The 255,593-nt window shown below is 43.1% G+C and overlaps 1 protein-coding gene across 3 annotated transcripts; it reads right to left on the bottom strand.

The window, feature by feature from the left end:
- Positions 1-19,507: 19,507 nt before the first annotated feature.
- Positions 19,508-227,015, bottom strand: rtf1 (RTF1 homolog, Paf1/RNA polymerase II complex component). Of its 3 annotated transcripts, none has more exons than XM_073040539.1 (18): positions 226,688-227,015; positions 192,852-192,962; positions 159,742-159,889; positions 141,722-141,926; positions 132,808-132,919; positions 121,809-121,920; positions 119,257-119,392; positions 109,275-109,452; positions 80,238-80,320; positions 77,292-77,379; positions 76,962-77,069; positions 75,216-75,293; positions 64,530-64,651; positions 59,378-59,435; positions 51,564-51,641; positions 48,268-48,366; positions 24,413-24,530; positions 19,508-21,733 (listed from the first exon to the last, which is right to left on the bottom strand). In XM_073040539.1, the coding sequence occupies exons 1-18, from the start codon at positions 226,763-226,765 to the stop codon at positions 21,627-21,629; spliced, it is 2,019 nt and encodes a 672-aa protein (XP_072896640.1). In that variant the 5' UTR covers positions 226,766-227,015; the 3' UTR covers positions 19,508-21,626. The 3 variants fall into 3 exon arrangements, with proteins under 3 accessions (XP_072896640.1, XP_072896639.1, XP_072896641.1); XM_073040538.1 differs by having other exon boundaries at positions 24,413-24,533; XM_073040540.1 differs by lacking the exon at positions 192,852-192,962 and having other exon boundaries at positions 24,413-24,533.
- Between the last annotated feature and the right edge of the window lie 28,578 nt (positions 227,016-255,593).

Raw genomic sequence — 255,593 nt, forward strand, 5'->3', positions numbered from 1 at the left:
AACTTTAGAACGTTATGTCTCCAGTAGACTTGTTTACTTTCCTGGGCACCAGAAAAGACGGCGCTGGCGCCATCGCCAAGCGACGATCTGTTAAAGCGACAGTTTCTCGCAAGGGAGCTTTGGGGTCTTGATTATGTGTTATACTATTTTTGAGAAGGAAATGGTTTTAATTATATAGGTTAATGGGTTTGTCTAGGTTTTTTTCTTCTTCTCTTGTCTCTTTGATATGATTGTCTATGAGAACTGCTTTACCTTTCTAATTTGTTGTTGCTAGAGGGGGGCGGTTGATGTCAGTGTTCAGTCTCTTGACATTGCTAAGTGACACTCACAGATGTTACAAAGTAAAGGGTTGAATGTGAGGGGTGATGGGGGGGGGGTGTGGGAAGGGGGTAACTCAACAGATCCGGGGAAGATGAGCAACACAGATAAATTAGAAAATCTTACTATTGTATCATTTAATGTTAGAGGATTAAACTCTCCCTACAAGCGTTCAAAGGTTTTGGATTTCTTACGCAGGAAGAAAATAGATATCGCGCTGTTACAGGAAACACATCTTAAATCTAATGACATTCCCAGGGTTCAAAATCGCTTTTATAAACGCGTTGTGGCATCAGTTGATAGTACTCGTACCAAAGGAGTTATGACATTAATGAGACATAATATTAGTGTAGCAATTGAAAGGCCTGGCGCCGACAATAAAGGATGTCTAGCTTTTTGCTGTACATCCATTCAGGGTAAAAATGTTGCATTCATTAGCCTAAATGCCCCAACTATATCTGAGGTTGTACAAAAAAGCTGGATGAACTCAGCAGGTCGGGCAGCATACGTTGAAAGAAGCAGTCAACGTTTCGGGTCGAGACCCTTCGTCAGGACTAAAGAAGGAGTGGGTAGGGGCCCTATAAAGAAGGTGGGGGAGTGTGGAAAACCAATCAGAGGAAAGATCAAGGGGTGAGGGAGGGGATAGGCAGGAGAGGTGAAGGAGTCTAAGGGGAAAGCACTATGGGTAGTAGAAGAAGGCAGAGTCATGAGGTGATAGGCAGCTAGAAGAGGAGACAGAGTGAAGGTGGGATGTACGTCTTGATTTGACTACAGCATCTGCAGTGTACTTTGTGTTTATATTCGAGGTTGAATTTTTTCCCTCCATTACCTCACAATTACTGAAGTTAAGTGACTACCAACTATATGTTGGTTTGGACATGAATGCTTTGGTAAGCATTAACCTCTAAATATTCCTCAACTATATCAAGCTCTCAAGAATCTGCTTCCAAAGCACTTAACCTTTTTCTAATGGATTTAAATTTAACTGATGTGTGGAGGGTGCATAATCCATCTGTAAAAGACTATACCTTCTCCACAAGACATAAAACTTTCTCTTGGATGGATTACATTTTTGTATCCTCTGGTCTGCTGCCTTCAGTACACTCAATAGAATTTTTGCACAGACATCTATCTGATCACAACCCAGTCATATTTACTTTTAATTATGGCAAAATTAAAAATGTGATTAGGTGGAGGTTTAACTCCACCCTTCTGAAAAAAACAACAAGTTTCTATCACAACTGAGAACAAAACTGACAGAATTTATAAATTTAAACAAAAATAGTGTCTCAGATGTGACGGTGGTTTGGGCCTCTATCAAGGGTTTCTTACGAAATAACGCCATATGGTTCAGTGCCCATCTACATAAAAGCTAACTTCTAAAGATTGCCACCCTAGAAGAACAATGTAAGGTTTTGGAGAGTGATCTCAAAAGGAGATACACCATAACAAAAGAAAACAAGCTCAAAACAAAACAAGCAGAATTAAATGACTTATTAAGAAGCAGGGCAGAATATATGATCCATATAACCAAACATAAGTATTATGCAGAAGGCAGCAGACAGAGCCATCTTTTGGCACTAACGCTCAAACAACAAGAAGCTAAAAGGGCTATACCAGCAATTAGGTGTGCTTAACGTGGAGTAGTATCTTCAACAGAGGAAATAAACGAGACATTCAAGAATTACTTTAAAGAATTGTATACAAGTGTCTCAGTTCCTTCTGAGAATGACTTCACTGATTTTTTTTTAGTGGATTAGACCTCCCTACATTGTCATTAGAGGACACTTAAACTCTAGACTCTCCCATTACACTAGATGAGCTACTTAAAGCAGTCAAAGCTACAAATAAGGGCCATATGCCAAGTATAGATGGCATACCTGTGAAACTTTACCTAGCACTTTGGGATATTCTTGGACCAGTATGGTTAGAAACATTAAATTATGCTTTTGGAAATGTCACTTTCCATAGAGATCTTAACACAGTCCTGATCACAGTTATACCTAAGCCTGGTAAGGACCCCTTGGAGTGTGCCAATTACTGTCCAATCTCCTTATAAATGCTGACCTCAAGATATTTTCCAAAGTCTTAGCCAGTAGACTTGAGACAGTAGTTGGGAAAATAATTAGCCCAGATCAAACGGGCTTTATCAATGGGCGTCTCGCATCTGATAATATTCACCGGCTCTTACACATACTGAGTGCAACACATAAAATCACGCCTGCCTGTGGCCTGTTATTTCTTGATGCTGAAAAAGCATTCAATCGTCTTGAATGGCCATATCTTTGGAGAGTTCTAAAAGAATTTAAGTTTGGCGATAAATTTATAAATATGATTGAAACATTGTATGCTAATCCTTCAGCCTGGGTATGTGTGGGAGGAGGTTTCTCAGAGTTATTTGAAATAGGATGGGGCACACAACAAGGGGACCCTTTGTCCCCTTTAATTTTTACTATATCTATTGAACCGCTTGCACAGTTAATTAGAAACTCTCCTCAGATCTCCCCCCTATTACAATAGGTACAACTTCACATTCGATATCACTTTACGTGGATGACATGCTAGTTTATATGGCAAATGTTCAACAAACTCTCTCCTGTTTTAAAAACACTGGAGCAATTTGGATTTCTTTCAGGATACAAAGTTAATTTGTCAAAATCAGCACTGATGCTGATTAATACGGATAAAAGTAAGGTGTCTCTCCCTTCCCAGATTACGGTTACAAATGAGGTCCGCTACTTGGGTATTAAAGTCAATACTTCCCTATCATCTGTGGCTAAAACAAATTACTTTTTAATTTTGAAAAAATAGATATTAATAGATGGAGACACCTGCCAGCATCAGTCCCAACCCGTATATCAGTCATTAAAATGAACATCTTACCTCGCATTAATTTTATCAGCTCAATGATCCCACTTGCACCTCCAGCAGGATATTGGCAAAAATTGGACTCCTTACTACGATGCTGTGTTTGGAACAGTAAATGACCCAATATGAAGTGGTCAGCTCTACAATTCAAAAAGTCGGATGGGGGATTGGCATGTCCAAATTTTAAACTGTATCACTGGGCATTTCTATTAAAAAGTCTTAGCTATTGGATGGAGGAGAGTAAAATTTTGTCATGGAAAAATATGGAACAAGAGGATAGTTTTTTGCAGCAATACATAGAGGTACCAACTAGAGAAGGGGCAGTATTGGATTTCCTGTTAGGGAATGAGATAAGTCAGGTGACGGAGGTACGTGTTGGTGAGCACTTCAGGTCCAGTGATCACAATGCCATTAGTTTCAATATAATTATGGAGAAGGATAGGACTGGACCCAGGGTTGAGATTTTTGATTGGAGAAAGGCTAACTTTGAGGAGATGAGAAAGGATTTAGAAGGAGTGGATTGGGACAATTTGTTTTTACCAATTAGAGTAATAAAGGAATCTCAGTGATTCTAATTAAAAAGGAATGTGTTGTGGTTTGAGATATAAGATTTGGAACCTAAAACAGAATGTTGGAATTTTGAATTGCTTTTGCTCATGTAATTATTTTGTACATATTGTTTTTTTTCTTATAAACAAACCTTCTCTCCAGAAGTGTGTGGTTTCTATTCACTGCCTCCTTCCGATACCAGAATCTTCTGATGGCCTACTATTATCTAGTGTAACTTGATTTTCTCAAAGAATGAGGCAACAAGTCACATGCGATAATACTGATACTACACAGGTGTTACAGATAGGAGTAGAATTAGGCATTTCAGCCCATCAAATCCGCTCTGCCATTCCATCATGGCTGATCCTGGATCCCATTCAACCCTATTCACCTGCCTTCTCGCCATATCCTTTGATGCCCTGACCTATCAGAAAACTATCAACTTCCGTTTTAAATATACCCACACACTTGGCCTCCACTGTAGTCTGTGGCAGAGCATTCCACAGCTTCACTACCCTCTGGCTAACAAAATTCCTCCTTATCTCTGTTGTAAAAGGTCATCCCTCAATTTTGAGGCTGTACCCTCTAGTTCTGGATACCCCCATCACAGGAAACATCTGCTCCACATCCGCCTTATCAAGTCCTTTTGCCATTTGGTAGGTTTCAATGAGATCTCCCCCTGCACCCCCCCCCCCCACATTCTATTAAATTCCAGTGAGTACAGGCCTAAAGCTGCCAAACACATTTTTGCATGTGCCCTACATATCATTAACAACATTGTCTTTTGTATGACACTATTTTATGGCAATCTACAGTGTATTTAAAACAACATTTCGCTCATCTCCTCTGTACTCCTCCACCTCCCGTCTCCCTTGGGAACCTTCACATGTGGCTGCCTCACTAAGTTCTCGAGTACACTTGGGCTTTGTTGAAACCATGTTGGGGAAGGTAAGGTATAGCAGGTTATGGTCATCTATTTTAAAAGGAAGCTATGTTTCTCAAAGACCTTTCTTAGCCCAGACATTATGTTAATCCTTGCCTTGCTACAACTTCCACATTGTCATTAAGCTTTCTATCACCTTTCTGTACTTCAACTCAATGTTATTTGACATAGGACTCACTGCAGTGATATCATAGAACCATAGAACATTACAGCACAGAAACAGGCCTTTTGGCCCTTGGCTGTGCCGAACCATTTTTCTGCCTAGTCCCACTGACCTGCACCTGGACCATATCCCTCCATACACCTCTCATCCATGTACCTGTTCAAGTTTTTCTTAAGTGTTAAAAGTGAGCCTGCATTTACCACTTCATCTGGCAGCTCATTCTGTAAACTTAGAGGTTAAAGCAAAACATGACCATGCTGTCATGGGTGTATGGGGTGTAGAGTAGGAAAATGGATTCTGGTTTGTGGATATCAGTTTTAATGGTAATCACAGTGGAGATGTTACTACCTATTCTTATTGATGGACTTCCTACCCAACAGACAGCAAATATCTTGTTGTTGTGAGTTGCTGAGCCCGGTATGGGGTGCAACTGCTGGGTGTGTTGTTTTAAGCATGGAGGTGCATGGGGTGTGGGCTAAGTCTGGGATTTTGTGTCAGATGTGGTGTGAACGTGGTGAATAATTGTAGGGTGAGGGAAGAGAAGTGGGTTGTGCATTGGCTGTATAGAGTACAAGGGTGAGTGTTGTGGTGTCTGGAGTAAGTGCAGGTATGGGGTATGAGGGAGTATGGAGAAGTGGAAGTGAGGGATTAATGTGAGGTATGGGTATGTGATATGAGTTGTGTGCAGTGAGATGTGAGTTAGGTAAATGTGGGGTATGGGGGCAAATGAGGTAGGTGCAGCATGTGGGGTCTAAGGATTGTGGAGCACTATGGAGTGAATGTTAAGGTGTGTGGGGGAAAATGGGGATTTGGGGTAAATCTGGGTGTGCAGCATTTGTGGGGTTGGGAGTAAGTTTCGGAGTTGTATTATGGGGTGCAGAGCAAATGTAGATTGTGTTGTAATTATGGGGTGTGAAGTGTGTGGGTAAATGTGGCTGTGTGTGGGATGAATGAAATATGGGATGTGGGGCATTGGGTAAATGTGTGATGTGATGGGGTGTGGAGTATGTGCTAAATATAGTGTGGGAGGGGAATGTAGGTTAAGTGTGAGGTGTATGTGGGGTACAGAGAGGGATATGGCACAAGGTAAACATTGTTTATGGGGTTGGACCTGAGATTAAGTGTAGAATGTGAAGTGGGTGTGTTAAATGTGGCACACAGGCTAAGTATTGGAGGTGGGTGCTGGAGGCATGTGTGGGGCCTGAGGCATTTTAAGAAGAGTGGATTAAAATGGCATATGAGTGTAGAGTCAGAGGGGTAAATGGAGTGTGATGCACATGGGATAAATGTAAACTTGTCTACATCCTGGACAGACCTAACAAATTCTACCCCATCTAAACCTTTTGCACTAAAGAGATGTCAATCAATTCAGGAGGTCCTACCTATGCCACTCCAGCTTCTGGCTGCTCACTCTCCCCTTTTAGAAAACTGTGGGCCCAATCTGTGGGAGGCAACATACAATCTAGGAGTCTCTTTCACATCCACAGAATCTTGTCTGCTTCCCTAACTACGGAATCCCCTCTCACCACTGCTCACCTCTTCTTTCCCTACCCCCCCCCTTCTGAACTACTGAGCCAGGCTCAGTGCCAGAGACCTGGTTGCTGTGGTTTTCCCATTGGCTGATCATTCTGACACTTCCCAATAGTATTTAAAGTGGCATACTTGTTATTGAGAATAGCCACAGGAGTACTATTCCCTTTCCTCATTTTTCTCAGACTAATGGCAGTCTCGGATCTCTAGTAGTCCACCCGAACCGAGCAGGCTTCCATAACAGATCCCAACATAACACCATTGGTCACCCACTTCCAGGCAGAATATTCTCATCTTCTAACACCTACTGCGGGGAAGCTAATTCTGAATATACAAAGCCAAGTTCCCATAGATCCCATGCCTCCTGATTTTCTGAATGAGCTTGCCTTGTCTTACTAAAATCCACATCAATCACATCCACTGCCCTACTATCATTAAATTCTTTAGTCATTTATTAAAGATGAGATCAGGCTACTTTAGTTCTTAGACTGCTTAATTGCTATTTTCTTTACAATTTCACTATTAACTATTAATTGTATTTTAATAGTTCTTATATGCACATGTTTACTATGCCTCTCTGGGCTAGACGATGTATAATTCTGGAAAGCTCTGGAAATTTTGTTCTACATTACTTGAATAAGTAATTTCTCTTTGGTTAACTTGGTAGTACAGTAGTCTTCTCTGTGGATTGTCACCTTGTCGTGGTGAAGAAGCTTATGTGGTCTTGAGATCCCGAGAGTGATGCCGTCTGGAGCTATGCTCCTGGTAGGGTCACCCGTAACGGTAGGATCGAGGGTGAGGTCCCTGACAAAGAACAATCCAACTAAGACCTCAACAGTGGAACAGGTGGACAAAGTTACTTCGAACTCAACGGCGATGAAGGTGGATGAAAGCTGCAACAAATCCATCAGCTCCAATCATTGTGGTTTCCATGTCATTGGAATTAGTTGGTTGATTTGTGAAGTATCGTGTGCTTCTTGGAGTGCAACATTAAGTACACGTTAAACAAATACATGCACAGGCGTCTTCGCTGTGTGACAGATCAACAGAACGAAGACCATCAGCCTCGACCTTGAGGGATAGCCATGACGACGAGTACAGTAGTGAATAAGTGCTAATTGATTAACTCTTATCTATGGTTTTGAATGGAATTTTCCTTATCTCTGTGGTATAAAAATAGCTATTCTCTGCTTGTTGCCATGTTTCTCTCTCCAACTAATGGACCTCTAGTAAGTGTTCTGCTCCTGTTTTCTTTGTTCTATCAACTCTTAATAAAACGATTGTGAAGTAGTTTTGTGCCTCTTTTCTGACCTAAGAGAAAATCTTAGATCACAAGTGGTGCAGTCAGCAGAATATTATGGAGTTTAGAACTTGGAACAATCAAAAACGAATGTCACACACAAAATGCTGGTGGACACAGCAGGCCAGGCGGCATCTATAGGAAGAAGCACTGTCGATGTTTCGGGCCAAGACCCTTCATCAGGACTAACAGAGAGATACTACGAGATTTGAAAGTAGTGGGGGAAGGGGGAAATGCAAAATGATAGGAGAAGACTGGAGGGGGTGGGATGGAGCTAAGAGCTGGAAAGGTGATTGGCTAAAGTGATACAGAGCTGGAGAAAGGAAAGGATCATGGGACGGGAGGCCTCGGGAGAAAGAAAAGGGGAGGGGGGTGCACCAGAGGGAGATGGAGAACAGGCAGGGTGATGGGCAGAGAGAGAGGAAAAAACAACTAAATGTGTCAGGGATGGGGTAAGAAGGGGAGGAGGGGCATTAACGGAAGTTAGAGAAGTCAATGTTCATGCCATCAGGTTGGAGGCTACCCAGCTGGTATATAAGGTGTTGTTCCTCCAACCCGAGTTTGGATTCATCTTGACAGTAGAGGAGGCCATGGATAGACATATCAGAATGGGAATGGGACGTGGAATTAAAATGTGTGGCCACTGGGAGATCCTGCTTTCTCTGGTGGACCGAGCATAGGTGTTCAGCGAAACGGTCTCCCAGTCTGCGTCGGGTCTCACCAATATATAAAAGGCCACACCGGGAGCACCGGGCGCAGTATACCACACCAGCGCACTTGCAGGTGAAGTGTCGCCTCACCTGGAAGGACTGTCTGGGGCCCTGAATGGTGGTGAGGAAGGAAGTGTAAGGGCAGGTGTAGCACTTGCTCTGCTTACAAGGATAAGTGCCAGGAGGGAGATAGGTGGGAAGGGATGGGGGGGGAGACGAGTGGACAAGGGAGTCACGTAGGGAGCGATCCCTGTGGAAAGCAGAAAGAGAGGGGGAGGGAAAGATGTGCTTGGTAGTGGGATCCCGTTGGAAGTGGCAGAAGTTACGGAGAATTATACGTTGGATCTGGAGGCTGGTGGGGTGGTAGGTGACGACAAGGGGAACCCTATCCCGAGTGGGATGGCGGGAGGATGGGGTGAGGGCAGATGTGTGGGAAATGGGAGAGATGCGTTTGACAGCAGAGTTGATGGTGGAAGAAGGGAAGCCCCTTTCTTTAAAAAAGGAAGACATCTCCTTCATCCTGGAATGAAAAGCCTCATCCTGAGAGCAGATACGGCAGAGACGGAGGAATTGTGAGAAACGGATAGCATTTTTGCAAGAAACAGGGTGGGAAGAGGAATAGTCCAGGTAGCTGTGAGAGTCTGTCGGCTTATAGTAGATATCAGTAGATAAGCCGTCTCCAGAGATGGAGACAGAAAGATCAAGAAAGGGGAGAGAGGTGTCGGAAATGGACCAGGTAAATTTGAGGGCAGGGTGAAAGTTGGAGGCAAAGTTCATGAAGTCAACGAGCTCAGCATGTGTGCAGGTGGCAGCGCCAATGCAGTTGTCAATGTAGCGAAGGAAAAGAGGGGGACGGATACCCGTATAGACTTGGAACATGGACTGTTCCACAAAGCCAACAAAAAGGCAGGCATAACTGGGACCCATGGCTACACCCTTGGTTTGGAGGAAGTGGGAAGAGCCAAAAGGAGAAATTATTGAGAGTAAGAACTAATTCCGCTAGACAGAGGAGAGTGGTGGTAGAGGGCAATTGGTTAGGTCTGGAATCCAAAAAGAAGTGAAGAGCTTTGAGACCGTCCAGCTGGGGGATATAGGGACTGGACATCCATGGTGAAAATAAGGTGGTGGGAGCCAGGGAACTTAAAATCATTGAAAAAATTCAAAGCGTGAGAAGTGTCACGAATATAGGTGGGAAGAGATTGAACAAGGGGGGAATAAGACAGTGTCATGGTATGCAGAAATGTGGAATTTTTAGTGTGCAACAAAAGGGGCAAGTCAACTTCTGTTCCTCTGTTATCTGAGAAAAAAAAAGGGACATGTCTTTGAATACTGGATGGAAATCAGGATTGAGGACTGCTGCATTGCTATTAAAAAAAACATCTGTAAACACATTGGTTGCACAATCTACTTGGTAGCTGGATCAATCTATTTGGTTCCAATCTAATAATATTTTGAGACTGCAGTCAAAGTAATAAAACCACATATAAATTAAGATCAAATCAAAACAATGGCTAAAGTTGTGAAACCTACTAAGAGCTTGTACCAGAATAAAAGATCTCCATTTAATAAAAATCAATGAAGGACGGATGAAAAATCCCAACAGTATTAAATTTATTGAGAATAAGAAGCCATACGTTAAGTCCAGAAATTGGCAGCTACTGATTTAGATATAACCATGTAGTCAGTTTGATCGAATGTATGAGTGAAAGTTAATGGGGTGAGTACAGATTTTTACTAATCAACAGAAACACAAAACAATAAAAAGTCTAAAGAATAAATCTGCATTAAGTGGAACGAGCAAAAGAACAATACAGTAATTGAAGTGCACTGTACAGAGCTCAAAACAAATGACAGCCACAGCTGCAACTTAAAGTGGGTGGACCTGCTAGTGATGCTAATTACACCACAAGGAAACTCACACTTCTGAAGCTCCACACAAAGATCTGCAGCCCACAAACAGTCTCCAGATACAGGCGCCACCATCTGAACTGCAAAGAATTACAAACAAGAAAATCTGCAGATGCTGGAAATCCAAGTAACACACACAAAATTCTGGAGGAAATCAGCAGGCCAGGCAGCATCTGTGGAAAAGAGTATAGTCGACATTTTGGGCCAAGACCCTTCGGCAAGACTGAAGAAAAGAGTTAAAGGGTGGGCGGAAGGAGCAATACAAGGTGATAGGTGAAACAAGGGTGAAGTAGAGTTTGTAAGTTGATTGGTGAGAAAGATACAGGGCTGGAGAACGGGGAATCTAATAGGAGAGGATAGATGGCCTTGGAAGAAAGAAAAGGGGAGGAGCACTGGGGGAGGGGATGGGCAGGCAAGGAGATAAGGTGAGAGAGGAAAAAGGGGATGGGGAAATGGTGGAGGAGGAGGGCATTACTGGAAGTTCGAGAAATTGATGTTGATTCCATCAGGTTGGCGGCTACCCACATGGAATACAAGGTGTTTTTTCTCCAACCTGAGTGTGGGCCTCATCACAACAGTAGAGGACGCCATGGATGGACAAGTTGGAATGGTATTGGGAAGTGGAATTAAAACGGATGGCCACTGGGATATCCCTCTTTTTCTAGTGGAGGGACCATATGTGCTCAGTGCCTCTTATGTTGAGTCTCACCGATATACAAAAGGCCACACGGGGAGCTCCGGATACAGTAGCTGACCCCAACAGACTCACAGGTGAAGTGTCGCCTCACCTGGAAGGACTTTTTGGGGCCCTGAATAATAGTGAGGGACGAGGTGTAGCACTTGTTCCCCTTGCAAGGATAGGTGCCAAGAGGGAGATCAGTGGGGAGGGATGAATGGACAAAGGGAGTTGCGTGGGGAGCAATCCCTGAGGAAAGCAGTAAGTGGAGGGGGGAGGGAATGATGTGCTTAGTGGTGGGATCCTGTTGGAGATGGCGGAAGTTACAAAGAATTATGTGCTGGACGCAGAGGCTGGTGGGGTGAACTACAGCCTACATTGGACAGTCCTCTGAGACAGCGACAATCCGAATTACAGTTTATGTTGGACATTCTCCAGATACAAAATCATCTGAGCTCTGAAGAATTACAGCAAGGACATGAGATTGACAGCTATACTCCAATAAAGACCAAAGGAGCGAAAATACACAAGACTGAAAATGAAACCATTGGTTAATCAATGAATTGACAAGCTAGCCCCTTTAGTGGCAGATCCATCAACTATTTTTAATGCCTTGATTCCATCATACAAGTAGTTTAGTTATTGATATGGCCAATGGATTCTGCTCCATATCACTAGCACTTGAATGTCAACCGTTTTACAGCTTTTACAGTTGATGGTCAAATACCAGTGGGCAAGGCTCCATCGCAGTCCAACTGGCCGTGAAATAGCACGAGACATACCAGTCACTGATTTGACTGCGGATGATCACACACACAAAATGCTGGTGGAACACAGCAGGCCAGGCAGCATCTATAAGGAGAAATACTGTCGACGTTTCAGGCCAAGACCCTTCATCAGGACTAACTGAAAGGAAAGATAGTAAGAGGTTTGAAAGTAGTGGGGGGGGGGGGAGTGGGAAATGCGAAATGATAGAAGACTGGAGGGGTTGGGATGAAGCTAAGGGCTGGAAAGGTGATTGGTGAAAGTGATACAGAGCTGGAGAAGGGAAAGGATCATGGGACGGGAGGCCTTGGGAGAAAGAAAGGGGGGGGGGGGGGGAAAGCACCAGAGGGAGATGGAGAACAGGCAAACAACTAAATATGTCAGGGATGGGGTAAGAAAGGGAGGAGGGGCATTAATGGAAGTTAGAGAAGTCAATGTTCATGCCATCAGGTTGGAGGCTACCCAGCTGGTATATAAGGTGATGTTCCTCCAACCTGAGTTTGGATTCATTTTGACAGTAGAGGAGGCCATGGATAGACATATCAGAATGGGAATGGGATGTGGAATTAAAATATGTGGCCACTGGGAAATCCTGCTTTCTCTGGCAGACTGAGCATAGGTGTTCAGCGAAACGGTCTCCCAGTCTGCGTCGGGTCTCACCAATATATAAAAGGCCACACTGGGAGCACCAGACGCAGTGTACCACACCAGCCGACCCACAGGTGAAATGTTGCCTCACCTGGAAGGACTGTCTGGGGCCCTGAATGGTGGTGAGGAAGGAAGTGTAAGGGCAGGTGTAGCACTTGCTCTGCTTACAAGGATAAGTGCCAGGAGGGAGATCGGTGGGAAGGGATGGGGGGGACGAGTGGACAAGGGAGTTGCGTAGGGAGCGATCCCTGCGGAAAGCAGAAGGGGGGGGGGAGGGAAAGATGTGCTTGGTAGTGGGATCCTGTTGGAGGTGGCGGAAGTTTCGGAGAATTATACGTTGGGCCTGGATTAATGTTAATTAATGGATTAATGAATTAAAGTTAATGACTGTGGATGATGTCCTGATTGCACCCAAAGCTGCAGGCCAGCATGAACATGATGTGCTTTATTTGCTCAATATCTGTCCTCCATAGGTCACAAAGCAAATCTAGACAAGGCACAACTGCAACAAAAGTAGTAATTTACTTGGGACAGAAAATTGCCCAAGGTAAATGGGAAGTCACCCAGGTAGTAACAGTTCAGCAGCTTCAGTCATTTCTGGGTTTGTGGAACTACAACAGAACATGGGTCAATTCACATGCTAAAACTGCTTAAAAATCTGCTCAAGTGCTCAGATGACCAACTCAAAGTAGAACATTGCAAGCTTTTCAAACTTTAAAAGTCAACATTGTGTACTGCACTTACATAAGAAATCCCAGATATGGGAAGACCATTTACTCTGTATGCCAATTGGAACCATGGCTACATGATAGCAGTCTTAACTTAAGAACATGGAGACCGACAGTATCCTATTGATATTACTCTGCTAAATTAGATAATGTAGCATTAGGATGGGGTCCTTGTTTGTGAGCAGTCCAGCTAACCTATCTGGCAACCATGGCTGTTTCTAGCATGGTGCTCAATCAAATTTTTAAAGTTCAATTACATACATCTCCAAACAGGGCCTTCCAAGTAACAGCTGCTTGTTGGTCCAAATGGTCTACTGTTCTTAAGGCACATAATATTATCATTCAATGAGTGAATCCAGCTACATTGTTACCATTGGACATGGAAGACTATGATGACCTCATTGTGCAAGAACAACATGCCACAAAGAGGCAAATTATTACAAAGAAACACCTTTATTGAACCCAGATCTGATTCTATACACCGTTTGGCTCCTCAATAATCGAGAAATTCAACTGGTGGGATGTGCAGTTGTTTCTAAAACTGAAGTACTGCCATCAGGAAGCAGGGCTCCCGGTACCTCTGCGCAACAGGCAGTATGAAAATCTACACTGATTCTGGGTGTGGTTTTGGAGTCCATGATTTTGGAAAGATATGGCGACAAAGGGCAGGGACAGACATCTGCAGCACATTACAGGTCCTTCAGCTGACCATGTAACCAACTCTAGAAACTGCCTAGAATTTCCCTAGCGCAAAACCCTCTATTTTTCTAAGCTCTATGTACCTATCTAAAAGGCTCGTAAAAGGCCCTTATGGCTATAGGAATCCCATGAATTGACTGTAAAAGACCTTATGGATGTTTTACAACAGCTGTCAGAAGTTGTCATATTAAAATGTAAAAGGCACTCCAAAAAGACTACAATGAAAGCAGTGAATTTGTGGATGAAATTGCAAAAGGCAGCACAGGGAAGAGTAAAAATTATCAAGAACATGTATAGTGAACTTAACACCTGGAATTATGGAAATAATAGATGAACATACAAGATTTTTGTGAGTTGCAAATTCAATGCTCTCCAAAGTTAAACACTGATGAAGTACAGAGACTGACTATGCCCCAACTATGTTGCTTCCTTACCTGGCACAGCAAATACACTCAAGGACACACTGGAGAACAAAAGATGACTGACAGATTTTCCCAATGGTGATGGATTCCAAATGTTCAGGGCACAAGTTCAACAAACATTTGAAAGGTACATGACATAGCAGAAAATGAATCCTGGAACTGAAAAGCTACCACAGTTAGGTGCATTTACCCCACCTAGTCTGTTTTCACACTGCCAAGTGGACTGCATTTCTTTACTAGTGTCAAGGACACTCACATGTACTGGTAATAATGGACAAGTTTTCATGATGGTGGAAACTATTCCTGCAAGTGCGCACACTTGTGTGGAGGAGGGAGGGGCGAGCCATGTCTCGGTGAAACAGAGAACACAGCAATCTCATTTTCCTCTGATATAGCAATCTTATCTTTAGGTGCTCTATCTTACTGTACATTGGCTAGAACAATGCTGGGGGCAGTGGTCTGGGAAGCACCTTCTTTTCCTGTGAAGGTAGACGTCCAATTCCTTCTAGGTGTCATAATTCATAATAGTATTCCCGAGTCAAGTTTGCAGAGTCCTTTAGGCACATCAGATTGCAAGATTGTTAGGGAATTTAGACAATTCAAAAATGTGCCTCTCCTAGTAGAGCAACCCTTTCATCCCAGGAAATCAGCCAGGAAGCTAAAACAATGCTGAGTTCTCCTGGTGTGGCATCACCAGCACAATTGTAAAATCCATATTTTTAAACTCCACTTTGCAATAAAATCAAACATGTTTGCCTTGATAAAAAGTACAATCGACATTCCAGGATGAGACCCTTCAGCAGGTTGACTGTACATAAATGCTGCCTGGCCTGCTGAGTTTTTACAGCATTTTGTGTGTGTTGTTTGGATTTCCAGCATCTGCAGATCTCATTTGTTTGCCTTCTTCGATTGTACCTGTTTACCTTTTGTGATTATGTATTTACCTTTCATAAACCCCATTGATTTGGTTTATTATATTCAGCTTTTCTAAATAATTACTGACTCTAGCTTCCCAGTAAAGGATAGATCTCTGCCTTCTATCTTCCCTCTTTTTTGAATAAGGGGGTCACACTGGTACTCTTGGAATTTAGTGAGCTTTGGGGGCGGGGGGAATGATGAACCAATTGCTCTACCACTTTTGCAGCCACTCTTTAAAATCCTCATGTCCAAGCCACAAGATCCTGGCAACTTGTCTGTCTTTATTCCTGAAGGTTTGTGAGATACATTGTCCTGTAATTGGGATTTTTTTTCTATACATACAAAACTAGCCTATGTGTTATCATGGGTATAAAAGTTCTCCATCTTGAATATTGCTGCAAGAAAAAAGGAAAAAAAAATTGGTTTAAAAATATATAACTGAGACCCCTTAAAAGTTAGAACATAGAAGAGTTCAACACAGAAATAGGCCCTTTGACCTACAGTATCTATGCCACATTAAACTACTTTTGATCTGCCTGCACATCAACCCACATTCCTCCATTCACTCTATATTCAGGTGTACAACCTCTTAAGTACCATCTTACCTGCTTCCATTATTACCCCTGTCAGCCTATTCGAAGCATAATTATTAAAAAGAAACTTTGTTTCACCTTTAATGCACACTGTTGTACTTGACATTTCTACCCCTGGAAAATAAATTCCGTCCATCTTATGCCACTCAGTCTTATAAACATCTATAAAATCTCCAGCACTCCAGAGAAACAACCCAATCTCTCCCTATAGTTTAAACTGTAGTCCTGGTAAACTCCTTGCACCTTTCAAAAGCTTCCATATCTTTCCTTTAATGGGCATCTGTATTGATGCAGTGAGGAGTGGGCCTTTCGAGCCATGCCACCCTAGCAACCCCGATTAACCCCAAGCTGATCATGGTACAGTTTACAATGACCAATTAACCTACATGGTATGTCTTTGGACAGTGAGAGGAAACCAGAGCACCTGAAGAAAGCCCAAAGCCCATGCATACCACGGTAAGGACATACTGATTCCTCACAGATGGTACTGGAATTGAACTCCAAACTCTGGAATGCCCCAAGCTGTAAAACCACTATGCTACTGAGGCTCCACAATCCTCCAAGTGCGGCCTAAGCATCTTTTATATAGCTGCAACATAACTTCCTGAGTTATATTCGATGTGTTACGTACCCCGTAACTGGGTCACTTACCAGCAAAGACAGAGGTCCGTTGAAGTCTGATGGTATTATTTTAACAGTTTTTATTGGTAAAAATACACAAAAATAATATCAATGCAAACATACAGATACTATACGTCGTCAATATTAGATCTAAAAGTGCGGGTATAATAATAATCAATAAGAAATAGCTCTATCGTTGTCTAGGGGATCATGTATTGTCCGATGGAAATATAAAAGTCACTCAAGTTCATTCAGGCTGTAGCCTTTGGTTGGAGTCGAGAGACAGATTTTTAGAACTTGCCAGCTTTTCCTTTTTATGATGTTGATCCTTCCAGAGTTCCACTGGTGTTGGTTTCTCCTTTTAGCTAAAGCCGTTCTTCCGTGGTAAGTCCCGCCAATTCCTTGGCAAATGGAAAAGGACGCACGCGGGCCCCCACCGGCTGTCGCTCTTAAACGCTGTCACGGGATTTCTAGAGTTTCTCCTGGTGCGTCTGAAGGGGTTGTTCCCCAGACCCTCTTTTATCCTTACTCATGGGGTCTCAGATGTCAATCAGGTTGGGATGATGCAATCCCTCAACCAGCCCGCTCTGGTCATTCCCTGAGGGCTTCAATGAATAGTACAGTACTCAATACACAATTCCGTCTCCAAGAGACAATGGCTGTTATCCGTGGCTTTGTATCGCTGAGGGGCCAGGACACATTCCAAAAACCTTGAGGATTCTCTCTCATTTCCTGGGTCCCAGACCCTGATTAATAGTGATCTTGCGATTCTCAAGAAGGAGGGGGCTACTTTGTACCCTCAGAGTTGTGGCACATTCGTAACAGATGTCCTGATCAATGAGGCATGCTGTATGCCTTCTTTAAAAAAAGCTTTCTCTTTCACCTTAAATGCATGCTGTTGGACTTGACACTTCCACCCTGGGAAAATAAATTCTGCTCATCTTATGGCTCTCAGTCTTATAAACATCTACTTGCATAACCACTTTCAGTCACCCTTCCGCTTGGACCCAAGATCCCTCTGTACATTGCTGTTAAGGGTCCTGCTTCAAACTGCATACTTTCCCCTTACATTAGATATCCCAAAGTGCAACACCTGACACTAGCTCAGATTAAACTTCACTTCTTCACCCATATTTTTAAATGATCTGCTGTATCCTTTGGCATCCATCTACACAGTTCGCAACTTCAATCTTTTGAGTTATGTGCAAACTAACTAACCCACCCATCTATAGTTTAAACCAATCAATTTATGTACATCACAAACAACTGTTCTATTTATTAATTACTATGTTTGCACATTGCACATTTTGACGGAGATGTAACATAAAGATTTTTACTCCTCATAAATGTGAAGGATGCAAGAAATAAAGTAAAATTCAATTCAGTCACAACAAGCAATGATCCCTACTGAACACCACTATGATGGAGCTTCAGCCAGAATAATACCCTTCCACCACAACATTGTCTTCTATAGACAAGCCAATTCTAAATCTAAATCATCAAGTCACTATATATCCAATGTGTCCTATCTTTTTAGATCAGTCTATCATGAGGGACTTTATCAAATGCTGTACTAAAAACTACAGTTGCAAGAAAAAGTTTGTGAACCCTTCGTAATTACCTTTTTTTTGCATTAATTACTCATAAAATGTGGTCTGATCTTCACAATAATAGACAAACACAATCTGCTTAAACTAATAACACAAGCAATTGTACTTCTCGTCGATTCTGAGTACATCAATTAAACAATCATAGTCTAGGTTCAAAAATGTGAACCTCTGGGGTAATGCCTTCTACAAAACCTATTTAGAATCAGGTGTTTCCATCAATGAATGCTGAAAGAGGTGCAAACAAACCCAAGGGTAACAGCAAAAGACCTGCAGAAATCTGAAGAACTTGCTAAAGTCTCTGTTCATGTATCCACTATAAGAAAAACAAAACACTGACCAAAAATGATATTGGAAGGACACCACTGCTCTCCTAAAAAAAATTACTGCCCATCTCAAGTTTGCAGAAGACCACCTGAATGTCCACAACAATTCTGGGACAGTGTTCTGTGGACAGATGAGACAAAAATTGAACCTTTTGGCAAAAATGTTTGAAGGAAAAAGGGCACTGCACACCAACACCAAAACCTCATCCCAACTGTTAAGCATGGTGGAAGGAGCTGCTTTGCAGTCTCAGGGCTTGGAGAGCTGGCAAATTGTTGAGGGAACAATGAATTCAAAATTGTATCAAGACATTTTACAGGATAATATCAAGGTTGCAATCTGTCACTTGAAGCTTGATAGAAGCTGGATGACAATAGAGGGCAATGATTTGAAACACAAGAGTAAACCAACAACAGAATGGTTTAAAAAGAATATTTGTGTTTTGGAATGGCCAAGTCAGAGCCCTGACCTTAACCCAACTGAGATGTTGTGGTATGATCTGAAGAAGGTTGTTCAAGAAAGGTATCCCAGAAATATTGATGGAAGTTTTGTATAGAGGAAGGGTCTAAAATTCCTCCCCAACATTGTGAGAGTCTTTAGAACAGGGGTAAGGAGGAATTTTTTTAGCCAGAGAATAGGGAATGCCTTGTCATAGACAGCTGGGAGGCCAAGACCGTGGATATATTTAAAGCAAATATTGATAGTTTTTTTGATTATGGTGAGAAGGCACATGGGGTTGAATGGGATCTGGGATAAGCCATGATGGAATGGCGGAACCCACTCGATGGGCTGAACAGCCTAATTCTGCTTCTATGTTTTATGATCAGCAGCTACAGGAAATGTTTGACAGAGGTAATTGCTGCTAAAGAAAGTCCTACTGGTTATTAAATACGAGGGTTCACATACTTCTTCCAGCCTGCACTGTGAATGATTAAACAATGTGTTCAATAAAGACATGAAAGTACCATTGTCTATTATTGTGATTTAGATGAAGATTAGACCACAGTTTATCAGTAATTAATGCATAAAAAAAGCAACTGCAAAGGGTCACAAATTTTTTTATTGCAACTGTATGTACACAACATCCACCACCGTGCCCTTTTCAAAAATCTCAATTAAGTTTGTAAACTGCAGAGAGCTACACTGTTAAATGCTGGTCGAAGAATCTGACAACATGAAAGTAGCAACTGGATTTAAAATAACCAATTGACCACAAGTTATACAAAGTTTTAAGTTTAATTCAATAGATGCAAAGAAAATGGTTTTCAATTTTGTGCAAGGTGAAAACTAAAATCAAATGAGGAACTAAAGTTATATCTCTTTGCCTGATAACAACTTGATCTGAGTACTTCAAGCAAATATTTCACGCAAAAAAGTACTTCAAAGCATTTATGGCAAAGCTAAACACAAAACTGAAAATAAAGAAATCTGCAGATAAGTTGAATTGAGGAGGTTGGGAGGAAGGTCCTGAGCAGTATTAACTGACCTGGGTTGAACATTGTTTTGCTGGAAACTCATTGTGTTAAGAGATTCTGTTGCTAGACTTGCAATCCAGAAACCTTGATTATTAGCATCAAATTAAAGGAATAAACTCTAGATTCCAGTTTAAGAAAATGCTTTCTATAAAGGTTAACATTAAACTATCAGATAGTTGAAAAATTTCCTGAAGTAACTACAGTGAACTTCAGGAAATTAATTGCCATTACCTTGTATGTTTTTTACATGATTCCACTCCATACCATTAAGTTAACTGCCTTCTGAAGTAGCCTAGCTATCCTACTGAGTTGCAACAGGAACAGCTCCCAGCATCTTTAGTAGTGCACTACATGCATTCTGTAGAGATAGTTAATGAATGTCAGACTTGACTGAACATTCACTTCCCAGAATTAATAAAGTGGAAGCAATTTTTTTATTTTGATGTCCACTTTAAAAACATACAGTAATGTTAAAATCTGACTGAACATTAAAGTAGAAAATGCATTTAAAATGAACAGCCAGATAGTGGATTAGCATTTTATTATAACACTACCATGTAGTGGCAGGAATACAGTACTACAAGAGTACATTGCTTTCAGTTTCAAATTTTGCCATTTGATAAATCGACGGAGCACGCTTCACTGTCAACTGAAATTAAAGCAGTACAAAGTAGGCCTTGCTGGTTTCATCCTGGAATACCAGAGTTTACCACAATCTTCATATGGCCTCCAACATTACATAAACCAACCTTTTAACTAGCACTTGAAATGAGCAAACATGGAACAACATAGCTCCAAGCTTGTAGAGTTTAACCACAAAGATGAAGCTTGCTGTAGCAGTAAACATAGAAAATGCTGATGGAAATAGTGGATAATTCTGACAAAAGGCGATAATAATTCTGCAGGACATGACCATGCACTACATTTGAAAACACACTCCTGGGTTTCTTTCAGATACTGATAAGTTTATTTTAAGAAAGGAAAATACTTCTTGCTTTTGGTTTTCTTTAAAAGTCAAAACAAAATAAATGAAACTTCTTTTTAATTTTAAGCAGCCCAGGTTAATGCTCGAGGTGCTATGATTACACAAAAAGGTCAATGTACAGGGCTTGAGTGATCAGTAGTATTTAAAGACACCTCTCCGAACTTTTGGGAACTCCTGTTTGAACTTGTTAAACCCAATCCTCTCAATTTGCCAGAAGTTGTCTCAGTGACTGCTGTTTGGAGCCTCAGCAAATGTGTGATCAAAACCTTCTTTATCAAATGAGTGAGATGAATCTTGGTGAATTTGTAAAGAAAATTTCCAGGCAACTTTGAGTTGGGTGTTTTCTCAAGAGATGGGGAATCTGACAGTTGAAATTAGGAGGAAAACAAATTACTTCACCGTTTATAGTAGCCAACAGGTGTGATGTGGTCAGGCTGCACTTCGGCTATGGATGTTTGTTTCTGTTATCCATTTAAACTACATGTACATATACAAATCAAGACCGTACAAAAGTGTTTCCTGTATACAAGATGTTCTCATGGAAGAGCTTTGCATCAAAGCGAGTTCACTCAATGAATAAATCAAACCGTCCCCTCAAATGAATGTCTCAATCCCAGTTAAGATTAAAAAGACTGCATGTTTACTGAGTGGGATCTCTTTGCAGCCAAGCACTAAAGAATGACAGAAAGCAGCACTCAAGTTATTTTGACTAAAGGGAAAAAAAAATCACCAGGCATTGTATTCTTTTTATACAACAGCCACTCTGTCTGTATTGAGACAGACGGGCAAACTCAGTCTTTAATGTCCGCTTGCTGCACTTAGCCACTGCCAATGAGACAGACACATGCAAGAACTGCAGCAGCAGCGTGGTACCCTTCAAATCAGCCCTCGGCGTTTTTTGTAGTCCTCCAGGTTTAGGGATCGCCTTGGGGTTCCGTCTTTGACAGATGGAGTTTTCGAGCTCACTGACAATGACTTGGATTCTGTGTCAAAAGAGCAAGAAAAGATGGTTAGTGAACCTCAATATTAGCAAACAAATAGCATTTGTGGAAAGAGTCAATGTTTCCCCAGAACTGAGAAAAAAAAGAGGCAAACAACATTTAAAACATTTAGCTGAAGAAATTGTGGAGGCATTAACAGTGATCTTCCAAGAATCACTAGACTCTGGAATGGTTCAGGACTGGAAAATTGCAAATGTCATTCCATTAAGGGAGGAAGGCAGAAGAAAGGAATATATAGGCCAGTTAGTCTGACTTCAGTGACTCGCAAGACGTTGGGAGTCCATTATTAAGTATGAGGTTTTGGCATATTTGGAGGACAGGATAAACAGGCCAAACTCAGCATGGTTTCCTTATGGGGAAATCTTGCCTGACAAATCTTTTGGAATTCTTTAATAAGTTAACAGACAGGATAGGCAAAGGAGTCTGTGGAATTGTTGACTTGGAATTTCAGAAGGTCTTTGACAAAGTGCCACAAAAAGGCTGCTAAACCATTGTTTACCTATGGTGTTACAGGAAAGATAATAACATTGATCGAAGACTGGCTGACTGGCAGGCAGGAGGCAAAGAGTGGGACTAAAGCAGGCCTTATCTGATTGGCTGCCAGTGACTAGTGAGTGTTCTGCATGGGTTGGTGTTGGGACCACTTTTCATATTATATTTCAATGATTTGGATGGCGGAAGTTTGTGGATGAGATAAATATGGATGGGGGGCAGGTAGTGTTGAGGAAGCAGGGAGTGTGCAGAAGAACTCAGACAGCTTAGGAGAATGGGCAAAGAAGTAGCAAACAGAATACAGTGTAGATTATTTTTTAAATGGGAAGCAAGTTCAGAAATCAGAGATGCAAAGGGACTTGGGAGTTCTCATGCAAGATTCTCTAAAGGTTAACTTGCAGGTTCAGTGATAAGGATGGCAAATTCAATTTTACTATTCATTTCGAGAGAACTGGAATGTAAAAGAAAGTATTTAACGCTTGGAGCATTGACAGCAGTTTTGGGTCTCTTATCTAAGAAAGATGTGCTGATATTGGAGAGAGTCCAGAGGCGGTCACAAGAATGATGAGTAATGTTCGATGGCTCTGGATCTGTACTCACTGGATTTTGAAGAATGAGGAGGGGATCTCATTGAAACCTTTCAAATACTGTAAGGCCTACAGTGGATGGTGCTTCATATAGCGGGGGAGTCTAGGACCTGAGGGTACAGCCTCAGAATAGGATGTCTCTTTCAGAATAGGACGTCTCTTTAGAACAGAGATGAAGAGAAATTTCTTTAGCCAGAGGGTGGTGAATCCATGGAATTCATTGCCACACTGCCATTGGCCAAGCCACTGGGTATATTTAAAGCTGAAGTCAATAGGTTCTTAATAATAAGGGCATCAAAGGTACGGGGAGAAGGCAGGAAAATGAGGTTGAGAGAAATAATGAATCAGCCATGATGGAATGGAGGAGCAGACTCGATGGGCCAAATGGCTTAATTCTGCTCCCATGTTGGCCTAAAGGATTGGCCCCCTATCCTCGTGCCAGAGAAGGGTTGGGATGGAGATCCAGAAATTCTGAATGACACACTCAGTAATGGCAGTAATGCTTACGGTAGAGATGTTAGTGGGTGATGAAAACAGAAAGGATGGAATCTGCTTGGTCCCCAGAAGTGATTATCCATTCCATTCTACCCTCAAGTATCAGAGGTACTGCCTTCCATCTGAGACATGGTATTTCCCAGATTGAGTTGAAAGACAACAACGTACCACTGTATGGTTTAAAACATGGCATGGTCTGCACATGGTATGGACTGGATTGAAGTAACTTACATTTACCAATACTCAAGATTGCCAAAAATTGCAGAGATTTGTTGACGTAGTCCAGCCCATCATGCAAACCAGCCTCCCCTCCACTGAGTCTGTCTATATTTCCTGCTTGGTAAAGCAGCCAACATAATCAAAGGCCCTCACATCCCAGACATTCTCTTTCTCTGCTCTCATCTGGCAGAAGATAAAAAGCTTGAGAACATGTAACACCAGGTTCAAAGACACCTTCTATCCCATGGTTATCATACTCTTGAATAGATCTCTTCGACAATAAAGGTTAAACTCAATATCTCAAACTACCTCATCATTTTATTTGTCTGCTTGCACTGCACTTTCTTTGTCACTGTAACACTATATTCTGCATGTGGTTTTCTCTATTCTACCTTAATGTAGTTGTGTATGGCATGATCTTTTTGGATGGCATGCAAACAGGAGCTTTTCACCGCAACAATAATAAATGAGTATCAACTGTACACCCATCACATGGACACTCTCCCTGGGTTGTGAATACCTAATTACTATGCACCACACACATTTAGGAGATTGGCAGGATGAATTTGCCAGCTGTTGTGAGTGGGAATGGAGAATTCCCTTGTGCCTTTTTTTAAAAACCAACCTCCACCACCCCAAGGCATAACACTCAATTGGTGTTTTCAGCTGAGCAGAACGGAGAGATCTGACCACATTAGCTTGCAAGAATTCACTCAAGAACCAGTAAGGCTAGCTGGCAGTGGCTCTTCTCTTGCCTGCTCAATCTCCAATCACTGTTGTTTCTGTGATATTCCTAGTTACAAACTGTCCTTTGGAATAAAATCTGGTTGTAATCTTAGGACAACCTGTTATGTTTTACAGGACTTACCTGCATTGGGTACTTGCAGATCAATCTTGATATCAAAGTCATGTGCCTTGAAGAGGTCCTCAGAGAGGTCAGAATTAGTTTTATTATTGCTGTCCTCCTTTTTACTGCTACCCTGATCCTGCTTAAAAAAAAAATCACACACTAGTTAGAACATAGCAACCACTGTATAAATCTTGCTTTAGTTCACTTTTAGCCATTCTTCGAGTGACATGTTACAACTAGTTAATCACTGCAAATTGGTCTACCACAAATTCAGTTGAGAGAGGAGGAAAATTTCACTTGGCCCTCTTAATGTTTCAGATCACTGGCAACACACACAAAATGCTGGAGGAACTCAGCAGATCAGGCAGCATCTATGGAAAAGAGTAAGTACGCGACGTTTTGGGCAGAGACCTTTCTTCTAGTCCTGAAGACCTTCTGAGTTCCTCCAACATTTTGTGTGTTGCTTTGGATTTCAAGCATCTACAGATTCTCTTATGTTTTTGTTTCAGATCACTAGGATTTTGTGAACTACAGGCACAGAATGTAACATGGTGATGATAACAAATTTTGTTCAAAAACAGACTGGACTGAACATTGAATATTGCTGGTTACAATCTGTTCTGCAGCTGTGGAGTAATGACTCTTCTCTGCAGAAACAATCTATTTGGTTAGAATATTAACAGTATATTCTATACATCACCAATGAGCAGAAGGAATGTGTAAAGGAAACTAGAGAAGAGTTGCACTTCATGACTTGAATTATCCCAATGTAAACTGGGATAGAGTAAAACTTGTTACTTGCTATGCAACCATTTGCAAATCCCAATGGGATGGCAACTGGCTACCATATTTGCTCAGCAAACACGAGGAAATCTGCAGATGCTGGAAATTCAAACAACAACACACACAAAATGCTGGTAGAACACAGCAGGCTAGGCAGCATCTATAGGGAGAAGCACTGTCGACATTTTGGGCCGAGACCCTTCGTCAGGACCATATTTGCTCTTCCTTTTTCTCCACCTCTCCCCAGCCTCATCAAACACCCACCTCCCTAGCTAAGCCTTAACCAGCATGCTCACAACAGTGGTGCGGGACTAGCAGATTTTATAGATGACTGAAGTTATTCAGTGTTAATACACCAACTTTTTTTTTCAGATCTTGAACAGTATTATGATAACTTTTCCAATGGCCCCAGTAATTTGTGGGGGGTGAGAACTGTGGGTTTCAAAGGACTGTGGGAGCATTACCTGGTGAGTCAGATGGGGAACTAGAGTAGAAACTCTCCCCCACCTGCCCATCATTCCTCAGCCTGTTTCACCCCTCCCTCACAACCCTTTATATCAACTATCTGCCTTCCGTTCTGATATACTGTCTTGGATCAATTTCTATCCACAGATGCTGCCTGACCCACTGATTTCATTCAGTTTATTTTTTTGAACATATGTTCTTGAACTATCTAGAACATAAGATAGCCCTCCAGCCCATAATGTTGTGCCAACCTTTTAACCTACTCAAGGATCAATCTAACCATTTCCTCCTACATAGCCCTCCATTTTTCCATCACCCATGTGCCAATCTAAGTTTCTTAAATGATCTGAATGTATCTGCTTCTATCACCGTATGCACTCACCACTCTATAAACAATTTACTTAAGACTCTTCCCTATACCTTCCTCCAAATCACCTTAAAATTATGCCGCCTCATATTAGCCATTGCACCTTTAGTCCCTAGTGCATCGATGAGACTGTGCTGAATGTTGTTTTTGAGATTATACATAGATATATGCTCTTCAGCCTACAAATTTGTGCTAATCACCAAGCACCCCCTCCCCCTGAAAAAGCACAAATCCTAACCCATTAGGGTCTCCCTACATTCCTTTCAACTCCCACAGATTCTACCATTCATCTACATACACTCTAGCGCCACTTTATAGTCAACAGTTTAACTATGAACACACCTACTTTTGGGATGCAAGAGAAAAACTGTGAAGAAAGATAGAATGTGCAAAATCCATATCGACAATACTGGAGGGTCAGGTTTGAATGTGTTTGCTGAACAGGTATTTCCAGAGAAGTGTGAGGTGGTACACTTTGGAAGGACAAACTTCAAGGCAGAGTACAAAGTAAATGGCAGGATACTTGGAAGTGTGGAGGAGCAGAGGGATCTGGGGGTACATGTCCACAGATCCCTAAAAGTTGCCTCACAGGTAGATAGGGTAGTTAAGAAAGCTTATGGAGTGTTAGCTTTCATAAGTCAAGGGATAGAGTTTAAGAGTCACGGGGTAATGATGCAGCTCTATAAAACTCTGGTTCGGCCACATTTGGAGTACTGCATCCAGTTCTGGTCGCCTCACTATAGGAAGGATTGTAAAGGGTACAGAGGAGATTTACCAGGATGCTGCCTGGTTTAGAGAGTATGCATTATGATCAGAGATCAAGGGAGCTAGGGCTTTACTCTGGAGAGGAGGAGGATGAAGCGAGACATGATAGAGGTATACAAGATATTAAGAGGAATAGATAAGAGTGGACAGCCAGCGCCTCTTCCCCAGGGCACCACTGCTCAATACAAGAGGACATGGCTTTAAGATAGGGGGTGGAAAGTTCATGGGGGATATTAGAGGAAGGTTTTTTACTCAGAGAGTGGTTGGTGCATGGAATGCACTGCCTGAGTCTGTGGTGGAGGCAGATACACTAGTGAAATTTAAGAGACTACTAGACAGGTATATGGAGGAATTTAAGGTGGGGGGTTATATGGGAGGCAGTGTTTAAGGGTCGGCGCAACACTGTGGGCCAAAGGGCCTGTACTGTGCTGTATTGTTCTATGTTCTACGAAGCTGTGAGGTAGCAGTTCTACCAGCTACTACAGTTTTGTACAGGAGGGAGATGAACAGTGGGGTTTCTGGTGGATTGCTCTGAGGGCTATAGATCTTCCTGATTTCTATTATTAGGGGTTCCTAACCCGGGGGCCACAGACCCCTCAGATAATAGTAAGGTTCCATGGCATTAAAAAAAAGGCTTTGAACTCCTGATCTAGATTCAGGTGTGTGAGCCACTATTTCTAAACTTGCACGTGACACAAACCTTAGCAGTTCGACAAACTGTGGAGAAAAAGGGATTACAATGAGGCAAAGAGGCAAACAGCGATTGGGTAAACTGAGGAGAAGCATGGCAAAGAAAGTTTAATGCAGAGAAGTGTACGGTGATGCAATCTAGCCAGAACAATAAGAGGCAATATAGAACAAAGCTTGCTGATCTAAAAGGTGTAGGGTCCTACGGATATGTACACGCTAAACATTGAAATGGCAGGGCACACCAAAAGTAAGTGTAACACGTTGGGAAAGGTTTCACTGCTAACATAATGCTCTTTCTGTAGAAGCAGTGTTTGGGTTATGGTTAGAGATAATGGCTGCTTTGGAACATGAGCTGAGTCCTTTGTTAGGCAGGAAGGCGCTGGAGAGAACCAGCTATAGGATTCGACCTGGTGGGGGACTATGATTTGATGGAGGAAAGGTCTGCAGTTGACTGAGGATCTGTGAATATGCCTTTTGGAAGAGTTGAGCTCCAACTAGTGCACATTTGGCTGTTTAATTATGATTGGTCCTTTTATGTTATTTTCTTTAGTTAAGATTCATAAATATAACTCCTTTAATCGTATGCAGTGTGCTGTCTGTTATTTCTTGGTGCTGAATTTGTAACAGGGTAGCAAATTGCACAGCATCCACACGAACCAAGGTTTGGGGTGGGAGAACTGTCTCAGTCTCTTGTGTTTGGTGGGACTAGAGTTTGTCTTCCCTAGACTTAAGCAGCCAAGGAAACCCGCAGGGTTTCATTTGTGGGGATATTGTCCCAGATCAATCTCATTGGATACTGTGTGATTGCCCTTGAGCATTGATCTGGTGGGTTGTGTGTTTAAGCCTGTGTTAAACTATTGTCCGGTAAAGTGATTACAATACGTGGTTTAGAACGCAGCAAGGGTTGAGCGGTGGTGCGAATCCATGGGGCTACCAGTAACGAATGCATGTGTATTGAGTGGGGTATACATTCGTTGCCCCAAGGAATTGTTAATTGGAACTTTAAGTACTGTTAAAACATTAGGAACAGTTACAATCATAGAGCAGAGGTTTAACAAAATGGCAGGCAAAGACTTTGTTTTAGTTCAGACTAGCGCTGACGTAACAGCAGTGGATCTGCCTGGTACTATTAGGGCCCCGGGAGAAGGGAGCTTGCGGGCTGTCCATACTTTCTGGGAGAAGGGGAGCGTAGTCGAGAGTGCCAAATCGGAAGCTGAGTCTCCCATAGCTGGGAGTGGAGACTTTAAAGGCAAGTTGCTTTCGTTTCTATGGAGCAAGGGGAAGGTGTGGCCTGATGTGGAAGGTTTAACGAGTCTTCCAGCGAGGGCCGAGCATTCTGAGTTGGTATCAGCCCTTACCTCCCTGGCAAATAAATGACAAAATGCCCAGGTTCAAAGTCCCAGTTATCATATGCTCATGTTCTTGGGAATGAAACCCACCCCTAAAGGGAAAGAGGAGTACAAGACCTGGGTGGAGCAGACTTCTCAGTTGCTGGATGAGTGGCAGTGCTCTGATGACGTAAAAAGACAGCGATTGGTAGAGAGTTTGAGGATGCCAGCTGCTGAGGTAGTGAGATCCTTAAAGACACAGAACCCCTAAGAAATGCTTTTGGAGTGACAGGAAGCCCAATGGAGCTCATGACAAGGTTTCAGAACATGTTTCAGAAGGGGGAGAGATTTTCTACCTACATTTTCCGGCTAAAATGTAGGTAGCCGGAATGGCATAGGGGGCCATTCAAATGGCCGAGGGAATCAGTTAAGGATGGACCAAGTGGCGAAAGGCACACAGTCAGAGGTCTCCGAATGTCTCGTAAGATGTGCCCCCCCCCCCCCAATTGTCAAGCTGATCACAGAAGTAAAAGAGAAGGAGAATGTGATGGACGTGTGGGAGGCTTCCATCAGTGGGGTACAGTCCTCGGTAGTAGCCCCTTTGGCTGAAGTGACCACTGATAGCCCACCCTGGGGAGTGTTAAAGGAGCTCGTGACAGAGTCTAGAACTGAGATGTCCTAGTTGTTATTGGCAGGTGCAGTCACTCCACATGACAAAGCCGACGGAACCGAACCCTGAAGGGATGGACTAAACCGAGGTCTGCTACTGAACTGGGTCCCGTGAGAAGGGGAGCACTGAAGGTTTTGAAGGCAGAAGCTGGAGTAGCTGAGTTTCTTGTTATATTAGTGCTGGTTTGTCCAGACCCAGTCAAGAAGTGCCTGGCCGCACTGGGCTGGATGATGAACATAAATGAGGGACTGTGTGGTAAACACAGTCCACACTAGTTGTGTTACGGCCTGGGGAAGTAGCTGAAGTGATGGGAAACCCCAAAAAGAGGGCCTCTTTCCAGTGACGGTAATGTCTAGTGCCCCATGAGAGAAGCCAGGGAGAAACTCTCTCTGAAAAATGAAAAGTTGACTCCTGAGTTATTCAACTTTGGGGACTCCCCAGTAACTGGACTTTGGAAGAAGAGGTTGATACAGAAGATGTTGAAGCTGGAAGATATTTTCTACTGCTAAGTTTGATCTGGGGTGTTCCAAGAGCACTTGCTACATCATCCGGGTGACAGAGGACACCCCGTTCAGAGAAAGGTCGTGGTGACTGGCGTCTGCAGAGGTGGAGGACTTTCGGCAGCATCTGTCGAAGTTGAACGAAGCTGGGATCATCACCGAGTCCAGAAGTTCCTATGCGTCCCCAATAGCCATGGCCAGGAAGAAGAATAGGAAAGTATGGATGTGTGTGGACTATCGGACTCTGAATAGGCGTATAGTCTCTGACCGGTATATGATCCCGACAATCAAGGATTTGCTGGCCTGTCTGAGTGGTGCAAAGTGGTTCACTGTGCTGGACTTGAGGAGTGGATATTATGAGATCCCCATGAGTAAGGCTGACGTAGAGGAGACTGCATTCATTTGTTCACTGGAACTCTTCCAGTTTGAAAGGATGCTTCAGCGCCTATTGGAAGCCCCTGAGACTTTTCAGCATGTCAGGAGAAAATGGTGGGGGATATGAACTTGCTTGAGGTATTAGTGTTTGGCTCCACTTTGGAGGAACATGAAGCAAGGCTACTGAAGATGCTGGGTTGCCTAAAAACTGAAGGGTTAAAACTTTCCCTGGACAAATGTCATAGATGTCCATCAACTATGTTGGGCACATAGTCTTACTTAATGGAGTAGCTACGGATCCGTCTAAAGGCCAATTTATACTTCTGCGTCAAATCTACGCCATAGCCTGACTTGCACCTCCCCAAAAATGTAACTATGCGTCGCGGCGACGCATACCGCAACAAATGTGATTGGTCTGTTTGGTGGCATCGCATTTCCTCCTATGCATTTCCAGTTGCTTCTTCTTCTCCATTTTTGAATTGAGAGAGGAGAGAAGAAGAACGTGAGTTGTCAAATCTGCCTGCCGACATCCAAAAATATTTGAAATGCATTTCCTTGTCCATGTCTCTCAGTGGCCAGGCAAGCACAGAAAATTCACCCTCCTTCTGCCTCAATCCATTCAATGGTCATACACACCATCTCCTCCAACGTCCTCTCTCTTTTCTGCGTTGCAGTAATTTCAGTAAAAGTAACTCTTGTTCAACATTTATTAGCTCCAACTCCAACATGATACGTTCAGTTTGTCGCCATTGTTTGAAGAACACAAAGAAACTCAACACGAAAAACTCAACACAGTGGCAAAGAAACCCCACCACCAACTAGCATTTTGGCGGTGAATTACAGAGCGACGCAGACACACCAATGCACAAGTATAAATGCTCACAATGGTGTAGGCCACTTGCATAGGCTACGGCGTAGAGCCTACGCATAAGTATAAATCAGCCCTAAGATAGAGGCGGTGACCACGTGGCCAAGGCCCCAAACTGTAAGCACTTTGCGCTCGTTCCTTGGGTTCTGTGGATACCATCAGAGGTTCATGAAGGACTATTTTAAAGTGAGTTACCCTTTAAATCAGCTTCTGTGCAGTTACCCTCTCTTGGGGAAGAAGGGGAGGACGAAAGAAGAGGATGCTAAAGATTATCTTATCTTAGCGCTTTGGAGCCTTTTGGAGCAAGATGGGATGCGAAATGTGAAGAGTTGATGAAGGAGCTGCTGACGAAAGCGTCTGTGCTGGCTTTTGCAGACAGGTGTTTGCCGTATGTATTGCATACAGATGCCAGCAGAGAGGACTTAGAGGGTGTTCTGTATCAGGATCAGGGCACAGGGTTGAGACCCGTCACGTTTGTCAGCCGGAGTCTATCGCTATCTGAGCAAAACTACCTCACAAATTGGAGTTCCTGGCATTGAAATGGGCTGTGGTGGATAAACTAAGTGACTCTCTATATGGTGTCAAGTTTGAGGTGAGGATGGACAACAACCCATTAACTTATATCCTGACCTCAGTGAAACTGGATGCCACAAGCCATCGGTGGTTGGTGGCATTGTCTGTCAATGATTTCAGCCTGAAGAACCTGGCTGTGGGGAGTTGGAATACTGATGCGTTGTCCCAACATGCACACGAAGGGCTTGACAGGGATGGAGAGTGGGAGAGCATTCCTACTCCTGGAGTCAAAGCCACGTGCCAGTTTTCCATCATGGGGAAGGCAAATGAAAGGCAAGGGCATAATCAAGCAGTAGTTCATTTGGGAGCTTCTGATGGTGCCATTCCACAAGTTTACTGCAACCTGACTGCTCTGAAGACAAAGCAGTTGCTGGAACTGACCCCGGGTAAGTGGCCATAGATCAGCAGAATGACCCATGCATATATGCTGTTCGGTTAGCGGCTGAGAAAGGTGACATGGCCAAGCAGACAAGATGAAACACTCTGGGGTGTCTCTACTACTGAGAAAATGGCCCATGATTGGAGTTGAGGAACCAGATTCTATACCGGGTCACATCGCCTGCAGACCAGCCTCTGTGTTTCCTATTAATACAGCCTGACGCCAGCAACATGGCAAATGTCTCGGTTATTATGAATCACTACACCAGATTTGCGCAAGCTGAGGTCACCAGGAGACGCTCATGGAGTGAGTACTGTTTCAGATTCGCTCCATAACCTTTACTTTTTTTAACCTATGATCACCCTTATTTAACTTACTTTTACCTACACCAAAAGATTCTTGCTACTTTTTTGGACTTATCTTTAAGAGTCTATTGTGAATTTTGAAGAAATGAGTACAGAGATGGCTTTAAAATCTAAAGGGCGAGACCCTGGTAAAGATCCTATCGGCAACGGAAAGAAAAAAAAGACCTATCCTATGATATGTTATTGGAGCTCTTAAATGAAAAATTTGAAGAACGACGAACTTTCAAACAAGATCTAAAGGCTTTCCAGGATTCTATGGATAAGACTGATTCAGTAGTTAAACAGCAGCAAACTCTAATCGCAACTTTGCAAGAGGACGCTCGGAAGCGAGACTTGATAATCAACTGGAGCAGAAATGATCTTCGACGATTAAACAGGTGGAAACACTTAAAGCCAAGAGAGTCGACTTTGAAAATCGGTCCAGAAGACAGAACTTACGCATACTTGGTCTCCCGGAAGGTATCGAACAAGGGGACCCTTCGAAGTATTTTGCCTCAACTTTTAATGGATATGTTCCCTTCTGTATTCCCAGACAGTCCTCCGTTACTTGATCGCACCCACAGAATTATGCGCCGATCATCAAGTTCCTCATCTAAACCACCTGTTGTAATTGTTCGATTTCATTATGTGCATGTCAAAGAGCAACTTATTCGTGTGGCTCGGCGTTTAGGGATGGTTAAATTCAAAGATTTCCAATTTCGATTAGTGGAGGAATTTAGCCCATAAGTAATGAAGGCAAGGCTCCTTTTTAAACCTCTGATGTCTGAATGTTATGAGAAAAATCTAAAACCAGCGCTTTTATACCCTGCGAAGCTTAGAATCTCGCCTCCGAATGCACCACGGTGTGTTTTTCTCCCCACATCTGAAGCTCGAAGCTTTCTGGATGAGAATTATCCTACTGCTTGGGACTCTCGTTTCTAATAAATGAGTGATTTTGATCGTTACAAGATAGTTTTTGTTTCCAAAACCAGATTTTGTTTCTGGCTATTGGTGTAGGTTTATTCTACACTTTATATTCTAATTAAAGTTTTTTTTGACGTACTAATCTTTTAATTTTACTTACTTTAACCACTGTACTTTATTTTTGGTCATTATTATTAATCCTTTGAAGGTGAATTTTTTTCAACGGTTTGATATATATCCTTTTCATTTTTTGTGTGACTAAGATGGCGGTTTCTTCTCTAAAATTTTTCTTGGCTTTTTTTTTCATTTCACCATTTTTTTCCTCTCGTCTTCTTCCTATCATTTCTTATTTCTTATCACATTTTAACTTTTTTTTGTTTGGGTTTTAACCCGATTTATAAGTTACTAGTGTTTATATTCTTTTTGGTTTTTTTTACTAGCAATTATATTAAGAAGTTTGTTTTAGTATAGTGATAATTACTTTTTTGGAGTTTGAGTGGATCTTTTTTTTCCCTCCTTTTTTTTTGGAGTTGCCTTCTGGTGATGTGGGGGTAGATTTAGTATCATTCCTTTTTTTTCCCTAGCCTTCTCCAGGCTCAGGATGGGCTTTTTCTTCATGGGTGGGGGTTTCCTTTCTAAATTTATTGTTCTTTCTACCTTTTTTTAAAGTTTTTTCATTTGGGCTGATTTTAAACTACTAAAATGTCCGCGATGTCATCACTTCCGGGTCCGCCCCTTATTTTTGTTCCTCTTCCGGGTGCATGAGTTCATAATTTGGTTAACTCTTTATATACCAAAGGGTTGATTTTAGAAATATGGCTCAGACCATTAATTTTGTCTCTTGGAATACTAATGGCTTAAACCATCTGATTAAACGGAAAAAGATTTTCAAAGTATTCCAAAGACTGAATGCACATATTATTTTTGTACAAGAAACTCACGTGAAGAAAGAGGACAATCAATGTTTTTTTTAGGTTTTGGAGGGATCAACAGTACCATTCGAATTCAAATGCCGAAGTAAAAGGAGTTTCAATTTTTATTGACTCCTCTATTACATTTGTCCAACACGATATTATTTCGGATCCGAATGGCAGATTTTTGTTAATTACTGGGTTATTTTTTAACAAAAAGGTTGCTATGGTTAATGTTTATGCTCCAAATGTGGATTATCCCGATTTTTTAAGTCCTTATTTACTTCTCTACCTAATCTAAATGAATATATGTTAATAATGGGTGGTGACTTTAATTGTTGTTTAAATCCTTTGCTGGACAGATCTATATCCACTCAGACTTTACCTAATAAGTCGGCCACTTACATTAATTCTTTTTTGACTGATAATGGAATTTTCAATATTTGGAGATTTTGGCATTCTAAGGTCAAAGAGTTTTCATTTTTCTCACATGTTTATCATTCTTACTCGAGAATTGACTATTTTTTTTACTGACTCTCGTTTTATTCCATCTGTAATTGGTTGTAATTATGATATTATAGCCATCTCTGATCATGCTCCATTGAAACTTTCTATTAAATTAATGGATACAGCTTCTAGTATTAGGCAATGGCGATTTGATTCTACCTTACTGCAAGATCCGGATTTCATTAAATTTATGAAGGAACAGATCGATTTCTTCTTTTCAACTAATTCCACGGATGACATTTCTTGCGGAACACTTTGGGACACTTTTAAAGCATATATACATGGACAGATTATCTCCTATTCTGTTGGTTTGAGAAAACGTATTAAGAAGGAAACTCTTTTATTGGTTGATAAAATTAAAGAAATTGACAAGAAATATTCAACTGCTCCTAGTAAGGAGCTTTACAAACAAAGGGTTGAACTTCAAATGGAACACAGTTTATTACTTACATCTTCGATTGAAAATCAATTAATGAAAACCAGATCTCATTTTTACATACATAGTGATAAATCGGGTAAACTGTTAGCTAATCAATTGAAGAATGCTTTGGTTAAACGTCAAATTATTAAGATTCGTCAACAGAATGGTGAATTGACAGTTAACCATGATGAGATAAACAAATCTTTTCAAGATTTTTATACCTCCCTGTTTCATTCTGAATTCCCTCATGATCATAATACCATGTATGATTTTCTTGGGAAATTGAATTTTCCAAAATTATCATCAGATGATCTTTCAATATTAGAAACTCCTATTACGGATGCAGAAAATAAAGGGGTTATTTCCTCTATGAATTCTGGGAAAGCACCAGGTCCAGATGGGTATACAGTGGAATTTTTAAAGTGTTTTTCCTCTACTCTTTCTCCTTGGTTATGCAGGGTTTTTGAAGAAGCAATTAGATTGGGTAAACTGCCACAATCTTTTTATAGAGCTTCCATTTCTTTAATATTGAAGAAAGATAAAGACCCTACTGACTGTGCATCCTATAGACCAATATCCTTATTGAATGTAGATTCCAAGATCTTTTCCAAGTTACTGGTGTCCAGGCTGGAGAAGGTATTACCTCAAATTATCTCGGAAGATCAAACTGGTTTTATTAAAAATCGCTATTCTTTTTTCAATTGTTATGCCTGCAGCCCCCTCCTTTGTGAGAATCGCAAGATCACTATTGGGTTGGGTCAGGGGACCCAGGAAATGAGAGAGAGGGACGTGCAGAATGCCTCGCTCCCCGGCGATGTAAAGCTATGGGACATGGCCATTGTCTCTTGGAGACACATTTGTGGATTGAGATGCTATGCTACGTGAATGCCCTCAGGCAAAGTGGGCTGGGTGAGAAAGAGATTGCATCACCCCAACCTGATTGACATCTACAACCCTGCGAGTCAGGATAAAACAGGGTCTGTAGGAACAGCCCCTCAGACGCACCAGAAGAAATGCTGGCGATCCCGTAATAGCGGGAAGCCATTTGAAGGCCACGTGCGTTCAGTTCCGTTGCTTGGGACGGGTGGCTGGAACCACGGAAAACGGCTTTTAGCTAGCAACGGGGAAATCCACTCCCCCGACTCAAAGGACTGGCATCATAAAAGACCTGGGCAAGTTTAAAACCGTCTCTCTTAAACCCAAAATGCTGCAGCTTGAACAAACTAACAGTGACTGTTATATTTCCATCGGACAATACATTATCCCCTAGACAATGATAGAGCTATTTCTTATTGATTATTATTATACCCGCGCTTTTAGATTTAGTACTGACGACGTATATTATCTGTATGTTTGCATTAATCTTATTTTTGTGCCCCTTTATCAATAAATACTTTAAAAAATAGTACCATCAGACTTCAACAGACCTCTCTATCTTTGCTGGTAAGTGACCCAGTTACGGGGTACGTAACACAATATTAGGAGATTATTGAATATTGTTTATACTCCTTCACGTAGCACCTCAGAATGTGTCATTTCATTAGATGCGGAGAAAGCATTTGATAGAGTTGAATGGCCATACTTATTTACTGTGCTTGAGAAGTTTAATTTTAGTCCGACATTCATTTCCTGGATTAAACTGATATATCATACTCCAGTAGCCTCGGTTTTTACTAACAATCAAAGATCTCCCTTTTTTCGTTTATTTCGGGGTACTAGGCAAGGCTGTCCTCTTAGTCCATTATTATTTGATATTACTTTAGAACCTTTGGCAATTGCTATTAGAGAATCACCGAACATTTCTGGCATTACTCGTGGGATGGATATACATAAGTTATCATTATACGCAGATGATTTATTATTATTTATTTCTGATCCTGAGAAATCCATTCCTGCAGTTATATCATTGTTGGCTCAATTTAGTAATTTTTCCGGGTATAAATTAAATCTTAATAAGAGTGAATTGTTTCCTTTAAATAGACAGGTTCCAATTTATGGAAATTTACCTTTTAAATTAGTTAATGACTCTTTTATATACTTGAGGATTAAAATTACAAAAAATTATAAGGAGTTATTTAAGGTTAATTTTTTACCCTTAATTGATCAGATTAAATGTTTGTTCACTAAATGGTCACCATTATCTTTATCTCTGATAGGTTGGATTAATGCTATTAAGATGATTATTTTATCCAAGTTTTTATATATATTTCAAGCGGTACCAATTTTTATTCCGAAATCTTTTTTTGCTAATGTTGATTCAAAAATTTCCTCATATTTATAGCAGAATAAAAATCTTAGATTAGGTAAGAAACATCTACAGAAGGCAAGGAAGGAAGGTGAATTGGCATTGCCTAATTTTAGATTTTATTATTGGGCAATTAATATCCGATATTTGATATGTTGGTTAAAGGATTGGGATTTATCTTTTAGCCCTCATTGGGTGAACCTGGAAATTAAATCTGTACAAGGATTTTCACTGGGTTCTATTTTAGGGTCTTCTCTTCCCTTTGCTCTTTCTAAATTGCAGAAACGAATTGACAATCCAATAGTTAAACATACTTAACCTATATGGTTTCAATTTCGGAAATTTTTTGGGTTGAATCAATTTGTATTAACTATTCCTATTGTATCCAATTTCTTTTTTCATCCTTCTATTATTGACCAAGCTTATTCAGCTTGGAAGACTAAAGGATTACTACGTTTTTCAGATTTATTTTTGGATAATTGTTTTATGTCTTTTGAACAATTATCTAATAAATATAATTTGCCTAGATTTCATTTTTTTTTAAGCTATTTACAGATTAGGAATTTCTTAAACACTGTACTTCCTACCTTTCCAAATCTTGAGTCTTCAGGTATTTTGGAGAATTTGTTAGAACTAAATCCTTCTCAGAAAGGTGTAATATCAAAACTTTACAATATAATTATGAAAATATGTTCAGAGCCCTTCTATAAGATTAAAAATGATTGGGAAAGAGAACATAACCTTACTATCCCTATTGAGAATTGGGATAAAATTCTTCATTTAGTCAATTTATCATCTATATGTGCTAAACATTCATTAATACAGTTTAAAGTTGTGCACAGGGCTCATATGTCCAAGGATAAATTGGCTCGTTTTTATTCCTATATAAATCCTATTTGTGACAGATGTCATTCTGAGATAGTGTCTTTAACTCATGTGTTTTGGTCATGTCCGCTTTTGAAAAATATTGGAAAGACATTTTTGATATTATTTCCATGGTATTGAACATTGATTTACAGCCTCATCCTATCACTGCAATTTTTGGTTTACCAATGATGGACTCAATCCATTTATCTTCTTCTGCTTGTCGAATGATTGCATTTCTTACATTAATGGCTAGAAGATCTATTTTGTTGAATTGGAAAGAAATTAATCCCCCTACCGTATTTCATTGGCTTTCTCAAACTATGTTATGTCTAAATTTGGAGAAAATTAGAAGTGTTGTATTTGACCCTTCTATTAAATTTGAAAAGACATGGAGACCATTTATTCAATATTTTCATATGATGTAATTTGACCCTGTTCCAAACCTTTTCGTTTTTCCAGTTTTGATTATACATATGTTGAGAGGATCAGAGTTGGCGACACTGATGATTCTGTATTTTTTTTATAGATATTATAAACAGCCCATTATTCATTATTATTTTTTTCCCTCTTTTTTTTCTCTTTATTAGTTATTAGACTGTTAGATTAGTTTTTCTAGGGAATTTTTTTTTTCTTTTTCTCTTTTGTTTTTTTTAATATATATTATGATATACCTAGTTTTGCTTTGCTTATGATATTTGTATCATTCATGATTTGGGAAGACTTAATTATATTGTAACTATTGCTTGTGTATCCTTTCATGTTCAGTTTAAATTTGTAAGTTTGTAATCCCACTATCTATGTATTAATCTTATTATGTTGATATTAATAATAATAATAAAAAGATTGAAAAAGAAAGCAAGATTTGCGCAAGCCTTCCCTATAAGGACCCGAAGGCGTCCACTGTGGGCTAACTGTTATGGCGGAAGTATTTCGTTTCTTATGGCTTCCCCAGATGGATACATGGAGATCAGGGACCGGATTTTGAAAATAGGCTCATACATGAGTTACTGAGCATGCTAGGAGTCGAGAAGACGAGGATTATGCCTTATTACCCACAGGTGATCCCCAGCCTGAGAGGTTTAATCGGACCTTGCTAGACACGCTCAGAACCTTGGAAATCTGCAAGAAGAACAAGTGGAGTCAACATATTAGACATCTGGTCCACTGCTACAACTGTACACAGATTGAAGGGTACTCGCCGTATTATCTGATGTTTGGGCACGATGCCTGTTGATTGCTGTTTTGGGACTGGTGGGAAAGATCTACAACAGAAAACTTATCTGAAGTAAGTGTATAATATGAGAAGAGCTGAGAAAACTTTATGAACTATGAGGTTTCAGCTACCAAGCAGAATCAAGGAAATAAGAGGAGGTATGATCGAAAGGTTAGGTTCTCCCAACTAATGCCTGGAGACAGAGTCCTCTAAGAATTTAGGGCTAACTGGGAAGCATAAGTCCACTGACAGCTGGACAGCTATGCCCTATGTAGTGGAGAATCAGATGTTAAACATACCAGTTTTCAGGGTGGAATCAGAGGATGGGAATGGGCCTGTCAAGATTCTCCATTGGAATTACCTTCTACCTCTGGGGTATAAGGTATGTGTTGATCCAGAGCCTGATCTGGACCCTACACCTAGTAAGAGGACTCTGTGGTGACTTGGGAGGACTGAAGGACCAGCAGCAGGAAAGATTAGACCAGCCCCCCTATGCCCCTGAATGGGATATGGATGGAGGATGAGGAAATGGGGGTGATATATGCTGCCTTTTGCTAACTCCCCACTAATTGTGGAAGAGATTCCCAACCCTTCTCATGATGAGGCAGGTGAAATGGGGTGAACTAGCAGGGGACAGGCAGGTTTGCAGTTAGAAAATAATGGGAGGCTGGACTCTAAAGTAACTGGGCATGAGGGTGAGCTCAGCCAAGTGTCGAGAGGAGTTATTGGGAGGGACGAGTAAATGGACAGGCAGGGGCCTCCCCAAGTAGACAGGAAAGAATCCATGGAGTACCTGAAGTAGTAGGAGGTCCCAAAGAGCCTGGAGACCCTCAGACAGACTAGCCTATGTTGCACCTGGGGAAGAGAATGTGGTACCTATCCCCTTGGTGAGCAAAGTCACTGCCATTTACACCTGGGTTGGACTTTGTAGTTTGTATGAAGGGGTGACAAATTATCTCAACATCATGAGGATATGACTAATTTTGGTGGGGGGAAGAATGTAACCCCTTGGGAAAGGTTCCACTGCTAACATAATGGTCTTTCTGTAGTGTTTGGGCTATGGTTAGAGATAACGGGTGCTTTGGAATGTGAGCTGGGTCCTTTGTTCAGTGGGAGATGAAGGGGGAAGATGCTGAAGAGAACCGGTTGTAGGATTCAACCTGGTGGGGGACTGTGATTCAATGGAGGAAGGGTCCGCAGTCAACTGAGGATCAGTGAATATGCCTTTTGGAAGAAATGAGCTCCAACTTGTGCACATTTGACTATCATGGGCCCTTTTTTAGTTTTTTTTTCTTTACTAGCACTTTAATTGTATGCAGTGTGCTGTCTGTTATTTCTTGGCACTGAGTTATAACAGGATTGCAAATTAAAGAGCATCCACACAAACTGGGGTTTGGCAAGACCGGAGTGTTTATTCCCTAGACTTATGCAGTCGAGGAAACCAGTGGGGTTTCATAAGGTATATGCAATTCTTTTATTGATAAAGGGATGGGATGTAAAAGCTGGGAAAGTGTGGCCTAGCCTTTATAAAGTACAGTGCATTTGTTTCTGATTGCCACATTGATGGAAGTGTGTAAAAGCATTATAGAGTTCAGAAAAGATCATGAGAATGTAGTCCAGCCACAAAGATAGATAATGAAGACTGAAACTATTCTTTGAAGAAGGCAAAAGAGAGATAGTGACGGGGAATAGTGGTAAAGAAGTCAAGGACAAGAACAGGTATAAAATAAAAAATGTGACAGTCAATCGGAAATGGGAAGCTCCATTGTGGCCTTTAACAAACATTGAATAAATAGTGAAATTAATTCCCGACACTCCCTTGAAACTCACTAGGCATTCCCTTCAAACTCATTTGGCTCACTGGAAAATTGATTGTGCCGTGAAAGATCTTACCACAAAAAAGTTCTGTTGGGGTATCAATATAAACAATAACCACTAGTGAAGTCCTTAGTGACCAAGATTGTAACAGCTTTACTGTAAATGATGAACAAAATTTATAAAACTGATGAGAATGGGCATGGGTTGGAATTGAGGAGTTGTCCTGGTACAGTAAGTGCAGACATGAAGTGTCTAAAGCTGTAACCATTCACTGATCTTATGACGTTGAAGGTGTTTTGCAATTCACAATTCACCTCAGTATTGTCACATGTAAATAGCTATGGTGCATTTGTTGAACTGTTCCCCTTTCACATCTACAGGAGAGTAGTGACACAGAAATGCACAGAATAACTTGTGGAAGAGGTACTACTGTCCTCTTAATAACCAATTGAACAAGGACTGTGGTACACTCAGACAAAAACATGGCAGTGACAAACATGAAGAGGTGGGTATGTCATCACTGATAACAGCAAAGTTACTGGGTCCAGAACACACACTTACAACTCAAGCATTCCTTCACAAGGGAGAACAGCATGGGCTCCCAATGTTCTCAAGTCTGAACAGAAAACTGCTAGAGTATTTTTATATAGAATTGGCTTAACAGTTACTGATACTGATCACTGTAAATTGTATATGTGTGAATTCCTTACTCACAAAAGCAATTGCTATTTACAAGAAGCGTTAAAAGTTAATCGAAACTTCAAGCAGACAACCAATACACACAAAATGCTGGTGGAATGCAACAGGCCAGGCAGCATCTATAGGAAGAAGTAAATCTACAGATGCTGCCTGGACTGTACTTCTTCCTATAGATGCTGCCAGGCCTGCTGAGTTCCACCAGCATTTTGTGTGTGTTGCTTGAATTTCCAGCATCTGCAGATTTCCTCATGTCTGAACAGATAACCAATGATATTTTGATGTTAATGACGACAACAGAGCACTTGTTGGGTATATCTCACATCCTTTCTTTATCCTTCTTGTCTGTCTTCCGCACTCCGTATTATGTAAAGGGATGTCATGTTTTAGGAGCAACTTTCTGGAGAAGTCTCACTCATAGAAACATAGAAAACCTACAGCACAATACAGGCCCTACGGCCCACAAAGGTACATGTCCCTACCTTAGAAATTACTAGGCTTATCCATAGCCCTATTTTTCTAAGCTCCAGGTACCTATCCAACTCTCTTAAAATACCTTATCGTATCCACCTCTACCACCGTTGCCGGCAGCCCATTTCACGCACTCACCACTCTCTGAGTAAACAACTTACCCCTGACATCTCCTCTGTACCTATTCCCCAGCATCTTAAACCTGTGTCCTTTTGTAGCAACCATTTCAGCCCTGGGAAAAAGCCTCTGACTATCCACACGATCAATGCCTCTTATACACCTCTATCAGGTCACCTCTCATCCTCCATCGCTCCAAGAAGAAATAGCTGAGTTCACTCAATCTGTTCTCATGAATCTGTTGCTCCCCAATCCAGGCAACGTCCTTGTAAATCTCCTCTGCACCCTTTCTACCGCTTCCACATCCTTCCTGTAGTGAGGCGACCAGAACTAAGCACAGTACTCCAAGTGGGGTCTGACCAGGATCCTATATAGCTGCAACATTACCTCTCGGCTCCTAAATTCAATTCCACAATTGATGAAGGCCAATTCACCACACGCCTTCTTAACCATAGAGTCAACCTGTGCAGCTGCTTTGAGCATCCTATGGACCCCAAGATCCCTCTGATCCTCCACACTGCCAAGAGTCTTACTGGTAATAGTATATTCTGCCATCATATTTGACCTACCAAAAATTAACCACTTCACACTTATCTGGGTTGAATGCCATCTGCCACTTCTCAGCCCAGTTTTGCATCCTATCAACGTCCCGCTGTAACCTCTGAAAGCCCTCCACACTATCCACAACACCCCCAACCTTGTAACATCAGCAAACCTACTAACCCATCCCTCCACTTCCTCATCCAGGTCATTTATAAAAATCATGAAGGGTAAGAGTCCCAGAACAGATCCCTGATGCACTCCGCTGGGGACTGAATTCCATGCAGAATAGGAGCCATCTACAACCATTCTTTACCTTCTGTGGGCAAGCCAGTTCTGGATCCACAAAGCAATGTTCCCTTGGATCCCATGCCTCCTTACTTTCTCAATGAGCTTTGCATGGGGTACCTTATCAAATGCCTTGCTGAAATCCATATACACTACATCTACTGCTCTTCCTTCATCAATGTGTTTAGCCACATCCTCAAAAAATTCAATCATTCTCCTAAGGCACAACCTGCCCTTGACAAAGCCATGCTGACTATTCTTAATCATATTATACCTCTCCAAATGTTCATAATTCCTTCCCCATCAACTTACCAACCACTGAGGTAAGACTCACTGGTCTATCTCTACTCCCTTTCTTGAATAAAGGAACATTTGTAACCCTCCAATCCTCTCCCATCCCCATTGATGATGCAAAGATCATCGCCAGAGGCTCAGCAATCTCCTCCCTCGCCTCCCACAGTAGCTTGGGGTACATCTCATCTGGTCCTGGCAAGCAACTTAGCCAACTTGATGTTTTCCAAAATCTCCAGCACATCCTTTTTCTTAATATCTACATGCTCAAGATTTTCAGTCTGCTGTAAGTCATCACTATGATCACCAAAATCCTTTTCCATAGTGAAACTGAAGCAAAGTATTCATTAAGTACCTCTGCTTTCTCCTCCGGTTCCATACACACTTTCCCACTGTCACACTTGATAGGTCCTACTCTTTCACGTCTTATCCTCCTGCTCTTCACATACTTGTAGAATGCCTTGGGGTTTTCCTTAATCCTGCCCGCTAAGGCCATCTCATGGCCCCTTCTGGCTCTCCTAATTTCCTTCTTAAGCTCCTTCCTGTTAGTCCTATAATCTTCTAGATCTCTAACATTACCTAGCTCTCTGAACCTTGTGTAAGCTTTTCTTTTCTTCTTGACTAGATTTATTACAGCCTTTGTACACCATGGTTCCTGTACCCTACCATAATTTACCTGTCTTATTGGAACATACCTATGCAGAACTCCACACAAATATTCCCTGAACATTTGCCAATTCCTTCCGTATTTGCCCTGAGAACATCTGTTCCCAATTTAAGCTTCCAATTTTCTGCCTGATAGCCTCATAATTTCCCTTTCTCCAATTAAACACTTTTTAACTTGTCTATTCCTATCTCTTTCCAATGCTATTGTAAAGGAGATAGAATTATGATCACTATCTCCAAAATGCTCTCCCACTGAGAGATCTGATAGATGACCAAATCAAGTACAGCCTCTCCTCTTGTAGGCTTATCTACAAATCGTGTCAAGAAACCTTCCTGAATGCACCTAACAAACTCCACCCCATCTAAACCCTTTGCCTTAGGGAGATGCCAATTGATATTCAGGAAATTAAAATCTCCCATCATGACAACTCTGTTATTATGTGCCAGTGAGGGTAAGTGTAGGATGCTCTGGAGGATGAATACATGGCTGAGGAACTGGTGTAGGGGAGAGAGTTTCAGATTTTTGGATCATTGGGACCTCTTCTGGGGCAGATGGGACCTGTACAAGAGAGACGGGTTACACCTGAACTACAGGGGAACCCATATCCTTGCAGGGAGGTTTGCTAGTGCTATTGGTGAAGGTTTAAACTAGATTTGCAGGGGGATGGAAACCAGAGTGCCAGAGGAGATAGTGGAGCAGGGGTGAAAATAAATGATGTTAAAAGTTCATGCAAAGTCAGAAATAGAAGGGTTGTGTGTGGTGGTAATATTCTTCTGAGGTGTGTCTATTTCAATGCGAGGAGTATTGTGGGGTAAGGCAGATGAGCTGAGGGCGTGGATTGACAGATGGAATTATGACATTGTAGCTATTAGTGAAACTTTGCTACAGTAGGGGCAGGACTGGCAGCTTATTGTTCCAGGGTTCTGATGTTTCAGATGTGATAGAGGCAGGGAAAATGTTACAGCAGTGCTCAGGCAGGACAGATTAGAGGGCTGGTCTACCAAGGCCATATGCATGGAGCTGAGAAACAGGAAAGATAAGACCACATTAATGGGGTTGTATTATAGTCAGCGAGAATTGGAGGAGCAAATCTGCAGAGAGATAGCAGACAACTGCAGGAAACATAAAGTTGCAATAGTAGGGGATTTTAATTTTCCACATATTGATTGGGACTTCCATACTGTTAAAGGTCTAGATGGGCTGGAGTTTGTAAAATGTGTTCAGGAAAGTTTTCTAAATCAATATATAGAGGTACCAACTAGAGAGGATGCAATATTAGATCTCCTATTAGGAAACGAGTTAGGACAAGTGATGGAAGTGTGTGTAGGGGAACACTTTGGGTCTAGTGATCATAACACCATTACTTTCAACTTGGTCATGGATAAAGATAGACTTGATCCTCGGGTTGAGGTACTAAACTGGAAAAAGGCCAAATTTGAAGAAATAAGAAAGGATCTAAAAAGCATGGATTGGGACAGGTTGTTCTCTGGCAAGGATGTGATTGGTAAGTGGGAGGACTTCAAAGGAAAAACTTTGAGAGCGCAGAGTTTGTATGTACTTGTCAGGATTAAAGGCAAAGTGAGTAAGAATAAGGAACCTTGGTTTTTGAGGGATGTTGGAAATCTGATGAAGAGAGATGCATGACAGGTAGAGGCAACAAGGAGCAAATAAGATGCTTGAGGAGTATAAAAAGTGCAAGAAATTACTTTAAAAAAATCAGAAGAGCTAAAAGAAGACATGAGGTTACTTTGGCAGTCAAGGTGAAGGATAATCCTAAGAGCTTCTACAGGTATATTAAGAGCAAAAAGATAGTAAGGGATAAAATTGGTCCTCTTGAAGATCAGAGTGGTCAGCTATGCATGGAACCAAAAGAAATGGGGGAGATCTTAAATAGTTTTTTTGCACCTGTATTTACTAAGGAAACTGGCAAGGAGTCTATGGAAATAAGGCAAACAAGTAGTGAGGTCATGGAACCTATACAGATTAAAGAGGAGGAGGTGCTTGCTGTCTTGAGGCAAATCAGAGTAGATAAATCCCCAGGACCTGACAGAGTATTTCCTTGGACCTTGAAGAAGACTAGTGTTGAAATTGCAGGGGCCCTGGCAGATATATTTAAAATGTCAGTATCCACGGGTGAGGTGCCGGAGAATTGGAGGATAGCTCATGTTGTTCCGTTGTTTAAAAAAGGCTTTAAAAGTAATCCTGGAAATTATAGGCCAGTAAGTTTGATGTCAGTAGTAAGTAAATTATTGGAAGGAATACCAAGAGATAGGATCTACAAGTATTTGGATAGATAGGGACTTAATAAGGAGAGTCAACATGGCTTTGTGCGTGGTAGGTCATGTTTAACCAATCTATTAAGAGTTTTTCGAGGAGGTTACCAGGAAAGTGGATGAAGGGAAGGCAGTGGATGTTGTCTACATGGACTTCAGTAAGGCCTTTGACAAGGTCCCGCATGGGAGATTAGTTAGGAAGATTCAGTTGCTAGCTATACATGGTGAGGTAGTAAATTGGATTACACATTCACTCAATGAGAGAAGCCAGAGAGTGGTAGTGGAGGATTGCTTCTTTGAGTGAAGGCCTGTGACTAGTGGTGTGCCACAGGGATCCGTGCTGGGTCCATTGTTATTTGTTGTCGGGACTTGAGAAACTGAGTTACAGAGAAAGGTTGAATAGGTTAGGACTTTATTCCCTGGAGCATTGAAGAATGAGGGGAGACGATAGAGGTATATAAAATTATATATATATATATATATATATATATAGCCTGGCCTGCTGTGTTCTACCAGCATTTTGTGTGTGTTGTTATATAAAATTATGATGGGTATAGACAGAGTGAATGCAAGCAGGCTTTTTCCACTGAGGCTAGGGGAGAAAAAAACCAGAGAACATGGGTTAAGGGTGAAAAGGGAAAAGTTTAAAGGGAACATTAGGGGGAGCTTCTTCACACAGAGAGTAGTGGGAGTGTGAAATGAGCTGCCAGTTGAAGCGATGAATGCAGGCTCACTTATAATATTTGAGAAAAACTTGGCCAGGTACATGGATGAGAGGGGTATGGAGGGATATGGTCTAGGTGCAGGTCAGTGGGACTAGGCAGAAAAATGATTTGGCACAGCCAAGAAGGGCCAAAAGGCCTGTTTCTGTGCTGTAATGTTCTATGGTTCTATTATTACAACTTTCCAGGATCTGTTTCCCTATCTGCTCCTCGATATCCCTGTTACTATTGGGTGGCCTATAAAAAAACACCCAGTAAAATTATTGACCCCTTCCTGTTCCTAACCTCCACCCACAGAGACTCCATAGACAATCCCTTCATGGCATCCACCTTTTCTGCAGCCGTGACACTATCTCTGATCAACAGTGCCACGCCCCCATCTCTTTTGCCTCCCTCCCTGTCCTTTCTGAAACATCTAAAACCCAGCACTTGAAGTAACAATTCCCATCCCTGAGCTCTCGTTTGGCTTGAGCACAGCCCATCTGATCTATAGCAAGTAGAGGTGTATCCAGCAGTCTCACTTGACTACTATCGCCCCATGTATTACCACAACTTCCACAGGGAAAGCGAAAGGAACAATAAAGGGAAGTGAAATAATACAAGTATGGTGCAGGTAAACCAACACACAAGATTGATCTTGCCAGAACAAGCTTGAAAGACCTTCTCATGCACTGAATTATCTGCAGAACTGGCCTAACACCTTTGGCTATAAATACCTGGAAAAGGGGAACAAAGATGTGCTCTTTCCTGATTTGGTGTCTCCTGCCACTTACCATTACCCATCTTATGTCTTACCGGTTTGTTTAGCTCCAGAGGCAGCTCTGTCTGGGACCCAGATCCATACTTGGCATTCAGATGAGCAATGATGGCAGCCTGGACTGCAGGGTCCCGAGACTGTGAAGTAACATGGAGATAAAATTGGTAACTCACTCTGTACAGCTTTGTCAATACAAACTATTCAGAAATAAAGTATATCCTACTGCTCAGCAACTAGATTAAAAAACAGGACTTCAAACCAACCCAACCGTAGAACATAGAAAAGTACTGCACAGTAGGACAGTACAGGCCCATTGGCACACTGATGTCATGCCAACCTTTTAACCCAATCCATGATCAATCTAACCATTCACTCCCACCCCTCAACAATTCTTGTTTAAACTCTCCCCAGTACCCTTAGCAAACCTTCCCGCCAGGATATTAGTCATTCTTGGATTCAAGTGCAACCCGTCCTTTTTGTACAGGTCACACCTGCTCCAGAAGAGGTCCCAATGATCCAGAAATCTGAATCCCTGCTCCCTGCTCCAATCCCTCAGCCATGCATTTATGCTCCACCTCATTCTATTCCTATACTTACTGTCACGTAGCACAGGCAGTAATCCTGAAATTACTACCTTTGAGGTCCTGTTTCTCAACTTCTTTCCTAACTCCCTGTAGTCTTTTTTCGGGACCTCCTCCCTTTTCCTACCTATGTCCTTGGTACCAATATGTACCACGTCCTCTGTTTGTTCCCCTTCCCATTTCAAGATATCATGGACGTGATCAGAAACATCCTGGATCCTGGCACCTGGGAAGCAAACTACCATCTGCGTTTCTTCCATGCGTCTGCAGAATCGCCTATCTGACCCCCTAACTATAGAGTCCCCTATAACTGTTGCCATCCTCTTCTTTTGCCTACCCATCTGAGCCACAGGGCCAGACTCTGTGCCAAAGGCGTGACCACTGTTGATTCCCCCATGCAGGCCACCTCCCCCCCAACAGTACTCAAGCAGGAATACTTATTGTTAAGGGGGATAGCCACTGGGGTACTCTCTAGTACCTGCTTCTTGCCTTTCCCTCTTCTGACTGTTACCCACTTCTCTGTCTCCTGTGGTCCCGGGGTGACTACCCGCCTATATCACCCTGACTAGACGAAAGTCATCGAGCTGCAGCTCCAGTTCCCTAATGCGATCCCTAAGGAGCTGCAGCTTGACACACCTGGTGCAAATGTGGTCATCCAGAAGGCTAGGAGTCTCCAGGACCTCCTGCATCTGACACCAAGCACAGAAAACAGGTCTTTGTCTTTATTTGAAACAAACAACCTACCTGGCCTCGACCCTTTATCGCCAAAGCCTTCCTACTCTGTCTCCCTCTACTCCGTCACCCACTCCTCCAATGCCCGCTCTGTAAATCTGTCTTCCTTTTAAACTCTTCCCACTGTTCTCACTGGCTGACCTCCATGCACTTACAGTCGTGCCCTGTTCAAACCACTGAAGAAATAACTTTTATCCCAGCTCTGTTCCTATCAATGTCCCGTTGTACCCTACACCAAAATCATGTCATCTGCAAATTACTGACTCACCCATTTACATCATCTTCCAAGTCATTTATTAAAAAAAAGCACAAAGAGCTGGAGTCCCTGAAGAGATCCCTGTGGAAAACTCACCAACCCCCAAGCAGAATATCTACCATTTACACAGACAAGTTTCCCTTTATCCTGTGCCTCGTGACTTTCTGAATGAGCCTACTGTGAAGAACTTGTTGAATACTTTACTAAAATCCATATACACCACATCTACTGCTCTACCTTCATTTTGTTTTGTCACTTCCTCAAAGAATTCAATCAGGGTCGTGAGGTATGACCTGTCCCTCCCAAATCCCTAATCAGACCATGCTTCTTCAAATGCTCGTAAATTTTGCTTCTAAAAATCCTCTCCAATGGTTTGCCCACTATTGATCTGACTCACTGATCTAAAATTCTCAGAATTGTCCCTATTACTTTTCTTGAACACCCTCCAGTCATCTGGTATGACTCCTGCAGCCATTGGGGATGCAAAGCTAATCACCTAAGGCACAGCAATCTCTCTCCTAGCTTCCCATAATAACCTAGTGTTTATCTGTCAGGAAGTCAACTATCCTAATGCTTTTCAAAAGTTCTAGCTCACCCTCTTTCGAAACATTGACATATCTCAGCCTGTCCTCACAAACGTCAAGATCCCTCTCACTGGTGAATACTGAAGATACTGAAGCAAAATATTTATTAAGGACTTCCCCTATCTCCTCTGACTCCAGGCATATGTTTCTTTTACTATCCTTGATTGGTCCTACTCTCTCTCTAGCCATTTTCCTCTTCATCACATACATGTAGAATGCCTTGGTATTTTGGTTAATCCCACACACCAAGGCCTTCTCATGCCCCCTTCAAGCTCTCCCAAGTCCCTTCTTAAGCTACTTCCTGGCTACCTCTACAACCTGTCTGTTCCTTGCTTTCTAACTTTATTTATGCTTCCTTCGTTCTATTGATTAGATTTTCAACATCTTTTAGCAACCACGGTTCCTTCAACCTGCCATCCTTTCCCTGCCTCAATAGGACAAACCTATCCAGAAACTAATTAAAGTCCTCCATAAACAACCACAGTTCCACTGTGCATCTCCCTGAGTACACCTGTTCCCAATTTATGCTACCAATTTTCTGCCAAACAGCATCATAATTTGCCCTCCCCCAATTAAATACATTCCCATATAGTCTGCTTCTATCCCTGCCAAAAGCTATGGTAAAGGTTAAGGAGTGGACAGAGGCTCACAGGAATCCTTTCTGGATATACCCAAGAAATTCTAAACCTTTTGCACTAAGGAGATGCCAATCAATATTAGGGAAAATTAAGTCACTCATGACAACAACCCTGCTATTTTATCCTCTTTCCAAAATCTGCCTCCCAATCTGCTCCTCACTGTCTTTGTGGCTACTGGGGGGAGGGGATGTCTAAAGAATAGTCTCAATAGAATGATTGCTCCCTTCCCGTTTCTGACTTTCACCCACAGTAATTCAGTTGTCTACTGAATGACCTCCATTTCTGCATCTGTGGTACTATCCCTGATTGACAATGCCACATCCACCTATTTTTTTGCAGGCTGTGGTCTAGAGTAAAACCAAGTCTATAAACCCTCCTTCCTCCCTCCTAAGGTAGCATTGCAAACCCAATTGCTGTGCTGCAACTACTTGACATTCATACAGCATGACAGACTCTGTCATCAAACAGTTGATAACTACATTCCAAGGTGCTCTGATAGCACTGTATATTTAGGCTGCTGGTTGAATCACGAACAGTCCTTACATTGGAGACGATGGTGGGTTGACACTGGCGCCTGGTGAATGGGTCCATCTGCTTGGTCCTCTCACTCTGGACCTCAGCCTGCAAAGAGATATTAGTGAAAAACCATGAAAATCCCATCACCAGTAATTCTCAGATGAGTTCCAACTGCATTACACAGAATCACTTACAAAGCCAGCCAGCTTTCTGGTTTTTAAGCACCACTTTGTTATACTGTCTGCAGTGGATTCTGATTCCCCAGCTACTCCTCATCATTCTTCACCATATACAGTGCATTCTGGTTAACTGAGACACACCTGGACCAGTACACTTTGATACAATTAAACAGATGCCCCAAGTAGCTGAAGTTTCATGGAAGTAGACAAACTACTGCTTAACCAAGTTACAAATTATGCATTTAAATTTTGTTTCATATGGCAGAAATTAGAACACTACCAATACTACTACAGTATTACAAAACTGTATTCTTGTGATTGAATGTAAATGAACAAAATCAGTGCAGACACTTAGTCCAAATTGCCTTCAAGGCCTTCTTGCATCAAGTCAAAATAAAAAACATAGAAACATAGAAAACCTACAGCACAATACAAGCCCTTCGGCCCACCAGGTTGTGCCAAACACGTTCCTGCCTTAGAAATTATTCGGCTTACCCATAGCCCTCTATTTTTCTAAGCTCCATGTACCTATCCAATCCGCCTCCACCGTCATTGCTGGCAGCCCATTCGACGCACTCACCACTCTCTGAGTAAAAAAAACTTAACCCTGACATCTCCTCCATACCTACACCCCAGCACCTTAAGCGTGTGTCCTCTTGTGGCAACCATTTCAGCCCTGGGAAAAAGCCTCTGACTATCCCCACGATCAATGCCTCTCATTATCTTGTACATATCTATCACATCACCCCTCATCTTCCGTCACTCCAAGGAGAAAAGGCTGAGTTCACTCAACCTATTCTCATAAGGCATGCTCCACAATCCAGGCAACATCCTTGTAAACCTCCTCTGTACTCTTTCTATGGCTTTCACATCCTACCTGTATGAGGCAACCAGAACTGAGCACAGTACTCCAAGTGGGGTCTGACCACGGTTCTATATAGTTGCAACATTACCTCTCGGCTCCTAAATTCAATTCCACAATTGATGAAGGCCATAAGCCTTCTTAACCACAGAGTGAACCTGCGCAGCTGCTTTGAGTGTCCTTTGGACTCGGACCCAGAGATCCCTCTGATCCTCCACACTGCCAAAAGTCTTACCATTAATACTATAATCCGCCATCATATTTGACCTACCAAAATGAACTACCTCACACTCCATCTGCCACTTCTCAGCACAATTTTGCATCCTATCAATGTCCTGCTGTAACCTCTGATAGCACTCCACACTATCCACAACACCTCCAACCTTAGTGTCATCAGCAAATTTACTAACCCATCCCTCTACTTCCTCATCCAGGTCATTTATAAAAATCATGAAGGGTAAGAGTCCCAGAACAGATCCCTGAGGCACTCCACTGGTGACCAACCTCCATGCAGAATATGACTTGTCTACAACCACTCTTTACCTTCTGTGTGCAAGCCATTTCTGGATCCATAAAGTAATGTCCCCTTGGATCCCATGCCTCCTTACTTTCTCAATAAGCCTTGCATGGGGTACCGATCAAATGCCTTGCTGAAATCCATATACATTACATCTACTGCCTTCCTTCATCAATGTATTTAGTCACATCCTCAAAAAAATCAATCACTTGCCCTTGACAAAGCCATACTGACTATTCCTAATCATATTATACCTCTCTAAATGTTCATAAATCCTGCCTCTCAGGATCTTCTCCATCAACTTACCAACCACTGAAGTAAGACACACTGGTCTATAATTTCCTGGGCTATCTCTACTCCCTTTCTTGAATAAGGGAACAACATCCGCAACCTCCAATCCTCCGGAACCTCTCCCGTCCCCATTGATGATGCCAAGATCATCGCCAGAGGCTCAGCAATCTCCTCCCCTCACCTCCCACAGTATCCTGGGGTACATGTCATTCAGTCCCAGTAACTTATCCAACTTGATGTTTTCCATAAGCTCCAGCACATCCTCTTTCTTAATATCTACATGCTCAAGATTTTCAGTCTGCTGCAAGTCATCACTACGATCACCAAAATCCTTTTCCATAGCGCACACTGAAGCAAGTATTCATTAAGTACCTCTGCTATCTCCTCTGGTTCCATACACACTTCCCCACTGTCACACTTGATAAGTCCTATTCTTTCACGTCTTATCCTCCTGCTCTTCACATACTATGTAGAATTCACACACATGTAGAATGCCTTGGGGTTTTCCTTAATCCTGCCCGCTAAGGCCATCTCATGGCCCCTTCTGGCTCTCCTAATTTCCTTCTTAAGCTCCTTCCTGTTAGCCCTATAATCTTCTAGATCTCTAACATTAACTAGCTCTCTGAACCTTATGTAAATTTTTCTTTTCTTCTTGACTCGATTTATTACAGCCTTTGACACCACAGTTCCTGTACCCTACCGTAACTTCCAAGTCTCATTGGAACGTACCTATACAGAACTCCACACAAATATCCCGAACATTTGCCACATTTCTTCTGTACTTTCCCTGAGAACATCTGTTCCCAATTTAAGCTTCCAATTTCCTGCCTGATAGCCTCATAATTCCCCTTACTCCAATTAAACGCTTTTTTAACTTGTCTGTTCCTATCTCTTTCCAATGCTATTGTAAAGGAGAGAGAATTATGATCACTATATCCAAAATGCTCTCCCACTGAGAGACAGGTGACCAGGGTCAATTTCCAATACCAAATCAAGTACAGCCTCTCCTCTTGTAGGCTTATCTACATATCGTGTCAAGAAACCTTCCACAACACACCTAATGAACTCCAACCCATCTAAAACCCTTGTTCTAGGGAGATGCCAATAAATATTTGGGAAATTAAAATCTCCGATCACGAGAACTCTATTATTACACCTTTCCAGGATCTGTTTCCCTATCTGCCCCTCGGTATCCCTGTTACTAATGGGTGGCCTATAAAAAACACCCAGTAAAGTTATTAACCCCTTCCTGTTTCTAACCTCCACCCACAGAGACTCCGTAGAAAATCCATGCCGTCCACCTTTTCTGTAGCCATGATGAGGAAAAACTTCTTCACACAGAGAGTGGTGAATGAGGAAAAACTTCTTCACACAGAGAGTGGTGAATCTGTGGAATTCTCTGCCACAAGAAACAGTTGAGGCCGGTTCATTGGCTATATTTAAGAGGAAGTTAGATATGGCCCTTGTGGCTAAAGGGATTGGGGGTATGGAGAGAAAGCAGGTTCAGGGTTCTGAGTTGGATGATCAGCCATGATCATACTGAATGGCGGTGCAGGCTCAAAGGGCCGAATGGCCTACTCCTGCACCTATTTTCTATGTTTCTATGACATTATGATCAACAGTGCCATGCCCCCACCTCTTTTGCCTCCCTCCCTGTACTTTCTGAAACATCTAAAACCCAGCACTTGAAGTAACCATTCCTGTCCTTGAGCCATCAAGTCTCTGTAATGGCCACCACATCATAGCTGCAAGTACTGATCCACGCTGTCAGCTCATGCGCTTTATTCACAATACTCCTTGCATTAAAATAGACACATCTCAAACCGTCCTTCTGAGTGTGTTCCTTCTCTATCACCTGCCTATCCTCCTTCACACAAGGTCTCCAAGCTTTCTCTATTTGTGAGCCAACTGCTTCTTCCCCAGTCTCTTCAATTTGGTTCCCACCCCCCAACAATTCTTGTTTAAACTCTCCCCCGTAGCCTTAGCAAACCTCTCCGCCAGGATATTGGTCCCCCGGGATTCAAGTGCAACCTGTCATCTTTGTACAGGTCACACCTGCCCCAAAAGAGATCCCAATGATCCAGAAATCTGAATCCCTGCCCCCTGCCCCAATCCCTCAGCCACGCATTTATCCTCCATCTCATTCTATTCGTATACTCACTGTCGCGTGGCACAGGCAATAATCCTGAGATTACTGCCTTTGCAGTCCTGCTTCTCAACTTCCTTCCTAACTCCTTCTAGTCTTTTTTCAGGACCTCTTCCCTTTTCCCACCTGTATCATTGGTGCTAATATGTACCATGACCTCTGGCTGTTCTCCCTCCCACTGAAGGATATCTTGGACGTGAGCTGAAACATCCTGGACCCTGGCACCTGGAGGGCAAACTACCATCTGAGTTTCTTTCTTGTGTCCACAGAATTGCCTGTCTGACCCCCTAACAATACAGTCCTCTTTCACTACTGCCTTCCTCTTCCCTTCCCTACCGTTCTCAGCCACAGGACCAGACTCTGTCCCAGAGGAACGGCCACTGTTGCTTCCCCCAAGTAGGCTGCCCCCCCCCCCCCCACAACAGTACTCAAACAGGAGTACTTATTGTTAAGGGGGACAGCCACATGGGCACTCTCTAGTACCTGACTCTTCCCCTTCCTCCTCCTGACTGTGACCCACTTGTCCGTCGTCTGCCTATAAATCCTTTCTATCACCTCTTCACTCTGCCTGACCAGATGAAGGTCATCGAGCCGCAACTCCAGTTCCCTAATGCGGTCCCTTAGGAGCTGCAGCTCAACACATCAGGTGCAGATATAGCCTTCCAGGAGGCTGGGCGACTCCACGACCTCCCACATCTGACACCGAGCACAGAACACCAGCCTCACACACATACTTCCTGTCCGCAATTAACACAGGTAAAACTACTTCACCTCATTACTGCCTAAGCCCGTTGATCCCAAGGCCTATCACTCTGCTATCCTCTCACTCCACTGCCCGCTGGATATGGAGGTCTTCTTTTTAAACTTTTCCCCCTCTACTGGCTGACGTTACGCGCCTGCAGAGTCTTGCTTCTTTTACCGAGTAGAAAAATGCCTTCGCTCCAGAAATCCTTAGCCATTCCACTCGCAGCCTTCTTACTCTGAATTATGGAAAATGTCAATATTTAAAAACCATTTGTTTGCTAGAGCTTCCTCTTACTTTCTTGGTTGTATATCCTATGCTGACCATCTTATTCTGGAGACCCAAGGAAGAAGAGGAGGATATTACTGAGGGGATATTTAAGATTCCTTTCAATAGGGTCTACAATGAGATTTGCAGATATCCAATCCTGACAAAGGCCAAATGCTTATTCAAGCTGTTAAGGCGAGCACTACAAATTTTAGGTCTGTTCTGGAGTTCAGAGTAACAACCCTTTGCACACACGTTCCCTCTATCCAATCTGATCTGTGCTCAGATGAATGAAGCAATTCAGCTTGTGCAATCCCTTAACATAATGCCTTAACTGAACCCCCAAAATACATTATCAAACCAGCATATTCCATTAGGGTCTCACTGTACACTGCCTTTGTACACCGATTTCCAGCTTCTGAAAGGCAGAATGGTAATGGGACAAAATGGCCAGATGACTGATTACAAAGGGAGTTCTGTTGCATGCAACTACAAGTAACTAAGAAATGAAATCTTCAGACTTTCTCTGCACAACGTATAGGTACCCGAATCCTATTGTACTGCATGTGAAATATTCTAACTCTATACATAGTGGTTGTGAGAACTCACACTCTTTGATAAAGTTAGGTAAGCATTTAATTGGAGTGAGGGGAAATATGAAGCTATCAGGCAGGAACTTGGAAGCACAAATTGGGAACAGGTGTTCTCAGGGAAATGCACGGAAGAAATGTGGCAAATGTTCAGGGAATATTTGTGAGCTGTTCTGCATAGGTACATTTCAATGAGACAAGGAAAGAATAGCAGGGTACAGAAAATGTGGTGTACAAAGGCTGTTGAAAATCTAATCAAGAAAAGAAGAGTAGCTTACAAAAGATTTTAAAAAACTGGGTAATGATAGAGATCTAGAGAATTATAAGGCTAGCAGGAAGAAGCTTAAGAATGAAATTAGGAGAACCAGAAGGGGCTATGAGAAGGCCTTGGCGAGCAGGATTAAAGAAAACCCCAAGGCATTCTACAAGTATGTGAAGAACAAGAGGACAAGATGTGAAAAAATAGGACCAATCAAGTGTGACAGTGGAGAAGCGTGTCTTGAATTGGAGGAGATAGGGGTGGAGGTATTTAATGAATGCTTTGCTTCAGTATTCACTACGGAAAAGGATCTTGGCGATTGTAGGGATGATTTACAGTGGATTGAAAAGCTTGAGCATATAGATATTAAGAAAGAGGATGTGTTGGAGCTTTTGGAAAGTATCAAGTTGGATAAGTCTCCAGGACTAGGCTACTGCGGGAGGCAAAGGAGGGGATTGCTGAGCTTCTGGCAATGATCTTTATATCATCAAAGGGGACAGCAGAGGTTCCAAAGGATTGGAGGGTTGCAGATGTTATTCCCTTATTCAAGAAAGGGAGTAGAGATCGCCCAGGAAATTACAGACCAGTGAGTCTTACTTCAGTGGTTGGTAAGTTGATGGAGAAGATCCTGAGAGGCAAGATTTATGAACTTTTGAAGAGGCATAATATGACTAGGAATAGTCAGCATGGCTTTGTCAAAGGCAGCCTGACTGAATTTTTTGAGAATGTGACTAAACATGTTGATGAAGGTACAGCAGTTAGGTGTAGTATATATGGATTTCAGCAAGGCATTTGATAAGGTACCCCATGCAAGGCTTATTGAGAAAGTAAGAAGGCAAGGGATCCAAGGGGACATTGCTCTGTGATCCAGAATTGGCTTGCCCACAGAAGGCAAAGAGTGGCTGTAGATGGGTCATATTCTTCATGGAGGTTGGTGACCATTGGTGTGCCTCAAGGATCTGTTCTCGGACCCCTTCTCTTGGTGATTTTTATAAATGACCTGGATGAGGAAGTGGAGGGATAGGTTAGTAAATTTGCTGACAAAGGTTAGGAGTGTTGTGGATAGTGTGGAGGGCTCTCAGAGGTCACAGCGGGACACCGATAGGATGCAAAACTGGGCTGAGAAGTAGCAGATGGAGTTCAATCCAGAAAAGTGTGAGGTGGTTCATTTTGGTGGGTCAAATATGATGGCAGAATATAGTATTAACGTTAAGATTCTTGGCAGTATGGAGGATTGGAGGGATCTTGGGGTCCAAGTCCATCGGACACTCAAAGCTGCTGTGCAGGTTGACTCTGTGGTTAATAAGGCATATGGTACATTGGCCTTCATCAACCATGGGATTAAATTCAAAAGCTGAGAGGTAATGTCACAGCTATATAGGACCCTGGTCAGACCCCACTGTGCTCAGTTCTGGTCACCTCACTACAGGAAGAATGTGGAAACTATAGAAAGGGTGCAGAGGAGATTTACAAGGATGTGGCCAGGATTGGGGAGCATGCCTTACGAGAATAGGTTGAGTGAACTTGGCCTTTTCTCCCAGGATGAGAGGTGACCTGATAGAGGTGTATAAAATGATGAGAGGCATTGATTGTGTGGATAGTCAGAAACTTTTTTCCAGGGCCAAACTGGCTAACATGAGAGGGCACAATTTTAAGGTGCTTGGAAGTAGTACTGAGGAGATGTCACGGGTAAGTTGTTGATTTTTTTTATTATACGCAGAGTGCAGTGAGTGCGTGGAATGGGCTGCTGGCGACGGTGGTGGAGTTGGAAATGGATATGATAGGGTCTTTTAAGAGACTCCTGGATAGGTACATGGAGCTTCAAAAAATAGAGGGCTATGGGTAATCACAAGTAATTTCTAAAGTAAGTACATGTTTGGCACATCTTTGTGGGCCGAAGGGCCTGTATTGTGTTGTAGGTTTTCCATGTTTCTATTGTATTTAGTGCAATTGATCAACAAATAATACCATCCAGCAATAATGCTTACCAGTAAAGCTTTTTCAGACTCCACAATGTTCCATTCTCTGTTCCTCTGGTTTATGTAGCTAAGAGAAAGAAGCAATGAGGTTTTAATAGAGACACTACAATAACATGTGCTATCTTTTGGGCCACACTCTAGTTGGAATGAGGGCCATCTAACACCAATTACTTTTCACACTGACCTCTGCTGCTTCATGTTTGGACAGTCTCAAATTAACATTCAAAAACACAGATGATTGATTATAAAGGGAGTTGCACTGCTCATCACCAAGTAACCAAGAAGTTAAATCTGTTGATTATTTTTTTTCCAAAACTTGGCAGCTCTGTGACATGTACAATCATCTTCTGGGCCAGACTAGTTGGAATGAGAAAGATTTTGCTACCAATTATCTTTGGTACTCACCTCTGGCACTTCATGTTTGTGCAGCCCCACATCAGGACCCAAAAACACAGCAAGAATTTCCACATGTACTATGCTGATGGCACCAATCTCTATCTAATGATTGCCTCTCTAACCCACTTCAAATTTGTCAAAATACTTGTCTGCCATTCAAAGCTAGACAAACTCATTTCTTCAAACTAAATAACAAAAAAAACAAACTCTTTAGTCCCAGTCACAAACTCCATTCTCTTTCCACAAATAATTTTCCTAAACCAGAACCAGATCCAGATGTTCACAGCTAGTGTAATAACATGACCTTTTAAAATATATATATACATTATTAGCTCACACACTCTCATCTCTGAGAAAGTCACTGATCACTCAAGCCTTATCACGCTTTTGAAACCTTTCAATCCTTGATAAATTTTAAGGTCACACTACAGATCCTTCCAGCTCAGTTTTCCATGCCTACTGTGATGCTTATTGACACAATTCCATGTGCCCACATCTCTCTCCATCTTTTTATTTACATACCTGCCCACACGTCTTTTCACCATGTAATCAACTGTATGAGGCCCTAACTTTTTTTTTAGCAGTTTCTTTCAGATACCACATTCTGTGGAAAAACCTAAAATCTTTCTCCCTTCTCACTTTAAATCTGTGCCCATCTACTTCTAGACTCCCTGCTCTGGAGAAAAGATTCTACCTACCCTCTCTACACCCCCCATAATTTTACGGACTCCACAAGGTCTTTGCAACACACAAAATACTAGAGAAACTCAGCAGGTCAGGCAGCATCTATGCAAAAGAGTGAACAGTTGGCATTTCAAGTCAAGACCCTTCATCATTACTGGATTCTCCAGCATTTTGTGTGTGTTTCTTATATCTGCAACTTTGTTAATCATACCACCTACATTTTCATTCTTGCCATTTAAGGACATTACAAAGGTCTCAGTACTGATTCTTGTCGTACCCCACTTGTCATAGGCCCCTCGTCAGGAGAACACCAAACCATCACTAACCTCTACACCACACGCCTCCCCCAATCACTCAGCCTATTTTCCATCCTGTTTGCCGCCATTCCCCAGGTCCCTTGTGCCTTAAAGCTCTAGACCAGTCTACCATGCGAGACCTTTCAAACTCGTGAAGTGCACATCTCATGGTCCCAGAACACATTGTACACCATACTCACTACATTCTACAGATGCACAATAGAGAGCATTCTAACAAGCTGTATCACTGTACAGGAAAGGCACAACAACAGGTAGTCAGGACTCTCAATGCATCACTGGCACCAGCCTACTTGCCATCAAAGAAATATATACAGAACAATGCCAGAAAAGAGCCAGCACCATCATGAAGGACCACATACACCCTGCTCATGGACTGTTTGTCCCAGACTCAAACAGATACTCTCCCCAAGCACTAAGGCTGATCAACATCTCCACCCATTAACCCATCCTCCATACTCACAACCACCATTAATTTATCAGTTCTCGCCAGATACCTATGTCTAGACGTTCCTGTGCCCAGCATCACTTTATGCACATACAATCAATATAGGTATACAGGCAACCTTGTGTATCTATATTTAGTGTTCTTTTATTATTGTGTTCTTTATCTTAGTGTCTTTTTGTGCTGCATTGAACCTGGAGTAACAATTATTTTGTTCCCCTTTATACATTTGTACTGGAAATGACATTAAACAGTCTTGAATTAAGTTTAATTAAAAAGCTCTAAAAGCCCTCAAAAGCACACCCACTCCAATTTTCTTAGTTTCTTCCTAAAAGAAAACTCAGATTAAGACATGATTTCTCCTGCATAAAACCATGCTGACTTCTTGCAACACACACAAAATGCTGGAGGAACTCAGCAGGCCAGGCAGCATCCATGGAAAAGAGTACAGATGATGTTCTTAAAGTGAAAAGCCTCATCCTGAGAGTAGATGCGGCAGAGGAGGAGGAATTGACAGAAGGGCACTGATCTCGATTAATAACCCACAGACTCTCACAGCTACCTGGGCGAGACCTCTTCCCACCCATTACTTGCAAACACGCCATCCCCTTCTCTCAATTCCTCTGTCTCCGCATCTGCTCTCAGGATGAGGCCTTTCATTCTAGAACAAAAGAGATGTCCTCCTTTTTCAAAGAAAGGGTCTCCCTTTCCTCCACCATCAATGCTGCCCTCAACTTGCATCTCTTCCATTTCACGTACGTCTGCTCTTACCCATCCTCCTGTCACCCTACCAGGGATAGGGTTCCTCTTGTCCTCACCTACAAATTCACCAGTGTGCATCTAGCACATAATTCTCCGTAACTTCTGCCATCTCCAACTGGATCCCACCACCAAGCACATCTTTCCCTCCCCCCACTTTCTGCAGGGATTGCTCCCTGGTCCATTCATTCCTCCTGGCACTTAGCTTGGCAAGCAGAATAAGTGCTACATCTGCCTCTACACCTCCTCCCTCACTACCATTCAGGGCCTCCAACAGTCCTTCCAGGTGAGGCGACATTTCACCTGTGAGTCTGGATCATATACTGTGTCTGGTGTGGCCTCCTTTATATCGGTGAGACCGGACGTAAACTGGGAGACAACTTCACCGAGCAATTATGCTCCGTCAGTCAGAAAAAGCAGGATCTCCCCGTGGCCACTCATTTTAATTCCACTTCCCATACCCATTCCAACACGCCTATCCACGGCCTCCTCCACTGTCGTGATCGGTCACACTTAGGTTGGAGGAACACCGTATACTCGGTCTGGGTAGCCTCCAACCCGATGGAACGAACATCAATTTCTCAGACTTACTGTAATGCCCCTCCCCCTCCGTCACCATTTCCCATAATCTTTTCCCCCTCTCAGATTATCTCCTTGCCCACCCATCTGGTGCTCCTCCCTCCTTTCATGCCCTTCTGTCCCTTTCACCAATCAACTTCCCAGCTCTCTATTTCATCTCTGCCCCTTCAGGTTTCACCTATCACCTTGTGTTTCGCTCCCTTCTCCCAGCTTTTAAATCTACTCCACAGCTTTTTTCACTCCAGTGCTGCCGAAGGGGTTTGACCTGAAATGTCGACTGTACTCTTTTCCATAGGTGCTGCCTGGCCTGCTGAGTTCCTCTAGCATTGTGTGTGTTGCTCAGATTTCAAGCATCTGCAGATTTTGTCTTGTTTCTGACTTTTCCTTGGTCCCTGCCTTTTCAAGTGAACATAAATCCTATCTTCTTCAATAATCCAATACAAGACTCACTGGTCTGTAACTTCCATGCAAATCCCTGCTACTGTTTTTTCCACAAAGGAGGAACATTAGCTATCCTCCAGTCTTCTGGCACCTCACACTTGGGTAACAAAACTGCAAAAGTCTTTTGCAGTTTTGTTGGAGTCAAGTTTGAGCACTTGTGGGGTGGGCGCAGTAGAAAGAGGCGGCCTTATAATAAGAACATAAGACATAGGAGCAGAATTAGGCCATTTGGATCAAAGAGTGTCATTCAATAATGGCTGATCCCTTTCCCACCTCTTCAGCCCCACTCCCAGGCCTTCTCCTCGAAACCTTTGATGCAGTATCTAAGCAAGAACCCATCAAGCTCTGACTTAAATATACCCAACAAAATAGCCTCCACAGTTGCCTGTGCCTTCTTGTGCTAGACTCCCTCACCATGGGAAACATCCTTTCCACATCTACTCTGTCTGGGCCTTTCAACATTCAAAAGGTTTCAATGAGACTCCCCCCCTCATCCTTCTAAATTCCACTGAATACAGACCCAGAGCTATCAAACGTTCCTCATATGATAACCCCTTCAACCCTGGAATCATCCTTGTGAACCTCCTCTGAACCCTCTCCAATGTCAGCACAACTTTTCTAAGATGAGGAGCCCAAAACTGCTCACAATACTCAAGGTGAGGCCTCACCAGTGCCTTATAAAGCCTCGGCATTACATCCCTGCTCTTGTATTCAAGACCGCTTGAAATAAATGCTAACAATGCATTTGCTTTTTTCACCTCCAACTCAACCTGCTAGTTAACCTTTCAGATGTTCTGTAGAAGGACTCCCAAGTCCCTTTGCATATCAGATTTTTGGACTTTCTTTCTGTTTAGAAAATAGTCTGCACATTTATTTCTACAACCAAAGTGCATGACCATGCATTTTCCAACATTATATCTCATTTGCCACTTTCTTGCCCATTCTCCTAATCTGTCTGAGTCCTTCTGCAGCCTTCCTGTTTCCTCAGCACTACCTGCCGCCCATCAGTCTTTGTATCATCTCCAAATTTGGCAACAAAGCTATCTATTCCAGCATCTAAATCATTGATATACAGCATACAAAGAAGCAGTTCCAACACGAACCGCTGTGGAACACCTCCAGTCACTGGCAGCCAACCAGAAAAGGATCCTTTTATTCCCACTCGCTGCCTCCTACCAATCAGCCAATGTTCTAACCATGCCAGTAACTTTCCTGTAATACCATGGGCTCTTAACTTGGCAGCATGATGTGTGATACCTTGTCAAAGGCCTTCTGAACTGAAAGGCATTAAAACACACAGGTCCGATTATGAACAATTAATGAAAGTAGAGAGAAAGGGAAAACTTTCAGCCGCTTGTAGGAATGAAAGCACATACATTTGACTCTAATTTAATTTAATAATGTAATGCAGGTTTGTTCATTGTTAGGTAGCCACAAGTCAACTGTTTATAATACAAAGAAGGCTATCTTATAAAACTGCACTTCAGGAAAACCTGAAATGAGTAGAGTTATCATATAAAATGCAAATCTCTTTTTTCCTGACCTGATGGCAGAAATGTTTTTTGTGCGAAGTCTATCGAGGGCCTCTGCCCGTTCTTCCAATTCATTCAGCTGTTCCTGGATTTGCCGGGCTTTCTCTGGCTCACCTGCTTCTTCTGCCATTGCCTGAAGAAAAAAGACAGATGGGTTATTATTAAAGAGAACAGGTACTGGACATCCAGACCACTGTTACTCTCAAAAGTTGGCAAACTGGATCCAAGATTGACTCAGCAGTTGGAGACAGAAGGTGATGGTAGAGGATAGTTTCCTTAAGAAGTTGAATTGAATCTGGGTCACTGGTATGGTAATACTGTTAAGACATAAGACACAGGAGCAGAATTATGGCATTTGGCCCATCAAGTCTGCTCCACCATTCAGTTGTGGCTGATCCTTTCCCCCTTCCCAACCTTCTCCCTGTAATTTTTGATGCCATGTCCAATCAAGAACCTATCAAGCTCCATCTTAAATAAACCCAATGACCTGTCCTCCACAGCTGCCTGAGGTAATAAATTCCAAAAATTCACCACCCTCTGGCTAAAGGAATTTCTCTGCATCTGTTTTAAATAGAGGCCCTTCTATCCTGAGGCTGTGCCCTCTTGTCCTACACTCCCCCACCATGGGAAACATCCTTTCCACATCTACTCTGTCTAGGCCTTTCAACACTCAAAAGGTTACAATGAGATCCCCCCTCATCCTTCTGAATTCCAGCAAGTACAAACCCAGAGCAATCAAACGTTCCTCATATGATAACCCTTTCATTCCTGGAATCATCCCTGTGAACCTCCTCTGAACTCTCTCAGTGAAATGGTCTCCCAGTCTGCGTCAGGTCTCACCAATATATAAAAGTTTCAGCGAAACGGTCTCCCAGTCTTTTATACATTGGTGAGACTCGACACAGACTGGGAGACCGTTTCGCTGAAAACCGACGCTCTGTCTGCCAGAGAAAGCAGGACCTCCCAGTGGCCACACATTTTAATTCCACGTCCCATTCCCATTCTGATATGTCTATCCATGGCCTTCTCTACTGTCAAGATGAAGCCACACTCAGGTTGGAGGAACAACACTTTATATACCGGCTGGGTAGCCTCCAACCTGATGGCATGAACATTGACTTCTCTAACTTCCGTTAATGCCCCTCCTCCCCTTCTTACCCCATCCCTGACATAATTAGTTGTTTTTTTTCTCTCTCTCTGCCCATCACTCTGCCTGTTCTCCATCTGGTGCTTCCCCCCTCCCACTTTCTTTCTCCCGAGGCCTCCCGTCCCATGATCCTTTCCCTTCTCTAGCTCTGTACCCCTTTTGCCAATCACCTGTCTGGCTCTCAGCTTCACCCCACACCCTCCGGTCTTCTCCTATCATTTCGCATTTTCCCCTCCCCCTCCTATTTCAAATCTCTTACTATCTTTCCTTTCAGTTAGTCCTGACGAAGGGTCTCGGCCCGAAACATCGACAGCGCTTCTCCCTATAGATGCTGCCTGGCCTGCTGTGTTCCACCAGCATTTTGTGTGTGTTGCTTTAATCCAGGTAAGTAGAAGTGATACATTTGGAAATCATCGTCATTGTTGTGGCTATCCCTCGAGGTTGAGGATGATGGTCTTTGTTCTGTTTCCACAGAGTGAAGATGCCTGTGTGTGTATTTGTTTCACGTGTACTTGATGTTGCACTCCAAGCAGCACACGATACTTCACAAATCAACCAACTGATTCCAAGGGCACGGACACCACGACGATTAGAGCTGATGGACGTTGCAGCCTTTATCCGTCTTCACAGCTGTTGAGTTCGAAGTAACTTCGTCCACCTGTTCCACCGTTGAGGTCTTGGTTGGATTGTTCTTGGTCAGGGACCTCACCCTTGACCTTACCGCAATGGGTGACCCTACCAGCAGCATAACTCCAGACGGCATAGCTCTCGGGATCTCAGGACCACACAAGCTTCTCCACCATGATAAGATGACAATCCACGGAGAAGACATTTGGAAATACTAGTGAGGCTAAGGGATACCATGGAACAAAACAACCTTGTTGTACTTTCAAAGCTACTTGAAGATGACAGTACAGAATAAAACATGGTTAAGACTGGATGCTGCCCTTCAATATTCAAGTAATTAAATACAAGAACAAGAAGTTTATACTCTAAAGCAATGGTCAGACCTCAGCTGGTGTCCTGTATGCAGTTCTGATTAGCACTCAACAGGAAAGATGTGCTAGTGTTAAAGAGTGTGCAGAGTGAAGGTGAAAGTAAAAATGATTAGAGTGAAGGTAGAAACTATTCAGGGATAAATGAAGAAACGTGCCTGAAGTCTGAGGAGGCAAGGAAGGTCCTTAATTAGTATTTTGCTTCAGTGTTCACCAGTCAGAGGAACCTTGACAAAGGTGAGATCAGCACGGAACAGGCTAAAGTGCTGGAGCAAATCAAGATTAAGAAAGAGGTAGTGTTGGAGCTTTTGAAAACATTAATACGCTCGGCAGAGGATGGTGCTCGGAGAAGCTGTGCCGGAGGGGATGGCCGTCGGCTCGGAGGTTCGACGGACTCGGAGTCTGCTGCGGTCAGGTCACTTTCGGTGTGTGCTGCGCCTGCGAGGCTGGGTTCGATGGCGCTTTCGTTGTGTGCTGCATCTGTGAGGCTGAGTCGGACGGCGCCGTGGTGGAAGTCCATAGCAGGGGTATTCCCTTCTGCCGCCAGTGTGGGATGGCGAGTCTGTCGGGACCCTGGGGACTTGTGAAAACTGTGTGGTGATTTCTTTTGAACTTATAGTCCTTTAACATCTTTGGACTATTTTTATTGTGCCCATAGTCTGTTTTTTTTTATCAATTATGCTATTGTTTGCACTGTTATAACTATATGTTGTAACTATGTGGTTTTGTGCAGGTCGTGTAGCTTTAGTTTTTGGTCTTGTTTGTCTGGTGGATTTGGAGCTCCTTTCCAGGGAACGCACTAAGACGGTAGCGCGATATTAATACGCAGCAGCCTCTCCGGACTCTGGATTGGGGATTGCCAAATATTATGTGGATTTTCTAGTGTAGTCTGTTTTGTCATTTGCTTTTGTGATATCATTCTGGAGGAACGTTGTCTCATTTTTTAACTGCATTGTATTTGTGGTTTCTAAATGACAATAAACTGAATCTGAATCCACAAGCCCCCAGGGTTGGATGGCACATGGCCCAGGTTACTAAGGGAAGTGAAGGAAGAGATTGTTGGAGCGTTGAGGCCACAGCCATAGGTCACTGCCACAGAATAGTTTTAGAGGATTGGAGGATGGCAAATTTGTTCCTTTATTCAAGAAAGGTAACAATGTTACAGCAAGGAAGAAAGGCATTAGTAATCCTAGGAATTATAGACCAGTGAGTCTTATACCAGTGGTGGGCAAACTAAATGGAGAGGATTCTTAGGGACAGGATTTATGAGCATTTGAAGAAGCAAAATCATTATAGAGATAGTCCATATCACCTTGTAAAGGACAGGTCATGCCTTACAGTTGAATTACTTTTTCAATAAGTGGACAGTCAGTGCCTTTATCCCCCAGTGGCAATGGCTAATACCCGAAGAGAGTCTCTTAACACATGTGGAAGAATGACTAGGGGAGATGTCTGAGATAGATTTAAAAGAAATACCAAGTACGACAGCTGCCTAGAATGTACTGCCAGAGCTGGTGGTAGAGGCTTGCACATTAGGGGCATTTAAGTGACTCTTAGCTAAGCACATGGAAAAATGAAAAATGGAGGGTTACAGGTTATGCAGAAGGGGAGGGTTATATTGATCATTTCGGTTAAAAAGTCATCAGAACTTTGTGGGCTGAAGGGCCCATATTGTGCTGTGCTGCTCTATTTACTAGAAATACTACCTGAACACTGTCAGCCAGATCCTTGATGTTAACTGGATACCTAAGGCAATATTATGAGTAGGGTTCACTTGTGTCATGGCAACACACAAGACACTGGAGGAACTGAGCAGCATCTATGGAAAAGAACTAACAGTAGACATTTCAGGCCAAGACCCTTCATTAGGACTGCTGCCTGGCCTGCTGAGTTCCTCCAGGACTTTGTGTGTGTTGCTTTGGATTTCCAGCATCTGCAGATTTTCTCGTGTCATCTGCATCAAGGTCATTATTGTTCACCAAAGGAGGAAAGGAAGGATGTGAAAAAATCTAGAACAACACACAAAATGCTGGAACTCGGCATGGCGCAGGATACAGGAAACTGGGTGACATTTGGGAAGGGGAAAAGGGGATAAGGAGCCAGTGAAGAGTATCCCTGTGGCCACTCCCCCGTCAACATTTTGGATACTATTGGGGGGGTGAGGGGGGAATGACGTAACAGAGGAAAGTCAAGTTTCTGGCACTAAATTTGCCTCTGCTCAGTCGAGAAGGGGGCAGAAGAGGCACGCTGTGGTGACAGGCAATTCGCTAGTTAGGGGAACAGACAGTATGTTCTGTTGGTGAGAACGAGCTTCCCAGATGGCATCACACACAAAATGCTGGTGGAACACAGCAGGCCACTGTGTGTGCTGCTTGAATTTCCAGCATCTGCAGATTTTCTTGTGTTTGCGTTCCCAGATGGTAGGTTGTCTTCTGAGGCCAGGGTCCTCTGCATTCTTAAGCATGATGGTGAACAGCCAGAAGTCATAGTCCATATACGTACCAATGACATGGGTAGGTTGACAGTTGAGGTTCTGCATTGGGAGTTAGGTGCTAAGTTAAAGGTCAGGACCTCCAGGGTTGTGAACCCAGGATTGCTACTACCCATGCCATGTGTTAGTGAGACTAGAACTAGGAAGATTATACAGTTTCATATGTGGCTAAGGAGTTGGTGTAGGAGGGAGGGCATAAGATTTTTGAAACATTGGGCTCTCTTCCAGGGAAGGTTGGACCTGTACAAAAGGGACAGTTTGTTAATGCTGCACAATGAGGTTTAAACTAGATTTGCAGGGGTATGGGAACCAGACTGCCAGAATAGTTAGTGGAGCAGTTGTGGAGGCAAATGTTGGTAAGACCTCAGACAAAGTTAGGAATCAAAAGGCTGAGTACTGTGCGACAAAACTGAAAAGGGTGGAAGGACTGAAGGTGCTGTATTTGAATGTGCATGGTATATGGAATAAGGTAGGTAAACTTGCAGCACAGTTGCAGATTGGCAACTATGACATCACTGAATCATGGCTGAAAGATTACAGCTGGGAGCTTAATGTTCAAGGATATACACTATCAAAAGGACAGGCAGGAAGGCAGAGGGGGTGGCATTGTTCTGTTGGTAAAAATTGAAATCAAATCATTACAAAGAGGTGACATAGGATTGGAAGGTGTCGAATCACTGTGGATAGAGCTAAGGAACTGCAAGGATAAAAAGACCCTGATGGGAGTTGTATACAGGTCCCCCAAACAGTAGTAAGGATGTGGTCTACAAACTACAACAGGAGATTGAAAATGCATGCCAGAAGGTATGGTAAAACCCTAAGTAAAAGAACTTTAAGGGCAAGTGATCATAATATGATTGAATTCACTCTGAAATTTGAGAAGCAGAAGCTAAGTCAGATGTATCAGTATTACAGTGGAATAAAGAGGATTAGAGGTATGAGAGAGAGGAGTTGGCCAGAATTGATTGGAAAAGAACACTGGCAGGGATGACGGCACAGCAGCAATAGCTGGAATTTCTGGAAGCAATTCAGAAGGCACAGGATATATATATCCCAAAGAGGAAGAAGTTTGCTGATGATACTAAGCTGGGTGGCAAGTTTGCTGATGATACTAAGCTGGGTGGCAGTGTGACATGTGATGAGGATGTTAGGAGAATTCAGGGTGACTTGGATAGGCTGGGTGAGTGGGCAGATACTTGGCAGATGACGTTTAATGTGAATAAGTGTGAGGTTATCCACTTTGGGAGTAAGAACAGGAAGGCAGATTATTATCTGAACGGTGTAGAGTTAGGTAAGGGAGAAATACAAAGAGATCTAGGAGTCCTTGTTCATCAGTCACTGAAGGTGAATGAGCAAGTGCAGCAGGCAGTGGAGAAGGCTAATGGAATGTTGGCCTTTATTACAAAGGGAATTGAGTACAAGAGCAAAGAAATCCTCTTGCATTTGTACAGTGCCCTGGTGAGACCACACCTGGAGTATTGTGTACAGTTTTGGTCTCCAGGGTTAAGGAAGGACATCCTGGCTGTAGAGGAAGTGTAGCGTAGATTCACGAGGTTAATTCCTGGGATGTCAGGACTGTCTTACCCAGAGAGGTTAGAGAGACTGGGCTTGTACACGCTGGAATTAAGGAGATTGAGAGGGGATCTGATTGCAACATATAAGATTATTAAGGGATTGGACAAGATAGAGGCAGGAAATATGTTCCAGATGCTGGGAGAGTCCAGTACCAGAGGGCATGGTTTGAGAATAAGGGGTAGGTCATTTAGGACAGAGTTAAGGAAAAACTTCCTTCTCCCAGAGAGTTGTGGGGGTCTGGAATGCACTGCCTCGGAAGGCAGTGGAGGCCAATTCTCTGGATGCTTTCAAGAAGGAGCTAGATAGGTATCTTATGGATAGGGGAATCAAGGGACAAGGCAGGAACCAGGTATTGATAGTAGATGATCAGCCATGATCTCAAAATGGCGGTGCAGGCTCGAAGGGCCGAATAGTCTACTTCTGCACCTATTGTCTATAAGAAGTATTCTAAAGGAAAGAAGAGAAGTCAAAGCCAACATAAAAGCCAAAGAGAGGGCATAGATTAGTCAGAAGTTAGAGTATTGGGAAGCTTTTAAAAACCAGCAGAAAGCAACTAAAAGTCATTGAGGTAAAGATTGAATACGAAAGTAAGCTAGCCAATAATATTAAAGAGGATACCAAAAATTTCTTCAGATACATAAAGTGCATCTGTCTCAACGGAACATACCTATGCAGAATGCTATGCAAATGTTCCCTGAACATTTGTCATGTTTCTGCTGTGCACTTCCCTGAGAACATCTGCTCCTAATTTATGTTCCCATGTTCCTGCCTAATAGCATATTTCCCCCTACCCCAATTATATCTTTTCCCAAATTGTCTGCTCCTATCCCTCTACAGCACTATGGTAAAGGAGATATAGTTGTGATTGCTACCTCCAAGATGCTCTCTCAAGAGATCTGACACCTGACCAGGTTCATTTCCCAATAGCAGATTGAGTTCTCTCCTCTCCTCTAGTTGGCTTATCTACATATTGTGCCAGGAAACCTTCCTGAGCACACCTAACAAACTTCATCCCATTTAAACCCCTTGCTCTAAGGAGATGCCAGTCAATATAAGTAAAGTTTAATTCACCCATCACAACCCTATTATTATTGCACCATTTCAGAATCTGCCTCCCTATCTGCTCCTCAATGTCTCTGTTACTATTGGGGGGGGGGGGGGCCCTATAAAAAAACACCCAGTAGTGTTATTGCCCCCTTCCTGTTTCTGACTTCCACCCACAATGACTTTCTCCTTTTCTGCAGCCGTGATACAATCCCCGATTAGCAATGCTATGCCCCCACCTCTTTTGCCTCCCTGCCTGCCCCTTTTGAAACATCTAAAGCTCGGCACATTCACCTTGCCCCTGAGACATCCAAGTCTCTGTGATGGCCACAGGATTGTAGTTCTAGATTCTGGAATGTTTCCAGAAAACTGGATAATTGCAAATGTCACCCCACTCTTCACAAAGGGATAGAGGCAGAAGAAAGGAAACGATAGGCCAGTTAGTCTGACCTTAGTGGTTAGGAAGATGTTGGAGTCAATTATTAAGGATGAGGTCTCAGGGTACTTGGAGATACATGATAAAGTAGTCCATAATCAGTATAGTTTCAATGGAAATCTTGCCTGACAAATCTGTTGGAACTCTTTGAAGAAATAACAGGCAGGATAGACAAGGCAGAAGCAGCTGATGTTGTGTACTTGGATTTTCAGAAGGCCTTTGACAAGGTGCCACACAAGGCTGCTTAACAAGCTACAAGCCCATGGTGTTACAGGACAAATTCTATCATGGATAAAGCAGTGGTTGATTGGCAGGACGCAGAGAGTGGCAATAAAGGGAGCCTTTTCTGACTGGCTGCTGGTAACTAGTAGTGCTCTGCAGGAGTCCTGATGAAGGGCATTTCCCTGAAATAGTGACTATCTGCAAATTTTCTCTTGTTTGCCTCAGGAATCTGTGTTGGGACCGATTCTTCTTATGTTGTATGTCAATGATTTGGAAGATGGAACTGATGGTTTTGTTGCAAAATTTGCAGACGATATGAAGATAGGTGGAGGGGTAGTGGTTTTGAGGAAGTAGAGAAGCTACATACCATAACTTGGGACAGATTAGGAGAATGGGCAAAGTAATGGAATACCGTGTTTAGAAGTGTATGGTCATGCACTTTGGTCGAAGAAATGAAAGAGCTATTTTCTTAATGGAGAGAAAGTACAAAAAACTGAGGTGGAAAGGGAATTGAGAGTCTTTTACAGGATTCACTAAAGGATAATTTGCAGGTTGAGGAAGGAAAATGCAATGTCAACATTCATTTCAAGAGGACAAGAATATAAAACGATGTAAAGTTGAGACTTCATAAAGCACTGGTGGGGCCTCACTAGGAGTATCGTGAGCAGGTTTAGGCCCCTTATCTGAGAAAGGATGTGCTGAAACTGGAGGGAGTTCAAAGGAGGTTCACTGAAATGATTCCAGAATTGAATGGCTTGTCATATGAAGAACATCTGATGGCTCTGGGCCTCTATTTGCTAGAATTCAGAAGAATAAGGGGTGGTCTCGTTAAAACCTATTGAATGGTGAAAGGCCTCAATAAAGTGGATGTGGAGAGGATCCACATCCTCTATGGTGGGAGAATCTCAGACCAGAGGTTACAGCCTCAGAATAGAGTGGAATCCTTTTAGAACAAAATGGAGGAGGAATTTCTTTAGCCAGAGGGTGGTTAATTTGTTGAATTATTTGCCACAGGCAGCGTGGAGGCTGTCTTATGTATGTTTAAGGCAGAGGTTGATAGATTCTTGATTGGCCAGGGTACGAAGGGATACAGGGAGAAAGCAGGAGATTGGGACTGCTAAAAAATTGGATCAGCCATGATGAAATGGCGGTGCAGACTTGATGAGCCACATGGCCTAATTGTGCTCCTATATCTTACGGTCATGGCAGGCAGCATCCACGAAGGGGAATAAACGGTCAATGTTTTGGGCTGAGACCCTTCATCAAATTACCCTCCATAGATGTTGCTTGACTTCCACCAGCAATGTTTGCGTTTCACTCAAGATTTCCAGCTGCTGCAGAATCCTTTGTGTTTATAATAAAACCTAAGAATGGTAGTGGCATCTTCCAGTTTTTTGAGATCACCACATGTCGAGAACATTGCCCCTAAATTTCCTTTTAGAGACCTTAGATTTCTCAAGTGGTAGATTAATAGAACTTTAAGCTTATGGTCAACTTTAGATTTGCGTACAGGGGCAATCTTTGGTCACCTCAAAGTCCAGAATTTCTCATTCATGGGGACAGAATTATACAATACAGAAATGGGCTCTTTGGCTCACGTTGTCCATGCTCATCTCTTGCCCACCTATGTGATCCCATTTGCCTGCACTAGAACCTGATCCTTATACTGTATACTTTGCCTATTTAAGTGTCTAAATGCCTCAAACAAAATGATATCTGATTCCAACATCACATTCCAGATATCATTCTGTGTAACAAATTTTCACCTCAGATCCCATAAAGAGTCCTTTCTCTTACAAACAAACCTTTTTTTTTGTGATATCTCTACCATGAGAAAAAAAGATTCTCATCTACTTGATCTACACATTTCAGTCAAGTATACTTCTATTAGGTCACCCTTCAGCTCCATGGAGAAACAACCAAGCTAATCCAATCTCTCCCAATAACTGATGTCCTCCGATCCAGGCAACATCCAATCTCCCCTAGACTCTCCAGAGCAACCACAACCACAGAACTGCACCCAATATTCCCAAATGTTTTGTAACTTCTGAAAACAGAATATAATGGCATCTTCTTCCAAAACACCTAATCTTATCCACATTAATTACTTATTTATCACAGCAGTCACCTTCTTTGATGATTTCTTTAATCTTCTTTGGAAAAGTTTCCACCATCATGGTATTTGTTCTTATTGCCTCTCTTACAGGATGAAGAGTGTACATGCTTCCTGAAATGTTTAAACCAACTACATCTGACCTTGAACGTATCTGAACTTTCAAAAGATTTTTCACCCCCTCACTTTCATTTCAAATTTTGCCGTAACAATCACACACAGCCCCAGATCATCAACTTCAGAGGCATAGTCTTGGAGAAAGTTGTGATAAAATATCTTCAATCTGAAACATTAACTATTTCTCTTCCCCAGCACTTTGTTTTAGTTTGGATTTCCAGCTTCCCTAGGTCCAAGGATAACTTCAACCCCAGATTTGTAAGGTTGTAGGATGAACCACAGACTTCTCCATAGGTGCACTGTGGCTGATAGGCTGGGATATGCAGATGGATACTGGTACAGTGCTTGTGTCAACTCTGTATAATGGATAGCAGGATCATGCTGCATTAACGTTGATATAGGTTGAAATCTTGTTTATTACTGTTTCCTTTTAACTATAACAATGCTGCCTAAACTTGAGAACTAATCATATAAGTAAATAACTTTGTAAACAAAGAACATGCATCCAAAAACTAAACTGTACTGAACAAAAACTTCAAATTGAGTATTTCACCCACCTTTTCTTTCATCAGCTGAGTCTTTTTCATGGCATAATTGGAAGGTGCTTTCCTGAATCGGTCCTTCTCCTTCACAATCTGCAAAGGATCGACTTCTAAGGTGAAATGCTTCTTTATGAAACTACTATATCCTTAGAGTTCCAAGCCCATAATATTTATCAGGTGTCCTTCAGACTTTGGTACTTCTGACAGCACAAACAACCAGTCTCAGCTTTGATTCTCATTTAGTTTTATTTAAACTGCTTGAAGAGCTTGTACCAATCAACACTCATTTGTTGTCTGCATGCTTTAATCTAAATGCTCAATTGTTTTCATAATTCAGTATTATCCCTAAACAACATGGTTTTCTCCTTCAAAACAATCATAGCTGTGGGTTAATCTTCATCAGAAGGACTTCATCATCTTGCAGTAATTTCATGATTAGATTCAGCATGAAACATTCCCTTAAGGATATGAACCCACTCCTTGTGGTGGAGGACATAGGTTTTGGAGATGTCACAGTTATTAGATAAGTAACGGCTATGCAAATTTTAGTTGCAGCCACACTGCAGGGAATGGATGCTTTGAGTGCTATCAGGGAGGCAATAAAGTCAGTAAGGTTGTTCTAGATGATGAAAACTTCATAAGTGTTATTGGAGTGGCACTCATCTGGGGAAATGGACTTGCACATTATAAATCATGGAAACACTGCAGCAGGTTGGAAGGTGAGTTGCTTCTACCCACCCTCTGATCTGCTTCTCACCACAGTTTGATCCTTAGTATCAACTGAAGGGGACTCAGCAACATTGATGACATTTTCTCTGGCATGCAGGAGGGTGAGATGCAATCTTAGGGGTTTAAAAATTTAGGGAAGTCTAAAACGAGATGGCACTGGGAAAAGATTGAAAAGGGACCCAAAGGACAAACTTCTCCACAGAGGTGGTGAGTGTAAGGAATGAGGTGGCACAGTAAATGGCCTAAATAAGTACAACTACAGCATTCAAAAAACACTTGGACATATTCATGATTAGGAAGGTTTTAGAAGGATACGGGCAAAATGATGGCAAATGGGAGTAGCTCAGGTAGACATCTTGATGAGTTCAGCTGGAGGGCTTGTTTCTGTGCTGTATGACTACGCATTTTAAGTGTAGGTTTCAGATACTCTTGTTTAGAGTTGCCATTAATATCTAATATTGCTACATTCAGGCAAAGACAACCTCAATTACAATTGAACTCTGAAGGAAATCAAATAGGTTATAATTGTCAGTGAATGATCCCACTTTTAACCTAACACTTGTAAAGAAATTGCATCACTTCCCCACACTACCATCCCCAAAAATCACACTGTGCTCTGTATTAAAAACTGATTATTTACCTTCAGAATTAGTCAAATCAAGTTGCCCATTTGGGCAATATCCATCACTGGTTACATAACTAACATGAAATAAAATGTTCATGGACGTGGGTCCACACCATGAAATATCACTAATTTGCAATTAAATCTTTAGCACAAGCCTGAAGGACGGTACAGAATATGGCACAGTGTTTTTTTTCTAGGAAGTGTGCTCCAGTGTTATATTTTGCTCCTTACTCTGCCATAAGTGACAGAGTTCATTAAGTGACTTCCCTCTTCCAAGGGGACAAAGGATTTGTCTAGGAATTGTTATGTCAGTTTGAGCTGAATATGCTTGGCTACAAAATAAACAATGTAATGAAGGTGATGGAAAATAGGTGTAACAACTTTGCTTGATTCTTGCTGTCACCTACCTCTTCAATGTCATGATCATTGAACTTATACTCCAGTGCCTGTTTGATCTGCTGTTCCTTCTTGTTAACTTCATCCATGGTCGGTAACTGCATTCCTCCCATCACTATCTGAAACAATGGAAAGCCAGGGTTTAAACTATCTACAAAGCTGTAGAGTTTGGTGCCCATTCTGTACCTGGGCTTGTCAACAATGATACCTCTCTGAAGTACCTACACTTAGTATTCAGATGCAGAGATTGAAACACTGTGCTTGCAGCCAGATTGCAAGCATGCTCCTCAGCTTTAGAAAAACTAAACCAAAATTGAAAGCTCCCTCACCACAGAACTCACCGTCTCTCTCCATTTCATGAACTCTGTTTCAGTGAATTCCTGGTTTGACACAAACTCAAGTCGAAACACTCGCTCATCTGAGCCATGACTAGAAAGATAAAGATAAACATACTTAGTTTTCTTTTTTTGTTTTTCTCTTTTGTAAAATGAGACAATTAATATAGTTAATCATTGAAATTTCTGAAAGCATACCCTGAAGTCCAGCATCTTTTTAGCTCCCTATCATGAACTTCAGTTGAGAACCCAGAAAAATAAACAAGTCACCAAAGATTCTAGCAAATTTCTATAGATGTACCGTGGAGAGCATTCTGACAAACTGCATCACCATCTGGCATGGAGCTACCACTGCAAAGGACCAGAAAAAGCTGCAGAGGGTTATACTCAGCCAAGTCCATCAGGGGCATGAGCCTCCACTGAGGACATCTTCAAAATATGATGCTTTGAGGTTTAGAAACATCTTCTGGGCACCCCTCCCCACACCATCAGATTTCTGAATGCTCCGTGAACACCATCTCACTATTTTGCTCTCTTTTATGCACTATTTACTTTATATACATTATGTTAATTAACAGTATTTTTATGTATTGCACTGTGACCACAAAATGACTGATTTCACGATGTCAGTTATAATTAACCAGATTCTGAAGCCTCAAATTCAGATTCCTGGATGTCATACAACAGATGCATTACCTTGACCTCAAAAGAAAAGAAGGAAAAGGCATAGTACTACAGTGAACTGATCCTACTATAATAGGTGGCCACACAGGCAGCAAAGGCGGTTATCAAAATGACAGGAGGACCTTGATCTGACGGTAACCTATTGATGCCTTTTGAGAAGTCAAACCAAGGTAAAACTTAGTGAATGGTCAGGCCCTGGGGAGAATGTTAGAGAACAAAAGGACATAGGAGCACAAGTACATGGTTTCCTGAAAGCGCCTTCACATTAGGAGTTTACAATGGAGGCCTTACAGAAGGCAAGTTAGGAAGAAGCATTGTCAAGATAGCTGTGGGAGCCTGTACTGAACCTTTGTGGCTAGTTTACCTGAAAGGAAGATACAATAATCCAGGAAATTAAGAGACAATTTGGAGATGGACCAATTGGCACAAAAGTAATAAAATCTGAAAGCTCACCCTCTAGTTGCCTCATTGGTCCATTTCACCTAGTCTCAGCAATCAGACATTCTTTTACCCTATCCGAGATGACAATTACTAGATGCGTTACCAACTCCCAATCAAGATAAACACTGCAGTCACATCAAATCATAACCAGTTGTCTAGAATGCTGTCAGATATTGACAGTTATAATGCATTTTCAGCAAGGTTACTGGATAATTGAGACAGTGACTGATTCTACCCACTCAACATTGCTCCAAAAGAATCTCACACTTAATAACAGAATAAATCAGTATAGAGTAAAGGTAGCTGGATATTCAATTGTGTTCCAACGAAGTACAGCAAAGCAACACACAAAATACTGGAGCAACTCAGCAGGCCAGGCAGCACCTATGGAAAAGAGTACAGTCCATGTTTCAGGCCAAGACCTCCTGAAGGGTCTCAACCCGAAACGTTGACTGTACTCTTTTCTATAGATGCTGCCTAGCCTGCTGAGTTCCTCCAGCATTTTGTGTGTGTTGTTTGGATTTCCAGCATCTGCAGACTTTCTTTTGTTTGAAATACAGTAAAGCATTTGTTATTTTCATGAACTACAAACAAAGGGTCTGGGATGATGAAATGCTAACATTTAACTCATGGCATTAAAAGATTACCATTTTTACCACTGCAAGTGCTGGTAACAGTTGTGGTCATTCCTCCAGCATTTTTAAAAATAGTTTATTGTCCCCTTTGGTTTGTAATATGATCCAGTCACGTATTCTAGAGTAATCTAAAGATTCCCTATAATTTTTCAAAGGTTTTCTAACTTCCATCCAAATCAAAGATGATAAACCTGAAACACAAGTCGTATCTCACTGCATGGATGGCATTTGTTCCATTATTTTGCTCAATTTCAGCAGAGTTCACAGCCAAAGCAGAATGTACAATATGATCAAAAAGATCCCTACCAAATGCTTCATAAGATCCAGGTACATAGGGACACAATTAGTCACTCATTATCAGGAAATCCTGTATGATGGAAATGCTTGCATAAGTAACAACAGCAAAATCATTATCAGCAGGTAATGAATTTAAAGACAGGATGCACAGTATTTCGCTTGTATGAATTAAGTTTACTGCCTATTGATTGTATTCCTTGTTTACAATTGGTATAAACTTCTGGCTTATAATTGGTAATTACTTGCTCAACGTCTGAACCCATTTTCAAATTGTTAGATGGCATGGCAGCTTAGTGGTGAGTGTAACACTTTACAGCACCAGCTGTAAGGTCAGAGTTCAATTCCCACCACAATCTGAAAGGAGTTTGTATGCTCTCCCCATGATCATGTGGGCTTCCTCAAGGTGGGTTGGAAATATGGCAGCACCTGCAAGCTGCCCCCAGTGCATCTTGGACTGCTTGGTTGTTGATACAAGCAACACATGTCACTGTACGTTTGATGTTTTGATGTGCTTGTGACAAAAAATTAAATTGTATCTTGATCATTACTTAATGGATATCATACTGCTGGAAAATGACACTAGAGTGGTAGTAATTGGGGACAAAGCAACGATAGAAGAACTCTAAGTATTTTACTTCCAACAGAGGCAGAGTAATTTTGATTCTAAAATGCATTGTGAAGACTAGTCACATACAACTTAACTGCATAATGATTTATCAGTGGCAGCATTGTGGTTACTATAAAGGGAATTATATCCCATTTTCCTCTTCTTTAGCTGGGACTGCAACATCATGACTGGCAGCCTTTTACTTTATCAGGCCTGCCCCAACCTGATCTCCTGAAGTCAACAGTGCTCATTTAATGAGTTGAACCAATTCTCTGCTCTGGTACTTACCGTAACTGCAGCCCTTTGTTTGTCCTTGAACTGCCCAGTTGATAAACCTTTCCAGTTTCTACAACACCAGTGATCTCTGCAACCTGGAAGCAGAGAGAGATAGTTATGAGTGGCCAGACACAAGTCAGATAGTAAGACCATAAGACATAGAAGCAGAATTAGACTATTCAACCCATCAAGTCTGCTCTGCCATTCCATTATGGCTGATCCCAGATCCCACTCAACCTCATGCACTTGCCTTCTCACCATATCATTTGATGCCCTGACCAATCAAGAAACCATCAACTTCCACTTTAAATATACCCATAGACTTGGCTTCCACCACAGTCTGCTTCAGAGTATTCCACAGATTTACTACTCTCTGGCTAAAAAATTTCTCCTTACCTCTGTTCTAAAGGTTTGCAGGAAACATCTCCACATCTACCTTATCTAATCCTTTTAACATTCTGTTGGTTTCAATGAGATCCCCCCTCATTCTTCTAAATTCCAGTTCAGGCTCAAAGCTGCCAAATGTTCCCCATATGTTAACCCCTTCATTCACAGAATCATCCTTGTGAGCCTCTTTTTGGATTCTCCAATGACAATAATTTGCTTCAGTATTCACTAAGGAAAACGATCTTGGCGATTGTAGGGATGACTTACAGTGGACTGAAAAGCTTGAGAATGTAGATATTATGAAAGAAGATGTGCTGGAGCTTTTGGAAAGCATCAAGTTGGATAAGTCACCGGGACCGGACAGGATGTACCCCAGGCTACAGTGGGATGCGAGGGAGGAGATTGCTGAGCCTCTGGCAATGATCTTTGCATCATCAATGAGGATGGGAGGAGTTCTGGAGGATTGCGGATGTTCTTCCCTTATTCAAGAAAGGGAGTAGGGATAGCCCAGGAAATTATAGACCAGTGAGTCTTACTTCAGTGGTTGGTAAGTTGATGGAGAAGATCCTGAGAGGCAGGATTTATGAACATTTGGAGAGGCATAATATGATTAGGAATAGTCAGCATGGCTTTGTCAAAGGCAGGTCGTACCTTACCAGTCTGATTGAATTTTTTGAGGATGTGACTAAACACATTAATGAAGGTAGAGCCGTAGATGTAGTGTATATGGATCTTAGCAAGGCATTTGATAAGGTACCCCATGCAAGGCTTATTGAGAAAGGGAGGAGGCACGGGATCCAAGGGGACATTACTTTGTGGATCCAGAACTGGCTTGCCCACAGAAGGCAAAGAGTGGTTAAATGGGTCATATTCTGCATGGAGGCCGGTGACCAGTGGTGTGTCTCAGGAATCTGTTCTCGGACCCCTTCTCCTCGTGATTTTTATAAATGACCTGGATAAGGAAGTGGACGGATGGGTTAGTAAAATCTGCTGATGACACAAAAGTTGGGGGTGTTGTGGATAGTGTGGGGGGCTGTCAGAAGTTATAACGGGACATTGATCGGATGCAAAACTGGTCTGAGAAGTAGCAGATCGAGTTCAACCGAGATAAGCATGAGGTAGTTCATTTTGGTTGGTCGAATATGATGGCAAAATATAGTATTAATGGTAGACTCTTGGCAGTGTGGATGATCAAAGTGATCTTGGGGTCCGAGTCCATAGGACACTCAAAGCTGCTACGCAGGTTAACTCTGTGGTTAAGAAGGATTGGTGCACTGGTCTTCATCAATCAGTGGGATTGAGATTAACATTGTACAGTGCTCAATTCTGGTCGCCTCACTACAGGAACAATGTGGAAACCATAGAAAGGGTGCAGAGGAGATTTACAAGGGTGTTGCCTGGATTGGGTAGCATGCCTTATGAGAATAGGTTGAGTGAATTTGGCCTTTTCTATTTGGAGTGACGGAGGATGAGAGGTGACTTGATAGAGGTGTACAACATAATGAGAGGCACTGATCATGTGGATAGTCAGAGGCTTTTCCCCAGGGTTGAAATGGCTAGCACGAGAGGGCATAGTTTTAAGGTGTTTGGAAGTAGGTACCAAGGAGATATCAAGGGTAAGTTTTTTTACGCAGAGAGTGGACAGTGCGTGGAATGGGCTGCCAGCAGCTGCTGTGGAAACGATAGGGTCTTTTAAGAGACTCCTGGATGGCTACATGGAGCTTAGAAAAATAGAGGGCTATGGGTAAAGCCTAGGTAGTTCTAAGGTAGGGACATGTTCGGCACAGCTTTGTGGGCTGAAGGGCCTGTATTGTGCTGTATGTTTCTATGACAACACATCCCTTCTGCAAAACGGGACCCAAACCAATTTTCAATAGTTCAAGTGCGGCTTGATTAGTGTCTCATCGAGCCTCAGCATTATTTCCTTGCTTTTATATTCTATTCCCCTAGAAATAAATGCCAACGCTGTATTTGGCTTCTTTAGTACAGACTCAACCTGTAAATTAACCTTCAGGGAGTCTTGCATAAGGACTCTTCAGCTCCTTTGGACCTCTGATGTTTGAATTTTCTCCCCATTTAGATAACAGTCTGCACTATTGTTCCTTTTACCAAAATGCATTACAAGACCATAAGCCCAAAAGACACAGGAGCAGAATGAGACCATTTGGCTCATCCAGTCTGCTACGCCATTCAATCATGGCTGATCTTTTTTCCCCTGCTCAACCCCACTCCCTGGCTTTCTCCCCGTAACATTTGATGCCATGTCCAACCAAGAACCTATCAATCTCTGCCTCAAGTACACCCAACGACCTGGCCTTCACAGCTGCCTGCGGTAATAAATTCCACAAATTCATAGCCCTCTGGCTAAAGAAATTTCTCCACATCTCTGTTTTAAATGGTCGCCCCGTCCTGAGGCTGTGCCCTCTTGTCCGACGCTCCCCCACCATGGGAAACATCCTTTCCACATCTAGTCTGTCTAGGCATTTTAACATTCAAAATGTTTCAATGAGATCCCGTCAATCATCCTAAATTCCAGTGAGTGCAGACCCAGAGCATCAAACGTTCCTCGTATGATAACCCTTTCCTTCCTGGAATCATCCTTGTGAATCACCTCTGACTCTCAAATGGCAACACATATTTTCTTAGATGAGGAGCCCAAAACTGTTCACAACATGCAAGATGAGGCCTCACCAGTGTCTTATAAAACCTCAGCATACAATCCTGCTGTTGTATCCAAGACCTCTTGAAATGAATGCTAACATTGCATTTCCTTTCCACACCACCAACTCAACCTCCTAGCTAACCTTTAGGATGTTCCCCGTTTTGAAAATAGTCTTTACATTTATTTCTTCTATCGAAGTGCATGACCATGCATTTTCCAACATTATATTTCATTTGCCACTTTCTTGCCCATTCTCCTAATCTGTCTAAATCCATCTGCAACCTACCTGTTTCCTCAAGACTACCTGCCCTTCTACCAATCTTTGTATCATCTGCAAACTTGGCAACAAAGCCATGTATTCCATCATCTAAATCATTGATGTACAGTATAAAAAGAAGTGGTTCCAACAACGACTCCTGCGAAATACTACCAGTCATTGGCAGCCAACCAGATAAGGATCCTTTTATTCCCACTCGTTGTTTCCTATCAATCAGCTAATGTTCTAACAATGTCAGTAACTTTCTTGTAATACCTCGGGCTCTTAACTTGGTCAACAACCTCATGTGTGGCACCTTGTCAAAGACCTTCTGAAAGTCCAAATATACAACATCCACTGCATCCCCTTTATCTATCCTACTTGTAATCTCCTCAAAGAGTTCCAACAGGTAGGATTTTCCCTGAAGGGAACCATGCTGACTTTGTACTATCTTGTCCTGTATCACCAAGTACTCCATCACCTCATCCTGAACAATTGACTCCAACATCTTCCCAACCACTGAGGTCAGGCTAACTGGTCTATAATTTTCTTTCTGCTGCCTTCCTCCTTTTCTTAAACAGTGTAGTGACATTTGCAATTTTCTAGTCCTCTGGCACCATGCCAGAGTCTAATAATTTTGAAAGGTCATTGCTAATGCCTCTACAATCTCTAATGCTACCTCTTTCAGAACCCAAGGGTGCAGTTCATCTGGTCCGAGTGACTTATATACCTTTAGGTCTTTCAGCTTTTTGCGCATCTTCTTCCTTGTAATAGTAACTGCACTCTCTTCTCTTCCTTCATGTGCTTCAACATCTGGCACACTGCTAGTGTCTTCTACAGTGAAGGCTGATGCAAAATACTCATTTATTAGCTCATCTGCATCTCCTTGTCCCCATTATTCTTTCTCCGGCCTCATTTTCTTGCGATCCTTTCCCACTCTCATTTCTTTTTTTACATACTTGAAAAAACTTTTACTATCCACTTTGATATCGTTTGCTAGTTTGCTTTCATATTTCATCCATTTCCTCCTAACGATTCTTTTAGTTGCTCGCTGTAGATTTAAAAAATTTCCCAATCCTCTATGTTCCCACAATTTTTTGCTCTTCTTGTTTTTACATTAGCTTTGACTTCCCTTGTCAGCCACAGTTTTACTATTTTGCCATTTGAGTATTTCTTTGTTTTTGGAATGCACCTTCCTCATTTTTTCCACAAACTCTGCTGTCACCCCTGGCAGCAGCTCCTTCCAGTTTCCTTTGGCCAATTCCTCTCTCATACCACTGTAATTTTCTGTACTCCACTGAAATACTGCTACATCAGATTTTATTTTCTTTCCATCAAAGTTGAACTCAATCATATTGTGATCACTGGCTCCCTAATCACACCCAGTTCAATACATTACATCCAATCCAGTATAGTTGATCCCCTGGTAGTCTCAACGACAAATTGCTCTAAAAAGCCATCAGGTGGCCATTCAACAAACTCACTCTTGAGATTCACTTCCAATCCAATTTTCCCAATCAACCTGCATGTTGAAATCTCACTTGACTATCATAACATTGCCCTTTTGACACGCCTGTTCTATTTCCCATTGTAATCTGTGGTCCACCTCCCAGCTATTGTTTGGAGGCCTGTACCAGTAACTGTGGTGTTAACTGTTCAGACTAACAAAATGGCTTCTCTGTATTGCTATAATGAAATGGCTTCCCTGTAATGTTATTTAATGCTGTAATGGGTCTCTGTGTCTGGAATGTTTGGGTTATGACTGCAGATAAGGAGGGAACTAACCAATGGAGAATTGTTATGCTATCTTGTATGTGTAAGCTGAGCGGGAGTTTGTGGTCTTTTATCGGGAGGCGAGCGAAGAGGACTGACGTGTGAGGAGCAGACAGCAGACAGTGGATACTGGACGTCGGCAGTTCGGACGAAGGCTCAGAAGGTCATTGTGGATGGAACCTCAATGTAAGCTCCAAAGTATTAAAATATTATGTGCACAAACTGATAAATTTACTGATTTGGCACCTTTAGGTTATCTGTTTCTACTAACCCATTGCTAAGAAATAACTATAAAATTGCAATTATTTACTCGCCTTTGGTTTAATGTCTGGTACTTGTGTGGCGAGTGTGTACTGGGGGGGCATTACACCATAGTTACACTATGGTATTCAACTATTGGCGGTTTACCCTAGGCGAACGGGGGTAAATTGGGGCATGGATGCTACATTTATGGGGGCTCATCCAGGGTTTGAATTATTTGAATGTCAGATACGGAGTAATTCACCCTGATTTAAACGAGGGGAGATGGATTTGGATAAGATTGAACTCTGGTGTGAGATTGAAGGAGCACCGGTTAGTCATGCCTGCGTTTTAAGTGGGGTGGACATGCGTACCTCAGACGAAGTGTTAATTCGATGTTTGAGTAAGGTTAGAGCTATCGGTAAGGTCGAAATCGTAGGCAGAAAGATTGGTAAAATGGGGAATTTAGGCTTTGTGCTAGCGTAGATTGGTGCTGACGTCTTGGTGGTGGGACTGCCACCGTCTATCAGTGACCTCAGTGAGGCGGGGCCATGGGGCGTGCACATTGTCACAGAGGAAAGGTTTGATGTGAGGAGTTGCCTGCCATTGCGGGCAGAGATTTTAGAGCGGTTCCTATCGTTTTTGAAGGATGAAGGGAGTGGTCAGATTTGGAAAATTTAATTAGTTCCCCTCTCCCACGGAAAGGAATCAGCCATTAACTCCTTGGTGAACAAGGCAGCAGGTCGTCGTCAGAAGTTAAGAATTTTCTCAGGGAGGACTCCCAAACCCGAAGGGGAGGATGACTTTGAGACCTGGATAGAACATGTCTCTCAGCTGCTGGGTGAGTGGCAGTGTTCTGAGGAAGAGAAGCAGCAGAGATTGATTGACAGTTTGAGAGAGGTGGCAGCTGAGGTAGTGAAAGGCAGCAAACCTTTGGCTACCTGGATGGAGTATCTAGAAGCATTGGAGGAAGCTTTTGGTCTGACAGGGGGCATGGTGGAGCTTTTAGGGGGGCTTTGGAGTTTGCGTCGAAGAAATGGGAAAAGCTTTCTGAGCATCTTTTCTGGGTAGAGCGAAGGCTAAATTGTTTGAGGCAACACGGGCATTTCAGAGACAGAGGTGAATCAGACAAGGATAGACCAGGTAGCCTGGGGCACCCAAGGCATGAGGTGATTGCTACGAGTCTCTGGCAGTCCCATAGATTGCGGCCCCGCCCCCCAATCTTTTGTTCAGTTGCTCAGAGGTGAGGGAGGAGGAGGACTCATTGGAGTCGGAAGAGGGCTCCCTCAGTATGGTGCACTCCTCCGTGGTAGCCCCTTGTAGTGGGTCGCAGGTCACGCTATTCTACCGGTTGTTCTATGACCAGTATTTGTCGCATTTACCCTTGACGCTACTGGGGCCAGCTCCAATCAGGAGATAGTGGGGGGGGAGGGGGGGGTCGTGACAGGTGAGGTCCCTCTGTGTGAGGGGACTGGCAGAGAGAGCCCCTCCCTAAGCCCCTCCCTGAAGTGATGGACTGCACAGAGGCCCGGGGGAGGCCGAGGTCCTGCGAGATGAGGTGTGTGTTATAACTGTGGGGAAGAGGGCCACTTCAGGCGGGAATGTGACCAGCCAGAAGCCGCTCGGAGGGAGACTCCATGAAGGTGGGGGGGGGGGTAGGGTCGGGAAACTTAGAGGAGACCCAGTGAGGGAATGGCCTGGAGTCTCTGGGAAAAGACGTTCCCAGGAATGTGCCATGGGACCCCCAAGAGGAAAAGACCCTATCCCAGAAGGATTGGTGGGACCCTGATCCAGTGTGTCGATCTGGATAGAGGGAATAGATGCAAAAGCCATACTCGACACTGGGTTGCAGGTCACGCTATTCTACCGGTCGTTCTATGACCAGTATTTGTCGCATTTACCCTTGACGCTCTTCACTGCCCTGGAAATTTGTGGTATCAGTGCTGGTGATTACCCATACAATGGTTATTTATCCATGAGGTTGGAGTTCCTACAGGCCGAGGTGGGTGTGTCTGGGCTCATGAGGCCTTGGTGCTGGTTTGCCCTGACCCAGTTGTGAATGGAGGTGTGTCATTTTTGGTAGGGAATCTGGTAGTCTGTTGTGCGGAGACTCCTGGGGGCCTGCAAGGAGAAGGCAGGTGAGGACTTTTTGGAGACCCTGTCGGTGCACCCAGTGTTTCAAGCTGCCTTTAAGGAGGTGTGTGGTCGCTCAGGGCAGGACACGTCATTGGAAAGAGGAACTGTATGGAGTGCCCAGTCGAAGCCCAGGGTGGTACGACTCGGTGAAGTAGTGAGAGTGATGGGGATCCCCAGATACTCTGGAGTGCCTGAGGGTGAAGCCTTTTTAGTGCACACCCCGGAAGATCTCAAGGGGGAACCAAGATTCTTGGCTGGGGTGCTGGTGAGACCTGAGTGGGAGAAACTCTCGGTGGTACAAGCACACCGAGTGGTGGTGAACATCACCATGCAATGGGAGGTCACTTTAAAATGAGGGATGCCCCTGGTGCATTTGTTCCCAGTGACGGTGATACATAGTGCCACCATGAGGCTCACTGGGGGAGGGCCATTGGAAAACAGGGATAAGTTGACCGCTGGGGCGTTTGAACTTCGAGGTCTCGCCTGTGCCGGAATGTTGGAAGCAGAGGATGGTGGAGAAGATGTTGATGCTGAAAGATGTTTTTTCCCTGGACGAGTTTGACATGGGCTGTTCCAGGAGCACTCGCCACATCATCCGGGTGACTGAAGACACCCCGTTTTGAGAAAGGTCGCGGTGACTAGCCCCTGCAGACATGGAGAATGTGCGTCAACATTTGTGTAAGTTGAAGGAAGCTGGAATCATTACAGAGCCCCACAGCCCTTATGCATCCCCAATAGTCATGACCGGGAAGAAAAATGGGAAGATTCGTATGTGTGGACTATAGGACCCTGAATAGGCGCACCATCCCTGACCAGAATACGGTTCCCAGGGTCGAAGAAGCACTGGCCTGTCTGTGGGGCGAAGTGGTTCAGCGTGCTGGATTTGAAAAGTGGATATTACCAGATCCTGATGAGTGAGGCGGATAAGGAGAAGACGGCATTTATATGCCCTCTGGGATTTTATCAGTTCGAAAGGATGCCCCAGGGCATATTGGGGGCCCCTGCCACCTTCCAGCGGGTCATGGAGAAGATCGCAGGGTTTATGAACTTGCTTGGTATATTTGGACGACCTGATAGCATTTGGATCCACCTTGGAAGAACACAAAGTGAGGCAAATGAAGGTGCTCAACCGGCTTAGGGATGAAGGGCTAAGACTTTCCCAGGACAAGTGCCAGTTTTGCCAGATGTCTGTTAGCTATGTTGGACATATAATCTCACGGAACAGAGTAGCTACAGACCTGACTAAGATCGAAGCGATGACCACCTGGCCAAGCCCCAGACTGTGAGTGCTCTGCACTCATTCTTGTGGTTCTGTGGATACTAGTAGAGATTAAAGAAGGGCTACACCAATGTGAGCCATCCCTTGAACCAGCTTCTGTATGGCTACCCTCCCCCGGGACAGAAAGGGAAAGGGAGAAGAGGAAGGGAGGCTGGAGAATATTGGAACTTGGCAGAACCTTTCGGACAGAGATGGGATGACCAATGTGAAGCGGCATTTCTGTCACTGAAGGAAATGCTGACTCAGGCGCAGGTGCTGTCTTTTGTGAACCCCCGATTGCCCTACGTGCTACACACTGATGCCAGTCGGAAGAGGTCTGGTATTAGGATCAGGGCGCCGGGCTGAGGCTGGAGTTTGTCACTCTCCGAGAAGAACTATCCCACCCACAAGTTCCTGGCATTGAAATGGGCAGTGGTGGATAAGCGGAGTGACTATCTCTACGGGACCATTTGAGGTGCAGACAGACAACAATCTGCTTACCTACATCCTGACCTCGGCGAAACTGGACACCACCGGGCATTGGTGGTTGGCTGCCCTGTTTTCATATGATTTTAGACTGAAGTACTGGCTGCAGAGCCAGAATGTCGATGTGGACGCTCTATCTTGATGGAGGCATGAGGACCTGGAGGGGGACGAGGAGTGGGAGAGCATTTCTGCATCTGGGGTGAAAGCCATGTGTCAGTTTGCTATCACCACGTAGGACGAGGAAAAGGAGAGGCCAGATCGTGCAGTGGAACCATTGGGTGATGACACCCTACCCCTAGTTTACTGGCAAGGATGCCTATTGACCTCTGTTTTGGGACTACCACGAGTGAAGTATTGCCAAAGCCTTACTTGAAGTATGAAGAAAGAGCTGCAAAGGGCTTATGAGTTGGCTGGGGAGGTGGCCACCAAGCAGAATCGGGGAAATAAGAAGATGACCAGAAAGTGAAGTTCTCCTGCTAGGAAACCGAGTCCTCATAAGGAATTTGGGATTGCCTGGGAAGACAAGCTGGCTGATCGCTGGTCGGGCAAGCCCTATGTGGTGGAGAGTCAGTTGCCCAACTTACCAGTTTTCTGAGTGCGGCCCGAGAATGGGAAGGGGCCTGTCAAAATTCTCCATCTGAATCATCTGTTGCCCCTGGGGCAATATGTACAAGTAGAGCGGCAGCCCGAAGTGCTGGCTGCACCTGGTACCAGGATTTCGTGGCCACACAGGGTGGAGAAAGAATCCACACCGGGAAAGGCGGGCCTGGGCCCAGCCCCTGTGAGGGATACGAGGGATACTGACTCGGAGGATGATAACTTGGATGATTGGTACATGCTGCCGTTTGCTGATGCCGTGATGGAGGGGGAGGCTCCTGGCCTTTCCCACACTGGGTTAGATGGGGTAAAGGGGGGGGGGGGGCGGGGGGGCAAGTGATGGGCCGTCGCGAGTACCACAAGGCATTGGATGTGGGGTCCGAGCAAGAGGGTTCCGAGGTGCAGGAGTTAAAAGAGAGTTAGCAAGTCTCAGAGAAGTAGGTGCCCCTCAGATAGGTTGGCCTATGTAGCACCTGGGGTCAGGGTGTGATCTCCACTGTTTTGGGGAGTTATGCCACTGCTTTCTGCTCTTGGGTTGGGCTTTGTGTTTCGCACGAAGGGTTAGCAAATTATCTGAGCGTCATGAGGGCATGACTATATTTGGTGTGGGTAGAATGTAGGGCTCTCAGTACCAGTAACCGTGGTGTTACTGTTCAGGCTAACAAAATGGCTTCTCTGTATGGTTATAATGAAATGGCTTCTCTGTAATGTTATTTAATGCTGTAATGGGTTACTGTGTCTGGAGTGTTTGGGTTATGACGGCAGATAAGGAGGAAACTAACCAATGGAGAATTGTTATGCTATCTTGTATGTGTAAGCTGAGCAGGATTTCGCGGTCTTTCATCAGGAGGCAAGCAAGGAGAACGGACGTGTGAAGAGTGGACAGCGGTTCCAGGGTGGCGGATACTGGGCGTTGGCAGTTCAGACGATGGCCGAAGGCTCGGAAGGTCGTTGTGGATGGAACCGGAGGCGTGAGCTCCAACATATTAAACTGTTATGTGCACAAACTGATAAACTTACTGATTTGGCGCCTTTAGGTTATCTGTTTCTACTAACCCATCACTAAGAAATAACTATAAAGTTGCAATTATTTACTAATTATTTACTTGCCTTTGGTGTATTGTCTGGTATTTGTGTTGCGAATGTGTGCTGGGGGGGGCATTATACCGAAGTATTGCACTATTGGTGGGGCGACGGTGGTTCACCATAGGCGAATGGGGGTAAGTTGGGGGCACGGATGCTACATATAATTGCCACCAGGTTTCTTTTACCCTTGCAGTTTCTTAATGCAACCCACAAAGATTCAACATCTTCTGATCTTATGTCACATCTTTCCACTGATTTGAACCCATTCTTTATAAGCAGACCCACACCACCCCCTCTGCCTACCTTCCTATCCCTCTGATGCAATGTGTAACCTTGGACATTCAACTCCCAACTACAACCATTCTTCAGCCATGATTAAGTGATGGTCAAAACATCATACCTGGCAATCTATAATAATGAAACAAGATCATCCACCTTATTTCTCATACTCCATGCATTGAGATATAACACTGAGTACTGTATTTGCTAGTCTTTTTGATTTGCATCCCGAATACACTGATACTCACCCTGCTGGCTACAATTTTGTCCCACCATCTGCCTGTCCTTTCAGACAGTATGACTGCATGTTATCTTTGCTTTTTTACCATCTGTCTTATCCTGAGTCCCTTTACTCCGGTTCTCACCCTTACCAAATTAGTTTAAAACCCGCTCCAATAGCTCTAACAATCCTGCCTGTGAGAATATTGGCCCCCCTTTGGTTCAGATGCAACCCATCTCTTTTGTACATGTAATACCTCCTCCAGAAGAGATCCCAATGATCCAAGAACCTGAAGCCCTGCCCCTTGCCCAGCTTCTCAGCCACGTATTAATCTGCCAAATCTTCTTGTTTCTACCCTCACTGGCACATGGCACAGGTAGCAATCCAGAAATTATTATCCTGGAGATCCTGCTTCTCAGCTTTCTGACTAGCTTTCTAAATTCTCTCTTCAGGACCTCATTACTTTTCCTTCCCATGTCCTTGGTACAAATATGTACCCAGACAACTGGCTGCTCTCCCTCCCTCTCTAAAATGCTGTAGACATGATCCAAGACATCCCTGACCTTGGCAGCTGGGAGGCAACATATCATCTGGGTTCATGTGTTCTTCTGACTATTGAGTCCCCTATCATTACTGCTCCCTTCTTCTCCCTCTTTACCTTCTGCACCACAGACCCGTGCTCAATGCCAATAACCTGGTCTCTGTGGCGTTCCCCTGGGAGTAAATCCCCTCACAACAGTATCCAAAACTGTATATTTATTTTTGAGGGGAATGGTACAAGGGTGCCTATTCACATCTCCATTTCTGCTGACAGTCACCCAGTTTCTTGCCTCCTGCAAATTCAGGGTGACTACTTCTCTGCAATTCTGAACAATCTCTTCACTATCATACATTTCCCAACACTGTATTCCGTCTGCCACTTTTTTGCCCATTCTTTCAATTTGTCCAAGTCCTGTTGCAATCGCATTGCTTCCTTACCACTAACCAACCCCCCAAGCTATCCTCGCATCATCTGCATACTTTGCCACAAAGCCATCCATTCCATTATCTAAATCACTGAAACAATTTGAAAAGTAGCGGTCCCAATACTGACCCCTGAGGAACACACCAGTCACTGACAGCCAACCAGAAAAGGCCTCTTTATTCCCACCCATTGCCTCCTGCCTGTCAGTGCTTCTGAGACAAATTAAATGAAGCACTGAAAGTGCTTTCACATTGGTATACCAAAGCTAAATGCAGTAGGAGACACAAACTGAGGAAATGTTGGATTCCAAAAGCCTCCAGGTAAAGTTTTACAAGAAGTGAGATGCTGAAGATGTTCTATAGGTCAGTTGTGGAGAGCGCCCTCTTCTTTGTGGTGGCGTGTTGGGGAGGAAGCATTAAAAAGAGGGACGCCTCACGTCTTAATAAGCTGGTAAGGAAGGCGGGCTCTGTCGTGGGCAAAGTACTGGAGAGTTTAACATCGGTAGCTGAGCGAAGGGCGCTGAGTAGGCTACGGTCAATTATGGATAACTCTGAACATCCTCTACATAGCACCATCCAGAGACAGAGAAGCAGTTTCAGCGACAGGTTACTATCGATGCAATGCTCCTCAGACAGGATGAAGAGGTCAATACTCCCCAATGCCATTAGGCTTTACAATTCTACCGCCAGGACTTAAGAACTTTTTAAAGCTATTATTAATGCTTTTTGAGATAGTGATTTAGATGCATATCATATTTTTTACTGAGTTAAGTATTGTAAGTTAAGTATTATATTAAGTATGTAATTAGTTTTGCTACAACAAGTGTATGGGACATTGGAAAAAAGTTGAATTTCCCCATGGGGATGAATAAAGTATCTATCTATCTATCTATCTAAGTTCTTAAATTCAAACCTTGTAGAAGTGAAATTAATGCAATGAGTCTTGATTACAGTAGAGCAATCAGAACATTTGGAAAACAAAATAAAATTAACAATAACAAGTGAAACCATACAGATATAGTAATCAAGCAGGAAGAGGGTGAAAGCTGTACAAGTTGTTACAATACATTCCCTTTATCCACAACAGTGCCCACTTTGATAGAGGGACACCACACTAAAATTTCAAACAAACTGGCAAAGGCTGAATAAAGGGCAGAGCTTTAGAGATGGAAACCAGAGGTTAACCAACAAGAGCAGGAGGAGGAGCAGGCCTTCTGACCCCACTCAATCATAGGGCCACTTCCCATGATATAAATCCCATCGCCATTTTCCTGGATTACCCTCAAGCTCTCTAATTCCCTTTGTTCTCCGAGATACATACATCCTTTGGTAAGGATGGAAGTAATCCATAAAGAAACAGAACAGGAGGACATTTATTAACTAAAGCTGTCCTCCATCATTGCTCCATTGTGATTTAAACATCGATTATCCCTAAGTGTTAATTTTAAACCACAAGATAGAGCAGAATCAGGCCACCTGGCCCATTGAATCTGCTCCTCTGATGTATAATCACTCTCAACAGCATTCTCCTCCCTGCACCCCGTAACTGTTGATGCCCTTACTAATCAAAGAACCATCAACCTCTACTTTAAATATACCAATTGTCTTGCCCTCCACAGATTCACCATCCTTTGGCTAAAGAAACTTCTCCTCATCTCTGTTGTAAAGGAACATCTTTCTATTCTGAGGCTATGCCCTCTGGTCCTAGATTTCCACACTATTGGAAATATACTCTCTACTTTCACTTTATCTAGGCATTTTAGTATTCAGTAGGTTTCTATTTTTTTGTAATTTATTTTTCATTGAAGTTCATCATCAGGCAAACATTTCCATAAGATGTATTTCAGATATTGTACATATATATCATATAGTCATGCCACAAATCTCCACGTAATATTTATCTGAGGTATACACTTATAGAAAAGAGAGCAAAGAAAGAACAAGCGAAAAGAGAAAACAATGTACAAGTAGGGAGTGATATTTTTTTTTTTTACAATATATTCATTGATTTGTGAGAATAAAATCAGGCCTATGAGGTGTTATGTAGTTAAATCACTTTTCCCAGTATGAATCAAATTGTTCCAGCTTATGATTAACAGATGCTGTTATCTTCTCCATTTTGTAAATGTCCACTGTAATTTCCATTCATGCATTTAAGGTTGGGCTCTCCTGTGATAACCATTTCCTAGTAAGAGTCTTCTTACTAGCCACCAGCAGTATATTTATTAAATATTTATCTCTTTTCAACCATTCCTGAGGAATATACCCAAAATATATGGTCTTATAAGGGTATTTCACATTTAAAGATGTCGTGTAGGGCATTGTGTATCCCACTCCAATAGTCTTTGATAACGGAGCATTACCAGAAAATATAATAGTTTGCAATTTGATTTCCACAATTTCTCTAGCAAACAGGGAGGTTACTATCATAATGGGATTTCTGAGAGGGTGTAATAAAATATCTTATCAAGTTTTGCCATCCAAACTCCCTCCATTTCTGTGAACTGGTACACTTCCACTGATACCTCCAGATTATTGTCCATTCTTCCTCAGATAGAATTATCCCTATTCCTTCTCCCATTTTGTTTTAATGTATGAAGTCGAATGTGTTTTCAGATTTGATAATGCCTTATACACACTTGAAATGATTCTACTACTGTTATCTGAATTATATGATTTTCTAAATAGCTCTATCAAACATGTACTTACCTTGGCTACATTTTTAACTGTCCTATTAACACCTTGTTGCATCTGTAAATACCAATAAAAGACTTGTTTTTTTAATAAGTGTTTCTCTTTAAGCATTTCAACACTGAACAGCGTGCCTTCTTTCATTATATTGCAAAGAACTGTTATTCCTTCAGCTGTCCAGTCCTTAAATCTAGCATCCAGTTTATTCGGCATAAAATATGAGTCATATGCACACCATTAAAGAATTGCAATATCTCCCTCTAGTTTATATTCTTTTATAATAGTGTAGTCGCGCGCAACTCGCTACTAAAGAAACACACGGAGGCAGAGTGAGCTGAACTCAGAATGCCTTTACTGATTCAAAATCGCGCACTTAAATCTCCCCTCCCATGGGCCCCGTCAGACTGTCCCCGGAAGGTCCGCCCCGAGCGGGTAATTCCAAATGCGCTACTGTGTGTCTGCTTGCCGCTCCCGATGGTGGTTCGAGTCCCGCATGTGTGGGCCGCCACACTCTCCCCCCCCACCAAGAAACATCCACCAGGGGAGTTGAGCCCCCAGTCTTTGTGGCTGGCCTCGCCGGCGCAGTGCGGGTACCCTCACTGGTTGCTCAATGTCCAAGTGTGCCAGTTTGAGGTGGTCTACTGTAAAAGTCTCTTCCCGGCCACCCACCTCCATGACACACATGGTTCCGTTGTGCCGGATCACCTCGAAGGGTCCCTCGTACGGCCGCTGTAGAGGTGACCTATGCATGCCCCTGCGAATAAAAACATACACACAGTCTCAGAGGTCTTTAGATGTGAAGGATGGCGTGGGACCATGCCTGAAGGTCGGGACCGGTGCCAGGGTCCTTACCTTGTCCCACAGCCTCATTAGCAGCGCTGCTGGAGTTTCTTCTGAACCTTGGGCCTCTGGTACGAACTCGCCTGGGACTGTTGGGGGGCGCCGTAGACCAATTCTGCCGAGGTGTCCAGGTCCTCCTGAGGGCTGTGCGGATGCTCAGTAGGACTCAGGGAAACTTCTGTCCAGTTGGGGCCCCTGAGGCGCGCCATCAGGGCCGACTTGAGATGCCGGTGGAATTGCCGTACCAAACCGTTGGACTGGGGATGGTATGCTGTGGTGTGATGCAGCTGGGTGCCCCGGAGCTGCGCCAGTGCTGTCCACAAACCAGACGTGAACTGTGCCCCTCTGTCGGAGGTGATGTCTGTTGGGAGGCTGAACCTGGCGATCCAGTTTGCAATGAGCGTCCTGGCACAGGACTCAGTAGACGTGTCTGCGAGCGGTATGGCTTCCGGCCATCTAGTGAATCTGTCTACCATGGTAAAGATATACCTGGTGCCCCAGGAGACTGGCAGGGGGCCGACAATGTCCATGTGGATGTGTTGGAGCCTCCTGTGCATCGGCTGGAACTGCTGGAGGGGAGCCTTCACGTGTCGCTGGACTTTGGGTCCGATCTCTTGGCCAGTGAGAAGGTGAGGGGCTTGTGGTCCGTATACACAGTGAACTCCCTTCCCTCGAGGAAGTACCGGAAATGCCGGACAGCCAGGTAGAGCACTAGCAACTCTCTGTCGAACACGCTGTATTTCACTGCTGCCGCTGCTGGCACGAACCAATGATAAAAGTTGACCATCCCTACGAACTCCTGCAGGACCTTGACCGTGCTGGGCTTGGGGGAACTGGCGGACGGCCTGGACCTTGTTCGGTAGGGGAACTGCGCCATGTCGGTTAACTCTGTGGCCCAAGAAGTCGATCTCCGTCAGCCCGAACTGGCACTTCGCCGGATTGATTGCCAATCCGTGGTCGCTCAGGCGTTGACAAAGCTGGCGCAAATGTGCCACGTGCTCTTGGTGCGAACTGCTGGCTACCAGGATATCGTCCAAGTAAATGAAAACAAAATCCAGGCCTCGTCCCACCAAATCCATGAGCCTTTGGAAAGTTTGGGCTGCATTCTTGAGACCGAAAGGCATTCTCAGGAATTCGAACAAGCCGAACGGGGTGATGAGAGCTGTCTTGGGCACGTCGTCGGGGTGCACTGGGATCTGATGGTATCCCCTGACCAGGTCGATTTTCGAAAAGATGGTTGCTCCATGCAGGTTCACCGTGAAGTCATGGATGTGGGGTACCGGGTATTCGTTGGCGGTTGTGGCGTCGTTGAGCCTTCTGTAGTCTCTGCAGGGCCTCCATTCTCCTGTGGACTTGGGCACCATGTGCAGCGGGGATGCCCACGGGCTGCCTGAGCAGCATATGAATCCCATCTCTTCCATCTTACGGAACTCCTCCTTGGCAAGGTGGAGCTTGTCAGGTGGGAGCCTGCAAGCTCGTGTGTGCAGCGGTGGTCCTTGCGTGGGGATGTGGTGCTGCACGTCGCGCTTGGGGTCAGCAGTGGAGAACTGCGGGGTGACTATGGAGGGGAATTCCGCCAACATCCTGGCGAATTCATTACCCAAGAGGGTCACGGAATCCAGGTGGAGGGCCAGTAGCTTGGCTTCTCCAAGCAGGAAAGTCTGGAACGTCTTGGTGTGGACCAAGCGCCGGCCTTTTAGGTCGACCAGGAGGTAGTTGGCTTGTAGGAAATCTGCCCCTAGTAGTGGCTGTGACACTGCTGCCAACGTGAAAGTCCCAGTGAAACGGCTGGACCCGAAATGCAGTGAGGTAGTATGTCTGAATACTGGTGCCATTTGCAGCGGTGAGTTCGGGGCTTGGGACCACGTTACGAGCGTCCATGTTCGGGGGGGGGGGGGGGGGGGGGAATTATGCTGACTTCGGCCCTGGTGTCTACCAGAAAGCATCGCCCAGTGTCGGTCCCAGAGGTATAGGAGGCTGTTTCGGTGCCCAGCCAGCATAGCCATTAGCAACGCCTGGCCCCGGCGTTTCCCAGAAAAGCACATGGTGGACGGCAGCGGTGTGCACCTGAGCCCCATCTTTGGTGATAGAAACATCACTGTTCTGAGCTTTCATCTTTTTCCTCCATGGGTCTTGTCGGCTTCGGTTGTGGAGACTGGGCTTTGAGGCACGCGATCGTGGCTAAGCCAATGGAGGCTGCTCCACGTTGCTTGCTCTGCCAAAGGACGTCTGCTTTAGCTGTGACCCTGTGTGGGTTGCTGAAATCCTCACTCGCGAGGAGGCGGCGAATGTCCTCTGCCATTTGCTCAAGAAGCAACTGTTCAAATAAAAGGCACGGCTTATAGCCGTCCATGAGCGCCAGCATATCATTCATGAGCTCGGATGGCGTGTAGTCGCCCAGGCCGTCCATGTGTAGGAGCAGCGCGGGAGAATCCGAAGGTACGGATCAGGAGCGTCTTAAGCTTAGTGTACCTGTCCTCCGTTGGTGGCTGGCGTAGGAAGTCGATGATCCGGCCTGCCATCTCCTGGTCGAGCGTGATGACCAAGTACCGTGTGGCGTCGGCTGTAATGTCTCTGATATTCAATTGGGCCTCTGCCTGCTCGAACCAAATGTGGGGCTGAGTGGCCCAGAAAATCAGGAGCTTCAGAGAGACAGCGCTGTGCGAATTGCTCGAACTCATGGCTGGTCGCTGAGTCGCCGGCTCCAGATGCCGTCTGGAATGTCGGGTCACCAATGTAGTCGCGTGCAACATGCTACTAAAGAAACTCAGAATGCCTTTACTGATTCAAAATCACGCGCTTAAATCTCCCCTCCCATGGGCCCCTGCAACCCACGGGGCGGACATGACTTCAGACTGTCCCCGGAAGGTCCGCCCCGAGCAGGTAGTTCCAAACGTGCTTCCGCATGTCTGTCCACGGCTCCCAAAGCAGTTTGAGTCCCGCGTGTGTGGGCCGCCATGATAGTTTTCCATATTTTAAGAGTCCATTTCACCTGTAGGTTATCAATAGTATTTTTGTACCTTTGTAGGTTGTTATCAGCCAAAATTGCCTGTGTGGGGATGGGAAGTATCCCCTCCTCCATGTTTTTCCATTGAGCGTCATACGATGGGTTGCACCAACATATTACAGCTCTCAACTGTGCTGCAAAATAATAATCTCTAAGCAAAGGTAGGCCCCATCCCCCCTTTTCCTTGGCTAACTGCAAAGTTCTGAGACAAACTTTAGGCCTTTTACCTTGCCAAATATACCTTGATAACATTTTGTTCTATTCATTGAATTGATTTTGATTAATATCTATTGGTAGGGTATGAAAGAGATATAACAGTCTGGGCAGTATATTGATTTTAATAGATTCAGTCCTTGAACTGAGACTAAAAAAAAGGAATTAAGTTCCATCTTGTTATATCTTCCTTAATTTTTTATGTATAGGCTGATAATTGCATTCTGATAATTTTGCCTAATCAATAATGATGCCCAAATATTTGAAAGACTCTGTTTGCCATGCCCAGGGATATCTACTTTCAATTTCTCTTGGTGGGCTACAGTTATATGAAAATAATTGGGTTTTATCTATATTGATCTTGTATCCTGATAATTGACCATATTGTTCAAAGGATTGCATCAATTTAGGTAAAGAGTATGCTGGTTGCCCTAGATAGATCAAAATGTCAACCGCGTAACAGGCCACTTTAATAGTAATTCCCAATATCTTCATTTTGTCTAATGTATTGAGCTAATGGTTCCAGATATAATGTGAAGTGTAGCAGTGACCATGCATAACCCTGTCTCGTGCCCCTTTCTAAGGTAAAACTATTTGATATCCATTGATTTTAATCCTAGCGGTAGGGTTGTCATATAGTGCCTATATAGTTTTAATAATTGTGTCATGGAAACCAAATCTATGTAAAACTCTGTAAAGAAAATTTCAATTAACTGAATCAAATGCCTTTTCAGCATCCACGCTTATCACTATTGCTTCGATTTGATTTTTTTGTATATGATCCATAATGTGAAGTGTCCTTCGTATATTGTCTTGTGTTTGGCGTTGTTATATAAAACCTGTCTGATCGTTATGTATCAGAATGGGTAGAAACTCCTCTAATCGTTTGGCCATGATGGAGGTAAATAATCTATAATCTACATTAAGAATGGATATTGGTCTAAACAACCCACATTCCATTTTATCCTTGTCTTCTTTCGGTATAGCTGAGATTATCGCTTTCTTCCAGCTGGGTGGCATTTGTGCCTTTTTTAGAACCCAGTTCAATGTGGAGAGTAATACAGGAATTAACTCATTTTTAAATTATTTGTCCCACTCTGCCGTATACCCATCTGATCCTGCCGACTTGCTTAATTTAAGCCTACTAATTGCAGCTTTTAGTTCAACTTCAGTTATGTCAGCAGTCATCGTTCTATTTTGTTCTTCGCTTAAAGTGGGTAACTCTAGAGAATTCAAGAAGGTGTCAATTTGGGTTATGCTTCCCCCTGGAACTTCGGAATACAGAGTTTCGTAAAACACTTCAAAAGCTTCTTGAATTTCACTTAGCTTACTTTTTTTTAATCATTTTTGTTCTTGGATCCCCAATTCTATGAATTGTATTTTCTGCTATCTTTTTTCCCCCAGTTTCCACGCCAGTATTTTTATAGACTTAGATCCACTTTCATATTGTGTCTGTTTCAGAAACATTAAATTTTTCCTGATTTCTTGCATAGCCAAACTATTAATTTGATTCCTAATTTTTTAAATTTCCTCTAATGTATCCTGTGCCAAATTCAATTTGTGTTTTTTTTCTAGTTTGTAGTTCCTCTAATGTTTTATTCCTTATTTTTTCTTACAGCCTTCAGAGAATGAAAACCCTGCAGAGCATTCATAGAATGGGAGGTGAAACCCTTCCATTATCATTGAATTCTAAGTAAAGACCAATTTCTTTTTTAATTTGTTCCTTAAACTAGGGATCATTGAGTAGACTTGAATTTAGTATTCTTTGGCTGTAGGTCAAAATCAACAGATAAGTATATAGGTGCATGGTCACTTACATCTGTTGTTCCAATTCCACAGGTGTTTGTTTTGCCTTTGTCTTTTTCAAATGTTATGAAATAGTCTATTCTTGAATATACAGAATAGGGGACAGAATAATGAGTGCAATCCCTTCTGCTGGGGAAAAGGTCCCTCCATATATCAATTAGACCTACATCTTCAAAAAGTGTATTAACTTTCTTATGTAAGGATTTTGTTTCATAGGTTTTTCTATTGGAAGAGTCTAACTTCGGTTGTAATTGTAAATTTAAGTCTCCCCCACATATCAGGAGACCTTCTGTTTCCGTCACATTATTATTTGTAATTTTCTGAAAAAAACTAATATCACTTCCTGGGGGTGCATAGAGTAACTGAAATTCCATCTATATTTCCCCTTTCCAGAATATATCTGCCCTCCTTATCTCACATTTCGAATACTTTTTCAAAGTTTAGCTTGCTTGAGATAAGAATAGCAACTCCTCTCCTATGTCCTGATTTATATGAGAAAAACAAATTAGCGAAGCCCATTCTCTTTAGTTTTCCATGCTCATTATCACTTCAGTGAATTTCCCTGTAAATATACTACATGGGCTTATTCTTTTTTTCATTTTGGATAGAATTCTACTATGTTTAATTGGATTTAACAGCCCATTGACATTAAAAGAATTGAATTTTACTTTGTCCTTAGCCACCTGTCAATATATCATTGAAATTAGCAGAATAAAACTTAATCGACCTACTCTCTGAACAAATAAGACCCAAGAAATGTGAATAATAAAAAAAAAGGCAACAAAGGTGTGATTCCAAGGCTGAGGTCTCTGGTAGATGACCCTGGGTTGAGCTAGAGGAAACGTGTAGCTGTGGGGGATAGCCCCTCCTACCTGTGAGTGGAGGGTCCCCATTGCAATAAAAGTAAGTAAACAAATCTATATCCAATACACAGAAAAGATTTCCCTGTGTATTCCTCATATATATATATATAGATACATACATACATTCTCATTTAAGGAGTGAATGAATGAATAAAAAAGAATAATTGAGTAATATAAAATCCACATTATAAGTATTTCTCGAGATAGGTATGTCACCATCTATTTTTGCTTCTGTTTAGCTTCTCAACTCTTTTAAAGTTAGCCAAACCTTATGGCTCTTCTGGAGGGGGTGAGGGCTGTCTTCGAAAAACTCACAGTATCTTCCTGATATATTTCTCTCGCCCTCCGCCCATCCCCTGCTTTCTCGATTCTCTTACTATTTCCCAAGCACAGCGGGATTCTGCTCAAGCTAGGCTTTCCCTCAGTTTGATCACGCTGACGGGCCTTCATGTCTGTAGTGGCCTCTTCCACTGTCTGATACAGTTATAACCATATAACAATTACAGCATGGAAACAGGCCACCTCAGCACTTCTAGTCCATGCCGAATGCTTACCCACCGACCTGCACTCAGCCCATAAACTTCCATTCCTTTCCTGTCCATATACATATCCAATTTTACTTTAAATGACAATATCGAACCTGCCTCTACCACTTCTACTGGAAGCTCATTCCACACAGCTACCACTCTCTGAGTAAAGAAATTCCCCCTCATGTTACCCCTAAACCTTTTGCCCCCTAACTCTCAACTCATGTCTTGTTTGAATCTCCCCTACTCTCAATGGAAAAAGCCTATCCACTTCAACTCTTACCTATCCCCCTCATAATTTTAAATACCTCTATCAAGTTCCCCCCTCAACCTTCTACGCTCCAAAGAATAAAGACCTAATTTGTTCAACCTTTCTCTGTAACTTAGTTGCTGGAACCCAGATAGCATTCTAGTAAATCATCTCTGTACTCTCTCTATTTTGTTGACATCTTTCCTATAAGTCGGTGACCAGAACTGTACACAATACTCCAAATTTGGCCTTACCAATGCCTTGTACAATTTTAACATTACATCCCAACTCCTATACTCAATGCTCTGATTTATAAAGGCTTTTCATTCAAGTTGGATCCCATTCTCATCAAACACCCACAGTTTAGCAGGGTAAGGAGTTTGGAATCTAATCCTTCCTCGCTTTAATATTCGCTTTACTTCAGAGTATTCTTTACGTCTCTGCAGGACTGCCGGGGGTAACCTTGATCGAAATATATTAACTTACCATCCAAAAACACCCTCTTCTTTCCCTAAGCCCTTTGTAGAATCTCTGCCTTGGTATTGCATTGAAGGAATCTAATTACTATTGAGCATGGCTTATCTTCTCTGTCTCCAGTGAGCCGCGGGCGAGTGCACAATGCGCCCTCTCAATTTCAAGCTCCATAGTCGAAGGAATCTCCAGCGTGTACTGCAGCAACTTTCATACAATCTCCATCATAGACAAACCCTCCGCTCCTTCGGGAACATTGTACATCCTGATATTTTTCTGTTGTAATCTTCCCTCCTGCTCAATCAGTTTACCTTCTTGCTGATTTAATATTTTTATCATCTTACTTAGTATCTGTTCCACGTTTTGCACGCGATCTTCCACCTTCTCAATTCGTGTCTCTGCCACCGCTATTTTTTGATTGACATTGGCGAGCTCTGACTTGATATCATTTAGTTGCTGTTTTGTATCTTTTTGGAACTCCCATATCTCTTCCAGAATTTTTTATCATATTTGCCACTTTGCCTGAACAAGGCCTATCGTTAGCCTTGCTACCACATGTTCAGGTAGGACAGCCACTTGCTGCACCCCTCTCGTCCATAGGCTCCGCAGTGATGCTTTTTTTTAAAATCTCCATTCTTTTTCCCCATTCTTGCCTCCCTTATCAATTCAGATATTTTTGATAGATCTTATATTTGATGGATTAATGGGGCAAAATATGCGTTTTTCTGGAGGAGCTATTGACTTAAGCTGCCATTTTGGACGATGACATCACCGGAACCGTATTCAGTAAGTTTCAATGAGATCTCCCATTCCTCTAAACCGCAGTGAGTACAGACCCAGAGCTATCATCTGTTAACTCTTTTAATCCCAGAATCATTCTCATGAACCTCCTCTAGACCTTCTCCATTATTATCACATTATTTTCTTGGATAAGGGGCCCAAAAACCCCCAACTTAGGCATCAACATGGCATACTCACAAAAATTTCAGGCATGCCTGTCTGATAAGGATTCCAAGGGCTTTACTGACTAGGCAAAGAAAAACAGTTCAGGCATTGACCGTCCTTGATGCTCCAAACAACTTCTATGTATGCTTTAAGGCATGCAGGACAACATCGGCCACAAAAGCTATCCAACTCCCGGGTAAACAGCCATTTGTCCATGACAGCAGCAGATGCGAGGAGGACTCTGCAGAGTTAACCTCCATAAATGGCTGGGCCAAACAACATCCTAGGCCAAATATTCAGAGAGTGTGCATGGCAGCTCACTGATGACTTCACGGACATATTCAACACTTCACATATCAAGACTGGCTAGTCATTACATTGATCATGAATACCTGTGTCTGGAGATGATAACCCATTAGCCTTGCTCAATTAATGCAACACTGGTACATATTGCAGGTGGAAGTAGTACAATGAATAAAATATTATGTATTTATATTTATTGCGTGTTTATTTTTTCAGAATATTGTGTTCTTTATCTTTTTCGATTGCAGAGGCATTAATGATGATCTTTCAAGAATCGATAGATCCTGACATTGTACCAGATGACTGGAAAATTGCAAACGTTACTCTGCTATTTGAGAAGGGTGGAAGGCAGTAGAAAGGAACATAAGAACATAAGAAATAGGAGCATGAATAGGCCATCCAGCCCATCGAGTCTGCCCCACCATTCAGTAAGATTATGACTGATCTGTCTGTAACTCACCTGCCTTTTCCCCATAACCCTTAATTCCTCTACTATGTAAAAAAAACTATAGACCCGTTAGCCAGACATCAGTGCTTGGGAAGTTGTTGGAATCAATTGTTAGGGATGAGATTATGGAGTACCTGGAGGCACATGACAAGATAGGCCAAGCCAGTATGGTTTCCTGAAAGGAAAACCCTGCCTGACAAACCTACTGCAATTCTTTGAAGAAATTACAAGCAGGGTAGACAAAGGAAATGCAGTAGATGTGGTGTACTTGGAGTTTCAGAAGGCCTTTGACAAGGTGCCGCACGTGAGGCTGCTTAGCAAGATAAGAGCCCATGGAATTACAGGGAAGTTACTAGCATGGGTGGAGCATTGGCTGGTCAGCTGAAAACAGAGAGTGGGAATAAAGGGATCCTATTCTGGCTGGCTGCCAGTTACCAATGGAGTTCCACAGGGGTTGGTGTTGGGACTGCTGCTTTTTACGCTGTATGTCAATGATTTGGACTACGGTATTAATGGATTTGAGGTTAAATTTGCCGATGATACAAAGATAGGTGGAAGAGTGGGTAGTGTTGAGGAAACACAGAACCTGCAGAGGGAATGTTTAGGGGAATGGGCAAAGAAATGGCAAATGAAATACAATGTTGGAAAATATATAGTCATGCACTTTGGTGGAAGAAATAATCGGGCAGACTATTATTTAGATGGGGAAACAATTCAAAATGCAGTGATGCAAAGGGATTTGGGAGTTCTTGTGCAAGATACCCTAAAGGTTAACTTCCAGGTTGAGTCAGTTGTGAAGAAGGCGAATGCAATGTTGGCATTCATTTCTAGAGGTACAGAATATAAGAGCAGGGATGTGATGTTGAGGCTCTATAAGGCACTCATGAGACCACACTTGGAGTATCGTGTGCAGCTTTGGGCTCCTTATTTTAGAAAGGATATACTGACATTGGAGAGGGTTCAGAGAAGATTCACGAGAATGATTCCAGGAATGAAAGGGTTACCATATGAGGAACATCTGGCAACTCTTGGAGTTCAGGAGAATGAGGGGGATCTCAGAAACATTCCAAATGTTAAAAGTCCTGAACAGATTAGAGCTGGCAAAGTTATTTCCCATGGTAGTGGATTCTAGGACAAGACAGCACGGCCTCAAGATCAAAGGATGTCCTTTTAGAACTGAGATGTGGAGAAATTACTTTAGTCAGTGGGTGGCAAATCTGTGGAATTTGTTGCCATGAGCAGCTGTGGAGGCCAAGTCATTGGGTGTATTTAAGGCAGAGATAGATAAGGTTCTTGATTAACCAGGGCATCAAAGGGTATGGGGATGACTGGAAGAATTGGATCAGCCCATGGTCGAATGGCAGAGCAGACTCAATGGGCCAAATGGCCTACTTCTGCTCCTATAGCTCATGGTCTTATTTGTGTTTTTTGTGGTGCTACATTCGATCCAGAGCAACAATTATTTTGTTCTCCTTTACACTTATGTACAGGAAATGACATTAAACAATCTTGAATCTTGAAGACTGCTCACAATCAAGTGTGGTCTAATCAATGACTTATAAAGCCTCAGCATTATATCCTTGCCTTTATATTCTAGTCCTCTCAACACTGACTCAAGCTGCAAAGTAACCTTTAGGGAATTAAAGTTCATTGTTATCTGGTGTGTATACATAACCAAATGAAACAATGTTTCTCCAGAACAGGACTGGATGATGACTCCCAAGTTCCTTTGCATCTCTGATTTCTGAATTATTTTCCTCCATTTAGAAAATAGTCTTCGCTTATTTTTCTTTTACTAAAGTGTATGACCATACACTCCCCATATTATATCTATCCCTTCTTTGACCATTCTCCTAATCTGTTTAAGTCCTTCTGCAGACTCCCTGCTTCCTCAACACCATCTGCCCCATACCTATCTTCATATCATCCACAAACATTCCCACAAAGCCATCAATTCTGTCACTCTAATCACTGTCATATTACACTAAAAGTGGTCCCAACACCACTTGTGGAACACCGCAAATGACCAATAACCAACAAGAAAAAACCCTGTTTATTTCCACTCTCTTCCTTCTGCCAGTCTGCCAATCTCTATCTATGCTATTATTTTTCCTGCAATACCATAGGCCTTTACCTTGTTTAGCAGCCTCTTGTGTGATATTTTGTCAAAGGCCTTCTGAAAAACCAGGTAAATAATTTCCACTGACACTCCTTTGTCTATCCTGCCTGTTATTTCCTCAAAGAATTCCAATGGATTTGTCAGGTAAGATTACCCATTAAAGAAACTATGCTGGCTTTGACATATTTTACCATGTGCCTCCAAGCACTCCAGAACCTTATCCTTAATAATGGACTCCAACATTTTCCCAACCACTGAAGTCAGGCTAACTGGTGTATAATATCCTTTTTGCCTCTCTCCCTTCTTAAAGAGTGGAGTGACATTTGCAATTTTCCAGTCCTTTGGAATCATTCCAGAATCTAGTGATTCTTAAAAAAATCACTACTAATGATTTACAATCTCCACAATCTCTTCAGCCTTCTCTTTCAGAACCCTGGGAAATGTTCCAGATGACTTAGCTACCTTCAGACATTTCACCTCCCCAAGCATACCAATAACAATAAAACAGTAATACCAATAACATAAAATATTTAAGTTTCCCCGTCATTTCCTTGTCCCCCATTACTAACTCTCTAGTGTAATTTTCCAGTAGTTTGATATCACTTATCTCTCTTTTATTCTTTATACATCTGAAAAAAAACATTTAGAGTTTGAGTGATTGATCACTAAACCACAGAAAAATGCCCTTTGGACTATCTAGTCAGTGCTGAACCAATAATCTGCCTTGTCTCATCCACCTGCACCCAGACCATAGCTCTCCATACCTCTCCCATCCATGTGCACCTATCCAAATTTCTCTTAAATACTGAAATTGACCCCGCATCTGTCACTTGCACTGGTAGGTCATTCCACACTCTCACCACCTTGAGTGAAGAAGTTCTCCCTATGCCCCCTTAAACATTTTACCTTTCTCCCTTAATTCATGTCCTCTAGTTTGAGTCTTACCCAACCTCAGTGGAAAAAACCTGCTTGCATTTACCCAGGAGGATTATTTTAAGGGACAAAGGGACCGTAGTTTCAGTTGGCCAGATTTCCACTCAGTAACTCAGCATAGCCTGCAAAAGCTTAAAATTCAAATAACAAAAGTGTTATATTTTTAGGCAGGTAGATGGGATTTAATGAAGTAGACAACTTTGATTTGGATGGTGTCAATTTTTAAAATTGCTGCTGGGAGCAACACACAATAAGATAAATTCATTCCATCACACTCCTAACTTGTATTGTGATGGCAGAAAAACTCTGGCACTCAGATGTTGGGCACTTTCCACTAAGAACCCAATATGTGATTGGATATAATGGACACTAGATTCACATGGATGTATTTCACAAGATAATTCCAGGTTGATGGTTTAAGGAGATACACAGACTGGGTGAAAGAATCTGCCATGAGAACAAAATTCTGCTTCAGTATCTCATTTAAAACAGTATTAATTAATGATTGTTCCTTACAAACATTCATGATGACACCATTCTGAAGACAGGTATATTCAATCAGAAGAAATTGCCTTGGTCAAAAGTTTTCATTTCATTCAACAAGGTAAAAAAGGTGGTCAGATTTACAAGAAGGCTTTTAGACATTAGCCCCGTTGACTGGCCACACAGCAGAGCTTCAACAATTATGACAGAGAGGAATAAAATTGCCCCATCTAAATGAAATTGTCCTATCCTAAATGGGCAAATGCATAGTTTTTAAAAAGTGATGCCTTAGATTCTCCCACAGCAGGAAGTGTTTTCTCCACCCCCATTGATAAATTGGCCAGTGGTAAGGCCAGTGATGTTGTGGGGGTGGAACTGGACTCTCTGACGGTGATGTCTGAAAAGAGGATGCTGTCCAAGTTACATGCCATCTTGGACAATGACTCCCAACCACTCCATAATGTACTGGTTAGGCACAGGAGTACATTCAGCCAGAGACTCATTCCACCGAGATGTAACACTGAGCGTCATAGGAAGTCATTCCGACCTGTGGCCATCAAACTTCACAACTCCTCCCTCGGAGTGTCAGACACCCTAAGCCAATAGGCTGGTCCTGGACTTATTTCCACTTGGCATGATTAACTTATTATTATTTTAATTATTCATGGTTTTATATTGCTATATTTCTTCACTATTCTTGGTTGGTGCGGCTGTAATGAAACGCAATTTCCCCTCCGGATCAATAAAGTATGTCAGTCTGTCTGTCACATCAGTCCAAAACACCTCTAGCCACAGCTCCACACTTACCCTGTACACTGGCTTCCCATTGCTGTTTCCAATGCCAATGCGAACAAAGCACCCAACTGCTGTTTTAGAAAAGAAGGGCATGTGACACCATCGCTCCAGTTTATACCGTGAAAGCCTGATTTTGTTGAGTTCCTCTGGCAAAGTGACAGGAAGCGATTTCGCTGGAACTTCCTCTTTTCTGCACAAATATAAATAACCAAAATTAATCTTGCCAGAAGGTAACAATTTTGCTACCAGCAAAGAACGTCAAATCAGTTAAGGGCCCTGCTTTTAACCACAATCTACAAATTCACTACATGCATGAAAACAGACAGGATTAGAATTCAACAGTAATTTATTGAAATTAAAAGTTATTCTAACTCCGAATTGCCAAATTGAAAATTTTTAAATTAAAATCATCATCACCACTTCTCAATGACGTCTGCACAAAGTCAAATAGACATCAGTACTCTTTCTCGCAGTACTGGGCAAAGCCAGTCATAAGAGAAGAAATTTCCATGGAGAAAGATAACTCATTGAGATATCCCCCCAAAGGACAAGAGGCCATGTTCATTCGGAGATCAACAGATTTCCAGACATCAAGGGAATCAAAGGCTGTGGGAATAGTGCAAGAAAATGGCAGAATTACGTGACCACCATGATCTCAATGCATGATTGTGCAGGCTAGGGTCTGCTCTTGCTTCTCATTCTCTAATAATTGCAGACTTGAGTTCCTTTTGTAATATTGTACATCTCCCTCCGAGCCAGACTATTCACACCACCACATGGGCACCCTTCCATATTAATCTTGTTTTCCACAGCACTTGGCATGTAGCCTTCCATCTCTAGGTAATTTAAGTGATCACTTAGACAATTCATAAACCAGTGCTTGCCGACACTTTCCTGTGATGCACAGAACACTCTTTGGATGATGTCCCTCTTGAATGATGTTCCTCTAACTTTATTCACTTATGATCAAGGAAATGTTTCCTGCAATGTTCCCATCTATAGCCCTCAGTTTTACATAACACAAAGTACACCTCTCAACCACTTCCATTACATGGAAAGCAGACCGAACCTCTCCAGTCTATCCTCATAGTTAACATATTATCATAATATCCTGGAGAACCTCCTCTGCACCCTCTCCACCACTATCTCAACTTCCCTATTGTGTGGTAACGAGAACTGCACATAGTACTCCAGCTTATGTCTGACAAATGTTTTACCCTGGTGTTCTGATGGACTCTGACTTAAATATTAACTGGCACATTAAGACGGTTTCAAAGTCAGCCTACTACCATCTTAAAACTAGAGTGAGATTTAAAGGGTTTGTGTCTCAGCAAGATCTAGAAAAGCTCATCTGTGCACTTATGTGCAGTAGGCTCGGCTACTGCAATGGCATTTTCACAGGTCTCTGTAAAAATTCTCTCAGACAGCTGCAGCTCACTCAGAACGCCGCTGCTAGAGTCCTCACTAAGACCAAGAAAGTAGAACATAGCACTCCCATTCTCAGATCACTGCACCAGCTTCCTGTCCAGAGGATCAATTTTAAAATATTACTACTGGTTTATAAAGCACTGAATGGTCTCGGGCCAAAATACATCTCCCATCTCTTGTTGCATTATGAACCTTCCCAAGCTCTCAAGTCGTCTGGGGTGGGTCTGCTTACGGTCCCCAGGGTCAAAACTAAACATTAGTTTTTAGTTACTATGTTCCACATATAGAATAACCTGATCTGAAGTCTGCCCCAACTTTAAGCTCTTTTAAATCGAGACTTTTCTTTCCACCGTAGCTTTTAATTAGAATCTCTTGCACTGCAACTTTTATTTCTTTATTTTATATGATTTTATTCCTTTATATTGTCTGAAAGTTGATGTTTGATTTTTTTGTATCTTGTTTTATGTAAAGCACTTTGAACTGCCTTGTATTTGTAAAATGCTATACAAATAAGTGTGGCTTGCCTTATAAAGTTGGAATATAAGCACTCTACTCTTATATTCAATGGCTCTGACTAATGAAGGCCAGAATCACATCGTCTCAACCATATCGTCAACTTGAAGTCACCTTCAAGCATCTTTAGTGTTGCATGCTCCAAGGTCGATCAGTTTTTAATATTCCCAAAGACCTTCCCATTCATAATACATCCCAGCTTTATTAGTATTCCCAATTTCATCACTCCAAACTAATGAGTTTAAATTTCATCTGCTGTATCCCAATTCATTTCACCAACATATCAATGCAACCCTGTAGCCAAACACTGCCTTTCACACCACCAATGACACCAATTTGTCATCTGAGAACTTGCCGATCACAATCTGAAAATCCACATCCAGCCATTCACATATATTTCAAAAAGCAAAGGTTCCACCATTGATCGCAGGACACACCACCTATCACAGGATTCCAATCATTAAAAAAAACACTTCCCCATCACTTTATCTCCTATTACCATGCCAATAAGGACCTAATTTGTCAACTTGTCCTGGATCCCATAGGCTCTAACCTTTTAACCAGTCTCCCATGGAGTTGAAGGCCTTCAACTCTAGTAAATCCATATAAATCACACCTATTACACTGCCTTGCCATTACGATATTACTTGTTTAAAAATTCACGCTGATTGGTTACTTGACAAAGCCATACTGGCTACATCTGTTGAGTTCCTGCTTTTCCAAGTGATCATTAATTATGTCTTTCTTGTTTTTCCGCAATAATTTCCCTATTGATGTTAGGTTTATAGATCCTCAAATGCAAGATCCTCTCAGTATCAAAGTACTCTATGGTAATGTTTATAACTAGCCATTTCCATATTTCATCTTTCCATCTGGGGTTGGGGTATACAGCTTCAAGTTTCTTGGCATGCACATCACCGAGGGCCTCACGTGGTCTGTACACACCAGCTGTGTGGTGAAAAAGGCACAACAGTGCATCTTTCACCTCAGACAGTTGAGGAAGTTCGGTGTGGGCCCCCAAATCCTAAGAACATTCTACAAGGGCACAGTTGAGAGCATCCTGACAGGCTGCATCACTGCTTGTTATGGGAACTGTACCTCCCTTAATTGCAGGATTCCGCAGAGAATGGTGCAGACAGCCAGCACATCTGTAGTTGTGAACTTCCCATGATTCAGGACATTTACAAGGAGAGGTGCAGGATCATTGCCATCCCAACCACAATCTATTCCAGCTGCTACCATCCAGGAAATGGTACCGCAGCATAAAAGCCAGGACCAACAAGGCTCCGGGACAGCTTTTTCCACCAGGCCACATCAGCCTGATGAACTCACACTGATTTGAGTGTACTCTATATTACATTGACTGTCCTATTTATTAAAGTTTACTATGAGTGCACATTGCACATATAGACAGAGACATAATGTAAAGATTTTTACTCCTCATGGATGTGAAGGATGTAAGAAATACAGTCAATTCAATTCATTCACCCATTGAGAATTTTCTGGAAAACTGGTACCTCCACTTGATGCTGAAGTAAAATCCACATGATTACTGCTGTTGTACTGAAATTTACTAATTCTTACCTTTACTGAAGCTTCCTTTCCATCTATCTAAGCCAAACTGTGGCAACAGAGTAACTCTTACTAAATTAAACTATGGCATCTCCTTTTGTGTAATGCCCTGTCCAATCATACCGATTGATACTTCCCACCCCACACCCCCCAATCAAACTCAAATTATTGATGACAACATCCAAACACATCTGCTTCTTTCTTCTACTGACCACTGCTGATCGGTACCAAACCTCACTTTTAATTCCTTCTATCCAAATTCATTTCATCCTAACCAAACACATTACACTGCAAATAAACTCTCTCCATTACATTTATGCCCAATTCTTCATTATCTTTATTTTGTACAGCCCCAATCACAAGGGCATTGTCAAATGATATCCTATTCCTCCCTCAAGACACAGCTGCTAAGAAACTACTACTTTTGTTACTTGGAATTTCAATTGTCCATACTTCAACATTTTTGCAGCCCATTTCCTCATCAAATCAAATCCCCGATGCTTTGTCCCAAGCTGGAACACATTACCACAACAGGGACAGTGTTCCCCTTGTCCTCACCTACCACCCCACCAGCCTCTGGATCCAGCACAATATCCTCCGCAACTTCTGCCACCTTCAACAGGACCCCACCACTAAGCACATCTTTCCCTCTCTACCCCTCTACGCAGGGATCATTCCCTCCCTCCGCACGGATCTCCCACCTGGCACTTATCCCTGCAAGCGTAAGTGCTACACCTGTTCCTACACCTCCTCTCTTACCACCATTTAGGGCCCTAAACAGTCCTTCCAGGTGAGGTAACACTTCACTTGTGAGTCTGTTGTGGTTATCTATTGCATCTGGTGCTCCTGGTGCGGCCTCCTCTACATCGGTGAGACCCAACGCAGATCGGTGGGACCGCTTCGTCGAGCACCTCTGCTCCGTCCGCCGCAACAGACAGGATCTCCCGGTTGCCACCCACTTCAACTCTGCTTCACATTCCCATTCGGATATGTCCATACATGGCCTCCTCTACTGCCATGGTGAGGCCAAAGTCAGGTTGGAGAAGCAAAACCTCATATACTGTCGGGGTAGTCTCCAGCCCCTTGGAATGAACACTGAATTCTCCAGCTTCCGGTAATTCCCTCCTGTCATGACCTCAGCCCCCTCCTTTGTGAGAATCGCAAGAGAGAGAGCCTTACGGTTTGGAATGTGGGCTGGCCGCTCAGCAAGACAAAAGCCTTGGACATAGCCATTGTCTTGGGAGACTCCTTTGTGGAATAAGGAACTGGACTACGTGCAAACCCTAAGGGCAATGTGAGATGGGTGATGGGGGAAAGATTGCCTCACCCCCCACCCTGATTGACATCTACGACCCTGCCAGTCCAGATAAAAGGTGGGCTGCCGAGGCGGGGCCTCAGACGCACCAAGGAGACACACGAAGAAGACACGAAAGTGCTTCCCGTTGGGACGGGAAGCCATTCTGAAGGAAGCCATGTGCGTTAGATTCCGGATCGGGAGTCTGTGGCTGGACCCAAAAGGAAAAACCGCTTTAACTAACAGCAGGGATTTGCTTCGCAAGGACGACGGGCAAGTGTTCCTTTTCTCTCTCTCCAACACGTGAAACGCCAGCGGTTCCCGAAACGGGGAAGCCTGCAGACTTTGAGTGACCTTATATTTCATTGGACTCAGTATCCCCTAGACAACGATAGAGCTCATTGTTGATTATTACTACACCTGTGCTTTAGATTGAGTTTTGACGATGTATATGATCTGAATGTTTTGTATTAACCATACGTTTGTGCCCCTTTATAAATAAAACGTTTGAAAATAGTAGCACCAGGCTTCAGCGGACCTCTCTATCTTTACTGGTAAGTCACCTGGTTACTGGGGAACGTAACAAGTGGGGGCTCGTCCGGGATTAGAAACCAAAGGGGAGGGTCAGTGAATCAGGCTGTAAGTCCAAACTTAACTCTGGTTACGCAGGTAGCCAGACAGGAAACCAGCAAAGATGGATGTGGAGGAATTTATGAGAAACCCGACTGTAGAGGCGCGAGGGACGGCTACCAAATTAGACTTGGTAAATCTGGCAAAGGGGTTAGACCTCGCAGAGGTGAGGTCATCAATGAAAAAGCAGGAAGTGCGAAGGGTCATAAATCAGTATTACATTGGGAAGAAGGTGTTTGCAGCTGAGGATTTGGAAAATATCCCCGAAAAGAGATTAGCGAGTGGGACAGATCAGTTAGAGTTGGAGAAAGTAAGGTTGGAACATGATCTTAAAGTAAAGCAGCTAGAAGCAGCTGAAAAGGCTGAGGAATGGGCTGCAAAAGAAAAAGAAAAGGAAAGGGAGCAGGCGTTCAAACTAAAGCAGCTAGAAGCAGAAGAGAAAGAGAAACAAAGGAGCCATGAATTGGAGCTGGACAGGCGAAAGCAAGAGCGAAGAGCTCAAGGGGAAGAGAGAGAGGAGGGGTTTGATGTTAGTCGGGTGTTGAGGTTGGTCCCCCCCTTCGAGGAGATGGATGTTGATAGTTATTTCTTGCTTTTTGAAAAGGTGGTAGTGAATCAGAAGTGGCCCAGAGAGCAGTGGGTGGCGTTGTTACAAAGTGTGTTACAAGGGAAAGCACAGCGGGCATATGCCGCGTTTGCCCCCAGAAGGGGAAGGGAATTATGACCAAGTAAAGGAGGCCATTCTCCAAGGTTACGAGTTAGTACCTGAGACGTATAGACAAAGGTTCTGAAATTTAAGGAAAGGGTGGAATCAAACGTATACCGAGCTAGCCCATGAGAAGGGTGTGCTCTTGGACCGTTGGTGCACCGCTGAAAAGGTGGCTGAGAACTATGGGCGTCTCAGGGAGTTATTTTTGATTGAGGAATTTAAAGGTTGTGTTCCGGAAGAGATCCAGATGTATTTAAATGAGAGGACGAATCAGTCCATCTCAGAAATTGCTAGGTTCGCAGATGAATATGCCCTAACCCACAAGACAAAGTTTTCCTCGCCAAAAAGTTACCCGAGAGACCATCGGAATGGTAGGGAGAGCCCGCCGGCTGAGGCGGAGATCCCGCCGGGAGCTAGCAGAAAAAGTGAGGATAACAGGCAGGAAACCTGGAGATTTCCTGGTTTAACCTGTTTTAATTGTGGAAAGGTGGGTCATACTGCATCTAAATGCTTTGCTCCGAGAAAGGAGCCAGAGAGAGAGAGAGAGAGAGAGAGCAGCGATCCCTATCGGGCGTGCAGTGGTAATCAGAAAATCGGCAAGAGGGTCCCAGGGGAGCAGAGAGCGCGAGGGGTCAGAGATTTATCTGTCACCCGGAACCGTGTCTGTGAGGAAGGGGGACCCGCCTATCCCCGTACGGATTTGGAGAGACACGGGGGCGGAGCTATCATTAATTAGCCGTAACGTATTACCATTCGGACCTCCGACGGGCGAGGTAGCCCTGAGACGCATAGGAAACTGGATCGAGGTAGTGCCTTTGCATAGGGTCCTTCTAGATTGTGAGTTGGTGTCGGGACCAGTGGAACTGGGGGTCCTGCTGGAGTTGCCGGGGGAAGGCGTGGACGTCCTTCTGGGTAACGACCTAGCGGGTGGGAAGATTGGAGCAGCTGTGAAGCTGAAAACCCAGCCCGTGAGAGTTGAGGCCCCGCCCATAGAGTCCCCGAGCTATCCCGCATGCGTGGACACTCGCAGCCTGTCGAGAGCGGCAGCTGAGAAAGCAAGCAGTTTAAAATTGGCCCAGACGTCTTTACCGACCCTGTGCCACGAGGGTTTCGAGGGTGGTAAAACGAGGAATAGTAACGTAAAAGGGGGTAAAGGAGAGAAGGGAGAGAAGGTAGATCCTCCCTTAGCGAAGAAAAAGGTCCTAGAGGTAGGAAATAAAGATGAGAAACAGATAAAGCTGTTAAAAGGTCCAGGGTTGGACCTGGATGAGTCTAAAGGTGTTCCCGATAATGAAATGAGGGCAGTCCTCGATGAAAAGGATGCCATTACCTTGAAGAAGTCTGCTGGATTGGCAGATGAGGTTGTTCCAGCCCAAGGGGTTGAGTTTACTTCGGAAATGAGTTGCCCAGAGAGTAACTGGGAGGATCAGGGGAAGTTAGAATTTGAAAAGGGTATGGGTATTGAAAGCCTGGAAGAGGCCAATGCCCCGTTTGAGTGTGTCCAAGATGGGGAGGCCCGTGGTTCTAAACCTAGTCACGGAGCTCAGAAAAAGTCTGAGGTATTTGACTCGGCTGGACGTGATGGCCGTCCTTTTGGATCAGATAGACTTGGTTCGGGAAAGAAGGTGTCTGTGCTGAAGGGGGTGTTCAGAGTTAAGGTGGAGTTTACGAATGGGGAGATAACTGTTGTTGTGGAGGAGAACGGTAAATCTGTAGTTCCCAAATCGAATGGAAAAAAGTTAAAGTCTAGATTGATGCCTGCGCATCGATTACAGGTTGATTTGGAATGTAAAGGGGCCTCACACGCTATTGTTATTCAAGAAAGCGCTGTGAGGAAGCCGAAATTTAAATGCGGCCGGAGAAAAAGGTTCGAACTAAAACACATCAGCCTGTATGGTCTTGACAAAAGGGTTAACTACCTGTGTAGCATTAAAGAATTGGGCGGAAATTCCCATGATGGACTAGGTTGGGGACACGGAGTTAAGAGAATAACCCTCGTGGAAAGGAAAGGCGGGAGAGTACCTCGCCAACTTACTCAAGTTTCCCACGGGGGGACTCCCCGGGAAAGAGGCGATGGTCAATAGAAGTTGTCATTTTTAAACAGCGACGCCGGTTGTACGGGTTTGCGCCCAAAGCCTGTGAATAATAAAGACAACCCCTTTGGAGACCTGCCGGTGAAATAACACGACCGAAACGATTAGTATTTGTATAAACTTTTGTAGATGCACCTAAGTTAAGATCACACCTCCTTAGTTGTGTTGCTGAAGAAAATAAATAAAAATAGGTGGTTATTGAGCTGAAGTTTGATGCTACCAGACTTTAGTACGGTACGTGATGTTAAGATATTAAAGAAAGGGGCACTGTAATTGTTACCTGTTTAGATACTGACTGGAATGTATAACGGTAGTACTCTGTGAAGAGAAAAGCTTGTGTAGTATGTTAGAGTCCAAAAAAAAATCCTGTACCAGCTTGTTTTTAACCGCTGGTAAAAAACTTTTAAGAGGGGAGGTGTCATGACCTCAGCCCCCTCCTTTGTGAGAATCGTAAGAGAGAGAGCCTTACGGTTTGGAATGTGGGCTGGCCGCTCAGCAAGACAAAAGCCTTGGACATAGCCATTGTCTTGGGAGACACCTTTGTGGAATAAGGAACTGGACTACGTGCAAACCCTAAGGGCAATGTGAGATGGGTGATGGGGGAAAGATTGCCTCACCCCCCACCCTGATTGACATCTACAACCCTGCCAGTCCAGATAAAAGGTGGGCTGCCGAGGCGGGGCCTCAGACGCACCAAGGAGACACATGAAGAAGACACGAAAGTGCTTTCCGTCGGGACGGGAAGCCACGTGCGTTAGATTCCGGATCGGAAGTCTGTGGCTGGACCCAAAAGGAAAAACCGCTTTAACTAACAGCAGGGATTTGCTTCGCAAGGACGACGGGCAAGTGTTCCTTTTCTCTCTCTCCAACACGTGAAACGCCAGCGGTTCCCGAAACGGGGAAGCCTGCAGACTTTGAGTGACTCTTATATTTCATTGGACTCAGTATCCCCTAGACAACGATAGAGCTCATTGTTGATTATTACTACACCTGTGCTTTAGATTTGAGTTTTGACGATGTATATGATCTGAATGTTTTGTATTAACCATACGTTTGTGCCCCTTTATAAATAAAACATTTGAAAATAGTAGCACCAGGCTTCAGCGGACCTCTCTATCTTTGCTGGTAAGTCACCCGGTTACTGGGGAACGTAACACTCCCCCTCCCTTCCCCCATCCCAGTTTCACTCTGCCTCCTCCTCCAGCTGCCTATCACCTCCCTCATGGTTCTGCCTCCTTCTACTATCCATAGTGCTTTCCCCTTACATTCCTTCTTCACCTTTCCTGCTTATCCCCTCCCCCACCCCTTGATCTTTCCCCTTATTGGTTTTTCACCTGGCACCTACCAGCCTTCTCCTTCCCCCTCTGTCCCCACCTTCTTTATAGAGCCCCTGCCCCCTCCCTCTTCAGTCCTGATAAAAGGTCTTGGCCCGAAACGTTGATTGTTCGTTTCCACGGATGCTGCCCAACCTGCTGAGTTCCTCCAGCATGTTGTGCGTGTTGCAGGTTTGAATGTAATAGCTGGACAACCGCTGAAATATTTAACTTTTTTCTTAACCCAGACCACTGGTTCTGTTGGTATCTGCTTTATAGCTGAGCAAAGATTTACTTGGCCTATTACTCTAAAACTTCAGCCAAAGAGCAAGATTTATTCCATTTTTACTTTTTTTTTGCTGAAAATTAAAAGCAATAAAATCCCAGTTATCTAAAGACAGTCAAGGTGACAGGCCACAGCTCCACTAATATAAGAACTTACTCTTCCTCTTCATCAGAAGACGAAGACCTAGAGGACCGATCGCTCTTCACACTAGACTGCTCCTCCTCTTCCTCTTCTTCATCGTCAGAATAAACCTCACTGGCTTTTAGAGGCTGCTTCCTGGCCAATAATTCAGCTGAAAGAAATAAGACAACTCACTCCTCAATCAAGCCACTTGTTCATTCCTATAACCAGTATGTAGGAGGGCTAAAAGGTTGCTCCTGTGCTGTATTATTCTGTGACACAGCCTTCAATGCAAAATGCTTTGCCCACAGGTGCCCACTTAGTTAAGCAAAAATGTTACCCTTCCTGCTTAGTCTCAAATCACCAGCAGATACACAAATCTCTAACATTACTCTGACACTTTCTATGGCACCCATTCAAGCAGCTGCTGCAGATTTCCAGCTACTATAGTCTCTTGTGTCTCTGAATATTGTTATACAATAAGACAGTTGTGATAATCTTCCTTTTGCACCAACCATGCCATCTGTCATACTTGAACGTCTTTAAATTTTCTAATGCCGTTTCCAGAGTAATACAGCAAGGAAATAGGTCCTTCAGCCTAACTGGTTTATGCCTACCAACATTCCAAACTAATTTAGCCCCATTTGCCCTATGTTCCTCTAAACTTTTCCTATCCATATACGTACCTGTCCAAGTACCTTTCAGATGTCGTTACTGTACCTGCCTTAACCACCTCCTTTGGCAGCTCATTCCATATACTGATGATTCATTTCCCCTCAAGTTCCTATTAAGCAGTGTATCTTAAACCTAGGTTCTCTCATTCTTAAATCCCAGCCCTGTGAAAAAGAATGCATGCATTCACCCTCAAAAGGTATATCTTTCTACAAGTTCACTCGTATTTCACACATTCCAATGTAAAAAAGTTCCAACCTACTCAACCTGTCCATAACTCAGAGTCTTAGATCCCAACAATATCCAGATCAATCTCTCTGCACTCTTTCTAGCTTAATGCCATTTTCTTATAGCTGAGTGACACAATATTCAAAATGCAGCCTAGAAACACAACACCTTAACTTCTAGAATCAAGGCCCTAAGTGATCTTCTTCATCACATCTACCTGCAATAGCACCTTCAGGGATATCCCTTTTCTATAACATTCTCCAGGGCTCTTCTGTTCACAATGAATACCCAACCATGATTTGTCTTCCCAAAATGAAACACCTTGTACAGCCAAAATCAAACTCCATTTTCCATGCCTTGGCCCACTTACCTTATTGATTAAGATGCCCAGCAAATCCTGACATTTATCTTCACCGTGTTTTCTAGCATCATCTGCAAATTTACTAGCCATGCCTTGCACATTCTCATCCAAATCATTGATATAGATGATAAATAGCAATGGGTCCAACACTGACTGCATGGGAACACCACTAGCCTTAGGCCCCCAATCTGAAAAACAAACGTCCACTGTTACTGCTGCTTCTTAGTGTCAAGACAAGTGTATCCAATTGGCTAGGTCTCTTTTCAATGCAGGCTACAATTTGGAAACTTATCAAAGGATTTCATGGAGCACATCAACTAACTGAACATTCTTCCCACCACAAACATTATTGGCCTTCTTTACATATCCCTTCACGTCTGTTCACTCAATTTGCTTACAACACAGGCTTTAGTACTAATACACTTTCTGTGACTAAGAATATAGTTTAGAGAGGGAATACCTTGTTTCTCATAGTTTCAAGCAATCAACAACACTGAAGAAAATCACTATGGAAACACATAGCAGACTAAAAGGTTACCTTCAATATTCCTTACCTACAAACTGATGCTAGGCAGCTTAGCATTCCTCCTAGACTCAACACTTCCTAAACCTAGACATCTTCAACATTGCCTTTTCTGCACAAAACACCTTCTCACCTTCACCAAGAAATCTCAATCTCAACTTCCCTCATCTTCCATTTAATTTACTACCATCTTTGCTACCCCAGTCCATTGAGGAAACAAAAGATTAGATGGAGAGCATGTAGAGTGGGGGATGGGTACAAGTCAATGGCATAAGAAGCAAAGGGTGACTGAGCACATGGAAATGAGCAAGCAGAATGAACCAAGAGATGAATTCTCATAATTGATATAGTAATTTGCAACAATACACCTCAAGTCATTAAGATTGAAAAGATTCCAGATTGTTATAAAGAAAATAAATTCTGCAGATGCTGAAAATCTTGAGCAACACACAAAATGTTGACAGAACTCAGCAAGTCAGGCAGCATCAATGGGGAGGAAATAACAGTTGATTTTTAAAAGCCAAGACTCTTCATCAGGATTGGAAAAGAAGGGGGCAAAAGCCGTAATTAAAAAATGGGGGGGGGGGAAGAGTACAAGCTGGCAGCTAAGAAGGAAGGAGAGTGGGGATAAAGTAAGAAGCTGGGAGGTGATAGGTGGAAGTGCTAAAGGGTTATAGAAGGAATCTAATAGGAGAGGACAGTGGTCCATGGAAGAAAGATTCCACAGTTTAACCTCATAAGAACTCCAGGGCATTGAAATATGGTTCTGGGATGAAAATCTGCCTACACATTACTGTTTGTTACCCGTTTTATTTTTCTTTTTCTCTCTTTCAGCTTTCAGTTCCTCCATAGCCTGAGACTTCTTGTCCTGTTTCTCATCCCTCCTTGATCTCCGTTCCTTGTTGTGAGACATCACCTGCAGTAACAAAACATTTCAGTGTGGTCAGGATTTGCACTCTTTCATGTGTCATCAACTTCAAAAGTTGTATCTGAAACAAACTGATGTGGATCTTTCTCTGTCCGAAATAAACCAAAAAATGCTGGAAATATTCAGGTCACTTTGCATCTGTGGAGAGAAAAAGTTTCAGATCTATGATTCCTTACATTGCCTTTCATTTGGTAAGAGGCCTCCAGACGTTGGTATCTGAAAGAAGTATACATTTTCAATCTGTGTGGCAGTAATGACCTTCTTCCTGAAGACCATTACTCGGCATTTGCAGCAACAAAAACATTCATGAACTGCTACGGCCAAACCACAAGTAATCAGAAGATTACTGCCACAAGATCAGGTGGCTTGCAGTGGTCTCCTAAGCAGATGAAGTTCAATAAGGCTACACAGGACATCATAGATGCCAGGAGTGGTCTATTCTGTTTTTGAGGGTGCAGCTTCCCAAGTCTTGTTGCATTCCATATTCCTGACATACCTCAGAGATGGAGGAAAGGTAGTCAGAAAACGTGCCCCTCACACCTATATTCCAAGCCTCTGACCTGTTTTTGTAAGCAAGGTAACTAGATCAGTATAAATGTTGATCCATTTCAACATCTAAGTTTGTGGTGGAAGATTCAGTGATGATGTCACTGACATAATGTTATACTGCTGAGCCACAGTCATGGGCAATAGTTAGTGCCAAGCACTTTCAGCATGAATTTTTTGGCCATCTTGTGCATGATATCTATATCAATTATGAATGGAACTGAACACTATAAAGTCAGTAAATTTCTCCACTCTGACCTTGCAATGGATGAAAACTTTTGACTAAGTCACTTACCGTAAATTCCGGACTACAGAGCGCACCTGATTAAAAGCCGCACGCTCTAATTTTAGAAAGAAAATCAATTTTGTACTTGTACAGGCCGCACCGAATTTTAAGCCGCAGGTGTCCCACGTTGTAATATGAGATATTTACACATAAAGATATTACATGTGAGGATTTTTAAACTTTTAATTAAATCCGTATGGTAACATAAACAAATACATATTGCAAATGCTTTTTTTCGAACCGTGCCTGTAACACGGCTACTTTTAAATATACATACGTATTGGTAACACACAAATTACGTTGCGTATACTTTTTTACTGAACAGTGCACGAACAACATTCCAATATCTCCTAACGACTGGTAAAAAAATATATATACTGCAGCCTACCAGGAAAAGTTATTGATCGCCTTTAACTTAAAAGCTGCATCATATGCTTGCAGCGTTCTCGCTCGGGTCTAATGCGCTCGCCCCCTCCTTTCTGTTTATCCCAAACCGGTATTTTCCCACAAGACGCGGCAAAACCGGATGTGACATCATAGCATTCCGGGATGTAGTACAGAAAACAAATATACTTAAAACACTTCTAACTTTAACTAGAAAATACTAACAAATGAATTACTAAGCGAAAATATTATAAACTAAATAACTGCCATAAAGGCAACACAATGCTTTTCTTCGAGTGTTTTCCATGTTGATGAGGGTGAGTACAAATGACTGATTTACAATAATTTAACTGTGAAAGTGCGCTTGATTTATCGTACAATTTCATTGGACCTCTGTGAACTACTCATCAATTTTATTGGTCTATACTGTTACGAGGCAAAATGTTTTTGGCGGCATGAAAAAACAACCATGCATTAGCCGCACTGTAGTAAAGGCCGCAGTGTTCAAAGCGTGGGAAAAAAGTAGCGGCTTATAATCCGGAATCTACGGTAATTTGTTACATCTAAATCAAAGAACATATGATGTCCTAAGATATCAAGTATTGGCCTCAAAGCCAAACATCATCCTTAGTACAAGGTGGGTAGCACCATAGCAACCCTGATTCAATTCTCCCCGCTGTGTGTTCTCCCTTTGACCACGTGGGTTTCCTCCGGGTGCTCTGATTTCCTCCCACAGTCCAAAGAAATACCAGTTGGTAGATTAATTGGTCATTGTAAATCCAGTGATTAGGCTAGGATTAAATTGGGGGATTGTGGGTAGCATGGCTCGAAGGGCCTATTCCGTGATGTATCTCATAAATAAATAAAATGAAACAAAGACATCAGCCATTGTAGAGCCGTCTGCATGACTTGAATTTTATTTGCACCCTGAAGTCAAACAAAGTCATTCTCCCTTCATCCCTGGACAAAAACTGCAGTAAAGTATGGTACTGTGTGATGTTGGCAGAAATCAAAGATATAGCACTGAACAGGCAATTAGCAAATAACGATGCTTGATAGCATTGCCATGGATGCCTTTACTTTCCTGATGATTAAAAGCAGACTAATGTAATCTTTCTTGCTTTTGCAGACAAGATACACATGATCAACTTTATACACACTTCATTCACAAGACAGTAATAAACTTTTATGAGAACAGACTAGCTTGATGTACATTTGCTTTTGGATTTCAACAGCAAGATCATAATGCTGTCAAGGTCACTGTCTGTATCCAATGAATGCAGACTACTGTTGTGTGAATGAAATCGCTGGAGAGAGTTACTGGTAGATACAAAGTCTTTATTCGACAAAACACGATAAAGCAGGCATCATACGGAAATATTTTCAGTGGAAAGATCTGCTGGCCCAACGTGAGGCTCGATATTTATTTGGTAAACACCAAGGACATTTCCATATTTACAAAGTATAGACAATGCTTTCTTTTGAAGCTACATACAAACTTCACACCTTCTGATTCATATCCATCCCACGGACGCCAGCAGTGTCTGTACTGGGATCCACAGCTTTTAGGAAATGTATTGTCCCAAACTGAATCCACAATACATTATCCAGGAACAGAAGACTGGTAGCCAAAGCCATTTGCTAAATGTAAATGACCTAAACCCAAAACTCACTCTAACACAGACATATTACATAGAAAAAAGTAAATTAGCTGAAAGCTAACTTCCATGACAATGGTAGCCTCAGCAGGAAGTCTAAGTAAATCAATGACTAGCCACAAATGCACCATCTTTACCTGATGTTGAGCTCCCTTGGTACCAAGGATGGAGCTCCCTGTAACTGCTCATACTGTTCCCTGCTCATATTGGCAGAACTGTAGGGCTTTAACTAAGTGGTCCATTAAATGCAGATCACTCCAAGACTGTCCGACTGTCAACAGCATAAATACATTCTACTACAGCTTCAATATGTTGGCAGCTCAATTTTCAACTAAGCAATAACTTCCTTCATTCTCTACTGAAAGATAAACCCATGGCTTGATGGCAATGGCCAAGCAATAATACTTTTCTAAAAAGCAAGCTTTAAAAGTTGCTAAATCTGAATGAACCCAGCTCAGTTACTTCTCCAACGTCACCTCCAACGGGATCCCACCACCAAGCACATCTTTCCCTTCCCCCACCAATGCTTTCCGCAGGGATCACTCCCTACGCGACTCCCTTGTCCATTCGTCCCCCAATCCCTTCCCACCCATCTCCCTCCTGGCACTTATCCTTGTAAGTGGAACAAGTGCTACACCTGTCCTTACACTTCCTCCCTCACCACCATTCACGGCCCCAAACAGTCCTTCCAGGTGAAGCGACACTTCACCTGTGAGTGTGCTGGTGTGATATACTGTGTCTGGTGCTCCTGGTGTGGCCTTCTATATATTGGTGAGACCCGACACAGACTCTGAGACCATTTCACTGAACACCTACGCTCTGTCCACCAGAGGAAGCAGGATCTCCCAGTGGCCACACATTTTAATTCCACGTCCCATTCCCATTCCGATATGTCAATCCATGGCCTCTCTACTGTCAAGATGAAGCCACACTCAGGTTGGAGGAACAACACCTTATATTCCGTCTGGGTAGCCTCCAACCTGATGGCGTGAACACTGATTTCTCTAACTTCCGTTAATGCCTCTCCTCCCCTCCTTACCCCATCCCTATTCTTAACTTTTAAATTTTTTCCCCTTTTTACTCTCTCTTTCCCTCTCACTATTACTCCTTGCCAGTTCTCCATCTTCCTCTGGTGCTCCCCTCCCCCTTTTTTTTCTTCCAAGGCCTTCCATCCCATGATACTCCCCCTTCTCCGGTCTTGTATCCTTTTTGCCAATCAACTTCCCAGCTCTTAGCTTCATCTCTCCCCTTCCTGTCTTCTCCTATCATTTCGGATCTCCCCCTCTCACTTTCAAATCTCTTACTATCTCTTTTTTCCATTAGTCCTGACGAAGCGTCGACTGTACTTCTTCCTATAGATGCTGCCTGGCCTGCTGCATTCCACCAGCATTTTGTGTGTGTTGCCTGAATTTCCAGCATCTGAAGATTTTCTCATGTTCAGTTACTTCACTAGTGTTTTCTTCTAAGAGTAATTCATCATTTGGGAATGTACAGGAGATAACTACACACAGGTTTCCAGAACCAATGTTTGTTTTACACTCCAGTCCATTTGTTCCCATGTTTCCACTTCAACTAAATGAATTCAACCTGCCAGTAGCCAGGTGTCACTCAGGGATCACAATGGAAGGGCCGCAGTGCTGGATAAAAGGTATGAATGTATCAGTTTGGCTTATCAAGTGGAAATAGATCTCCTAATTTAGACATTGCAGCGCTAACAAGATAGGGTGAGCATCTGTTGCACTTAAAATGTAGATCTAACTATATCTGTGCTCTGGTTAATACTGATTATCCTTTGTGTCTTGGTTCAACTAAACAGCTTGAACTTCAGAATCTGGTTAGACAAGCTAACTGGATGATATTTTATAACAACAAAAATATTCACATGAAGCTAACTTGTACCGTTCCTATGGCCAGTTTCCAAGACTGCAAGTAATGGCTAAGGACAACATCTGTCTAATATATGGCTTGTGACAGCTGGAAACCACAAGGACTGGAGGGGTTGAGTTTCAAGGCGAGACTGGATAGGCTGGAAGCATAGAAGGCTGAGGGGTGACCTTTGACAAATACAACATCATGAAGGGCATGATTAAGGTGAAAGCTATCTCTTTCCCATGGTCATGGCCTCTAAAACCGGAGAAAATAGATTTAAAAGGGGTAGGAAGAGGCATGATTTCCCACCACACAGGTTGGTGGGAAATTTATTGGCCATTTTATTAGGTATCACATTCACCTTAAAATAAAAGTGGCGATTATGGTCTTCTGCTGCCCATCCACTTCAAGGTTCAATACGTCGTACATTCAGATGTTGTTTTCTGCACACCACTGCTGTATGTATAGTTATTTGAGTTACTGCTGCCCTATTGTCAGCTTGAACCAATCTGGCCATTTTCTTCTGGCCTCTCTCATTAACAAGGCATTTTCGCCCACAGAACTGCCACCGACTGCTTTTTTTTTGCCCCATTCTTTGTAAATGCTAGAAAATCATTGTGCGTGAAAATCTCAAGACATCAGCAGTTTGAGATACTCAAACCACCCCAAACAGCATAAATAATCATTTCATAGGTCAAAGTTACTTGTATCACATTTCTTCTCCATTTTGATGTTTGGTTTGAACAACAATTAAACTTCTTGATCATGTCTGTATTCTTTTATGCATTGAGTTGCTTATGATTGGCTTTGTCTATTTAGAACAAGTCATGGAACAAGCCATGTCACCCAGCAACCCACCGATTTAACCCTAACCTAATCACAGGATAATTTACCATCACCAATTAACTCATTAACCGGTAAGTCTTTAGACTGTAGGAGGAAACTGGAGCACCTGGAGGAAACCCATGTGCATACAGGAAGGAACATACAAACTTGCTTAAAGGATGCCAGAATTGAACTCTGAATACCAACACCCTGAGGCGTAATAGTGTCATGCTAATTGCTATGCTACCATGGCAACCCATGTTTAAAAAAAAAAGAGAATTAGATATTGCATTAACAAGCAAATAAAGGGACCACAGAGTGTGTACATAAGCTGCCACAGGAACTAGGAGAAGCAGTGTAATTGCAATGTTTAAAATACATTTAAGACAGGTACAGGGCTGTAGGCTAAGTGTAGGAAAATGGGACTAGCTGAGGTGAGCATGGACAAGTTGGTCTGAAAGTCCAACTTCTGTGTATAGATCTCTAAATATACTGCTACGAAATCTCAATTTACTGATACATCAGACTAGCTTCGTTCCTTTAGGAACATTCATGAATCTGATAGATTTTACATTTTCTATTTGTTTTAAAAATGTTTGATTAAATAAATTCAAAATAGCTGAAAAGTGGTACTGTGTAACCAGAAAGGAATAATAAACAACCTTGTTGCGTGGGATCCTTTGGGAAGGAACAATCATAACATGAAAATGGAAAGGATGGAAAGAGGAATAGAATTCTGAATCTAGATTAACTAAACAATGAAAGCAAGAGTTAGCTAGGTGGGCTATGGAGAAATTACAACTATTGTTCATTCACATCTGTGGTAGCTCAACTAAGGACCTGCAAAAAAAATAAGTATAATATTAGATCCAAGAAGAAGTGTAAAATAAAGGTTTGAATAATGAAGAAAAACTCAAAAACTGGGAGTTTAAAATTCAGGAAAAGATACTCATTGGGAATAATTGGAATGGAGAGAATAAACTTGCAGATAACAAAGCCGACTGTAAAAGGTTCTAAAGTCAAGTGTGGAGTCAATGTCTAGTGAAGAAGAATGCACCTATCCTTTTACAAAAAGGAGGAATTCAATCAAGAACAAAGGCAGCAAATTCAACACAGAGCTTTGGTGTATGCAAAGGACAAAAACAACCTGGCAAGAATGCTGTGAAACACAAGATCAAGTCAGGAGAAGCTGAAGAAAAAAAGTCAGTATTAACAGGGTTGTTTGGGGAATTGGAGGGATTAAAGTCCAATAATTCTTCAGGGCCTGACATTCTGCAACTTGGAATTTTCCAAGGTTCAGACAGATTTTCAATATATCCTAGCAGTACACACAAAATGCTGGAGGAACTCAGCAAGCCAAGCAGCATCTATGGGAAAAAGTACAGTTGATGTTTCAGGCCGTGATCCTTCATCAGAACTGGAGGAAAAAACGATGAGGAGTAAATTTAAAAGGTGGGGGTAGGGGAGAGAGAGAAACACAAGGTAATAGGTGATACCTGGAGGGGGAGAATGAAGTAAATAGCTGGAAAGTTCATTGGTGAAAGAGATACAGAGCTGGAGAAGGGGGGGGAGTCTAACAGGTGAGGATAGAAGGCCATAGAAGAAAGAAAGGGGGGGGGAGGAGCATCAGAAGGAGGTGATGGGCAGACCAAGAGATGGAGTGAGAGGGAAAAGAGGATGGGGACTGGTGAAGGAAAGGGTGGAAGCAGTATCTGAAGTTCAATCAATTTATGTTCATGTAATCAGGTTGGAGGCTACCCTGACAGAATACAAGGTGTTGTTCTTCCAACCTGAGCGTGGCCTCATCACGTCAGTGGAGGAGGCCGTGGATCAACATATCCGAATGGAAGCCCCATTCTTTGAAAGAGAAGGACATCTCTTTCGTTCTAGAATGAAAAGCCTCTTCCTGAGAGCAGATGAGGTGGAGATGAAGGAATTGAGAGAAGGGGATGGCGTTTTTAAAGTAACATGGTGGGAAGAGGTATAGCCCAGACAGCTGCAAGAGTCTGTGGGTTTATAGTAGGTATCAGTAGATAAGCTGTCTCCAGAAATAGAGACAGAGAGATCAAGAAAGGGAAGGGAGGTGTTGGAAGTGCACCAGGTAAATTTGAGGGGAGTGTGGAAGCTGGAGGCAAACTGGATGATGTCAATGAGCTTGGCATGGGTGCAGGAAACAGCACCAATGCAATCCTCGATGTAGTTTAGAAAAAGTGGGCGACAGACACCAGTGCAGGCTTTGAACATGGACTGTTCCAATTAGCCAAAAAAAAGGCAGGCATAGCTGGGACCCATGTGAGTGCCCATGACTACAGCTTTTGTTTGAAAGAAGTGGGAGAAGCCAAAGGAGAAATTATTTAGAGTGAGGACAAATTCTGCTAGACTGAAGAGAGTGATGGTGGAGGGGAACTGGTCGGGTCTGGTGTCCAGAAAGAAACAGAGAGCTTTAAGGCCTTGCTGGGTGGGGGATGGAGGTGTCTAGGGACTGAACATCCATAGTAAAACTAAGATGATGGGGTCAGGGAACTTGAAATCACTGAAAAGAACCAGAGCGTGAAGTGTCACAGATGTAGGTAGGAAGCGACTGAACTAGTGGAGGATACCCTTACTACTTAATAAAAAGACAAATCAGGGAATTACAGCTCAACTGGCCTGACGCGTGGTGGGGGAAAGTTATAAAACAGAGCACTAGTGGATTCATGAAAGGGAAATCATGGACAAATCATCAGGACTTTTTTGATGATGTATCTAGCAGAATAGATGAGGGAGACAGGTAGACTGACATTCAGAAAATTCCAATGAGGTCCTATATGTCCTTGAGGCCAGTGTTCTATACTGGGTGTCAGATGTAGGAAGTCCAGGAGACTCCCAGCCTCCTGGACGGCCACATCTGCACCAGGTGCATCAAACTGCAGCTCCTTAGGGACCAGGTTAGGGAACTGGAGCTGCAACTCGAACACCGCCATCTAGTCAGGGAAAATGAGGAGGTGATAAAGGGGAGCAAGAGGTAGGTAGTCACACCAGGGCCTCGGGGGATGGATAAATGGGTAACAGTCAGGAGAAGGAAGGGCAAGAGTCAGCTACTAGAGAGTACCCCTGTGGCTGTCCACCTTAACAATAAGTAATCCTGTTTGAGTACTGTTGGGGGGAGGTATAATATGATTAGGAATAGTCAGCATGGCTTTGTCACAGGCAGGTCATGCCTTACTAACCTGATTGAATTTTTTGAGGATGTGACTACACATTGATGAAGGTAGAGCAGTAGATGTAGAGTACATGGATTTAAACAATGTATTTGATAATGTACCCCATGCCAGGCTTATTGAGAAAGTAAGGAGGAATGGGATCCAAGGGGACATTGCTTTGTGGATCCAGAAATGGGTTGCCCAAGAAGGCAAAGAGTGGTTGTAGATGGGTCATATTCTGCATGGAGGTCGGTGACCAGTGGTGTGCCTCAGGGATCTGTTCTTGGACCCCTTCTCTTCGTGATTTTTATAAATGACCTGGATGAAGAAGTGGACGGATGGGTTAGTAAATTTATTGATGACACTAAGGTTGGGAGTGTTGTAGATAGTGTGGAAGGCTGTCAGAGGTTACAGCAGGACATTGATAGAATGCAAAACTGGGCTGAGAAGTGGCAGATGGAGTTCAAACCAGACAAGTGTGAGGTGGTTCATTTTGGTAGGTCAACTATGATGACAAAATATAGGATTGGAGAGCATGCCTTATGAGAATAGGTTAAGTGAACTCGACCTTTTCTCCTTGGAGCGGTAGAGGATGAGAGGTGACCTGTAGAGGTGTACAAGATGATGAGAGGCATTGATCATGTGGATAGTCAGATGCTTTTACCCAAGGGTGAAATGGATAAAATGAGAGGGCACAGCTTTAAGGTGCTTAGAAGTAGGTACAGAGGAGATGTCTGGGGTAAGTTTTTTTATGCAGAGTGGTGTAGGCGTGGAATGGTAGTGGAGGCGGATATGATAGGATCTTATAAGAGACTCCTGAATTGGTATGTGGAGCTTAGAAAAATCGAGGGCTCTGGGTAACCATAGGTAATTTCTAAACCAAGTACATGTTTGGCACAGTATTGTGGGCCAAAGGGCCTGTATCGTGCTGTAGTTTTGCTATATTTCTATACAAGTAGCACGCATCAACATGTTAAGCTGAAGGGCTCATTTCCACATTGTATATAATACAACTCTAAAATTAATAAAAACCATAAATAGAATAGGATAATTTGTTGCCAAGACAGAAAGTTTGTTGACCAACAGATTAAGTGGGTCATTTTTCCCTGAGTACCTGGCAGTGACAAGCAGGGGTACCATAGAGTCAGTGCTGGAATCTGCAATTTATAATTCATGTTAATGATCTGGATGCGGAAACCTAATGCAGTAGCTCCAAGTCAGCAGACAGCAAAGCACTCATTTCCCTCCAAAACTCCTCTCAGATTCTACCATTCACATAACGATGGGCACTTCACAGTTGTCTACCAATCTGTACATCTTTTGATATGGGGAAAACTCTAGCACCTAATGGAAGCTCATGAGGTTACAGGGAGAAGTTCAAGTTTCATGCTAACTGTGTAGAACTGAAAGGGGCAACCACATGGTGTATACAGAGGTCTCACAGTAATTCGATAAAATAGCAGATGAAGACAAATTTTCAAGAGATGTTGGCCCAGGTTATAGTAGTAGGGAATTTCTAAAATTTCTTAGTGTGAAAGGCATAGCGTGGATGGAATTATTGAATTGAAACATAAACAGCCTTATTGTAGAAGGGGCAGAACTAACCTCTGTGCAAGTGATTGAAATATCAGGGAGATGTTTCCACTGCCAGAGAATTCAGGACTAGAGATCATAGTCCAAAGAGGTAAACCAAAACACTAAGATGGGAAATTTCTTCTCCTAGAGAGCAGTGACTGCACAGAACCTAAAGTCAAATCATTCAGTATATTGAAGAAGGAATAGATTATATTTTCTAAGGGCTAGAGGGATTAAGAGATGTGGGGAGGAAACTGGAACAAGATACTGAATCTAGATAATTAGCCATGACAGAGTACAGACCAGGTCTAGTCCTGCTCCTAATTTTCCACATTTGTAGCTGAACACATCGCTATAGTAATCTTTTCTCTGGTTCCATGTTCTGGGGAGACAGGGAAGAAAGTAACTCATTCTTGAGGCACACTTAAACATTAAATATGAATCTGAATAGTGGCTAGATGATACAGTCAGTCTCAGGGTAGGTAAGGGATCTGATACTGAAACAATTAGAAGTATACTCTCAAAAGAGAAAAATAGTAAAACAGGATACCGGCAACTCTTGAATCTGCTGCATCTTCTTCTCACGCTCTTCCTCCATTTTCTTCTTTTTCTCTTTCTTTTCCTTTTTCTTTGCTGCTTTCAACTTCTTTTCAATTTCAAATCTGCCAAAGATTGGAAAAGTCACTTGAATAGCATCCAAGATTTAGCTCAACTTCCAAATCCACAATAAAGCAAGCCAAACTATTCTATACTGAACACAGAAGCACACAGAGAAACTGTCAACAGTGGTCAGGGGGATAATGCCTAGCCACTCTTTCTGTGCTCTTTCTATGTCCCACTCCACTTTATAGTTTCCATTTTATGGCACACTTTACTTTGTTACCCCTATATAATTACAGCCATGCATTTTCAAAAACTTCTCTTCCAGTTAGGGGAAAATTTGGTACATGTATTGTCCCATAACCACTTTTCATGTGTTTGCATTGATTACATAAATCATTACAGGAAGGATGTAGAAACCATAGAAAGGGTGCAGAAGAGATTTACAAGGATGTTGCCTGGATTGGGAAGCATCCCTTATGAGAATAGGTTGAGTGAACCCAGCCTTTTCTCCTTGGAGTGACGGAGGATGAGAGGTGACCTGATAGAGGTGTATAAGATGATGAGAGGCATTAATCGTGTGGATAATCAGAGGCTTTTTCCCAAGGCTGAAATGGGTAAAATTAGAGGGCAGCGTTTTAAGGTGCTTGGAAGTAGGTACAGAGGAGATGTCAGAGGTAAGTATTTTACGCAGAGATTGGTGAGTGCATGGAATGGGATGCTGGTGACGGTGGTGGAGACGGATACGATAGGATATTTTAAGAGACTCCTGGATCGGTATGTGGAGCTTAGAAAAATAGAGCTATGGGTAACCCTAGGGAATTTCTAAAGTAAGGATGTGCTTGGCACAGCCTGTATTGTGCTGTAGGTTTTCTAAGTTCTATATTAACACACATCAGTCAACAAACAAGAGAAGACCTGCACATGCTGAAAGTCCAAGCAACACACACAAAATGCTGGAGGAACTCAGCAGGCCACGCAACATCAATGGAAAAGAGTAACCAGTTGGCATTTCAGGCTGAGACCCTTCGGCAGGACTGGAGGGAAAAAAGGATGTCCAGTCCTGCTGGGGGGGGGGGGGGGTCTCTGCATGAAACATCGACTGTTTACTCTTTTCCATAGATGCTGCCTAGCCTGATGTGTTCACAGAGTACATAACTGATTCATTCCACTATGTCTCAGGTCAAAGTTCCTGACCTGTGCACTCAAATAAACTGTTGTATCAGCAAACTCTAGACCATCTACCTTCCCCACCTTTGAGATAGTGCACGTGTTCCTGCCTCAATACATCTAGTCTCAGTTTGTCATTACCTCCAAATGTGCTCTTCTAGCTGATCTCCTCCAGGTTCTTCCACAATCCAAGTCATTTGCAATACTAGCCTCATATCACATTCCATATTATGCCTTTCCTAACACCCATGAATGAGGGTTAACATGATTAACTAGCCATGATTTTGATTTCTGAACATCTCACACTATCATGCGCTGGTAGTGGCCATTCAGTCTAAAGGGTTAATGCAGGTTTGAAAAGAGAAATCCTATTCCCCCTCTCCTACATCTAGCTGTGTGTTTTCCCTCAAACAAACCCATTAATTCCCCTTTGACACAATTTGCTAAGTGATTACACTGCTGTACAAAAGCAGCGGCAAATATCCAAATAATGCTCAGCACATGTTTAACCCAATTGAAGAAAATTCTGTAAGAAAAAGGCACAATCAGTAGTTTAGCGAAAGGAAGTTGAGGAGAATGTCAAATTGTAGGGCACACAGAGTGGCAAACTACAGGACTAGGAAGACATTAATACTAAGAAAACAGAGAAATTAATTTTGAGAGCAAACTTGCACTCTGTAAATAAACAGTCAAAGTTGCTATAGATATACAAATCAGATGAGGGTGGCTGCGGTAAATGTGTTGTCTCTGAAGAACAAAGCAGCTGAATTGATAATAGTAAAGAAACGACAGAAATATTACTGAGAAAGTGGTAGAGGAAGGTACAATTTGCAATGTTTAAAAGACATTTGGGCAGTTACATAGAAAGGCAAGGTTGAGAGAAATATGGACAAAAGCAGGCTAACAAGACTGATAGAGTTGTATAAGATGATGAGAGGCACTGATCATGTGGATAGAGAGAGGCTTTTTCTCAGGGCTGAAATGGTTGCCACAAGAGGACACAGGTTTAAGGTGCTGAGGAGTAGGTACAGAGGAGGTGTCAGGGGTAAGATTTTTACTCAGAGAGTGGTGAGTGCGTGGAATGAGCTGCCGGCAACTGTGGTGGAGGCAGATATGATAGGGTCTTTTAAGAGACTTTTGGATAGGTACATGGAGTTTAGAAAAATAGAGGGCTATGGGTAAGCCAAGTAATTTCTAAGGTAGAGACATGTTGGCACAACTTTGTGGGCCGAAGGACCTGTATTGTGTTGTAGGTTTTCTATGTTTTTCTATGTTTCTATGTGTCTGAGACCTCAGGAAGTCACCTTGGTTGACATGGACACGTTGGTGTGAAGGATCTGTTTATGCATTGTTATCTACTATACAAGTGTGGTGTGTCAAATACAAATTTTGCATCTGAATTCACCTTGGAAAATAACTTCAGGTAGGTATCAAAGAAGGAGAAAGACAGAAGGCAGGGAACTACAGGCCAGTTAGGTTATTGGGCAACATTCTAAAGATAATAATCAAAAAAGTAACTAATCATTTAGGAAAACAGAATATAATTAAACCGAGTCAACATGGTAAATAATGTTTGAAATATTGATCATATTCTTTGAATGAGAGTTGATAAAGGCAACTGTTGAAATAGTGAGATTTATAAAAAGGCATTTAACAAAGTGCTACATGGGACACTGATGTATAAATTAAATGTCCTCTGTATCAAATTAAGTGTATTAGCAAATTTTCAATCCATTCAGTCTCACAAAGTCGAATATAAATGGGTCTTTTCCAGAATGAAAGGCAACTACTGGAGAACCACCGCAATTGTACCTAAGATTTCCAAACTTTCAAGAGACGGAAGGATTGGTGAGTAAGTTTGCGGATGACATGAAGATTGGAGGAGTTGTGGATGGAGCTGTAGGTTGTCAAAGGTTACAAGAGGATATAGACAGGATGCAGAGTTGGGCAGTAAACCATATAACAATTACAGCATGGAAACAGGCCATCTCGGCCCTTCTAGTCCATGCCGGCGCTTACACTAACCCAGTCCCACTGGCCCGCACTCACCCCATAACCCTCCATTCCTTTCCTATCCATATACCTGTCCAATCTTACTTTAAATGACAATACCAAACCTGCCTCTACCACTTCTACTGGAAGCTCATTCCACACAGTTACCACTCTCTGAGTAAAGAAATTCTCCCTCGTGTTACCCTTAAACTTTTGCCCCCTAACTCTCAAATCATGTCCTCTTGGTTGAATCTCCCCTACTCTCAATGGAAAAAGCCTATCCACATCAACTCGATCTACTCCCACTCATTACTTTAAATACATCTATCAAGACCCCCTCAACCTTCTATGCTCCAAAGAATAAAGACCTAACTTGATGAACCTTTCCCTGTAACTTAGGTGCCAAAACCCAGGTAACATTCTAGTAAATCTTCTCTGTACTCTATTTTGTTGATATCTTTCCTATAATTCGGTGACCAGAACTGTACACAATACTCCAAATTTGGCCTTACCAATGCCTTGTACAATTTTAACATGACATCCCAACTCCTATACTCAATGTTCTTGATTTATAAAGGCCAGCATAACAAAAGCTTTCTTCACCACCCTATCCACATGAGATTCCACCTTCAGGGAACTATGCACCATTATTCCTAGATCACTCTCTTCTACCGCATTCTTCAATGCCCTACCATTTACCATGTATGTCCTATTTGGATTATTCCTACCAAAATGTAGCACCTCACACTTATCAGCATTAAACTCCATCTCGTTCAGCCCACTCTTCTAACTGGCCTAATTCTCTCTGCAAACTTTGAAAACCTACTTCATTATTCACAATGCCTCCTACCTTAGTATCATCTGCATACTTACTAATCCAATTTACCAGCCCATCATCCAGATCATTAATGTAGATGATAAACAACATTGGACCCAATACAGATCCCTGAGGCACACCACTAGTCACCGGTCTCCAACCTGACAAACAGTTATCCACCACTACTTTCTGGCATCTCCCAGCTAGCCACTGTAAAGTGTAGTAAGTGGTAGATGGAGTTCAATCCGGATAATTGTGAGGTGATGCATTTAGGAAGGACAAACCAGAAGGCTGAGTACAGGGTTAATGGTCGGTTACTTAAGAGTGTGGATGAACAGAGGGATCTTGGGGTTCAAATCCATATATCCCTCAAGGTCTCTGCACAGGTGGATAGGGTAGTTAAGAAGGCCTATGGGATGCTAGGCTTCATTAATAGGGGGAATGAGTTTAAGAGTAGAGAAGTCATGTTGCAACTCTACAGGTCTCTGGTGAGACCACACTTAGAGTATTGTGTTCAGTTCTGGTCACCTAATTATGGGAAGGATGTGGAAGCTATGGACAGGGTGCAGAGGAGATTTACCAGGGTAACACAAGGAGATCTGCAGATGCTGGAAATTCAAGCAACACACACAAAATGCTGGTGGAATACAGCAGGCCAGGCAGCATCTATAGAGAGAAGCGCTGTCGATGTTTCGGGCCAAGACCCTTCGCCAGGACTGGAAAACAAGTCTTATTAGGCAAGGTTAGCAGAGCTGGGACTTTTCTCTTTGGAGTGAAGGAGGATGAAAAGGGACATGATAGAGGTCTACAAGATTATGAGAGGCATAGATAGGTTGGATAGCCAGTACCTGTTTCCCAGGGCACGAATAACAAACACGAAAGGGCATATGTACAAAGTTAAGGGAGGGAAGTTTAGGGGAGACATCAGGGGTAAGATTTTTACACAGAGGGTTGTGGGCGCCTGAAATGACTTGCCAGGGATGGTGGTGGAGGCTGAAACATTAGGGGTATCTAAGAGCCTCTTGGACAGGCACATGGATGAAAGAAAAATAGTTGGTTACGGGGCTGTGAGGGTTTAGTACTTTTCTTCTAAGGAATATATGGGTCAGCACAACATCGAGGGCTGAAGGGCCTGTACTGTGCTGTAGTGTTCTAGTTCTAAGTACTACAATGATGGACTGACTTGGTGAGTATAACATATATAAAAGAACCTTGACATTGGGGAGGTGAGATCATGCATTTCACAAGATAAATCAAACACTAGATTATCTGAAAAGAGAAAGCCCACAAGTGAATGATATACAAAGGGGTCTAGTCCATTAATCCAATAAGTATTTAAGAAAGTATACATCATTCTAGCCCTCAATGCAAAGTAGTTTGAGCCTAAAAATAGGGAGGTTTTGATGCAATTGCGCTGGTGAGGCCTTGTCTGGAATGTACTGTTTTGTCTTCAAAATTAAAAATAGTAACATTAGGAGACAATCTAGAATTGATTCACCGGGGTAATTCTGGGGTGAGAGACAATAGTCCTTGGGAGTTAAATAAATGTGAGGTAACTTTATTCAAATATACAATACCAGAAGGGTACAGAAGGATGGTTTCATGAGTGGAAGAGTTTCAAACACAGACATAGATACAAGGGGGTCAGTCACTTAAAACTAAGCTACAGTGCCTATAAGATGTATTCACTCCCTTTGGAAGAATTCATGTTTTATTGTTTTACAACATTGAATCAGTGGATTTAATTTGGCATTTTTTGACGCTGATCAACAGAAAAAGACTCAATGTCAAAGTGAAAACAGATCTCTACAAAAGAACTAAATGGAATTACAAATATAAAAACAAAATAATAGATTGCACAAGTATTCAACCCCTTTAATATGACACACCAAATCACCACTGGTACAGCCAACTGATTTTAGAAGTCACATAATTAGTGAAATTGAGGTCACCATGTGCAGTCAAAGCCTTTCAATTGATTGTAGTAAAAATACACCTATATCTGGAAGGTCCAACTGCTGGTAAGTCAGTATCCTGGCAAAAACTACACTATGAAGACAAAAGAACATTCCAAGCAACTAAGCAAGAACATTGTTGAAAAACACAACAGGAGATGGATACAAGAACATTTCTAAGTCTCTGAACATCTCTCAGTGTACAGTTAAGTCAATCAACAAGAAATGGAAAGAATATAGCACAACTGTAAATTTGCCTATAGTAAGCTATCCTCAAAAACTGAGTGACTGTGAAAGAAGGGGATTAGTGAGGGAGGCCACAAAGTGACCTACAACAACTCTGGAGGAGTTACAAGCTTCTTGTGGGAGATATTGTGCATACAACAACTGTTGCCCCAGTGCTTCACCACCCACAGCTTTATGGAAAAGTGGCAAAGCGAAAGCCACTGTTGAAAAAAAAAACTCACAGAAAACTCAGCTAGAGTTTGCAAGAAGGCATGTGGGAGACTCTGAAGTTAGCTGGAAGAAGATTCTATGGTCTGATAAAACTAAAATTAAGCGTTTTGGCCATCAGACTAAACACCGCACATCATCATAAACACACCATTCCTACCATAAAACATGGTGATTGGCTTCATCATGCTGTGGTGATGCTTCACTGCAGCAGACCCTGGAAGCTTGTGAAGGTAGAGGGCAAAATGAATGCAGCAAATTACAGGGAATTCCTGGAGGAAAACCTGATGCAGTCTGCAAGAGAATTGCGACCTGGGAGAAAATATGTTTTCCAGCAAGACAATGACCTCAAAACATAAAGCCAAAGCTAACAGGAAAGGCTGAAAATCAACAAAGTTAATGTCCTGGAGTGGCCAAGTGAGAGCCCAGACCTTGATTCAATTGAGAATTTGTGGCTGGAGTTGAAAAGGGCCGTTCACTCACAATCCCTATGCAATCTAACAGAGCTTGAGCAGTTTTATAAAGAAGAATGGAGTAAAATTGCAGTGTCCAGATGTGCAAAGCTGATAGAGATCTACCCACACAGGCTCAAGGCTGAAATTGCTACCAAACATCCATCTACTAAATACTGACTTGAAAAGAGTGAATATTTATGCAAACAGTTGTTTTGTATTTTATATTCATAATTAATTTATATAACTTTGAAGGGTCTGTTTTCACTGACATGAAAGACTTTTTTTGCTGATCAGTATCAAAAAAATTCAAATTTAATCCACCTTGATTCAGTCATAAAACAATAAAAAAAAATGAAAACATCCGGGGGGGTGGGGGGTGGGGGGAGAGACAACATTTTACTGGCACCGCATAGGGGACAATGTAGAAACATTTTAAGGGGGGTGGTGGGAGAATACATTTTATAGGCACAACACGGGGGGGAGGAGAAATACAGTGAAGAGGCACTGTACGAGATAATACATTTTACAGGCACTGTACGGGGGATACATGTTACAGGCACAGTACAGGGGATACATATGACAGGCACTGTACGGGGGAGATACATTTTACAGGCACTGTACGGGGGTGATACATTTTACAGGCACACTACAGGGGGGCACATTTTACAGGCACAGTACGGGGCAGGGACATTTTACAGGCACCGCATGAGGAGGGGGGGACATTTTACAGTCATTGTACAGGGGGACATTTACAGGCAATGTACGGGGGGACATTTTATAGGCATTGTACAAGTGGGGTACATTTAACATGCATTGTACGGGGGGGAAGTATATTTTATGGGCACTGTAAGGGGGGATACAGTTTAGAGGCAATGTACGGGGAGGGACTATATTTTATAGGGAATACATTAATGTACGGGAGTTGCGGGACATTTTATAGGCACTGTACAGGGGAGGGAATACATTTTAGAGGCACTGTACAGGAGTTGGGGGACATTTTACAGGCACTATACGGGGGGACATTTTATAGGCACTGTATGAGGGGGGTACATTTAACATGCACTGTATGGGGGGGAATATATTTTATAGGCACTGTAAGGGGGGGATACAGTTTAGAGACAATGTACGGGGGGGGGGGAGAGACATTATACAAGCATCGTTCGGGGGAAGGAATACATTTTAGAGGCACTGTACAGCAGTTGGAGGACATTTTATAAGCACTGTATGGTGGGGGGGGGGGAAGCATTTTTTTGGCACTGTATGGGGTACAGAATATATTTAAAGAAACTGTACAGGGGGATACATTTTACAGGCACTGTACGGGGGGTGCAGGCAGGGCAGTTTCAAGTTCCTGATTGTCAACATCTCCGAGGATCTATCTTGGGCCTTGATGCAATTACAGAGAAGGCACTATAGTGACGATTTCACTCGGAGTTTGAGGTGATGTGGTATGTCACCAAAGACTCTCAAATTTTTACAGAAGTATCATGTAGCATGTGAACTGATTGCATCACCCTCTGGTATGGAGGGGCCACTGCACAAGATCGAAAATTACTGCAGAAAATTGCAAACTCAGCCAGCTCCATCATGAGCACTAGCATCCCCAGCATCAAGGATCATCTTCAAAGTCGATGCCTCAAAAAGGATACATCTATAATTAAAGACCCCGATCTCTCAGGTCATGCCTTCTTCTCACTGTTACCATCAATGAGTGGTACTGGGGTTGAAGAGATACACTCAACATTTTAGAAACAGCTTCTTCCCATCTGCCATTGGATTTCTGAATGGACAATGAACTCAAGTGCACTACCTCACAACTGTTTATTTGCTCTCTTTTTGCACTATTTATTAAAGTTTGATGCAATTTTTTCTTATTGTAATATAGTTTTTTTTTTAATTATATACTGCATTTTACTGCTGCCGCCAAACAACAAATTTTACAAGATTTGCCAGTGATTATTAAACCTGATTTGTATTCTGTAACATTCTTTAGTGTAAAAGATCCTCTATACAGCATCTTACCTACGCCTCAGCACCTCTCGTTTCTCTATCCGGTTGTAGAGTTCTTGTTCACGTTCCTTCTCAGTCATTTGTTCCAACCTTGCTCTATCCTCCTCATCACCCATGAGGTCATCATCATAGCCATCGTGGAACTCCTCCTCTTCTGATGAGGATGAAGACTCAGAGCTTGAAGATGAGCTACTCCTTTCTGAATCAGAAACTTCCCCTGAAAAGTTAAAACACATTAGTCAGTCACCAAGTACGAGCCACACAATGATTATAGGAAAGGCAAAGGTAGAGGAATAGACAATTTAAAAATGTTGGAGTCAATTACTAAAGATGTGGTTTTGGGGCACTTGAATAGGCTGCGGTCAGCATGGTTTCCTCAAGGGAAAATCTTGCCTGAAAAATCTGTCGGAGTTCTTTGAAGAAATTACAAGCAGGATCACAAAGGAGTACTGGTCAATGGTTTGTATTTGGATTTTCAGTAACCATTTGAGAAGATGCCACACATGAGGCTGCCTAACAAGCTAAAAGCCCATGGTATTACAGGAAAGATTCCAGCATGGATAAAGCAGTGGCTGATTGATAGGAGGCAAAGTGTGTGAATAAAGGGAGACTTTTCTGGTGGAATTCTAGTGACTAGTGGGGTTCCACAGGGGTTTGTGTTGGGACCGATTTGTTTTGCATTACAGTATATGTCAATAAATTTGATGATGGAATTAATGGCTTTGTTCAAAGATTACCGATGATAAAGAAGATAGGTGGAGAGACAGGCTGTTTTGAGGAAATAGAGAAGCTATAGAAGGACTTAGATTATAGAATGGGCAAATAAATGGCAAATGAAATACAGTGTCGGGAAGTGTATGGTCATATACTTTGGTAGAAGAAATGAAAGAGCTGACAATTTTTGAAATGGTGAGAACATACAAAAAACTGAGGTGCAGAGAAACTTGGAAAGTCCTTGTGCAGGATCCCCTAAAGGTTAATTTGCAGGTTGAGTCTGTGGTGAGGAAGGGAAATGTGACGTTACCATTCACTTCAAGAATGTGTGGCTTCATATTGACAGTAGAGGAGGCCATGGATAGACATATGAGAATGGGAATGGGACTTGGAATTAAAATATGTGGCCACTGGGAGATCACACTTTCTCTGGCGGACAGTGCGTAGGTGTTCAGCAAAACACGACGCAGACTGGGAGACCATTTCGCTGAACATCTACACTCTGTCCGCCAGAGAAAACGGGATCTCCCAGTGGCCATACATTTTCATTCCACATGCCATTCCCATTCTGATATGTCTATCCATGGCCTCCTCTACTGTCAAGATGAAGCCACACTCAGGTTGAAAGAACATCTTATATACCGTCTAGGTAGCCTCCAACCTGATGGCATGAACAACTGACTTCTCTAACTTCCATTAATGCCCACCCTCCCTTTCTTACCCCATCCCTGATTTATTTATTTTTTCCCCTCCCCTTTTTGTTCTCTCTCTGCCCATCACTCTGCCTGTTCTCCACCTCCCTCTGGTGCTCCCCTCCCCCTTCCTTTCTCCCTGGGCCTCCTATCCCATGATCCTTTCCCTTCTCTAGCTCAGTATTTCTTTTGCCAATCACCTTTCCAGCTCTTAGCTTCACTTCACCCCCTCCGGTCTTCTCCTAACATTTCGCATTCTCCCCCCCACTTCAAATCTCTTACTATCTTTCCTTTCAGTTAGTCCTGACGAAGGGTCTCAGCCCGAAACGTCGACAGTGCTTCTTCCTATAGATGCTGCCTGGCCTGCTGTGTTCCACCAGCATTTTGTGTGCTGATAGATTCTTGATAGGTCAGGGCATGAAGAGATACAGGGAGATAGTTGAAGATTGGGGCTGGGCTACGATGTAATGGTGGAGCAAACTCAATAGGCCAATTGCCTAATTCTGTTCCTATACCTTATGGACTCCAAAATCTGCCCTGTCCACCCTGCAGAGACCTCCTTACTAATATCTGAGGGCCAAAAACGGGTGAGTTGTCTCACTGAGTGGTAAAGCAAACACTCTGACATGGTCATACTTATGGAATCACATCTTACAGACAACTTGTCAGAAACCACCATCTCAATCCCTTGCTATGCCCTGTTCTACAGCAAGACAAACACAGCAGAAACAGCAGCATGATGGCCTACAGTTAGGAGGGAACTCTCCTTGGTGTCCTGAACACCAAGACATCAGGATAAACTTGGGCAAGGAAATGTTCTGTTGATCCACCTATCACCCCTCCCCTCTGCTGATGAATCAATACCATTCCATGTAGAATATCACTTGGAAGCAATGAGAATGATACAGATGCACATTGGTTGGGTGCTCATCACCAAGAGTATCTCCGTAGCACTACCACTGACTAACCTGGCTCAGTTCTAAAGGGCAACGCTGTTTGACTAGGTCTGCAGCAGGAGGTGAGGGGAAACCTACTTGATTATCTTCTTGTCAATCATCTTATCTCAGATGCACCTGCTCATGACAGTACAGTTAGGAGTGACCACTGCACAGTGCTTATGAAAATAAAATCACATTTCTACTGTAAAAGTACACTAACATCTTGTGTGGCAATACCACTATGCTAAATTGGGCAGACTTTGAACAGATCTAACACCTCAGAGCCTGGCATCCATGAAACATTGTGAGCCATCAGAAGTATGTTCAGTTATTATTCTGCAACCTCATGACCCACCATATTTCTTCAGCAGTTAGAACGGGGCACGACTGTGCAAGTACATGGAGGTTGGCCAGTGAGAACAGCAGGAAGAGTTTAAAAGAAGACAGCTTTACAGAGCGGGCGTTGGAAGAGAGGGAGAGAGAGACAGAGTAAGAAGGCTTTGCCCCAATGAGGCTTTGGCAATAACGGGTCGAGGCAAGGTAGGTTATCTGTGCTCGGTGTCAGATGTGGGAGGTGTGTCAAGCTGCAGCTCCTTAGGAACTGCGTTAAGGAACTGGAGATGCAGCTCGATGACCTTAGTCTGGTCAGGGAGAGTAAGGAGGTGATACAAAGGAGCTATAGGCAGGTAGTCACTCCGTGGTCTGGGGAGACAGATAAGTGGGTAACAGGCAGGAGAGGGAAGGGCAAGAAGCAGGTGCTAGAGAGCACCCCAATGGCTGTCCCCCTTAACAACATCAACTCCTGTTTGAGAACTGCTGGGGGAGACTGGCTATCTGGGGGAAGCAACAGTGGTTGCGCCTCTGGCACAGAGTTTGGCCCTGTGGCCCAGAAAGGCAGGGAAAGGAAGAGGATGGCAGCAGTGACAGGGGACTCTCTAGTTAGGGGGTCAGACAAGCAATTCTGTGGACACAGGAAAGAAACGCGGATGGCAGTTTGCCTCCCAGATGCCAGAGTCCGGGATGTTTCTGATCATGTCCACGATACCTTGAAATGGGAAGGAGAACGGCCAGAGGTCATGGTACATATTGGTACCAACGACATAGATAGGAAAAGGGAGGAGGTCCTGAAAGTAGACTACAGGGAGTTGGGAAGGAAGTTGGGAAGCAGGACCACAAAGGTAGTCATCTCGGGATCACTGCCTATCCCATGTGACAGTGAGTATAGAAATAGAATGAGATGGAGGATAAATGTCTGGCTGAGGGATTGGAGCAGGGGGCAGGGATTCAGATTTCTGGATCATTGGGACCTCTTCTGGGGCAGGTGTGACCTTTACAATAAGGGGGACCAATATCCTGGCGGGGAGATTTCCAAAGGCTATTGGGAAGAGTTTAACCTAGAATTGCTGGGGGTTGGGAACCGAACTGAAGTGACAGAGGAAAGGGAGGTTGGCTCACAAATAGAGAAAGCTTGGGGACAAGCAGGATAGGCAGGTTTTAGAGAAGGGATGCATAAAGACCGATGGTTTGAGATGTGTCTATTTTAATGCAAAGAGTATTATGAATAAAGTGGATGAGCTTAGAGCATGGATCAGCACTTGGATGTTGTGGCCATTACAGAGACTTGGTTGGTGCAGGACCAGGAATGTTTACTTCAAGTGTCAGGCTTTAGACATTTCAGAAAGGACAGAGAGGGAGGCAAAAGGTGGGGGCATGGCATTGTTAATCAGAGATAGTGTCATGGCTGCAGAAAAGGAGGAAGTTATGGAGGGGCAGTCTACCGAGTCTTTGCAGGTGGAAGTTAGGAATGGGAAGGGGTCAATAACTCTACTGGGTGTTTTTTTATAGACCAGCCAATAGTAACAGGGACATCGAGAAGCAGATAGGGAGACAGATTCTGGGAAGGAGTAATAATAACAGGGTTGTTGTGGTGGGAGGTTTTAATTTCCCAAATATTGATTGGCATCTCCCTAGAGCGAGGGATTTAGATGGGGTAGAGTTTGTTAGGTATGTTCAGGAAGGTTTCTTGACACAATATGTAAATCAGCCTACAAGAGGAGAGGCTCTGGTATTGGGAAATTAACCTGGTCAGGTGTCAGGTCTCTCAGTGGGAGAGCATTTTGGAAATAGTGATCACAATTCTATTTCCTTTACCATAGCATTGGAGAGGGATAGGAACAGACAAGTTAGGGAAACCTTTAATTGGAGGAACTTGAAAGCATAACTTGGAAACAGATGTTCTGAAGGAAACTTATGGAGGAAATGTGGCAAATGTTTAGGGAATATTTGAGTGGGGTTCTGCGTAGATACGTTCCAATGAGACAGGGAAAGGATGGTAGGGTACAGGAATCGTAGTGTACAAAGGCTGTTGTAAATCTAGTCAAGAAGAAAGGAAGAACATACAAAAGGTTTAAAACACTAGGTAATGATAGAGATCTAGAAGATTATAAGGCTAGCCAGAAGGAACTTAAGAACGAAATTAGGAGAGCCAGAAGGGGCCATGAGAAGGCCTTGGCAGACAGGATTAAGGAAAGCCCCAAGGAATTCTACAAGTATGTAAAGAGCAAGAGGGTAAGATGTGAGAGAATAGGACCAATCAAGTGTGACAGTGGAAAAGTGTGTATGGAACCGGATGAGACGGCAGAGGTACTTAATAAATACTTTGCTTCAGTATTCACTATGGAAAAGGATATTGGCAATTGTAGAGATGACTTGAAGTAGACTGAAAAGCTTCAAGTTGGATAGGTCACCAGGACCAGACGAAATGTACCCGAGGCTACAATGGGAAGTGAGGGAGGAGACTGCTCAGCCATGAGTTTTGCATCATCAATGAGGAGGGGAGAGGTTCCGGAGGACTGCGGATGTTGTTCCCTTATTCAGGAAAGAGTAGACACAGCCCAGGAAATTATAGACTCTTACCTCAGTGGTTGGTAAATTGATGGAGAAGGTCCTGAGAGGCAGGATTTATGAACATTTGGAGAGGCATAATATGAGTAGGAATCGTCAGCATGGCTTTGTCAAAGGCAGGTCATGCCTTATGACCCTGATTGAATTTTTTGAGGATCAGATTAAACACATTGATGAAGGTAGAGCCGTAGATGTAGTGTATATGGATTTTAGCACAGCATTTGATAAGGTACCCCATGCAAGGCTTATTGAGGAAGTAAGGAGTCATCGGATGATAGAGCTCTCCTAGTTGATAGAGAGGAGTTACAGGCAGGTGGTCACACCAGGCCATGGGAGGCAGACAAGTGCGTCACAGTTTGGAGAGGGAAGGGGAAGAGTTGGGTACTAGAGAGTACCCCAGTGGCTGTACCCCTTGACAATAAATATTCATGTTTGATTACTACGGGGGGGGGGGGGGGGGGTAGGGTAAAGAAAGGAAGAGGAAGGCAGTAGTAATAGAGGACTCGATAGTTAGGGGGTCAGACAGGCGATTCTGTGGACACAGTCAGGAGACCCGGATGGTAGTTTGCCTCCCTGGTGCCAGGGTCCGGAATGTTTCTGATTGCGTCCAAGATATCCTGAAGTGGGAGGGTGAGGAGCCAGAGGTCGTGGTACATATAGGTACCAATGACTGAGGTGGGAAAAGGGAAGAGGTCCTGAAAGGAGAATAAGGGAGTTAGGAAGGGAGTTGAGAGGAAGGACCACAAAGGTAGTAATCTCGGGATTATGGTCTGTGCCACACGACAGTGAGAGTAGGAATGGAATGAGGTGGAGGATAAATGCGTGGCTGAGGGATTGGAGCAAGGGGCAGGGATTCAAGTTTCTGGATCATTGGGACGTCTTTTGGGGCAGGTGTGACCTGTACAAAAAAGACGTTGCACTTGAATCCTAGGGGGATCAATATCCTCGTGGGGAGATTTGCTAAGGCTACTGGGGAGACTTTAAACTAGAATGGTTGGGGGGTAGGAATCAAATTGCAGAGACTAGGAGAGAGGAGGTTAGTTCACAAATAGAGAAAGCTTGCAGACAGTGTGTGAGGGAGGATATGCATATGATAGAGAAGGGGAGTGCTCAGACCAAAGATATAGGGGAGAAGTAAGGAAAAGACAGTAAAGTTGTTTGCACCGTTAGGGATAAACAGAGTAAAAGGTGAAGAATTTCTTAAATGCATTTATTTTAATGCTAGGAGCATTGTAAGAAAGGTGGATGAGCTTTGAGCATGGATTGATACATGGAAATATGATGATGTTGCTATTACAGAAACATGGTTGCAGGAGGGGTGTGATAGGCAATTAAATATTCCTGAATTTCATTGCTTCAGGTGTGATAGAATTGGAGGGGCAACAGGGGGAGGTTTTGCATTGCTTGTCAGAGAAAATATTACAGCAGTGCTTTGGCAGGATAGATCAGAGGGCTCGGAGACTATTTGGGTGGAACTGAGGAATGGGAAAGGTATAGTAACACTTACAGGGGTGTATTGTAGACCACCTAATGGGGAGTGAGAATCAGAGGAGAAAATTTGTAAAGAGATAGCAGACACTTGTAGTAAGCACAAGGTTGTGATTGTGGGAGATTTTAATTTTCAACGCATGGACTGGGAAGCCCATTCTGTAAAAGGGACGGATGGTTTGGAGTTTGTAAAATGTGTGCAGGATAGTTTTTTGCAGCAATACATAGGTACCAAGTAGAGAAGAGACAGTGTAGGATCTCCTATTAGGGAATGAGATAGGTCAGGTGACAGAGGTATGTGTTGGGGAGCACTTCGTGTCCAGTAGTCACAATGCCATTAGTTTCAATATAATTATGGAGAAGGATAGGTCTGGACCCAGGGTTGCGATTTTTCGTTGGAGAAAGGCTAACTTTGAGAAGATACAAAAGGATTTAGAAGGAGTGGATTGGGATAATTTGTTTTATGGGAAGGATGTAATAGAGAAATGGAGGTCACTTAAAGGTAAAATTTTGAGGGTACAGAATCTTTATGTTCCTGTTAGGTTGAAAGGAAAGGTTAAAAGTTTGAGAGAGCCATGGTTTTCAAGGGATATTGGAAACTTGGTTAGGAAAAAGAGAGATATCTACAATAAATATAGGCAGCATGGAGTAAATGAGGTGCTCGAGGAATATAAAGAATGTAAAAAGAATCTTAAGAAAGAAATTAGAAAAGCTAAAAGAAGATACGAGGTTGCTTTGGCAATTAAGGTGAAAATAAATCCAAAGGATTTCTACAGTTATAATAATAGCAAAAGGATAGTGAGGGATAAAATTGGTCCCTTAGAGAATCAGAGTGGACAGCTATATGTGGAATCAAAAGAGATGGGGGAGATTTTGAACAATTTCTTTTCTTCGGTATTCATTAAGGAGAAGGATATTGAATTGTGTAAAGTAAGGGAAACAAGTAGGGTAGTTATGAAAACTATGATGATTAAAGAAGAGGAAGTACTGGTGCTTTTAAAGAATATAAAATTTAAAGAACATAAAAGTGGATAAGTCTCCAGATCCTGACAGGATATTTCCTACGACCTTGAGGGAAGTTAGTGTAGAAATAGCAGGGGCTCTGACAGAAATATTTCAAATGTCATTAGAAACGGGGATGGTGCCGGAGAATTGGCATGTGCTCATTGGTTACATAGTTTAAAAAGGGTTCTAAGAGTAAACCTAGCATTTACTGGCCTGTAAGTTTGACGTCAGTGGTGGGTAAATTAATGGAAAGTATTCTTAGAGATGGTATATATAATTATCTGGATAGACAGGGTCTGATTAGGAACAGTCAACATGGATTTGTGCGTGGAAGGTCATGTTTGACAAATCTTATTGAATTATTTGAAGAGGTTACTAGGAAAGTTGACGAGGGTAAAGCAGTGGATGTTGTCTATATGGACTTCAGTAAGGCCTTTGACAAGGTTACAAACAGAAGGTTAGTTAGGAAGGTTCAATCGTTAGGTATTAATATTGAAATAGTAAAATGGATTCAACAGTGGCTGTATGAGAGATGCCAGAGAGTAGTGGTGGATAACTGTTTGTTAGGTTGAAGGCCGGTGACTAGTGGTGTGCCTCAGGGATCTGTACTGGGTGCAATGTTGTTTGTCATATACATTAATGATCTGGATGATGGGGTGGTAAATTGGATTAGTAAATATGCAGATGATACTACGATAGGTGGCGTTGTGGATAATTAAGTAGGTTTTCAAAGCTTGCAGAGAGATTTAGGCCAGTTAGAAGAGTGGGCTGAACGATGGCAGATGGAGTTTAATGCTGGTAAGTGTGAGGTGCTACATTTTGGTGGGAATAATCCAAATAGGACATACATGGTAAATGGTAGGGCATTGAAGAATGCAGTAGAACAGCGTGATCTAGGAATAATGGTGCATAGTTCCCTGAAGGTGGAATCTCATGTGGATAGGGTGGTGAAGAAAGCTTTTGGTATGCTGGCCTTTATAAATCAAGAACATTGAGTATAGGAGTTGGGATGTTATGTTAAAATTGTATGAGGCATTGGTGAGGCCAAATTTGGAGTATTGTGTACAGTTCTGGTCACCAAATTAAAGGAAAGATGTCAACAAAATAGAGAGGGTACAGGGGAGATTTACTAGAATGTTACCTGGGTTTCAGCACCTAAGTTACAGAGAAAGGTTGAACAAGTTAGGTCTTTATTCTTTGGAGCGTAGAAGGTTGGGGGGGGGGGGGGTGGGACTGGATAGAGGTATTTAAAATTATGAGGGGGATAGAGTTAACGAGGATAGGCTTTTTCCATTGAGCATACGGGAGATTCAAACAAGAGGACATGAGAGTTAGGGGGCAAAAGTTTAGGGGTAACACGAGGGGTAACTTCTTTACTCAGAGAGTGTTAGCTGTGTGGAACGAGCTTCCAGTAGAAGTGGTAGGGGCAGGTATGATACTGACATTTTAAAAAAATTGGATAGGTATATGGACAGGAAAGGAATGGAGGGTTATGGGCTGAGTGCAGGTCAATGGGACGAGGCAAGAGTAAGCGTTCGGCACGGACTAGAAGGACCTAGATGGTCTGCTTCCATGCTGTAATTGTTATATGGGATCAAAAGGAACACTGCTTTATGGGTCCAGAACTGGCTTGCCCACAGGAGACAAAGAGTGGTTGTAGACGGGTCATATTCTGCATGGAGGTCAGTGACCAATGGTGTGCCTCAGGGATCTGTTCTGGGACCCCTGCACTTCATGATTTTTCTAAATGTCCTGTATGAAGAAGTGGAGGGATGGGTTAGTAAATTTGTTGATGACACTAAGGTCGGGGGTGTTGTGGATAGTGTGGAGGGCTGTCAGAGGTTGCAGCGGGACATTGACTGGATACAAAACTGGGCTGAGAAGTGGCAGGTGGAGTGCAACCCAGATAACCATATAACAATTACAGCACAGAAACAGGCCATCTCGGCCCTTCTAGTCCGTGCCAAACGCTTACTCTCACCTGGTCCCAACTACCTGCACTCAGCCCATAACCCTCCATTCCTTTCCTGTCCTGTCCATATACCTATCTACTTTTTTAAAAAAATGACAAAATCGAACCTGCCTCTACCACTTCTACTGGAAGCTCGTTCCACACAGCTACCACTCTCTGAGTAAAGGAATTCCCCCTTGTGTTACCCCTAAACTTTTGCCCCTTAACCCTCAACTCATGCCCTCGTTTGAATCTCTGCTACTCTCAATGGAAAAAGCCTATCCACGTCAACTCTATATATCCCCCTCATAATTTTAAATACCTCTATCAAGTCCCCCCTCAACCTTTTACACTCCAAAGAATAAAGACCTAGAATAAAGATAAGTGTGAGGTGGCTCATTTTGGTAGGTCAAATATGACGACAGAATATAGTATTAATGGTAAGCATAAAGGATCAGAGGGATCTTGGAGTTTGAGTCCACAGGACACTCAAAGCTGCTGCGTAGGTTGACTCTGTCATTAAGAAGGCATACAGTGTATTGGCCTTCATCAATTGTAGGATTGAGTTTAGGAGTCGAGAGGTAATATTACAACTATATAGGTCCCTGGTCAAACCCCATTTGGAGTACCGTCCTCAGTTCTGGTCGCCATACTACAGGAAGGATGTGGAAACCATAGAAAGGGTGCAAAGGGGATTTTCAAGAATGTTGCCTGGATTGGGGAGCATGCCTCATGAGAATAGGTTGAGTGAACTTGGTCTTTTCTCCTTGGAGCGATAGAGGATGTGAGGTGACCTCATAGAGGTGTACAAGATAATGAGAGGCACTGATCGTGTGGATCGTCAGAGGCTTTTTCAAGAGGCTGAAATGACTAGCAAGAGAGGGCATATTTTAAAGTGCTTGGAAGTAGGTATAGAGGAGATGTCTGGGCTAAGTTTTTTTTGATGCAGAGGGTGGTGAGTGCATGGAATGGCGTGCTGGCGGCGGTGGTGGAAACGATAGTGTATTTTAAGAGACTCCTGGATGTATACATGTAGCTTAGAAAAAGAGGGCTATGGTTAAGCCTAGATAGTTCTAAGGTAAGGACATGTTCGGCACAGCTTTGTGGGCCGAAGGGCCTGTATTGTGCTGTAGGATTTCTACGTTTCTATATATACTGCTCTGTCATCCATCAGAAAACCCTATTTTAATGAAGACTGTTTGGAGCGCATGTCAGAACAGCACAAGAAAGGGAAGAGATTGCTGCCGCTCAGCAACAGAAATTGCTGACAGCTTTTTCTCTATATCTTTAATTGACTATAAGTGAGGTACTAGATAACTGGAGGACAGAAAAAATTGTCCTCCTTTCCAAGAAAAACAGAAGGGACGAGCAGCTAACTATCCACCTATGTGCCCATCAGTGGTAGGGAAGACAGTGGAAAGAATTACAAGGGAGAGGATTAAATATCACAGAAAGTCGGGTCCTGTGTGACCAATCTGACAAATTTTTTGAAGAACAAAAGTGTACTGATGAAATCAGTGGAATAAATATGGTTACATGGACCTAAGCAAGTCTTCAAGGTCCCACAAATGTGAGGATCCGACCCATGTGATCTGGGGCAAGCTGGCAAAATGGATCGAAAGCAACACATAAAATACTGGAGGAAATCAGCAGACCAGGCAGCATCAAGAAAAATAAATAAACAGTCGGGATTTTGGATCGAGACCCTTCATCAGGACTGGAAAGGAACAGGGAAGAGGCCAAAATTAGGTGTGAAGAAGGGAGTTGGAAGGTGATAGGTGGAAAAGGGCTGGAGAAGAAGGAATCTGATAGGAGAGAAGGGATCATGGGAGAAAGGGAAGGAGGTGCACCAAGGGGAGGTGATAGGTAGGCGAAGAGGAGAGGCAAAAAGAGAGGCAGAGTGGTGAAACTGAACAGGGAAGGGGGAGGGGAAATAGCCAGATTAGAGAAATTGATGATCATGCTATTAGTTTGGAGGTACACATGGAGTATGAGGTGTTGCTGTTCTAATCAGTGGCCTCAACATAGCAGTACAGGAAGCCAGGAACAGACAGGTCAGAATAGGAATGGGATTATAATGAAAATGGTTGGCCACCAGGAAATCCCGCTTTTTATATATGGACGAAGGTCCTCAACAATTTACATTGGGTCTCACTAACGTAGAGAAGATCACATCAGGACCATCTGATACATTAGATGACCCCAACAGAAACACAGGTGAAGTGTAGCCTTACTTGGAAGGAGTGTTTGGGGCCCAGAATGGAGGTGAGGGAGGAGGTAAATGGGCAGGTGTTAACATTTCTTCCACTTGAAATGAAAAGTGCCAGGAAAAAGATTAGTGGGGAGACACAAATGGACATGGGAATCACAGAGGGAACGATCCCTGCAGAAAGCAGAAAGTGGGGGAAGTAAAGATGCATTTTGTGATAGGATCCTGGTGTAGATGGTGGATATTGGGGAGAATAATGTGCTGGATGTAGAGGCTCATGTGTTGATAGACGAAGACAAAAAGAACTCTGTCCCTGTTAAGGCAGCAGGAAGATATGGTGAGGGTGGATGACCGGGAAGTGGAGGAGACATAGATGAAAGTAGCCTCAATGATAGAGGACAGTAAACCCTGTTCTTTGAACATCATCAGTGATGCTCTTCTTCAAAGAACAGGTTTCCTTTCCTTCACCATGAGGAGATGCTGGAAAGTCTGGATCTTTTATTCCCCTGAAGCTGAGGAGGCTAAAAAGTACATTACTGAGAGATATGGAATTACAAGATCAAGTAAGGAAGCTGGGTTTCTGACGGATTTAACCTGTTAATTTAACATTTAATATGAATATTTGAATCACTTTAGCATAGATGGTTATGGATTACAAGTGGGTAATGGGATTTACTCAGTCGGTGTTCACTAATTGATTGATGAGTTGAGCCAATTAGCCTGTTTTCATGCTGTTACGATTTTATGGTTCACTAAAACTTTTGACACGATCGCAACTGGTCCAAACGGTTAGAACTCATGGATTTCAGAACAAATTGACAAATTGGATGGAAAATTAGTTTGATCACTGAAGCATAGGTGAATGCAGAGGGTCATGCTTGTGATTGGAAGTATGTGACCAATGATGTATTAGTGTTTAACTGCCTCAATCATTAGCCTAAAATAATTCCTTAGATAGGATAGCAAATCAGAGAGCTGGGAGGGGGTAGGGGTTCAAGTAAAGTAAAGGAAATAAAAGGAGAGGCATAAAATAATGAGGGGAACGTAAACCTGAACCATGGATGAAGAGAGAGGTAGCCGATTTAGTCAAGGATAAGGAAGCAGATGCAAGGCTTAGGAAGCAAAACCAAACAGGGTACTTGAGGACTATGATGGAGCCAGAAGGGAATTCAAGAAGAGATGTAGAATAGCTAGAAGGGGTTATGAGAAGTCCTTGGCAAGTAGAATTAGAAAAAAAAAATCCCAAACCATTATACATCTTCACTAAGAGCTAGAGGATAATCAGAACGACTCAAAGACAAAGGCAGCAACTTGCGTTTAGAGGTAGAGAACATGAGTGTGATCCTGAATACTGTGTCAATTTAAATGAGAAGGACGTAGGGGGTCGTGAGACCGAAGTAGAGCATGCTAAGAGGCCAAAACCTTGCAAGGTAAGGAACAAGGTAGCATATGGCCTCTTGAAAAATATAAGTGAATAGGTAACCCAGTGTCTGATGGGATAGTGGTAGATGGGTCTTATTCTAGGGTTCTGTGACTAGTGGAGTCCATTAGGATCATACTGAGATCTGCTGTTTGTCATAGATGTAGATTTGAATGAACGTGTGATAGGGTGAGTCAGTAAATTTGCAGATGACACAAAATTTGGCGGCATGGTGGATTGTACTGATTGTTAAAGGATATATATCAAATATAGATATGGACACAAAGATGCAAATGACATTTATTGCAGACTAGTCTCCCCATGCACATTTCCTCTCACATTTCAAATATAGATATGGGCACAAAGATGCAAATGACATTTATTGCAGACTAGTCTCCCCATGCACATTTCCTCTCACATTTCAGAGACCTACAGGTTAGTAGGTTTACTGGTGACATGGCTGTAATTTAGCAGCACAGGCATGTTGGACCAGAAGGGCCAGCTACCATGCTGTACATCTAATATGTAAAATGTGGTGTGATGCATTTTGGAAGATCCAACATAAAGGGAGAGTCCAGTTTTTGTTTTCTTAAATCGCCAATGGGCTTCCAGACTACTTGGTCACATCCACCATACTAACGGCATGAACAAAGATACCTTGGGAGTCAACGTACTTGGTTCCTAAAAGCAGCTGCACAGGTTGATAGGGTGGTAAAGGAGACATATGGCCTACTTGCCATCATTAGCTGAGGTAGAACTCAGGAACCAGGAAATTATGTTACAGATTTATAAAACTCTGATGAAGGCGCATTTAGAGTGTCACATTCAATTCTAGTTGCCCCATTGTTAAAACAATGTTGAGGCTTGGGTGAGGCTCGCTGAAGATGATGTTTACTAGGATGCATAGCAGTTCTGCTGAGTCCCTCAAGCATTATGTGTGAGTTGCTTGTTTGATTATCCAACATTTGCAGATTTTCTCGTTTGTTACTAGGATGATGCTTGGTTTGGCATGCATCTTCTGTGACTCATTCCTTCTTTCTTTACATGCTGTTTCTTACAATAACAAAAGTACAAAAAGTCAAAGTTTAAGATTATCTGAATTCATGTATTTATTGGGTACATGAAGTAAAGCTGTGGCCAATACTCCAGGTGTAGCCTCACCAATGATCTACACAATTGTAAAAGTACTTCTCTGTAACAAAACATCTGCTTACATTCTATATTCATGTGCTTCACTCATCTCCAAACATCACACAATTCAGATTCTTCTCACTCAGGTGGAATATACTTATTTTCCCCCCGCATCAGGCCAAATGGCCTAATACCCCTTCTATATCTTATAGCCTTTTTATCATGCTAACCTACACTAATCCCATTTGCCCATGACCTTGTCCAAACCTTTGTAATTGCATCTGCCTCTAATAACTCTTCTAGCACCCTCACTGCAATATACCATAAGATTGTAATACATAACAGCAGAAGTAGGCTACCTGGCCCATCAAGTTTGCTTCACCATTTCATCATGGCCATTTTATTATCCCTATTAATCCCATTCTCCTGCCTTTTCCTTGTAACTTTTGACACTCTTACTAATCAAGAACCAGCAACCTCCTGATAACTTGGCCTCCACAACGACTGGTGGCAATAAACTCCAGATTTGCAACCCGCTGGCTAAAAAAGTCCTCATCTCTGTTCTAAAGAGACATCCTTCTATATAGGAGCTATGCCCTCTGGCCCAACAATTTATTGCTCATTCCTAAACAAGAGATGGCTGTGAGCTAACTTCTCTCCCTTCCTCTCTCTCTCTAGAATACCAACAATTTACCATGAAATTTGAGGAGAAGCAGCTGAGGTCTGATGTTTCAGTATTACAGTGGAGTGAAAGGAAATACAGCGGCAAGAGCGAGAAGTTGGCCAGAACTGATTGGAAAAGAACACTGATAGGGATGGCAGAGCAGCAATGGCTGGAATTTCTGGAAGCAATTCGGAAGGCACAGGATGTATACATCCCAAAGAGGAAGAAGTATTCTAAAGGAAGTGTAATGCCCTGGTTCATATTTTTATTGTTATGCTGTATGTATTTCATTTTGGCAGTTTTGTAAGAGCTGCTTGTTTTCAGCTTGCTCCATTTTGGCTTGTTTGATTTACTGTTTAAGATAAGGGATGATGTTGAATGTATGCCATCCAATTAGCGAGAGGCTTTTTTTGTGAGGTACAGTAAGGTAAGAGAGAATTGGTGGTAGCATACGATCCAATGTACCCGTTTGTTCAAGATGGATTGCAGGCTACATTTGGAAGGCGGTGTGGGCGCTCATGCTGATGAGGGCCCAGCTCCTAAGTGACAGAGAAGTTCAAGATGAGCTCCAACTTGTGCACTTTTAACCATTTAATTAGAATGGGCCTTTTTGTTTTTGTTATTCTTTACTTAAGTTAAGATTCATAAATATAATTCCTTTAATCGTCCGCAGTGTACTGTATGTTATTTCGTGACACCAATTTGTAACAGGATAGCAAATTACACAGCATCCACACAAGCAGGAATTTCTCAATCTCACGAGTCTGGCAGGGCCGGAGGTAGTCTTCCCTAGAATTACGCAGCCAAGGAAACCAGGGTTTTTCAGAAAGATGACACAACCATGGCTAAGAGGAGAAATCAAAGCCAACATAAAAGCCAAAGAGAGGGCATATAAGAGCAAAAGTTAGTGTGAAGTTACAGAGGATCGAAAAGCTTTTAAAAACCAAAATAAGGCAACAGAGAAAAAGTCATTAAGTGAAAGATGGAATTCGAAAGAAAACGAGCCAGTAATATTAAAGAATTCCTCAGATACATAAAGTGTAAAAGAGAGGCGAGAGTGGATATTGGACCACTGGAAAATGATGCTAGAGAGATAGTAATGGGAGACAAGGAAATGGTGGACAAACTGAGTATTTTGTATCAGTCTTCACTGTGGAAGACTAGCAGTATGGTAAAAGTTCCAGATGTCAGAAAAGGTTCTTAGGAAACTGAAAAGGTCTGAAAGAAGATAAGTCATTTGGACCAGATGGTGTACTCCCCAGGGTTCTGAAAGAGGTGGCTGATGAGATTGTGGAGGATTAGTAATGATCTTTCAAGAATCACTAGATTCTGGAATGGTTCCAGAAGACTGAAAAATTACAAATGTCACTCCACTATTCAAGAAGAGTGAAGGGCAGAAGAAAGGAAACTATACGCCAGTTGGTCTGACCTCAGTGGTTGGGAAGATGTTGGGAGTTGATGATGTAGTTTAGGGGTACTTGGAGGCACATGATAAAACAGACCATAGTCAGCATGGTTTCCTCAAGGGAAAATCATGCCTGACAAACTTGTTGGAGTTCTTTGAATAACAAGCAAGACAGACAAAGGAGAATTAGTTGATGTTCTATACTTGGATTGTCAAAAGACCTTTTACAAGGTGCCACACATGAGGCTGCTTAACAAGCTACGAGTCCATGGTATTACAGGAAATATTCTAGCATGGATAAAGCAGTGGCTGATAGGCAGGATTCAAAAATTGGCTGCCAATGAATAGTGGTCTGTGTTGGGATTGATTCTTTAGTGTTATACAGTGCCTATAAAAAGTATTCACCCCCTTATAAGTTTTCATGTTTTGTTTTACAACACTGAATCACAGTAGGTTTAATTTAGCTTTTTTGACACTGATCAACAGGAAAAGACTCCTTCATGTCAAAGGGAAAACAATAAAACATGAAAACTTACGGGGGGGGGGGGGGAGAATACTTTTTGTAGGCACTGTATGCCAATGACTTGGATGATGAAATTGATGGCTTTGTTGCAAAGCTCGCAGATGATAAGGTGGACAGGACAGCTAGTTTTGAGGCAGTAGAGAGGGTACAGAAGGACTTAAGACTGATTAAGAAAATGGGCAAAGAAATGGCAGATTGAATACAGTGTCGGGAAATGTATGGTCATGCACTTTGGTAGAATATGAAAGGGCTCACTATTTTCTAAATGGAGAGAAAATACAAAAAAAATGAGGTGCAAAGGGACTTGGGAATCCTTGTGCAAGATTCTCTAAAGGTTAATTTACAGGTTTAGTCTGTGGTGAGGAAGGCAACTGCAATGTTAGCTTTCATTTCAAGAGAACTAGAATATAAAAACAAGAATGTAATGTTGACACTTTATAAAACACCGGTGAAACCTCACTAGGAGTGCAGTTTTATTATTATAGAAAGGATGTGCTGAAACCGGAGAGGGTTCAGAGGAGGTTCACAAAAATGATTCCAGGATTGAATGGCTTGTCACATGAAGAGTATTTGATGGCTCTGAGCCTGTATTCACTGGAATTCAGAAGAATGAGGAGTGACCTTATTGAAACCTATTGAATTGTGAAAGGTCTTGATAGAGTGGATGTCGATAGGATGTTTCTCATGGTGGGCGAGTCTAAGACCAGAGGACACAGTCTCAGAATTGATGGGTTTCATTTTAGAACGGAGAAGAGTAGGAATTTACTTTAGCCAGAAAGTTATGAATCTTTGGAATTCTTTGCCACAGACAGCTGTGGAGACCAAATCTTTTAAGGTAGAGGTTGATAGATTCTTGCTTGGTTAGGGATACAGTGAGAAGACAGGAGACTGGGGCTAAGAGGAAAATTGGATCAGCCATGATGAAATGATGATGCAGACTTGATGGGCTAAATGGTCCAATTCTGCTTCTATATCGTATGGTCTTTACCTTCTTCTGGAGCAGAAGTATCTCCAGAGCTGTCTTCCGCTGAGCTGCCTGAAGATGCTGCCTTGTTCACTGCCCTCTTGGTAGTTTGTTTCTTCTCTCCACTCTTGCCTTTCCCTTTCTTTTTGGTCTTGCTGCCTCCCACAGTCCACTGTGAAGAAAGATACAATGTAAACAAACCTTGTCTGCTGTGTACAACCTCCTTCAGTATACCCACCAAGCAAGGTAATCTTTTAAGACAAACATTATCTTGTGCAGAAGCTAGGTTTTATGTTTGTGTCATACATTCAGAGTCTACTGCACAGAGACAGGCCCTTCAGCCCAACTAGTCCTTGCTGGACAAGTTGCCTATTGGCACTAATCCCATTTGTCTGCATAAGGCCCATGTTTCCTATTCATGCCTTTCCTATCCGAGTTCCTCTCCTGTCAAAGACTAACTGTAACCGATGCTACCACTTGTGGCAATTTGTTCCATGTACAAACCACACAGTATGTGGGAAAAAAAACTTCCTTTCAGATCATCTTTAAATCTTTCTCCCTCACTTTAAACATATGCCCTCTAGTTTTAAGATTCTTTATCTGTATAAAAGACTGACTTTCTATCCTATCTACGGCTTTCATAATTAAATAAACCTCCACGGTCATCCATTAACTCCCCTTCACTCCAGAAAAAATAGACCCAAATCCATCTCATCTCCCCTTATAACAAGTTCTCTAGGTAAGCAACCCATTAATCTTTTCTGCACTATCCTTTGCTAAATTGCATACTTGCTGTAAAATGGCAATTTGAACCACACAATCCTCCAATAGTAGCCTAATAATTTGCACCTCCTAGACTCAAAGTCTCCATTGGTTCAAGCATAATATAATCTTTGCCATTGTCTTCTTGGGTGTCCATTTTTACAGAAGGATGTACTTAAAATGTACCACAAAATGCTTTCTCCCCATAACCCTTCATGCTTTGACTAATCAACACTATCAACCTCTTCCTTCAATATACCCAATGATTTGGTCATCACAGCTGCCTGTAGCAATGAATTGCACATATTCACCACCCTCTGGCTGAAGAAATACCTCCATTCTCTGTTCTAAATGGATGTTGCTCTATTCTGAGGTTGTGTCTTCTGGTCCTACACTCTACCACCATAGGAAACGTCAAGTGAGAACAGGCCCAGAGCCATCAAAATGCTCCTTATATGGTGCCTATCAATCCCAAAATAATTCTCGTGACTTCCTTTGAACTCTCTACAATGTCAACACATGCTTTCTTAGATAAGGAGCCCAAAACTGCTCATAATACTTCAAACAAGGCCTCATTAGTGCTTTATAAAGCCTCAAACATTACATCTTTGCTTTTATCATTTTAGTCCTCTTGAAATGAATGCTAACATTGCATTTGCCTTCCTCACCACTGACTCAACCTGCAAATTAACCTTAGGGAATCCTGCACAAGGACTCTCAAAGCCCTTTGTACCTATTTTTTTTCTCCCAATTTAGAAAATAATGTATGCTTTAACTTTTCTACCAAACGGCGACTCCTTTTCTTGTATCTTTGGAAACAGCTCTATTTCTATCTTTAATATCACTATTTTTCCCTTTCAGGGTTCTTTTGAAGACCCCGACCTGGAGTTACACACTGACTTCAGTTCTTTGCGGGAATGGAACCCGCTCTCGGGGATTCATGACTGGCCATTATTTGACATGCCAAGGGCGCAGCCTAACAGCTTCGTTCGCCTACAGAAGTTCGAGATTTCATGGTTCTGGAGACGGGCAGTTTGAAGGTTGGTGTAATGTCAGGAGATCAGTGTATCGTTGTGGGAGTCGGAAGATCTACGGCTGGGTGCCCAGAGACCTGAGATCTTTGGGTACAGAGCTCGGAAAAAGTGATGTAATGAACTTATAACATTGTAAACCAGCAAGTTGATTGTTACAACACACACAAAATGCTGGTAAAACACAGCAGGCTAGGCAGCATCTATAAGGAGAAATACTGTTGAAGTTTCGGGCCAAGACCCTTCGTCAGGACTAACTGAAAGGAAAGATAGTAAGAGATTTGAAAGTAGTGGGGGGAGGGGGAAATGTGAAATGATAGAAGACTGGAGGGGGTGGGATGAAGCTAAGAGCTGGAAAGGTGATTGGCAAAAGTAATTGTTATGTGTCCCCCCACCCCCAGCTGTGAAATGGGACATCTCTTTCTTCCTTAATAGGGAGAGAGAGCCTGTGGTATGTTGAATACCGGGTGAACAAGTCGTCTTGGGAGTACTGCAAGTCTGTGTCTTTGCTGCACACTGAAGTGCTTGATGGTAGGCGCCGATGCTTTTTTATAGCTGTTGGTGGGGTGGGGTGGGGAGGAAGAAGGATCGTTGCTCGCTGCCGCTTACATGAGGGAGGGAGGGGAGCTGAGGTGGGGAGACTTTCCGGTTCTAACATTTAACTCATTCATTCTTTGGGGGCACTCCTCTGTTTTCGGGGATGGTTGCGAAGAAAAAGCATTTCAGGATGTATAATTGTATACATTTCTGACATTAAATGTACCTTTGAAACCAAAGTATATACCATCATACACTTCCCATCACTGCACTCCATCTGCCACAAAATCTGTCTAAGTTTGCCTGTAGCTTCCTCAACATTTCCTGCCCCTCCACCGATCTTCATATCATCCACAAACTTGGCCATCCAATTTCATCATCCAACTCAAATGACATAACGTAAAAAGCAGCGGTCCCAACAAACACCTTTGTGGAACACCACTAGTCACTGGCAACCAACCAGATAAGGCTCCCTTTATTCCCACTCTTTGCCTCCTGCCAATCAGATAATGCTCCATCCATGCTAGCATCTATCCTGTAATATCATTGGCACCTTATCAAAAGCCTTCTGAAAACATCAACAAATTCTCCTTCATCTATCCTGCTAATTTCTTCCAAAGAATTCCAACAGATTTGTCAGGCAAGACTTCCCTCAAGGAAACCATGCTGACTTTGGACCATTTTATCTTGTGCCTCCAAGTACCTTGAAACCACATCCTTAATAATCAATTCCAACATCTTCCCTTCCACTGAGGTTAGACTAACTGGCTTATAATTTCCTTTCTTCCGCCTCTTTCCATTCTTAAAGCATGGAGTGACATCTGAACTTTTCATATTCTATTGATTCTTGAGAGATTATTACCAAGGCCTCCACAAACTCTTCAACCACCTCTTTCAGAATCCTTGGGTGTAGACCATCTGGCTCAAGTGATTTATCTACCTTCAGACTATTCAGTTTCCCAAGAATCTTCAACTAGTAATGGTAACTTCACCCACTTCTGCAGTGAAGACTGATGCAAAATACTTATTCGGCTTGACTGCAATTTCTTGAGCCCCATTACTACCTTTATCATTTTCTAGCATTCTGATATCTACTCTCACCTCTCTTTTACTTTTTATATTTCTGAAGAAACTTTTGGTATCCTCTAATATTATTGGCTAGCTTACTTTTGTATTTCATCGTTTCCCTCTATGACTTTTTAAAAGTTGTTTTCTTATGGTTTTTAAAAGCTTTCCAATGCTCCAAATTCCCGCTAATTCTGTTCTACTATATGCCCTATCTTTGGTTTTGAATTCTCTTGTTAGCCCAGGTTGTGTTATCCTGCCTAAATTTAGGATACTTCTTTGTCAGGATGCATCTATTTTGTGCCTACTCAATTGCTCCCAGAAACTCCAGCCATTGCTGCTCTGCCGCCATCCAGCCAACTTCCGCCAGCTCCTCTTACATGCCTTTGTAATTCCCTTTGTAACTCCACTGTAATACTGACACATCTGACTTTAACTTTCCCTCTCAAATTACAGGTGAATTCTATTACATTATGATCACTGGCCCCTCAGGGCTCCTTTACATTAAACTCTCTAATCAATCCCAGTTAATTGCACAACACTCAATCTGGAATAGCTGGACATAGTGGGCTCACTATGAGCCGCTCTAAAAAGCCAACTTATAGGCAATCCACAAATTTCCCCTTAGGATCCAGTACCAACCCGATTTTCCCAATCTACCTGCATATCAAATCCATCAGGACTATTGTAAAATAAAACCATTAGGTATCGGAGCCCAATTTCACTATCTGACTCACTGAGTCTGTTCCACCATTTCATCATGGCTGATCCATTTTCCCTCTCAACCCCAATTTCCCCATATCACTTTATGTTCTAACCAATCATGGCTCTATCAATCTCTGCCTTAAACAGACACAATGACTTGGTCTCCACAGCTACCTGTGGCAATGAATTCCACAGGTTCACCATCTCTGGATAAAGGAATTTATTCTCACCTCTGTTCCAAAGGACACTCCTCTATTCTGAGACTGTATCCTCTGGTCTTCGATTCTCTCACCATAGGAAGCATCCTCTCCACATCCTCTCTTTTACCATTCGATAGGTTTCAAAGAGGTCACCACCCCATCCTTCTGAATTCTAGTGAATACAGGCCTAGAGCCATCAAATGGTCTTCATATGACAAGCCATTCAACCCTGGAATTATTTTCGTGAACCTCCTTAGAACTCTCTCCAATTTCAGAATGTCCATTCTAAGAAAGGGGTCCAAAACTGCTCTCAAAACTCCAAGTAAGGCCTCACCAGTGCTTTATAAAGTCTCAATATTACATTCTTACTTTTATATTCTGGTCCTCTTGAAATGAAGAGGACTTTATTACCAGATTCAACCTGCAAGTTAACCTTTAGGGAATCCTGCACAAGAACTCCCAAGTTCCTTTCTGCCTCAGTTTTTTTGTATTTTCTCTCCAATTAGAAAACAGTCAGCTCTTTCGTTTCTTCTGCCAAAGTGCATGATCATACATTTCCCGACACTGTATTCCATCTGTCACTTTGCCAATTCTCCTAGTCCAAGTCCTTCTAAAGCCTATTTCCTCAACACAATGTGCCCCTCCACCCACCTTAGTATCATCTGCAAAATTTGCAACAAAGCCATCAGTTCTATCATCCGAATTATTGACATATAATGTTAAAAAAAATCCTATTACAGACACCTGTGGAACACCACTAGTTAGAGGCAGCCAACCAGAAAAGGCTCCCTTTATTCCCACACTTTGCCCCCTACCAATCAGCCACTGCCTTATCCATTACAGAATCTTTCCTGTAATACCATGGGCTTGCAACTTGTTAAGCAGCCACCTGTCTGGCACCGTGTCACAGATCTACTGAAAAGCCAAGTACACAATATACACGCTTCTCCTTTACCTGTCCTGCTTGTTATTTCTTCAAGGAATTCCAAAAGATCTGTCAGGCAATGTTTTCCCTTAAGGAAATCATGCTGACTAAGGTCTATTTCATCACTTGCCTCCAAGAACTCTAAAACCACATCTGTAACAAATAACACCAACATCTTCCCAATCACTGAGGTTAGACTAACTGGCTTATAATTTCCTTTCTTCTACCTCTCTCCCTTCTTGAAGCGTGGAGGGATATTTGAAATTTTCCAGTCTTCCGGAACCTTTCCAGAATCTAGTGATTCTTGAAAGATCATTACTGATGCCTCCACAATCTCTTCAGCCACCTCTTTCAGAACCCTGAACAGTACACCATTTGGTCCAGGTGACTTACCTGGCTTCCGACCTCTCAGTTTCCCAAGAAACTTCTCTACCATTTCCTTGTTTACCGTAACTACAAGCATCATTTTTTGGCGTCCAATATCTACTCTCATCTTATTTAGTTTATGTAAACTTCTGGTAACCTTGTAGCAATGTACTACTTACAGAGCAAGAGACAACGACACACAGTCGTCAAGTCGTTTCGAGACTAGTTTATTCAAACTTCGCGACGCTGGCATTTAATCCCTAGCACCCGCCCTTTCCGGGTGAAAATGACATCAGAGGTGCATTACCAAAGTCTCTCCCCGCGCGCTGGCTATTTGTGAGCCGGTTCGCCTGCGCAGAAAGTGGGTCGCCACATAACCGCCCCCCACAACCGGCAATACACCCCCCAAAAGTTCGCTGATGACACGGCCATAGTGGGGTGTGTCAGGAATGGACAGGAGGAGGAGTATAGGAAACTGATACAGGACTTTGTGATATGGTGCAACTCAAACTACCTGCGTCTCAATATCACCAAGACCAAGGAGATGGTGGTGGACTTTAGGAGATCTAGGCCTCATATGGAGCCAGTGATCATTAATGGAGAATGTGTGGAGCAGGTTAAGACCTACAAGTATCTGGGAGTACAGTTAGACGAGAAGCTAGACTGGACTGCCAACACAGATGCCTTGTGCAGGAAGGCACAGAGTCGACTGTACTTCCTAAGAAGGTTGGCGTCATTCAATGTCTGTAGTGAGATGCTGAAGATGTTCTATAGGTCAGTTGTGGAGAGCGCCCTCTTCTTTGTGGTGGCGTGTTGGGGAGGAAGCATTAAGAAGAGGGACGCCTCACGTCTTAATAAGCTGGTAAGGAAGGCGGGCTCTGTCGTGGGCAAAGTACTGGAGAGTTTAACATCGGTAGCTGAGCGAAGGGCGCTGAGTAGGCTACGGTCAATTATGGATAACTCTGAACATCCTCTACATAGCACCATCCAGAGACAGAGAAGCAGTTTCAGCGACAGGTTACTATCGATGCAATGCTCCTCAGACAGGATGAAGAGGTCAATACTCCCCAATGCCATTAGGCTTTACAATTCTACCGCCAGGCTTAAGAACTTTTTAAAAGCTATTATTAATGCTTTTTGAGATAGTGATTTAGATGCATATCATATTTTTTACTGAGTTAAGTATTGTATGTAATTAGTTTTGCTACAACAAGTGTATGGGACATTGGAAAAAAGTTGAATTTCCCCATGGGGATGAATAAAGTATCTATCTATCTATCATCTATCTATCAATGTCCAGTCTGGATCAGCCTCTGCTTGGGAAGTCTGCCTTGCGCCGCGGTGCCTGAGCCTCGACAGGCTGCGCCAAGTCCACATGGGCTGGTTTGAGTCGGTCCACCATGAAAACCTCCTCTCACCACCCCCCCCCCCCCAATGTCCAGAACGTACGTGGACCTGTTGTTGTTCATCACCTTGAATGGCCCCTAATACGGCCGCTGTAGCGGTGCCCGGTGTCCGCCCCTTTGTACAAACACACACTTACAATTCTGCAGGTCTTTGGGTACATGGGTCGGGGTCCGTCTGTGCTGTGAAGTTGGTACGGGGGCCAGGTTGCCGAGCCTTTCGCATAGCCTGTCCAGGACCGCTGCCGGTTCTTCCTCTTGCCCCCATGGGGCTGGTATGAACTCTCCCGGGATGGCCAGGGGCGCACCGTACACCAACTCGACCGATGAGGCATGCAGATCCTCTTTGGGCACTGTGCAAATTCCAAGCAGGACCCAGGGAAGCTCGTCCACCCAGTTAGGTCCTCTCAGGCAGGCCTTGAGAGCCGACTTCAAGTGACGGTGGAAGCGTTCCACTAGTCCGTTCGACTGTGGGTGGTAGGCAGTTGTGTGGTGTAGCTGCATTCCCAACGGGCTGGCCACAGCCGACCACAGGCTGGAGGTGAACTGGGCGCCTCTGTTGGAGGTAATGTGGGCCGGTACCCTGAAGCGTGCTACCAAGGTTGCAATCAGTGCTCGGGCGCAGGAATCGGCAGATGTGTCGGTGAGCGGGACCACCTCTGGCCACCTCGTGAACTGGTCTACCATAGTTAGGAGGTACTGCGCTCCTCGGGACACGGGTAGGGTGCCCACGATATCCACATGAATGTGGTTGAACCTCCGGTGGGTGGGTTCGAACTGTTGCGGCGGGGCTTTAGTGTGCCGCTGCACCTTGGCTGTTTGGCACTGTGCACACGTTCTGGCCCATTCACTGACCTGCTTGCGAAGTCCGTGCCACGCGAACTTGCTGGAGACCAGCCAGACGGTTGTCCTGATAGATGGGTGCGCCAAACCGTGTATGGAGTCGAAAACTCGCTGACTCCAGGCTGCCAGAACGATGGGACGAGGTTGGCCAGTAGCCACATCGCACAGGAGGGTCCTCTCACCTGGGCCTACGAGAAAGTCTCGCAGCTGCAAAACCGAGACTGCGGTCTTCGTCATCTCGGCATCTCGTCGTCCACCTGCTGCGTCTCCGCCAGTGCTGCATAGTCCACCCCCAGGGACAGGGCCTGGATAGCTGGTCTGGAGAGTGCGTCCGCCACGACGTTGTCCTTTCCCAAGACATGCTGGACGTCCGTCGTGTACTCAGAGATGTAGAACAGATGTCGCTGCTGGCGAGCCGACCAGGGATCGGACACCTTCGTGAACGCGAAGGTCAACGGTTTATGGTCCGTGAACCCGGTGAACCTTCTAAGAAGTACCTGAAATGCCGGATTGCCAGATACAGTGCCAACAGCTCCCAGTCGAAAGCAATGTACTTGAGTTCGGGTGGTCGTAGAATGCCAGGGGTTGCCAGCGCCCCTCGATGAGCTGCTCCAGCACCCCACTGACTGCTGTGTCGGATGCGTCCACCGTGAGGGCAGTCCGTTCTGAGGTGCACCAGCATCGCGGCATCTGCCAAGGCTTCCTTGGCTTTAACGAAAGCGGCCACGGCCTCCCTGTCCCAAGTAATGTCCTTGCCTTTACCCGACATCAGGGTATACAAAGGGCACATGATACGGGCTGCTGAGGGGAGGAAACGGTGGTAGAAGTTCACCATACCAACGAGGCCTTTGACCGCGTTGGGCCGGGCAAAGTGGCGGATCGCGTCTACCTTGGCGGGCAGAGGTGTTGTGTTGCCCCGTCTTTGGTAATCCTGTGGCCCAGGAAGTCGATGGTATCGAGACCGAACTGGCATTTGGCTGGGTTGATCGTGAGGCCGAAATCACTCAGGCGGGAAGAGAGCTGGCGGAGGTGGGACAGATGCTCCTGATGACTACTGCTGGCTATAAGGATGTCGTCCAAATAGATGCACGCAAAGTCCAGGTCACGTCCCACCGCATCCATTAGCCGCTGGAACATCTGTGCGGCATTCTTCAGGCCGAACAGCATTCGGAGGAACTCGAACAGGCTGAACGGGGTGATGAGTGCTGTTTTGGGGATGTCTTCGGGTGCACCGGGATTTGATGGTATCCCCAGATGAGGTCTACTTTCGAAAAGATTTTTGCCCCGTGCAGCTTTGCTGCAAAGTCCTGTATGTGCGTCACGGGGTAGGGGTCTGGAGTTGTAGCCTCGTTCATTCTGCGGTAGTCGCCGCATGGTCTCCAACAGCTGGCTGCTTTGGGCACCATGTGCAGGGGGGAGGCCCATGGGCTGTCAGACCTCCATACGATCCCCAATTCCTCCATCCTCTTGAACTCCTCCTTCGCCAGGCAGAGCTTTTCCGGGGGGAGCCTTCATGCGTGGGCGTGGAGGGATGGTCCTTGGGTCGGGATGTGGCGCTGTACCCCGTGTCTGGGCATGGCTGCCGTGAACTGCGGTGCCAGAATCGATGGAAAGTACGCCAGGATTCTGGTGAATTCGTTGTCTGACAGCATGATGGAGTCCAGGTGTGGGGCCGGCAATTTGGCTTCACCCAGGGAGAACGTCTGGAAAGTCTCGGCATGTACCAGTCTTTTCCCTTGCAAGTCGACCAGCAGGCTGTGAGCTCACAAGAAGTCCGCCCCCAGGTGTGGTTGGGCCACCGCGGCCAGTGTGAAGTCCCACGTGAACCGGCTGGCGCTGAACTGCAGCTGCACTGTGCGGGAGCCGTAAGTCCGTATCGTGCTGCCGTTTGTGGCCCTCAGGGTGGGTCCTGGCTTCCTGTTGCAGGTGTCGTACCCCATCGGGGGCAAGACCCTGATCTCTGCTCTGGTGTCGACCAAGAAGCGGCATCCTGACTGTTTGTCCCAGATGTACAAGAGGCTGTTCTGGTGGCCAGCCGCCATAGTCATTAGCGGCAGCTGGCCCTGGCCCTTGCAAGGCAGGCAACAACGGCGGGCTTCTGTGCCCCACTGCTGGTGGTAGAAACACCACTGTTCACTGTCCTCCTCACTCCTGCCTCTGTGTTGTGTGCGCCCCCCTGCCAGGCCTGGTCTGGTCTGCTGTTGGGCGCGTGGCCTGGTAATCTGACTGACGGACTTTCCCTCTTGGCTTTCCACAGCACGTCTGCCCGGGCCGCCACCTTCTGGGGGGTCGCTGAACTCTGCGTCGGCCAGCAGCAGATGTATGTCCTCGGGCAGTTGCTCTAGGAACGCTTGCTCGAACATGAGGCAGGGCTTGTGTCCGTCAGCCAGGGCCAGCATCTCGTTCATCAATGCTGACGGCAGCCTGTCTCCCAAACCGTCCAGGTGAAGCAGGCGGGCACCTCGCTCACGCCGTGAGAGGCCAAAGGTCCCAATGAACAGCGCTTTGAATGCTTCATATTTGCATTCTTCCGGGGGCGACTGTATGAAATCCGCAACCTAGGCGGCCGTCTCCTGGTGAAGGGTGCTCACCACGTGATAGTAATGTGTGGAATCAGAAGATATCTGCCGAATCTGGAACTGGGCTTCTGCTTGGTTAAACCACACACATGGTTGTAGCGTCCAGAAAGTCGGCAGTTCTAGCGAAACTGCATGAACAGATGAAGAGTCGGTCATCTTTGGTCCAAATCCCGTTTGGACCGTCGGGGTCACCAATGTAGCGATGTACTACATACAGAGCGAGAGACAACGACACGCAGTCATCAAGTCGTTTCGAGACTAGTTTATTCAAACTTCGCGACGCTGGCATTTAATCCCTAGCACCCGCCCTTTCCGGGCGGAAATGACTTCAGAGGTGCATTACCAAAGTCTCTCCCCGCGTGCTGGCTATTTGTGAGCCGGTTCGCCTGCGCAGAAATTGGGTTGCCACAACCTCCTTAATATTATTAGCTAGCTTACTTTCATATTCCATCTTTACCTTCTTAATAAGTTTTTAGTTGCCTTTTTTGGTTTTTAAAAGTTTCCCAATCCTTTAACGTCCCACTAATTTTTGCTCTTTGGCTTTTTTGTTGACTTTGACTTCTCGTGTTCGTCACAGTTGCGTCATCTTGCCTTTAGAATACTTCTTCCTCTTTGGGATGTATATATTCCGTACCTTACAAACTGCTTCCAGAAATTCCAGCCATTGCTGCTCTGCCATCATTCTTGCCAGTGTTCTTTTCCAATCAATTCTGGCCAACTCCTCTCTTATGCTTGTAAATCTTTTTATTCTACTGTAATACTGATATATCTGACTTTAGCTTCTCCAGTTCAAATTTCAGAGTCAATTTGATTATACGTCACTTGCTCTTCAGGGTTCTTTTACCTTAAACTCTCTTATCAATTCAGGTTCATTACACAACACTCAATCCAGAGTTGCTGATCACTTACTGGGCTCAACTATGAGCTGCCCTAATAAAGCCATCTTGTTGGCATTCTAGAAATTCCTTCTCCTGGGATCCAGCACGAACTTGATTTTCCAAATCTACTTGCATATTGAAATAACCCATGACTATTGTAACACTGACCTTTTGCATGCATTTTTCATCTCCCATTGTAATTTGTAGACAATGTCCTTCCTACCATTTTTGTGCCTGTATACAACTCCCACCAGGGCACCCTTGCATGGTGGCACCCTCCCACCCTTGCGGTTCCTTACCTCTATCCAAAATGATGTCATGTACTTTGGTAGAAGAAATGAAAAGGTTCACTGTTTTTTAAATGCAAAGAAAATATAAAAATGCTGAGGTGCAAAGGGACTTGGGAATCCCTGTGCAGGATTCCCTAAAGGTTAATTTGCAGGTCAAGTCTCTGGTAAGGAAGGCAAATGCGATGCTAGCACTCATTTCAAGATGACTAGAATATAAAAGCAAGAATGATATGTTGAGAGTTTATAAAACACTGGTGAGTACTGAGAGCAGTTTTGGGACCCTTATCTTAGAAAGAATCTGCTGAAACTGGAGGGGGTTCAAAGGAGGTTCACGAAATGATTCCAGGGTTGAATGGCTTGTCATACAAAGTGACGAAGTGTTTGATTGCTGTAGGCTCATTCAGAAGAATGAAGGGTGATCTCATTGAAACCTATTAGATGGGGAAATGCCTTGAGAGTGGATGTGGAGAGGATGTTTCTTTTGGTGGGAGAATCTAAGACCAGAGGGCACAGTCTTTAAATAGAACAGTGTCTGTTTAGAAAAAGAGAAACAGAAAACCTACAGCACAATACAGGCCCTTTGGCCCACAAAGCTGTGCCAAACATGTCCTTACCTGAGAAATTACCCAGGGCTACTCATAGCCCTCTGTTTTTCTAAGCTCCATGTACCAATCCACGAGTCTCTTAAAACACCCTATTGTATCCACATCCACCACTGTCACCGGTAGCCCATTCCATGCACTCACCACTCTGTGTGTAAAAAACTTATCTCTGACATCTCCTCTGGACTTACTTACAAGCACCTTAAAATTGTGCCCTCTTGTGTTAGCCATTTCAGCCCTAGGAAAAAGCCTCTGATTATTCACACGATCAATACCTTTCATCCTCTTTCGTTCCAAGGAGAAAAGGCCGAGTTCACTCAACCTATTCTCATAAGGTATGCTCCCCAATCCAGACAACATCCTTGTAAATCTCCTCTGCACCCTTTCTATGGTTTCCACATCCTGGCTGTAGTGAGGCGACCAGAAATGAGCACAGTACTCCAAGTGGGGTCTGACCAGGTCCTATATAGCTGGAACATTACCTCTCGTTTCCTAAATTCAATTCCACAATTGATGAAGGCCAATGCACCGTATGCCTTCTTAACGACAGAGTCAACCTACGCAGCAGCTTCGAGTGCCTATGGACTCGGACCCCAATATCCCTCTGACCCTCCACACTGCCAAGAGTCTTACTGTTAAAACTATATTCTGCCATCATATTCGACCTACCAAAATGAACCACCTCACACTTATCTGGGTTGAACTCCATCTGCCACTTCTCAGCCCAGTTTTGCATCCTATCAATGTCCCGCTGTAACCTCTGACAGCCCTCCATACTATCCACAACACCCCCAACCTTTGTGTCATCAGCAAATTTACTAACCCATCCCTCCACTTCCTCATCCAGGTCATTTATAAAATCACGAAGAGTAGGGGGTCCCAGAACAAATCTCTGAGGCGCAACACTGGTCACCAGCCTCCATGACCAGTCTACAACCACTATTTGGGCAAGCCAGTTCTGGATCCACAAAGTAATGTTCCCTTGGATCCCATGCCTCCTTACTTTCTCAATAAGCTTGGCATGGGGTACCTTATCAAATGCCTTGCTGAATTCCAAATACAGTACATCTACTGCCCTACCTCCATCAATGTGTTTAGTCACATCCTCAAAAAATTCAGTTCGGTTCGTAAGGCACGACCTGCCTTTGAGAAAGAACGGAGATGATTTGGAATGTCTTTAGCTAGAGAGTAATGAATCTGTACAGTGCTTTGCCACAAGCATATGTGTATTTAAGGCAGAAGTTGATATATTCTTGATTGATCAGTGCATGAAGGGATATAAGAGAGCAGGAGAATGGGGCAGAGAGAAAAATTGGATCAGCCATGTAATGGCTTAATTCTGCTCTTAAATCTTATAGTTATGATTCAACACCTTCTGACCCTACGTCACTTTTGATTTCACTTTTTAAAAAATCAACAGATTTGTTGCCCATTTGTTCCTGCCTGTCCTTTTGATACGTGTATCCATTAAGCGCCCAGCTATAATCTTCCTTCAGCCATAACTTAGTAATGCCTACAACATCATACCTGCCAATCTGTAACTGCTACAAGCTCACCTACTTTATTCTGTATACTGTGTGCATTCAAATATAACACCTTCAGTCCTGTATTAAACCTTTTCAATTTTGTCTGCCTATTACTTTGCAACTCATCCTGTTGACTGCAATTTTGCCCCATCAACAGCCTCTCCTTGCTAGGAGTCTACACATTGCCTCTGTAAACTTAATACCTCATCCTCAGCACTTTCACTCCGGTTCCCACCCCACTATCAAATTAGTTTAAACCCTCCCAAACAACTCCAGTCAACCCCCTCCCCTGGAGTTCAGGTGTAACCCATGCCTTTTCTACGGGTCATAATTTTCCCAGTAGAGATCCCAATGATCCATAAACCTGAACCCCTGCCCGCTGTACCAGTTTCTCAGCCACGCATTCACTTGCCAAACTCATCCTATTCACTGGCACATGGCACAGGCAACAATCCCAAAATTAATATCCTGGAGGTCTTGTTTTTCACATTTCCACATAGCTCTCTAAAATCTCCAGAGGACCTCCTCACCTTATCTAACCATGTCATCAGTGCCAATATGTACCAGGACTTCTGTCTGCTGACCCTCACCCTTGGGAATGCTATGGACCCGATCTGAGACAATTCTAACCCTGGCTAATGCTCCCATTACATATCACCCGAGTGTGTCTACTGCGCTCACAGAATCTCGTCTCTGTTCTCTGACCATGGAATCTCCTATCAACACTGCAGTCCTCTTCACCCCTCTTCTGCTCTTCTGAGCCACAGCACCAGACCAGTGCCAGACATCTGGTCACCGTAGCTCCCCCCGGTGGGTTGTCACCCAATAGTAACTAAAGTTTTGTATACTTATTGAGGGGAATAGTCACAGGTATACTCTGCGCTAGCTATGCATTTCCCCTCTTTCTGCTGACAGTCATCCTGTTAACTGTCTCCTGCAACCTAGGGACGATTACCTCCCTATAGCTCCTCCTCATTCTCCCGTTTGAGTTGAAGGTCATCCAGCCACAGCTCCAGTTCCTAATACCTGTTCTCAGAACTTGCAGCTTGGTGCACCTTCTGCAAATGCAATTATCTGGAGGCTAGAGGTCTCCCATACTTCCACATCCCACACAGAACAAGAGCAATTCTCACTAAACTACTATGCCCTAACAAATGAGTAATGTATTTTACCTTGCTCAAATCTGAACAGCAAAGCCATTGGCAAACTCAAAAGAATGGCTGGTCTGCTTGCATAAATTGTTTTTATTGGCATTTCAAATAAATCCCTCTTGCTGACTGGCAGCTCCTCAACTAAGAAACTGCAGCAAAGCTCTGCCTTTTAAATCTTGACTGCTATCTTGACTGAAAGGGTAGCTCTTTTTACATACCCCTGACATTGAATGTTGCATTTTCTATCATCCATTGTAGCTCACATCTTTGCCATTTCGATATCTGCATACAACTCCCATCAGGGTATTTTAACTCTTGTAGTTTCTAAGCTCCACCCACAACAATTCTACACCTTCTGATCCTGTCACCTCTTTCTGAAGATTTGATATAATTTCTTACCAACAGCTACCTATCTGTCCGTCCTTTCGCAACAATGTATATCCTTGGACATTAAGCTCCCAGCTCAAATCCTCTTTCAGCCATGATTCAGAGATTCATGCCAATCTGTAACTGTGCTACAAGTTCACCTACTTTATTCTGTATATAGTACCCATTCAAATGTAACACCTTTAGCCCTATTCATCACCCTGTTGATTGCCTACGAGATGGCTTTTTAGAGCAGTTTGTCAGTGAACCTACTAAGGGATCAGCTATACTGGATTGGCAGTGGCAGCTTGAACGGGGCATGGCTGCGCAAGCGCGTGAAGGTCGGCCTCTGGGACAGCGGGAGAGTTTAAAAAGCGAGCAGATTAATGGAGTGGGCAACAGAGTAGTGGGAGACAGAGTAGGAAGGTTTTGGCTCGAGAGGCTTCAGCAAGCAGAAGCTGAGCCTCCCAGGCAGGTAAGGCCGGATAAGCTCCTTTAATTAATCTAATTAGCTTAGTAGGTAATGGAGGCAGCAGTTAGGGCAGTCCAGTGTTCCGTTTGCAGTATGTGGGAAGTCAGGGCGAGCACAATTGTCTCTGATGACTACACCTGCAAAAGGTGCATCTGGCTGCAGCTCCTGACAAACCGAGTTAGGGAATTGGAGCTGGAGCTGGATGAACTTCAAATCATTCATGAGGCAGAGGCAGAAATAGGCAGGAGTTTCAAGGAGATAGTCACCCCTAAGAGTCAGGAGACAGGTAGCTGGTGACTGTCAGGAGAGGGAAGGGGATTAGACAGGAAGAGCAGAGCACCACTGTGGCCATCCCTATCATCAATAAGTATACAGTTTTGGATACTGTTGATGGGGACGACCTACCAAGGACAAGTTGCAGTCTCTGGCACCGAGACTGGACCCACAGGTCAGAAGGGAAGAAGGGAAAAGAGGAGAGCAGTAGTGATAGGGGATTTAATAGTTAGGGGGAACAGATAGGAGGTTCTGTGGGAGAGATCGAGAATCTCAGATGGTCTGTTGCCTCCCGGGAGCCAGGGTTTGCAATATCTCGGATCGAGTTCTCAGTATTCTCAAGAGGGAGGGTAAGCAGCCAGATGTCGTGGTCCATGTAGGGATCCCTAAACAACGTGGATAGGAAGGAGGAGTTCCTCAAAGAGAGTTTAGGGAGTTCGGTGCAAAATTGACGGACAGAACCTCAAGGGTTGCAATCTCAGGATTGCTAGTGAGGCTAGAAATAGGAAGATAATACAGCTAAATACGTGGCTAAGGAGTTGGTGCAGGAAGGAGGGCTTCATGTTTCTGGACAATTGCGCCTTATTCCAGGGAAGGTGGGACCTGTTCCGACGGGACAGGCTGCACCTGAACTAGATTTGCAGGGGAGGGGAACCAGAGTGTTAGAGCAGATAGTGAGGTGGAGGAGGATAAAGGTCATGTGAGAACTGCAAGTATAGTGCATGGAGAAAGGCTGTAAAGGTAGTAAGATAGGAGGGCTAAAGTGCGTGTACTTCAATGCACAAAGCATCAAGAACAAAGGTGATTAACTGAGAGCTTGGATACATACATGGAATTATGATGTAGTGGCCATTACAGAGACTTGGCTGGCAACAGGGCAGGAATGGATTCTCAATATTCCTGGATTTCAGAGTTTTAAGAGGGATAGAGAGGGGGTAAAAAGGGGAGGAGGGGTGGCATTACTGGTCAGGGATACTATTACAGCTACAGAAAGGGTGGATAATGTAGCAGGATCCTCTTTGGAGTCAGTATGGGTGGAAGTCAGGCACAGGAAGGGAGCAGTTACTCAATTGGGAGTATTCTATAGGCCCCCTGGTAGCAGCAGAGATACCGAGGAGCAGATTGGGAGGCAGATTTTGGAAAGGCGCAAAAATAACAGGGTTGTTATCATGGGTGACTTTAACTTCTGTAATATTGATTGGCACCTGATTAGTTCCAATGGTTTAGATGGGGCAGAGTTTCTTCAGTGTCTAGGACAGATTCTTGTCACAGTATGTTGACAGGCCGACTAGGGGGAATGCCATACTGGATCTAGTATTAGGTAATGAACCAGGTCAGTGACCACCGCTCCCTGGCCTTTAGCATTATCATAGAAAAGGATAGAATCAGAGAGGACAGGAAAATATTTAATAGGGGAAGTGCAAATGATGAGGCTATAAGGCTAGAACTTGTGGGTGTGAATTGGGATGATGTTTTTTGCAGGGAAATGTACTATGGACATGTGGTTGATGTTTAGGGAACTCTTGCAGGATGTTAGGGATAAATTTGTCCCGGTGAGGAAGATAAAGAATGGTAGGAAGAAGGAACCATGGGTGACAAGTGAGGTGGAAAATCTAGTCAGGTGGAAGAAGGCAGCATACATGAGGTTTAGGAAGCGAGGATCAGATGAGTCTATTGAGGAATATAGGGTAGCAAAAAAAGTGCTTAAGAAGGGGCTGAGGAGAGCAAGAAGGGGGCATGAGAAGGCCTTGCCGAGTAGGGTAAAGGAAAACCCCAAGGCATTCTTCAATTATGTGAAGAACAAAAGGATGACAGGAGTGAAGGTAGGACCAATTAGAGACAAATATGGGAAGATGTGTCTGGAGGCTGTGGAAGTGAGCGAGTTCCTCAATGAATACTTCTCTTCGGTATTCACCAATGAGAGGGAACTTGATGACGGTGAGGACAATATGAGTGAGGTTGAAGTTCTGAAGCATGTTGATATTAAGGGAGAGGAGGTGTTGGAGAGGAGGTGTTGGAGTTGTTAAGATACATTAGGATGGATAAGTCCTCGGGGCCTGACAGAATATTCTCCAGGCTGCTCCACGAGGCGAGGGAAGAGATTGCTGAGTCTCTGGCTGAGATCTTTATGTCCTCGTTGTCCAGTCCACGGTAACATTACCAGTGGATTGGAGGGAGCCGAATGTTGTCCCCTTGTTCAAAAAAGGTAGTAGGGATAGTCCGGGTAATTATAGACCAGTGAGTCTTATGTCTGTGGTGGGAAAGCTGTTAGAAAAGATTCTTAGAAATAGGATCTATGGGCATTTAGAGAATCATGGACTGATATGGGACAGTCAACATGGCTTTGTGAAGGGCAGATAGTGTCTAACAAGCCTGTTAGAGTTCTTTGAGGAGGTGACCATGGCATATAGATGAGGGTAGTGCAGTGGATGTGATCTACATGGATTTTAGTAAGGCATTTGATAAGGTTCCACACAGTAGACTTATTCAGAAAGTCAGAAGGCATGGGATCCAGGGAATTTTGGCCAGGTGGATTCAGAATTGGCTTGCCTGCAGAAAGCAGATGGTCCTGGTGGAGGGAGTACATTTGGATTGAAGGGTTGTGACTAGTGGTGTCTCACAGGGATCCATTCTTGGACCCCTACTTTTCGTGATTTTTATTAACAACCTAGATGTGGGGATAGAAGCATGGGTTGGCAAGTTTGCAGACAACACAAAGGTTGGTGGGTGTTGTGGATAGTGTAGAGGATTGTCCAAGTTTGCAGAGAGTCATTGATAGGATGCAGGAGTGGGCTGAGAAGTGGCAGATGGCATTCAACCCAGAGAAGTGTAAGGTGGTACACTTTGGAAGGACAAACTCCAAGGCAGAGTACAAAGTAAATGGCAGGATACTTGGTAGTGTGGAGGAGCAGAGGGATCTGGGGGTACATGTCCACAGATCCCTGAAAGTTGCCTCACAGGAAGATAGGCTAGTTAAGAAAGTTTATGGGGTGTTAACTTTCATAAGTCAAGGGACAGAGTTTAAGAATCGCGAGGTAATCATGCAGCTCTTATAAAACTCTCATTCAGCCACACTTGGAGTACTGTGTCCAGTTCTGGTCGCCTCACTATAGGAAGGATATGGAAGCATTGGAAAGGGTACAGAGGAGATTTACCAGGATGCTGCCTGGTTTTGAAAGTATGCATTATGATCAGAGATTATGGGAGCTAGGGCTTTACTCTTTGGAGAGGAAGAGGATGAGAGGGGACATGATAGAGGTATACAAGATATTAAGAGGAATAGATAGAGTGGACAGCCAGCGCCTCTGCCCCAGGACATCACTGCTCAATACAAGAGGACACGGCTTTAAGGTAAGGAGTGGGAAGTTCAAGGGGGATATTAGAGGAAGGATTTTTACTCTAGAGAGTGGTTGGTGCGTGGGATTCACTGCCTGAGTCTGTGGTGGAGGCTGGTACACTGGTGAAATTTAAGAGACTACTGGACAGGTATATGGAGGAATTTAAGGTGGGGGGCATATATGGGAGGCAGGGTTTACGGGTCGGCACAACACTGTGGGCTGAAGGGCCTGTACGGTGCTGTACTCTTCTATGTTCTATGTTATGTAATGAACCAGAGCCGGTGAGGAAGCTTAAGGTAAAAGAACATTTAGGAACAAGTGATCACAATATGATTGGGATCAACTTGAAATCTGACAGGGAGAAAATGAAGTCTGATGTAGCGGTATTTCAATGGAGTTAGGGAAATTACAGTGGTATGAGAAAGGAGTTGGCCAAAGTAAATTGGAAGGAGCTGCTGACAGGGACGTCAGCAGAGCAGCAATGGCGTGCATTCCTGGATAAAGTGAGATATGATGTGGTAGCCATTACAGAGACTTGGATGGATCAGGGGCAGGAATGGTTACTTCAAGTGCCGGGTTTTAGATGTTTCAGAAAGGACAGGGAGGGAGGCAAAAGAGGTGGGGACATGACACTGTTGATCAGAGATAGTGTCACACTGCTGAAAAGGTGTCTACAAAGTCTCTGTGAGTGGAGGTCAGGAACAGGAAGGGGTCAATAACTTTACTGGGTGATTTTTATAGGCCACCTAATAGTAACAGGAATATCGAGGAGCAGATAGGAAAACAGATCCTGGAAAGCTGTAATAATAACAGAGTTGTCATGATGGGAGATTTTAATTTTCCAAATATCAATTGGCATTTCCCTAGTGCAAGGGGTTTAGATGGGGTGGAGTTTGTTAGTTGTGTTCAGGAAGGTTTTTTGACACAGTATGTAGATAAACCTACAAGAGGAGAAGCTGTACTTGATTTGGTATTGGGAAATGAACCTGGTCAGGTGTCACATCTCTCAGTGGGAGAGCATGTTGGAGATGGTGATCATAATTCTATCTCCTTTACCATGGCACTGGAGAGAGATAGGAACAGACAAGTTAGAAAAGCATTTCATTAGAGTAAGGGGAATTATGAGGCTATCAGGCAGGAAATTGGAGGCTTAAATTGGAAACAGATGTTCTCAGGGAAAAGTACGGAAGAAATGTGGAAAATATTCAGGGATATTTGTGTGGAGTTCTGTATGGATACGTTCCAATGAGACAGGGAAGTTATGGTAGGGTACAGGAACCGTGGTGTACAAAGGCTGTAATAAATCTAGTCAAGAAGTAAAGAAAAGGTTCAGAGTGCTAGGTAATGTTAGAGATCTAGAAGATTACAAGACAAATAGGAAGGAGCTTAAGAAAGAAATTAGGAGAGCCAGAAGGGGCCATGAGAAATCTTTGGCAGGTACGATTAAGGAAAACCCCAAGGCATTCTACAAGTATGTGAAGAGCACAAGAATAAGACGTGAAAGAATATCAAGTGTGACAGTGGGAAAGTGTGTATGGAACCTGAGGAAATAGCAGAGGTACTTAATGAATACTTTACTTCAGTATTCACTATGGAAAAGCATCTTGGTGATTATCGTGATGACTTTCAGCAGACTGAAAAGCTTGAGCATGTAGATATTAAGAAAGAGGATGTGTAGGAGCTTTTGGAAAGCATCAAGTTGGATAAGTCACTGGGACCGGATGAGATGTACCCAAACTACTGTGGGAGGTGAGGGAGGAGACTGCTGAGCCTCTGGCAATTATCTTCGCATCATCAGTGGGGATGGGAGAGAGGATTGAAGGGTTGCAAATGTTGTTCACTTATTCGAGAAAGGGAGTAGAGACAGCCCAGGAAATTATAGACCAGTGAGTATTACTTCAGTGGTTGGTAGGTTGATGGAGAAGATCCTGAGATGCAGGATTTATGAACATTTGGAGAGGTATAATATGATTTGGAGTAGTCAGCTTGGCTTTGTCAAGAGCAGGTCATGCCTTATGAGTCTGATTGAAATTTTTGAGGATGTGACTAAACACATTGATGAAGGAAGAGCAGTAGATGTAGTAAAGAAAGCAAAGAGGCATGAGATCCAAGGAGACATTGCTTTGTGGACCCAGAACTGGCTTGCCCACAGAAGGCAAAGAGTGGTTGTAGACTGGTCATATTCAGCATGGAAGTTGGTCACCACTGGGGTGCCTCAGGGATCTGTTCTGGGACCCTTACTCTTCGTGATTTTATAAATGACCTGGATGAGGAAATGGAGGGATGGGTCAGTAAGTTTGCAGATGACACTAAGGTTGGAAGTGTTGTGGATAGTGTGGAGGACTGTTAAGAGGTTACAGCGAGACATTGATAGGATGCAAAACTGGGCTGAGAAGTGGCAGATGGGAGTTCAACCCAGATAAGTGTGAAGTGGTTCATTTTGGTAGGTCAAATATGACAGCAGAATATAGTATTAATGGCAAGACTCTTGGCAGTGTGGAGGATCAGAGGGATCTTGGGGTCCAAGTCCATAGGACGCTCAAAGCAGCTGCGCAGGTTGACTCTGTGGTTAAGAAGGCATATAGCGTATTGGCCTTCATCAATCATGGAATGGAATTTAGGAGCCGAGAGGTAATGTTCCAGCTATATAGGACCCTGGTCAGACCCCACTTGGAGTACTATGCTCAGTTCTGGTCGCCTCACTACAGGAAGGATGTGAAAGCCATAGAAAGGGTGCAGAGGAGATTTACAAGGATGTTGTCTGGATTGGGGAGCATGCCTTATGAGAATAGGTTGAGTGAACTTGGCCTTTTCTCCTTGGAGCAATGGAGGATGAGAGGTGACCTGATAGAGGTGTATAAGATGAGAGGCCTTGATCGTGTGGATTTTTCCCAGGGCTGAAATGGTTGCCACAAGAGGGCACAGGTTTAAGGTGCTGGGGAATAGGTACAGAGGAGATGTCAGGGGTAAGTTTTTTACTCAGAGTGGTGAGTGCGTGGAATGGGCTGCCGGCAACAGTGGTGGAGGTGGATACAATAGGATCTTTTAAGAGACTGTTAGATAGGTACCTGGAATTTAGTAAAATAGAGAGCTTTCGGTAAGCCTGGTAATGTCTAAGGTAGGGACATGTTCAGCACAACTTTGTGGGCCGATAGGCCTGTATAGTGCTGTAGGTTTTCTATGTTTCTATGACATGTGTATTCCAAAAATGAAGAAATAGTCAAATGGTAAAATAGTACAGCCGTCGCTGACAAGGGAAGTAAAAGCAAAAGAAAGGACATACAACAAAGCAAAAATTAGGGGGAAGATAGAGGATTGGGTTCTAAAATGCTACAGAGAGCAATTAAAAATATCATTAGAAGGGAAAGATGAAAAGATGCAAGCTAGCAAATAATATTCAAGTGTATAATGCAAGTTTTTTCAAGTATGTTAATAACAAAAGAGAAATGAGAGTGGATATTGGACTGCTAGAAAATGAGGCAGGAGACATACCGTAGATTCCGGACTACAAAGCGCACCTGATTAAAAGCCGCTGGCTCTAATTTTAGAAATAAAATCTATTTTATAAATGTACAGGCCGCACCGGATTTTAGGCCGCACCGAATTTCTGGCGGAACGGATTTTCGGCGCACTGGATTTCCGGCGGACCGGATTTTCGGCGCACTGGATTTCCGGCGGACCGGATTTTCGGCGGACCGGATTTTCGGCCGCTTGTAATATGAGATATTTACACAGAAAGATATTACACGTGTTGGGCTTCAAATTCTGCCCTGTGTTCGTTTTGGAAGAGAGACAACCAACACCGGATTACAGTGCAGCGTGGCTTTATTGCAGAACGCGTTTTGCCTTCCCCTTACATTCTGCTCTTATTTATACTCCTTTTTCCCCCAAACCAAACCCTCGCTACACATATTTGGTAAGGCTAAACTTTGTTATACCTACCGGTATTTGGTAACATCGGACACTTGTGTCCTTATTGGCCCGATACCATTCACACACGAGTTTTACTGTTTTTTTGTTTACTGAATCGCTAGCAGTTTCGGTGCAGCGGAATCCTCAGTTTCGCTCCCTCCCTCCCTTGTACTGCTGTCTAATATCACGTGAGCCATTCCTGACCTGAAGCGGCAGTCCCAAATTAAATCTCCACCGTCTCACCATCGATTCATGTATGCCAAGATTACGCGCAGCAGCTCGATTTCCTTGTTCAACCGCCAGATTGATTGCCTTTAACTTAAAAGCTGCATCATACGCTTTTCTTCGAGTGTTTTCCATGTTGATGAGGGTGAGTACAAATGGCTGATTTACAATAATTTGTGAAGTGCGCTTGATTTATCGTACAATTTCATTGGACCTCTGTGAACTACTCATCAATTTTATTGGTCTACTGTTACGAGGCAAAATGTTTTGGCGGCATGGGAAAAAACCTTATATTAGCCGCACCTTATTATAAGCCGCTATGTTCAATGCTGTTCAAAGCATGGGAAAAAAGTAGCGGCTTATAATCCGACATCTACGGTAATAACGGGGGACAAGGAAATGATGAGTATTTTGTGTAAGTCTTCACTGTGGAAGACACTAGCAGTATGACTGATGTTGTAGCATGTAAAGGAAGAGAAATGGGTGCAATTACTGTTACAAGAGAGAAGGTACATAAGTCACTGGGACCAGAGGAACTGCACCCTAGGGTTCTGAAAGAGGTAGCATTAGAGATTGTGATGGCATTAGAAATGATCTTTCAAAAATCATTAGACTCTGTCATGGTGCCAGAGGACTGGAAAATTGCAAATGTTACATACACTCTTTAAGAAAAGGAGGAAGGCAGCAGAAACTAAATTATACAGGCAATTCCTGGGTTACAAACGAGTTCCATTCCTGAGTCCGTCTTTAAGTCAGATTTGTACGCAAGTCAGAACAAGTACATCCGGTATTATTTAGCGTCAGTTAGTCAAACATTTGTCTTAGTATATAGTATATATTTTGCCTTTCTGTGCATATAAAACACTTAAGAAATGTATGTATTCCAATAATTAAACCACTGTGTTGCTTAGTAATAATTGTAGCGTCCACCGGGGCAGCGTCTTTCCCATGCTCCATTATTCTCACTTTATCCTTTATCCTTTAAAATTGTTCCAATCATTGACCGACTATAGCCTAAGGCTTTTCCAATGACTGACGGCGTTTCACTTCTTTCCAAATGCTTTATTATTTCCACTTTATTTTCAATCACGACCGCTTCCCGTCAACGGAACAGAAACACTGCAGGCGGTGGGTCCCAACCTCCATCGGCTCCCGAGCTCTACTGGGTCCTAAGGACCACCACACTGAATTCCCTGGGTCCTAAAGTCCACCACACTGAGACAGGTTAAATGGGACAAGTGGGGGCTGTGCTGGGGTTGGGTATTTGATCCTCCTCAATATTCCGCGTGGGAATTTTAACTGGAGGTGGCATTGTTTTTTTTTTACGAGGTTGAATTGCGAGCTCGACATCAACCCGGCACAGTCGGGAGCGGATTGTCACTGCTTTGAACTTGGGAACCTCCATTCTCGAGCCCAGCGCTGATCTCACTACGCCACCAGCCGACTGGAAAGGGAGGGTGAATCTTGCTAAGAATAATTTAAGCCAAACACAAAGTTACACACTCAACACAGTGTCGACAGCAACGACTTAAAATGGCGGAAGGTGCCGTGATCCAACTTAAAATGGCAGACGGTGTCGTAATCCGACTTAAAATGGCAGATGGCGTTCTCCTTCCTCGTTTCGTAAGTATGAGTTGTTCGTAAGTCGGACGTTCGTAACTCGGGGACTACCTGTAGAGCAGTTAGCCTGACCTCAGTGGTTGGGAAGATGTTGGAGTCAATTGTTCAGAATGAGGTGATAAGAGTACTTGGTGACACAGGATAATATAGTACAAAGTCAGCATGATTCCTTTCAGGGAAAATCCAGCCTGATGAACCTGTTGGAATTCTTTGAGGAGATTACAAGTAGGATCAGATGCAGTGGATGTTGTATATTTGGACTTTCAGAAGGCCTTTGACAAGCTGCCACACACGAGGCTGCTTACCAAGTTAAGAGCCCATTGATCTACAGGAAAGTTACTAATGTGGTTAAAGCATTGGGTGGTTGCAGCGAGTGGGAATAAAAGGATCCTTTACTGGTTGGCCGCTAGTGACTAGCAGTGTTGCGCAGGGGTCAGTTTTGGGACCACTTCTTTTTATGCCGTATATAAATGATTTAGATGATGGAATAGATGGCTTTGTTGCCAAGTTTGCAAATGATACGAAGATTGGTGGATGGGCAGGTAGTGTTGGGGAAGCAGGTAGAATGCAGAAGGACTTAAGACAGATTAGGAGCATGGGCAAGAATGTGGCAAATGAAATACAACTGGAAAATGCATGGTCATACACTTTGGTAGTAGAAGTAAATGTGCAGATTATTTACTAAGTGGGGGAATCTGAGATGCAGAGGGACTTGGGAGCCCTTGTGCAGAACACCCTGAAGGTTAAATTGCAGGTTGAGTTGGTGGTGAAGAAGGCAAATGCAATGTTAGCTTTCATTTCAAGAGGTCTAGAATACAAGAGCAGGAATGTGATGCTGAGGCTTTATAAGACACTGGTGAGGCTTCACCCTGAGTATTGTGAACAGTTTTGGGCCCTTCATCTTAGAAAAGATGTGCTGGCATTAGAGAGGGCCCAGAGGAGGTTCACAAGGATGATTCCAGGAATGAAAGGGTTATCATACAAGGAACATTTGATGGCTCTGAGTCTGTACTCGCTGGAATTCATAGGAATAAGGGGAAATCTCATTGAAACCTTTCAAATGTTGGAAGGCCTAGACAGAGTAGATGTGGAAAGGTTTCCCACGGTGGGAGAGTCTAGGACAAGAGGGCACAGCCTCAGGATAGAGGGGTACCCTTTCAAAACAGAGATGGGGAGAAATTTCTTTCGCTAAAATGTGTATTTAAGGCAGAGGTTGATAGGTTCTTGATTAGACATGGCATCACAGGTTAGGGGGAGAAGGCTGGGAACTGAGGTTGAGGAAGAGATATATATATAAAAAAAAGGATCAGCCATCATTGAATGGAGGAGCAGACTCGATGGACCAGATGGGCTAATTCTGCTCCTATGTCTTATGGTTTTAATGTCCATCTTTCACATTGAAATCCATTCTGCTGACTGCAATTTTGCCCTATCATACATAGCAGTAGATTTAGACCATTTGGTCCATCTTGTCTCCTCTACATTCAATCATGGCAGATCCCCCCCCCCCCCCCCCACTTCAGCCCCACTCCCCGGCTTTCTCCCCATAACCTTTCATGTCATGTCCAATCAAGAACCTATCAAGCTCTGCCTTAAATACACTCAACCACTTGTCCTCCACAGCTGTCTGTGGTAATAAAATTCTACAAATTCACCATTCCTTGGCTAAAGAAATTTCTTTGCATTCTGTTTTAAATGGAGACCCCTCTATCCTGAGGCTATGCCCTCTTGTCCTAGACTCTCCCACCATGGGAAACATCCTTTCCACATCTACTCTGTCTAGGCCTTTCAACATCGTCAGCCACCTTTGTCAGTTGTATTTGTCAGCTCTATCACTCCAGTTCGGATTCCCATGCCAAATTAATTTAAAACCTCCTGAAATGTTCTAGCAAACCTGTCCACAAGGATATTGGTCCCCCTTGGGTGCAGGTGTAACCCGTTCCTTTTGTACAGGTCGCAGCTTCCCCAGAAAAGATCCTAATGATTCAGAAATCTTAACTTCTGCCCCTGCACTAGATCCTCACCCATGCATTCATCTGTTCTTGCCCTCACTGGCACGTGGCAAAATCAGATCTCACACAGATCCCCACACCTTCTTTGTAGCCCATCTGGGCCAGTGTTTAAATTGTCTAAAAAACGGATCATTGCTCGCAAAGGACTTGGAGCCTAGACCATTAGCTCCATGGCCAGATTTCGCCGCCCAGCCTGAAGCTCAGTGCCAGAGACCTGACTGCTGTGACTTTTCTCTGTTAGGTATCCAAAGCGGTGTACTTGTTGTTCAGGGGAATGACTTGAGGGAACCTCTCCTACACGCTGATACACATTGAAAGCAGGTTCCTGTGTTAGTTCGGAACAAATGGAAAGGGAGTTGCCCATTTAGAAGTGTTCCATCAGTTGAGGAAATTCTACCAATTCTCCCATTGTTTATAGATTGCTGAAATTTCCAAAATACATTAAATATGTTCACAATTAAAATCAACCTACAGGAGGATAACTTCAAAGATTTATAATGATTCTCTCTGCCCAAATTCAGTTAGTCCCTTATTCTGAGATGAGATTGTTGTGGCTAATACAGCAGAGGCCTTTAATCCCACTACGTCCACACCAATCTTCATGTTAATCTTTGTCAACCCCACACCTGCATTAATCTTATACCACTCTGTTCCCTGGTCATTCAAGTATTGGTAATGGTATTGTTTCATTATGGTCACATGTATTGAAATACAGTGAACAACTGTTTTGAAAACCATCATTTGAAAATCATTTCTAAACATATGTACATATATTTATAGGGTCATATGAAGTAGATAGTGAGGTCAAGAATTCATTAACGTACAAGAGATCTGTTCAATAGTCTTACAATAACCGGGATAGAAGCTTCCTGGGTGGTGTGTTTTCAAGGGAAAATGCCTGTAGTGGGGGTCGCTTTTGATTATGCAGGCAGCTTTATCAAGGTGGTGAGAAGAGTAGATGGAGTCAATGAGGGGAGGCTGGTTTGCATGATAGACTGAGATGCATCCACAGTTTCTTGTGGTCTTGGGCAGAACAGTTGAAATACCAAAGTGTGATGGACCTAGAAAGGATACTTCGAGATTCCTCTGATGGTGATATTGTGCTGCCTTCACCACGCCCTCTGGATACCAACTACTGTGTGTGGAAAATTTCCCTCAAATCCCCTTTAAACCTCATCATTTTAAACCAATGCCCTATAGTTTATGTACACCAAGCAAAGAGAAAAAACATATCTATCCTATCTATGCCCAATGATTTTATAATCTTCCATACATTGCCCCTCAGCCTCCTTTTCTCCAGACAAAGTACTCAGCCTATCCAGTTTCTCCTTATAACTCAAGCTCTCTAGTCCAGGCAACATCATAGTGATTTTTTTTTTCTCTCTCTCTCTCTGTACCCCTCCTAGCTTAATCAAATCTTCCTGTAATGCAAGCACCAAAAAATGCACAGTAATCCAAATGTGATTCCACCATTTTGTACAGCCGTTCCACTGTTGTACTCAGTGCCTTGGCTGACAAGTGCAAGTATACTCCTTCATAACATCAGTCTGTGTCACGATTACTAGGAAATTATGTATTGGTGCCCCTTGGTTTCTGATTCTACTGCACTCCCCAGAGTCCTGCTGGGCACTGTGCATGTCCCGCCTTGGGTTAAATTCCCAAAATGCATCACTTGGCCTGCATTCTTTTGCACACTTTCGCTGTTGTAATCAAAGACACATTCTTTCATTGTTCAATGTAACACCAATTTTGATTCTAGTTGCAAATTACCATGCCATCCACATTCAAATCCAAATCATTAACGTACAAGCCAAATGACAAGGGATCTGGAACCGATACCTGCAGCACAGACCTCAGCCTAAAAAATAACCTGTCAGTACCAACCTCTATCTCCACCATCATGCCAATAATGTGTCGAATTGACTAGCTCACCTTAGATGAGGAATTGGGGATATATATTTAAAAAATCATTCTGAACCTATGTAACCTCTGGCTAAAAGAATAATTGGGACTGAATAGGAATTTTTGAACTGAAGTCAACTCTGCCTTCAGCAGCCAGCTAAGACAGGCTCATTACCAGTTCTCCCCGGCTTGTAGACAGACATTGAGAGTTTGATAACATTGTACCCTTGTTTGAGTAGGGGTTGGAGGGCTCACTGATAAGGACAAGAATGAACATCCATCTGTAATTAAGTCAGGACCTAGCAAAGGGAATAACTGATAAGGACTGGACTGCACATCCATCTGTAATTCAAGTCAAGTCAACTTTCATTGTCATTTCGACCATAACTGCTGGTACAGTGCATAGTAAAAATGAGAATGTTTTTCAGGACCATGGTTTACATGACAGTACAAAAAACTAGACTGAACTACGTAATAAAAAAAAGAGAAAGCTATACTAGACTACAGACCTACACTGGACTGCATAAAGTGCACAAAAACAGTGCCGGCATTACAGTAAATAATAAACAGGACAGTAGGGCAAGCTGTCAGTCCAGGCTTCGGGTATTGAGGAGTCTGATAGCTTGGGGGAAGAAACTGTTATATAGTCTGGTCGTGAGAGCCCGAATGCTTCGGAGCCTTTTCCCAGACGGCAGGAGGGAGAAGAGATTGTATGAGGGGTGCATGGGGTCCTTCATAATGCTGTTTCCTTTGCGGATGCAGCGTGTAGTGTAAATGTCCGTGATGGCGGGAACAGAGACCCCGATGATCTTCTCAGCCAACCTCACTATCTGCTGCAGGGTCTTGCAATCCAAGTTGGTGCAATTTCTGAACCAGGCAGTGATGCAGCTGCTCAGGATGCTCTCAATACAACCCCTGTAGAATGTGATGGGGGGGGGGGGGGGTTGGAGATGGACTTTCCTCAGACTTTGCAAAAAGTAGACGCTGCTGGGCTTTCTTTGCTATGGAGCTGGTGCTGAGGGACCAGGTGAGATTCTCCGACAGGTGAACACCAAGAAATTTGGTGCTCTTTACGATCTCTACCGAGGAGCCGTCAATATTCAGCGGAGAGTGGTCGCTCCATGCCCTCCTGTAGTCAACAACCATCTCTTTTGTTTTGTTCACATTAAGAGACGGGTTGTTGGCTCTGCACCAGTCCGTTAGCCGCTGCACCTCCTCTCTGTAAGTTAACTCGTCGTTCTTGCTGGTGAGACCCACCACGGTGGTGTCATCGGCGAACTTGAAGATATGGTTTGAGCTGTGTTTTGCAGCACAGTCGTGGGTCAGCAGAGTGAACAGCAGTGGACTGAGCACACAACCCTAGGGAGCCCCCGTGCTCAGTATGATGATGTTGGAGATGCTGCTCCCGATCCAGACTGACTGAGGTCTCCCAGTCATGAAGTCTAGGATCCAGTTGCAGAGGGAGGTGTTCAGGCCCAATAGGCTCAGCTTTCCAATCAGCTTCTGAGGGATGATTGTGTTGAATGCTGAAAGAAAGTCTATTAACAGCATCCGAACGTATGTGTCTTTTTTGTCCAGGTGGGTTAAGGCCAGGTGGAGGGTGGTGGCAATGGCGTCATCTGTTGATCGGTTGGGATGGTACGCAAACTGCAGGGGGTCCAGTGAGGGGGGCAGCAGGGTCTTGATATGCCTCATGATGAGCCTCTTGAAACACTTCATGATGATGGATGTAAGTGCAAGTCATTTAGGCAGGACACTGAAGACTTCTTCGGCACAGGGATGATGGTGGTGGCCTTGAAGCACTTTGGAATGGTGGCACTGCTCAGGGAGATGTTGAAGATGTCAGTGAGAACATCTGCTAGCTGGTCTGCACATCCTCTGAGCACTCTACCAGGGATATTGTCTGGTCCAGCAGCCTTCCGTGGGTTGACCCTGCACAGGGTTCTTCTCACGTCGGCCATGGAGAAACACAGCACCTAGTCATTCACAGGAGGGGTGGACTTCCTTGCCGCCACGCCACTTTCCACCTCAAACCGGGCGTAGAAGTTATTCAGCGCATTTGGGAGGGGGGCATCACCTGCACAGTCAGGTGATGTTGTGTTGTAATTGACGATGTCCTGGATGCCCTTCCACATGCGCTGCATGTCGCCATTGTCCAGGAAGTAACTGTGGATTAGCTGGGCATGTGCACAATTTGCCCCTCTGATGGCTTGGGACAGTTTGGCACTTGCTGTTGTTAAAGCTGCCTTGTCGCCTACTCTGAAGGCGGAGTCGCGGGACCTCAGCAGCACACGCACCTTAAGCCTTGATCTAGCAGACTTATCTTGCATAACTAATTTTGCACCAACAGACTTGGTGGGCATACCAGTTCAAATAACATCTTCCAACAGTAATGTATGGGGCTTACTATGTATAAATATACGGCTATAACCTGAGGGAGCAGGCCCACTTGTCAGATGGTGGCAGTACTTACGTGCCTTCCCTTTGACAACTGAGTCTCAAACTCTTGCAGAACGGTGCACAATAAACTGTGGTAACTATAAGAAGCTGGTCTCCTAAGTTTTATTCAGATTCCACTTTAACATAGATCCCTTCCAGCCCAGGTTACCATGGGCTACCTTGTAAAGGACCTTACTAAAATCCACGTAGACCACAGCTACTGCCCTGTCCATGTCAATCCTCATGATCACCTTAAGAGATAGAATTTCCTATATCAGTCAATGCCTTTACAATTGCAAATAAGTCCCATTTCTCCAAATCCCTTCCAATAACTTATACAAGGCTCACTGCAAGTTCATTCTGTGGCCAAACAGATGATATGACCAAAGATGCACCTTAGAGATCATCCTATTCAGATGCATCATGGTGTGGTAGGGCAACTGCTCTGCCCAAGACCACAAAATTTACAGTGTTCTGAACATAGGCCATAACATCACAAAAGCTAGACTTCCCTTCACAGACAATTGCTGCACTTCTCACTATCTCAGTAAAGCAGCCAACATAATCAAAGGTCCCACCCACCCCAGAGTCCCTCTTCTCCCCATACCTCCCATCAGGCAGAAGTTACAAAAGCCTGAACCTCATCATGGTCCTGCTCTTTGTCTTTGTCCACCTGCACTGTGTTTTCTCTTCAACTATAACGCTACTCTGCAATATTCACTTGTGTTTATGTATGTCATGATCCACACTGGATTCAGTACGCATAACATAATAAACCAATACTACTGCTGCCCTTCTTAAAAAGATTGGATGAACACCCTAATTTTATACATACTATAAACATTCATATATATACACAAATAGCAAATAATATATGCTAATATACAGTTGGTCCTCCTTGTCCGTGGGGGATTGGTTCCAGGAACCCGCACAGATACCAAAAAACACAGATGCTCAAGTCCCTTATTTAACCTGTCTCAGTGCGGGTGGACTTTAGGGGGAGCTCAGGACCCGCCGCCCGCAGCTGCTGCTGAATCCGCAGTGTTTCTGTTCTGTTGACGGAAAACAATCACAATTGAAAATAAAGTGGAAATAATAAAGCGATCGGAAAGAGGTGAAACGCCATTGGTCATTGGAAAAGCATTAGGCTACAGTCGGTCAATGATCATAACAATTTTAAAGGATAAAATGAGAATAATGGAGCATGTGAAAGGCCTTGCCCCCATGAAAGCTACAATAATTACTAAGCAACACACTGGTTTAATTATTGAAATACATACGTTTCTTCAGTGTTTTATATGCATTGAAAGGTAAAATATATACTATATACTAAGAAAATGTTTGACTAACTGACGCTAAATAATACCGGATGTACCTGTTCCGACTTACGTACAAATCCCACTTAAAGATGGACTCAGGAACAGAACTCGTTCGTGATCCGGGGACTGCCTGTACTTTAAATCATCTCCAGATTATTTATAATACCTAATACAATGTAAATGTTATGTAAATAGCTGTTATACTATATTGTTTAGGGAATAATGACAAGAAAAAAAAGTCTGTACATGCTTAAACAATGAGTGCAGGAGAAAGAACATCTGGGTTTTCCTGATCCGCGGTTGGTTGAATCCACATATGCGGAACCCACAGATAAGGAGGGCCAACTGTATGCAGATAATTAGGCTTGTAACTTAAGAGTTAGCATAATTTACCTCATCACCACTGTCTGAGGTTTCTGAATCTGATGATGCTGATGGCTTGCTTGCCTGTTGTTCTTGCTGTTCTGGCTCACTTCGTTTCCTTTTTGCCAAGGACAATAACTCCTAAATGGGTTGAGACAATTTGTTAAGCAGTTAACAACTAAACCCATTCTTGATTTAAACAGATCTCTACTCTGGATCCAAACACTGATCCACATTTTCACTCACTGAAAACACTTGCTGCATCCAATCTATAAATATGAGGGGTGATTGATAAGTTCGTAGCTAAGGTAGGAGTCAATTTTAGAAAACCTAGCACATTCATTTTTCACCCTCCCCTAGTGTTGCCACCACGTCCTCGTGGACATCCTTGGGTGATAAGCCCTTGAGACTGAGGTAGCGGATGACTGCACGAAGGCCAATGTTGTTCAATTTCTCAGACAGGGATTACTTGTAATTTTCAATTATCTGAAACAGAAATACCACAAAAGTTATTAACTTCAAACTTTCTGCATAATCACTCAAAGCACTGAACTACATATGCATGTAACAAGAGCTGTATAACTCATCTCCTTCTACCTTAGGCCATAAACTTATCAATCACCCCTGCTGTGGACCACTTTCTGGAGGTCCAAGACGCCGACTTCTACAAAGAAGGGATCCGTATGCTCCACAACCGCTGGACTACGAAGTGTGTAAATGTAGGAGGGGACGATTTTGAAAAATAAATGTTCTAGGTTTTCTAAAATTGACTCCTACTTTAGGGCACAAACTTATCAATCACCCCTCGTAGTTTTGCTTCTCTAGTCACTCATACAGTCACCTCCTAAACAATCTGAAATGAATTCCAGAGTGATCAATGATCAACAATACAAAGATCCATCTGAAAGAAATATACCTGGAGTAAGCATACCCTCTTCAATTATAGTGATCTACTAGACAATTGGCAAAGTTCAATTAAAGTTAGGATTAAGCAGAACAGTCATTGTTTGTGGGGATAGTGTTTGCTAGTTAGGCACACACACAAAATGCTGGTGGAATGCAGGAGGTCAGGCAGCATCTGTAGGAAGAAGTACAGTCGACGTATCGGGCCGAGACTCTTTGTCAGGACTGGCGAAGGGTCTTGGCCCGATACGTCAACTGTACTTTTTCCTATAGTTGCTCCCTGACCTGTTGCGTTCCGCCAGCATTTCGTATGTGTTGCTTGAATTTCCAGCATCTGCAGATTTCCTCGTGTTTGCGTTTGCTAGTTAGTGGCTAGTTTCAGGCTCTGGCTCAAGAGGTTGAGTTAAGAAGCACACATGGGAAAGAACTTACAAACTTGCTTTCAGAGGACGCCTAATTCCAATGACCTGAGCTGTAATAGTGCCACGCTAACTGCTACACTCCATGGTATGTAGTGGGACTGGTTGAAGAGTGTCTTTAAACTAAATAGTAGGTTCAGTAGTTCGGAAAAGTGAGAATAAAGTAAAAGGGAAGGAAAGTGCAGAAGAAGTTAAGAGAGTCTTCAGAATAATTAAAGAGAAAAAGTTTAGAAAGGGATAGAACTTAACTTCCGGAGAAGGGTGATGAATCAGACTGACGGTGAGCTAGCCAATAAAACAGGATGTCAAAAGTATTTTTCAGATATACAAGAGTAAAAGAGAGCTGATAATGGATATTGGATGGCTGGAAAATGACACTGGAGAGGTAGTAATAGTGAACAAAGAAAAGGCAAACGAACTCTAAGTATTTTGCATCAGTCTTCACTGTGGAAGACAACCAGCAGTATGTCAGAAATTTGAGAGCGCTAGGGAGCAGAAGTGCTATTCCTAAGGAAAATGCGTTTGGGAAGCTACAGGATTTGAAGGTAGATAAGTCACCTGGACCAGGTGGATTACACCCCAGGGTTCCTAGATGTCTGAATAGATTGAGATGAATTAGGTGCACTCTTTCAAGAATCACTAGACTCTGGAACGGTTCCAGTGTCTGGAAAATTGAAAATGTCACTCCACTCTAAGGGGGAAGGGAGGCAAAGGACAGAAAAGTATAGGCTAGTTAGCCTGACGTCCGTGGCTAGGAAGATGTTGAAATCCATTAAGGATGAGGTTGAGGTAATTGAAGGAACATGATAAAAAAGACTAAAGTTAGCATGAGAAATCTTACTGGACAAATCTGTTTGAGTTCTTTAAGAAAACAGGCAAATAGCCAGAGAGCCAGTGGATATTATTTACTTGAATTTTCAGAATTCCTTGGCAAGGTGACACACACGAGGCTGCTTAAAAAGATAAGAGTCCATGGTACTACAAGAAAGGAGGAGGTTCACGAGAATGATCCTGGAAATAAAAGGGTTGAGAAACATTTAATAGCTCTGGCCCTGTAGCTGCCGGAATTTAGAAGAATGAAGTGGGGATCTTACTGAAACTTATCGAATATTGAAAGGCCTAAATAGAGTGGATGTGGAGAGGATGTTTTCTATAGTGAGGAAGTTTAGGAATAGGGGCCACAGCCTCAATAGAATAGGTTCTTCTTTAGTAAGGACATCAAAGGTTATAGGGAGAAGGAAGGAGAATGGGAATGAGAAAGATAATAAATCAGCTATGATGGAATGGCAGAGTTGATTTGATGGGCCATATGGCTTTTGTTTTTCTTCAGTCGTAAAGTTGAGTCCAACTCTTCGTGACCTCATGGACCATAGGATTGCATGGCAAGATACGCAAGTAGATTGCCAGGTCTTTCTTCTGCGCAGGTACTGCCGCTGCCCAGGTTGAGACCCGGCTGGGTTTGAACTCAGAACCATCTGCCTTGAAGTCCAGTGCTGATGCCACTACACCACCAGCCGGCCCTCTATGGCTTATGGCAAACAAACTTAAGAGGACCATAATGCAGAAAAGAAACAGAGGACCATCAATATTACAAAAATATCCTGTGCCAAAATGCACTGCATTTGAATAAAAGGCAGATGAATAGTAGTGTATTTAAGCATACTGATATATTGAGATGTGCCAGAAGGGTGACCAAGGATGAGGTATTCAATACTTAGAAAGAACAAGTCAAAAAAATGAAAGAGGTGGAATGAAGCTGTGAGGATCACAAAAAGTCAATGATAAGGGGGTCATTTGATTGGAGAAAGAGAAATCAGCATATGCGTTCTTAATTGATGTAGTACATCATTAGTCATACTTCCAATCTGTAAAACATCGTCCACTGCTACCTGCCGCCATCCATTGCAAAGCCAACTTTGGATCTAATCAACCATCTTTCCGTAGATACCATATACCTTCTGGACAAGCCTATCATATAAGAGCTTGTCAAATATCTGACTAAACTCAATCAAATTAGCACAACAGGATTTTTCCCTCATATAGCCATGTTAACTCTCCCTAGACTAGTTCCCAAATGTTTTCATGCCATGGAGCCTTAACTTTAATAACCGAGGGTCCATTGTCAATCCCTACCTTTCTAAATAGTGAATTCTGGTTCATTGTGTCATCAGTTAATTCAGCAGTTTCAATGGGGCACAACTGTGCAAGCACGTGAAGGTCGGCCTGTGAGACAGCAGGAGAGTTTAAAAAGCGAGCAGATTAACGGAGCAGGCGGAGTAGTGAGAGACAGAGTAGGAAGGCTTTGGCTCCAGAGGCTGAGGTCGAGCTTGCTCCCAGTGAGGTAAGGCCGGGTAAGCTCCTTTAATTAATCTAATTAACTTAGAAGCGTAGGTAATGGAGGCAACAATTAGGGCAGTTGGGTGCTCCATTTGCAGTATGTGGGAAATCAGGGTGAGCACAATTGCCCCCTTATGACTACATCTGTAAAAGGTGCATCCAGCTGCAGCTCCTGACAAACCGAGTTAGGGAACTGGAGCTGGAACTGGATGAACTTCAGATCATTTGTGAGGCAGAGGCAGAAATAGACAGGAGTTTCAGGAGACAGGCAGCTGGGTGACTATCAGGAGAGGGAAGGGGAATAGACAGGAAAAGCAGAGCACCACTGTGGCTGTTCCCATCAATAATAGGTATACCATCTTGGATACCGTTGATGGGGATGACCTACCAGCCACAGGTTGCAGTGGTTGCGTCTCTAGCAATAAGGAGAGCAGTAGTGGTAGGGGATTCAATAGTTAGGGGGACAGATAAAAGGTTCTGTGGCAGAGATCGAGAATCCTGGATGGTCTGTTGCCTCCCTGGTACCAGGGTTCACGATATCTCGGATCAAGTTCTCCGTATTCTCAAGAGGGAGGGTGAGCAGCCAGATGTCGTGGTCCATGTAAGAACCAATGACATGGATAGGAAGGAGGAGGAGGTCTTGCAAAGAGAATTTAGGGAGTCAAGTGCAAAGTTGAAGGACAGGACCTGTAGGGTTGCAATCTCAGGATTGCTACCCGTCCCAAGTGCTAGTGAGGCTAGAAATAGGAAGATAATGCAGCTAAATACTTGGCTAAGGAGTTGGTGCAGGAGGGAGGGCTTCATGTTTCTGGACAATTGGGCCTTGTTCCAGGGAAGCTGGGACCTGTTCCGACGGGATAGGTTGTACCTGAACTGGAGGGGAACTAATATCCTTGCGGAAAGATTTGCTAGTGCTGCTCTGGGGGGTTTGAACTAGATTTGCAGGGGAGGGAAACCAGAGTGTTAGAGCAGATAGTGAGGTGGAGGAGGATAAAGGTCATGCAAGAACTGCAAGTATAGTGCGAGTAAAGCCAGATCTAAAAAGTAAAGAGGCTTTGAGGAAAGAGAAGCAGAATAAAGGGTGTAAAGGTAGTACGGTAGAAGGGCTAAAGTGCATGTACTTCAATGCAAGAAGCATCAGGAAATAAGGTGATGAACTGAGAGCTTGGATACATACATGGAATTATGATGTAGTGACCATTACAGAAACTTGGCTGGCACCAGGGCAGGAATGGATTCTTAATATTCCTGTATTTCAGTGTTTTAAAAGGGATAGAAAGGGGAGGAGGGGTGGCATTACTTGTCAGGGATACTATTACAGCTACAGAAAGGGTAGGTAATGTAGCAGGATCCTCTTTTGAGTCAGTAGGGGTGGAAGTCAGGCACAGTAAGGGAGCAGTTACTCTACTGGGAGTATTCTATAGGCCCCCTGGTAGCAGCAGATATACCGAGAAGCAGATTGGGAGGCAGATTTTGGAAAGGCGCAAAAATAACAGGGTTGTTATCATGGGTGACTTTAACTTCCCTAATATTGATTGGCACCTGGTTAGTTCCAATGGTTTAGACGGGGCAGAGTTTGCTCAGAGTGTCCAGGACAGATTCCTGTCACAGTATGCTGACTAGGGGGAATGCCATACTAGATCTCGTATTAGGTAACAAACTGGGTCAGGTCACAGATCTCTCAGTAGGTGAGCAGCTGGGGGACAGTGGCCACCGCTTCCTGGCCTTTAGAATTATCATGGAAAAGGATAGAATCAGAGGACAGGAAAATTTTTAATTGGGGGAAGGACAAATTATGAGGCTATAAGGCTGGAACTTGCGGTTGCGAATTGGGATGATGTTTTTGCAGGGAAATGTACTATGGACATGTGGTTGATGTTTAGGGAACTCTTGCAGGATGTTAGGGATAAATTTGTCCCGGTGAGGAAGATAAAGAATGGTAGGGTGAAGAAACCATGGGTGACAAGTGAGGTGGAAAATCTAGTCACGTGCAAGAAGGCAGCATACATGAGGTTTAGGAAGCAAGGATCAGATGGGGCTATTGAGGAATATAGGGTAGCAAGAAAGCAACTTAAGAAGGGGCTGAGGAGAGCAAGAAGGGGGCATGAGAAGGCCTTGGCGAGAAGGGTAAAGGAAACCCCTAAGGCATTCTTCAATTATGTGAAGAACAAAAGGTTGACAGGAGTGAAGATAGGACCGACTAGAGATAAGGGTGGGAAGATGTGCCTGGAGGCTGTGGAAGTGAGCGAGGTCCTCAATGAATACTTCTCTTCGGTATTCACCAATGACAGAGAACTTGATGACGGTGAGGACAATATGAGTGAGGTTGAAGTTCTGGAGCATGTTGATATTAAGGGAGAGGAGGTGTTGGATTTGTTAAAATATATTAGGACGGATAAGTCCCTGGGGCCTGACGGAATATTCCCCAGGCTGCTCCACGAGGCGAGAGAAGAGATTGCTGAGCTTCTGACAAGGATCTTTATGTCCTCGTTGTCCAGGGGAATGGAGGGAGCCGAATGTTGTCCCCTTGTTAAAAAAGGTTGTAGAGATAGTCCGGGTAATTATAGACCAGTGAGCCTTCCGTCTGTGGTGGGAAAGCTGCTGGAAAAGATTCTTGGAGATATGATCTATGGGCATTTAGAGAATCATGGTCTGCTCAGGGACAGGCTTTGTGAAGGGCAGATAGTGTCTAACAAGCCTGTTAGAGTTATTTGAGGAGGTGACCATGGCATACAGATGAGGGTAGTGCAGTGGAGGTGAACTACATGGATTTTAGTAAGGCATTCCACACAGTAGGCTTATTCAGAAAGTCAGAAGGCATGGGCTCCAGGGTAGTTTGACCAGGTGGATTCAGAGCTGGCTTGCCTGCAGAAAGCAGAGGGTCGTGGTGGAGGGAGTACATTCAGACTGGAGAATTGTGACTAGTGGTGTTCCACAGGGATCCATTCTGGGACCTCTACTTTTCGTGATTTTTATTAACAATCTGGATGTGGGGGTAGAAGGGTGGGTTGGCAAGTTTGCAGACGACACAAAGGTTGTTGGTGTTGTGGATAGTGTAGAGGATTGTTGAAGATTGCAGAGGGACATTGACAGGATGCAGAAGTGGGCTGAGAAGTGGCAGATGGACTTCAACCCAGAGAAGTGTAAGGTGGTACACTTTGGAAGGACAAACTCCAAAGCAGAGTACAAAGTAAATGGCAGGATACTTGGTAGTGTGGAGGAGCAGAGGATCTGGGGGTGCATGTCCACAGATCCCTGAAAGTTGCCTCACAGGAAGATAGGCTAGTTAAGAAAGCTTATGGAGTGTTAGCTTTCAGAAGTCGAGGGATAGAGTTTAAGAGTCATGAGGTAATGATACTGCTCTATAAAACACTCGTTGGGCCACACTTGGGAGTACTGTGTCCAGTTCTGGTCGCCTCACTATAGGAAGGATGCGGAAGCATTGGAAAGGCACAGAGGAGATTTACCAGGATGCTGCCTAGGTTAGAGAGTATGCATTATGACCAGAGATTAAGGGAGCTAGGGCTTTACTCTTTGGAGAGAAGGAGGATGCAAGGAGATATGATAGAGAGGTATACAAGATATTAAGAGGAATAGATAGAGTGAACAGGCAGCACCTCTTCCCCAGGGCACCACTGCTCAATACAAGAGGACATGGCTAAGGGGTGGGAAGTTCAAAGGGGATATTAGAGGTAGATTTTTTTACTCAGAGAGTGGTTGGTGCGTGGAATTCACTGCCTAAGTCTGTGGTGGAGGCAGATACACTAATGAAATTTAAGGGACTACCGGACAAGTATATGGAGGAATTTAAGGGTCGGCACAACATTGTGGGCCAAAGGGCCTGTACTATGCTGCACTATTCTATGTTCTATGTTCATCAGAGCGGCTGCTTAAATTTGGACCACTTTTAAAGAACAAATATTAACCAAGAAAAAATCCAGGATACCCTTGGTGTATTTGAGACACTATACCACTTAATTAGAACATGACATCGTTGCCGATCAGTTTCTAACAGCATCTTTTGTGGCTGTTAGACACTACACTGTACTTAGATGAAGTTTTAAAATAGCAACAGTTACGTATGTTTGTGTTCAAAAAGCAGTGATTCTTGTCAGTGATAGACAGAGCAAAATAAACAGTAAGACAATTTGGAACTGTTTTGCTCACCATGGTTTCAAGCACTTAGCTTAGTGATGCCAGAAACAGCTGAGTGAAAATGAAATTATTTCACTACTTCAACAAGTTAGGAATTATGAAGAAATCAGGTATTGACAATCATCCTGAGTGTTACAATGAAAATGAAGAGTTGGAGAATGCAATCAACAAAAGCACTGTGTGACTGCAGTCCATTATTTGCTGATTTTGTTCAATTACCATCAACCAAAGAACATGGCAGCATACACTGGAGCTGTTGATACTATTAGGAACTAATGTTGGTGGTGTTCTAACTAGCTCTGTATTTCATGTAAATACATGAATTGTTCCTTAGTTAAACAGTTGTTTGTCTTTTTAATGCTTTTAACTATTTCAATGAAATAGTTAAACCTTTGAACCTTTGGAACTGCTTGAGCCAAAATGGGGCAGCCGTTTAATTGGGCCAAAATGTACTGATCCCAATGTGTCCCAATCAACTAGAATATATTGTATAACCAAATCTTATCCCATGGAATTTTAGTCAATAATTTCCCCATCACTAATGTAAGGCTCACTGGCTTGTAGCTATTTGGCTTATCCCTGATGCCTTTCTCAAATAAAGGAATATTAGCCATCTTCCACACTTTGGCTAACAGAGCTGCAAAAACATTAATCAGGGCCCTCGTTGCCCCCATAGCAATCTAAGGTGGATCTTATCTAGCCTTGAGGATTTATCCACCATTATATATTTCTTTTTTTCTAATTTATTTTTTTATTGAAGTTCATCATCAAACAAACATTTCCGTAAGATCTATTTCAGACATTGTACATATATATCATATAATCATATATATCACAAATCTCCACAAAGTATTTATCCGAGGTATACACTTATAGAAAAGAGTGGAAAGAAAAAACAAGCAAAAGGAAAGAACTATGTACAAGTAGGGAGTGATTTTTTTTTTTTACAACAGATTCATTGATTTGTGAGAATAAAATCAGGCCTATGAGGCATTATGCAGTTAAACCATTTTCCCCAGTATGAATCAAATTGTTCCAGCTTATGATTAACAGATGCTGTTATCTTCTCCATTTTGTAAATCTCCATTGTAATTTCCATCCACGTATTCAAAGCTGGGCTCTCCTGTGATAACCTAGTAAGAGTCTTTTTACCAGCCACCAACAGTATATTCATTATTTATCTCTTTTCAATAATTCTTGAGGTATATATCCAAAATATATGGTCTTACTCTCTAAGGGTATTTCACATTTAAAGATGTCCCACCATTATATATTTCAAGACATTCATAGCTCCACCTTCTTAATACTGATATGCTCCAGACAGACATACCCCTCCTTGAACTCACTACACTAAATTTCCTTTGCCGTCAAGAATACGGACAAATTAATTTGGGGCTACTCACTCCACACACATAACACCTTTGGCCCTGAAAGTGTCACAGCTTTTCCCTAGTTACCAATTTATTCCTAACATACTTACAAAATGACTTTGCATTCTTCTTAATGTTATCTGCCAAAGATATTTCATAACCTCTCTTTTAAAAAAATAACCTTAATTTCATTCTTTGGTACTTTCCTACAACCTCTATATTTCTCTAGGGACTCATCTGATTGTAGCTGGTTATACTCATATTTTTCCTCATCAAATTTTAAATGTACTCAGTGAAGGTCCTGCTCAATGTTTTTATCAATTGCATCTCAAAGATTTATGAGATACCAATGTAACTACAAGATTACAAAAGCTGCAATTAAAAAAAAAACTTTATCTAAACCTCTTCAAAGTTCACATTTATTGCTGCATCCAGATAGCATTGAAATGCTGAGCATCAATTTTTTTTTAGAAAGAGTTTGGATTAATTAAATGGGATGTTGCTTATACAGTCTTAAGGTTTTTATTAAGCTCTCACATGAAGGCTGGTCACAAAAATAGAATAAATTGATGCAGTGGTAAGAAGTGAGATATCAAGGCATGGGTTATTATTACTACAGCTGCCAGGGAATCACTTATGAGATTCTGCAGAGCTCAGTACTAAGTCCTTAGCTTTTGGTGAGGTGATGTACATTACAAAAAAGCTGGCCATCTGATCGATAATGAGAAAAAATTATAGATTACATGAAGGTATAAACTGTCTGAATAAAAAGGAAAATTAAGTAGAACCCAATCTGGAGAAGTGCAAGGTAATGTGTCTGAGAAGGGTAGACAAGGGATACACAATTAACAGAAAACAGGAGTAAGGGACTTCATTGAAAGGTAATAGATCAGGTGGTAGTTGAAATGTGAAGAAATTGTCTTACGTGCAAAGTCATTAAATGCAATTAGGGTAGAACTGAATACTAGTGGTCACAATATTACAGGAGGAATGTGAAGATGTAGTTAAGGATAATGAATGTAAAGGATATAGTTAAGAAACATTTTTGAATAGGATACAGTATATTTGTTTTTTATTCTGGAAACAAGGTTTATTCTGAAAAGGTTTGAATTAACTGAGACATAATTTCCTTAAGTGGTGAGCAGCTTTAGAAAGGAAAGCAAGAACTTCACTCCAGAAAGAAATATGTCAAAAGGAGAAACTGATGTGAAGCACAAAGACCAGGATGAAGGAGATTTTTTTCCATTAAGAGGGTGGTAGGGGAAAAAGGTTTATGATTTATCCATGATTATACTCCAGAGGTCCAATCAGTGCTGGGAGCAAAGCACTTCAAAGAGGTTACTCGCAGGACAGCAAAGCTAGTATAAAAGGTGAGCTTTGTGGGCGTTCGGACATTACAGAGGTCCAATCAGCATCAGGGGCAGAGCACTGTGAATTAAATAAAAGTACAGAAGGGGCAAGGGTGACAGACATTGTTGGGAGTAGACCAGGAACATCAGGCTTTGACTCAAGAAGTTTAGGTCAAAGAAACAGGTTAGAAGATTTGGTCTTGGTTGCCCATTGAACAGTGCATGCAGGACATGGGAATTCATGGAACCTGGCAGTCTCTCTGATGAATTGAATTGATTTTATTTCTTCCATCCTTCATTTACAGTTGAAGTCAGAAGTTTATATACACCTTAGCCAAATACATTTAAACTCAGTTTTTCACAATTCCTGACAATTAATCCTAGAAAACATTCCCTGTCTTAGGTCAGTTAGGAACACTACTTTATTTTAAGAATGTGAAATGTCAGAATAATAGTTGAGAGAATGATTTATTTCAGCTTTTATTTCTTTCATAACTTTCCCAGAAGTTTACATACACTTTGTTAGTATTTGGTAGCATTGCCTTTAAATCGTTTAACTTGGGTCAAACGTTTTGTATAGCCTTCCACAAGCTTCTCATGTAAGCTGCTGAAATTTTGTTCCACTCCTTCAGACAGAACTGGTGTAACTGAGTCAGGTTTGTAGGCCTCCTTGCTCGCACACGCTTTTTCAGTTCTACCCACAAATTTTCTACAGGATTGAGGTCAGGGATTTGTGATGGCCACTCCAATACCTTGACTTTGTTGTCCTTAAGCAATTTTGCCACAACTTTGCCACAATGCTTAGGGATCATTGTCCATTTGGAAGACCCATTTGTAACCGAGCTTTAACTTCCTGGCTGATGTCTTGAGATGTTGCTTCAATATATCCACATAATTTTCCTTCCTCATGATGCCATCTATTTTGTGAAGTGCACTAGTCCCTCCTGCAGCAAAGCACCCCCACAACATGATGCTGCCACCCCCATGCTTCACGGTTGGGATGGTGTTCTTCAGCTTGCAAACCTCACCCTTTTTCCTCCAAACAATAACAATGGTCATTATGGCCAAACAGTTCAATTTTTGTTTCATCAGACCAGAGGACATTTCTCCAAAAAGTAAGATCTTTGTCCCCATGTGCACTTGCAAACTGTAATCTGGCTTTTTATGGCTGTTTTGGAGCAGTGGTCTCTTCCTTGCTGAGCAGCAATTCAGGTTATGTCCATATAGGACTCATTTTACTGTGGATATAGATACTTGTCCACCTGTTTCCTCTAGCATCTTCACAAGGTCCTTTGCTGATGTTCTGGGATTGATCTGCACTTTTCGCGCCAAAGTATGTTCATCTTTAGGAGACAGAATGCGTCTCCTTCCTGAGCGGTATGACAGCTGCGTGGTCCCATGGTGTTTATACTTGCATAATATTGTTTGTACAGATGAATGTGGTACTTTCAGACGTATGGAAATTGCTCCCAAGGAGAAACCAGACTTGACATCATTTTCTGACCTCAATCCAATGGAAAATTTGTGGGCAGAATTGAAAAAGCGTGTGCGAGCAAGGAGGCCTACAAACCTGACTCAAGTTATACCAGTTCTATCTGGAGGAATGGAACAAAATTTCAGCGACTTACTGTGAGAGGCTTGTGGAGGACTACCCAAAACGTTTGACCCAAGTCAAACAATTTAAAGGCAATGCCAGCAAATACTAACAAAGTGTATGTAAACTCCTGACCCACTGGGAAAGTGATGAAAGAAGTGAACTTGGCCTTTTCTCCTTGGAGCGACAAAGGAGGAGAGATGACCTGATAGAGGTGTACAAGATGAAAGGCATTGATCGTGTGGATAGTCAAGAGGCTTTTTCCCCAGTGCTGAAATTTCTAGCATAAGAGGGCACAGTTTTAAGGTGCTTGGAAGTAGATATAGAGGAGATGTCAGGGATAAGTTCTTTATACACAGAAAGTGGCGAGTCCATGGAATGGGCCGCCAGCAATGGTGGTAAAGGTGGATGCAATAAGGTCTGTTAAGAAAGACTCTTGAATAAGTACACAGAGCTTAGAAAAATAGAGGGCTATGGGTAACCCTAGGTAATTTCTAAGGTATGTATATGTTTGGCACAATGTGTGTGGAATGGGCTGCCGGCAAAGGTGGTAGAGGTGGATATGATAGGGTCTTTTAAGAGACTTTTGGATAGGTACTTGGAGATTAGAAAAATAGAGGGCTCTAGGTAAATCTAGTAATTTCTAGGGTAGGGACATGTTCCGCATAACCCTGTGGGCTGAAGGGCCTGGATTGTGCTATAGGTTTTCTATGTTTCTATAACGTTGTGGGCCAAAGGGCCTGTGTTGTGCTGTAGTGTTCCTATGCTTCATTACTTTTGTGATCCCAGTTTAGTCCAGAATTGCCAGAGGTCATGTCTGGACCTCTAGTATTTTACTTGACCTGATCACCACTAATCTGACTCTCAGCAGCCTGATGATCTCTTGGTTCATCCAGAGCTTTTGGTTAGGCAAGACTCCAAGTGATTTTGTGGGGGGAGACACATTTGTCCACAACTAACTTTATAAAGTCCGTGACTCAGTGACTCTAAGCAGTATTGTGGCTGCTTCTCTACCTACAATGCTTTTGATGACTGAATCCTCCAAATCTTCATTTTCATTGTAAATTTAAAATTATTGCTAATACCTTCAAATTCGTCACAGATCCTAACTTGAAGTAGTGAAATTGCTTTATTTTCACTCCTAGCAGTTCCAGGCATCTCAAAACCTGAATGCTTGAAAACACTGTGAGCAAAGCGGTTCCAAATTATTTCTTGCTGACCAGTGACAAATATCACTGCTTCACTGCTTTTTGAACACGAATGACGCTACAGGTTTCCTCCACTATCCAAAGGTAGAGCGCTCCTATGAAACTGTTTGTAAGCCAAAATGTTGTAAAACGAAGAAGCAATTACCATTAATTTATATGGGAAAAATTTTTGAGCATTCCCAGACCCAAAAAATAACCTACCAAATCATACCAAATAGCACATAAAACCTAAAATAACTTGAACATATAGTAAAAGCAGGAATGATATGATAAAGACACAGCTATATAAAGAAGAAATATTGTTTGTACGGTGTAGTTTCACTTATCACAATCGGGAAGACAGCGAACCAAAATCGATTTGGAGAAGAAAATCGGCATATACATGCATGCGCACGCACATGCCTATGCACGTACATGCATGCGCACACAACTGCCCGCACAAGGCTTCACAGTCATGGTAGTCTTTCTTGGGGTAAACACACGTATAAAGCTGTCGTCTTTTTTTCGGAAAAGCGAAAATCCTCTTTGCGAAAACAGGTACTAATGTAGGTTTTTCGTAACAGCGAGCTGTTGTAAAGCAAACATTCGAAAAACAGGAGCCACCTGTATTTAAAAACTAATTGCTCCAAGCATGGTGTAGTGTCTAATAGCCACATACATGCAGGCTAGTTAGAAACTGTTTGGCAACAGTATCCTGTCCCAATTAAGAAGCACAGTGTCCCAAATAAGTTAAAGGAAACCCCACTATTTTCTTAATAAGTTTTTGTTCTTTAAGAGTTGTCCAAAGCAAGTGCCTGCCCTAATTAACCGATGGCCCAATTAACTGGAATACAATACCCTGAGATTAATTTTATTGCAGGCATTCACAGGAAAATAAACAAAAATACAACAGAAAACAAGAGTCCATTATATTACAGGAACGGTACCAATATGGATAGATTAGCTGACTGGCAGAAGGGTGACATTGTGAAGCCAAGGGGCTTTTCCAGTTGGCTGCCAGTGCCATTTCACAGTGGGGAATGTTAGGACCTTTTTTCATGTTATATGTCAATGAACTGGATGATGAAATTGATGGCTCTACACCACATTTGCAGAGAATACAAAGACAAATGGAGGGGCAGATAGCAGGGATTCAATAAGACGGTAGGAGCAGAATTAGGCCATTCAGCCCATTGAGTCTGCTCTGCCATTTCATCATGGGTGATTCCCTGATCCTACCCTCTTACCAGAGCCCTCGATGCCAAGACCAATCAAGAACCCATCAACTTCTGCTTTGAATATACCAAAATGGACTTGCCTTCACAGCAGTCTATGGCAGAGCATTCCAGAGACTCTTTGGCTTAAAAAAAAATTCCTCTTACTTCTGTTCTAAAAGGTCACCCCTGAATTTTGAGGCTGTGCTCTCTAGTTCTGGATACCCCACCAAAGGAAATACCCTCTCCATATCCACCTTTATCTACTCGTTTCAACATCCAGTAAGTTTCAATGAGATCCTCCTGCATTCTTCTAAGTTCCAGTGAGTCCAGGCCCAAAGATGCCAAACGCTCCTCATATGTTAACCCCTTCATTCCCAGAATCATCCTCATGAATCTTCTCTAAACTCTCTCCAATGACAATACACCCTTTCTGAGATATGGGACACAAAACTGTTGACAATACTCCAAGTGCAGTCTGGCTAGTGTCTTATAAAGCCTCAGCATTATTGCAAATTAACCTTCTGGGAGTCTTGCACGAGGACTCCGGAGTCCCTCTACACCTCTGATTTTTTCCACTATTGTTCCTTTTACCAAAATGCATCATCATACATTTCCCAACACTGTCTTCTATCTGCTTTTTTTCCCCTACTCTTCCAATTTGTCCAAGTCCTGCTGCAATCACATTTATTCCTCAGTACCTCCTACCTATCCACCTATCTTCATATCATCCGCAAACTTTGCCACAAAGCCATCAATTCCATTATTTAAATCATTGACAAAGTGAAAAGTAGGTGTCCCAATACTGACCCATAAGGAACATCAGTCGTCACTGGCAGGCAACCAGAAAAGGCCCCTTTTATTCCCAGTCACTGCCTCCTGCCTGTCAGCCATTCCTCTGTCCATGCCAGTATCTTTCCTGTAACACCATAGCATTTTATCTTGTTAGATGCACCTTATCAAATATCCTGAAGTTCCAAGGAAATGGCATTCGCTGTCTTTCCTTTGTCTATCCTGCTTGTTACTTCCTTGAATCCCAACAGATTTGTCAGGCAAGATTTCCCTTTACAGAAACTATGCTGACTTTGACTTATTTTATCATTAGTCTCCAAGTACCCAGAAGCCTTGTCCTTAATAATGGACTCCAGCACTTTCCCAACCTAACAGGCTAATAATTCCCTCCCTTTTGTCTTCCTCCCTTCTTAAAGAGTGGAGTGGAGTGACATTTTCAATTTTCTAGTCCTCTAAAACCATGCCAGAATCACGCGATTCTTGAAAGATCATGGCCAATGCATCCATTAATTCTTCAGCAACCTCTCTCAGGACTCTGAGATGCAGTCCATCAGGTCTTCAGGTGGATACATCACCTGGACTATTGAGGGTGCCTTAGCACTTTTCCCTTTTTAATAGCAATGGCACTCACTCCTGCTCCCTGACACTCATGGACCTCTCACATACAGCTAATGTCTTCCACGGTAGAGACTTATTAAGTACTTATTAAGTTCATCCGCCATTTCTGTGGCCCCATTACTACCTCACCAGTATCATTTTCCAGTGGTCCAATATCAACTCACACCTCCCTTTTATTCTGCATAAAAATGAGCATCCTGCTTTAAATTATCAGCTTTTCCCTCAAGCTTTTCACTTCTTATAAGCTATTTTAGTTGCCTTTTGTTGGATTTTAATAGCTTCACAACCATCCAACTTCCCACTCACTTCTGCAACCTCATATGCCCATAGCTTTTATGCAGTCTTTAACTTCCCTTGCCAGCCAAGGTTGCCTACCACTGCAATTTGAGAATTTCTGTGGGACAAAGCTATCCTGTGCCTTGTGAACTATTTCCAGAAACCTCAGCCACCTCTGTTCTGCTGTAATCCCCACCAGAATCCCCCTCCAATCCACCTGGCCAAACTTCTCTCTCATGCCTCTGTTAATTCCCTTTACTCCATTGCAATACTGATACATGTGTCTTATGCTTCTCCCTCTCAAATTGCAGTACAAATTCAATCATATTATGATCACTGCTTATTAGCTCTGGGTTATTATACAAAAATATACATTGAGCTAATAAAATCAGGGTTATCACACAACACCAAATCTAAGATAGCCTTTCCCCTAGTAGGCTCAAGCACAAAAGCCATCTTGGAGGCATTTTACAAGTTTCCTCTCTTGCGATCCGACACCAACCTGATTTTCCCAATCCCCTTGGAAATTGAAGTCCCCCGTTATAATTGTGTCATTACCCTTATTACATGTCCATTCCAACTTCCTTTGCAATCTCTACCCCACATCTTGGCTAGTGTTTGGAGGCCTATATATGATTCCCATAATGTTTTTTTTACCCTTGCAGTTTCTTAACTCCACTCAGAAAGACTCAACATTCTCTGACCCTACGTCACCTCTTTCTAAAGATGTAATTCCTTCTCTCATCAACAGAACCACACCAGCGCCTATGCCTTCCTGCCTGTCCTTTTGATACAAGTATATCCATTGATGTTAAGCTCCCAACTATGGCCTTCTTTCATCCACAACTCAGTGCTACACAGAATGTCATACTAACCAATTTCTTATTGTGCTACGATTTTATCCACTCGATTACAAATGCTACTCACATTTAAATACAGCACCTTCAGTCCTGCATTCTTTGCATTTTGCCTCTGTGGTACAATTTAAACTTGGCTCTGTCTGCATTTGTAAACAATCACTGGCTTGTCCTTCCTTACATTCACAAGTTGCCTTGAATAGAGTACAGCCTTATCCACAAGTTCCGCATGCGCGAGTTCAACCAACCGCGAATCGAGAAAACCCGGAAGTGCTCTTCCAGCAATTGTTGTTCAAGCATATACAGACTTTTTTTTCTTGTCATTATTCTCTAAACATTGCAGTATAACAACTATATACATAGCTTTTACATTGTATTAGGCATTATAAGTAATCTAGAGATGATTTAGAGTATACGGGAGAATGGGTGTAGGTTATTGTGGATCGGGAATGGAAAAAAATGGAAGTTCTCTTACTAAGTCAGAAGAGGTGCATCTGGCATCATTTAGTGTCAGTCAGTCAAACATTTGTCTTAGTACATTGTATATATTTTACTTTTCTATGCATATAAAACACTTAAGAAACGTTCTGTATTTCAATAATATATGGTTATATGGTTAATAATTAAACCACTGCACTTACATCAGGGCAGGGCCTTTCTCACTTTATCCTTTAAAATTGTCCCAATTGTTGACCGACTGTAGCCTAATGCTTTTCTAATGACCGATGGCGTTTCACCTCTTTCCAATCACTTTATTATTTCCACTTAATTTTCAATCGTGATCGTGATTATTTTCGTGAACAGAAACACTGCGGATTCAGAGCTCCGCCAGTCCTAAAGACCACTGCACTGAAACAGGTTAAATAAGGGGCTTGAGCATCCGCATTTTTTGGTATCCGCGAGGGGTCCCGGAACAAATCCCTCGCAGATAAGGAGAACTGACTGTATAGAGAAGTGTCTGGTTGAGCATTTTCGTTGAAGGAATAAAGTCATAGACTACTTTATAAATAGGGAAGCAAATTCTGAAATCAGAGGTGCAAAGGGACTTGGGAATCTTTGTGCAGGATTCCCAAAAGGTTAACTTGCAGGTTGAATTGGTGCTAAGGCTGGCAAATGTTACATTAGCATTCATTTCGAGAGGACTAGAATATAAAAGCAAGGGTTTTACTAAGACTTTGTATAGCATTGGTCAGATAATACTTGGAATATGATGAGCAGTTTTGGGTACCTTACCTAAAAAGAATGTGCTGGCATTGGAGATAGTCTAGAGGAGGCTCATGAGAATTATTTTGAGAATTGAAAAGTTAATGTACAAGTAAAATTTGATGGCTCTGTACCTGTATTCACTGGAGTTTATTAGAATGAGGTGTGGATCTCACTGAAACCTGTCAAATATTGAAAGCCCTAGATAGAGTGGCCATTAAGAGGATGTTTCTTAAACTGGGGTTAGTCTTGGGCCAGAGGGCACAGCCATAGAAGGACTTTCCTTTAGAACAGAGATGAGGAAGAATTTCTTTAACTAGAGGGTAGTGAATGTGTAGAATTCGTCAGCACAGACAGCTATTGAGGACAAGTCATTGGCTATATTTAAAGCAGAGGCTAACAGGTTCTTGATTAGTAAGATTGTCAAAGGTTACTCAGAGAAGGCAGGAAACTAGGGTTGGTACCTGCCTACTGTAACAGAGGTGACTCCCTCCCTGTAACTCCCATCACCTTACAATTCCCATTTGTGCCAAAAGTCATCTAGCTGCAGCTACAATTCTCTAACAAGGTTTGTGACTAGTGAAACATCTCGTTATCAGGGAGACCCATAGAATACACGAAAGTTACTGGCATGGTTACAGCATTGGCTGATTGGTAGGAGGCAGGAGTGGGAATAAAAGGATCTGTTTCTGGTTGACTGCCAGTGACAAGTGGTGTTCCATAGGAGTCAGTGCTGGGACCACTTATTTTTATGCTGTGTATCTATGATTTAGGTGATGGAATAGAGAGTTTTGCTGCCAAGTTTGCAGCTGATACAAAGACTGGTGGATGGGCAGGTAGTGTTGAGGAAAAAGGAAGGCTGCAGAAGGACTTAGACTGGAGCATCCATTTAAAAAAGAGATGCAGAGAAATTTCTTTAGCCAGAGGGTGATGAATTTGTGGAATGTTTTTAAACCACTGGCAGCTGTGGAGGCCAGGTCATTGGATCTATTTAAGCCAAAGTTTGATAGGTTCATGATTAGCCACGGCATCAAAGGTTACAGGGAGAAGGCTTGGGAATGGGCTGGGGGGGGGGGGGGGGGGGAGGAAAGAAGATTGGCCATGATTAAATCACAGGGCAGACTCAATGGGCTAGATGGCCTAATTCTGCTCCAGTATCTTATAGTCTTAAGCGCTTGAAAAGTGTGCGAAGATGGGATACACGTTCGGATTTGGATGCTCTGGCAACATCCATGTCATCCATACAAACAAAAAGAAATCTATTATTTTTTTAAATACAGACTCCATCAGCCGTTTGGAAAGTCTTTGCTGCATTTTTCAGCCCAAGCAGCATTTGCAGAAGCTCAGAGGTTTTGGGAATGTTCTCTGAGCACATATGCACCTGATAGTAGCCCCTAACTAAATCGACTTTGGAAAAAATTGACTTTATAGCTAAGGTACTTAAAAGTGTGGGACTGGATTCGGAGGTGGTGACCTTGTTAAGGCCCGAAATATCAGCTTTACTCTTTCCCATAGATGCTGCCTGGCCTGCTGAGTTCCTCCAACATTTTATGTGTTGCTTGGATTTCCAGTATCTGCAGATTTTCTCTTGTTGGTGAACAGAGATATGTAATGGAATTGTTTATCGAGAAGAAAGCACATTTAACATAACAAACATTTGTCCCTAGTCATTAGCAAAACAGATCAACAAGTCATTCAACACACTGTTGTTCATTAAGGGGGCCACAAAAGGATTAGGTTCTCTCCTACTGCTCTCAATGCACTTGTTATAATGATTTGCACAGACTGAAAATCCAGAGAGCAGAGTTTAAAACTTATAACGAGCAGACTGTCATAAACAACCATGTCAGGAGAGTAAATACACCATCTTTACAAGTCTGTCCAATGTAACTTCAGACCCATGTCACATTATCATTGAAAAATGGCCTAACAAGCCAATCAGCTGTACTATTACTACTGCACTCAAAGTGAAAAGTAACTACCTAACCAAGGTAGAACTGTGCAAGTAACTGAAACAGAAAGACTTCAGTGGTTCAAAGTGGTTCTCCAACTTCCCAAATAGGCAACAAATACTGTCCTTATCACAATACTGAGAATCCACAAAACGAATAAAGACACATTTTATTGACTGACAGACAGGTAACAACAAAATCAACTAAAGAAAACAGTCAAAGAACCGGCTGGTGTCAAATGCAACACTCACATTGATACTGCCCAAACATTACTAGATTTGCTTCTAGAACCTCCCATGGTAGCATGTTCTAGTCACCCACTGCAGTGTAAAATCTCCTTTAAAATTTCACCCTCCTACCATAAAGCTGCACCCTCTAGTGTTTTGACATCTCCACCCTTGGGAAATGATTCCAACCATTGATCATGTAAGCGTCTCAAAATAAGTAGATGTTACTGCCATTTCCCAGTCTATATCAGTTGAACTGATCTACTCAAGAGCACAAGAAATTACAGAAAGTTCTGCAAGTAGCCTAGTGCAGCATGTAAACTAAACCCCCTTCCAATGACCCATCTATACAGTGCTGCCTCAGGAAAGCAGCTAAATTAATCAAAGATCCCATCCATCCTGGACATCCTCTCCTTTTTCATTGAGCAGAAGGTACAAAAGATAAGGGCCTCTCATGCAATAAGAGATGAGGCCACATTCAAGTTGGAGGAGCAACACCTTACTCCATCTAGGCAGCCTCCAACCTGATGGCATAAACATTGATATCTCAAGCTTCTGGTAATCGCTCTCTCCCTCTCCTTCACCATTCCCATCTTTCTTCTCATCTCCTTACCTGCCCATCAGCTCCTTCTGGTGCTTCTCCCCCTTCCTTCCCTTTCTTCGATAGCCTTCCATCCTCTCCTAGAGTCTCCCTTCTCCAGCCCTTTATCTCTTTCACCAATCAACAACCTCTTCTCCAGGCTTCACCTATCCTTCCTCCCCTCCCCCCACTCTGACCTCAGCTCTTTTCCAGACCTGATGAAGTGTCTTGGCCCATCACGTCCACTGTTCACTCAAGTCATATGTAGAGTTGAAAGTCAGCGTGTCTTTAATCAAAAGTGTCATGGTCTCAAAAAGTAGTCAGCTTTAAGAAGATTTTCTTCATCCACTGGTAGAATGATTCTTTTGGAATTTTCTACCTGAGAATATTGGAGTCTCTGTTGCTGAGCTTATTCAGACAAATCAGTAAGTTTTTAAATATTAGGGGTAAATTAGGGGATATTGGGTTACTGCACTAAATTGCTGCAGAGCTACAAAATCAGCCACGGTCCTCTTAAACAGGAGAAGAGTTATGAGGAGATTCCACCTCATGTTTTTTTGCAACAAATTAGCAAATGTTACCAGCTGATGAGAAGCAGACCTTATAGGGAGCCAGGAGTTATTAACAGCCAGGCAATATATTTTACAATCTGACAGACTCCTACTTGTATGCATGCAAAAAGCATAGCTGGGGTTCAAAAGTACCCCCCCCCCCACCCTTACACCTTCAAACAGGAGTCTTTATGCATTCTGATGAACTCACAACTCCACATTTACTGAGACACTGTAAGCAGTTTACTGAAGAGAAATAACAATAGTAAATATTAAATAAGACCATAAGCTATAGGAATAGAATTAGGCCATTTGGCCCATCGTGTCTGCTCCGCCATTCAATCATGGCTGATCTTTTATTTCCCCCACCTCAGCTCCATTCCCTGGCCTTCTCCTCGTAACCTTTCATGCTGTGTCCGATCAAGAACCTATCAATCTCTGCCTTAAAAACATCCAACAACCTGGTCTCCACAGTTCCCGGTGGTAATAAATTCCACAAATTCACCACCCTCTGGCTACAGAAATATTTCTGCATTTCTGTTTTAAATGAAAGCCCCTCTATCTTGAGCCTGTGCACTCTTGTCCTAGACTCCCCCACCATGGGAAACTTCCTTTCCACATCCACTTTGTCTAAGCCTTTTAACATTCATAAGGTTTGAAAGAGATCCCCCCCTCACCCTTCCAAATTCCAGCAAGTGCAGACCCAGAGCTATCAAACGCTCCTTCTATGATAACCTTTTTATTCTCGGAATCTTCATGAACCTCCTCTGAACCATCTCCAATGCCAGCACATCTTTTCTTAGATGAGGAGCCCAGAACTGTTCACAATACTCAAGGTGAGGCCTCATATGCCTGCTCTTATGCTCTATACCTCTTGAAATGACTGCTAACATTGCATTTGGGTTCCTTTCCTTCAACTCTACCTGCAAGTTAACCTTTAGGGTGGTCTGCACAAGGACTCACTTTGCATCTCAGATGTTAGGATTTTCTTCCCATTTAGAAAATAGTCTGCATGTTTATTTCTTCTACCGAAGTGCATGACCATGCATTTTTCAACATTGTATTTCATTTGCCACTTTCTTGCCCATTCTCCTAATCTAAGTCCTTCTGCAGCACACTTATTTCGTTAACACCACCTGCCTCCACCAATCTTTGTATCATCTGCATACTTGCCACCTATTGCCATCTACTAAGACACCTATTCCATCATCTAATTCATTGATATAGAGTATAAAAAGCAGTCCCAACACTGATCCTTGTGGAACAGCACTAGTCACTGGCAGCCAACCAGAAAAGGATCTTTTTATTCACATTTGCTGCCTCTTACCTATCAGCCAATGCTCTAACCATGTTAGTAACTTCCCTGCAATACCATGGGTTCTTAACCTGGTAAGTAGTCTCACATGTGGCACCTTGTCAAAGGCCTTCTGAATGTCTAAATATACTACATTCACTTTATCTGTCCTACTTGTAATCTCCCCAAAGAATTCCAAGTCAGACAAGGTTTTCCCTCAAGGAAAACATGCTGACTTTGTCCTATCTTCTCCTGTGTCACCAAGTACTCCACAACCTCATCTTTAACAACGGACTAATATCTTCCCAACCACTGAGGCCAAGCTAACTGGTCTAATGCCTCCACAATCCCTACCGCTACTGCTTTCAGAACCCTAACGTGCAGTTGATCTGGTCTGAGTGACTTATGTACACGTAAGTCTTTCAGTTTTTTGAGCACCTTTTCCCTTGTAATGGCAATTGCACTCACTTCTCTTTCTTCACACACTACATCTGGCACACTGCTAGTGTCTTCCACAGTGATGACAAACCTCAAACCTTCAGTCTGAGCACGTCCCTTCTCTATCACCTGCCTATCCTCCCTCTCGCACTGTCCACAAGCTTTCTCTATTTGTGAGCCAACCTCCTCTTCCCCAATCTCTTCAGTCAGTTCCCACTCTCCAACAATTCTAGTTTAAACTCTCTGCAGTAGCCTTAGCAAACCTCCCCGCCAGGATATTCATCTGCAAACTTGGCAACAAAACCACCTATTCCATCATCTAAATCATTTATATACAGCATAAAAAGAAGTGGTCTCAACACCGACCCCTGCGGAACACCACCAGTCACTGGCAGCCAAAGAGAAAAGGATCCTTTTATTCCCACTCGCTGCCTCCTGCCAATCAGCCAATGCTCTAACCATGTTAGTAACTTTGCTGTAATATCATGGGCTCTTAACTTGGTAAGCAGCTCATGTGTGGCACATCAGGCTAATCTCCTTGCTGCTGCCTTCCTCCTTTCTTAAAGAGTGGAGTAACATTTGCAATGTTCCAGTCCTCTGGCACCATGCCAGAGTCCAATGATTTTTGAAAGATCATTTCTAATGTCACCACAATCTCTAACGCTTCCTCTTTCTGAACCCTAGGGTGCAGTTCCTCTGGTCCAAGTTGACTTACGCACCTTTAGCTTTTTGAGCACCTTCTCCCTTGTAACAGTAACTGCATCCACTTCTCTTCCTTCACACACTACAACATCAGTCATACTGCTGATCCACCATTTTGCAGTGCATGGGGTAAGACGTGTTTTATAGCGGCTCCACTTTTCTTTATATTTTACATCCCACTGACAGATTCCTTAAGTTTGATGATTTATTACTTCTGCTGAAGGATTTACGATTTAATTACGATGACCGGAAGTCAATCTGGCATTGAATTAAGAAGCAACAAGACTTTTCCTGAAACAGAGCAAACTGAACAAATAAAGAAATCAGAGGAAGCTGTTACTTTAGCAGGAATATCTTCTTCAATACAAGATATGAAGTTTGAATTTGGATCGCTCAATACTAAGATCGATAAGCTGACGGATACCAACGGGAAGCTTGAAAAATCTATCTTTAATGTCCAAGAATCTCTGGAGAATTTGGACTTTCAATTTCAGATGCTTAAGCAGACTACAAATCGAATTGAGAACAAGCATGAACAATTCAGGCAAACTATTAAAGAACAAGGAGTGAAGATGTCTTCGATGGAAATGAAAATTAATGAAATTACCTCAGAACTATCTAAAACGAAGAAAAAAATGATTGATTTAGATAGTAGAGCACGTCAGAGGAATTTGCGTATACTAGGATTGCCTGAAAATACTGAAGCTGGTGATCTGTTAAAGTTCTTCTCAGACATGCTGTATTCACTTTTTAGTGAGACCCTGGAAGCTAGCCCTTTACTTTATAGAGTTCCAAGATTTCGGCGTTCATCTGAATTGCATCCTCAGCCAATTGTATATATTATTATACAACTAAAGAAGCCATACTTCGAGAGGCCAGAAGAAAGCGAAAGATAATCTTCAAATCAACAGAGATTTGTATAGTCGAAGATTTTCCTCCTGAGATTTTTGCCGAAAGAAGGAAATACCGAGAAGTCATGAGCGAGATGTATAAGCTAAATTTACATCCATCTCTTTGGCATCCAGCGTGGCTAATAATCTTTCCTGAAGGGTCTCAGTCACAGAGAATCTACTCCCCCCAGGAGGGATGGGAGTACATTAAAAATCTTAAGGTTAAGCCGATTGCTGAATAGGTAATTCTGATGTATGAGATGTTTATAGATGCCCTGAGTAATTGGTATGGGATGTGGCTGATTAATTTTTTTTTTACTCATTAATAATTAGTATATACCTATAATTGTTTTGTAGGGAACTTTTACAGTATTATACTATAGAGGTCTGTATAGGACCTGCTGTGAACTACTCTTTTTGTTTGTTTGTTTCAACATTAATATAGTTTTAGGTTTGTTATAGATAGATAGATAGATAGATACTTTATTCATCCCCATGGGGAAATTCAACTTTTTTTTCCAATGTCCCATACACTTGTTGTAGCAAAACTAATTACATACAATACTTAACTCAGTAAAAAATATGATATGCATCTAAATCACTATCTCAAAAAGCATTAATAATAGCTTTTAAAAAGTTCTTAAGTCCTGGCGGTTGAATTGTAAAGCCTAATGGCATTGGGGAGTATTGACCTCTTCATCCTGTCTGAGGAGCATTGCATCGATAGTAACCTGTCGCTGAAACTGCTTCTCTGTCTCTGGATGGTGCTGTGTAGAGGATGTTCAGAGTTTTCCATAATTGACCGTAGCCTACTCAGCACCCTTCGCTCAGCTACCGATGTTAAACTCTCCAGCACTTTGCCCACGACAGAGCCCGCCTTCCTTACCAGCTTATTAAGACGTGAGGCGTCCCTCTTCTTAATGCTTCCTCCCCAACACGCCACCACAAAGAAGAGGGCGCTCTCCACAACTGACCTATAGAACATCTTCAGCATCTCACTACAGACATTGAATGACGCCAACCTTCTAAGGAATATATATATATTCTTTTTTTCTTCTTTTTGAAAGAAAGAACTTCAGTTGTAATATTATTTGCTTGGATTTCATTTTCTTTGAATATGTGATTAATATACTTTAGATGAATTTAAGATGGCCGTCACCAGTTATGTTTTTATTACTGTTAGACATAACACTGCAGTATTTGGAATTTGTTTGTCCCTTTTATTATGGCTAAATTGGATGGGATTAATATTTCAATTTTAATATACATAGCTGCAAAATGAAGGATAGGGTCAAGGGTCACTAGGTTAGCATGCGACCAGCCTATTGGTTGCTGTTTTTCTGGCTTTGTTTTTTTTTGGGGGGGGGGGAAGAACTATTAGAATAAGTTTTCTTTCTCAATTGGGTGGTTCTTTTGACGGACATTTTTTTCGCAAATACGTCATTCCTTCTAGTCATGTCCATACCTGTTGGTTTAATCTGCACTTGTGCAATAGTTTTCTTTATAAAATATTAAATTAAATCTTAAACACGGATGTTAATAAAATTAATATAATCTCTTGGAATCTGAACGGTGTGAATCATCCTATTAAACGTAAAAAGACTTTTAAGAAATTAAAAACACTTAATGCAGATATTAGATGAGGACATTTTTTTTAATTTTGGAAAGGACCTTTATTTCATTCTTTATTGACTAATAAAGTTAGAGGGGTATATTTTTGTTAACTCCAAAATCCCTTTAGTACATTTTAACAGAATTGCTGATTCGGTTGGAAGATATTTGTTACTGGTTTATTATGCAATCAAAAGGTAGCTTTGGTATGTGCATACGCACCTAATTTAGATAGTCCTGAATTTTTTAAGAAGCTTTTTTCTGAGCTACCGAATTTGAATGAATATAAGTTGATCATGGGCGGTAACTTTAATTGTTGTCTGAACCCCGGTGATTGACAGGTCATCAACCAATCCATCGCTTCCTAATAAAGCAGCGGCTTGAATTAATTCTTTTCTACTAAAATATGGCCTGGTCGATATCTGGAGATATAAACACCTTAACGACAAAGATTTTTCTTTTTTTCCCACACATTCATCATAAATACTCTACAATTGATTACTTTTTTCTAGACACACGTTTGTTACACTGTTATTGTGTGTACATATGACATCACTGCGTTGTCGGATCACATGCCTTTGAAATTAACCCTGAAGCTTTCTGATAGCTTTTTGAAAATGTCACAGTGGAGACTGAATCCCGTATTGTTACAGGATCCAGCTTTTGTTAAGTTTTATTACGGAGCAAATTTCTATATTTTTTGAATTTAATACAACTGAAGGAATGTTAAACTTGGTTAAATGAGACACAATGAAATATCTTCTTAGGGGACAGATAATTTCATACTCAGCAGCTTTAAGAAAGAAAACTAAAGCGGAACTGTCAGTGCTTACTAATAAAATTAGAGAGATAGATAAAGCGTATTCAGTAAAACCTACTGAAGACCTATATAAAGAAAGGGTTGAACTTCAAACACAATATGATTTGCTTCTGACCTTTCCCATCCAACAGCAAATTCTTAAATCTAAAAGTCTATTTTATATACATGGAGATAAGTCAGGTAAACTTTTGGATGGTCAGTTAAAGGCTGGTATGGTTAAAGACAGATTTTAAAAATTCGTAGACCTGATAGAACTGAAACCTTAGATCCTTATGAAATTAATAAGATATTTATGGATTTCTAATCTAATCTTTATAAATCTGAATTCTCTGACAATACTATTATGAATAGATTTTTGCAAAAATTAAATATACCCAATATTTTGACTCAAGATGTTGATATATTAGATGCACCTATTAAACAAGAGGAGATAGCTAAAGCTATATCCTCTATGCAATTAGGGAAAGCTCCTGGACCAGATGGTTATACGGTGGAATTTTACAAGACTTTCCATGAAATGCTTATACCACATCTTCAACAAACATTTACTGATTCTATACCCTCTGGGAACCTTCCAAAAACGTAATATGAGGCATTAATTTCATTGATTCCTAAAAAAGGAAAAGATTTATTGGAATGTGCATCCTATAGACCTATCTCTTTACTGAATGTAGATTTTAAAATTCTCTCTAAGATTCTAGCCAATAGACTTGAGAATATTTTGCCTACTGTTATCTCAAATGATCAAACTGGATTTATTAAAAATAGGTACTCAGATTTTAATATTCAAAGACTGTTAAATATCATTTATTCCCCCTCAGTTAAAGAATCTGAATGTATTGTGTCTCTGGATGCAGAGAAAACTTTTGATAGGGTGGAGTGGCCTTATCTGTTTCAGGTTTTGAAGAGGTTTAATTTTGGTCCGGGATTTATTTCCTGGATTAAACTGATTTATCAAGCCCGGGTGGCTGCAATTATAACTAATAATCAAAAGTCTCCTTATTTTTGTTGTCCTCTCAGTCCTTTATTATTTAATTTGGTTTTAGAACCACTTGCTATCGCTCTTAGGGATTCTAATTCTGTGCAGGGTATTAAGAGAGGGGATAATTTACATAAGGTTTCGTTATATGTGGATGATTTATTAGTTTACATTTCAGACTCTAGGAAATCTATTATATTTATGTTATCTATATTTACAGAATTTAGTTTTTTCTCTGGATATAAACTCAACTTACATAAAAGTGAACTATTTCCTATTAATGATTATACTGATTATTATGATCAAATACCTTTTAATATTGATAAAAACTATTTTACTTACCTTGGTATTAAAATTACTAAAAATTTTAAAGACCTATTTAAGTATAATTTTTCCCCTCTAATTGAATATAATCAACAAGCGCTTTCTAAATGGTCCCCTATGTCGGTCATTAATTAGTCGAATAAATGCTATAAAAATGGTTATTTTACCGAAATTTTTATATACAGTTCAAGCAGTTCCATCTTTTGTTCTGAAAATATTTTTTGATAAAATAGATTCTATGATGCTGTCTTACATTTGGAATAATAAAAGCTCCAGAGTGAATAAATTTTTATTGCAAGAATCAAAAAAAGATGGAGGACTGTTGCTACCAAACTTTAGATTTTATTATTGGGCAATTAATATTCGTTATATCACCTTCTGGATTCATGGTATAGATAACCAGGATTGCCCTTCATGGTTACATGTGGAGGAGAATTCGGTAAGGGGGTTTTCTTTAGCTTCTTTACTAAGAGCTCCTCTTCTTTTTTTGTTCTCCAGGATAGGTAGACAAGGTCTTAGTCTTATTGTTAAAAAAACTTCAAAAATTTGGTTTCAGTTTCATAGATATTTTGAATTAAATAACTTCGTACTCTCTAGTAATATCTATTTTAACTTTTTCTTTAAACCAACTCTGGATAAAGCTTTTTTAATATGGAAAACTAAGGGAATAAAAACTTTTTTAGATTTGCTTTCAGAGGATTGTCTTTTTCACAGTTAATGGATAAATATGATATATCTAGTACACATTTTTTTTTAGATATTTACAAGTTAGGATTTTTTTACGTGATTTTTTACCGAACTATCCATTGGCTTATTCACCAAATTTGGTTTATGCTATTTTTCAGCTTAAACCATTTCAAAAACGATTACTAGCTATTATATATAAACAGTTAATGAATGCACGTATAACGCCTAATGATAAGGTTAAACATACTTGGGAAATAGAACTTCGACATTCACTTTCAGATGATCAATGCAGTAAAATTTATTATCTAGTTAATAATTCATCTATCTGTGCACGTCACTCCCCAATTCATTTTAAGATAGTACACAGGGCCCACATGTCCAAAGATAAATTAGCGCATATTTTTTCTAATATAAGCCTGTGACAGATGCAACTCTGAGGTGGCTACTCTAACTCATATGTTTTGGTCCTGTGTAAAGTTAAATAATTTTTGGAGGGATGTGTTTAGAATATTATCAAAAGTTATAGGTGTGGATTTACAACCCAATTCACTTAAGTTCCTGCTGCCGCTCAACATGTGATAGCTTTTTCAACTTTACTGGCTAGGAGAGCTATCTTGTTATACTGGAAAGATTCTAATCCACCTACTGTTTTTAACTGGCTCTCCTCCATTATGTCCTGTTTAAGTTTGGCGAAAATTAGAAGCCGGACGTTTGACACATCTTTTAACTTTCAGCAAGTCTGGCGACCCTTTATTCAATATTTTCATATGATTTACTTTTTTTTTCTCTCTTTTTTAATTTTTGTTAAGGAAAAATTTTCCTTATCCGCAAAGGTTCGGAGATGACGGGAATGATGTCTTCTTTCTTCTTTTATTCTAATTTTATCCTCAAATGGACTGCCCAATCTTTTTTTTTGGTTTAGGTTAGTTTAGCGGGTTTTTTTCTCTTTAATAAAATTTCCAATCTTATTTTCTTTACGATTTGTCAAGAGGAGTTGTTGTTTCTTCTTTATATACTATATACAACAGCTTAACATTATATTTAATTGACCTTGACAGAATTTTTTTTTGTTTCTGCATTTTTTGTATTATGTGTTTGCTAAAACTCTGATTTGTATTTTTTTCCTCTGTTGGAAAATTAATAAAAAGTTTGAAAATGATAAAAAGTCATACTGCTGATATCTTCCACAGTGAAAACTGATGCAAAATACTCATTTTGATCATCAGCCATCTCGTTGACCCCTGCCTCATTTTCTAGTGGCCCTATATTAACTCTCATTTCTCTTTTATTTTCAACATACTTGAAAAAAACATTTACTATCCACTTTGTTATTATTTGTTAGCTTGCTTTCATATTTCATCTTTTCCCTTCCAATGATTTTTTTAGTTGCTCTTTGTAGGTTTTTAAAAACTTCCTAATCCTCTATCTTCCCACTAATTTTTGCTTTGTTGTATGCCCTTTCTTTTGCTTTTACAATAGCTTTGACTTTCCTTGTCAGCCACAATTGTACTATTTTACCATTTGACTATTTCTTCATTTTTGGAATTTCATTTCTTCATTTTTGTAGAGCACAACAAAACACAGAAGATGTCCTGGTCATCCACTGCGCCTAGTCCCATCTCCAGCTGTCTCGACTCTTGTCTTGCCACTGGATCCAGATGGGAATTGGGAAGAGAGTGAGGCTGACGCTGCGCAACTCTCCCTCACTTAAATCTAAATCATGCACTAGTCTCGACACCATCACGGTGTCGAGGTCTTTATCGATGACGATGGGCGAACACTTTTGGAATACACATGTCCTGCACCTTACTCATTTCCCAGAAATGCACATCATTGCTGCTCTGCTGTCATACCTGCCATTAATTTCCCTTACTCCACCAAAATACTGTTACATCAGACTTTACTTTCTCCCTACCAAATTTCAAGTTAAACTCGAATCATAGTGATCTCTGGCTCTTTTACCTTTAGCCCACTAATCACCCCCAGTTCATTACATAACACCCAATCCAGTACAGCTGATTCCCTAGTAGGTTCAACGACAAACTGCTCTAAAAAGCTATTTCTTAGGGATTCAACAAACTCTCTCTCGAGACCCATTACCAACATGATTGCCCTTTTGACTAACCTTTTCTATTTCCTGTTGTAACCTGTGGTCCACATCCCAGTCACTGTTGGGAAGGCCTTTTATATAACTGCAATCAACATGCTTTTACCTTGTAGTTTAACTCAACCCACAAGGATTCAGCACCCAATCCTGTCACATCTTTCTACTAATTTGATGCCATTCTTTACCAGTAGAGCCACACCACCCCCTCTGCCTACCCTCCGATACAACATGTAATCTTGGACATTCAGCTCCCAATTACAACCATCCTTTAGCCACGATTCAGTGATGGCCACAACATCGCACCTGGCAATCTGCAAAATTGCAACAAGAATATCCACTGTATTTCTTATACCACATGCATTTAGATACAACACCTTGAGTACGATTTACTATCCTTTCTGATTCTGCATCCCTAATTTGATAGGGATGGCTGCAATTAAGTCCTGCCTGCCCTTCCTAACAATCTGCTGCACGCTATCTTCACTTTTTTTTTACCATCTGTCCTTTCCCAAGTCCCTTCACTCCAGTTCCCACCCCCTTGCCAAGTTAGTTTAAACTCTCCCCAACAGCTCTAACATGGAAAACATCCTTTCCACATATGCTCTGTTTAGGCCTTTCAACATTCGAAAGGTTTCAGTGAGATTCCCCCTCATCCTTCTGAACTCCAGCAAGTACAGACCTAATAGACCTTTCATTCCTGGAATCCAGAATTCCTGGAAAGCAAATTATCGAAGAACCTGAAGCCCTGCCGCAGCTTCTCAGCCAGGCATTTAGCTGCCAAATCATCCTGTTTCTACCCTCACTGGCGCATGGCACAGGCAGCACTTCAGAAATTACTGCCCGAGGGGGAGGGGGGTCCTGCTTCTCAGCTTTCTACCTAGGTCTCTAAATTCTCTTTTCAGGACTTCATTTCTTTTCCTTCCTATGTCATTGGTACCAATATGTACCAAGACATCTGGCTCCTCTACCTCCCTCTCCAAAATGTTGCAAATGCGATCTGAGACATCCCTGACCCTGGCACCTGGGAGGCAACATACCATCCAGGTGTCCCATTCACATCCACAGAATCTCCTGTCTGTTCCCCTCACTATTGAGTCCCCTATCACTACAGCTCCCTTCTCTCTCTTTCCCTTCTGCACCATGGACCCATGCTCAGTGAGTGGCACCCAGTCGCCATGGCATTCTCCTGGGATGTCATCCTCCACAAAAGTATCCAAAGTGGTATACTTGTTTTTGAGGGGGATGGCCACTTAAGTGTTCTGCCCTAACTTCCTATTTACATTTCTCCTGACAGACACTGGTCCTGGGTTTGCTGTTGTTTGCAATAATGTATAAATAACTTAGATGGGAGTGTAGATGGGTGCAGATGACAAAAAGAATTTTTAAGTTGTGGACAGTGCAGAGAACTGTCAAATATACAGTAGAATATTGTACATAGAGTAGAACCTGGGCAAGTGTGAATTGTCTCGTTAGGAGATCTAACACAAGGGGGAAGTACTGTTAATGGCAGGACCCTTAACCAGTGCGTGCATAAGATCCAAGTCCATACTCACTGAAAGTGGCCACATATAGACATTATATGGGATACTTCATTGCTCAGGGTATTGAGAATAAGAGAAATTAATCACATTGCCTCAGTATAATACTCTGGTTAGGTTGCACTGTGTGCAATTCAGGTCACTCTATTACAGGAAGGATGTGGAGGATTTGGAAAAAGTGCAGAAAAGGTTTACCAGGAATAGTTTTCTCTGAATTGTCAGAAGCTTGTTGCGCATGAAGAGAAGGAAAGCTTAAAGAAATGTGTGAGGCAATTTGTTTTAAGTAAGTCCCCCATTTGGGAGTGGGGGGGAAGAGGCGGGCACACTACCTGTGGTCAAATGATTAAACACAGTAATGGCCAAATAGGGTTTATAAAACACAAAATGCTGAAAATAATGGGCAGTAAAAGTGGAAACAGAAAGTTAATGGTTCAGGGGTGTAGGAATCTTCACACTGATATGTCTGTCAAAGAAAGATAACTCATCAATAGAAAGGGTAAATCAAATGACTAGAAGCTGAACAGACCACTTGGAAAGGAATAACGCTTAGAATTTGTTGAAGCTTTCAAACAGACACTGGAGAAAACCGAATAGCATGGTAAAAGAAAGGATAGCCGGGGTAAGGGCTAATCCCAAATCCGAACGTGGCCTTAGGGGAAGGAGACAGCATCAAAAGCGACTACAGTAGATTTTCAGGGGACTGAAGAGTCGGAGCAAGTAGCAACGGCGACAGGAAGCTGACCCACAACCGTGGTAGGACGACGGATAACACAGGTCGCTGTAACATGGCGAATGGGCAGGAGCGTAGGCTCCCAAGGCCCGGGCCTAAGCCTTACCTAACACACTATCCCGGAACCCCGGCTTCTCACCACTCCTCTTCGACTCCGCTTACCTGGTCCAGGTTCTCCTCACTCCCGCTATCATCACTGTCCGAGTCGATCACGATTCGCCCCTTACGTTTCTTCAGCATCGCGGCGCCGCCTCGGGCCCTGGGACAGAGCAAGGCGCCAAGCAGCTCAGTAACGCGATCCCAAAAGGGCAAGGCAAAGACCGGCCGAGGTCTGCGTGGCTTAGTCGCACGGAGCCTGAGATAGGAAATAACAGCACCACAACTTCACAGGAACGGACAAAAAAAAATAAAATGTTCTACTCCCGCCACGAACCGGCCTCAGGCTCCAACACACAATAAACCAGCGCAGAGTACGCACGCGCAGCAAGCGACTGGCGCTCATTAGCATACGGCGTACGGTATTGGCCATCAAAGAAAGGAAGAATATTAGGGTGGGAGGGGGTAGAGGGGGAGGGGGTAGAGGGGGAGGGGGTAGAGGGGGAGGGGGTAGAGGGGGAGGGGGAGGGGGAGGGGGTAGAGGGGAGGGGGAGGGGGAGGGGGTAGAGGGGAGGGGGAGGGGGAGGGGGGTAGAGGGGGAGGGGGAGGGGGAGGGGGAGGGGGAGGGGGAGGGGGAGGGGGAGGGGGAGGGGGAGGGGGGAGGGGGAGGGGGAGGGGGAGGGGGAGGGGGAGGGGGAGGGGGAGGGGGAGGGGGGAGGGGGGAGGGGGAGGGGAGGGGGGAGGGGGGGGAGGGGGGAGGGGGAGGGGGAGGGAGGGGGAGGGGGAGGGGGAGGGGGAGGAAGGGGAGGGGGAGGGGGGAGGGGGGAGGGGAGGGAAGATGTGGGGAGGGGATTGGTAGGGATGTTGGCGAGATGGGGATGTGGTGGGGATGTTGAGGTTGGGGAGGAAGGTGGAGTGGGGGAGGAGGGGGGATAGTGGGATGGGGGTGGGGGGAGAATGGGGGTGGGGGAGGTGGATGGGGATAAGGGATGGGGTGGATGGAGGTTAGCGGAGGGGGATGGGGAGGCGGGTGGGGGGATAGGGGAATGAGGGGGGATGGGGAATGGGAAGGGGTGGGGGGAGGTGGATGGGGGATAAGGGATGGGGTGGATAGGGAAGGGGATTGGGGAGGCAGGTGGGGGGAATGGAGGAGGGGATGGGGAGGGGTGAGGGATGGTGAGGGGGACAGGGGAATGGGAGGAGGGAGATGGGGATAGGGAGATGGGGAGGGGATGGTGAGGTGGAGGGAGGGGTGGGAGGAGGAGGGTGGGGAGATGGGATAGGGGATGGAGGGGATGGGGTGGGGAGATGGGAGGAGGGGGATGGGGTGGGAGGGTTTGGAGGGGTGGGGGATGGGAGTGGGAGGGGTTGGAGGGGGTGGGGTAGGGGAGGGGGTTGGGGGATGGGGTGGGGATATGGAAGATGGGGAGGGGTGGGAGGAGGGAGTGCGGGAGGGGGAGGAGTTAGAGTGGGAGGAGTGGTGAGGGGAGGGTGGAGGAGAGGGGGGAGAGGAGGAGAGGAGGGGGAGGAGCCGTGGGAGGGGATGGTGGCAGGGGTGGCGTTGGAAATGGAGGGTTGGGAGGTCAGCAGGAGACGCTCATGGAGTGAGCACTGTTTCAGATTTGCTCCATAACCTTTACTTTTTTTTAAACCTATGATCACCCTTATTTAACTTACTTTTACCTGCACCAAAAGATTCTTGCTACTTTTTTGGACTTATCTTTAAGAGTCTATTGTGAATTTTGAAGAAATGAGTACAGAGATGGCTTTGAGATCTAAAGGGCAAGACTCTGGGAAAGATTCTAACGGGAACGGAAGGGAAAAAAAAGACCGATCCTAAGCGCACTGAATTGACTTATGAAATGAATTTTAAATGAAAAATTTGAAGAACAATGACAAATTTTCAAACAAGATATAAAGGCTTTTCAGGATTATATGGATAAGACTGATTCAGTAGTTAACCAGCAGCAAGCTCTAATCACAACTTTGCAAGAGGACGCTCGGAAGCGAGACTTGATAATTGAAAAACTGGAGCAGAAATTATCTTCAACGATTAAACAGGTGGAAACACTTAAAGCCAAGAGTGTCGACTTTGAAGATTGGTCCAGAAGACAGAACTTACGCATACTTGGTCTCCCGGAAGGTATTGAACAAGGGGACCCCTCGAAGTATTTTGCTCAACTTTTAAAGGATGCGTTCCCTTCTTTATTCCCAGACAGTCCTCCATTACTTGATCGCGCCCACAGAATTATGCGCCGATCACCAAGTTCTTCATCTAAACCACCGGTTGTAATTGTCCGATTTCACTACGTGCATGTCAAAGAGCAATTTATTCGTGTGGCTCGGCGTTTAGGGATGGTCAAATTCCAAGAATTTGACTTTCGATTAGTGGAGGATTTTAGCCCAGAAGTAATGAAGGCAAGGCTTCTTTTGAAACCTCTGATGTCCGAATGTTATGAGAAAAATCTAAACCCTGCGCTCTTATACCCTGCAAAGCTCAGAATCTCGCCTCCGAATGCACCACGGCGTGTTTTTCTCTCCACATCTGAAGCTCGAAGCTTTCTGGATGAGCATTATTCTACTGTTTGACTCTCGTTTTTAATAAATCAGTGATTTTGATCGTTACAAAACAGTTTTTGTTTCCAAAACCAGATTTTGTTTCTGGCTATTGGTGTAGGTTTACTCTATATTTTATATTCTAATTAAAGTTTTTTTTTGACGTACTAATCTTTTTGTTTTACTTACTTTAACCACAGTACTTTATCTTTGGTCATTATTATTCATCCTTGGAAGGTGATTTTTTTTTACTAAGATGGCGGTTTCTTCTCTAAAATATTTTTTGCTTTTTTTTATTTCACCTTTTTTTTCTCTCTCGTCTTCTTCCTATAATGCATTTCTTATCACCGTTTAAATTTTTTTTGGTTTGTTTGGGTTTTAACCCAATTTATAAGTTACTAGTGATTATATTCTTTTTGTTTTTTTACTAGCAATTATATTAAGAAGTTTGTTTTAGTACAGTGATCATTATTTTTTTTGGAGTTTGGGTGGATCTTTTTTTCCTTTATATACGGAGTTGCCTTCTGCTGATATGGGGGTAGATTTAGTTTCATTCCTCTTTCTTCCCAGCCTTCTCCTGGCTTGGGAGGGACTTTCTCTTCTTGGGTGGGGGGGTGGGATTTTTTTTTTCTAAATCTACTGTTCTTTTTATCAGTTTTTTTTAGTATTTTAATTTGGGCTGATTTTAAACTACTAAAATGTCCACGATGTTGTCACTTCCGGGTCTGCCCCTTATTTTTGTTCCTCTTCTGGGTGCATGAGTCCATAATTTGGTTAACCCTTTATATACCAAAGGGTTGATATCAGAAATATGGCTCAGACCATTAATTTTGTCTCTTGGAATACTAATGGCTTAAACCATCCGATTAAACGGAAAAAGATTTTCAAAGTATTCCAAAGACTGAATGCACATTTTATTTTTGTACAAGAAACTCATGAGAAGAGGGCAATCAATGTTTTTTTTAGGTTTTGGAGGGATCAACAGTACCATTCGAATTCAAATGCCAAAGTAAAAGGAGTTTCAATTTTTATTGACTCCTCTATTACATTTGTCCAAAACGATATTATTTTGGATCCGAATGGCAGATTTTTGTTAATTACTGGGTTACTTTTTAACAAAAAGGTTGCTATGGTTAATGTTTATGCTCCAAATGTGGATTATCCCGATTTTTTTAAAGTCCTTATTTACTTCTCTACCTAATCTAAATGAATATAGGTTAATAATGGGTGGTGACTTTAATTGTTGTTTAAATCCTTTGTTGGACAGATCTATATCTACTCAGACTTTACCTAATAAGTCGGCCACTTATATTAATTATTTTTTGACTGATAATGGAATTTTTGATATTTGGAGATTTCGGCATTCTAAGGGCAAAGAGTTTTCATTTTTCTCACATGTTTATCATTCTTATTCGAGAATTGATTTTTTTTTATTGACTCTTGTTTTATTCCATCGGTAATTGGTTGTAATTATGATATTATAGCCATCTCTGACCATGCTCCATTAAAACTTTCTATTAAATTTATGGATACAGCTTCTAGTGCTAGACAATGGCGATTTGATTCTACCTTACTGCAAGATCCGGATTTCATTAAATTTATGAAGTAACAGATCGATTTCTTCTTTTCAACTAATTCCACGGATGAAATTTCTTACGGAACACTTTGGGACACTTTTAAAGCATATATACATGGACAGATTATCTCCTATTCCGTTGGTTTGAGAAAACGTATTAAGAAGGAAACTCTTTTATTGGTTGATAAAATTAAAGAGATTGACAAGAAATATTCAACTGCTCCTAGTAAGGAGCTTTACAAACAAAGGGTTGAACTTCAAATGGAACATAGTTTATTACTTACATCTTCGATTGAAAATCAATTAATGAAAACCAGATCTGATTTTTATATACATAGTGATAAATTGGGTAAACTGTTAGCTAATCAATTGAAGAATGCTTTGGTTAAACGCCAAATTATTAAGATTCGTCAGCAGAATGGTGATTTGACAGTTAACCATGATGAGATAAACAAATCTTTTCAAGATTTTTATACCTCCCTGTATCATTCTGAATTCCCTCATGATTATAATATCATGTATGATTTTCTTGGGAAATTGAATTTTTCAAAATTATCATCAGATGATCTTTCAATATTAGAAACTCCTATTACGGATGCAGAAATTAAAGGGGTTATTTCCTCTATGAATTCTGGGAAAGCACCAGGTCCAGATGGGTATACAGTAGAATTTTTAAAATGTTTTTCCTCTACTCTTTCTCCTTGGTTATGCAGGGTTTTTGAAGAAGCAATTAGATTGGGTAATCTGCCACAATCTTTTTATAGAGCTTCCATTTCTTTAATATTGAAGAAAGATAAAGACCCTACTGACTGTGCATCCTATAGACCAAAATCCTTATTGAATGTAGATTCCAAGATCTTTTCCAAGTTACTGGCATCCAGGCTGGAGAAGGTATTACCTCAAATTATCTCGGAAGATCAAACTGGTTTTATTAAAAATCGCTATTCTTTTTTCAATGTTAGGAGATTATTGAATATTGTTTATACTCTTTCACATAGCACCTCAGAATGTGTCATTTCATTAGATGCGGAGAAAGCATTTGATAGAGTTGAATGGCCATACTTATTTACTGTGCTTGAGAAGTTTAATTTTAGTCCGACATTTATTTCCCGGATTAAACTGATATATCATACTCCAGTAGCCTCAGTTTTTACTAACAATCAAAGATTTCCCTTTTTTCATTTATTTCGGGGTACTAGACAAGGTTGTCCTCTTAGTCCATTATTATTTGATATTGCTTTAGAACCCTTGGCAATTACTATTAGAGAATCACCGAACATTTTTGGCATTACTCGTGGGATGGATATACATAAGTTATCATTATATGCAGATGATTTATTATTATTTATTTCTGATCCTGAGAAATCCATTCCTGCAGTTATATCATTGTTGGCTCAATTTAGTAATTTTTCCGGGTATAAATTAAATCTTAATAAGAGTGAATTGTTTCCTTTAAATAGACAGGTTCCAATTTATGGAAATTTACCTTTTAAATTAGTTAATGACTCTCTTATATACTTAGGGATTAAAATCACAAAAAATTATAAGGACTTATTTAAGGTTAATTTTTTACCCTTAATCGATCAGATTAAATGTTTGTTCACTAAATGGTCACCATTATCTTTATCTCTGATAGGCTGGATTAATGCTATTAAGATGATTATTTTACCCAAGTTTTTAAATATATTTCAAGCGGTACCAATTTTTATTCCGAAATCTTTTTTTGATGTTGATGTTGATGTTGAATGTTGATTCAAAAATTTCCTCATATATATGGCAGAATAAAAATCCTAGATTAGGTAAAAAATATTTACAGAAGGCAAGGAAGGAAGGTGGATTGGCATTGCCTAATTTTAGATTTTATTATTGGGCAGTTAATATCCGATATTTGATATGTTGGTTAAAGGATTGGGATTTATCTTTTAGCCCTCATTGGGTGAACCTGGAAATTAAATCTGTACAAGGATTTTCATTGGGTTCTATTTTAGGGTCTTCTCTTCCCTTTGCTCTTTCTAAATTGCAGAAACGAATTGACAATCTGATAGTTAAACATACTTTACGTATATGGTTTCAATTTCAGAAATTTTTTGGGTTGACTCAGTTTGTTTTAAATATTCCTATTGTATCCAATTTCTTTTTTTATCCTTCTATTATAAACCAAGCTTATTCAGCTTGGAAGACTAAAGGATTACTATGATTTTCCGATTTATTTTTGGATAATTGTTTTATGTCTTTTGAACAATTATCTAATAAATATAATTTGCCTAGATTTCATTTTTTTTAGATATTTACAGATTAGGAATTTCTTAAATACTGTACTTCCCACCTTTCCAAATCTTGAGTCTTCAGGTATTTTGGAGAATTTGCTAGAACTAAATCCTTCTCAGAAAGGGGTAATATCAAAACTCTACAATATAATTATGAAGATACGTTCAGAGCCCTTCTATAAGATTAAAAATGATTGGGAAAGAGAACTTAACCTTACTATCCCTATTGAGAATTGGGATAAAATTCTTCAATTAGTCAATTTATCATCTATATGTGCTAAACATTCATTAATACAGTTTAAAGTTGTGCATAGGGCTCATATGTCCAAGGATAAATTGGCTCATTTTTATTCCTATATAAATCCTATTTATGACAGATGTCATTCTGAGATAGCGTCTTTAACTCATATGTTTTGGTCATGTCCGCTTTTGAAAAATATTGGAAAGACATTTTTGATATTATTTCCACAGTATTGAACATTGATTTACAACCTCATCCTATTACTGCAATTTTTGGTTTACCAATGATGGACTCAGTCCATTTATCTTCTTCTGCTTGTCGAATGATTGCATTTCTTACATTAACGGCTAGAAGATCTATTTTGTTGAATTGGAAAGAAATTAATCCCCCTACCGTATTTCATTGGTTTTCTCAAACTATGTTATGTCTAAATTTAGAAAAAATTAGAAGTGTTGTATTTGACCCTTCTATTAAGTTTGAAAAGATATGGAGACCATTTATTCAATATTTTCATATGATGTAATGTGACCCTGTTCCAAGCCTATTTGTTTTTCCAGTTTTGATTTTACATACATTGAGAGGATCGGAGTTGACGACACTGATGATTTTGTATTTTTGTTAGATATTATAAATAGCCCATTTTTTTCATCATTATTTTTTTCCTTTTTATTTCTTTTTTCTTTTTTTTTCCTTATTAGTTATTAGGTTGTTTGATTAGTTTTTCTAGCATAAATTTTTTTTTCTTTTTCTCTTTTCTGTTTTTTTTAATATATATTATGATATACCTAGTTTTGCTTTGTTTATATGTTACTTGTATCGTCCATGATTTGGGAAGACTCATTTATATTGTAACTATTGCTTATGTATCCTTTCATGTTCAGTTTAAATTTGTATGTTTGTAATCCCATTATCTATGTATTAATCTTATTATGTTGATATTAATAATAATAACAATAAAAAGATTGGAAAAGAAAGAAAGAAAGAAAGAAAGCGATGGAAGGTTGGAGGAAGGGGAGGGATGGGAGTGGGAGGGTTGGAGGGGTGGGAGGGGAGGGTGGGAAGAGTGGGGGTAGGAGTGTGGGGAAGTATGAGGTGTGGGGAGAGGTGGGAAGGAGGGCGGAGTTGGAGAGGAGGGTGGGGTGGGGGATAGTGGTAGGGGTAGATAAGGGGTAGAGAGGGTGGGACAGAGAGGTGGAAGATGGAGAAAAGGAGAAATGGGGTAGGAAGAGGGGAAAAGAGGGTGGGAAAGAGTGGTGGGGAGAGAGCGGGGTAAGAAGGGGTGAGTAAGGTGAGTAAGAAGAAGATGGGTGGAGGGAAGGGATGAGAAGGAGGGGAGAGGGGTAGAGATTGGGGAAAAGAGGACAAGCATGACTGGGTGAGAGAGGTGGAGCGAGAGGGAATAGTGGAGAGATAGGGGCGAGAGGGGGAAAATGAGGTGAGGAGGGCAAGTGGGGATGATAAGGGGTGAGAGTGGGTGAGAGAGAGGTGAGAAGAGTTAGGGGAGAGATGGGATAGAAAGTGAAAGAGAGGAGAGAAAGGGGGAGTGTGTGGGAAAGAGACTGGAGAGAGAGGAGGAGTTGTTGTGAGAGGGGGGAAGTGAAAGGGGAAAAGAGAGGAAGGTGAGGGGGAGAGGGTGGGGACAGAGGTGGGAAAGAGAAGGGAGGGGAGAGAAGGTGGAGATAGAGGGCGAGAGTGAGGGAGAGAGGATGGAGAGAGATAGACAGGGGAAATGAGGGGAGAGGGGGAGAAGGGAGAGAGAGAAGGTAGAGTCAAGGGAGAGTAATGTGGAGAGAGAGGGGGAGAGTAATGTGGAGGGAGAGGGTGAGAGAGAGGAGTGGGGAGTGGGTGGCGAGAGAGAGAGTAAGAGTGTTCTAGAGGGGGGAGAGAGGGAAGAGAAATGGAAGAGGGTGAGTGAATGGAGAGAGTGGGAGAGGGGCAGAGAGTGGGTGGAGAGATAGAGGAGGGAAATAAGGGGAGAGTGATGGTAGAGAGGAGTGAGGTGGGGAGAGGGTGAGAAAAGTGGAGTGGTGGTGAGTGTAGGGAGAGAGGTGGTGAGTGGGGGGAGAGAGGCAAGAGTGGGCGAGAGGAGTGGGAGAGAGGCAAGAGTGGGGGAGAGGAGGGGGAGTGTGGGTGACAGAGAGGGGAAGAGGGAGTTGGAGAGAGAGGGGAGCGGCTGAAGGGGAGAGAAAGGGGAAGAGAGGCAGAGAGAGGGGAGATAGAGGGTGGAGAGTGGAGAAGGGGTAACAGGTGAGAGAGGGGGCAAGTGGGAGGGAGATGGGGATGAGAGAGGAAAGAGAGAGGGGGAGTGAGAGAGTTGAAATGAGAGGGGGAGAGGGTTAGATGGAGAGAGTGAGTGAGAGAGAGGGTAGGAAGAAGGGGAAAAGAGAGGAGCGTGAGTGAGGGTGGAGAGATGGGGAGAGAGGTGGGATAGAGAGAGGGAGAGAGGGGTGAAGGAGAGAGCTGGGGAGAGAGGGCTGGAGAAAAGGGATGAGGGGAGAGAGGGCTGGAGAAAAGAGATGAGAGGGAGAGAGTGGTGGAGAATGAGTGGAGAGAGGGAGTAATGAGTGGGAGAGAGAGGGGTCAGGGGGAAATGGGGAGGGAGTGAAAGAGAGAGAAAGCAGCGGGAGCGAGGTGGGAGAGAGGGAAGAGAGAGTGGTGAGAGGGGGGAGAGCGCGGAGAAACTGAGGGAAGAGTGTTGAGAAAGGGGGGAGAGGGTGTAGAGAGGGGGAGAGAGATGGGGAGAGTGAGGGTGGAGAGAGTGGGCAGAGAGATGGGGATAGAGGGGTGTGGAGAGGGGGGAGAATGGGGAGAGTGGTGGAGACAAAGGGCGGACAGATGGTGTAGCAGGGGTGGGAGGAGAGGAGAAGAGAGGTCATGAGTGAGGAGGGAGGGAGAGAAGTGGAGATAAAAGGGGAGGGAGGGTGGAAAGAGGGGATGGAGTGACAGAGAGGGGGCAGAGTGACGTAGAGGGAGGTGTGTGTGGGAGAAAGGGGGAACAGGTGGAGGGGTGAGGTAGAGGGGAAATGAGGGTGGGAGCGTGGGGAGAGGGGGTCAGAGGGGAAGTGAGAGAGGGAGGGAAAGAAGGGGAGAGAGTGGAGGCAGAAAAATAGTAGAGAGGGGTATGGAAAGTGGGGAGAGAAAGGGGTGAGAGGGGAAGTGAGGGTGCAGAGAGAGTGGTGGAAAGATGGGGAGAGAGGGGTGTGGGGAGAAAGGTGGTATAGAGAGAAGGAATAGTGTGTGAGAGAGAGCTTGAGAGAGAGGAGGGGTATACAGGGGGCAGAGAGTGGGGATGGAGAGGAGGGAGAAAGAGGGGTGAGAGAGGTGAAGAGAGAGGGAGACAGTTGGGGAAACGAGGGGCAGTGACGGGGAGAGAGTGAGGGGATATAGGTGAAATGAAGGAGAAGGGAGAGGGGGAGAGAGAGAAAAAAGAGGGTGAGAGAAGGGGGTAATAGAGGGGGAGAGCGGGGTGGGGAGATGGGGGAGTGAGTGGGAAAGAAAATGGGATGAAAGAGGAGAGTGGGGTAGAGAGAAAGGGGAGAGAGAGTTGGGGTAGAGAAGGGAGAGTGAGAGGGAAGAAATTAGTGGGGAGAATGGGAAAGAGTTGGGTGGGAGAGGGGTGAGAGGGGGAGAAAGTTGGGGTAAAGAGAGGGTGAACAAGGGGATAGACAGAGAGGCAGAGTTGGGGGAAATGAGGGGCAGTAAGGGGGAAGACAGGTGGTAGATGGGAGCTGAGAGGGTAGAGAGAGGGGGAGAGAACTGGGAAGGGGAGAGTGGAGCTGAGAGGAGGTTAGAGAATGGGGAGGGGGGAGGTGGTGAAGAGCTGTGAGAGGGGGAGAGGCGGGTACAGGGGAAGCGGAGAGAGTGAGGGGAGAGTTGGGGGAGAGAAAGGGAAATGGGATGGGGTAGCGAGGTGAGGTAGAGGTGAAATCGGGGTGAGAGAGTGGAGAGAGGGGGACAGAAGGGAGCAATAGATAGGGAAAGGGAAGAGGGGGAAAGGAGATGCAATAGAGGGGGAGATGGGAGAGATGAGTTAAAGAGGGTGAGAGAAGAGGACATTAGATGGGGAGAGGGGAGAGAAGAGGAGGGGTAAAGAGAGGAGTGAAAGAGAGGGTGGACAGAGTGGGGAGAGAGATGAAAGAGTGGGACAGTGAGAGAGAGGGTGTAAAGAGGAGGTGAAGGGGCAGAGGGGGAGGGACAAGGGTGAGAGGGAGTGGGGGGAGAGGGAGCTGAGGGGGAGAGAGTGGGTGGAGAGCTGGTAGAGAGGAATGTGAGAGGGAGAGTGCTGGTAGAGAGGGAGAGAGAGATGGGGAGAGAGTCGGTGAAGAGAGGTTAGAGAGGGGTGGAGAGAGAGGCTGAGTGGGGACAGGGGAAAGAGGGGTTAGCAAGTGGGGGAGTGGAGCACAAGGAGAGAGAGGGGTAGTGGCGGCAAAGAGCTGTGAGAAGGGAAGAGAGGCAGGGACGGGGGAGAGAGGAGTGAAAGAGAGTGGGGCTGATGTGGGGGGGAGAGCTCATAGATGGAGAGGGAGACAGTGGGAGGGAGAGCTATAGAGGGGAGTGAAGGGCTGAGGGGATGGGGAGAGAGGGGGTTAGATAGTGAGGGAGAGGGGGAAAGAGGTGAGGACAGGGGAAAAGAAGGGGAGAGTGAGGGGAGAGAAAAGGGGGAAATGGGTCAGGGAAAGAAACAGAGTGGGAGAAAGAGAGAGGAGGGCGAGAGAGGGGAGAGGTGGAGAGACGGGGTAGAGAGGAGTGAAAGGGTGGGTTGGAGAGAGGGAGGGGTAGAGAGTGGGAGAGATGGGGAGAGGGAGGGGGAGAGAGTTGAGGTCAGGAGGATTGAGAGGTGGAGAGAGAAGGGATATGTAATAGATGGGGAGAGGGAAGAGAAGGGGAAGGAAAGGGGAGAGAGCTAGGGAAGGGGATAGAGGGGGTAGAGAGGAGTGAAGGTCCTGGGTATAACTCAAAACTGCAACTGGTGATGAGGCTCTGATTGGGGACTTTCAAAACTTTGGGGAAAGTGGAGTTACCCCTTAGTCATTCAAAGAAGGAGAATCCTATCTGCAGGCTGAGAATAAACAGGGAAGACATAAAAAAGCACAGAAGTTTTGCTGCTAAGGAAGTAGCAGGTGCGACATGGACATCAAAAGAAGAATAGGGATGGCAAAAGACACCTTTACGAGAAGGAAGAGTATACTGCCAACACTAAACTAGGCATGACAACCTAGTTTATACTGAAATGTTACATTTATCTAATTACGTTATATGTTATTATGTTATATGGTTCAGAATGTTGGACAATATCTAGTAACATGAGGAAACAAATTGAAGCAGCAGAGATGTGGTTTTTGAGGAGGATGTAAAGAATATCATGGATGAAACGAATATCTAACGAGGATGTCATAAATAGAGCAAGCACAAAAACAGAAATAATGTATGAGATCATGAAAAGGCAACGTAACTTCATTGGACATGTGATTAGGAATGAGGAGTTAGAATGCATGGTAATTAAGGGAAAGATTGAAGGGAAGAAAGCAAGTGGAAGGCAAAGACAAATGATGATGGAGACAGCAGCCACAGAACTGGAAATGAATACCAATGAATTGATCTACTTGACTCGTATCAGGAGTGTGTGGGCCATGGCAGTCAAAGCTCAAACTGGGCATGACACCTGATGATGATGAGAGAGGAGTGAAAGGGGGGGCAGAGAGAGGGGTAATGGGGGAGAGGTGGTAGAGGGATGGAGGGACAATAGGAGAGAGAGCTGTAGAGAGTGCGAGAAGAGTGGCGGGGAAGAGGGGAGATGGAGGTGAGAGGGAGAGAGGTGGTAGAGTTGGGTTGAGGGGGGAAGGGGAGTGGTGGGGAGAGGGGAGAAAGTAGTTGGAGAGAGGTGGTACATAGGGGTGTGAGAGGGAGAGAGACAGGAGAGAGTGGATGGGGAGAGGGTGGAGAGAGAGTGGGAGAGAACTGGGAGATTGAGGAGGAGAGAGGCAGGGACAGGGGAAAAGTGAGAGGAGAGAGAGGGGTGTGGGAGAAAGGGGGACAAGTGGGTGGGGAGTGGGGGAAGAAAGTGTGTAGAGGGGAGAGAGGGGAAGAGTGAGGGTGAGTGAGAGGTGAAATGAGGGGGAGAGAGAAGGAAGAGGGGCAGAGAGTTGGGGTAGAGAGAGGAGTGAAAGAGTAGAGAGAGCGGGAGAGAAGGGAACAACAGTTGTGGAGCAGGAAGGGGACAGTGGGAGTAGAGAGAGGAAAGGCAGAGAGGGGACGAGATGTGGGAGAGAGAGAGTGGGAGAGAACTGGGAGATAAAGGAGTAGAGAGGCAGGGACAGGAAAAAGTAAGCGGAGAGTCGGGGAAAAGAAGGGGGAAATGTAGTGGGGAGAGAGAGGTGGGTGAGAAAGGGGGACAAGAGAATAAAGTGGATGAGTTTAGAGTGTGGATCAGCACTTGGGGCTATGATGTTGTGGCCATTACAGAGACTTGGATGGAGCAGGGGCAGGAATGGCTACTTCAAGTGGCAGGCTTTACAGACAGACAGACAGACATACTTCATTGGGCTTCGGCCCTCTCTTCCCCCCCATTCCTGATGAAGGGTCTCGGCCCGAAACGTTGGCTACTCTTTTCTCACGGATGCTGCCTGGCCTGCTGAGTTCTTCCAGCGTTGTGTACGTATTCTTTGATCCACAGCATCTGCAGCTGTATTTTTGTGTTTAGCAAACACGATAACACTGGCCACCACAGACTCGTAGAACATCTCAGCATTGTCCAGCAAATGTTAAAGGACCTCAGTCTCCTCAGGAAATAGAGAAGGCTCTGACCCTTCTTGTAGACAGCCTCAGTGTTCTTTGACCAGTCCAGTTTATTGTCAATTTGTATCCCCTGGTATTTGTAATCCTCCACCATGTCCACACTGAACCCTTGGATGGAAACAGGGGTCACCAGTGCCTTAGCCCTTCTCAGGTCCACCACCAGCTCCTTAGTCTTTTTCACATTAAGCTGCAGATGATTCTGCTCGCACCATGTGACAATGTTTCCCACCGTAGCCCTGTACTCAGCCTCATCTCCCTTGCTGATGCATCCAACTATGGCAGAGTCATCAGAAAACTTCTGAAGATGGCAAGACTCTGTGCAGTAGTTGAAGTCCGAGGTGTAGATGGTGAAGAGTAAGGGAAACAGGACAGTCCCCTGTGCAGCCCCAGTGCTGCTGACCACTCTGTCTGACACATAGTGTTGCAAGTGCACGTACTGTGGTCTGCCAGTCAGGTAATCAATAATCCATGACACAATCACTGTCAGCTTCTCACCCAGCAGAGCAGGTCGGATGGTGTTGAACGCACTGGAGAAGTCGAAAAACATGTCCCTCACAGTGCTCGCCGGCTTGTCCAGGTGGGCGTAGAAACGGTTCAGCAGGTAGACGATGGCATCCTCAACTCCTAGTCGGGGCTGATAGGCGAAATGCGGGGGTCTAAGTGTGGCCTAACCATAGGCTGGATCTGCTCTAGAACAAGCCTGACCAGGGTCTTCATGATGTGGGAGGTCAATGCCCCCGGTCTGTAGTCATTGGAGCCACTGGGGCGCAGTGTCTTCGGTACAGGAACGAGGCAGAAAGAGATGTTTCAGAAAGGACAGGGAGGGAGCAAAAGAGGTGCGGGCGTGGCACTGTTGATCAGGGATAGCGTCAAGGCTGCAGAAAAGGAGGAAGTCATGGAGGGGTTGTCTACGGAGTCTCTGTGGGTGGAAGATAGGAATAGGAAGGGGTCAATAACTCTACTGGATGTTTTTTATAGACCACCAATAATAACAGGTACATTGAGGAGCTGATAGGGAGACAGATTCTGGAAAGGAGTAATAAAACAGGGTTGTTGTGGTGGGAGATTTTAATTTCCCAAATATTGATTGGCATCTCCATAAAGTGAGGGGTTTAGATGGGGTAGAGTTTGTTAGGTGTTCTACCTCCTTTACCATAGCATTGGAGAGGGATAGGAACAGACAAGTTAGGGAAACGTTTAATAGGAGTAAGGGGAACTATGAGGCTGTCAGGCAGGAACTTAGAAGCATAAATTGGCAACAGATGTTCTCAGGGAAATGTACAGAAAAAATGTGACAAATGTTCAGGGGATATTTGCATGGGGTTCTGAGCAGATACATTCCAATGAGACAGGGAAAGGATGGTAGGGTGCAATATCCGTGGTGCACAAAGTTGTAAATCTAGTCAAGAAGAAAAGTAGAGCTTATGAAGTATTAAAAAATAAGGTAATGCTAGGAATCTATAAGGTTATAAGGCTAGCAGGAAGGAATTTAAGAATGAAATTAGGAGAGCCAGAAGGGGTCATGAGAAGGCCTTTGTGGACGGGAATAAGAAAAACCCCAAGGCATTCTACAAGTATGTGAAGAGCAAGAGGATAAGACATGAGAGAATAGGACCTATCAAGTGTGACAATGGAAAAGTGTGTATGGAATGGAGGAACTAGCAGAGGGACTTAATGAATACTTTGCTTCAGTATTCACTATGGACAAGGATCTTGGTGATTGTAGGGATGACTTGCAGTGGACTGAAAAGCTTGAGAATGTAAATATTAAGAAAGAGAATATGCTGGAGCTTTTGTAAAGCATCAAGTTGGATAAGTCACCGAGACCAAATGGGAAGTACCCCAGGTTACTGTGGGAAGTGAGGGAGGAGATTGCTGAGCCTCTGGCAATGATCTTTGCATCACCAATGAGGATGGGAGAGGTTCCGGAGGATTGGAGGGTTGAGGATGTTGTTCCCTTATTCAAGAAGGGAAGTAGGGATGCCCAGGAAATTATAGGCCAGTGAGTCTTACTTCAGTGGTTGGTAAGCTGATGGAGAAGATCCTGAGAGGCAGGATTTATGAACATTTGGAGAGGCATAATGCAATTAGGAATAGTCAGCATGGCTTTGTCAAAGGCAGGTTGAACATTATGAGCCTGATTGAATTTTTTGAGGATGTGACTAAACACACTGATGAAGGTATAGCTGTATATGTAATGTATATGGATTTTATCAAGGCATTTGATCAGGTACCTCATGGAAGGCTTATTGAGAAAGTAAGGAGGCATGGGATCCAAGGGGACATTGCTTTGTGGATCCAGAACTGGCTTGCCCACAGAAGGAAAAGAGTGGTTGTAGATGGGTCATATTCTGCATATGGTGACCAGTGGTGTGCCTCACGGATCTGTTCCGGGACCCCCTACTCTTGGTGATTTTTATAAATGACCTGGATGAGGAAGTGGAGGGATGGGTTAGTAAATCTGCTGATGACACAAAAGTTGGGGGTGTTGTGGATAGTGTGGAGGGCTTTCAGAAGTTACAACTGGACATTGATAGGATGCAAAACTGGGCTGAGAAGTAACAGATGGAGTTCAACCCAAATAAGTGTGAGGAGGTTCAATTTGATAGGTCAAATATGATGGCAGAATATAGCATTAATGGTAAGACTCTCGGCAGTGTGGAGGATCAGAGGAATCTTGGGGTCCGAGTCCATAGGCACTCAAAGCTGCTATGCAGGTTGACTGTGGTTAAGAAGGCAAATATGGTGCATTGGCCTTCATCAATCGTGTGATTGAGTTTAAGAGCCGAGAGGTAATGTTGCAGCTATATAGGACCCTGGTCAGACCCCACTTGGAGTACTGTGCTCAATTCTGGTCGCCTCACTCTAGGAAAGACGTGGAAACTATAGAAAGTTAAATCGAAGCACAAGGCGGAGAGGGAAGCGGTAAAAAGCTCAGAGAGAAGCTGGTTTTCTTTAAACTGATCGGGGCAAAGAAGCTAGACTGCGCAGGCGCGTGAAAGTCGGCCTCTGAGATCAGTGGGGGAATTTAAAAAGCGAGCTCTGGATTGGGGAGCTCTCCTAACTTCATTCTTAAGCTCCTTCCTGTAGGTGGAGTAAACTTGGCCTTTTCTCCTTGGAGCTATGAAGGATGAGAGGTGACTTGATAGAGGTGTACAAGATAATGAGAGGCATTGATCATGTGGATAGTCAGAGGCTTTTCCCAGAGCTGAAATGGCTAGCACGAGAGGGCACAGTTTTAAGGTGCTTGGAAGTAGGTACAGAGGAGATGACGAAGCAGACTCAATGGGCCAAATGGCCTAATTCTGCTCTTATTTCTTATGCTCATAGAGGGGGAAAGGGGGTAAAAGGGAGACAGTGGGAAAGAGGGGGTAGAGAGAGGGGGAGAGGGGTGTGGCAGGTGCATAGCTGTTAGAGGGGGAGAAAGTAATAGAGAGGGAGAGGGAGGTGGAGTGAGGGGGAGAGAGGAGGAGACAGGGGTTTAGAGAGAGGGGAGAGGGAGTAAATCAGAGAGTGTGGGAGAGGAGGGTGAGGGGAGATAGAGGGAGTGAGACTGAGAAAGAAAGGGGGAAGAAAGGGGAGAGAGTGGTAGCGAGGAAGGAAAGGGAAGTTGTGGAGAGCGAGGAACAGAAAAAGAGAGGGAGACAGTAGGGGAGAGTTGGAGAGAGACAGCAGGTGGGGGAAGAGAGAGGGGTTTAGGAGATGGGTTTAAGAGAGATGGGGCAGTAGCGGTAGTGCAGTAGCAATAGTGCAGCAGCAACAGTATTGCATTATTAGCAGCAGTAGGAGTAGTACAGTAGTACAGTAGCAGTAGTGCAGTAGTAGCAGCAGTAGTGCAATAGCAGCAGTATCAGTGCAGTAGTAGTGGTAGCAGTAATGCAGTCTCATCAGTAGTTCAGTAGCAGTAGTGTGGCAGTAGCACTAGCAGTAGTGCAGTCGTAGCAGTAGTGGTAGTGCAGTAGCATTAGTGGTAGTGTAGTAAGAGGTAGTGCAGTAGTGCAGCGGTAGCATTAGCGGTAGGGCAGTAGCAGTAGTGCAGCAGTAGCATAGGACATAGAGTGTAGACCATAAACAATAGACATCAGAGCATAGAGCATCGAGAATAGACACTAGAACACTAGAATACTACAGCACAGTACAGGACCTTCAGCCCTCGATGTTGTGTCAACCCATGTATTCCTTTAAAAAAGTACTAAACCCACACTACCCCATAACCCTCTATTTTTCTTTCATCCTTTCATCCATGTGCTTGTCCAAGAGGCTGTTAAATACCCCTAATGTTTTAGCCTCCACCACCATCCCTGACAAGTCATTCCAGGCACCCACAACCCTCTGCGTAAAAAACTTACCCCTGATGTCTCCCCTAAACCTCCCTCCCTTAACTTTGTACATATGCCCTTGCTGTTTGCTATTTGTGCCCTGGGAAACAGATACTGGCTATCCACCCTATCTATGCCTCTCATAATCTTGTAGACCTCTATCAAGTCCCCTCTTATTCTTCTATGCTCCGAAGAGAAAAGTCCCAGCTCTGCTAACCTTGCCTCATAAGACTTGTTTTCCAATCCAGGCAACATCTTGGTAAATCTCTGCACCCTCTCCATAACTTCCACATCCTTCCTATAATGAGATGACCAGAACTGAACACAATACTCGAAGTGTGGTCTCACCAGAGATTTGTAGAGTTGCAACATAACCTCTCTGCTCTTGAACTCAATCCCCCTATTAATGAAGCCTAGCATCCCATAGGCCTTCTTAACTATCCTATCAACCTGTGCAGCGACCTTGAGGGATGTATGGATTTGAACCCCAAGGTCCCTCTGTTCATTCACACTCTTAAGTAACCGACCATTAACCCTGCACTTATTGAGAAATATACCTGACATAATCATTATATATACCTGAAATATAATCACTATGTACTAGCTATTTACTATACTATGTAATCACTTCTAGGTACTGAATATTACTATGTATTATTTTACTAGACACATTTTGCTATGTATTGTTTTAACTAGATACTTTGTACTCTCTTAGCTGCATACTGTGGCAATTACAGAACACCTGTTTAGCTAGTGGCACTAATTAGCTGAAATGTACTCCATGTATTATACTCAGCCTTTGTTTAGTAAGAGATAACGGTGGCGGACAGGATGGTACGAGCAGGAAATGTAATGTGAGGGAGGTTGTCTGAAAAAATAACCTTGGCCAGGAATGGGGCCCCAATGCGAACTGGAGAGAAATAATGGTGGCGCACCGAGAGCTAGGCAAGAGTGATTGATTAGTTAATGTACAGATGATATGTAATTAAAAATTGATTGGGTATGCTAATAAAACCGAAAATGTAACCGAGATAAGAAATTACTATAAAGAATGCTGTACACTGGAGCTCGGTGGGCTTTCGGTGACAAGTTCATTGATTGCCTCAGCCTTTGTTTGCAAATAAAGGTTTAAACTTCTCGAAGAATTGTCTGCGTCTCCTGGTCATTTCAAGTAACCACGACACACTCAGCCTTCTGGTTTGTCCTTCCAAAATGCATCACCTCACACTTATCTGGCTTGAAATCCATCTGCCCAACTCTGCATCCTGTCTATATCCTCTTGTAACCTTTGACAACCTATAGCTCCATCCACAACTCCTCCAATCTTCATGTCATCCGCAAACTTACTCACCTATCCATCCAGGTCATTTATAAAAATCACAAAGAGCAGAAGTCCCAGGACAGATCCCTGTGGCACTTCACTAGTCACCGACCTCCAGGCAGAATACTTTCCTTCCACTATTACCCTCTGCTTTCTTCCTGTAAGCCAATTTTTTATCCAAACAGCCAAGGTTCCACTGATCCCACGCCTCATGACTTTCTGGATGTGCCTCTCGTGGGGGACCTTGTCAAATGCCTTGCTAAAATCCATGTAGACCATATCTACTGCCCTACCCTCATCAATTTCTTTTGTTACCTCTTCAAAAAACTCAACTAGGCTCGTGAGGCATGACCTTCCCTTCACAAAGCCATGTTGACTATCCTCGAGTAGACTGTACTTCTCCAAATGCTTGTAGATCCTATCCTTAAGAATGCTTTCCAATAGTTTGCAGACCACCGATGTAAGACTCACTGGTCTATAGTTCCCAAGATTCTCCCTATTACCTTTTTTAAACAAGGGAACTACATTTGCCATTCTCCAATCCTCCGGCACCTCCCCTGCAGCCAAAGAGGATTCAAAGATCATAGCTGCTGCTCCAGTGATTTCTTCTCTCACTTCTACAGCAACCCTGGGGTATATCATGTCCGGCCCTGGGGACTTATCAATCTTGTTGTTTTCAAGAAGATACAACACTTCTTCTTCCTTAATCTCCACATTGTCCAGCACAAAGGCCTGTTCTATTTCCACCTCACCCTGATCAAGGTCCTTTTCACTTGTGAATACTGAAGCAAAGTATTCATTTAGGACCTCCCCAACCTCCTCCGCCTCCAGGCACAAGTTGCCTTCTTTATCCTTCATTCTTGTCATCCTTCTGTTCTTCACATACGCATAGAATGCCTTGGGGTTCTCCTTAATCCTACATGCCAAGGCCTTCTGCTTCCTGCTTCTTATATCTAACATATGCTTCCTTCTTCCTCTTGACGAGTTGCCTCACGGGTTTCGTCAGCCAATGTTCCCTTTTCCTACCATAGAGAATATAGCATAGACCATAGAGCTTAGAGCGTAGATGCAAAACAATAATTAGGGCATAGAGCATAGACTACAGAACGTAGAGCAGCAAGGAGAGACCAAAGAGCATGGACCAAAAAGCACAGACCATAGAACATAGAGCCTAGCGCATAGACAAAAGAGCATGGACCAGAGAGCGTAGACCAAGAGCAGATCATATTGCCTAGAGCAGAGACAATAAACTATAGAACATAGAACATGGAGCAGAGAGTATAATCTATAAAGCAATGGCTATAGGGCATAGAGCCTAGAGCATATACCACAGACCGTAGAACATAAACATAGAGCATACAATATAGGAGCATTGACTATTGAGCATAGAACACAGAGCATATACCATAGATCTTTGAGCATAGACCATATAGCATTGGCAATAGACCTTAGAGCATAGACCATAGACAGATAGATCATATAGCAAAGACCATAGGGCATAGAGCCTAGTGCAGAGAATACAGAGCATAGAACATAGACCATATATCATACAGCCTTGTGAATAGATCATTGAGTGCTATGGGTAAATCCAGGTAATTTCTAAAGTAAGCACATGTTCGGCACAGCATTGTGGGCCGAAGGTCCTGTATTGTGGGTTTTCTATGTTCCTGTGTTTCATAGCTATATCCAGAACATTGCTATACATGATTGCTCCAGACGGCTCTTGATGTGAGTTGGCACATGACGAACGTCGAGCTCTCTGACAACCTACCGATGCTCACTACTAAAATCGAGGTGAGAAGACTGCAACTAGAGGGGCACTGTCTACGTCACCCTGAGCTACCTGCCAGCCTAGTCATCACATGGGAGCCCAAGCATGGAAGGATGAACTCTGGGTGCCCTCCCAAGACTATGGTCAACACGCTCCTAGAAGATAGTAGCATGGCTAATGTAAATGAACTGAACACACTGATGAGGGAGAGGGAGGAGTGGAGAGTCCGTCATCGTGCCTGACGCTGGCTCCCTAGGCCTGAGTCGATGATGATGATGATGTTGTTGTTGTTGTTGTAGTAGTAGTATGTTTCATAGAACATAAGGTATTGGCAATAGACCATAGAGCACAGAGCCTAGAGCATTGATATAGACCCTAGACCATAGAGCATGACTATAGACCAAAGACCATAGAGTCTAGAGCATATACTATAGAAAGTAGAACACAGAACATAGACCATAGAACACAGAACATAGAACATTGCCAATAGACTATAGAGCATAGAGCCTCGAACATACAATATGGAGCCTAGGGCATTGACCATAGACCTTAGAACCTAGACCATAGAGCAAAGAGAACATAGAGCCTAGAGCATAGACAATAGAGACGAGAGCATAGAGCAATGAGAAAAGGGCATAGAGCATAGACCACAGACCATTGAGGATAAAACATAAATATACAGCACAGAGCATAGAGCCTAGAGCATAGACCATAGACCTGAGAGCAATGATCATAGAATTGAGACAATAGACCATAGAACATAGAACATAGACACAAAACAATAGACATTCAAGTATAGAGCATAGACAATGGAATACAGAGCAGCGAGTATAGACCATAGAGCCTAGAGCACAGAGCATAGACTCTAGAGCGTGGACGATGGTGCATAGAACATAGAGCACATAGCATATTAGATAGTCCATAGAGCATAGAACATAGAGCACATAGCATATTAGATAGTCCATAGAACATATAACATAGAGCACATAGCATATTAGATAGTCCATAAAGCATAGAACATAGTGCACAGACTGTAGACCAAACACCATAGAGCATAGACCAGAGAGCAGCGACCATAGAGCATTGAGCACAGACCTCAGAACATAGAGCAGAGAGCATAGGCCATAGAAAATAAAATGGACCATAAAGCATAGACCAAATATCATTGACCATAGACCATAAAATGTATAACATCGTCAATAGATCATAGAGCATACGGCATTGACCACAGAGCACAGTGCCTAGAGCATAGAATATAGAGCATAGAGAACATACCACAGAAAATAGAGCAGAAAGCATAGACAACGGAACATAGTCCATAGATCATACAGCATTGTCAGTAGATCATAGAGCATACTGTATTGATAATAGATGATACAGCATAGACCATAGAGCATAGAAGCTAGAGCATAGACCATACAGCAGAGAGCATAGACTACAGAGCATAGAGCAGAGACCACAGAACATAGAGCCCAGAGCATAGACCATAGAACATAGAATATAGACACTAAACAATAGATATTAGAGCATAGACCACAAAACATAGAGCAGTGAGGGTAGACCATAGAGCATAGACCAAAGAGCAGAGTTCACAGAGCGTAGAGCCTAGAGCATAGGCCATAGTGCCTAGATCATAGAACATGCAGCAAAGAATGTAGACCACAGAGCAGAACATAGACCATAGCGCATAGTGCATAGACCACAGAGCAGAGAGCATAGAACATAGAGTCTAGAGCATAGACCATAGAAAATAGAACACAGAACAAAGACCATAGACCATAGAGCATACAACATTGACAATAGAGCATACAGTATAGCGCCCAGAGACTGTAGAGTATAGACCTTAGACAGACAGACAGACATACTTTATTGATTCCGAGGGAAATTGGGTTTCATTACAGCCACACCAACCAAGAATAGTGTAGAAATATAGCAATATAAAACCATAAATAATTAAATAATAATAATAAGTAAATTATGCCAAGTGGAAATAAGTCCAGGGCCAGCCTATTGGCTCAGGGTGTCTGACACTCCAAGGGAGGAGTTGTAAAGTTTGATGGTCACAGGCAGGAATGACTTCCTATGACTCTCAGTGTTGCATCTCAGTGGAATGAGTCTCTGGCTGAACGTACGCCTGTGCCTAACCAGTACATTATTGAGTGGATGGGAGACATTGTCCAAGATGGCATGCAACTTAGACAGTATCCTCTTTTCAGACACCACCATCAGAGAGTCCAGTTCCACCCCCACAACATCACTGGCCTTATGAACGAGTTTGTTGATTCTGTTGGTGTCTGCTACCCTCAGCCTGCTGCCCCAGCACACAACAACAGACTCGTAGAACATCCTCAGCATCGTCTGGCAGATGTTAAAGGACCTCAGTCTCCTCAGGAAGTAGAGACGACTCTGACACTTCTTGTTGATAGCCTCAGTGTTCTTTGACCAGTCCAGTTTATTATCAATTCGCATCTCCAGGTATTTGTAATCCTCCACCATGTCCACACTGACCCCTTGGATGGAAACAGGGGTCACCAGTGCCTTAGCCCTTCTCAGGTCCACCACCAGCTCCTTAGTCTTTTTCACATTAAGCTGAAGATGATTCTGCTCACACCATGTGACAAAGTTTCCCACCGTAGCCCTGTACTCCGCCTCATCTCCCTTGCTGATGCATCCAACTATGGCAGTCATCAGAAAACTTCTGAAGATGGCAAGACTCTGTGCAGAAGTTGAAGTCTGAGTTGTAGATGGTGAAGAGAAAGGGAGACAGGACAGTCCCCTGTGGAGCCCCAGTGCTGCTGACCATTCTGTCTGACACATAGTGTTGCAAGTGCACGTACTGTGGTCTGCCAGTCAGGTAATCAATAATCCATGACACCATCACTGTCAGCTTTTCACCTTGCAGAGTAGGGCGGATGGTGTTGAACGCACTGGAGAAGTCAAAAAACATGACCCTCACAGTGCTCGCCGGCTTGTCCAGGTGAGCGTAGACACGGTTCAGCAGGTAGACGATGGCATCCTCAACTCCTAGTCGGGGCTGATAGGCGAAATGGGGGGGGGTCTAAGTGTGGCCTAACCATGGGCCGGATCTGCTCTAGAACAAGTCTCTCCAGGGTCTTCATGATGTGGGAGGTCAATGTCACCAGTCTGTAGGCATTGGAGCCACAGAAATGGGTGAATTTATTATGGGGAACAAGGAAATGGCAGATGAGTTGAACAGGTACTTTGGATCTGTCTTCACTAGGGAAGACACAAACAATCTCCCAGATGTAATAGTGGCCAAAGGAACTAGGGTGAAGGATGAACTGAAGGAAATTTATATTAGGGAAGAAACAGTGTTATATAGACTGTTGAGTCTGAAGGCTGATAAGTCCCCGGGACCTGATGGTCTGCATCCCAGGGTACTTAAAGAGGTGGCTCTAGAAATCGTGGATGCATTGGTAATCATTTTCCAATGTTCTATAGATTCAGGAACAGTTCCTGCTGATTGGAGGGTGGCTAATGTTGTTCCACTTTTCAAGAAAGGAGGGAAAGAGAAAACAGGGAATTATAGCCTGAAGTCAGTGGTGGGAAAGATGCTGGAGTCAATTATAAAAGAGGAAATTACAACACATTTGGATAGCAGTAGAAGGATCAGTCCAAGTCAGCATGGATTTATGAAGGGAAAATCATGCTTGACTAATTTTCTGGAGTTTTTTGAGGATGTAACTATGAAAATGGACAAGGGAGAACCAGTGGATGTAGTGTACCTGGAGTTCCAGAAAGCTTTTGATAAAGTCCCACATAGGAGATTATTGGGCAAAATTAGGGCACATGGTATTGGGGGCAGAGTACTGACATGGATTGAAAATTGGCTGGCTGACAGGAAACAAAGAGTAGTGATTAATGGGTCCCTTTCGGAATGGCAGGCTGTGACCAGTGGGGTACTGCAAGGTTTGGTGCTGGGACCGCAGCTGTTTACAATATACATTAATGATTTAGATGAAAGGATTAAAAGTAACATTAGCAAATTTGCTGATGACACAAAGCTGGGTGGCAGTGTGAAATGTCAGGAGGATGTTATGAGAATGCAGGGTGACTTGGACAGGTTGGGTGAGTGGGCAAATGTATGGCAGATGCAGTTTAATGTGGATAAATGTGAGGTTATCCACTTTGGTGGCAAGAACAGGAAGGCAGATTACTATCTAAATGGAGTCAAGTTAGGAAAAGGGGAAGTACAACGAGATCGAGGTGTTCTTGTACATCAGTCAATGAAAGCAAGCATGCAGGTACAGCAGGCAGTGAAGAAAGCTAATGGCATGTTGGCTTTTATAACAAGAGGAATTGAGTATAGGAGTAAAGAGGTCCTTCTGCAGCTGTACAGGGCCCTGGTGAGACCCCACCTGGGAGTATTGTGTGCAGTTTTGGTCTCCAAATTTGAGGAAGGACATTCTTGCTATTGAGGGAATGCAGCGTAGGTTCACAAGGTTAATTCCCGGAATGGCAGGACTGTCATATGTTGAAAGATTGGAGCGACTGGGCTTGTATACACTGGAATTTAGAAGGATGAGAGGGGATCTGATTGAAACATATAAGATTATTAAGGGATTGGACATGCTGGAGGCAGGAAGCATGTTCCTGCTGATGGGTGAGTCCAGAACTAGAGGTCACAGTTTAAGAATAAGGGGTAGGCCATTTAGAACAGAGATGCAGAAAAACTTTTTCACCCAGAGAGTGGTGGATATGTGGAGTGCTCTGCCCCAGAAGTCAGTGGAGGCCAAGTCTCTGGATGCATTCAAGAGAGAGTTAGATAGAGCTCTTATAGATAGCAGGGTCAAGGGATATAGGGAGATGGCAGGAACGGGGTACTGATTGTGTATGATCAGCCATGATCACAGTGAATGGCGGTGCTGGCTAAAATGGCTGAATGGCCTACTCCTGCACCTACTGTCTATTGTCTACTGGGGCGCGGCGTCTTCGGTACAGGGACGAGGCAGGATGTCTTTCACAGCACAGGAACCCTCTGGAGAATCAGGCTTAGGTTGAAGTACTCCACATAGCTGGGGGGGCACAGGCTTTGAGCACCCTGGGGCTGACACCATCCAGGCCTGCAGCCTTGCTTGGGTGGAGACGTCTTCTGTCTTCTCACCTGTTCAGTTGTTAAGCCTACTGTGGTGGTTTCAGGTGGGGGAGGGGTGTAGTCATGAGAGCAAGGTGGGGGGCTGTGAGGAGGGGTGGGGGGAGAGTGTTGGTTGGGGGCCAACAACAGATGAATCATGTGGGGGATGGGCAGGGGCCACAGTGTCTATTGAAGAACAGGTTAAGTTTGTTGGCCCTGTCCACACTGCCTTCAGCTCCTCTGTTGCTAGTTTGCCGGACCCCAGTGATGGTCCTCATCCCACTCCAGACCTCTCTCATGTTGTTCTGCTGAAGTTTTGACTCAGGCTTCCTCCTATACCTGTCTTTAGCCTCCCGGATCTTGGCTTTCAGGTCCCTCTGTACTGTCCTCAGCTCCTCCCTATTTCCATCTCTAAACACCCTCTTTTTAGTGTTCAGGATGTCCTTAACGTCCTTTGTTGCCCATGGCTTGTTATTTGAATAACAAAGGACAGTTCTTGCCAGAACATTGCAGTCCACACAGAAGTTGATGTAACTAGTGATGCACTCTGTGAGCCTATCAATGTCATCTCCATGTGGCTCACAGAGTGCCTGCCAGTCTGTCACCTCAAAACAACCCTGGAGTGCCTCATAAGCCTCCGGCGATCATTTCCTCACTGTCCTTGAGGTTGCAGGTTTACTCTTTATCACATATGTTGGCCAGAAAGAATGACAATTTTCAAATCGGTGAATTCAAATGAATCATGGACAGTGGAAGCGGTCTTTGTTCTTGCCGTGTGCTTGGGGGATGGAGGCTGCCATTTTGTGAAGACACTCTATTCTCCATTTTGTGAGCTTGACATGCTGGACTTGATTAGCGTTTTAAAGAAGGCACAAAGACTCTTCAGGTAACCTGCTGGACTGGAGGTCATTTCCAAATAAGGAGTTATTTATGAGGTGTTCTTTGGTTGGCTATAACATGCAGGATTGTGAATGCTTGAGGTGTTTCGAGCTCATTGCTGATTGAGAACAAAGAGCCATGAGTCAGCAACTGTCCCTTGATGGGAAGAGGACAATAGATGGATGCTGCTTTGGACCAGAGCCAATGACCAGGTGTTAAAGGCCAGACAAATGACCTGCGGGCAATGACACGGGAATGCGACATTTGAATTGATAAGAAATGGATATAAAAGTGGATGCTTTGTGGGTGCTGGTGGCAGTAACTTTGAAGAATAACCATCACAGGTACAAGCGAGAAGAACCCTGCGTGAAGCACGTGGAGAGTGAATTGGGACAGTGAGGAACAAGGAACGCCTGGCCAGCGTAAATTCCTCCGCCCGGGTAATATCTTTGCTATTCTTTGACTATCCAGGAAGGTCAGGGATACTTAGCGGGTGTGCGCACAAGGTATTCAGTGTATGAATTCACGTACTTGTTAGTTTGAACAATAAAGGTAATTGTCAGTAAATATAGATCTCTCTGTGCCTCACTCAGAATTGTTAGAAGAGGTAGAAGCGGTAGCTCTCCCTCTCTCTCTTTTTCCACACATAGCACAGACCGTAGAGCTTAGGCCAGTGACCACAGACTACAGAGTGTAGTCCATACATCTCATGTCACAGACTACAGACGACAGATGATAGAGCACTGACCGTAGAGCTTGGTCCAGTGACCATAGAACTCAGATCGTAGAGCTCGGAAGAGAAACCATAGACTATATGCAGTACAGCTTAGGCCAGAGATCATAGACCACAGACTGCAGAACCCACTTTGAAGAGTTTAGGCCAGAGACCACAGACCACAAACCATAGAGCACAGACCGACGAGCTTCAGCTGTAGAGCATAGTCCACAGACCATAGAGCTTTGGCCGTAAGACCAAAGACCACAAACGATAGAGCTTAGTCCAGAGATCACAGACCACAGTACAGGGGTCCACCGCTTTACGAATGTTCACTTTACACCACTTCGCTTTTACAAAAGACCTACATTAGTTACCTGTTTTCACATTACAAAGAGGATTTTTGCCTTTACAAAAATCTTTCCCATATATATGAATGGTTCTTCGCTTTACGCCATTTCAGCTTAAGAAAGGTTTCATAGGAACACTCTACCTTTGAAAAGTGGGGGACACCTGTATGTGTAGCACAGATCAAGCTTAGAACAGAGACCACAGACCATAAACTGTAAGCATAGTCCATAGAACACAGGTATGAGACCACAGATGACTGATCATAGAGCACAGACCTATGGCCAGTGACCATAGACCACAGACTGCAGAACTTGGAATAGAAACCAAAGATTACAGGCAGTAGAGCTTAGGCTAGAGATCATAGACCACAGACCGCAGAACACAGTTCGGAGAATCCAGGCCAGAAATCATAGACAATAAACCATAGAGCACAGACCGACGAGCTTCGTCTAGAGACCATAGACTACATACCATACAGCGTAGGCCAGAGGCCATAGACCACAGACCATGGAGCTCAGACCGTAGATCGTCGGCCAGAGGACACGATCTGACACATTTCTGACCCTGGCCACCTGGGAGGCAATGTATCATCCAGCTAACAGACAGACAAACATACTTTATTGATCCCGAGGGAAATTGGGTCCCGTTCATATCCACAGAATCTCCTGTCTGTTCCCCCCTCACTATGAGTCTCCAATCACTACTGCTCTCTTCTTCTCTCCCTTTCCCTTATGCACCACAGACCTATGCTCAGTGCCTTTAACCCAGTCACCGTAGCATTTTCCCAGGTCATCCCCCACAAAAGTATTCAAAGCGGTATACTTATTTTTGTGGGAAAAAGAAGAAGTAGGAGGCCAGAGGGATTAGTAAACCACTATGTAACATTTGCATAGGTTTCTGCCACTGTAACAACATTACTCCCATTCCTGTGCCCCAAGTGGCCAGGAGGTACAAAAATGTCAGGATATTTACATACAGTTCTCCATCCGGAAAATTGCAGTGATTTATTTTGGACATTCAAATCTGAAGGCAGAATACAGAGCTAATGACAGGAATATTAGTTGTGTGGCAGACCAGAGGAATATT

This window comes from Hemitrygon akajei, chromosome 3 (genome assembly GCF_048418815.1).
Source record: "Hemitrygon akajei chromosome 3, sHemAka1.3, whole genome shotgun sequence".
In the NCBI taxonomy this organism is placed as follows: Eukaryota; Metazoa; Chordata; class Chondrichthyes; order Myliobatiformes; family Dasyatidae; genus Hemitrygon; species Hemitrygon akajei.

Excerpts from the sequence above, each read along its gene's own strand:
- rtf1 (XM_073040538.1), bottom strand. The coding sequence starts at position 226,765 with ATGCTGAAGAAACGTAAGGGGCGAATCGTGATCGACTCGGACAGTGAT. Across the intron at positions 80,321-109,274 it reads ATGGGAAGCCAGTGTACAGG|GTTGCAGAGATCACTGGTGT; the intron begins GTAAGTGTGGAG and ends CTCTGCTTCCAG. Across the intron at positions 21,734-24,412 it reads TCTGCAAGTACCCAATGCAG|AATCCAAGTCATTGTCAGTG; the intron begins GTAAGTCCTGTA and ends CTTTTGACACAG.